General features: G+C 38.3%; 1 protein-coding gene across 2 annotated transcripts; it reads right to left on the bottom strand.

Moving 5' to 3' along the window:
- Window positions 1-24324: 24324 nt before the first annotated feature.
- On the bottom strand, window positions 24325-198379 carry LOC131663821 (glutamine synthetase 2 cytoplasmic-like). 2 transcript variants are annotated; one of them, XM_058934507.1, is made up of 4 exons: window positions 198079-198379; window positions 87328-87518; window positions 38708-39162; window positions 24325-24818 (listed from the first exon to the last, which is right to left on the bottom strand). In XM_058934507.1, exons 2-4 carry the CDS (start codon window positions 87509-87511, stop codon window positions 24342-24344), a joined length of 1116 nt encoding a protein of 371 aa, XP_058790490.1. In that variant the 5' UTR covers window positions 87512-87518; window positions 198079-198379; the 3' UTR covers window positions 24325-24341. The 2 variants fall into 2 exon arrangements, with proteins under 2 accessions (XP_058790490.1, XP_058790500.1); XM_058934517.1 differs by lacking the exon at window positions 198079-198379 and adding an exon at window positions 197034-197149.
- Window positions 198380-202234: the final 3855 nt, after the last annotated feature.

Below are 202234 nucleotides of genomic sequence, written 5' to 3'. Positions count from 1 at the left end.
GCGGACAGTTAAAGACCGAAACATCTAGTCGTCCACAATTCCGACAAACTGGACGGGTGAAGGGCGGATCCTCGCAAACTGACCGTTGGTGCGCCCTTATTCTGCAGTTAAAACAGCGGAAGAAGGGCAAATCAACCTCCGGATCCCAAGAAACCGGTGCCAGTCCTTTCAGGAACGTTCCCCTCGTCAATCGTTGACCCGATCCGTCCGCCCAAGTTCTCTGTTCAGAAACCGAGGCTGAACTCACCGCCTGAGGAGGCAGAACAGGCGACGACCGAGGAGGGATCGGCAGCTCGGGCGTGACCGGCCTCGCTCCTTGATCGGAAAACCTAGCCCTTGCCGCAACCCTCCAGTCTTCCACCAACGCCTCCTCGGCAGGAGCGCTTGTCCCAACTCCCGAGGCCCCAAACGTAGCATGCCCCGGCGATGCCGTCGATGAAGGGCTGCTCGCTGCTTCCATAGCGGCCACCCTTGCAACTTTAGGCAACGACGCGACCTGCCCGGAGGATGGCCTGTCGAAGTTACACGCGGAGAGATTGAAACGCATGGTGCACTTCCTTCTACCCGCGTTTTGACGGGCCACAGCCTCCTCTCTTCGTTCGTCTTCGACATAATCCGCCGGCGGATAACGCGCTGGACCACCCCTACGGACGAACTGATAAGCCGGGTCCGACCTCTGCTGCTCGAGCGGCTTAAACGGGAGAGGAGCATGAATGTGCGGCTGGGGAGCCACGCGGGGCGGCTCCTCAGCCTGCATCGACTCCTCTTCCGAATCACTAGAGCTGATCGTCATCTGCAGAATGCCGTTAGTAGCTGACTGCAGAGGGCAAGGGGTTCCTCCCCGCCGTATCGTTGGCCGAAACCTACGTCCTCGGATCGCAGCCCTACCAGTGGAACATCTTACCATGGCAAAGCGCGGGCTCGGCGAGGTATCGCCAGAGCCGCTGGCCTCCGCCAGTGGGAAGACAATCCCTCGAGCTGCCTCCAAAACTCGCGACCGGTCCGCCGCCTCACGAATACATAACTTCGTGAGACAAAAAGCTGCACTTCGGCGGACAGCCTCGTTCCAAGTGCGTATAGGTGCCGCTAAACGAATGATTGATCCCGTTTCCCTTTTCCCGGCTAGCAAACGAACTTCACGCCGGTCACCCCAAAAAGATATCGGCGGCGCAGGTAAGGGTGGCGGTAAAGGTGGGCCCTTCGCCTGGCCACCCTCATCATCAGCCACCGATTCTCTGATAACCTGCGCGATACCAGAGTCAGTCGCGACGCCTGAAAGAAGTTCGGCCGAAGCAACCTCGGTTACGCGGCCCGACTCTCTGGCCTGCTCAGCCATCATCACCTGGCGTCGTAGAACCTCTGGAACCTTAAAGAAAAACGACAACACACATACGTTATTACACCTATATTAGTTGAAAGATTACGCGTTTACTTTCCGTGGCGGTATGTAACGCTTAATCTTCGAAACACGTACTCTAGTGGTGCGATGTTTGCTATTCGTGGCCAATTCATAAATCTCGGGCGAGATTACCAGAACGATTTTAAACGGACCGTCATATTTCGGATCAAGTTTCGCGTTCTTGCCGGCCGCTGCATTCGAAAGCGTATGCACTTCGCGCCAAACCAAATCGCCCACTTGGAAAAGAGCTCGTCGCCTACCTTTATCGTAGTACTTCTTTTGCTTTTCCTGTGCTTCGTCAATATGCTTGGCTAGTAAGTCGCGCAACGCATTCAAACGTAATAGCCTATCTTCCCATGCCTTTGTATCCAACTTAACTATCGGCCCTTTAACTTCAGTTTCACGCCTTAAACTCTTTACCGGATGCGGATCCCTACCATAATTCAAAAATGCCGGCGATACTTTTGTAGACACCTGGGTCGCAGTATTTATAGCATGACAGAATTCATGCAAATGCTTATCCCAGCTTCTGTGGTCGGCATCTACAAACATCGCAATCATTGTCTTCAACGTCCTGTTAACGCGTTCAACCGGATCACTCTGCTGGTGATAAGCGGGGCAAAGCAAGTGCTCAATGCCGTATTCCCGCAGTCTTTCCTGAAATACCTTGCCTTTATACGCCTTCGCGTTATCACTAACAATATATTCTGGCGTCTCCCATCGAAACAGAATTAACTCTTCTAGCGCAACAGCGAGAGCAGGACCATCTGCCGACCGTAGCGGTTTCAATTCGACCCACTTCGTAAATAAGTCCTGAAATACTACCATATATTTATATCGGTTCTTGCTACGGGGCAGCTCTACCACATCAATCGCTACTACTGCCCACGGCCTTTCCACAACACGTTTTCCCATGAAACCTAAAGGCGCTTGCTGCACTACCTTATACCGTAGACATTGAGCGCACTCATCTACAAACATCTTCACATCATACCAAATTCCCGGCCAGTAATACTCACGAGCTACTCGATCGTAAGTTTTCTCCCGGCCTAGGTGTCCGGAAAACGCTTCACAATGCGCGTCCCTCAATACCCTTTCTCTAAACTCGAGCGGCACTACCATGCGCCAACATTTCTCGCGATTAGTCACTGGGTCAAGCAAGTGATTGCGCATGAAACGATACAGAACGTTATTTTCTACTCTCCAATTTTCGAATTTTTTTGGTCTCTGGAGAACGTCTTTAACACGTTGCAAATACCAAACATCCTGTACTTCATCAAATGCGCAAATCTCCAGCCCGTCCTCAAACTCTCGCGAAAGTGCGTCCGGCACATGATGCAGCGCTCCCTTTCGATGCACGATTTCACAATCTAACTGCTGAAATTCGAGTACCCACCTCTCTAAACGCCCTGTCAATTCTCGTTTGTTCAATATCCTCGTGAGCGCGCTATGATCCGTGACGATGACAAAATGCGAACCTTCAATATAAGGTCTAAACTTTTTTACCGCAAAAAGTACTGCCAAAAATTCGATTTCGCTTATCGAGTAATTTCGCTCGTGCACGTTTAGCATCCGACTGGCGTAACAGATTGGATGTTCGCTATCGTCGAATATCTGAACCAAACAGGTGCCTAACGCGAAGGAAGAGCCGTCGCAGTGCAGATAGAAAGGGCGCGCAAAATCAGGGCGCGCAAGTACTGGCGCCTCTGTTAATGCGCGCTTCAACCTTTCAAATGCAATCTGCTGTTCGTCTTTCCATTCCCACGGTTGATCCTTACGAATGAGTTTAGTCAACGGGACTTTTACCTCACTCTCGTGTTCGATAAAACGCGCGTACCATCCTACTATGCCTAGGAAACGGCGCAATTGAGCTACATTATTAGATGCAGGATAATTTACTATCGGCTTTACCTTATCATCATCCGGACGCAAGCCCTCACAGTCTAACCTGTACCCTAAGTAGGTTACCTCAGTGTAAAAGAAATCAGACTTTTCTAAATTGATTTCTAGTCCTACACTTACCAATCGCTTCAAAACCTTTTCTAACCATAACATATGGCTCTCAAAATCTGCACTAACCACCAACAGATCATCAAGATACCAGAAAACATGCGGCTCATACTCTGGACCGAAAAGTGCATCCATAAGGCGCGTAAAAGTAGCCGGCGCTTTAACTAATCCAAACGGCATTCGCTCGAATTCCCATAATCCTGAACCTGGAACCGCAAACGCTGTATATTGTTTGCTATTTTCAGATAACGGAATTTTCCAAAACGCCGCTCGCAAATCTATTTTCGACAGGTAAACCGCTCCGCGCAACCTATCTAAAATAGCGTCAATGCTAAGCATCGGATACGCGTCTACTTTCGTCACCTTATTTACTGGTCTAAAATCGAGGCAAAACCTATAATCGCCGTCTTGTTTACATACGATCACCGGCGCGTTACACCATTGACTATTCGACGGCCTAATTATTCTCGCTTTCCATAGCCGCATGGTTTTTTCCTGCGTAAATGCTAATATTGGAGGCGACATTCGGCGCATCGGCGTCTTTATCGGGCGCGCATCGCCTACGTCGATAATGTGCTCGATAACCTTGGTGACCGCTGGTGATTCGCCAGGTTCCGGGACAATCCGGCGAACAAGTGCCATGATTGTCTCTTTCTGAGCCTTCTCGTATTTACTCAAACCCGCGCATTCGGCGTAAACGTCTACTTCTCTACTATCCTGCTCTGCTAACTGAAACCAATCGCCTTGGTCACCTGCCCGCCAAGCGCGATTACCGTAGTTGATATTAATATCCCATTTATTCCAAAAATCTGCACCTAAAATCAAGTCGTTCCTAAGTGTAGATACTACCGTCGCAATCAACCAATCAGTCCTGCCACCAATTTCCATACTTAGCTTTAAGTCCCCCCACGTTCACGGTTTCTCACCTGAGATACCCTGTACGAATATCGTAGGCGGCCTTAACCGGTCCTTAAACCGTAAGGTTAGGCAACGATCTGACCAGCAGCGACGACCGGTGCTTCCTGCAGCAGCACATCGCTCGAGGTTCTCGACGTTGCGAGGAGCAGTGGATAAAAGGTTAAGCCTTCTTTTCTTCTTTCTCTCTACACTCTCTCTCTCTGGTGATGCGACGACCGGTGCGCGTTGAATAAGATAGCTAGGCATTCACGTGCCGGCTATCTAAAGGTTTGCGCTTAAGTTTAATTTATAGTAGTGTAAGTCGCGACCGGCGAATTGTCCAGGCGCCCACGTGCCGGGCAATTCATCCGGTATTGGTTCGCGTAATTTTTAAGTAAGTTTGTAATAGGTTAAGTATGCGAATAGGTATTAGGACGAAATGCGAAATATTCATCTGTAATTATCTTAAGTAGTTTATTGTTCTATTTGTAGTTAGTTGGTCGATAATTTAGATTATGTTATGCGCGCGTATGTTTAGTGCGAATAATTATTAATAATAATGGGTTAAGTTTAATATGATTTCTGTCATTGTATAATTTATTTATGACCTATCCTCTCTTTTCTCCCTCAATTGCCTTGAGCGAAAGTGCCTCACTTACCCCGCAAAATAATTGGTGACAAGGAAGAGAGAGATTTTTGTCACAATTTTCAATTACTGGGATTACCTGGGATTCGTAGTGAGTAATCTTATATACCTGGGTTTTATGGTCAGACGATTAACAATTAAGCTTTTTATTAAATCATTTTCGAACCATTAGAATTGCACCGTAATGCTAATTCAAACTCGCCAGATTAGTATAGTTAATAATTAATTACGGTAAATAAATACGGTAAGTAATTACGAATAGACCAATCGTAATAAATTTTGAAGCTACCCCAAATTAAAAAAAATTATCGAAATTGATGCACTAGTTCGCAAGATAAGCTTTATTTTTGCGGAGCGCGTCTATTTGAACGTATTTTCAAGCGCGCGAGAGGCTTCCCACCATGGTCCCCGGCCGACGGTTTTTCTCATAGTTGAATTAAAACCTAATTATCATTGTTAAAGAGCCAAACTATATAAAGTCTCGTATCATAATAAAAAAATGTATTGTATTAACAATCGAACGTTAGTCCAATTTGTTAATTTTCATTTGTACAACAATAGCGATTTTTAAATAAAAACCTTAACTCGGCTCGTATTAATCGAAAATAAATATTTTTTTTTCTAAATATTAGTTTTCAACTCAGCTATATATTTCTAAGAAAGAATTTTCTATAATGCATAGGAAAGCCGCAAATCTAATTATTTATGCAGAAAAAAAGATTTTTTTTTACGCACTTTTTTTACGTTAAAAATAAGGTGTTGGAAATTAATTTTTTCGTTTACCCCTAATCATTTATCAAAATTATTTTGTCAAAGACTAACGTTCGTTTTGACAAAGAGATTGAGCTCTCTTGCAACTCGATATCTTCGGCAAAAAAAGTTACAGCCCCATACTTGGGTGTCTCTTAGTTAACTAATAAAGATAAGTCAGTAACTTATAAAACCATATAATCGTGTGACGAGTCATTTTTTTTTAATTACAAGAGCTTTCCTTTAAGAGAGATAAACATGAAAAAAAGTGGTTTTTATAATAAATATTTGATATAGTAGAAATGGCCATTTTCGGGGGTTTATCGGACTTTTTACGACAACTAACAAATGAAAATAATCCTGCGACGACTCAAATTGTAGCTTTTAGAATTGTCTACAACTTTTATCTTAAGCTTTTTCAGATAAAATACATACCGTGGTTTGCAAATAGAAATAATATGTTTTCGCCGACTTTGAGCCCTTATAAAAAAAAATCTGACCAAAATCTCGAGTTGCATTTTATGTAGAGTTTCTATTTGCGTTACTATTTACGTTGGCTGAATCAATCCTTTAATTTCTGCACGAAACAGGCCTTTTTTGTCTCTGTTGATTGGACTATAGGTATTAGAAGCTTCTGCATATGTAGTCAGTGATAAGTGATCAATATATTCATAGTCGGAATCATCACTTTCACCAGAACTACCCAAATCATCTGGATTGGTTACCAAAATATTATGGTCATCATATTTATCAGAATAACTTTCTTCAGACTCTGATCGAGATCTTACACTTCTGCGACGTTTCAGAGCCATTAAAATTTTAAAACTTGAAAAGCTAATGGAATGTGTAAAATATCAACACTAATACATAGTACACTAATAGTATAGCAGACAAAGAGTAAAAAAGCTAATGATTCTCCAAAATACAATCGATTTATGAACATTCAACAATTTTTAACTATAGAAATTCAATTTGAATTTAAATTTCAATACTATTTTGAAATTCAGATGAAAACATTACAAAAGACTTTTTTATATTCGGTTACTTGTAAATCAAAAATAAATTTTATAATCATCTAAAATTTAAAATATTATGACTCATCTGTATTGTGATGTATATGTGATTTTGAGATAGGCAAATTTAACTTTGTGATAAAATTTAAATTTTTTCAATTAAGAATACAATATAGTGTAAGGAGCGATTCCAAAAAGTGCATAATTCAAATTTTTTGAGGTTTTTTAATTATTTACTCAAAAACAATGTATTATGTGTAATACGGTACATTACAAGGCTTTGCTTAAGAGTTTTGCACTATTTGCAACACCTTATAAAAGCCATCCGTCCCTTGCCGCCCCGTAACCAGCCGGATAATTATAACCTACGCGCGCCCTAATCCGGACACTAATTTATATCCTTATCCGCCTACCCATACCCGAGAAAACGACGCAACAAATCGAAGAACGCAATCCGACGGATGATTGAAAAATTGAGCGCACGCATACATACACTCCCGACCATGTGTTGCCGGCTGGAAAGAAAAACACGGAAATTTGACTGAGAAGTGCAGCGGAAATGCATGTTAACACTGTATACAGATCCATTACACTCCCAAACACTGACACGATCACACTGGAGACGCTGGCACACCTGGGGCGACCAGAAAATCGTCGATGAAGCGGCAGCCGGCAATCATCTGTGTCAGGCTGCTGCGCACCATCGGCGACATCCTGAGCGCCACATACACAAATACTGCTGCCGATCACTGACAACATCCGGAGACACACACACACAACAAACACCTGGGTACACTAGGAGGAGGAAAGGGAGGAATATTAGGATGATCCGTTAGGCTATAAACATCCCTCTTCCAACAAAAATTATCAACAGCAACAGAAGGAGCACAGAAAAAAACAGAAGGACGGTGAGGTGCAAGACACCGTAAATGTTAGACAGGGGCTTTCGTTAGGCCAATCTAGGAGGAGGGGTTTTGGTCCTCCAGTCTCATGGACGCCTTATCAGGTAAAACAGAAAAATAAAGGTGTAATAGAAAATTGCGATAGAAATGTGGAAAGTATAAATAATTTATCTTTAATATAAGTTTAAAAGTTCATTGCTAGTGAAGTTAGAACACATTTTAATTCTCGCGATGTGAATAGTTTAACAGGAGGTGATCAAACAGGAGTATCAAATAGTAAAATAAATATTGAATTTTCCTAATCCCAAAATAATTCTAGTTCAAGTTCTAACATTTTCAGGAAGTTTTCATTAACAAAAAAAATGAGTTACGATACATTTAAAAGATATTTGTTTGAGGAGTTAAAAACTAGGAGATTGTATTGCGTGTTTGAAAATACAGATGAAATCGATAAAGAAATTTTAGAACAAGATGAAAATACAGTGAAAGATATAATGTTTAATCATATTAATTTATCTGATTGCGAAAATGATTTTATACGCTTAAATAATAAAAGACCTAAAAAAATATTAGAATATATTAAGGAGACAAAACTAGCAGAAAAAGGGCTTAAACGAGCACACAGCCTTAAGAAAACTGATGCGTCGATTTGATCCAAAAAAGGAAAGTGCTAGGGAGTATTGCGATAGATTTGAAAAAACTGTATGAGTCTTATAAAAAATTATTAAAATTTATTGAAAATTATATAAAATTTGGAGTATATCCCGAAGGTGTCAAGCGAAAGCTTTTTTATTATTCCGTAGAAAAGGCCATTCCAGGAGTAATGATAGCTGATTATATTACTAATAACGATTCTGATAACACACTTAATTATAATAAACTAAAAAAACTCGTATTAAACATGTGTCCTCAAAAGGAACATCCAACGCTTACAACTAAGCTGTACAAGTTCAAACGGAGAACAAATAAGTTATCAGTTATAAGTGTGGCAAAAACACTCACATGTCTAGGGAATGTGACAAACCTGAGAATGTCTGCTAAAAATGCGGAAGATCACATCATACATTCAAGGAATATACTCATGGAAATGCGCCAAAGCGCAAGTTCAATAACTTAGGTGTGTCGAGTAAAGGAGGTGCGAGTACGAGCGGTAAAAAGGCCAAGCCGAACACAGGCGGATATAATCAACATAAGTTTCGGCCTGAGGTAAATGAAAATCAGAGACCTGGTAAGTCTAAGAACCGTAAGAAATCTAAGTTTTCAAAGGGAGGTAGTCAGGTAAAATCGAAGGTAAAAGCAAATTTAGTAGAAAATCCATCTGATAATTTGAGTTCTGACTACGATAGCAGAAATGAATCTAGTGATTTACATAAGTTCATTGCAGATACGGGTGCAAAAGAACATTCAATACCTGACTGTTATTCAAATTATTAGATATTTCTGAAAAGGGTGTTATAAGTTGTACTAATAAAGATTCGAAAGCAAATTTAGAAATTAATGGTAAAGGTGTTGATTTAAAGTTGAAAAATGGAGAAACTTTGGAGTTAAAAAATGTAATTTATTCTAAAAATTTAGCAAAAAATCTATTCTTGCTACATAAATTTGCAGATTAACGTTTAAAAATATTCCATGATAATCGATGCATTAACACATATGATCCTGATACGTGAAAAACCATTCTCCCAGGTATCTATAGTAAACATCTTTAGGAATTAAAGGTGAATATAAATAACGGTGTATCTAATAACAGGAATCTACTTGATAGAAGGATAATAGTAAATTTGGCTACTCGGAGTGGCAAAGTGAATAAGGAGTCGGTGGTTGTTGTAAATGAAAAGAAAATTTCAAAAGAAAATAAAGAAAATAATAATAAATTACACAGCCACACAAAAAAAAAAAAGTGGCACAACCCACAGACCAGACCATGCAGACTTTATGTTTTTGGGGTCGCTGAGTCCGAATCCGGGGTCAGTTTTGCCCCACCACGTCACAGTCAAGGGCAAATGAAGGTCAAATTTGCAAAAATGGAGAAAATCAATTTTCTCCAGTCTATATATACGTTTTTGGGGTCGCTGAATTCAAATCTGGGGTTACTTTTGTCACACCACCTTGGTAGTGTAGTATTCATGAAAAACGAACAGAAAGTCATGCCATCTAATTTTTTCTACTATACCTTACGCGTTTCTCATCGATTGAACGGTGCAAAGGTTTTCTTTTACGTTTTTCTGCCGTTTTACAATCTCTCTTCAACATCCAACAGTAGTCAGCAAACATGCATGTATCCCATCTTCCTTGATAACGCTTTTCCATCACTTTCACATCTTGATGGAAACGTTCACCTTGTTCTTCACTATAATCACCACAGTTTTCAGGGAAACTATCCAACTGATTGTGTAGAAAATGTAATTTGTAATTCATGAGACAACCCATCACCCTAAAGCTCTCCACCATTTGAGATACAATTTCTTTGTAATTGGGGCTTCTACGATTACCCAAAAAGTTTGCGGTAACGTCCTTGAAGCTAAGCCATGCAGTTTGTTCGATGCTGGTCATGGAACTAATAAACTTATCATCAGCCATCATTTTTCTAATCTCTGGACCATCAAAGATACCTTCTTTTAATTTCGCATCCGATTTACTTGGAAATTTGCTTTCCAAGTACTTGAAGCTCTGAGCATCTTTATCTAAAGCCTTGACGAATTGTTTCATGATACCAAGTTTTATGTGCAATGGTGGAATGAGAACTTTTTTAGGGTCAACCAATGGGGTTGCTTTAACGTTGTGTTCTCCAACAGTTAGAGATTTTCTCTCAGGCCATTTATGATCAGTATAGTGCTTTGCTCGATCTCGACTATCCCATAAGCACAAGAAACATGGCGTCTTCGTAAAACCAGACTGCTGTCCTAACAATATTCCTGACACTTTCAAATCACCACAAATACGCCATTGATCCTTGTCATATTTAATTTTTTGCAGTATAATTTTGAGATTACCGTATGTTTCCTTCATTGTGGTGGAGTGAGCTATAGGAACTGAGGCATAATAGTTGCTATTGTGCAGTAATACAGCTTTCAAACTTCTGTTTGATGAATCTATGAACAATCTCCATTCTTCGTCTTTATACACATTAGGTTTAATTTCATTCATTAAACCTTTTACGTCTTTACAATATACTATTTTATCACCATCACGAATCATATCTTCAAAGTATGGTTCGAAACTTTTGCTTCTTCTGTAAAAAGATACTCTAGTAGAACTTGCCAACTGATTCATGCCTTTCAAAGCTGAAGCTAAATGTTCTGCTCCATCTTTAGGTAAGTTAAGCTCTCTAACTAGGTCGTTCAGTTTATCTTGAGACCATAACTTTACGCTTTTGTCTTTCTGGCCCGCTGGAAGGAAAATATCATCATCTTCATCATCATCATCAGTTTTTCCATCAATATCACTTTCATAGGATTCATCTTCCAAATCATCACCTACATCATTAGTAGCATTGCCATTATTGTCATCACTTATGTCGTCACAATCTTCGTCATTATGATCTCCATCATTCGTATCCGATTCAATGGATAACTTCTCAAGCACATAAAGCTCTTCATTGGTACTCGATTTTTCAACAGCTTTTATTACAGAAGTGACTTTAGCGTAATTCACTTTTGTTTTTGATTTACTATTCAATCCTGAAACTTCAGTATTGCAGAAGTAGCAATCTTCGCTTCCATCTGGTTGATACCATTCCATTGGGCTAATAAATATGACATCATCACGTTTTTTTGTCTTTTCCCATTTACAAAGCATTTTACGACATCGTTCGCAGATGCTACCTGGAGTCCACTCTTTTATAATATCATCCGTCTCTAATTGAAAACATGATTTGTGAATTTTTCTGAGGCGTTCATTAAAATCACGACGAAATTTTTTAGGAGTATATACTCCACAGACGAAACAAAAAAGATCACGATTTTTTTTGCAATTATGACGAGAAGTAGAAGGTAAATGTTCCATGATTGACAGTATAACCCCGCACGTTAGGGATCCTGGTCCGATCGCAGGTGAGTCCGCTGTCCCGGAGGTGATAACTCATATACCTCTCCGGGGCTAAGTATAAGAGCTTTCCGACTTTGACGAGGACAGTGTCAACTCGTCGTCAGATACACTACAGTTTCATCCTCACACCCTAACGCCCCCCTGCAAGGCAGTGCGCTTCCACTGGCATCGTTACCTCCACAAACTAATGAGCGGATCATCCCACACATCCCTATTTAGGGCAGTGTCACCGTCACAGTTTTTGTCGAGTCAGCAGGTTAAGGCAACTTTGAAGGAAAAATTCATATTTGAATTCTTCTCATTCATGTCACCATACATTTATACAATTAGCAAATACATGCTGGTTTTCTAAAAAGTTCTCTACTCATGATACAGAAAACTCTAATGCATTTAGGAAATTGTTGAACGTACGATTTCACAAATATGAAAGAAATAAATATGATTTTTAACTTTTTGGGGGGTAGCAGAAGCCCAAATTATGAAGTATCTGAAATTGTTGAGAACATAACGCCAAAGTAAGTGGCGGCAATGATGAGGATAGAAGTGATGACTCGGATGATAATTCAAGGTTGAATTCTACGAAAGTGATAACGATGGAGAAACTAAAGAAGACGATGATGACGATGACAATGTTTTCCTTCCGGCGGATCAAAAAAAAATAACATAAAGTTATGAACTCAAGGTAAACTGAACGACCTTGCTAGAGAGCCTAGTTTGAAAGATATGAATCAGTTGGCAAGTTCTACTAGAGTATCTTTTTACAGAAAAAGAAGCAAAAGTTTCGAACCATACTTTGAAGATATGAATCGTGATGGTGATAAAATAGTATATTGTAAAGACGTAAAAGGTTTAATGAATGAAATTAAACCTAATGTGTATAAAGACGAAGAATGGAGATAGTTCATAGATTCATCAAACAGAAGTTTGAAAGCTGTATTACTGCACAATATCAACTATTATGCCTCAGTTCCTATAGCGCACTCCACCACAATGAAGGAAACATACGGTAATCTCAAAATTATACTGCAAAAAATTAAATATGACAAGGATCAATGGCGTATTTGTGGTGATTTGAAAGTGTCAGGAATATTGTTAGGACAGCAGTCTGGTTTTACGAAGACGCCATGTTTCTTGTGCTTATGGGATAGTCGAGATCGAGCAAAGCACTATACTGATCATAAATGGCCTGAGAGAAAATCTCTAACTGTTGGAGAACACAACGTTAAAGCTACCCCATTGGTTGACCCTAAAAAAGTTCTCATTCCACCATTGCACATAAAACTTGGTATCATGAAACAATTCGTCAAGGCTTTAGATAAAGATGCTCAGAGCTTCAAGTACTTGGAAAGCAAATTTCCAAGTAAATCGGATGCGAAATTAAAAGAAGGTATCTTTGATGGTCCAGAGATTAGAAAAATGATGGCTGATGATAAGTTTATTAGTTCCATGACCAGCATCGAACAAACTGCATGGCTTAGCTTCAAGGACGTTACCGCAAACTTTTTGGGTAATCGTAGAAGCCCCAATTACAAAGAAATTGTATCTCAAATGGTGGAGAGCTTTAGGGTGATGGGTTGTCTCATGAATTACAAATTACATTTTCTACACAATCAGTTGGATAGTTTCCCTGAAAACTGTGGTGATTATAGTGAAGAACAAGGTGAACGTTTCCATCAAGATGTGAAAGTGATGGAAAAGCGTTATCAAGGAAGATGGGATACATGCATGTTTGCTGACTACTGTTGGATGTTGAAGAGAGATTGTAAAACGGCAGAAAAACGTAAAAGAAAACCTTTGCACCGTTCAATCGATGAGAAACGCGTAAGGTATAGTAGAAAAAATTAGATGGCATGACTTTCTGTTCGTTTTTCATGAATACTACACTACCAAGGTGGTGTGACAAAAGTAACCCCAGATTTGAATTCAGCGACCCCAAAAACGTATATATAGACTGGATAAAATTGATTTTCTCCATTTTTGCAAATTTGACCTTCATTTGCCCTTGACCTCGCGGGGGTGGGACAAAAGTCACCCCAGATTTGAATTCAGCGACCCCAAAAACGTATATATAGACTGGAGAAAATTGATTTTCTCCATTTTTGCAAATTTGACCTTCATTTGCCCTTGACTGTGACGTGGTGGGGCAAAACTGACCCCGGATTCGGACTCAGCGACCCCAAAAACATAAAGTCTGCGTGGTCTGGTCTGTGGGTTTTGCCACTTTTTTTTTGTGTGGCTGTGTTATTAAATACGATAAACTATCGAAAAATAGAAAAATTAGAAAATATTAGTCTTGAAAAAAACAGAGGTTCCATTAGGCTGAAAGAAATAAGAAATGAAAAACTTACACTGAGTTATTGTGGCATGCAAGGCTTAGTCATATGTCAACCTGTTATATGCAAAAATTTTAAAAAATACATCCGGACTTAAGGGAGTTTAATAAAGAGAATGCTATGTCGTTTTCGTGCTAAAATGAATAATTAACCGGTCACTAAAATTAGACATCGTGAAAAAGAACCGTTATTAAAATTCTACGCGGATGTAGTCGATTACATAAATCCTGTGACATATCCAAATAGACATCGACAGAAGAAAATAATTGAACCTGTTGTTATGTGTAAGCTAATAAAACTAAATCCAATTGTACTATATATATCTTTGAATGGTGACGAGAATCAAGAGAGTGATTTTAATTACTATGGTCTATTAGTTGATACATTAGGAGATCCAAAGAGATAAAGATGCAATAAACAGATCTGATAGTGTAGAATGGATCGAAGCTTTTAACACTAAATTAGAAGCTATGTTCTTAAATAATGTTTTTCATCTTGTTAAACGTCCAACATTAGATTCGCACACGACGCGAGGCTGAACCTAATGTATTAACCACGAGAGGGATTTTCTCAAAGAAATTTGACTTGAGCGGTTGTGAATTTAAAAAGACACGCTTAGTAACTCGAGGATTTCAGGATAACATTTATTATAGTTTACGTGAGCCATATGCCCCCATCACAAGACTGTCTTTAGTACGGGCAGTACTTGCGTTTGCCAACAAATTTGATTTAGATATGTGTCAGTTAGATGTGAAAACAGCATTCCTAAATAGTGACGTACTTGAAGAAATTTATATAGAAGTAGCCGATGGCATATGTCCACATGTCAAGCTAAGTATATAGCAAAGAGTGAAGCATGTTAAGAAATGATTGCCTTAAGATTTTCAATAGAATGGTTTGCAACACAACAATTATATCCGATGAAATTAAGTTGCGACAGTTTAGCAGATTTAGTTTAGATAGTTTAATTAAATATACTCAAATTGAAGGTGCTGTCGGACTAAGACATTTGACAGAAATTAAGTATCATTTTGTAAAAGATGTGTTAAAAAAGGTAGAATAATTGTAAATTGGGTGTCATCTAAACAGCAATTAGCTGATATATTTACTAACCCATTATAATTTATCACTCACGAACATTTGACGAATAAGATATTTAAGGTTGAATGATTTGATAATTCCAGATTTTTCGAAACAAAAATATATAAAAGAGAAGAAGTTCAATCAACACTATAGGGGTGAACAGGAGTCTATGGAGTTTGAAACTTCTTTTACTACAAATCGATGATATAATCAAGGAAATCAGCCTTTTATGGATAATAATGGAATAACTTGGTATCATGATGAAAAGGGGAATCACTTCTATTGAAATCAGCAAAAATAAGACAAAGTATATTATTCTGAAGTTTGGTAGACTTTGTAACGGTGTAGGTTGGTCATGGCCAATACCGTGGGTCCCTTCTCTCTCTCCGACATCGGCAAGGGCTCATGGCGGGGATCTGGCGCACGTATGTTTCGTGCCTGATGCCAGTATTTTATTTCAGCATTGGTTTCTCTCTTCATCAAGAAAGGAAGAGAGAGCAGCAGCAGTATTAATGGGTACATTACTGGCAACAACATGCGCTCTCATCAGTCACTGAAAGTGAGAGAGAGAGAGAGAGAAAGAGTGCAGCTATAGTGCGCCTAGGCGCGCGACACTGGCCACGCTTGGCGGTGCCGCGTGCCGCCGATGAGGCAAGTGAGTGGGGAGGGCGTGAGAAGCAGTCTCTCACGCACTATTGCATTGTTTCTCACGAGCATTAAGCAAGTGACCCCGCGAGCGAGAACATACCAGCTAACGCACTAGAAAAGTATCCTCGAGAGCCTTTGTCCACCAGTCACGCCATATTGAAGGAGGTCACCAGCCGGCAGAAAGACGATCAACGTGCCAGCCCAGCGGACTTCGCCAATTTACAGGTCATACTTTCTCCTCTCGTTTCTCTTCCTTAATCGGTTTTACCCTTTTTGGCTATTCGCGACTTGTGCGCTATGCCATGCAACGCTTACTCGTTTCCCGAGGATGCAGTGTTTTCAAGTAGTTTTACTGAGTCTTCACTGATCTCCTCAAGGGAAGCTTTGGACTTGCGCTCTCGCCGTTTATTTTGAGATTTTTGAACCGAGGAATTGATTGAAATGCTATTAACTTGGTGTTCACTTGCATTCTCTTTGGATGAATTACGATTACTCACATAATCGTCATTATCAAATGAAGAGAGTATTCTAATAAACTCATATACTTTGCGTACACTTTTAGCTTGCACTAGTAAGCGTATAATATAATAGTAGTCCTTATCAAAATGACGTGAGAGTTTATCAATGAGTTCCTCCTCTAAGCTCTCGTTAATATCATAAGCTAAATTTATTTTGCGAATTGCATAGTTATACCTAGATATTTTACCACTAGGGTAATACTTTCCAAATTCAATTTCCTGCATAATGTTTCTACAGATTTCTGCATTCCAAAATTTTTCTCTAAACAAGCGTTCAAAATCATTAAAGTTATTGATTTCCCGTTGTACTAGATCATACCAAGCAGAATTCACGCCGGCTATTGATTGGGAAATTAGACAGAGCAACTGAGCCGTATTACCATTGCTTGCTTGTAAATATCTTTTAAAATCATTCAGATATTTAATGGGACGATATTTGTAGCTGTTATCATACTTTGGACATGTCAACGTGGGCTGTTTGAAAGTCTCTACTATCGTCTCGTTAACCGTATGTTTACTGTTTTCATTTACTATTGATTTCTCTACTTCTACTCTAAGCTCTAAAATATTCTCTTTTATTTCGTCAATAATATTATCCTTAGCGCGGATAATATCATTTAAGTTTTCATCGCAACGTTCTTTCAATCGTTCGATAACTGCATTTGAGTCATTCAAATTTGATTTTAATGTGGAGATCAATGTCTCCTGTTCATTTATTTTGCATGTTAGTCTTTCGACTTTATTGCAAAGTTTGTTGATTGTTTCAGACATGGTAGCGAAATAATGAAATAGTTTCGTTTGTTCACAATTTAGTTGTTTTAACTCCCCTACACCGCTTTTTCCCATTCTCGAGTTTTCTTATCATGATCATTCAAATCATCATCCAGAACATCATTATTTAACTCGTTCAGGATCGCTTCTGAAGTGATTTCAGTTGATGTGAAGATAGAGCGTCGTTTATTTCCCGACATTTTGGAAATTAGCTTAAAACGTCGCCTTGATCAAAGAAATATTGTGAGAGTCAAAACATAAGAGATCGTGTCTTAATTACTTAAATTTAATTAACAAGAAACCAATGAAAGACTATGCTTAATTTTGTAACTTCATGAGCATATTTGAATAATAGAGTAAGAAGTAAAGCTTGTTTATATCAAACGCTAGTCATTAGGCTGCTGGAACGGGCAACGAATCTACCATGAACGTACACATATTGTGTACAAACAACAGGTCCTCGTGTAAGGTGCGAATGTTTGTCGCCGTTACATGACATACCGTTTCGAATCGCGATTCCAATAAAATAATTCTTTCTCTCAATTCCTGCACTTCTTTTCTCAACGCAGCATTTTTGCGTTTAGCTAGCTTTAATTTTCGGCTATTCGTCATTATAACGATTCGAATACGCACGCGACAAATCAAGGATCTTTCGCTCGAAACTGTTTACAAACTTCTAAAGAGTCCCTGTTCGGGCACCAAATGTAACATTTGAATCTATCTCGCGTTATGAAAATAATAGTTCGGACTCTTTACATTGAATTCGCAATTACGTCTCCGAGAAAAGCAAGAAGTTGACACGCGCGCAATCTAAATAACAAAAGAAAATCTTTCGAGTGGCAAACCACGAGGCTTACCAACTCGATGAGCTACTTCGAAGTGCAATTGAGAGCAATCGCATCTATCGGGGAGAGGCCCGACAGCGCCGCGATCACTGCTCAATTTAACTTCTCAACATTAAATATATTTCAGGAGGGAAGATCTCTAAGGCTGCTTTTTTCTCATGAGAGAGATAGTCTCATGAGTTGAGCGCTTAGATATCTGTAGGAAAGGAGTTTAACAGGCTAACCACTGAAAAAGAAATTCGTCTCAGGAAATAGCTGAGGCTTTATTTCTACACAGTACTCGCGCTGCTAAGCAAGGTAGGAAAGTGAGTCCTCTTGCCGCAGGGACGAGCGAATTTATACATGCGAAATGGGCTCCTTTCTACGCTTGGTAGCCCCTACAACGCTATTTTTGTCATTGACGCAAATTTTGTACACGTTTTATCGCAAAATGGCTCGATCGAAATTGCAATTATGCGGATTAAAAAATTAAGCTAGAAAAGATGAATTTTTTAACATAAATTGCATCTCGAGGAAAAATCGCCTCTCAAAGTTATAAGTTATACAATTTAATAATCAAATTACGCCGTTTTTACAATAAAATTATGGAAAATTTTTACATGAAAAAATCGCTTGTGGTTAGAAGAATGTTATTCAAATAAAAGATGATTAATGTAGCTCTCTAATTTTGAGTAATAATTAAAAAAGAGATTTGCAAATTTCTTTTTTAGCGGTTTAAAAATCAGCAAATTAGTGACAATCATAATCATCAATTTTACAGATACGTATGATCGATTTGCTATCTAACAGTGTTATTTTAATTGTTTGAAAATATTATAAATTGTTTATTTACTGATAACTTAGGGAATAATTGGTTATCAAAGTGTCAAATTCTTGCTTTTCTGTTTCAATACGTCGAGATTGTAATCGTATACTCGAAATAACAATATTGTTGTTTATTGCAAAATAACTAACAATGTTAACTTGTAGACTAAATTTGACTAACAAATATCGATTTGAGAGTAATATCAACATGAAATTCAGGATCAGCGCATCAAATTTAACTAAGAAATACTTTTGTTCGTTTAAAAAACTTTATAATTGACGATTTTCTGTTGTAAACAATAAATTTTCCCACGCTCCTTATATGGTAATGTTTTCGCAGAGTTGCCCTAACACATTTGCATATACGTGTGAAAAGCGCCTACGCTCAATTACCGCTTTTCTTTAATAGTCTCGTGTGTGACGGGTTGCCGTTTTGTAGAGGAAAATAGGAGACAAATCAGACTGGACCGTTACAGAATATAGGCTATGAAAATTCATATTACGATATTTAATATTCTACGTTTGCCGATTCGTGCTTCTTATGGGTTATCATTGGGGTAAACCTGTCATAAGTTGAGAGTTTACAGCGCCCAGGAACCCTGGAGTATGAGTTCCGAGGTTTATCTGTTATGTATTTGAGGTTCGCATCGCCCAAAGTCCTTGGGGTTGGAGTTTCAAGGTTAACCTGTCGTGGTTTTAAGATTCGCAGTACTTAGAGTTATTGAGATTAGATCCCAGGTCTTATGGGGTTGTTATTGTGTGTTTTTTATAACAGGCTTAAGCTTTGTGGCATCCAAGGTTTTGAGGTTATGATATCCTCGAAGCTATGTAATAAATTTATGGGATTGCGGGATTGTGATTATCGACGGTCATGTAAATCTTTGGTTTAATTTATTATGTTTGGTATTCCAATGCTTCTGCCATGTCATTTCAGAGTCGTCACGTCCGTCATTAAGAATTTTCAATAGTTGTACTCGGTTATTGTTTTTTAATTAGCTTACGAGGTGTGTTCAAAAAGTAAGGTGACTTTGTATTTTTAAGAAAAAATATTTATTTATTTATCAATATTTATGTTGTCCCCTTCAAAGTAACCCCCCTCAGATACAATACACTTATGCCAACGGTTTTTCCAATCCTCAAAGCACTTCTCATAAGCACTTATCGGTATAGCCTTGAGCTTTTCCAGCGATGCAGTCTTTATCTCTTTAATCGTTGCAAATCTCCGTCCTTTCATAGGTCTCTTTAGTTTTGGGAATAAGAAAAAGTCACATGATGCCAAATCCGGTGAATATGATGGCTGAGGCATGATTGTGGTTCTGTTTTTGGCCAAAAAATCTCTCACAAGCAAAGATAAGTGAGTAGGGGCATTATCGTGATGCAAAAGCCATGAATTGTTTTTCCACAATTCTGGGTGTTTTCTTCGTATTACTTCTCGCAAACGGCGCATAACTTCAAGATAATACTGTTTATTGACCATACGTCCAAATGGTAAGAACTCCTGATGCACCACGCCATGGTAATCGAAGAAAACAGTGATCAAAACTTTGACATTTGATCGAACTTGGCGTGCTTTTTTCGGTCATGGCTCATCTGGGCTCTTCTATTGGGACGATTGGTTTTTGGTTTCGATATCATAACCATATATCCATGATTCGTCACCAGTTATGACCCTTTTGAGTAAATCTGGGTCGTCGTTGACGTCATTCAACAGTTCTTGAGCGATGCTCATGCGACGGTTCTTTTGGTCAAAATTTAGCAATTTCGGAACAAACTTCGCTGACACACGTCTTATGCCAAAACGTTAGAAAAAATTTCATAGCACGAGCCAAGCGATATACCAACATCCTCAGCAACTTCTCTGATAGTGATTCGACGATTTTCCAGAACAATTTTCTTCACTGCTTGAACGTTTTCATCAGTTGTTGACGTGCTTGGGCGTCCAGAGCGAGGCTCGTCATTGGCATCTTCCCACCCATCTTGGAAGAGTTTATACCACTTGTAAATATTTTTTTTACTCAGAACAGTTTCATCGTATGCCACCGTCAACATTTCAAGTGTTTCGGAGCACTTTATTTTATTTTTTACACAAAATTTGATGCAAATCCTTTGATCCATATTTTTCGATAGCAAGAAATCGCCGAGGACGCAAAACACTTATAACCTTTACGCCTCTCACAACCAAACAAAAACTGCTATACACTTGAAACTTGGTACAGATGTTCGGGAAGAGTGTAGCAACATAACAAACCAAAAAATTGATAATCGAAAGTACGTTGCCCGTGAAATTTGAAAAGTCACCTGACTTTTTGAACACACCTCGTATATTATAAATTAATATTTATATACCGAAAATTAAGCAACAGTTTCTTATTGCACTTCTGAGAAGTTTTTTGCGATAAACGAGGTCTGTCCGGAAAGTATCGGGCCTACGTTTATATCTTCGCGCCATAGTGTTCGAGTGACCTCTACCGCACAGAAACGTCAACAGTAAAGCCTCACGAATCTATTGGTTATTTACTGATACCTGCCGGACGTATAGTTCATGCGCAGCGTGTCTTTGTTTACAGTACCTTTTTCGCGTTTGTCGGATTTTGATATTGTCAAAAATGACTGAAAAACAAGATCAACGAATTTGCATCAAATTTTGCTTTCAACTTGGAAACACGAGTTCGGAAATTATTAAAATAATGCAAACGCCTTCTGAAGCGAGTGTATGAGCAAAACACGAATAAAAGAGTGGTATAAATGGTTCAAGGATGGTCGCACTTCTGTTGATAGTGATTCTCATTCCGGCCGACCTTCGACGACAAAAACCGCAGATAATATTGATCGGGTGCGACTTGCAATCGAAGAAGATCGTTGTATGACTGTGCGAGAACTAGAAGAAGACCTTGGGATACCAAAAACTATGATTTCAGAAATTTTAACCAAAAATTTAGGAATGAAACGCGTGTGTGCGAAATTCATCCCAAAATTGCTCACAGCAGAGCAGAAGAACATTCGCTTAGAAATCGCTCTGGACAATCTGGAATTGGTCAATAATGATGATAATGTGATTAGAAAAGTTATTACAGGTGATGAATCATAGGTTTATGGTTATGATCCTGAAACAAAACAACAATCTTCAAAGTGGAAGCATTTTGAATTGCCAAGACCAAAAAAAGCACGTCAAAGTTGGAGCAATGTTAAGTCAATGTTGATTGTTTTTTTTGATTGTGAAGGTGTTATACATCACGAATATGCACCAACAGGTCAGACAATCAATAAAGAATACTACGTTCAAATTATGAAACGTTTGCGTGATGCAGTAAGAAGAAAACATCCGCACTTTAAGGAAAGTGGTGACTGGCTTCTCCATCACGATAATGCGCCAGCGCATTCATCCAATCTAGTGAAGCAGTTGTTGAGCAAACACAATATCGCATTGCTTCGACAATCTCCATACAGTCCCGACATAGCCCCTTGTGACTTTTGGCTGTTTCCAATGTAATTGCGTCAGCCGTCCTTGGCCGATAATCCTTTTCCACTATCACCAAATTCTTTAAGGGGGAGGTAAGGGAGGTGTTGTATCGCTCCCAGCAAGGCAGAAGAGGAAAGGCGATCGCAATAAACATTCAAACCTTTTACCAACCAAATACTTTTATTATAAAATCGCTACCTTGAGCGATGTCGAATAAAACAATCTATCAAACCTTAACCAAATACACAATAACTTCTTGTCACTAAATGAGATGACCGGCACATTAGCGCCTTGCCATCTCACAACCTACTCGATACACAATAAAGAAAGAAAACTTAATCACTAATTCAGCTGTGGCGGCCCGCGAGAGCCTGGTACAGCGCACAAGTCGCGAATAGCCAAAAAGGGTTAAAACCGATTAAGGAAGAGAAACGAGAGGAGAGAGTATGACCTGTTAATTGGCGAAGTCCTCTGGCTGGCGAGTTGATCATCTCTCTGCCGGTCGGTGACTTCCTTCGATATGGCGTGACTGGTGGACAAAGGGCCGCTCTCGAGGATACTTTTCTAGTGCATTAGCTGGTATGCTCTCGCTTGCAGGGTCATTTTCTTAATGCTCGCGAGAAGCGACGCAATAGTGCGTGAGAGACTGCTTCTCACACCCTACCCACTCACTTGCCTAATCGGTGGCACGCGGCACCGCCAAGCGTGGCCAGTATTACGCGCCTAGCCGCACTATAGTTGTACTATAGCAACACTCTTTGTCTCTCTCTCTCTCTCTCTTTCTCTCTCGATGACTAAACTTAAATTTTCAATGTCTTTATCGTTAGATTTTGCGGTTTTCCTTGATCTGCGCGGTTTTTGTTTCAAAACTACCAGTAGTTTTGAATTTTTTACATGGTAGTCTACACTACGTCATGAAATATTCAAAATTCTTGAAATGTCGTGAATACTTTTACCACTTTTGTGTAATGCGATAGCTTCGTAACGTTTAGCCAATTGTTAGTTTATTTTATTACATTCTAAAGTGATAGTTACAAGCCTTAATAGATAACGTTAGTTTACGTGAATATAATAAATAATAATGTGAATAATGTGAAAACGGCTTGCAAATCTCAAATTTTTTCGAAGATCAGCTTTTGTAGATGAATATTGTACAGGATCATGGAAAATTTTGCACTAATTTATGAATGTATTTTTTTCAACTTGTTTATTTTAATAACATTCTTCAAGGATGCTTATATTTATATATTGAAAATTTGAATTATAGAAAAAAAATATCTACAAGCAATGATTATTTTGAATAATGAATACGTAGACATTTTTTCAGAAACTTTTATATACAATCAAACATTCTTCTTTTCATTTAATGAACTTAAATAAAAATAAAGCGAAATTTTTTTTTTTAATTTTTAAAGAATTTCTGTGTTATTTCTGTTTAAAATGAAGTATTTTTTGTCCAATAAACATGTTTGTATCATTTGAATATTCAAAGATACGGAGAGACGAAATTGAACGTTGTTTTGGAAGAAAATGCTTATAAAATCGCTCAAATTGAACAAAACAGAATTTTGCAGCAGTAACTTCGAAAGTACTTTAAAAAAGCTACGAAATGTTTTTTTCAGAATTTTGCTACTATTTTTTCGCAAAGCGGCAAGTACTTGAAGATGAGCATTTTTGAAAAAAAAAAATTTCTTATTTATGATAGGAGTAAAAGAAAATTATTTCAGATAATTGTTGCATAGATATTTTGGAAGAATTAGGAAAAACCTTTTAAATGACCTCTCACTGAACTCTATAAATTGATTTCCATCTTAGATATAAAGCTTAGAAATTTTAGTAATTTTGTGTTTGGGTGGGAAAAAAAGTTTTGACCGCGAGTGTACTATTTGCCTACGTTATCAAGGGCCAGTTACACATAATATTACAGAGATTTAAACCGCGTATATAAGTAATTTTGTTTATAAATTGAGGAGCGAAATTCGTTTAATTTTCCTTTTAGTTTATGAAATTTAAAAAAATATATACAAATATGTATTTGAAATGTACACAAGTTCTATGAATGAAATTTTTCAAATTATCGATCACTACTTTTATAGCCTTAACAAAATTTAAAAACTGTTATCTATTGTAGAATATTACTATATAAAATAATTGTATATTACTATAGAACAAATAAATAAAATTAATATATAAAATTAATTATATTTAGATGTATTTATTCATTAAGAATACATGTACGGACCAGAGCGTTAGTAACAGAATAAGGATCGCAATTACTACTGGGTCTTCGATCTTCAAGATATCCTTTTTTCTCATCCGCTACACTACGTGGAATACGGATACTCACTGTTCTATTGGCTACTCCAGAGCTAAAGTTATGGATGCTACTTGTCTCACATTTGCCAGTCAGACGACGTTCATTATCTCTTCCTTGGTTTGGATCATAGGCGCGAATATGATCCTCATGTCGTTTTTCCATTTTATTGATGGCACGTTTAATTTCGTCTAAACCATTGTCATTACGCATTGTCTTAGTTGAGAAATTAGTATGAGCTCCGGCTCCATTCCAGCTGCCATTAATAGGTTTTGGATCAAGACTAACTACTACACCATATTCCTCAGCAATTCTAAAAAGAATAAACCTTGCTATCCAAAGGTCATCACCTGCAGTGATACCAAGGCTTGGCCCGATCTGTTTATATAAAAGAAATATTATTATCGATAAATGGTTTAAATGGTTAAAGTAAAACTATTTAAATAAAAAATGAGGCCCTCGTCTTGCACTTAATCAATCCATTATTACTGCTATCCTTTTTCGAAAACATGTACTTATAAAATGCTAAATTAATAAAACTAAGTGCATAAGCAACAGTCTCAAATAATAATATTGTTGGAAATATAGTATATTATACAGGGTGTCCCATTTTAATAGAACCACCCGAAATTTTCTACGGTTGACGTTCTACAAAAAAATTGTTTAGACAATAGTTGTTTGGGACAATGAGGGACACGTTTCCCAGAAAGCAGATTTGATCTTGAGATTTATTTTCAAGGTCATTTGAAGGTCAAAGTCATTTTTTGAATAGGAACCTATAATTTTGATCCCGGATGCGGAAAGAGCGAGAAATTCTTCATTCAGATAAGGTATTACCTGTGGGGTGCGGTTAACCACCCCCCCCCTCCCCCCGCGTAAGATCATATTATTATTATTATTATTATTATTATTATTAACCAGAGTATAGTACAAAATATTACAACAAGTAGTAATAATTATACAATTTTACATTACAAATTTGTAACCCGGCAGAGGATAAACCTGTTCGCTGGTCTGGTATTTCAAAACTACTAAACACTTAAAGAAAATTAAGAAAAAAAAACAAAAAACTTAAAACTAAGAGTCGATTTGTATAATAGATCATACTATTTCACAGATGAGGTATGGCTTAATATTGGTAGCAAGAATGCTTCCTATAAAAGCTTACTTCACCAATATCTTCGATTTTGTTCTTCTATCTCCAATATCTGATTAACATTTGTCTGGCCGTTACGATTGTCGTCATTGATGCTTTCATTTTTCTTGCGTATGATATTCTTTCGTATGTATTTAGTCTAACAGGACAAGTAAGTCCTGTAGCACACGTGACTCTATAGTGAGGGAACATTTCAGTATGCTGTCTATGTGAATCACATTTAAATGTTGCTGTGAATACTATATCATCTAAGACTATCAAATCTTTATATTTAGGTTGTTGTTCCAGTGAGTACAATGAATTAGTGAAAGTTTGATATCCTCTGATACCTCTATAAAAGTATAATAATGCTTTATTGTTTCCAAGATAATTGATGTCTCCATAGGTCATTCGAATATTATTTGTTTGTAGAATCGGTTTTCCTGGTGTATTTTTTGGTTTACTTGTTTCTATTTGCATACTATTGTTGTCGGCAATGTCATCTATTTGTTTAAATACTGTTTCTATGGGTTTATATCTTATTTTATCTGTATTTGGTTCTTTGTGATCTTCTTTGTTTTCTTCTTTTATGAAATGTATATGTTTTTTACCAATTAATTGTTTGCATGTGCAGTATTCACATTTATTAATGAAATTTATGTTGGTTGTATCTGTTTTTGTTAGAATGTAAGTTTCGTTTCTTTTTCCCTCTTTGAGTCCGTTTTTTGTTTTGGTATTAATAGTTAACCGTTGTGAGTTCCATGCTATGTTAATCACATTTGCAATTGTTTCTATTATTTTTCTGTAGTTATCTGATACTTTAATTTTTTTCATGTTATATTCAGACATTCGACGATGAGAACGATTGTGATGAAGTGTACAAGTGCCTTGTGAACACAAATATGTCCTTACATCCAAGAGAAACTTATCCTTATCCACATCCACATGGACTTCCAATGCTGAATTTAGACTATTATCAAAGATCCCCCAATAATGACTATTATGGCGATTGAGTTGCCCATTACTATGAAATGTAGCTTCGTCCGAAAACATTTCGTATCTGAAAAATTCAGGATCTTCACGAATCCTTGCTTGTGTTCAATTACAGAATCCGAGTCAGCGGCGGAGATCATCTGGCATCAAGCTTGAGTCAAAGTTATGTGATACGGATGAAATCTATGAAGCTGAAAAATTTTACCGGCTGTTGTTCTTGGGATTCCAGTAGGTCTCTAAATTTCACGCAAAGAAATATGATGATCCAAATCAACCATTGCCAAAACAACGAGAATTCGTGGATCATCATTGTTCTATCTCATAATGCAAAGATGATTTCTGCGTAATCGTGGTCGACGTCTCTCTCTTCGTTTAATGATTTGGATTCTCACGTAGTTTGGGTACCGAAGCCTCCCTGGGTAATTTTGACGGTCAAGGGCGATATCGTGCTTCAGCAAGATATTACCGTCCAGTTCTTGGATTAGGGGGAGGGCAAGATATTACCAGCAAGTTATTGGGTTATTACAATTAATCTTACCCTTGCCCGATCATCCCTGTGCATAGATGAAGAAAATAATAAATTTAACCCCTATATCAGTCGCGATGTCGCCGTCAAGCGGTGCGGAAGTGCAACCGCCTGACGCATCATCGCTACATAAGCATTTCAAGTGTCATCCAAATACAAAAGTAGGAGCAGTTGTGTGTTTAGTATGTGAAAATTTCTATCATACGAGTGAAATAGTAGCAAAAATCAATGCAGGAAATGCAATCAAACTAATAAACAGCTCATTCATAATATGCCAGGAGCATTCAAATTTGGCACTAACATCAAACTTGCCATATGGGGACTTAAGTGAACAAGCTAGTGCTTTCATAACACAATTCAAACTTGTAAGTAGAGAACAAATAAAACAGGAAATATTAAATGAGCTTGTGCATGAAACGCAAATTTTAAATGAAAAAGATGATCATATGGATGTAACACAGATCAATGATTTGGATGAATTACAACAATTAAAAGCCGAAAATAACCTATTGAAAGAACTATACAAAGAAACAAAAGAAAAAAATGAATTGCTCAATGAACTACTAATTAAAGAAAAACAAAATAAAAATGCAAATACTAACATTATGAGAAAAACATATGCTGAAACAATTGCACTACCAAAACCTAAACCCAAAAGAATACCAAGATTAATAATAAAGAAAAAGAGTAATGATAACATAAACTTAGAAAATCAAGTAGCACATTACTTAATTAAAGACAAAAACATACAAACAAAAAGTGTACAAGTTAAAAATACTGACACAATAATTATCAACTGCATGACCGAAGAAAATGTCACAGTGTTAGAAAAAACTTTACAAAAAAAATTACCGGCACTTACTGTTCTAAAACAAGAAATATGTAAACCGATAGTTAAAGTAGTAGAAATTTCTAAAGCTTTCACAACAAATGTAAAAGATATAGAAACTGATATTAATGCAAGAAATTTGAGTCAATACGAAGAAAAATGCAAAGTAAATCATGTATTTACAAATGAAAAAAATAAAACAGTAACTGCAATAATAGAAGTTCCATCTATTCTATATAAACATATAAAAAACAATAGTAACAAATTATTTATTGGATGTAAAAACTGCAGAGTCTTTGACGTCATCAACACATATCCGTGTTACAACTGCTCAGGTTTTGGCCACGGCGGCGGAAAGTGTGAAAAAGCAAAAAAAGAGCCAACGTGTTATAAATGTGCTGGCAAGCACCAAGCAAAAATGTGTAGTAGCAGCATACTCCAATGTCCAAACTGCATTTTCCACAATGAAACATATAGTAAAAACTACAACGTAAACCATAGTGCAATCGACAGCGAAATATGTGAAGTTTTAAAAATGAAAATAAAAAGGTATATTGAAATGACAGATTATCCAATTCAACCAACTCATCAAAGATATTTTGGTAGAATAAACTTTGAAACAAACACCCGCAAGATATATAACCGTCCGAGAATAAATAACAGTTTATCGTTATCATCATTATCTACTCCAAGTCCAACAGATAATAAAACCAGGAATACTAAATAGTTTTCTGCAATATTACAATATGGATAACAGCTTATATGATATTATATTTGAAAATGAACATAAAACAGATAATATTGATGATCTAAACAAATATATATGTAAAGAAAATAATATCATTCTTTGTATAAACATCAGAAGCCTAAAAAAAATTACAATAAATTACTAGTATTTCTGAAGAACCTCGAAAAAAAACCATGTATAATAGTAAGCACAGAAACATGGAATTTAGACAATCATGAAATGTTCAATATTCCAAACTATAAAATATATTACAATGAAAGTAAAATAAACAAATCAGATGGAGTTGTTTTGTATATGAAAGAAGAAATGACCGAAATTACAGAAATTCTTGAAATAGATAAATTAAAAATAATTAACTCTAATATTACACTAGAAAACAACAAAAATTTGGTGCTGTCTGCAATTTACAGATCTCATGATTTATCTAAATCTGAATTCCTATTGAATCTCAAAGAATTATTGAAAATAAACAAAAAATATAAAATAATATTTTAATGGGAGACTTTAATTTTGATATATTGAGTGAAGAAATACTAGATCAAGATTTTTTACAAGTACTGCTAGAAAATGGATATTGCCCTGGACTACATACCATAACGAGACCATCCAATATTGATATTAACAAAGGTACATGTATAGATAATTTCTATGTTAGGCTAGAAAAAGTCAAATATAAAACTTACGTCTTCAACGTACCCTTCAATGATCACTACCCAATAATGATGAGTTTAAGGAATAATTATAAATGTACACAAAAAACCAATTTCAAAATAATAAACTATTTTAAACTAAAAAATAAAGCCAAAATAGTCCAGGAAAAAGAGGGATTTGCGGGTATAATTCTTGGGCCAGGCTGATTTTTTGTGAGAAGGTAGTAAAAATGGTATATAGTAAAATGTGACTTATCCGTAGAGTCAAATTTGACCTCGATTTTGTTTATAAGCCATGAAAGGTACGATTTTCGTAAAATTTCACGTTTTTCGTTCATAACTTTTGTCTGGTTGACTTTACAGAAAAAAAGTTAACATCATTTTTGTTCGTCTTTTCAAGACGAACAAAATGATTCCCTGCAAGACAAAAAATATTGACCCAGACCGATGTTATTGTTAAATAACCATTATTTATTGCACATTTAATTAAACCATAACCAGGAACTTTGGTACCTTCCGATTTACTTCAACCATTTGTTCTTGATAAGAGACAATCTGTGCAAAAGATCAAATTTCTGAGTTGAATATTTCTCGAGTTATAGCGTTATAAACAAATTAACTAATTGTCAATCTCAACAAGTCTGACGGTTATCCGTAGTTGCGCTAATTTTTTTATAGGTAGATTTTACCATAAACTATCGAAAGCCCTTATTATTTTTCCAAAACACATAATTTTGCAACGTAGGGAATTTTTTATCTAAATTTCCTTAGTTGCAAAATAGAATATTAACAACATTTTAATACTTATGCAATATTTTCTGACGCTTATCGATAGAGCCTTGAAAGATCTTTAATTTAAAGTAAGATTCGTTGAAATTCATTAATAAATAAGGAAGCTACGGGCTCCCAAAGTTAACGGCTTATTGTTTAACAAATTATATGTGTAGCGAAAAAAAAAAATATGTCCGAAAACGGTACACGGAGCAATGTCATTCCGTGAAATATCAAGCTTTCGGTAAAAAGCTACATATGTTTAAATAATTCATAAAACCTCCGCAAGCAACCGAAATTCCAGCGGTTCTCGCTTGGAGAAGGAGTGGGGGGCGATCGATTTCTCATCTAACTACGAAAAAAAAACTCGACGCGCGCCTTCAAAATCGACCGCGCAACTTTCAACGCACTTTTCTCCGGAACTATTTATGATAAACACATCATTTTTTTTTTAATTTAGTACTACGCGACGAGAGGAATCGATCTAATTACATATAAATGACGACAAGTAGAAAATATTGCGTTTAATTAGAGTAAAGTTTTTTTTTATTTTATATACAATCATTTTACAATTAAACGACGTATATTATACAACACAGCATAAAAGAATTACATCAATTATTTATCAGCGCTTCTATTACTAATTAACTAAATAAATTTGTATAAAAGATATTCAAAGTCGAGACTATGATATGACACATTATCCACCGCAAGATCAATTTCTAAAAGATAGTGATAAGTTAGTTCCGGAATCTTTACGGAGGCATTTATTTAACATCATAGCCAAACATAAAGCAAAGCCAGATGATTGGAATGAAGTCATAAATTCGATTGCTCACTCAATAATCGCAGCAGCGAAACCTGCGTCTTTCGTTTCCCCAGTACTTGTTAACATAGCTACTGTTGATCCAGCCATGGATGATTATGATATGGAAGTGGATTCTGATAACGAGAGCGAAATAATATTCCTTGATAACAATGAACCACCCGTTAAAAAGAAAAAAGTTTAGTAAAATATAGGTACTAGTAAGATAGCTTCGATAATAGTTAGTAGTAAATAGTTTGATGAGATCTATTGTATTTATAATTGCATAATAAATTTAAGTTAATTAGTAATAGAAGCGCTGATAAATAATTGATGTAATTCTTTTATGCTGTGTTGTATAATATACGTCGTTTAATTGTAAAATGATTGTATATAAAATAAAAAAAAACTTTACACTAATTAAACGCAATATTTTCTACTTGTCGTCATTTATATGTAATTAGATCGATTCCTCTCGTCGCGTAGTACTAAATTAAAAAAAAAATGATGTGTTTATCATAAATAGTTCCGGAGAAAAGTGCGTTGAAAGTTGCGCGGTCGATTTTGAAGGCGCGCGTCGAGTTTTTTTTTCGTAGTTAGATGAGAAATCGATCGCCCCCCACTCCTTCTCCAAGCGAGAACCGCTGGAATTTCGGTTGCTTGCGGAGGTTTTATGAATTATTTAAACATATGTAGCTTTTTACCGAAAGCTTGATATTTCACGGAATGACATTGCTCCGTGTACCGTTTTCGGACATATTTTTTTTTTTCGCTACACATATAATTTGTTAAACAATAAGCCGTTAACTTTGGGAGCCCGTAGCTTCCTTATTTATTAATGAATTTCAACGAATCTTACTTTAAATTAAAGATCTTTCAAGGCTCTATCGATAAGCGTCAGAAAATATTGCATAAGTATTAAAATGTTGTTAATATTCTATTTTGCAACTAAGGAAATTTAGATAAAAAATTCCCTACGTTGCAAAATTATGTGTTTTGGAAAAATAATAAGGGCTTTCGATAGTTTATGGTAAAATCTACCTATAAAAAAATTAGCGCAACTACGGATAACCGTCAGACTTGTTGAGATTGACAATTAGTTAATTTGTTTATAACGCTATAACTCGAGAAATATTCAACTCAGAAATTTGATCTTTTGCACAGATTGTCTCTTATCAAGAACAAATGGTTGAAGTAAATCGGAAGGTACCAAAGTTCCTGGTTATGGTTTAATTAAATGTGCAATAAATAATGGTTATTTAACAATAACATCGGTCTGGGTCAATATTTTTTGTCTTGCAGGGAATCATTTTGTTCGTCTTGAAAAGACGAACAAAAATGATGTTAACTTTTTTTCTGTAAAGTCAACCAGACAAAAGTTATGAACGAAAAACGTGAAATTTTACGAAAATCGTACCTTTCATGGCTTATAAACAAAATCGAGGTCAAATTTGACTCTACGGATAAGTCACATTTTACTATATACCATTTTTACTACCTTCTCACAAAAAATCAGCCTGGCCCAAGAATTATACCCGCAAATCCCTCTTTTTCCTGGACTATTTTGGCTTTATTTTTTAGTTTAAAATAGTTTATTATTTTGAAATTGGTTTTTTGTGTACATTTATAATTATTCCTTAAACTCATCATTATTGGGTAGTGATCATTGAAGGGTACGTTGAAGACGTAAGTTTTATATTTGACTTTTTCTAGCCTAACATAGAAATTATCTATACATGTACCTTTGTTAATATCAATATTGGATGGTCTCGTTATGGTATGTAGTCCAGGGCAATATCCATTTTCTAGCAGTACTTGTAAAAAATCTTGATCTAGTATTTCTTCACTCAATATATCAAAATTAAAGTCTCCCATTAAAATATTATTTTATATTTTTTGTTTATTTTCAATAATTCTTTGAGATTCAATAGGAATTCAGATTTAGATAAATCATGAGATCTGTAAATTGCAGACAGCACCAAATTTTTGTTGTTTTCTAGTGTAATATTAGAGTTAATTATTTTTAATTTATCTATTTCAAGAATTTCTGTAATTTCGGTCATTTCTTCTTTCATATACAAAACAACTCCATCTGATTTGTTTATTTTACTTTCATTGTAATATATTTTATAGTTTGGAATATTGAACATTTCATGATTGTCTAAATTCCATGTTTCTGTGCTTACTATTATACATGGTTTTTTTTCGAGGTTCTTCAGAAATACTAGTAATTTATTGTAATTTTTTTTAGGCTTCTGATGTTTATACAAAGAATGATATTATTTTCTTTACATATATATTTGTTTAGATCATCAATATTATCTGTTTTATGTTCATTTTCAAATATAATATCATATAAGCTGTTATCCATATTGTAATATTGCAGAAAACTATTTAGTATTCCTGGTTTTATTATCTGTTGGACTTGGAGTAGATAATGATGATAACGATAAACTGTTATTTATTCTCGGACGGTTATATATCTTGCGGGTGTTTGTTTCAAAGTTTATTCTACCAAAATATCTTTGATGAGTTGGTTGAATTGGATAATCTGTCATTTCAATATACCTTTTTATTTTCATTTTTAAAACTTCACATATTTCGCTGTCGATTGCACTATGGTTTACGTTGTAGTTTTTACTATATGTTTCATTGTGGAAAATGCAGTTTGGACATTGGAGTATGCTGCTACTACACATTTTTGCTTGGTGCTTGCCAGCACATTTATAACACGTTGGCTCTTTTTTTGCTTTTTCACACTTTCCGCCGCCGTGGCCAAAACCTGAGCAGTTGTAACACGGATATGTGTTGATGACGTCAAAGACTCTGCAGTTTTTACATCCAATAAATAATTTGTTACTATTGTTTTTTATATGTTTATATAGAATAGATGGAACTTCTATTATTGCAGTTACTGTTTTATTTTTTTCATTTGTAAATACATGATTTACTTTGCATTTTTCTTCGTATTGACTCAAATTTCTTGCATTAATATCAGTTTCTATATCTTTTACATTTGTTGTGAAAGCTTTAGAAATTTCTACTACTTTAACTATCGGTTTACATATTTCTTGTTTTAGAACAGTAAGTGCCGGTAATTTTTTTTGTAAAGTTTTTTCTAACACTGTGACATTTTCTTCGGTCATGCAGTTGATAATTATTGTGTCAGTATTTTTAACTTGTACACTTTTTGTTTGTATGTTTTTGTCTTTAATTAAGTAATGTGCTACTTGATTTTCTAAGTTTATGTTATCATTACTCTTTTTCTTTATTATTAATCTTGGTATTCTTTTGGGTTTAGGTTTTGGTAGTGCAATTGTTTCAGCATATGTTTTTCTCATAATGTTAGTATTTGCAATTTATTTTGTTTTTCTTTAATTAGTAGTTCATTGAGCAATTCATTTTTTTCTTTTGTTTCTTTGTATAGTTCTTTCAATAGGTTATTTTCGGCTTTTAATTGTTGTAATTCATCCAAATCATTGATCTGTGTTACATCCATATGATCATCTTTTTCATTTAAAATTTGCGTTTCATGCACAAGCTCATTTAATATTTCCTGTTTTATTTGTTCTCTACTTACAAGTTTGAATTGTGTTATGAAAGCACTAGCTTGTTCACTTAAGTCCCCATATGGCAAGTTTGATGTTAGTGCCAAATTTGAATGCTCCTGGCATATTATGAATGAGCTGTTTATTAGTTTGATTGCATTTCCTGCATTGATTTTTGCTACTATTTCACTCGTATGATAGAAATTTTCACATACTAAACACACAACTGCTCCTACTTTTGTATTTGGATGACACTTGAAATGCTTATGTAGCGATGATGCGTCAGGCGGTTGCACTTCCGCACCGCTTGACGGCGACATCGCGACTGATATAGGGGTTAAATTTATTATTTTCTTCATCTATGCACAGGGATGATCGGGCAAGGGTAAGATTAATTGTAATAACCCAATAACTTGCTGGTAATATCTTGCCCTCCCCCTAATCCAAGAACTGGACGGTAATATCTTGCTGAAGCACGATATCGCCCTTGACCGTCAAAATTACCCAGGGAGGCTTCGGTACCCAAACTACGTGAGAATCCAAATCATTAAACGAAGAGAGAGACGTCGACCACGATTACGCAGAAATCATCTTTGCATTATGAGATAGAACAATGATGATCCACGAATTCTCGTTGTTTTGGCAATGGTTGATTTGGATCATCATATTTCTTTGCGTGAAATTTAGAGACCTACTGGAATCCCAAGAACAACAGCCGGTAAAATTTTTCAGCTTCATAGATTTCATCCGTATCACATAACTTTGACTCAAGCTTGATGCCAGATGATCTCCGCCGCTGACTCGGATTCTGTAATTGAACACAAGCAAGGATTCGTGAAGATCCTGAATTTTTCAGATACGAAATGTTTTCGGACGAAGCTACATTTCATAGTAATGGGCAACTCAATCGCCATAATAGTCATTATTGGTCTATCCAGAACCCTCATTGGGCACGTCATGTTGATAATCAGCCTCGTAGTTTGGTGCGGTATAATAAATGGTTATCTGATAGGACCTTATTTTTTCGATGGGAATGTCAACGGCGCAGTAAATCTTAATTTCCTGCAGAATGAATTACCAAAATTATTGGAAGATGTGGACTTGGAAACAAGACGACGATTATAGCTTCAACAGGACGATACACCATGTCATCACTCACTAATAGTTCGTCACTTCTTGAACCAACGATACCGATAGACGACGCATTGGTAGTAACATTACTGAGTGGTGTCCATGATCACCAGATCTAACAAGTCCAGATTTCTTTTTATGGGGCTATTTGAAAAGTGTTGTTTATGCACAGCAACTAACAACACGGCAAGATGATACAATGCATCATACAAGCTTGTTGAACTATTCCGCATCTCGTTTTGTTGTACACAGTTGAAAACATTGAACGTAGAATTCAACAGTGCATAAATTTGAACGGCGATATTTTTGAACATTTTATGACATAAATGTTTGTGTTACAACCTTTACCATAACTCTATCTGTAGTCATCGTCTTGTCTTCATTGGCTGTAACGGGGTCGATGCTCCGTCTTTTTATATATGCGTGCGATCGCATCGAAGAACACGCGGGATTGTCTAAACGTTCAAACTCATCAACCGGGGAGCAGGAGGGAACGGGCGTCAGTCAACCAATCTTCTACCAGCGAGAAATAATAACTTCAAAATTACAGTCAATATCACATGCGAGATCGTTTATTTTCTCTTATCTCTACAATACATTCAGCCCGCGAGTTTATGTTTACAAAGCGCGCGCGACAATAACATGCAATGTCGGATCGCTCACCGCTCTTTGTTCGCCGAGTTAATACATGCATGCTTCTTACTGAGTACGGGGGATTAGTTATTAGCAATCATACAGCAATTGCGATATTAAGTCTTCATTCTCACATTAACTTAATTGGCTGGGTAATCAATACCTCACCTTCATTGGCTCGGCATTCCCACCTTGCCTTAATTGGCTGGGTAATCCATACCTCGCCTTCATTGGCTGGGCATTCCCACCTTGCCTTCATTGGCTGGGTAATCCATACCTCGCCTTCATTGGCTGGGCATTCCCACCTTGCCTTCATTGGCTGGGTAATTAATACCTTGCCTTCATTAGCTGGGTAACCAAAGTCTTGTCTTGATCGGCTCAGCATTCTCACCTTGCCTAGATAGATTGGACACTCCCTCTTTGCATACATTGGTTAGATTGGTTCATGTTACTAAATCTGGCACGAACACACGTAATGATTAAATCAAAAACGACCTTGATAATCGAACTTTTATTTATCATGGATATTGTGTTATTATTATCATTAGTATTATCATTATTATTATTATTATTATTATTATTATTATATTTTTTTTGTTTTTTACAAGGAGTTGCGGATTCCCCTTAGTCTTTCTGACTGAGGGGTTATGTGGGACTCCCCAAAAAAAAAAAAAATAGGCCTACCCACTAAACCGCCATCTCCTTGGTGTCCTTCCCCCAGCCAGGGACTATGTTGATGTTACTTCTGACTGGGGGGTTCTGTCTGTGTTCGTTCGTTCGTATCGTTTCACCGTGCGTCGTTACGTCGCGTCAATCCGTCTGCTCAGTCGTCCTTCAAACAGTCGTCCGCGTTCTTACGTCTTAGTATGGTTTCCGTATAGGTAGCGACTAAACGCCACCATTGGGGTTTGTGCAGCATCACCTCTACAATGTTATCGGGGGTGATGTTGCCAACTGTTGTCTCTAGTTCTCGTCTGAATCTTGTCCAGCGGTCGCACCCGAAAAACGTGTGTTCCGCGTCGTCTCGTTCGTGTCCACAATACTTGCAGTCGGGTCTTCGTACTCTGTTCATATTGTGGAGGTACCGTCGGAAGTATCCGTGGCCCGTCAAGAGCTGGGTGACGTGAAAATTTACATCACCAAAATTCCTTCCGAGCCACGGTCTCACGTCCCGTATCAGTCGTCTCGTCCATTTGCTACCTCGTTCTTCTGTCCATGGGTCTCGCCACATGTCGATCGTCCTTTCGCGTTCAACGATTGCCGCGTTCTTTCGTCCTATGTCTACGCTGCTCCCGTAAATCCTTTTGCGTTCAGAGGTATTTCTGCGCCGTATAAGAGGATCGAGTGAGCTGTCGCCATTAGCAGTCGCCGCTTTTCTGGTCTCGGTCCCGTCGTGTTTGCCATCAGGCGGCTCAAGGATGCTATCCTCTCTGCCGCTTTTCGAGCTGGCTTCTGTACGTGAGGCCAGAAGGTCATCTTCGTATCGAGGGTTACCCCAAGGTACTTGACTTCCCCCTTGGTCTCCGTTTCGTATGTACCCACTCTCATGGGTAGTATCGTCTGTATGATTATTATTATTATTATTATTATTACTACTATTATTGTCATTATCATTAACCTACCTTTGCCCCGGTGGGATAGAAGGAGGGGTTAACCGCACCCCACACATAATACCTTACGTGAACGTATAATTTCCCGCTCTTTCCGATTCCATGATAAAAAATGGGGGTTCTTATTAAAAAAATCACTTGGTTATTTGGTTATTGGGGTTAGTGGGGTTGGTTTATTGGGTTATTAAAATTAATCTTACCCTTGCCCGATCATCCCTGTGCATAATAAATTTGACCGCTACATGATCTTTTGCGGGAGGGGGGGTTAACTGCACCCCACACATAATACCTTATCTGAACGTAGAATTGCTCGCTCTTTCCGAATCCAGGATCAAAATTATAGGTTCCTATTCAAAAAATGACTTTGACCTTTAAATGAACTTGAAAATAAATAAATTTGTCTGAACAATTTTTTTGTAGAATGCCAACCGTAGAACATTTCGGGGTGGTTCCTTCAAAATGGGTCACCCTGTATATGTTTTAATATATTTTACTCAGCTGATTTATCTTTTTTGATAAAATTGTAAAACAAATAAATGTTGTAATATTGAAATATTAAGTAAATTTAAATTCGACAATACTGCGGTGCAATGTATTGTAAAGAAAGCGGATAATGAGGTTCATAAATTATCATTTACTAAATGTAAACTATCACATGAGCAATTAGAGATTTACTACTATAAATTGCTATGCTGTAATACTTTGAGTAGTCATGTATTGCAATCAAACAGTATCCCTTTGAATTGCATTGCATGTAACTTGAATGGAGTATCAATAAAAATTTGTCATCAGTCATAAAAATAAATTTCTACCACATTCCAACAATAAATAAGAACAAGCAAGAGCCCAAAAAATTATTCATAAGTGTTTTAAATGAGGAAAATAAACCTGGTATTCCCACTGAGAAGGCATTACTTCTGCATTAATTCCACAAATGGGTACACCAGCAAAGAGACAGGCGCGATAATGAGCCTCAACAATTTCTCTAGCAATGACACGATCAGCTCCTACGCCACAGTAGTAAGGTCCTTGAGGTCCAGGAAAACCATTCTTTGGCCAACCTAATGGTCTACCATCTAAATCCATAAGCGTGTACTCCTGCTCTATGCCAAACCATGGTTCCTCCATTTTCACTGGTCCGGAATCCATAGCTTCTTTACATTTAAGTCGCTTATTTGTTGCAGTTGGAGTATGATCAAAGTTATAGGTTTCGCAAAGCACAAGAATATTATTGTTGCGTCGAAAAGGATCCTTATATAGAGCTATAGGATATAGAAAGATCTCGCTATTCTCTCCATGAGCTTGGTATGTTGAACTTCCGTCGTAAGTCCAAACCGGTAATTCTGTCATGTACAAAAAAATATATTTTTATAATCACTGATTATTTAGTTACACCGTCTAGATATCGTTAAGTGTCAATAAAAATAATTAAATTATTATAATATAATATTTATGTATCTGTTATAAGGTTTCAACCTCATTTCATGCATTGTGAGATAAATTGATTTATGAAATTTGATGTTTTATTCTACTTTTACTTATTTTATGTAAATTAAATTTGATAAAAGATTTTAGTGTATATTTAAAATAATCCATAAAACAATGCTATTAATTACTGGATTCATATAAATATCCTTTTTTCCAAAAATAAAATAATCCGATGCATAATGAAAAAAAGGTTATAAATATTTTTATATGCAATTTCGAAGTTTTCTGGTTTTACTCATATATTGGTTTATACAAAATAGACTATAAGAAGTAATGAGGAGAATGAAGAAATGTAATACTTTATAAATTATGAACAAGGACAACAAATTAACTATGCGTGAGAAACGATTGGCCATATCTATGTTTTAGAAATAATTGGAAAAACAGTTACTGCTATGGAAAAAAAATAAAATTAATATTATAATATTGTTATGGTGATTTCAAGAAAGTATGCATTTTGTTCTTTAATTCTATTATAATCTTTCTTCAGTAAATACAGCTAACGAATACATGTTCTAATCTTATATTACTAGTGCATAAAATATTGTGATTTATGTAAATATAACTTTGAAAATAATCAAAATTATTTTTTCTATTCGGTGCTTAATAAAAAAAATAATTTAATAACTTTAAAGGAAACGTTTAAATGACGGTGTTAAGATAAATGCTCTTCGTTCTCTCAAATATTTCGTGCAATATAAGTAATTATTAGAATGAATCCCCTCTATTCCCCAATCAACCGGTTTGAATTATTATTTACTCCTGAAGTTTATGAACGGATCGATCTCAGATTATGCACACACTTTCTATTTAATTCCAAGGGTGTATAGATTCAGTTTGGTTATAACCGATTAATAAACAAAAAAGTCATGAACATGAACGTGAATAATGCTAGCTCTGCATACACACTACGCAATAACGCAGTCTACAGCCGTTGGCCGAATAGTTCCATTGGCTCACTGCTACTCGGCATAGTCTAAGGTGCTTCTGTTAGTGCAGTAGGAGTGCTTCGATGATATACACCCGAGCGTTTGAAGACGAAAATTCTTACTGATTTCGGATTAAATTTCGAGACCTTCACATCAAAATATTTTCATTGATATTCAAATTTTCTAAAGCTTCATTTAGAGTTTCTCGTCTATTACTATAATGCCATGATTGAAAAAACTAGGTGAATAAATAAAATGATAGACTTATTTACAACGCTACTATCGTCAAAATTAAATCAATGCAAATGCAAATGAGAATATCTTTCATGGAAGGTAATACGATTTATCGCAATCTTCTAAATAATTTTGAAAATAAATTACAAAATTTTTCGCTAAATGTTTCCAATAATTGTTCCAGGATGTTATTAACGGATGAACGCGGATTATAAAACCGGTCTTTAAGTGCCTGCTAAGTCGACGCGTAATTAATGCCAATGATGGCCACGTCCTTTACTAACTCAGCTGCAGAGCTTTTCAAACACATTTTCAAATACTAAAGCTTAGTCGTATTAGCAAGGCGCGGGGCGTCGTGCACAAGAGTGGTGAACACGTCCGAAAAGCTCTCCCAATCCTACTATTTACCGGAAAACTTAGGCAAATCTAAACGTGGCAATTTGTCTGTTTGCTCGTCTAGCTCATCGCTTTCGCGGGCGCGGCGTCGGGGGTTAACTTCGTTATTTTTGCGTTCCTGATCATTATTTAAATCCGGAAGCTCCACGATCCTGATTAACAGCCAGTCCAGGGTTTCCTCACGAGCACGAGTCATCGCATCAAAGCGATTTTTTGTGACGTACACATGTCTTGTCGCATCGGTGCGAAGCATAATCTCATTGTGCATTTTCCGTATTTCCACCCAACGCTCTTCCATGGTGCGAATGCTCGTCTACACGATTGCTTTATTGAGAGTGTCAGGCGCTCGATCTCGCATGCGCCTGCCGATAGCAGCGATCTCATCGCTCTTGAATTGCTGAATAGCTGCGAGCCTGTCCAACGGAACGCGAGTTATGTCGGCAATCAACGTTTGATTCGCTCAATTGATTTTTGTAATGAAGAGAATAAGACGCAGGTGGACTTTACACGCACTGATTGGCATACAACTTACTCACGTATATAAACTTGTAGCTTCTCTCTATTTTATATTATATTAAATTGCTAATTAAAACCACAATTTTACAACAGATTTTAAATGAATCAAGACTAACATCTACAACACACAATCCTCACCCGGGGCACCATGAATAAACTATAATTTAATGTTACGATTATTATTATTAACAATGTATTATACTCCGGACGGGCAAGCTGAAGGTGCCGAGGAGATAATACGTGGCAGTAAATAAGTTCGGAATTAGGAATGGATTAATTAATGAAAAAATACACAAATATGACTTTAATGAAATTATTAAAGAAAGGGATACTCATCCGGCATAAAAAACCCGAGTCGTAAGAGGGGGAAAAGCCTTCGAGTTCCGATAAAATAATTACAGAGCTTTTTACAGTTATTATTTCCTATAAATAATGTGCAACGGAATCATAAAATAGAAAGCTACTGTCGTATCGCGGAATTCTTGTGACGCGGCCGTAGGATTGAGGAGCGGATGAGTTAGAAGTAAATCGACGAGTTTAAGTAAAAGGTTTTATTTCAACAGACTGAACTGCTCGTCTTCGGTACAAAATCAGAACTGCCCGCTTAAGGGAACGCAGCCCTTATATACCCGTTTGAGGGCGTCTATTAGGAGAAAGTGACGCAGGCACTTTCTACAATTAGAGGTGATGTTTTCACTTTCTAAAAATGAATTATAGGCCCTTGGGATATAAATCAGGATTAGAAAGTGGAGTTAGGAATAGAAAGTGAGGATTAGGATCAGCAATAAAACTAATGGATTAGAAAGTAGAAAGTGCAATTAGGATGGGAACCTGGGTAGTTCCTATTAGCGACGCATCGCTATTAGGACTCCTCATCAGCGGGGTCTCCGACATACGATATTAATACAAAATAGAGAGAGAAATATTGGATGCGCTTACAATAAGTTACCTAGGGCTTGCTGAGCCTGTACGATTCGCACGGTTGAATGGCCATTCAAAGTAAAACGTGTGTTTGCTTACCAGTCGACGCCAACATAGGTAGAGGTAGGGAAGGTGCTACCACACACACACACACACACACACACACACACACATCGGCGCACCACAGCCCCAACGTCTTGGGCACATAAACTGCGATGCCACCTGGTTTGCCGACTGATGGGCAGGAAGGACCTGGAAGCACCCCGGTGACACGAGGACGTCCTCCACTGACGTAGTCAGTCCCTTTGTAATGCGTCACTGGGATCACGAGACACTGGCGAGACAGTCGCACACAAACAAACTCACACAGTTGAGCGCGCACAGTTTCTTTTGGCTCGGTGTCGCAGACACGCTCTTGCCTTAGATGAAAAGAGGACGCGTGGCGTACAACCTTTTAAGAGATACGGAATACACGTTAGAGAGCAGAGAGAGTCGACCGGAGCTGTCGGGTTTCCGGAAGGAACTGAACTCTTCGTCGTATCATTGGAAGACACGAGAAAAATAGGCGGAAAATTCTCCCTACTCTTGAGGACCCCCCCCCCCCCCCCCAGAAGGGCCTAGTAACTACATTTGGACATGTGGTGCGCAGATATGAGAAATGCGCGCTGCAATTGGCGACATGCAATAAACAACAGACGCGCGCGTATTTCCGTCTGTAAACGTGACCGAACGCGGACGTCGATGACTTATTGCCCGTGCGTCGTTCCTTGTATTCTGTTATCGGTCGCTTTCTCTTTTTCTCTGTCTCTCTTAATCTCGGAGCGCAAATGACGAGAACAATATGTTTAATGATACGAATAACTAATTTTTCTATATTGTTTCAATTCGAGAAAGCTTCGTTTTGATAGAAGAAATTTTTTAGACAATCTTCATCGTATAGTTATTGTGTATTTAAAGGTTTATAAAATATTCTATAGAAATGGAGTAATCTTATGAAAATCTGATTTTAGCAGTGAAATTTGATGGTAGTTTTTATCGCTTTGAATGTACTATTGACATATAACGATATATACATTTCTCATTATTTTAGACCTTCTTTAGATTTAAATTTCATTCAAAGCGGTTATCATAGCTATTTGTTAAAAGGAAGCTATATATTTAATTGAAGAAGGGCTTACCCTCTTATATATAATTTAAAAAGAAAATTCGAAATACATTACCTGTAGATTTCAATGTCCTTCCGAATAAAAGAAGTTTCATTTAGTTTGCAAGAATAAAATTAAAAAAAAATACTTTCACCCCTCTAAAAAATAAGAGATGTAACCCTCTGGATCCGTGGTATATCTTATAACATTGTGACATGGTAACAAATAATTTTCAGTTGATTTCAAGAAAAAATGTTTTATAGAAAAGGAGATATACTGAAAAAATGGTTCTTGGGGGTGAACGTGACGAGTAGTTTCCACCCCTTAAATAGTTTCTTCGCCTCACGAATGAATGCTCTTGGCTTTTTGTTAGTCGTGTATAGTATATTGAACAGATTCAATGTTAGTTACATCAATTTCATTTATACAGACAACTCAAAGCGCTTAGTTTCAATGAAAATAAAAAAATTAATTTAAGGGTAGTTTAACCTTAAATTAGAAAAAAATAAAAAATACGTCAACTTTGATACTTAATCCCTTCTAAATTAAAAAAGTTAGATACATCAAAGTGAGATATATAAAAAAAAACGGATTTCGGAGGTGAAAGTTAGGGGCAACTTTCACCCCTTTAAACCACGTATTAGCACATAAAAAAATACGTGTCGACTATTTTTCAGTCCTCTACCATATATCAAAGTTTCATCGAAATCGGTTATTTCCACTTGGTGTACCTTCCTTGTAAGGTGCAAAGTAGAAAAAAGTCAAAAGAAAAATAAAAAAAGGAATAATAAAATAAAAGAATAATAATAAAACTTTCAAGCTATTTTCTTTATAGAAACAATCGAAATGAAATATATATATATATATATATATATATATATATATATATATATAATAGAAAACAATTTTAGCAAAGGAGAGAAAGAATAGATAGAATATGACTATTGTTTTATGAAACTTAAATGTACTTACAGTATTTATTTATTGGCTGATTTATAAAAAAATTTTGTTTGGTCCTATATATATTTCTTGCAATATCAGCGTTTTATAATAATAATAATCTAGTCTCTTTTTTATCATTTTTCCTTTTGTGGGCAACAATAATATGATGCAATTTTTTAAGTAACCTCACGTGCTCTGAGTTCCTGAACTCAATTTTGAGATATAACTAATAAAAATAAAAATAAAAGGATTTTAGTTCCAATATACGCGGGACAAAGTAATATACGACTGCACTATTTCATAATTAGAACGTGTCTGCTTGCGCTATACACTCTCGTTGCTATCGTCTCACGCTTATACGAGGTCTGTCCGGAAAGTATCGGGCCTACGTTTATATCTTCGCGCCATAGTGTTCGAGGGACCTCTACCGCACAGAAACGTCAACAGTAAAGCCTCACGAATCTATTGGTTATTTACTGACACCTGCCGGACGTATAGTTCATGCGCAGCGTGTCTTTGTTTACAGTGCCTTTTTCGCGTTCGTCGGATTTTGATATTGTCAAAAATGACTGAAAAACAAGATCAACGAATTTGCATCAAATTTTGCTTTCAACTCGGAAAAACGAGTTCAGAAACTATTCAAATGATCCAAAAGGTCTTCGGAAACGAGTGTATGAGCAAAACACGAATAAAAGAATGGTATAAACGGTTCAAGGATGGTCGCACTTCTGTCGATAGTGATTCTCGTTCCGTGCGATTACGTGCGACTTGCAATCGAACAAGATCGTCGTATGACTGTGCGAGAACTAGAAGAAGACCTTGGGATATCAAAAACTATCATTTCAGAAATTTTAACCAAAAATTTAGGAATAAAATGCGTGTGTGCGAAATTCATCCCGAAATTGCTCACGGCAGAGCAGAATAACATTCGCTTAGAAATTGCTCTGGACAATCTGGAAATGGTCAATAATGATGATAATGTGCTTAAAAAATTTATTACAGGTGATGAATCATGGATTTATGGTTATTATCCTGAAACAAAACAACAATCTTCACAGTGGAAGCATTCTGAATCGCCAAGACCAAAAAAAGCACGTCAAAGTCCGAGCAATGTTAAGTCAATGTTGATTGTTTTTTTTGATTGTGAAGGTGTTGTACATCACGAATATGCACCAACAGGTCAGACAATCAATAAAGAATACTACGTTCAAATTTTGAATCGTTTGCGTGATGCAGTAAGAAGAAAACGTCCGCACTTTTGGGAAAGTGGTGACTGGCTTCTCCATCACGATAATGCGCCAGCGCATTCATCCAATCTAGTGCAGCAGTTTTTGAGCAAACACAATATCGCATTGCTTCGACAATCTCCATACAGTCCCGACATAGCCCCTTGTGACTTTTGGCTGTTTCCAAAACTAAAAAAACCACTCAAAGGATACCGATTCGACGACAAAACAACGGTTGAAAACAATGCGACGAGTGTACTTAAGGCTATCCCTAAAAGTGCGTTCCAGGACTGTTTTGAAAAGTGGAAACATCGATGGAACCGTGTTATTCAATACACGCGCGTCGAGATGCACATTTTTTACGACGCGAGTAAGGGAGCCTTTGCCGTCGTGACATATCTCAGAATAACCACTTCGGATGAGAGAGTACACGTAGCTCTGGTTATCGCCAAGTCGCGGCTCGCATCCATAAAACCCACCACGATCCCATGATTAGAACTTAATGCTGCAGTCCTTGGTACACGATTAGCCACTACAATCAGGCAAGAACTCGATATCAACATCAACGAGAGAGTGTTTTAGTCCGACTCGACAACGGTACTGCATTGGATCAAGTCCGGATCTCGCGTCAAGCAAATTTACGTGGCGAACCGATTGGGGGAGATACACACAAATACGCGAGCAACGGAATGGCGATGGGTTCCGACCGAGTTAAACCCCGTAGACGACGGCACGCGACACACTAACAAGCCAAAGCTTTGCTCAGACAGTGGCTTGTGGGCCCCGAATTTCTCAAACAACCCCCGGCGAATTGGCCAACGCCGGGAGAATTGAGCGAATCTGAACGTCAAGAAGCCGACAAGTTAGAAGCGCGAATAAAATTCATCGGCGCGGTATTTTCAGATCAATCAAGGACTTGGGAATAGTCAGTACAGGTCGGAAACTCTGGCCGGAGCCGTATAGTCAGAGTGATTGAGAGTCTGGGGAACTTCTTCAAGCTTTGTCGGGAAGCAGAGGCGAAGAAGTTAGGCAAGATGCCAACAAAATGCATGCGAAACTCCGAAACGCCTGCGCAGAGGGTTGCAGCCGCCGAAAAGGCATGGTACCGTATAATTTAGGTCGACTGTTTTCCAAACCAACTTAAAGCTCTAAAAAACGGGAAAGACTTCCCGCGTGGTAGCAAATTAACTTACTTACGGGCGTACATCGACAGCGAAGGGAATTTGCGGATGAGGTGGCGCTTCACCGAAATGTTTGACTCGACGTCTCGCACACGAGAGACAGTGATAAAAACGTTTCAAAACGAACCAATCATTCTAGATGCGAGTCATTATGCCACGAAATATCTTATCGAGTCATTTCACCGGCGATACTTCCATGGGAGCAACGAGGCTGTTGTTAACGAAATGCGGCAAGAGTACTACATTTTTGGCCTACGTACAAGACTACGTTAGCTTGCAAACTGCTGTGCCGTTAGCCGAATTCGTCGCGCAGCGCCGGAAAATCCGCCTATGGCCCACTTGCCAAAATGCCGTTTATCCGCAGGCAATTGGCCTTTTTCCCAGTATGGTATCGACTACTTCGGACCTATGATTGTAAAAATCGGACGTCGATGAAAGAAGAGATGGGGAGTACTTTTTACATGTATGACGACGCGCGCGGTCCACTTGGAGCTAGCAAGCACACTGAACGCATGCTCGACGATAATGATCGTGCATAGGTTCGCGTTGCGACGAGGGTTCCCCGAAAGAATTTTTAGCGACATTGGGATAAACTTGGTAAAAGCAAGCAAGGAATTCTAAGACGCGATTTTGAATTTAGCAACGGTAGAAGCGAGAGAAAAACAACAGAGTTACACGAAAGAAAACAAGTTTACATGGAGCTTCAATCCACCTGACGCGTCTCATATGGGGGGAGCTTGGGAAAGATCAATTCCTAGTGTAAAAGTAGCAATTGATCATGTATTGAACGGGCAGTCATGCACGGAAGAGGTCCTACTAACGTTATTAGCAGAAGTAGTGCACGCGATCAACTCGAAGCCAATGACACACGTGTCCACAACTGGCGCACTGCTCCAACTACTCTTCCAAGATGGAATGACGCACTTTTCCCACCATTTTTCATCTTTCTCTCAAATAAACTTGAGCACTGGTTGCGAATACCAGCATGTTGAAGTCTTTTGCGCACGATAATTGATAACTTTGATTTTATGGCTAATTAAGTTTGTGTAAGTGGGTAATTTTTATGGTACGACTCTTTCGACCAATTTATATAATAGTTCCATCTGCATCACGGTACATGCAATTGAACCCATTATTTTAGCCGACAACTGAAAGCAACGGACAGAAGACTTAACCACGTGCTCAGTTCGGGAGTCACTTTGATCACTAACACGTCTCTTATGATTATCGTAATATATTACAATTCTAAAATAATCTTGAAAATTGCATCTGATATACAAGTCACAGAACAGCTAGTTGTTCACTGCGATGCTTTGAGCGTCCGTACTATTTCATCGAATTTCATCATGATTCTGATGCTTCCAACAGTTTGTATCTGTTTGCCCGATATGTTCGTTAAATTCACGGTGGACAATGACAATCGAATAAGCGAATTTTTGTACTAAACTTCTCGAAGCAACCGTCATCCTGATTCAACATCGCCACATATGGTTTTCCTGTAATACGATCAGTAATCAACGATGTTCTATTGCAAAAATGCAAACAGCGGCCGAATTCTCGAACGATAATTCAACTTTATCTACCATGGTTAATATAGCACGCACCTCCTTCCCGGCTAACGAGGCGGTTGTGGTTGTTTCCGTTGTCATGTACAACACTGTTGTCTGTACTTCATCCTTCTCATTACATACTTTTCTGCAATCAGATATTGCAACGATAGCGTCGTAGTGCTCTGGAGTTGGCTTTTTCGATCCATGCTATTCGATAGCTCGTTTCGGCTACAATTGCCATAAAGTGCTTTCTTCAAGACCTATGAAAAGCACGATCGGATTCAGACAACAAGATATGTGCGTCAATGCGCTCTCAATGTGACGTTATTCACAGAGACGTTTCAACTTTTGCTAATATCTCGATTTCCAGATGGATATCGCGATGAAACCCTTACCAAACAAGACAAAAATCTATGCGTTTTTAGATGCCAGTTAACGGGACATATCTACAATCCTTTACTCAAGAATACCGAAAATTTGCCGTCAAAAATTCAGTAACTTTTCTAGTGGAAGAAATGAAATTAGCTCCAAGAAGTAGTTTGCGATCTGCATCAAAATCATTTCCGAGAATGATAATTTCATGTAAGGAGTTGAGAGCTGCGTTGATAGCAGCTAGATGCTGCGATGGATCTGCAATGAGCTCCGAATTCCGATTAATCTCTGCACTGCCTGGACAGACTCAAAAACAGCTCTATGTTGGATTCTCTCATTCTCTGGCAGAAGCCGACAAGAAACTCCGCTGTTGACAACTATATATACCAAATTTAAAAGTTCATCAATTTACTCGAGCCGTGATCTAACGACACAGTCTGTCCGAACAGAATCCTGCTGATATAACCTCTCGAACTTCGATTGCGAGGCAACTTCTCACTAAAGGCTATTGGTTTTCAGGCCCGTAGTGACTTGTGACCTACTTATGCTCGTGACTAGAAAATGGAACCCACTCCCATGAGCGATGAAACTATACGAGTCGTCTTGACTACTCTCACTAAGAAATGAAGGGCCGTTTATCATGTCGTTGTAACAGGTTGTTTTATTTCGATTAAATTAATAATTCATTTAAATATTAATTTTGGAGCAGTTTAGAAAGCCAATGACAGCTCTTCGTTCTGTGCATTGCACTACCGCCATTAGTTATAATTTAATTAACAAACTAAAATATTATCATTTTTTTTGTATGCTGTAACAAGATGAGCATCAGTATTACTAACAATTAATAATATTTAATACTGCCGACTATTCCTTGAAATATCAGCACTTTTATGCCAACAGTGACGTCAAAATAGACTTGTAGACATTCAGAAGAAGTACCACAAATTCGAAGAAATAAAATTTATTATGGAGAGGAAGCACGAACTAAAATTATATTCGAGCATAAAATTATAAGCCGAATAGATCTAGGATAAGATCGCATATATGTAAGTATATGCTACGCAAGCCTCGCCCACCTATATTCGTTACTATAACTCTACTAGAAAGAGATAGCTTAATAAATAGACAAGGACGGCGCATCATACTTACACTACCGTTCATAAAGATGTGCCATCCCCTTGCTGAAATCATCAAAACTTTAGAGTTTTATGGCTCAGTTTAGACTGATAGACAGTTTAGACTCAGCACAAAGCTAGAAAATCCTGCGGGGTCTCATTTGAAAGGTATTGCCAAGACCTTTCAAATGTTGTAAAACATAATTGATTTTATTTGTTTTTTGTACAACTTGTGACGTCATAAACAAATTGTTTTTTTTTAATTTTTTCACATCAACTTCGACCCCGATTTATTTATATAACGGATTCTGCGATGGAAAAACTGTATTAGCCATTCGATAGAGCTTTCAAAAAGCTACAAAATCCATATCCGGAAAATTTTTTTACCTTTATTTTTTATGAGCTATATGGTGTTTTATACAAAAACAAAGATTTTCAAAAAATGGGCTGTATTTTTTTTATTTTCAACTCTAAAGAAAAAACTCTCAGAAGAAAAAATGTAGTATTTTGCAAGAGCTATCAAATGCGTCACTCAGAATTAAAAAAAAAAATTTTTTTTTTCACGTTTTTTAGAATTGAAATTTTTCTAGAAAAAAAACTGAAATTAGATATATTTAATAAAATTAATAAGTAACTAGTATTTATAACTGAATGGGCTTACAAACAATGATAATAAGATACATTTATTGAACCATAATTTATTACTTACTCAGAATAGATTAACATAATTTGGTTACAATTTTTCTACAAAATTTATTTCTTACAACGTTTCAATAATAACATAACAATAATAATTTCATTTTTTATAATACTAATAACGCTTGTAATTGATATATTATCACAATCTGAATATAAATTTCAGTTGTAAACAAAAACGAAACAATACTAATTATTTAAACGCTTTTTCATCGAAATGTCCACCTTTGTTTGCTATAACTACTTTACAAATTCGAGGCATTCGTGCTACAAGTTTCTCTAAAGTTTCTGCACTTATTTTTTTCCACTCATTTTCTAAAATATTCCAAAGATCCTTCTAGGAAGTAGGTCCTACCTTCCTTACAGCTCTATCTAGATCATCCCACAACAGTTCGATAGGGTTAAGATCAGGAGAGTACGGTGGCCATTCCATCACAACTAATTTTTTTTTCTTCTCCAATTGAGCAAGATAACTTTTACATAACTTTGAAGTATGCTTTGGGTCGTTATCTTGTTGGAACGTAAATTAGCGACCAATTATTCTTGTTCCGGAAGATAGAACATTTTTTCAAGAATTTTTTTGTAACCTTCTTTTTTCAACTTGCCATCAATTTTAATAAGGTCACCAACCTTAGAACCACCAAAACAACCCCATACCATTACTGAGCCGCCACCATGTTTAACCGAAGCACACACATTTTTTTGTAAATGTTTTTGCTTATTTTTTCTCCGCACAAAACATCTGCGTTTACTACCAAAAACCTCGAATTTGCTCTCATCAGACCACAAAAGTTTTTCCAATCATCAATGGTCCAAATTTTATGTTTTCTGGCCCAAGCCAATCGTTTCTTTTTATTAATCGGTTTTAGTAAAGGCTTTTTAATTGCTATTCAACCGTATAGTCCATCTTCATGAAGTCGTCTCTTTATCGTAGTAACACTAAGTTTAACATCATACGCTTTTTAAGTTTCAACAGCAAGTTCGGGTGCCGTGAGTCTTGGATTATGTGTACTTGTACTACAAATGTATTTATCAGTAGCGCTCCTAGTTTTCCTAGGCATTCCTGAAATTTTTTTGTTTTTGATATTTCCTTGAGTTATGAATTTTTTAGTGTTATAATCAACTGTTCTTCTTGGAATATTCAAAATTTTGGAAATTTCATTATTACTTTTATTCACTTTATGCAAGACTACTATCTCAGATCGCTCTTCAATGCTTAAATTTCTTTTTTTCGTCATTTTTAATGAACAAAAAATACATGAATAATTTACTGACTAGATTGGACACATTGATATTTCACTCATTAAAGCTGATAAGAGACTGAATTTCCATACGTATTCTCTGCTATATGTATACATTCATGAAAGTCAAGTAAATCAAACCACGTAAACACTCAGTGATTATCACAGTGATTATCGGTGAGCACAATACTGTAGAAAGTTATTAAAAATGAAAACAATGCAAATTCCTCTGTTACAAACGTCGAATACAATAAAGTATCTTGTTATCATTGCTTCTAAACCCATTCAGTTATAAATACTAGTTACTTACTAATTTTATTAAATATATGTAATTTCAGTTTTTTTTCTAGAAAAATTTCAATTCTAAAAAACGTGAAAAAAAAAAATTTTTTTTTTAAATTCTGAGTTGCGCATTTGATAACTCTTACAAAATACTACATTTTTTCCTCTGAGAGTTTTTTCTTTAGAGTTGAAAATAAAAAATATACAGCCCATTTTTTGAAAATCTTTGTTTTTGTATAAAACACCATATAGCTCATAAAAAATAAAGGTAAAAAAATTTTCCGGATATGGATTTTGTAGCTTTTTGAAAGCTCTATCAAATGGCTTATACATTTTTTTCCATCGTAGAATCCGTTATATAAATAAATCGGGGTCGAAGTTGATGTGAAAAAATTTAAAAAAAATAATTTGTTTATGACGTCACAAGTTGTACAAAAAACAAATAAAATCAATTATGTTTTACAACATTTGAAAGGTCTTGGCAAGATCTTTCAAATGAGACCCCGCAGGATTTTCTAGGTTTTATAGAAACTGAGCCATAAAACTCGAAAGTTTTGATGATTTCAGCAAGGGGATGGTAAATCTTTATGGATGGTAGCGTATCATGCCTAAGATCGACCAATAGCTGAATCGATTTTTTGGCGCTAAAACTAAATCCAGTTCAGAATTTCTCTAGCACGTCAGGATTTTGAGATACCCTAACCTAAAAGTATGGAAATGGTGATTTTTGCCTATATTTGAGGTTATGTAGCACAACGAACTTTCTATACACAAAAAACTACAATGAATAGTCCTTATAAATTTATTCAACTTGTAATCTGAGATCTTATTCTACTCGAGACGATAGGAAGCCAAAGTACCTAATTATTTATGGGAATTACTAGAATAATAAAATCTTAGGAATCTATGAACATTAATTTAAAAACACAAATTTGCATACATTAGAGAATTATTTAGTAAGTTGTTCATTTCGTCATAGCACATGAATGTACGATGTGCTGGTTGTAAATTGACTTATGAGTAATAAAACCAATGTAGAATACTAGATAGCATTACCGCGACTCTAATAATTATGAAATTATGTGTAAGCTAACTGCGCTGTACCTTGCCTTAATCTAATTTGTAACGTAAATTAAATCGTTTGCTGTAACTAAGTTTCAAAGAGCCGCCACTCACATACAACATATACACTTTACACATTTTGATTTTGATTAATAAAAGGCTCAACATTTCAATTAAAATTTAATTGCCTTTAATTTGCATAATACTTATCTTTTTCACCTTCTATTCTGTAGTTATTTCATCATAAATAGAAAGAAGATAGAAATTTAGAATAGCCATAGAAATTTGGCTAGATGCATTAAAATAAACAGTAAATATACCAATTATTAAGCAAAAGAAAAATAAATACCAGCAAACTATAGACCAATATCTCTGATCTCCAACCAAAGATGCTCTCCAATATATATAAAAATTTGATTTATAAACCACTAGACAGTGATCCCATAGTTATTACCTTTCTCAATCTAGCCAAAGCTTTCGATACAATTGATTATAAAATTTTACTTGATAAATTATATAATAATGATATAAGAGGAAGTATCTACATTAATTAAAAGCTATATAAGCAAACGAAAACAAAGAGTCAAAATCAACATTGATGAAGTTCAGATGGGAATTCCTCAAGGTATATTCCTAGGAACACTGCTCTTCATAATTTATATAAATGATATCTTAGAAGCCTTGCCAGATAATACAATTCTCTCTTTTGCTGACCATACGACAGGCATTTCAATTGGTAAAAATTGGAAAGAAACAGAAACAAATATAAACAATTAATTAGAAATAGGGGGAAATGGTTAGCCCTTAATAAACTATCACTCAATATTGATAAAATAGTTTATATTGAATTTGGTAACTACTGTAATAGTATATCTAAAAATCTGAAAATAAAAATACAAAGTATAACAATACAAAGAATTGAATATATTAAGTATCGACGAGTGATTTTTAATAGTAACTTGAAATGGGAACTTCACTTCCATAATATCTACAAAAGGACCAAATATTTAACTTTAATCTTTTACAAATATCAAGAATAATGAATTCCAACGTACTAAGGATCCTTTGATATGCACTGTTTCACAGCATTTGCTTATATGGGATAATTGCATGAGTAAGAGCCTATTCAGGATCAATTAAAGGATTACAGAGCCTACAAACTCGATTACTGAGAATAGTTAATCAAAACCATTTCATAACGGAAAAACACCCATTAAATATCGACCAAATCTTGTCTCTAGGATATCTATTATTCCAATATGAAGTTTTATCTCATATGTATAGAGTAAAAGATAAAAAAACTAGTTATAATAATATACAACTACCTAAAAGAATCAAAAGAATTTGTATAAAAAACAGCTTTAACAGAGCTATTTCACTTTTCAACAATCTATTAGATTATCTTAAAATAATGGTCAACAAAAATAGAATTGAAAAAACATTAAAACGATGGATCAAAAGAAATCCCGGAAACTAGAGTTTTTGAAAACCTCGCTGTATAAAATCGATTGTAAAGAAATCAATCAGTCATTAATCACCATGTTCAAAGATTTTTTGTATCCTACTTCGGATGTCCATGAGGATATAAATCATCTTAATAAGATTTTACTGTACGTTAGAACACATTTATGTTTCCATGATTTCTGCAACTTATACAATTGAGCCTAGAATAGCTTCGTACAACTATACTAAAATGCAAAAAAAAAGTGCTACAATTAGCCGTAAAAGCCCGCATTAAGGGTATTAACCTGTGATGACCGGCTGTAGCATAGTTTTTTGTCCTAATTAATTAATAGAAATAAATATTAAGAACAAAGTGGGAACCTTCATGATTTTTCACGATGAAAACGCATCTGAGATAAGGTGTTTATATAAAACTTGATAGTTACCCGAGCCTGCGTACTCGGTCTTACAATCGACGCTCTATCTTGCTTTGTCCCACATGTATGGTTGACAGGAGTCTATGATCATCACGTATACATCATGAAACGTTATTACGCCGATAAGAGGAGGGGACCATAAAAATACAATCTATGTTTTTTTTCCACCGAATTTTAAGAGAATATCCGTAATATTTAATGGGTTTTAATCAATTTTGTATGTTACTATGAAATAGCGATAGTTCTAATAACCATCATACCATAATGCGCATCTTTTAAAAATATATCATTTATCCAGTTCAACCCTTGTAATAACAAAATAACTAATAAATAATTTCATGTTTTAAGCGAAAACAACAATAGAACCGTAATGAATTTTATAATAACTCTTAGAAGTTTTTGGATTTTTATAAATGTTTATAATAGTTAATTATTGAATTATTGTAATTTATAGCTATTAAATAATCACTATGTATCGTTAAAATCAACTAAGTCCAGTACGATTTTGTATAAGTAATTATAAATCATAGCGTCACTCTTGCTCTCAGAAGTGGTACTCCAAGAGCCATCTCTAGAGCAAAAGGCCCAAGTTAAAAAAGGACTGCTCTATCACTCTTTGAAAATTCATGCCCACAGACCAATAAAGAAATCCTAGATATGATTAGAATATTTTCTACCAATACAAAACTTGGCCGTTATCGCTTCGTGGGCCTAAGGAAAGGGATTTCCACCCAACCACCCACTACTTATAAAAAGCTCTGTACAAATCGCCGATGAAGTGGCAGCCGGCAATCAGCTGGGCCACACGCAACCACAGCGATAACCACACACACGAATCCGGGAACACGTCACTTAACCGACACGGGAGCGCCCCAGGAGGCGCTCCAACAACCGATACGGGAACACGAGGCGTACGCGCGAGAGATCGAGCGGCCATTTTGAAGCGCCAAGATGAACTGAACAGAGCGAGCGAGACAGACTGAGAGCGAGCGAGCGAGATAGATGATATGAAATGATGAATAGAATAATATGTAAATGCGAGGATGGGGGCGCTACAATTGAAAGGACGTATATTATACAGGGTGATTCAAAAACATATGTAACTAATAATTCCATTCGATTCGTCTCGAAAAATTAATTTAGAATTGTGTTCTTAGTTTTTCGATTAAATAATTAGGTAATTAGATAATTAGCTTTAAAGATCGGCCAATCAGCACACAGCTTTAGAAGAACGGGCGCTTGGTGGCGAGCGTGGAGCAGTGAGGGGAGGCCAGCGGCGCGCGCCGCCGCTGATTGCAAGCGGTGCTCAAACCAATCTTGCAACACGGAGCTCCTACGTCTACATACTGGTATACGTATTCATTGATTGAACGCGTATCAATAAAAAGAACGGTTCAATACCGATTGACTAATAACAATGATGTACGTGAAAGCTTTTGTGTTTATTTTGCGAAATAGGTTATTTTGTATTCGTAATCGTCGAATTCAAACTCGCTGTCTTACTTAAGAATTATGTTCATTTAATGCTGAAAATCGCTGTGATCGGCTACTACATCATTGCCTTTTTTTGCTTTTGAGAAAATTGAGATCAATAGGTAGAGGCGTACAGTGTGTCTCCAATTAGCTTGGTTATACGTTTTTTTAAGATTAAGAAATAAAATAATAATAAATAAATACTGACAACCCTCGGCTGAAAATTTCCATGAGGGAAATTCACTCCTGATGTGTCATCACACTTGGAATAAAGTCTCAATTCGCGTGTGCGAGACGATTTACACTAGTCACACACAGGAAATCCATTCTAAAATTTCTCACGCGTGCGAATCGTATCACATCTGAATTTGAGACTATGGGTGAGACTCTAATAGAGCCTATAATAGAAGGAGCTTTAAATCTCCGAGAAAAAACGCATTTTGGCAAGTAGGTGGCTCGTAAACAAAAATACTGTCGCTACGATGGCTGGCAGCAACTCGGCGCCTTGAATCAGGTAAGTAAAATTTGAATTTCAGTAATGATCATTAGTCATGAAATTATTTCCAGCACATAATAATTATAAAGAAAATATCGCAATGCTGAAGACTAGATCTACAATACATTGCGCATTTCTGAAATATTATTATCAATCTGACGAGCAAGCTACAATTATCAAAATAATTAGGATTATTGTAGAACGCATTAGAACTTTAAGTCGTAGTCTGGGAAGCGAAACGCTTTTCATAAAGTGCGTAAATGTGTGTACATCACTTTTTCCAAGTTGAATTAAGAATTATAAATAATAAAAAACTGAAAATTATAAAAGTCGTCGCCACTTTTCGGTGAAAAGAAATTCCAAAAACAAATTTCCATAATTTTTTTAAAAATCAATCTCTCGTTGCCCTGTTCCGTATGGTAACTTCATCGTTTAAAAAACCGACATACGAAAGAAGATCCGTAATGATTCAAAGGTGTCAGGCTGCTCGGAGAGAGTAGTGGATGTGGCGAAGGTGCGGATTTTGAGAAGAATAAACGAAACGGGGGATGAGGCTGGGGGGCATCAGGACAGACGAACGCAGTGCGACCTAAGAAATTAGACGGACGGTGGGAGGGATTCGTCCAAATAAGATGGACGAGCGGAAGGCAAGGTGTAAAAAGGCGGACGAGCGGAGGGCAGAGTATAAAAAGAGGTACGAGCGGAGGGCTGGGTGGAATAAGACGGACGAGCGGAGGGCAGCGTCTAAAAGGGCAGACGAGCAGAGGGCTACGTCGATATTAGACGAACGGCGAGAGGGAGACGTCGAAATGAGACGGACGGGCAGAGGGCTGTGTGAAATAGGACACACGAGCGGAGGGCTGTGTAATATAAGACGGACGAGCGGAGGGCTGCGTCCAAAAGGGTAGACGATCGGAGGGCTATGTTAAAACAGGACAGACGAGCGGAGGGCTGCGTCTAAAAGGGCAGACGAGCAGAGGGCTGCGTCGAAATTAGACGGACGGTGAAAGGGATTCGTCGAAATAATACGGACGGGCAGAGGGCAGCGTCATGAAAGGCAGCCGAGCAGAGGGCTACGTCATAAAGGGTAGATGAGCTGGGGGCTGGGCGGAATAGGGCAGACGAGCGGAAGTCAAGGCGAAATGACACGGACGAGCTGGGGGCTACGTCGAAATGTGACGGACGAGCTGGGGGCGGCTCGTAATAGAACGGACGAGCGGAGGGCTATGTAGTAAAGGGCAAACGAGCTGTGGGCTTGATGAAATAGGGCAGACGAGCGGAGGGCAGAGTAAAAGGAGACGGACGGGTGGGGGGCCGTGTGAAACAAGGCGAAGACGCGGAGGGCTGCGTTTAATAGGGCAGACGAGCACAGGGGTGCGTCGAAATTAGACGGACGGTGAAAAGGATTCGTCGAAATAAGACGGACGGGCAGAGGGCTGAGTGAAATAGGGCACACGAGCGGAGGACTGTGTGAAATAGGACGGACGAGCAGATATCTGCATCCACAAGGGCAGACGAGCAGAGCGCTATGTCAAAAAGGGCAGGCGAACAGAGACCTAGGTCCTAATATGACGAACGAGTGGAGGGCTGCGTCCAAAAGGGCAGACGATAACAGGGCTATGTTAAAACAAGACGGACGAGCAGAGGGCTGGGTGAAATAAGACGGACGGTGAACGGGAGACATCGGAATAAGAAGGACGAGCGGAGGGCTACGTCGAAAGTAGACGGTCGGTGAAAGGGAGACATCGGAATAAGACGGACGAGCGGAGGGCTACGTCGAAATTAGACGGACGGTGAAAGGGAGACATCGAAATAAGACGGACGGGCAGAGGGTAGCGTCATGAAAGACAGCCGAGCAGAGGGCTACGTCATAAAGGGTAGACGAGCTGGGGGCTGGGCGGAATAGGGCGGAGAAGCGGTGGGCTGCATCCTGAAGCCTAGTGTGGCCTCAGAGGAAATGCAGGCGAAGTCGGAGTTTTGTAACAAGCTTAAGACTAGCGCAGACTGCCCTTGCAATAGATTTGGACGGAATTGAGGCTCGGAAAAAAGGGCTATGCATAGTGAGTAATAAGTAAAAACAAATGAGCACCTCTCCGGGGTACATGCGATTTTTGTGTTAATTGTTTGTGGAAAAAATTACAAATAAAAACAATTGCGAAAGAAGAAAGTTTTTATATTAATGTCACGTGTACTGCGTACCCATCCATACTAGCCACCATAAAAATTCGTCGGAAAATGATCGGCGCGTATTTATTTATTTGTAAGCAGAAGATTTAAGCCCATGTAAACAACGATGCTTAAAGACGTAACTCGATTTTAGAAAATTAGTACCCGGCATAACAGCGTATACTCGGCAAACTTTTCAATTTGAATAAAGGATATGGGTGAATTCATGAAACTAAATTCGCCATCGTATTCTTCGTAAGAAAACTACGTTAAAGTCATGTACGTATATGAGTTGAAAAAAACGTTTCATGGATTGTCTTGGAATTTGGAGGAAAACTTTCGCCTGTGGATCGATCGACGTATGGAATTTGCTTTGTTGATATTCTTAAACTTTCAAATAATTTTTTTAACAATGTGATACGTGTTTTTCAAGTATTATTTATCGCAGAACACTATGGTATAATTTGTTGCAAAACTGAACTGCAAATTGCTAGAAACGATAATTCGAATTTGTCAGAAAATTTTTTTGATTTATTAAAGGTTTTTTAGTTCTAGTTCTATTTTTTCAAACTATACAACAAATCTAATTATACCATCGTATTCTATATCTGTAAAAATTACATCGAAAACAGGTATCGAATTGTTATAAATAATTTTAGGAACCCTCGAATATTCTACAAATAAAAGTACCATATACTGATTAACTGAAATAGCAGCACAACTCACCCAACATATCATCATATCAACACAAACGAGCTTTTATAAATTGGTGGATCTACCATTCAAAAAGTTCTGTACAATTGATATTTTTTGGAAAATATCAAGTTTTAAACATAATTTCCCAATTTTTGCAATTTTTTGAACTTTAAACTCGAATATCTCAAAAACACGAATGACGGTTATGGCTGGATGCCACAGAAATAACTGTAGATATGTACAGATACATGTCAAAAGTTTATTAAGAGTAAATGGAGAAGTCAATTACATCAGTCAACGCTTTAATTTTCATGTGTGCATCATTTTCTTTGTGAAATGTTCTCATGTACTCTTTAAAAAGCTCTTTATCGGCAGCTTTTTCATAGAGCTGCAAGTGATCTTTCAGTTCAAACGGATAGCAATTTCTTTTGTAACATTTGTACGAGGTATTCGTGCCATTGTAAAATATTATTTTTAGAGACCCCGCATCAACTCTATCAATTTTGCCGGGCAAAATATCATACGTGCCGTATTTTGCCCATACGATTTGCCCCGATACAAAATCCTTCGTGGATTGACGACCCTTTTTTTTCCTTGAATTTTGATTAGTAGCTGAGGGTGGAGCATCTCTTTCCAGCGGCAATGATGGATTCGCCATGCTTGATGTCTAAAACATTTTTTTTTAATTATTTTAAGGACTAACCAATGTTTCAAACTAAAAAATTTAAGAAAAGCGTGGCAAAGATGAATTTAAAAAAAAAATATAGCTTTGTGTTTGTATGTTCTTATTAGGTGTACAATTGATATTTTGAAACTTGTGACAAAGAAAAACAAAACTTATTTTGAGTATTTTGAGCTGAAAAAAGTCCTGAGTCGATATTTTTATTAGAATAGTTTCTTCGCAGCAATAAACAAAGGTCTCAATTTTCACTTCGAGACCGACTGAAACTCTATTGGCATTACTTTGACTGGTTCCGTATCAATGATTCCATTTTCATGAGAATTTGTAGAGAGATTCTCGATTGGTGTATTAGTCCTTAAAGGATTGGAGTTGATCGAAGCCGGCAATTGCATTCCTTCAGGTGGCAATGATTCGTTGTCTAAAGTGTTGTTATGTGAAAGCGACTGTCTTCTATAAAACAACATAAAAACGATCATTGCCTAATAAGTATTATCCTTACCATAATCAATAAAACAATGTTCGAGATGCAGTCCATGGTCGTCAATGAGATGGTTACACGTTAGTGTTTATGCGCGGAAATAAATGCATTTTCCGCGGTCTTTCGCGTTCAACTTCCTTGTAAAAAAAAATCGCTATTAGGCTGAACCAAAAAAAGGGAGATATATGTCGTAGATTCTACTTTTTCATAGTCTTCTATGAAATTATTTTATCAATTTTTTTTCTCAATAAAATTGTAATCTCAAAGTATTGATATAAAAGCTACAAGAACAGAAGTAAATTAAAATTTTTAAAAAAGCAGATTTTTTCATTAGTAAATTGTTTGTTAACACTTACAAATACGTACATTAATTTAGGAATTTTAATTTTCACAAGATAAAATTATTGAAACGCTTTTATGAATAATTCGGCGACGTCGGCTGAGGGCACAACGCGTTTATTCATAAAGGCATTTTTAAGTTTTTTCTTATGAAAATTAAAGTTCAAAATTGATATCCGTATTCTTAAAGCGTCAACAATCAATGTGTAATGAAAAAATGAAAAAAATTATTTTTTCTGGAAATTTAGAATACCTATTTGTAGTCTTACGTTTGTTCATTAGTACTTTTGAAGTTATAATTTTGTATGAAGAAACAAAACTACGAAATAAAGATTGTAAAAACTAAAATTTACGAAGAATATTTCCTACTTTTTTTTTGTTCAAGCCATCAGTATTTCATCTTTCACGACCGAATCGAAAACGAGAAACCGCGCGTAGAGACTATTGAGTAATCTTCACTTGACGTCCGGCGTATGCAACTCGAATATCGTTTAGTAGTTCCCCTGATGCCTTACAAAGATCGACCATCATAATCAAAATCAGCGTTGCTGCGCTGCTCTGTTGCCAAAGAACACAACTGGGATACATTGCTCAATGAAGATATAATTTTTCTATGTCTTCTTCTCCCCATACTTAGTATAGGCGATTGCGAAAGACCCGATGTGCTGATTTCACTTCTAACCGCGGTAGCAGATGGTAGAGAAGATGGTATATTAATAGAGCTTCTTGACTTTTTTTTATAATTCTATTTAATATTTATAGGGTTGAAAAATACTCGTGAGCTTACGGATTTATATTGTTTTTAGAAAAATTATTTGGAGGTGACCGGATTCTCTTCCTACTGACTTTTATGAGTGTGGGAGGTGATGGAGGATCCAGAAAATTATTTTCTTTTTGAGCCATATCAGCACTAGACGCACTTGATGTTTCACTGATTGTAAAAAGAGAAAATAATTATAAAATAGAGGAATCATTTTCAGTTATGATTCAGATTATAGTTTGTGTGTATACGTGCGTGCACGCACATAACGAAATTTACAAAAAATTTAACTTTTCTGAAGAATGGAATTGAAATAAATGTTTTTAACGCTAGAGCTTCCGGACTTTTATGCCTTATTGCTTAAAAAATACTCGTAAAAATTTGAAAAGTAACTGGCAACTTTTTTTCTGCGCTTTTAAATAAAAAGTTGACACGGGCACGCCCTCCTATACAATTTTATTTTACAATCAAATTGCATACATGATCTGCGATAAGCTGAGTGCTGCTCTACGTTCGCGCCCCTTATATCTTTCTCAGACAAGGCACAAACTCACACACACACACACACACACACACACACGCGCGCGCGCGCGCGCACACACACACACACACACACACACACACACACACACACACGCACGCACGCACGCAAGTGGGAAACTCGAGCCACGGCCGTGTACATACGCAACCCTATCACGCAACGCTCCCGCCTACACTTCGGCTCGTGTCCAAAAGGTTGAGAGCTGATTTGTGCAGGCTGAACACTTTTTCAGGGACCACGAGTAGCCGAAGTTTTAACTCGAGAAGGGAACTTCCCGAGAGTGGAGTCTTTAGTTACTTAACGCCTCGCGCGCCCCATAAATGTCTTCCTCGCGGAACTCACCACTCTCCGGGTGGCCTGGAACTGACGCTAGAGCACAGCCTCGTAGCTCCAAAGCCGCCCCCGTGGTTGAGTCCTGCACCTCCGGGCAACCGTGAGCTGTCCCTAGAGCTATTTCCCCTCGCAGCTCCTGTTGCCCCGAGCTCGATCACGCTGAGCTTGTGAACCTTGCAGCCGAGTTAGGGCAACGACGTGCCAGTACAGAATACTTGCACCCCTGCTCATTTTCAATCTACACACACCGTCCTCATCCCGCACGACTCGGGCTCATGTTCGCTGACCCACACCGCTAGCCGCGGCAGCACAAGGACCTTTGCGCCACCCAGGACGAGAGCAGCAACACCGCCGCCGGAGCAGCAGCGGCGAGCGTAGAATCAGTGCTCACCCTCTCGCTCACCTCCGCGATCGTGTCCGTGTTAATGCCCAAAACCCGGGCGTAACGCAAGGTCATATTTTTTAAAAATTATTAGCGATTTTGCCCTTCTTGAGTCGTTGGTGAGTGTCCCATCATCAAAAGCACCATCGTATTCTACATTAAAAAATACATGGAAATCATCTATCATAAGTTATGAAAATAGTGTTTGATGTTCATGAAATTCAGAATAAGCGCATACCTATCACTTACCAACAGCTGAATAAGGGCAAAACCGGTGAATAGTTTTTAAAAAATAGGACTTTTTTCATTTAAAAAAGGAAAAAATGTAGTTTTCTGTCCCTATAAATGCTAAGCACTAAGGCGAAAAAAGTCCGGAAGCTCTAGCATTGAACATTTTTTTTCAATTCCATTATTTAAAGAAGTGCATTTTTGACAACTTTGAGTGTCTTGGGTGCGTGCTTTTTGCAATTCGTTCCGCGGGAGTGTTTGGGTGCGAGCTTTTTGCAATTCGTAAATTGTTACCGATCCTCTTCGACCAGTGAGGGTCCAGCCGATTGCTTCTTTGCCTTCTTTGTTCCCACAGTTCTGTTAAGACATGCACGAATATAATTTTGTATCTGGAGTACATCATCTGGTGTGACGACGCCATGAGAATTTTGAAAGGAGAGGAGTGCATCTATATTTTTTCCTTCTCTTCTCAACCAGTTTCTGAAAACGTTCACCCAAGGATCATTCGCAGATAACTTGCAGCCATATATTTTTTCTAATGCCCACACTGTCTTGTGCAAACCAATATTTCTTGGATCTTGGTTTATGTTATGTTGACTATACAAACTGAAAAAAAAATGTAATATTCACATTACGAATAGGGAAGCTAAGAATAAAGCTTCAGAATTTTCGAAGATTAGAGAAAGAAAACTGTCTGACTTTTTTTATATGTTAAACTTGAAAGTATTCCACGTCAGCATGAATTTTTTCAGTGTTTTTTTCCGTTGAAATATTAATGGAAAAAAATGACAAAGTAAGTTGCTTATATACGGGCTCTTACGAAGAGCAAAATAAACAAAACGAATTGATAGAGTGAATATTATGAAAACCGTCTACGAAGTTAGAATCGCGATTTCCGTTGAAAATCATTATTAAATAATTAAAACGCGAGTGGAAATTATTAGTTGTCCGAAAAGGTGCGCGGGGAGCATAGCGACGCGCGCGGCCAGAGCGGACACCCGGTCCTGCCCATCCCGCGGAACACCATCGAATATACATTAATTTAATATTTAAATTGATGTTCTTTCAATTATTTGTTAAAATTTCGTCTCGAAAAATCATAGATTAAGGTAACAATTATACCTATACATTCATGTTTTGCGTTACATCACAGCCATCTAATTTAAAAAGTTTATATTTTTTAATAAAGATTCCGATGGGACCTTAAATCAGAAACGAAACGTTAATGAAGAATTTAGAGTTTTTATTTGAACATCAGGGTTAGCTCTCACGACTAAAAGAATATCAATTTAAACACACAACGATGGAGAGTGGAACAAAATCAAGTTTAATTTGTGACAGGGCTGATAGCGATGTTCGTTAACCCTGTGCGCGGCACTCTCCTCGTACGGATATAGCGGCCGAGCGTGGCTGTGGTTAACATAGCATTCACGTGCTCGTGTCGTTGCAGGGCCTGGAGAGGGGAGAGCGCGGCTGGCGGAGAAGACGGCGCGGGAAGGAGCGAGAGTGTGAGAGAGAGAGCGAGAGAGGAAGAGGAATGGGCGAGAACGCGGAAAGCGCGGCTCGCGCCGCGAGAATTAAGAGAGCGGGAGAGATTGAGGACAGTGAGAGAGTGACCGTACGCTAATAAGGTCACGGCGCGAGATACGCTAGAGCACGGAGAAAGACACCCCAGGACGAGAGAAAGAGTTTTGTGGCGAGTCTCCGGCTGCTGTTCGTGCAGCCTTCCCCGGCGATCATCATCAGACGCTTGAGGAGCCGATCCCGGCCGCCAGCTGCCAACCAGCCGCCGCCGGTGATCCAACGATCTCCACTACCGGCAGGACTGCGATTTCGCCGTCGCCGGCTCTCCACCAGCGAGCCGCGGGAGGGGCCACCCGGTGGGTTTGTTGCATCTCTATTCCGCGACTCTCTCTCACGTACCAGCTCTCGCCCGGTGTAGCGCCGCGAATTGAATTGTAGCGGTTGTTAATTGAGCGAATCCGCTCCTAAATGTTATACACTCGCCGCGTATGATAGTTGAGCGTATTACGCTCCTAGTCGCCGCCTGCTGTCGCGTTCTGTGGATTGAGCGAACGCGCTCACCATTATTTTGAGGGTGCGAGTGTATGTCTGCGCGAGTGCAAGGGCGTATGCGTGTATTCGGACACGGGAGATTGTGCATTCGCTCACGCACTGCACTTTTGCGTGCGCGCGTGCGTGTGTGTGCCTACGTATGCGTGCGTGTGTGTGTGCGCGCGTGTGATAAGATTTTACTTACTTTTGCGTGATCATGCGTGCTGCAATACTTATATCCAACAGCCATACTGGTTTTTCAATGAATCCTCTTACACCACCATGTGACACGAGGAATGATCCCAGACAAAGTGTATCTTGTATAGACACGTGAGAACTTGTAACAGCCTTTCTCAATAGCACTAACTAACTTGCACTCATCAAGTCCAAATTTACATACTTGTCAAGATTGTTTGTCAGAGCAATTTTAAGTTTTAAAAGTTGGTCGAGATGTCTGTGAAAATATAAACTACTAAACCTTCCTTCGTTCTTTGACATGACGTTAATGAAAGTTGACTATACCACTTTTAGCCTACTAAAATTATTTCAACTACCGGTTTTACTGCGAAAGTTGTTATGACAGATGTTGAAAATATTTACCCGTTGCCACTGTTGATACCTGTTGCATTAGTTACGAATACATAGTTTTAAGTAACATCGTAGCAACGTTAGTAGTTCTGCTAATTATGGAACCTGTTTACGGTATAATATATATGCGCCTGGGTGTCCGAAGCGTCTGTGGTTCTCGTGTAGCGCGGCTGCATCGCACATGCATCACATACGCGGAAAGTTGTAAGGGCGAAAGCTCAAAGGCGAGCGACGCCTCTGCGCCGGACTTATTTCGATGTTTGTGTTCTATTTGGTTGTAATATTTATCAATAAAGTTGTCGCATTTAAAAGGCTTTTCCCCACTTGTGACTGGGGTTTTTATGCCGGCTAGGTGCGGTCTCTTCCCTAATCCATGGGATAAAAAACTGCGACTCTTCTCTGTATATAGAACCTCTAAACAACATACACTTCCTTGATCCTACCTAGTACTCACTCACTCTTTCTCTCTCTTCTGCATATACTATTAAAGTTGTTCAGAACCAATATTGCAAGCTGGAAATAGTGTTACAAATTTTTATTTTAAACGATATACAACTCGATATACAAAGAACAGGGGAAGCTTGAGAATAAAGAAGAAGACCCTTAAAAAACGATTTTTTCCTGAAAAAAGCCTAGAAAAGCTATTCATATTTTAATAACCAATACATATATTATGTGCCTAGTTGTTTTGCGAGTTGTAGCTACAAAACTTTAGAACGTGTGGCACAGAGAAAGAAAAGCGTCCTAATTAGCGCGTGGAGTGATGCGCGTTTGCAATTAATCAATAATTATATTTTTTTTTTTTAAGTTATTACCTTTTTTCAAATACATTTTTCTCGTAGCTTGACCGTATGGGTTTAAACAATTTTTATACCATCTTGTTCCCTGTACTTTTCTACAAAGAAATATAATTGACGTCTCTTGGCACTTAATAAACAACAAGCCTGCAATAAATAATAAACCGAAGCGCCTCATTCGTACCGACTCGCTGCGAGCGATGTGGCTATGACAGGCTGAGGTCAAGTTACTGATTACCTAATTATTGAATCGAAACTAACACAATTCTACAAGCAATTCTGAATTTATTTATCGAGACGAAACTAATGGAAAGCTTTGTTACATATGGTTTCAAATTATCATCTATCAATGAACAAAATTTGAACGACACACGACAATGACATGCCTGTCGAAATAAAAGTTTAAAACCATCATCGTCGTTCGCCGACTGACGCTGAGGCGTTACTCTCGCAACCTCCAAGTTTACTTATGCGAGTTATTGTCAATGCTTTAATAATTTTCACGTTATACTATAATATTTTGGTACACAGTTAGGACTTTCCATACATGTCTATAGATGCATAAATCAATGGATAATTTTTTATTCATGTTTTATTTTCACGAAACTATAACTTTACCATGTTATGTCATATTATTTTTTCGTTAATTAATTGGAAACGTGTGTAAAACCTTGATCTGTGAGTCAAATAATTTATAATTAATTTTCTTGCAAGAAATAAATTAATTATTACGGTCCTGTGAATTATTCGCTGTCATGTTGATTTTTCCATCAAAATATTTTCATAAGCCAGTGAAATATCCTGATGTACGTCAACGGAAAAATAAATTGTGATTGTTATATAAGTGATGCGGGCATATCACTGTACAATTGATATGAAGTAATTCAACTCTACATTTTTAGCCACACCCACTGTTCGCGAGGTTATTTTTAGTCGATTGGTTTCTTCTAAAGAAATCACACTCGCCAGGAAATGCCGATTTGATCGAGGAGTGATAGGGTCGCCGATATGAGAGATGTCACCGTCGTACAGAACACTCAGATTTATTCACCTTTACTTTTATACAATGAAGAGAGTATAATTAAATAAATGAAAACACTTTCCCGAATTCGCGAGATCACACGGAAATGACAGAAGGGCTCACCCGTGAGTATCACCCAGATGCGAAGGCGAACCGCGATCTCCTCGCCAGACTAAGAGGCTTCCAACCTGGGGACAACAGCGCTGATTGACACGAGCAACCAGACAAGTCACTGTCACATCAGGTGAGCAGGCGCCAGGGCCGTCACGAAGATGAGCAGGGATAGTTGCCGGAGGAGTCGTTGTGAAGCAGATGCTGGAGCGTTCGCTGGTTGTTCGACCAGATCTCAGGGGAGAAGAGGGGGCAAGCGCTGCACACCCCAGTGATAGACACGTCGAGAGCTCACTATCACCGCCGTGTCGAGAGCCGGAAGTAGAGATGACCGATCCGTTGGTGATCAGGAACAGAACTGGCTGGTCAGCTCTTTTGTCTCTCAGGCATCAACTCTGGTGAGCGCCTCGACGCCGTCTCCTACTCCAGTGAATGGGTCTATGGAAGGGGTACCAGCGTTACTCCCACCTCTGCGATCGCTGACGAAAACCATCATGCTCGCTGAGAAGTGCTGCTCTCTTGAAGTCTACAGAGAACGTAGTAGCCTGTTTGCTGACGTCACCAGGCGAGTTGGAACAAGTAGCAAAAATAGGAATACAAAAAAAGAAAACAAAAGTGTTATTAATTCATTCAAAAACAGGAAGCAAAACAGAAAACAAGTTTATGGACAATCGTTGACCCTTAGGTGAAACCGGTGTAAATTCTCTTCGAGTGACGTCACGACCTCCTGTTATGCAGTAGGCCAAAATAAATTTGGGCAAAACTGACCTTGCGACGTGCATTCCGGCCCGAACACCCACTTTAGCCAACTTATTGTATTATAGTGTTCGTTGCGGTCAGGCTTCATAGACATTTCATTCCTACTCGCCTGCGTGTCGCTAACGCGACACTTGATATGTGTAATGTTGACACGGTAAGGAACTTGTTCGGGTTGAGGAGTGAAATGACGAAATTAGTAAAAGGCGAATTACAGGTTTATTACCAACAACACAATCAATAATACAAAGATAAAGCTAACACTAGGTACAAACGTATTACAGATTTATTACGAACAAAAAACAACAAGTTGCTGCAGACAACTATCGCACGAAAAAACGACGCTAACCTGCCTGGGCGAAAGGTCGAACGGTTCTGCCTGAATCCGCTGAGCGAGTCCAAAAAGAAGCATATAGTTTTTTCCCTCTCCCGCTTTCTCGTTAATTTTCCTTCTCTTGCGGCTCAAGGGCCGCGGGGCGTCGCTTGTTTTCGCTTTGCCGCCAATGATGGTGTTTTTCAGCCTGCTGTCCTGCTCGCGTCACGTTTCACGATGAGTTTTCGAGAGGGACCCACGGCCCCCGCTCTCAACCTTTTCAACCTTCGAGTCTTTATCTCGATGTGAGATTTGGAAATACACGTTTCCGATCTTTTGGTTTGATTCGCAAGCTAGCATCAATTCTGGCGATGCGTATGCTTAATCAAGTTTGATGGACAGCGGCTTTCGCACACGGGTGCAGGTTTCCTATTTGAACAATTTAAAGTTTGAGGATCTCAATGTCTCGTTTGATTAGTTCTTTATTATAATTAAAATCGACTCGTGTCAGCGCGCATCACGCAGAATCGCTCATAACCCGTTTAAACTCGCCACTCGACCTCTCACAAATTTGAAATTCTATGGTGCTTATCCTTAATCTTAATATTAATATAGCGTCGCTGGCTTACAATATTTCTTATGACTATAGAAATTCAACGTCACATTTCTTATCCGATCCGTAACATATTGTTTGTAAAAGGAAACTAGTCGGAAAGGTCTTTGCGCGTCGGGAAGGCCCGCGGAAACCTGAGTGAAAACATGTGCGCGATCAGCGGTCATCGTCGGGTCGGATTTTCTTGCAGGCGCTACTCTTAGGTGAGGCTGTAAATCATTCTTAGGCGCACTCTGCTTGTTTTTAAAAACGTTTCCCACAGATTTGGATATCGGGTGATTAACGGTTCGAAATGCGGTTGCGCCTTGGTCTAAGAAAAATATATCGCGAACGGGCATTCTGTAACTAGCGCGTGATTTTGATTCCGACTATTTTCCTCACTTAGCATACGAACGCGTAAATACTTAGTCATCTGGAACAGAACTTACAAACCAAAAAATTTCAAAATTCAAGAAAGAATTCAAAAATGACCATGGAGAGACGCATTTGTTTTTGTCTTCATTCTTTTCTAACGAAAATCAAGTTGTATGTCGACGATTACGGCGCGAGCGCGACTTCCATCGTAGGCAACAGAATGGCTGGTCAATTTACGATTGACGAGTACGTCGACATGGTGATTTATTTTGGTGAGGCTGGGCCTGAGCTTGGAAGATCTAGACGAGCTGCTGAACTATGGTCGGCACAACACGGAAGGCCAGTTAACCCCCGAACCATCGACACCACAGTTCGGAGGTTAAGAAATACTGGTTGTGTGGCGGTGACGAATGCAGATGGAGGTCGTCCACGCGAGCTGCGAAATCAACTGCATGAGCCGATCGTTGAAGTTTTCGAAGAGGACCCGACGAAGAGTTTGCGTGTAGCTGCCCGTGAAGTCTCCGAAAATCTAGGAGTCATATGTTCGTACAGTATGGCACAAAGAGTCATGCGGGATGATGGACAACACGCATATCACTACAGAGCCGTTCAGGAACTTCGTAAGTTATACATGAAAATATAGATTTCTTTTATTATTTTATGGCTGTTACTGCAGTTTTGCTTCCTTGAAGAGGAAGCATTGTAAAGGGTTTTGTCAAAAAATTTTTTTTTTCGCTCTAACTTTTTTATTTCTGCAGTTTTCGGGTCGATTTTTTTTTATTCGATAGATGTAATTGTTCTACACCGAAATAGAACGATCATTTAAGATTGTAGTTGAACTGGAATTCGTGAGAAGCTTTCAAAATCGTTTTTTCAGGTTGTCCATTTTCATTTTTTTCCAAGTTCACTTAATTTAGAAATAAACGAATCGAAATTTCTTGGAAAATTTTCCTGCAATTTCTCGAATCAAACCTTAAACTATGAGATGAGTTTTTTGCAGTAGTTTAAGCTTTTTTGACCAAATGGCAAATAGGCAAAGTAGCTATAGTCTCGAAATTAGCTCAGAAATCCGTGTTTTTTTCTTTTCCTTTGCTGTCATAAATTTGTCAATTATCCCAATAGATTGTTGGCAAATTGATCGACACGAAAGATCTCAAGCTTCATTGCATTTTATTACCATTCATTTTTCACGGAGATCACCTGACCATCATTTTCAAACCGATAGGAGTAACTTCGTCGTTTTGTTTTTCTAGTAATCTTTGATGACCATGAGTTAGAATGATTTTTATAAGAAATAAATGACAAAAAAAAGTAGGGTTACTTCTTTCGATTAAGTTATAAATAGAATAGTTTGTTTGATAACTTATTTAGTTTTGGTCTGTATCTTAATAAATTTAAAACAATTCGGCCGAAAAAAATTTGAAAAAAATCCATTTTTAATTGTTTCATAGAAAGTTTATTCAAGTTTTGAAGTAGTAGTTAGTTTAAAATAACCTACTATAGTCTAAAAACAGTTTTACTCAAGTTTAATTTACAAAAAACTTAATTGATGAATGCATTGGATTTTATAGGAATCTGTTTGTTAAACTTGGATTGCCTACTTGATTTTTCTTTCTTCAAAATGATCCATGTCTATTAGAAGTTTATGAATTTTTTTAGAAATTTGGGGTATCAAAAGACGTATATTCAAATAAAATACCTCGGCTACTTTACTTTAAAAAGTACACATTTTTTAGCTTTCAAGCTAAACTCTTATGTAAAATTCTAATCAAGAAATTTCGTTAATTCGCATTCATAGAATCTCTCAATTTTTCTATGTAGCATAGATGGTTATTTTGAATATTACTTATACATTCTCAAAACAGATGAAAGAGATGCCCAGAACCGTATTGCGTTCTGTCAATTCTTGCTGAATGAAATAGATGCTGATCCAGGCTTTATGGATCGAATTCTCTGGACTGACGAATCAACATACGTACGGAAGGGAATATTTAATCAGCACAATGAACATCAGTGGGCTCATGAAAATCCGCATGTGGCTCGGGAAGGTAATTGTTTTGAATAGTTAAAGACCCCATATTCTAAAAAAAATCATTCCCATGAAAATTTTCCTATGCGTGTGCGTCTTCTATTGAAAGAAAATTTATTTTTAGGATACGCTTAATAATAAACATTTTTTAAGCATTTTTCAAACACTTTTTCTATACCCCCTGCACGAAGACGCGACTCTTCGCATACTTCAAAAAGCAATGGTACTCCAAGTCGCATCTTTGCGTTCAGAAAACCGAAAATGTTAAAAAGATATATCTAAAAATGTATATTATTACGAGTAGAATAAAATAGTACATTATGCAACGAGTGCGCAAAGTAGGTGATTCCCGCACGTGCGCGATCACTTGCTTTACGCACAAGTTGCGTATACTATTTTTCCTACTAAGTTGCGCAAAGTTCGACAACTACAATTAAAAATGAAGAGAGGGTCGGTCAAAAATTCATAGTCAAAATACTTACGTTAATACTTATCTATAAAGAAGATGTTTGTATACATGGGGTTTCCCCAAGCTTTCCCCAAGTTTTCCCCGAATGTTTTCCCCAAATTTTTTTCCCAAATGTTTTCCCCGCACGCGAACAGAAACGAAGTACTACACAAATTTTTCTACTACATTATTTTTTATTGATATTAATATTAATCGTTACATTGCAGTTATTGAATTGAAATGGCATATTTCGCAAAACATCTAAATCATTTATTATCACATTTCTATTAGATACTGCAATGGGCTCCTCTTCATTGACTGCATTTTGCTGTTTCCCAAAAGTCATTTCAGGACTTGCATCTTCATGAATATTTTGATTGACATTCAATATATTTTGGTTGTTTTCTTCGATTTCTGGAGTTTCTGGAATTACTGTCACACTGTCGTCAGTCAAAACGGGAGCATTTTGCGACGGATTAGCATACTGCGTATTATCGAAGCTGTACCTGGTCTCTTTTTCTGTTTCTTCGAATTTTTGGCGTTTATAAACAGATGACGTTGAAGGCACAGGTGCATAAGATTTACGTTTCAAATTTACCATTGACGTAGAAGGTACTGCACTCGTAATGCGATTGGCAATTTCCTTTTTGTTCGCGATTGAATTTTCGATATATCCCTCGGCGACACTATTAAATTTCCATCCGCCATGTCTCTTCAAAACGGTTATGTCTCCTCCAGCGTCGACTAGAATTGTAGCAGAGAATCGTCGAAATGTATGACCAGTATACAATTTGGGATCCTCTAATTGCAGGTATTTGGCAATTTCACAAGGTATATTTCCAATTGTGTTTATACCAAGAGGCTCGTCGATGCATTTTCCATTTCTGTAGGTTAGGAAAAATCTGTTTGTCTTCGCGATACCTATAGCTTCTCTTTCAAGATGGTATTTCTTGAGAATTTCATAAAATTCACCCACTACTGTAAATGATCTTACAATCTTGATTTTTGTTTTTGGCAATGTCACATGGAAAAACGTACCATGATCTTCCACGTCTGCCATACAAACATTTGTCAATTCATCTCTTCGACAAGCACCGGAAATTCCTACAACGAGTACTGCCTGTAAAATAATTTAAATTCAAATTAATTTTATTTTTTTTTCATTAACAACTATCGTTGACAAACTATTTAATTACATATACATACCTTTATAACTAAATATAGGACATCTGGTGCTTCATTGAGAAACTTTGAAACATCTGATGTGAAAACTCGTGATTTCTTCGGAATATATCCAGCACTTTGTTTTTTCAAAAAACCTATCAGCTGTGCGTACGAGCTAATATCAATGTTGTCGAAAGTCTTTATTGTAGTCTTCAACATTGAATATTTAGACCACAGCGTAGACGAAACATATTTCAATGATAATTCATTGAAGTACACTAATAATACTGATTCAGCAAATGATCTTGTATTTTTTGTGCTTCTTCATTTTTTGAATTCATTATATACTACTGTATATTTGTGTTTGGAAGCATCTGGCAATGATCGCAAGTTAATTTCTTTGGCAGCTGCAATCAATTCAGGCGGCACAAAATCACTGTCGTTGTCGGAATCACTGTGTCTGGAATCCATGACTACACTTTTCACTCAGAAAATAGCTACTTAGCAAAATAAATGCAAAGCAATAGCAAAACACGTTTTCACAATGGTTTTCACGATGGTTTTCAAAACACTGATCAGGCAGCGCAGCGTAAATATTTTGACAAACAACAGAGGCCCTTTTCAAAAATGACAGCGCCGCGCGCCGCGCATGCGCGGCTGTCATTCCCGCACGCTGGCCGAGCGTGCGGGAATGAGGCCCTTTGCGCACGCTTTGGCGTGCGCAAAATCGAACTTTGCGCACGATAGTAGGAAAATAAACTTTCTTCCAATAATACACGCACACACATAGGGAAATTTTAATCGGATCAGCAGTTTATTTTGGAATACGAGGTCTCCGTACCGGGATCCGGCCGTGAATTTGTCATTGGGTGCGTTAGTTATGATTTATAAAAAAAAACAGTCTACGATCTCTAGCGATTGGCAAAAAAATTTTTCCCTATCGAAATAAAATTTGCATTTATAGGTCTATAAACAATTATTAATGTAAACGTTATTTAGTTCGTTCGAATTGCTTTTTCAGTTTATCCACATGGAGGTCCGTTTGGTGGGTGAATATATTAAATAAATATAGCGATGATTTAAGTGTAAAGGAAAACTTGATGTTTTATTAAAATTAGACTAACTACTACAAATACTTAATAGTAGAGACTTAGTCTACGCAAAGACCGCGCATCTCGCAGAGAGTAGAGATGTAAGCGTGTCGGAAGTTCTAGCGTGAGTGACGATTCACTCGTCATACCTCAGCGAAGACGCTTCCCTTGGGCATCGGGGGAAGGTAAGTACCACCCACGAAGTCCGTGAAAAGGGTAGCTGAGGACCAACGGGAAAGCAGGGTGATGAGACGTGTTTTGTCGCTAACAATAAGGGATTAGCGAGAGCGCAAAGCAATTTTCATTTATTGCAGGCGCGCCATAAAAATCGAAATTCGGCGTGGCAGTTAAGCGGCAGGCGCGCGACAGCTGAACTAAATTATTTTATTGATGCTGAGGAAAAACTGAAAGTTTTAACCAAGTAGATCAATAGATAAAGCACGTCCGCCACACACATTTAAACAATGGGACGATAAAGTCAAAACTGATTCACAGTTCATACATTATTATGAGTATTAATCTAAATCACGAAGAAAATGTAGTTCGTATATGCATCTATAAGTGCGAAAGACTATTTAAGAGCAATAATTTTTTGTGAAGCGAGATGTTCATTCGCCGTTTTTAAAAATTATCATGCACTGATACTTTATTTCGTAGTACGAATGTATACAATTCCTCACGTATTTTTCAGTCCAATTTTCCTTTAATAGCCTTAAGATTGTGGGCACGTAGAAGAGAAAAAATGAAACAGAACAAATGCAATCATAAAAGATCAAAATATTAACATAAATATTACTTTTTGTAAATAATATGGTTAAATTATCAAACTGCAATTCTTTGTACGGTATGACTCGCTTCGCTCACGTTGTCTCAAAAAACACAATACGACATATACGTGGATAGGAGACGTCTTGCGTCGCCAAACATCTATCAAAATGTGCTATAAACTGGAAAATTTATAAATTTTGTTCATTATTTCCAGATCGATTTCAAAATCGGTTTTCAGTCAATATGTGGACAGGCTTGATTGGTAATCAAATTATTGGTCCGGTACAACTTCCAAACCCACTAAACGCTGTAAATTACCTTGAGTTCCTGCAGGATATACTTCCAGGATTGCTTGATGGTGTGCCTGAAGAATTGCAAGAAAATCTTATTTTCATGCATGACGGTGCACCAGCACATACTGCTGTGAATGTTAGGAATTATCTTGATCAGGTAATTATTATAGTATACATTTGTAATAGCATGGGCCTTCAATGCCAACAATTTCGCTACTATTACCGAATTATTTAAGGGGAGGGTAAGGGAGGCGGTGTATTGCTCCTAGCAAAGCAGGAAAGAGAAGGTGTAGACTTAATAATTTCACACACTCGACTTCGTTAATCGACCGTTTATTACAAACGCACTACCTCGAGTGCCGACGAGAATACAAAACTACTTATCATTAATAATACGCAAAACTTACACTAAATGAGATGACCGGCACGTTAGCGCCATGTCACCTCATTAACCGACTCAAACTAAATTAAGTGACGAAGATACGTTGCGCCGGCTCGTGAGAGCCTGGCGCCGCACACAAACCGCGAGACAATGCCGAGGGAAATAGAGAGAGAAAAGAGAGGAGAGAAAACTAAACCTGACCAAAAGGGTGATGGCTGCTCGGCAGGTGGGCTGCAGGTGAGGTGGCCAGCGCGAGACGTAGCCCAGTTCTCGTTGTCACGGCACTCACACTCTTTCTCGGGTTCGAGGCAAAGAAGATGACAATTCCACCCAGTGCGGCCGATCTCTCTCGCGTGCGCCGATCTAGTAACGAGTGCGTGCGAGTCGGCTTCTCACGCCTTCCCCACCACTGTCCTCCTAATCGACGGCACGCGGCACACGGCCGCGCGCCGAGCCTCACCAAACTACATATAATTTCTTTCTCTCTCTCTCTCTCTCTCTTACTCTTGACATATCTTCCCTTTCGCTTGCTCGCTGCTTGCCTTTTCTCCCTCTCTCTTCTAGCTGCAATACTAGAAAGAATAAAGGCAGGCATCAGACACGTAAAATAACGTGCGTCCGATGCCAGCCGTGCGCCTTTGCCTAGGATGGAGGGGGAAGCAAGCATACGGTGCAGGCCATGACCAGCCTACACCGTCACACATTGTTGTTGGAAATATGTAAAAGCATCTCACCTATTTTGCTCTGCGCATATGCGTGACTACACGTCTCGCTCTCTCTTGGCGGCTAGCGGCGTTGCCACTCAATTCGTTCTAGTCTCTTCCGTGACGCGGACGCCAAAGGCTTTCTCTCGAATAAAGCATTTCTTTTCTACAACTGCTTATTCACTTATTCTGCCTGCTTTACCCTTCCTTACCAAAAATTGTATTACGCAATTTCTCCTAATGAAAGTCTTAACGCTCTGAAATTTCATGTAGGATAATTTTGTCGTGGCTTTATGCCAATTATTTGCTGAAGGTTATATTGCTCTGACTTGAAAGGAAATTTAATTACTTTTATATTATTCTTTATAACAAATATAAAAGTCGTTCTAGCACAGATAGCCTTATGAAAATTTTCTACTTTGTATCATACTTGACGAGTTTTATTTCCGTCGCTCAAAGATTCTCAAATCTCAATTAAAATCCGCTCTCCTCCTCTTTCCCTTTTATTTCAACTCTACTTTAAATATAAAATTTTTTAATCTCTTCGTATGCTGCCAGTATTTTGATTACTCGTACTACTTCAGTCTACAGAAGTTTTAAAACCAACACGGCTTCATTAGTATACTTCGGGGAGCATGTGAGAGTGCATTCACAGTACAGCGCTAGAAACCAAATATGTATATGTCTGTACTTGCACCTGCATGTACAACTGTCGGCTAGAAAAATTATTGGTTTCATAACAAATTTTACGCAGGTATATTAAAATCACTTATAAAATATTTTAATTCTTCAAGGTATATGGCGGCCATTGGATAGGCAATAATGGTCCAGTACGCTGGCCAGCAAGATCTCCTGATTTAAACCCATTGGACTACTTTTACTGGGGGACATCCAAAGAAGCAGTTTACCACAATGGCGGCCTCAATGATCCAAATGAAATGATACGAAGAATTCAACATCACGCCCAGCATCTAGAACCCGAAAAAATACATGCAGCTACACATCAGATACGACGTAGAGCTATTTTGTGTATTCAGCAACAGGGGGGGCACTTCGAACAATGCTTGGATGGTGATGATGGTGGTAATGGTGATGATGGTGGTAATGGTGATGATGGTGGTAATGGTGATGATGGTGGTAATGGTGATGATGGTGGTAATGGTAATGATGGTGGTAATGGTGATGATGGCGGTAATGGTGATGATGATGTTGATGTTGATGGCAATGATGAAAATGGTGATGATGATGATATGAACAACGATGGTGAAAATGATGGCAGCGAAGACGGTGAGGCTGATGATAGTATGGATGAAGATGATGACGACGTTGGAAACGATCCGGATTGGGAGATATGAATTGACATGTTTTTTATATTTTTTCTTTTCTACTAAGGTTTTACTAAAAACTAGTAGACGAAATTCGAATAATTCGATAAAACGTTATAGTCTGTGTAAATAAAGATGATTTGTTACATAAATCTGTTTTTTCAATCATCTCCCTTAGCTGTTTTGGTTGTTCTCAATACGGGCCTCAATTATTTAAATTTTCATACACCACTGAGTTCATCACAAATAGTTATGAATAAGTGGACTTATGAAAAATTTTTTCTAGAATTGAGGTAATTAGATAAATAATTAAAAAGAAGAGTGATAATTTACTCGTTCAACTTCTAAAACTGGAATCAAGACAAATAATTGTGGGTGAGGTGACAGAATGTCAACTGACGAAAGGTTAAATAAGCGTAGGGTGGTGAGACCGTTATCGTTATTCTACCTTTTTTTCCGCTCTCGTCCTTCCTTTCCCATATTTCCCAAAACATAGACTACGTCTAACTCTTGATCATTAACACTTATACCACAGCTTACATTTGATCTGTTACATTACCTGTTCCGCCCGTTGCTTTTGTCTTTTCAATATTATCTTCACGTCTTCTACGGCTAAACCAGGCCACACTATGCTCCTTTGCCTTTCTACCAAAGTCCATGTTTGACTCTGACTCTTCTATCAAGCAGCACTGAGCACACAGCCCTCTGCCCGTCCGTCTTATTTCGACGTCTCCCTCTCGCCGTCCGTCTAATTTCGACGCAGCCCTCTGCTCGTCTGCCCTTTTAGACGCAGCCCTCCGCTCGTCTGTCCTGTTTTAACATAGCCCTCCGATCGTCTACCCTTTTGGACGCAGCCCTCCGCTCGTCCGTCTTATTTTACACAGCCCTCCGCTCGTGTGTCCTATTTCACACAGCCCTCTGCCCGTCCGTCTCATTTCGACGTCTCCCTCTCGCCGTCCGTCTAATATCGACGTAGCCCTCTGCTCGTCTGCCCTTTTAGACGCTGCCCTCCGCTCGTCCGTCTTATTCCACCCAGCCCTTCGCTCGTACCTCTTTTTATACTCTGCCCTCCGCTCGTCCGCCTTTTTACACCTTGCCTTCCGCTCGTCCATCTTATTTGGACGAATCCCTCCCACCGTCCGTCTAATTTCTTAGGTCGCACTGCGTTCGTCTGTTCTGATGCCCCCCAGCCTCATCCCCCGTTTCGTTTATTCTTCTCAAAATCCGCACCTTCGCCACATCCACTACTCTCTCCGAGCAGCCTGACACCTTTGAATCATTACGGATCTTCTTTCGTATGTCGGTTTTTTAAACGATGAAGTTACCGTACGGAACAGGGCAACGAGAGATTGATTTTTAAAAAAATTATGGAAATTTGTTTTTGGAATTTCTTTTCACCGAAAAGTGGCGACGACTTTTATAATTTTCAGTTTTTTATTATTTATAATTCTTAATTCAACTTGGAAAAATTGATGTACACACATTTACGCACTTTATGAAAAGCGTTTCGCTTCCCAGACTACGACTTAAAGTTCTAATGCGTTCTACAATAATCCTAATTATTTTGATAATTGTAGCTTGCTCGTCAGATTGATAATAATATTTCAGAAATGCGCAATGTATTGTAGATCTAGTCTTCAGCATTGCGATATTTTCTTTATAATTATTATGTGCTGGAAATAATTTCATGACTAATGATCATTACTGAAATTCAAATTTTACTTACCTGATTCGAGGCGCCGAGTTGCTGCCAGCCATCGTAGCGACAGTATTTTTGTTTACGAGCCACCTACTTGCCAAAATGCGTTTTTTCTCGGAGATTTAAAGCTCCTTCTATTATAGGCTCTATTAGAGTCTCACCCATAGTCTCAAATTCAGATGTGATACGATTCGCACGCGTGAGAAATTTTAGAATCGATTTCCTGTGTGTGACTAGTGTAAATCGTCTCGCACACGCGAATTGAGACTTTGTTCCAAGTGTGATGACACATCAGGAGTGAATTTCCCTCATGGAAATTTTCAGCCGAGGGTTGTCAGTATTTATTTATTATTATTTTATTTCTTAATCTTAAAAAAACGTATAACCAAGCTAATTGGAAACACACTGTACGCCTCTATCTATTGATCTCAATTTTCTCAAAAGCAAAAAAAAGCAATGATGTAGTAGCCGATCACAGCGATTTTCAGCATTAAATGAACATAATTCTTAAGTAAGACAGCGAGTTTGAATTCGACGATTACGAATACTAATTAACCTATTTCGCAAAATAAACACAAAAGCTTTCACGTACATCATTGTTATTAGTCAATCGGTATTGAATCGTTCTTTTTATTGATACGCGTTCAATCAATGAATACGTATATCAGTATGTAGACGTGGGAGCTCCGTGTTGCAAGATTGGGTTGAGCACCGCTTGCAATCAGCGGCGGCGCGCGCCACTGGCCTCCCCTCACTGCTCCTCGCTCGCCACCAAGCGCTCGTTCTTCTAAAGCTGTGCGCTGATTGGCCGATCTTTGAAGCTAATTATCTAATTACCTAATTATTTAATCGAAAAACTAAGAACACAATTCTAAATTAATTTTTCGAGACGAATCGAATGGAATTATTAGTTACATATGTTTTTGAATCACCCTGTATATGTATTCACAACGAATTAAAATTAAAATTATAATTAAAAAAAAATGAACATGGAATAAATACCGAATTATAAAATTCGCATGCGACCGACACACTCCTATTATAATAGCGAGCGACAACTACCCCATTAAATTGAATTAATAAATTAACCGACAGAATTCGAACCTCTGACGAAATTCGCTAGTGACGTTACGACCAATAAGCGAATTAGAATAAAATTTGATTTCCGTCCGGATAGAAAAATAGATAAGAGTAGGGGTAGATCTTTTCCGTCAATTAATGATAGCTACCTTAGTGGGGGATGAGAAAGGGTAAATAACGACGAAAGTAGGAGAGTTAAGGAGGGCGCAGTATCCGTCTAATTTATATACGTACCAATGATAAAATATTCGGAGGGTGCTACCGATATCCGAATTAGCATACCCACCAATAATAACATTTCTTCTCGGAAAGAGGAGAAGAAAAGCGATCTTTGACTGCGAAAAGCCAATTCTCGTCCATTTTGCCACTGGTTTTCTAGCTAGAAGGATTGATCACGCCAGATAATCTTGTCGCAGGACCAATTGCGTTAGACGCCTTCTGTTCAAGCTCATTTTGTTCGCCGAAACAGCAAGGAAAATCGTAAGTAGGCAAAGTGATACTCATTTATATTAATCGCGGAGTGCGCGAGTGAAATTTGCAGTGCCATAGGTCGTCGCGACGCGTGGATCCATCGATGCCGGTGCCTATCGAATCGCGTTGACCTTTCCGCCATTTCGTAAATCGAACGTGAGTGTTAGGATTACACGGATTGAAAGCAGTGGTTAATTTATTCGCGCTGACCTTTCGCCAATAAAATGATCCACTGTGAATATTGAAGGTAAACGAATTCGAACTCATGATTCAATTATTCGCGCTGACTTTTCGCCGTATAAGACTTTATTGCAGAAATTGGGAATAGATGAATTAGAAGTCGTGACTTAATTATTTGCGCTAACCATTCCACCATCTTTGTCAATCCAAGACCGACCGGGAGAATATTAGTATTCCGACTAATTCGTGTCATTGCTATCTCATAATTATATCGGATCATACTGACCCTAATCAATCCGACCACTTATTTATGGATCAATAAATACGCCAATACAACTAATTAATTGTTTTTATATACAATTTACTTTTGTTACCCTGCCTCATTTGCATGCTGGTAATTTTCAGCCGCGAGCGGTTATAATCCGGTAACGCTGATTTGCTATATTTCCGGGTCCCACGATAGGTAATATACGCGCGAATTCGACCGAACTTTCGACCTGAAATAAGGAGTCATCATCTGAGCTGCCGGCATACCATAACCAAGGAGACAAATAGGAAGCGAATTGTTGGACACCGAGGCCTGAAAGAGAGGAGATCGCGAGTACTTACCCGTTTGCCCACCCTGCGCAGTCGCCGTGAAGGCAAACCTGGATACACGCGACGAACCCCATTTTGGCCCTACCTCCGACAATCGCCTTAATTAGCCGGCGGTCTGGCGCCCTAAATAATCGGGGGTAAAGAGTCAAACAGGCCTTGTGGCGGAAGAAATTCGTAGCGCGGTTAAAACCCCCGAAATTCCCCGCCACACGGCTACCTATTCAAAGAGGATTTATCGACGAGCAGTTTTCATCAGTCATTTTCACTACTCTACTCTTGGTGAGTTCTTCTTTTGAGTCTTATCAAACTTTCTCATAGCTATCTTTAATTGTTTATAGTATATTCTATCAGCCGTTTTCATATTTTCATTTTCTTTGTAATAGACGTTTGTAGGTGTTCAAAAGACACAGACAATTTTGTTACAACTTCGGTCGTTTTATGTTTTCGAAGCAAAAAATTGACATCAATGAAAATGTCAAACAGTTTTACAAGAGATATTTCAATATATCGATTTCAAGTCAAGATAAACCTTGGATTCCACGCACAGCTTGTAATATCTGTATTGAAACTTTAAGACGCTGGAATAATGCCACAGACACAGTTACACCCATGTCCTTCAAGACACCAATGTTATGGCGGGAACCTTTTAGTCACGATGACTGCTATTTTTGTTTAACTAAAACTACTGGCTTCAACTCTAAAAATTCTCATAAAATAGTGTATCCAAATCTATCAAATGTCACTAAATTGATGATAATGAGACCTGACGATATCACTCCTAATTCTTCAAGTTAGGAGAAAAATGCTGATACTAATATGGGTGGTGAGAAAAGAAATCTCCAAGAGTCTGCAGATAGTGATTCTTATGATTGTCAGAATTCTAAATCTCTACCGATTCTTTTTGATCAAGCTGCACTAAATGACTTAGTCCGAGACTTAGACTTGCACAAAGACAAATCTGAATTACTGAATTCACAGCTAAAAGAGAGAAGTCTTCTTGCCCCTGAAACAACATTTTCTTAATACAGACATCGAGAAAAGTCATTTACTCTGTTCTTTTGAGGTGAGAACTATATTTGTTGCAATAATGTTCATGGTTTAATGCAAAAATGTAGACTGACATATGATCCTGCTGATTGGAGGTTGTTTATCAACTCCTCTAAAAGGAGTTTGAATAGAGTTTTGTTACATAATTCTATTAAATATACGTCTTTGCCTATTGCTTATTCCACTCACTTAAAAGAGTTATATGAAAATGTAGATATTATTCTCTAAGCTATTCATATGAAAATCACAAATAGGACTATATGGAAATTTGAAAATCGCTGGTATGCTTCTTAGAGAACAGTCAGGGTTTACAAAGCACCCATATTTCATATGTTTCTGGGATAACAGAAAAAGGGAGCAGAACTATGTTAAAAAGGGTTGGCCTACTCGTACTTCCCTCAAAAAAGACGATCCTAATATATGAAAAAATCCATTGGTTGATACAACAAAAAATACCACTATCGCCACTACATATCAAATTAGGACTGATTAAGCAATTTGTGAAAGTTCTTGATAAAAATAATGCTTGTTTCAAGTACCTCATTGAAAAATATCCTAAGCTAAGTAATGCAAAGATAAAAGAAAGTATATTTGTAGGGCCTCGGATTCGTAATTACTGAAAACAACTAATTTCGAAAAGATGATGAGTGTAAAAGAAAAAGAAGCCTGGATAAGTTTCCAAAAAGTTGCGTATGGATTTTTGGGTAACAAAAAAGCTCTTAATTATCAAGAACTGATAAGTGGAATGCTAACAAGCTTCAAAAATTTAGGATGTAATATGAGCATAAAGATACACTATTTGCATTCTCATTTGGATTGGTTTCCTGAATAATTAGGTGATGTTAGCGAATAGCAGAGTGAGCGTTTTCTTCAAGACACAGCAGAAATGGAAAGACGTTATCGAGGAAAATGGTCTACAGTTATACTAGCTGACTATAGCTGGTCACTTCAACGCGATGAGCCACATAAATAATATAAAAGGCGATCTAGCACAAGATCTCTCAAACAAAAGCAAAAGAGATTTCACAAAAGTCAAGAAAATTAGATATGCTTAACAACAGTCGTACGCTTGAAAATTTTGTGCTCCAGGGTGAAAAATATTGTTTATAGCTTAACATATGTGGTTACTTTCTGCGTATCTAGCATATGAACTTAATCTTCTTTACTTGTAACCATAAGTTCCGTGAAATTATTGACCGTAATGTCTATGCCTATAAATTTCTCTAGATGCTGTGTCTATCCTCATTCTAAATACGGGTACTCAAAGAAGGTGCGTTCTAGGCTGTACCTTCTGCGACCACAGAGTACACAGTATGGAGAACCAATCGCTCTCCGCCATCTATTGCTCCTGCCTAGCAACAACCGTCTCATCACTATCCACCCTAGCTAACCATATACTATTTTCGTTCCTGCATCTCTTGTATATCTTCTTACGTTGGCGTGTTAGAAAATCTACGGGGGTTACGGCTGCAACCACCAATAAAGCATCTTTAAAGCAATTATAAAGCATCAAGAGTTAAAGCAATTAGGGTAAAAAAGTATGGGGTTATAGCGTCATAGGTTACAGAGTTCGAGGGTTAATAAAAGAGGGATTTAAGGGTCTAGAGCTTTAGCGTCGTTTACAGTTTATAGTGCTCGGGGGTTATGGAAATTAGGGTACAAAGACGTGAGGTTATAGCTTTCAATGTGCCATACGTATGTGCGCATTCGGGAAATTGGCTATTTCGAGACTGATGAAATACTTGATTTCAATCAACGATATCTCAATAAAAAAAAAGATATCTCAAATCTTAAATATAGAATTTAAAGGCTAAGGACATACCTTTTAGATCTCGTTTTCAGAAAAAAAAATTTTCCGCGTTGTTATGGCACTTTATATCAGAACAGAAGTGTAGTTACATATGTAAATACATATAATAAATGAATATAAATATAATAAATTCATAAATACATAGGATAGGTTCGGAGAAATATGTTACATTTACTTATTGTTACTAGGGAGAGAGAGACATAATGAGTCAACAATTTCACTCGTTATAAAATTTACAAAATAAATAAAAGAAAAAATATTTATTTTTGCAAGTGGAATATTATAATATTTTATTTTTTTTTCACAGCTGGCACTCCAAAAAGATGAAAAACTACATCAATTTTTTTTTCACTCATTCAATATTAGTCCATAATAAATGTCATGAATATTATGACATTTATTAAAAATAATTTGTTAATTAATTAATAATCAATTGTTTTTCATCTTTTTGGCGTAGCAGCTGTAAAAAATAAAATTCTTTTAAATAAACAAAAATTTTTTTTCAAAATAATAAAAATAAAATTAGTACAGTATTTCTCTTGCAAAAACAAAAATTTTTTTCTTATATACATTTTTAAAAATTTTTAGAATTTACAAAGATAAAAATTGTTAAAAAAACTATAACTTCCCGGAAAAAATGCCCATGTGCGAGTCGGTTTTGACGAAAATAATTTTTTAATCACTGATACAAATAGAGCTTGATAAAATCTAAAAAATGCTTTAACTAAAATTTTTGTAAGATTTTTTTCCAGATTTGGCAATTTTTCAAAGTTAGCAACAAATTTTCCGAATTTTCAATGTTGTATTATTGCTTGTAAAAAAATTAAAATCAATCGATAATATCTATGAATTATATCATTTCAAAGCTCTTAGAAAGACCTTCCAAACGCGTCTCCGGGCGACTCTGTACGTTTAATTTTATCAGAGACATTGAACTTTAAAGTTTTGACTAATTTTGCAGCAGGGGGCCCAATGTAGGTAACCGACAGTGTACCTATAATGGAGACAAAAATTTTACAAAATTCACTGACTCACAGACCACTTAAGGGTCGCATGTTTTCAAATTATACTTGCAAGCTCTCCTTTCTTAATAATTATACCTACGCCTAATTTTCTTTTTAAATAATGCTAAAATTGCAATACGGTACATTCATTTTGATTAAGCTGAACTTGAATCCTAAATCGTATTATTTTCGTATTTGTTAATTGAGTTAAATTGATTCAAACTATATTTCGACTATGTTCTTAAAATTCGCCTTACGTTGGTTGCTTGGTCAGCCGAGAGTAGAGGAAGGAGAGGGAGCGGCATATGACAAAACGTCGTCGTCTCCTCCCGTCACAATTTCACAAAGCTTACACTCTAAAGTTCAGTTCATTATATTGAATTTGACTGTACATTGATTATACAGGTATGCCTCAACTATAACTAAAATTTTTTTATCCATGCACACTCTTGAACACAACTTTTAAGAAACCGGAAAACTATGACAAAAAGAGCATATCAGTTATGCTTTGTGAAAATTGCTTGTTTATTTTGAAACAAATCTAGCCTAAAATTAAAAGTAAATAAAAATTGAAAAATATTTGAAGCACCATTTTTTAAGAAGAAAATTAAAAATTTTATAATAATAGTGAGGTCACAACTTTTCAAATATTAGTAGCACGTATTTAAAACTATTAACTATTTATTTGATTGAAATAATCAACTGTGCACATGTAGCAAACATAAATTGAAAATATATCGACTAAGTTACACATCAATTCTATAGATTTTCACTTGTGGTGCTTTCAAACTTCTATAATAATAAAAACATCTCAAATAACTCATGATAAATTTATTGTTTATTACATTCTACTCACAAAATATATCGCATAGTGTTGCAAATTATAAATATATTAAAAATTGTAGGTGAAAAGGAGGTAAAACATGAATATTAAAAATGTTGTGGATTTTTCCATTTAACATTTCATTAAATCATTTGTTATTGCTTGTAATTTTTCAACATCGTAGTTTTAGTTTTGTAAGATTCATTTTAGTGATATCAATAATTTTTACACCTACCTGTAGCTTTTTTTGGAACTGCACTGATAGTTCGCGTTTTACTCCTTAAACCTTGTCCTGTACCATCAATCCATATATACTCAGCTTGAATTTTGTCTTGAGGTTGGGGTAAATTGAAGTATCTACTGAGCAGAGTTTTATTTAATCCTGCGTTAGCTGAATTTTTTAATATTTCTCGTGACATTCTGAATCTGTGAAAAAGGAAAAATCTTATTGTTTATTTTAATTTTCTAAAGACATATTAATATACCTTTTAATCCATCGAGACCTATTCATATTTTTTTCTATAGTATTGTTCACCTCAATTTTCCATTTAGGTTTCTAATCTGTGCGACAAGACCTCATCTGTACTAAACAACTTTTTTTGTATTGGTATTTTGTCCACAATGGACTGATAAGTACTTTTGTAATTGCACTAATTTAGATATATAATAATAGATTACTTAATATATTTGAAAAAACTTCAATTGTTTTGAATTACATAAACAAGACCATCTTGAGATAATTACTATACTTTGTTTGAATATTTATTAAACGCTTTAGAACTTTCTAACTTACTTAATTGAATTTTATTATCTATGTGGTACATAATTATATTAGTAATCTTGATCTTAGGAGTCGTCCCTATAAATAAACTAAACACTTATTTTATTATAAACGTTTCGCAATTTTATTTATTGCCACCTCAGTACATCTGTTGAATATATATATTATTATAAATAAATGAATTCTTTCAATATTAATATTGTATTATAATATAAACATACGTTTTGTAATGTAGATAAAATTGAATAAATTAAGAGTTCTTCCGCACATACATGGTCTGTTATAAACATTACACTTTTAATTAAATAAATATTAATTTTTCTGTCTAATAATAAATATAAAAATAGAATAACAATCTTTTGTCAGTTAGGTTAAAATATAGTTTGTCAATTGGGTAAAAACACATCATGATCAGCAAATTAAAAGCTAAGTAACTGTTATGTATATAATGACATATCGTACTGTATATGAAATAAAAGAGAAAGACAGCGAGAGACACAACAAGAGAAAAAGTGTACTTGACGAGTGGGGGAAACACTGGAAGGAAAGGGAATTAGTGATGTATTGTAATAACTATGTTTATTTTTCGTACTGAAACTAAGTAGATTTTATGATGTTGAGTATTCTTGAGTATTGATTGTTTAAATATTTTGTGTCTTCCTGTGAATTGATGGTATTATCCGTAATTTTAATATACACCGACTCTGCGATGCATCTCTTTCTGTAATCAGCTTCTAAATGCATGATTTTTGCATTCTCCCAATCAAATTCATGTTCTGGATTATTCACGATATGGGCCGGTATAGGTAAAAGTTTAAATCTAGAGTTGACTGGATCTTCAATAGTTTTTTTCACGGAATATTTATGTTCACTAATTCTATTTTTGAGAGCTCTTTTGCTTTCACCGATGTAATTCGATGGACATTGTTTACACTGAATATTATAAATTGTGCCTGTTTTTTCCCATTTCTTTAATTTATCTTTGCCTAGACCAATAATATTAGATAGCTTGCTTGTCATTTTTGGTACACATACAACGTTACTCTTCTTTAATGATGATTTGCATTTATAGAAAAATTCTTCTTTAAATGGAATTGGAAAGTAAATTGTCGGTTTATCGTTATTGTTTTTATTACGTGTATTGTTATGACTATATGTATATTTTCTAATGCGATCTCTGATGCACACATCAACAAATTCCTCCGGATAGTCATTGTTATATAACATGTTTCTTATAATAAATATATTATTGTCATGGTGACTTTCATCAGACAACAATATCGATCTATCTATCAAGTTATTAACAATATTCTTTTTTTGTTTTAGTGTGTGATTTGAGTTGTAATTTAAAATACGTCCCGACATAGTTGGTTTTTGGTACCAGTTAGTAATAATCCCATTATTTTTTCTAGTAATTGATAAGTCTAGAAAATTAATAGAACCATTAACCTCTGTCTCGTAAGTAAATTTCAAATGTGAATTATAATCATTAAATACTTCGAAAACACGATCAAAGTCAATGTTTCTGATGCACATTAATGTGTCATCCACATATCGGTAATAAAAAATTGGATTAATATTATATTCTTCTTTCAGAAAAACCAAGCATTGTATCTCCAAATCATCCATGACTAGGTCTGCAAATAATGCTGATAGTGGGTCTCCCATCGAAGTTCCAAATATCTGCTTATAATTTGTATTATTGAAACAAAAATATGCATTGTTGAAAAGAAAATTGATAGTTGTTATGATTTCGTCAAACATCATCAACGATTTTCTATGTAATTTTTGGAACCTCTTGTATATGCTATTAAGAATTAAATATCTAGGTATACTTGTAAATAATGAAACTACGTCGAAAGACACTAATATGTGGTCCGATGGGATGTGAATGTTTTTGATACGTTCTTTCAATTCATAACTATTTTTAATGTGTGAAATTGGATAGGAAATTGTGGAAATTGGATAGGAAATTGAGTATTAGATATGACAGACTATTGGAAAAAGAAAAAAGATTATTGAATAAACGTCAGATAAATAATCATAAGGAAAATTGGGTCAAAAACACTACGGACACATACATCCCGAATGAGGTAATTGAGGTAATATCTTTAGGCCCTAATCATAACATACATAATGATCTTAGCAGAACGGATATAATAGACAGTAATTTAGAATTTATTCTGAGTGGAAAACAAGATAAACATAATAAGGACATGGAAAACTCCTTTAATGATATTAGGAATAATTTGATTAATAATATAAAGTCCAGTCTTAACAACAAAAGACATATAAAAAGATTTGATAAAGACTTCAAAAAAAAGCTCAAAGCCACTAATATTTTTTTAAAAAATAATAACAACCTTTTTTTCACTAGAGCTGACAAAGGCAACATAACGGTATGCTTATACAAGAACGAATACATTGAAAAAATGAATTTGATGTTGTCAGACAATAGTACATACATAATCTGGGAAAAAAATAATACATTAACCAAAATGCAAAAAGATGTCCGATATTTTATTACAAATTTTAATGACAAAGGCTATATTAAAAAATATTTTCCAAACATACATATTAACCAATTTTTTCTAACGCAATCACATACAAATTTAGCTAGAGCATATGGACTTCCAAAAATCCACAAAAATGGTTTTCCACTCAGGCCCGTAGTATCTACAGTTAACACTCCCACGCATTTCCTATCAAAATTAATTAGTAAAGTTCTTAAAGAATCCATAGACTTGCCTAGATCACACATTAAAAATAGTTATGAATTGAAAGAACGTATCAAAAACATTCACATCCCATCGGACCACATATTGGTGTCTTTCGACGTAGTTTCATTATTTACAAGTATACCTAGATATTTAATTCTTAATAGCATATACAAGAGGTTCCAAAAATTACATAGAAAATCGTTGATGATGTTTGACGAAATCATAACAACTATCAATTTTCTTTTCAACAATGCATATTTTTGTTTCAATAATACAAATTATAAGCAGATATTTGGAACTTCGATGGGAGACCCACTATCAGCATTATTTGCAGACCTAGTCATGGATGATTTGGAGATACAATGCTTGGTTTTTCTGAAAGAAGAATATAATATTAATCCAATTTTTTATTACCGATATGTGGATGACACATTAATGTGCATCAGAAACATTGACTTTGATCGTGTTTTCGAAGTATTTAATGATTATAATTCACATTTGAAATTTACTTACGAGACAGAGGTTAATGGTTCTATTAATTTTCTAGACTTATCAATTACTAGAAAAAATAATGGGATTATTACTAACTGGTACCAAAAACCAACTATGTCGGGACGTATTTTAAATTACAACTCAAATCACACACTAAAACAAAAAAAGAATATTGTTAATAACTTGATAGATAGATCGATATTGTTGTCTGATGAAAGTCACCATGACAATAATATATTTATTATAAGAAACATGTTATATAACAATGACTATCCGGAGGAATTTGTTGATGTGTGCATCAGAGATCGCATTAGAAAATATACATATAGTCATAACAATACACGTAATAAAAACAATAACGATAAACCGACAATTTACTTTCCAATTCCATTTAAAGAAGAATTTTTCTATAAATGCAAATCATCATTAAAGAAGAGTAACGTTGTATGTGTACCAAAAATGACAAGCAAGCTATCTAATATTATTGGTCTAGGCAAAGATAAATTAAAGAAATGGGAAAAAACAGGCACAATTTATAATATTCAGTGTAAACAATGTCCATCGAATTACATCGGTGAAAGCAAAAGAGCTCTCAAAAATAGAATTAGTGAACATAAATATTCCGTGAAAAAAACTATTGAAGATCCAGTCAACTCTAGATTTAAACTTTTACCTATACCGGCCCATATCGTGAATAATCCAGAACATGAATTTGATTGGGAGAATGCAAAAATCATGCATTTAGAAGCTGATTACAGAAAGAGATGCATCGCAGAGTCGGTGTATATTAAAATTACGGATAATACCATCAATTCACAGGAAGACACAAAATATTTAAACAATCAATACTCAAGAATACTCAACATCATAAAATCTACTTAGTTTCAGTACGAAAAATAAACATAGTTATTACAATATATCACTAATTCCCTTTCCTTCCAGTGTTTCCCCCACTCGTCAAGTACACTTTTTCTCTTGTTGTGTCTCTCGCTGTCTTTCTCTTTTATTTCATATACAGTACGATATGTCATTATATACATAACAGTTACTTAGCTTTTAATTTGCTGATCATGATGTGTTTTTACCCAATTGACAAACTATATTTTAACCTAACTGACAAAAGATTGTTATTCTATTTTTATATTTATTATTAGACAGAAAAATTAATATTTATTTAATTAAAAGTGTAATGTTTATAACAGACCATGTATGTGCGGAAGAACTCTTAATTTATTCAATTTTATCTACATTACAAAACGTATGTTTATATTATAATACAATATTAATATTGAAAGAATTCATTTATTTATAATAATATATATATTCAACAGATGTACTGAGGTGGCAATAAATAAAATTGCGAAACGTTTATAATAAAATAAGTGTTTAGTTTATTTATAGGGACGACTCCTAAGATCAAGATTACTAATATAATTATCAAACATCAGGAGTGGAAAAAATTAACAATAATTTATGTGGTACATAAATTTGGCTTAAGATTGCATTTTACGATTTACATATGAACTTTATAACTGTTATAACTGGTGCACTAGCATTTCGTGATGGTTTATTTAAGGGCATCCGCGCATAAACGTATGAAGAAGTAAATCAAACTCAATTACAACTCCTAATACCAACAATTTATTGAATTACATACAAAGAAATTATAAAAAAAAATTACAAACTTAAATATATAAAAAACAAAGAATAATAAAAAAATTAAACAACAAACAAGCAAAAAACAAATAAAGGTTTTTGCGGGTGTGTCCCGCTCGGACAAGCACTCGAGGCGAAACAGTGTTAACAGAGAGATGTTCAACCCTTGTGAATTGGCATTTCTGCACGACATGCATTGATGAACCTCTCTAACAGACTCGAACAATCAAAGATCGCTCAGCGGTTACATTTCTGCTTACCGAGAAGTACCAGATCTGAAGAAGTTGAATTGGAAGAAGCGGAAAGAGAGAGAAAATAGCTTATGCTGTCGCGACTCGCACCCAACTGTTGCATCTTCTGTTCTTGTGGACTCGGGCGTCGGTAACGATGATGCAAACGCCGTTAGATCTGCTGCCGTAGCCGGGGACGATCCAATTTTTCAGATCAATAGCCAACAAAACGCAGAGTCTTGCAGCAAACCGTGGCGTTGAATATTTTTCGTCCGCTTAGTACCGCTAACATCTCTCTGAATAGAATCCGGCTATCGAACTTCCTTTTTCTCTCTTCTTTCACTCCCTTTTATTCTCTTTTTCATCTCCCTTCCCCAGGGAAAGAAACGCTGCTCAGCCGTTTTCAGCTCCTAAGCCACCAATCCACACCTCAAACTAATAAACCTGGCATTAGTAATGCGCTAATGCAATTACATCGATTTCCGGCTTAATAATAGCGCGTGCAAACAGAGATAGGTTAGAAACGACAGAGAAATCGTTACGAAGCGGTTTTCTCTGTTACAAACCTATTGAAAGAGAGTGATATTGAATTACTTTAACAATACCTTACGTGAGCTGTAGACACCTTCATTGTTGATCTTTCAAGGTACAGTATCAAATATTTATTCACTTCAATTTATTATTTACCAATCGTATTCTTTCGAAATAGAAATTATCAACATTTTTTCGAAATTATTTGAACAGCAGTTGCCACTATCATCTTCATAACATCTTATAAGTTAAATGTAAAACGAGACCTACCTACTAAAGGGTCTAGCCTATTAAGATGATCAAAAGTGCCCCCAACGATTTTGAAAAAGTGGATGGACTATCTTGTTCAGCATGAAAAACAACTAAGATTCCCTAATTTTCAGACCCCTAAGTTCAAATGGGGCCTTATAAGGCCCTATTTTGTAATTTTAAGTTTTTCGACGATATCTCAGTCAATTATTGAGCTAGAAAATTCTTTTTTTTTTAAATTGTAGAGTTTTTTAAGCCCTACAAAACGGGGTAACTCGAAAAAATTTTGGCGGGAAATTCAAATTTTTAGAGCCGTTTGAATATTTCAAAATGCGATATTTCAAAAACAAAGACAGACTCATCTCTGAAAAAAATATATATCATGTATTTATAGTCCAGAAATGTCTGTGAATTTTTTCAGATTTTTAAATGTGGTGGAACCCCCTCAAAAAAAATAAAAACCGATAAAAAATACAGTTTTTTTACTCTAGAGCCGTGTAGGTTAAACCTACGATAAAATAAATACCACCATTGTATTTTACGGAAAAAAATACATTGAAAACATGTATTATACGTTTAAAAATAGTTTAAACTCATTATTAAATCAGCAAAAATGATATTCTGCTAAGACTGTCGGCCTTATCCACACTGCAGACAGCTATGCCTTTTGTATTCAGAGGTAATTTAATATCATTTTCGAACATATGTTACATGTTTTCGATATATTTTTTCCCGCAGAGCACGATGGTGCTATTGATTTTGGCATATCATCCACCTAAGATGGGTCAGAAGCGAAAAACCAACAAAAATCCTGATTTGTATGGTCTTTATATTATTCATAAAATCTCAAACAATCATTGTACATATTTTACATAATTTTTTATTCTCAGAATTAAATAATTATTGAACGTATTTTAATTGTACTTTTTACCTTCGAAACTTGAATGATTATTATACATATTTTACATATTATATTAAATAATTTTTTTATTAATTATTCTAATAATGATAAATACAAAACATGCAATGCATATGAATTTCAGTTTTGATTCTTTTCAATCTATTAATAAATAACCCTGAATTTTAAATTAATCTTCATCATTATCTTCTTCAATCACGGGAACTGTCTCTACTTGTTCGAAAATCTGCGTCAGTTCTTCTGCAGGTCTTAGAATTTTTGACAGGTATCTTGCGTGCGATAAGTAGTAGATGACTGAAGCCACATGAGAGCAGCAGCCGATAGTTCGCATTCCGTTAGAACATTCACAATAATGGCGTAAGATCCCAGCGGTGCCTATTGTATTAGGTTTGTAATCAATATAGCAATTATAAGTTCGTCGAGAAATATGTCGATATCTGACTTGAACTTTGAGGATATTCGTGGAGGCATTGCAAAAACTCAAGTTTATCTCATCTTCATCGTTCATCATTTCAGCTAAATATGATATAGTTTGCTGTAATTGATAAGTTCCTGTGAAAAACTTGATCAAATCTGATTTTGTCATTTCAGGAAAATCAAGTACATCAGAGGATGTCAACTTCTGAAATAAACTTTTTTTTCTTGCCCAACGCGCAGTTTGCGCTTCTTCTGCCAGACTATTTACAACGCTATCTTTGGAAAGAACATTATTTATCATTTCTTCATCGAACGAAGCCCTTGATACTAATCGTTTGCCAAATTCATTGATTAAAAAGCAAACAATTTTACAGTATAACCCAGCTTTAGGTAAATATCTGTTATCCAGCTGTTGATGGAAAAACTTATATTTTTGAGCTACATTACCGTGCACAGCTTCTACAACCCATCGAAGCATGGTAACACGGCGCGATTCATTTGCTTCCTTTGTTGTCAATTGTTTCTGATTTTTATTTTTTAGACTGGGCATCAGAACACGATTTTTCTCAACTTCTTCCAACCTCTTTACAATGTCACGAAATCCGCGATCCAGCACGAAAACGTCATTCTCCTTACACATAAGTTTTTTCAAATCATTTTCAGCATCATCTAGAATAGTCGCTAATATTGAGGCATCATTTTCTGTGGCATAAAAGGGCCCTAACACATCTATAATGAAACCGTCAGTTGCGCAAATAGTGAACGGTTTACACAAAGGGGCTTTTTTGTGACCTGAATACGATTTCCTTTGATATTCATTGTTGGAACTTTTCTGATGTCTTATGTAAGTTCCGTCAGCAACAAGCGCTAAGTTATCGCCACTCACTTGGTGAAGCTTCGATAACAAATTCGTCGTATGATCACGGATCAATTTTTCACGATTTGCGGCTTTCAAGCCGAAACGTGTAGGTAAGACGTCTTTTTCAAAAGAATTAAGTATGGACAGTGAAAAATTCGAAACTTGTTGATGACTATCGAGCCCGAGAATAGAACAAATCATCTCATTCGAACTGCCAGACCGTAATCTAAATAAGAAAACAACAAGAGCTTATGTTACGCTACGATTGTCGGAATCTCGCAACGAGGTCATCATTTCACGCAATTTAATTATTTGTTCCCAATGTAGTCCAGTGAAAGCATAAATTCTTTCTTCAGAAATGGAAAAATCTGCAATTTTTTCTGTCAGTTCTCTTTCTGAATGTATGCACAGATTGTTTAACAGCTTCGTCAAGTCCGATGATTTTATAGAAGAAGAATGAGAGATAACTCTCAAGTTTTTTATCTGATCAGCATAGAATCGATTTTTAATGAGATGATTTTCATAGCACCGATTTCCTTGCGGAATGAAAATTCCTTTTCCGGTAAAAATTTGCTGACGTGCTTCAAAAGGAATGTTAACCAGATTTGAAATTTTTCGACAAATGCAGCAGTATTTGTGAGTTGAAACTACTCGTCTGTAAGGTAGTTCGATAGATTTTTCAACTTTTGTTTCTGAAGGTGGTGGAGGAACATAAATCGGATTTTTTTTTGCAACTTGGGTTGGAGATTCTGACGACGTTTCTGTTTCAATGGTTTCTTGACTCTCTGGTGAAGAAATTTCTGTCATTGTTTTGCGCATCTTTGCTAACGAAAAACGAGCAGTACCCCAGCATTTGCTGCACAGAATATTTCCAACAATAACTTGCATATCAAGTGCATCTAAAATTTTATCAGCATCATCAGCAGTCTCTATTGTATGCTTAGGTCCAACAATTTTTTTACTTGAAATATTGCAATTTGCACATTTTCCATCAATGTCCGACATAATGCTGAGAATCTAAAAAAGGAAAATAATATAACTGTCTCGATACGATACAAAAATGTCTCTATACGATGTTTGCTATTATGAACATTAAACATACTTTAATAATTTTAAAGATTACCAATTGCAAAACTTTCATTTTTATTTAAGAATTAAAAAGCAGAAATTAGAAAAATAAGTATCAATTAAGGTGAACACTGTGGTTTTTACGAGTTTGAGAAGGGGCCTATTCTGGTATACTTTTAAGACTTTTAATTGTAAATAACTGTAAACAATAAAAAGTTTCATAGATCAGAGAAAATGCAGCAGGCAGCCAAATGAAATTTTCATTTTTTGTTGCATAAAAATGAATTTTTAATTTTTTTAAAGTTGTTGAATAACTGAATTTTAGAGAAAACAAATTGCAAGTTATTTAAAAAAATGTTTAAATGTATATCATATTTAAATATTTTTTGTTGGATAAACTCTCGATAAAATTGGTTTTATCAGATTGTACGAATGAAAACTTTGAACTGTTTAAAGAATATTGTGTTCCATTTAAAATTTTGGAAAAAAAGTATGATAATCTACAACTGAAGGTTAACTTTATGAGTTTATTTGGCCCAAACTAAAATTAGTGCAGCATGCTATACACCACCTCACATAAATAATTTTTAAATTAGCGTAGCATGCTATACGCTGGCTCATACAATTTTAGTCTGCATTTTAATTTTCATTATTTTCTCTGGGAACATATTAAATCAAATTAACTATGTAGATTATTTGATTGAGATTGATGTCAAGATCAGAAAAAGAAAGATAAAATTGATAGGTAATTAATTGTGTAGACAGCTACCATGCAAGAGAAAGTAAAGGATATTTATACTTCTACTTTGCAACAATTATTAGTTTCAACCTTATTCATGTCATCTTTGGAAAAAGTAAACAACAATAGTTAGTTAGATGGTAAATAAAATTGTAAGAGTGACATTTTTGGCAAAACGGTTAATCAAAGTTTTATAATCCAGAAAAAAAAAATTTTTTTTAATTATTCTTTGTAAAGAAAATAACTATACAATAAAACGTATAAATTCAAAAACAAATAATAAATAATAAACTTAATATGAAATAGTCAAATTTTCTTACGTATTCTACATGTACAAATCAAAATTCCTAAAAACAATGTATTTGATTACCCAGTTACTTTTGAATAACACGCTTTACAGAACTACACAGCTGTGCAGTACATATTATTGATCTATTAAATTGCATTTTGTATACAATCGAAAAAAAAATTTTATCAGAAATTCTATTGCAATAAACCAGAATACGTAGAAAAGTATAAAAAGAACTGAACCCACTTCGCTAACTAGAATCCTAGGACTAGAAAGTTATATGGTACCAATGTTGGATTTGTTAAATAAAAATTTTCTTTGCATATGAATTGTCTAGAGACTTATTGTAAAATTCTTTTCAATGTTTATCTAACGTGAATTTAAAAATTGTAGTAATAATTGGTAACAATAGTAACTATATCTTTATAAGCCTTAAAAATATCTTGTTATGAATTTATCAGTCTTAGAAAAATCTAACCTGTTTTAACTTGATGAATATAGTGAATACAGTATCTTTCAAAAAACTTATTAAGAAAATTATATGCTACTATTACCTGTAAGCTAATAAAATCACATTCAAGGTCATGTAATAAATACTTCAAAATTATATGAAACAATTTTAAAAAGAACAAGCTTCTTAGATAAAAAAATTTTACTCAAATCTTCAAATCACTCTCTACGTATTGAAAATCTTATAACTTTGATTATCTAAATTCAGCAACTACCTATGAAAATTCCTGTACTTTTTGTCCATAATAATAACAAAAAAACATTTGTATTTACTTGCAAGTAAATATTACTTATTATCTTGCATTAAAAAATTTAGCCTGCCAAGGTTTATGGTTGTCAAAATAAAATTTTTGTTTCGGAAACACAAACACTACAACTCTGACAATAAAACAGACATTGGAACATCCTTTCCTTATACTGATACGTAACAATTTCAAGCAGTTGCTGCTAATTTTGGCATAAGTTTTTAAATAAACAACAAGTTTGTTCCGCTCTACATAAATATCCAGGTGTAATTAATGATAACCTAGCAAGAAAGCCCAAGCACCGATGCATACACAATTATTGAGCACTGTGATATTGGCAATATAAACCTAAATAAACAAAAATGCTATAATTTACTGGTTCAAGCATCTTTAAAAATACTTAAATAATTGCAATATGTACCGTATTAAAACCACAGCTGTTAAAATCAACTATTTGAGTACAATATGACAACCTGGTTTATATTTTGGTAGACGACCCAGATCACTGCATTGATTGTTGTCAATATATACTATAGTATTTCAAAAGCAAGACAATACCCCAGATCAAATGAAAAGCTAAATAAAAGAAGAATAATACATAAAATAAGCTTAAGTTTTATGCACTTGGAATCAAAATTATTTTATAATGTTTACCATTATTATAATCTACAGCCAAGAAAAATATTTTGACAGCCCTAACCTCCAATAAATGCCTCAATAACAAAATGCATTACAGGCAGCTACATTACAGTAATTACTCCAATTATAGATGGTTCGCTTTCGTACAATACATGGCTACGCTAGATAAATTCTCACACACAAAAATTGTTTAATATTACAAACTTAAATTATAGCATGTGCCATGTAGAAACACTGAGAAATACCGGCTCATCTGATCACTGTATACTCGTGCCGGCAGAACCGTCCGCTAGAGTCACTAGTCGCAGCGCCAGTGGCAGCCATAATAAAAGTTACTAACACCATGCATCAATCCACCTCGAATCGCATATTTCATTATATGAATTGATTGAAGTATAAAATGCTAGTTATTTAGATTCATATTGTTTCTCTATTTGTAACGAAGGGAGGATGATTATTATTTTCATCGAAGACTAGTTATTTTTTCAGTAATCAATGAAAATACCATTCTCGATAATAATGGTAAGGAAGATCCCTGAATGTTAGGAAAATTTGCTCCCCCATCCTCTTAAAGCTACCAAACTATACTGTTGCCTCTGATTTTCGCAAATAATTAGTATTATTTCTGGATTTAATAATCAAAATAATATTCAATGATAAAAACTCTCTCATATTTAACGATAAAAACATAATTCTTCACTTAGTGTACTTATGATAAACAAACTGAAATTTAGCACACCATGTAACTTAAACACCATATAGGGACCGAGCGTACGGAGCAGTACGGCTTCAGCAGTATGCGCATGCGAGAAATTTTTATCCCTACAAGAGATCGATTTTTTTTAATGCTTATACGTAATAAATACTCTATATGTTTTGTAAATTAAATTTTCATAAAATAAGAATAGTATTTTGTATACCATAATTATACCATAATCATTCAAGTTTCGAAGGTAAAAAGTACAATTAAAATACGTTCAATAATTATTTAATTCTGAGAATAAAAAATTATGTAAAATATGTACAATGATTGTTTGAGATTTTATGAATAATATAAAGACCATACAAATCAGGATTTTTGTTGGTTTTTCGCTTCTGACCCATCTTAGGTGGATGATATGCCCAAATCAATAGCACCATCGTGTTCTGCGGGAAAAAATATATCGAAAACATGTAACATATGTTCGAAAATGATATTAAATTACCTCTGAATACAAAAGGCATAGCTGTCTACAGTGTGGATAAGGCCGACAGTCTTAGCAGAATATCATTTTTGCTGATTTAATAATGAGTTTAAACTATTTTTAAACTTATAATACATGTTTTCGATGTATTTTTTTCCGTAAAACACAATGGTGGTATTTATTTTATCGTAGGTTTAACCTACGCGGCTCTAGAGTAAAAAAACTGTATTTTTTATCGGTTTTTATTTTTTTTGAGGGGGTTCCACTACTTTAAAAAATCTGAAAAAATTCACAGACATTTCTGGACTATAAATACATAATATATATTTCAGAGATGAGTCTGTCTTTGTTTTTGAAATATCGCATTTTAAAATATTCGAACGGCTCTAAAAATTTGAATTTCCCGCCAAAATTTTTTCGAGTTACCCCGTTTTGTAGGGCTTAAAAAACTCTACAATTTAAAAAAAAAGAATTTTCTAGCTCAAAAATTGACTGAGATATCGTCGAAAAACTGAAAATCACAAAATAGGGCCTTATAAGGCCCCATTTGAACTTAGGGGTCTGAAAATTGGGGAATCTTAGTTGTTTTTCATGCTGAACAAGATAGTCGATCCACTTTTTCAAAATTGTTGGGGGCACTTTTGACCATCTTAATAGGTTAGACCCTTTGCATTGCTATATATCGATTATTATTAACTTAATAGTCATTACATATAAAGGGAGAGTCAATCTTTATAATTAATAAAATTTGCCAATAATTAAATTTGCTCAATTATTGACAAATTATCGCCAAAATTATTATTGAAATGATTGACAAATTAATTTAAATTAAAATTATCAATATTATATTTGTCCGTGATTCTATTTACAAATTATTTATGCAGGGATCTCGAAGGCAAAAATGCTCCGGGTACTTAGTAATTAGCTGGGCGTGTAGGTTGTAACATGCGAGAGAGCTTGAGATGTCCAATAGAAGATTGGACGATCGGGCAAAGCTGCTTCCTTAGAAAGACAGTCAACTCTTAGGGACCAGCATGAATGTTCGCCAGCGATGTTCCTTTCGGCTGATTTCGAGGACCATGAGTCGTGCACCGGTCAAATTAATGCTCACTGTTGAGCAATAGATTACCTCAAAAACGGCAACACCCGTGGAAGGACGCGCGCGTATAGTAACAGGGAAAAGAGAGAATGCGCTCACCCTGCCAATGCTATTGTTGTTTCTGTTGATGCTCGTGTTATTATTCTTGCTAGTATTCCTTCTAATTCGAGGCACCGCACTATGGAATATTTTTTTTTTTTGAGTGTGAAAAAATAAAAAATCTCGGCTCAGAGTGAAGTTAAAAATATGAGCTAAGAAGTACAATCCAAGAAAAATACTATAGAGACGATAGATCTATTACATGACCTACAAATGACCTTCGAAACTTGTTGCAACCGAATTTTTACGATTTCTTACGACCAATAGCTCTAGAGCTTGACGCGAAAGTTGCAAAGTACTGCGTCAGGAAAGGGAAATCGATTAAAATGCACGGCATCCGAATTAATTCGGAGGAACTTCGATCGGGCAGACTAAAAATTTCGAAAGCCATATAACTCATTAACGATGAAATCGAAAGGGCATGGCAGGAGAGATGGCAGTCAGCCACAAATGGCAGGAGAACGTACTGCTATTTCCCAGTCATCAAGGACAGATTAAAGAAGCAGTGGCTAAATCCCAAACACTACACAGTCCAGTTCATGACTGGACATGGTGCTTTTAAGTCATACCTCCACAAAAGAGGATTATGCGAAGACCAACTGTGTAGTTGTGGAAAAATAGAAAGCGAAAGTCATATTCTCTTTAACTGCGAAGATGTAAGGGAACTAAGAAAGCCATTAGTAGAGGCCGTTGAAGAGAAGGGCCATACATGGCCATGCCCGGAAACAGCCCTAGTATCTAGCAGGAAAATCTACAAAGCCTTTGAAGACTTTGCTAGAAAAGTCATAGAGCCCAGGAAAGGAGCACCTATAACAAAGAGAAAGCGTAGAAAAATAGTTACTAACTATGGTAGAAAGACGCCGCCTCTTACAAGGTCCCTAACCAAAGAACAAAAACTCTCACAATAACCTAATTTTTGAACCTACACAAGCGTATAAGCTTAAAAATTTGAACGATAATTTTGAACATTGAATTTCAGAAAGAAACTCTGAAGTTCGACAATTTGAACGCGAATTATCCTATTTAACCTGATATCGGAGTTTTGAATTGAATATGTGGCATGACCGGGATGAATACTGAAAACTGCCTGGGGATTCGCCTTGTCGGCTAGACGAGACCCCACCCTGACCTAAAAGTTAAAACACTAAATCGAAAGAGCAAATACCAGTATCAGCCAGTCATAAAAGCCGCTCTTTTGAAGGCAGAATCCGACGTTGGGATGAAACCGGGAAACAACCTTTTCGAATGACGGATACCCACCAGCGTGAGCGGGGATGACCGAAATGCAATGGGAAGACGTACCTAGGTACGTCGAAACGATGGACCTGTGAGTCGTGGGAGAAATCCCTTAATTCAGGTACGCAGGGTGGGATGTTTTTGAACGCGAGCCCAGGAGGGGAGGCTTAGCTGGTTGATCGTCTTAGGAATCTCCTCTGGCTGTCCTAGCTGAGTCTCTCTTCTGACATCCCAATTTGGGTTGGCCTCTGCGGGGTAGTGGTACCAGGTCAAGCAAATCTCGTAAGATTTGTATGCTGCGTGCTTCCGACGCGGCAGACGTCGGGGCAACTAGAGTTCCGTCGCGCCTAAACCGAGGGTCAAGCCTTTAGTTCCGCTCTCCTTGAGCGTTGAACCTTGAAATGATCGGTACTCCTTTCGAGGAGGTCGTCGCCTTAGATTAAAAAGGTTCCGACTCACTGTGTGCGTCAGGGATGTCGCAGTAAACTTGACTTCCGGATCTCCAAAAATGTTTGAAAGCGAAGGAGTGAAAGACAGTGGGCTATGCCAACCTGTTGGCGCCCAGCGAGAAGGGTAGTAATGTTTGATTACGCTGTGCCTCCCTCAAATCGGAAAAGTGTGACACACACAAACACTATCATCGACCAGGATGACGTCAAACCACGTACGAGACGTTGGAGTGCGGTGCGTGGGGCCGTGGTCAACCAGCCGTAAGGACAGATCAGTTATGAGACGCCTGATGGTACGAGCGTCGCTGATGTCTTTCGTCAAGTCCGCGTTCAGGTCGCCCATGAAAACCTTGTGACTGTAATTCTCGCTAAGTTCGCGCAGGACATCGAAAAGGTCGGTGTTTTCCAGCATGGCTACCTTGGGGGGCCTATATATTACACCGACCAAAACCGGAGGAGAGCTACCCTGCTGCACGCTACAGAAAAGATACTCTGGCAGCTCAGGTTTCCCTAAGCGCTGAGTATTCGAAGCCTTTATCCCTTTAATCTTAAATTCATTTCGCACATACAGAGCCACCCCACCTCCGTTTACATTACGGTCCTGCCTAATCAGCGAGTAACCCCCGACCTGAACGAGACTGTCATCCACGACCGGTCCCAGCCACGTCTCGGCAATTCCAATGATGTTATAGGAATTGTTGGCTAGGGAGAGGCGAAGTCTCTCAATGTGCGCTCGAAGAGAGTTCACATTAAGAAACCCAGCCTTGAACGAACCGCCGGGATGGTCTCCAACGCCACGCGGCACATCTAGTCAATGTTGTTACTTGCGCGTCTTCACCGCCATACGCCAGAGAGAGAGAGAGAGAGAGAGAGAGAGAGAGAGAGAGAGAGAGAGAAACATTCAGAAAGAGTCGGCAGAGCGATAAACGACGACTTTGTCAGAACCCCATATCTTCCAAGTCCAATGATCACCACCAGGCGCCAATATCGAGCATCAAATAATAATGGTGATGAAAATAATACAAGGCACGCATCACCTGTCAATCACAGGATATCTCGCTTTATAACAATACAAAAATTAAAATAAAGAACATAATTAATCACTCGCATCACGTATACTCACACATTCTCTCATACCTTATAATATTTTGTGCCTAACACCTTAACCGTCGCATAACTATATTCGATCTAGTGTGTGATGTTCGTATCACTTATAAATAAAATAATTCGAACTCTCGTAATCGAGCTAATGAGTAAGAATTTGTTTCCAATGATTTTACTCTAATTGTCAAGAAAATAGATAAATAAATCAAATGTAATAAATAAGTAAATCAAATATACATAAGTAAGTGCAATATATCGAGGAAAGTCAGACAATGCCCTAGTTTCTTATGGTGCGAATTGTCCCATAAGCAGAGCTAAAGTCTTTCTTTGATAGGATATAATTCAGCCCAAGTTTCTTATAGCGCGAGATGTTCTATAAGTCGAGCTCAAATTATAAGGAAAGGATAGTCTTGCTTAGTTAATCACAATGAGACAAAGAACCCAGGTATTAATCCAAGTTTATTCAGACTCATGCGCTCACCTTGCAAGGCTAGAAGTGAATGCTAGCCTGTGCAAAGGTGGGCCTATTTATACACAGATTTTCCCGCTTATTTTTGCAGGAGAGATTTCATCGAAAATTCGAGAGACATTCGCGAATTTTGAGAAATGATTTTTCTTAATTCACAAGTAAATAACCATTAATATTAAGTTTTTAACACATGTAAATTTTACAGAATTAGTTATTTGTTGATTTTATACAATATACAATTATCGCCAATAGTGTCGTCAAAAGTTATTAACTAATAAAGTTAATTAACGTGATATTACCATATTTACAATAGAAAATTATTAAATTTTCATATAACTTTATCGTTGATTAATTTTGGAAGTATTCTCCAAAATTAATTATTTAAATTAATTAATAACATTTGAATTATGACTAATTTTTCATTTTTGTAACGGTTTTTTTCTAATCTTAATATGTAATTATTAGATTAATTATCTAAGATTTCTAAATCATAAAGTTATCATTATCAAGTATAAACTTAATATTTTCGTTCTATATATAGCTTATTGTTTAAATAAATTATTAATTGTTTATTTATTAATACCAGTTATTATACAGCTGTTATTAATGAAACCAATTCTTACTCATGTTCTCTGTTTATTCACTTTGCGTATTAATTATTTATATTTTTCTAATATTTCATATGTTAATAAATAAATCAACTTTTGCATATTGATATTCATTATTATTTCATAATTGAATGAGAATTTTTTTTTATAAGATTATTAATCTACATGCTAAAATCTATATAATCAATACTTTGTTATATTAAAATTATCTATAATTAACATATTTTTCTTAATATCATGAATCATTATATCTATGTCTATTATTTTGTGACGTCACGCTGTTTATTTTGATTCGACTCTTATTTGTATACAGTCGCGTAAACAGTGAGGTAGCGCCACTTAATGTATTGTTTTGACTAAACAGATACGTTAGACTAGTTGCAGTCATTCAGTGATTTAATAAATAGCTCATAAATAGGACCGTTACAAGTGAGGCGAATGCTTGAACCTGAAAATACCAGAGAAGCATCTACTCCATTGGCGTCAATTGATTTTTGTTGACTACTTGAGCCAACCGGCAGAGATTCATCCAATTCGCTCTTTTCCAATTCGGCTTTGATGTCTCAGAGGGCTGAGAGTAGAAAGACTCTTCTGAGGGTATCGACTTGTTCTTCTCTATATGCATCGGTTAATAATTTTCAGGCGAAATGCGTCGCCTCATCATCTTGTCGTAGTGGGTGTTGGTGCTCGTTGATATTCGTCACAAGATTCAGCGCTTAACCGCTCCATTATGCAATGTTCCACCACCGTCCTAGCTCTTTTGGCCTTGATGCGCTCACGACATAGCATGTCTCTACGACGCTGCTTCTTTTCCATGCTACAGACATATTTTCGACTCCTTGCTCATCTTCTTTTTAGCATCACATCGATTACTCCTTTTCGGGCATCGCTTACTGCTGGGTTGGGTTACATCGCACGATTAGTTCGAGTTTTTGGAGGCTGGGTTATCTGATATGACCGGTACGCCAAAGCATATCTTTGATAGGTGCCTACTTTCACGTCGAATCTGCCACAATTTTGACAGAACTGTCACCTGCTGAAGAACTCTGTGGTTCAGAACACCTCGAGCGGCTGTTGGTATCCAACCTACAATTGAAGCACAAGAAAGGCACCACATCTTGTATCGGATCAAAGAGCATCGGGGGGGGGGGTGTAATAATTTACCCATCAGTCGGTGACCAGTTGCGTCTATCTACATCTGGTGCACCGCTCGAGTAAGCACTGGAGAAGTAGACTACAGAAGAGTTCGGTCCTAGACTGTTTCTCTAGCAGTTGATGTTCTCTGCTAAGGCAATCTACGACTCCGACCGATGCCGTACCTCCAACGTCGCTTCCACTTCTTTCGTCTATTGAAGGTCGGTGTGGGTTGACGCACACAACCTGAGAAACTTTTTCTTTGGAGGACATCGCTATGGGTATCAACAGGGAACGGTACAAATCGACCCACTCGTTACCCACTTCTATCCCTATCGAAGAAGTCTACGGTCCTAGGGAAGACGCTCATGCTGCTTAGCCTTACTGTCACTTCACTGTTATTTAAATGGAAGGATCAGTTTGCAACTAATAAATCAAGGCCATTGCTACGTCATCTCCTCTTTTTGCTGACGCCATGCAGAACCATCTCTTCGCGAGGTCGCTCGTCCTCGGCATAGCCAGCAGGAGCTCCAGCGGTTGACGTCGCGAGTCGCCGGAAACTAAAGCAATGGTCCAATTGATACAGACACAGCGGCTTCAACTTCAATGATTTATGGATGTGCTTCTGCTGCTATACTCGGGCAAACTCCCTCTGCTCTATTACCAGTTCAGCAAGAAACTCTTTTAACAGTCCGGTGGTGAAGCCTAAAAATGGTGGTCAAGGGAATGGCTGCTACCGAAGGTGACATCGGTATTACTTCCTGAAGGAAAAATTGTTCTAACTTCATTTGGGCGGCATTGCTTTCTACCACCAGACTTGATGCTCCTTCCTCGATGATAGTTCAGCTACGTGAAACTTCCTACTATCTCTTTCATCACTCTTGTTCTGCAATATGTTGTTCTAGCACCTATTAGATCCCTCTTCTCATGCATGATGGGCTTTCACTCTCAAGAGTACATCCAGGGTCACATCTCTCAATTGTTGAGCTCTCTACGATACCGCCGGGTATATGAGATAATACCGGTTCTACGGGAATGACTAGCCCGCCTTTGTTCACCGCATTAACTTCTTGCTTTCCTCCCACACTCACCGGGGCAACTTCCGTCTTAATCGCTGACTCAGCATCGCCAACTAAGGCGTTCTCCATTAAATTAGAAACTTTCTCAATTTTTTCCTTTATCTGTAAAATTCCGACACCATTAGTACAGTACCAAATCTTTATTACTGCAAATTTACTCTAAAAATTACATGTCAAATATTTCACATTCCATTACGCACAATATTACCATTACGCACACTCATTACACCACAACATAGTTGGTTATTGCTTTGGGTTTTGATGTAGAAGATACCGGTTAAGGTCCGTCACATGAGTATGTGGAATCTGTCTCTTATTGTCCGTCTCGAGCTCGTAAATGACATCCGAAACCTTGATTATCTTAAACAGATTATAATATTCCGGGTCTAATTTCAATTTTTTAACTGGCGCTGTATTCGACAATGTATAATATGTTCACTACACTGAATCGGCTTTGTAACATACTACATGGCTGCGTTTCTTATTCTATTCGCGTTTGGGCCTATCTCTTGCGCTCTCGATATACTTGGACATAAGATCTCGAAGTACACTGCCGTCCATAATTATTTGCTCACTGAGAGAAAAAATTATATAAAATTAAAAGTTTTATTACTAAGAAAGTATTCATCCTACAGAAGCCTTCGGGAGTTCATTTTCTAGGTCTGGCGAGTACTTTGAGATACATTTCCTTTCAAATCGATTAATAATTTTTTCCATGTTTTATCAATACACAATGGTAAAAATGGTAAAAAAAATCAAATGTTTTTTTTCCACTTTTAAATCCAAACATTTTTATGGGAAAAATTTCCACGATAAATCTAAATAAAGAATTTGGAAGCTTGTTTAAAGAGCTTTCGAATGCAAGGTAGCAGGATGTTTTTTCATGATTAACTTAAAAGTTATAGACGTTTGAATGAAAAAGAAACCAGTTTTTTTTGAGAATTATTACTTTGGTATCATCTACTCGTACGGTAACATTTTACTTGAAAAAAATGTATAATTTATAGCGTAGAATGAACCTAAATTTTCTCAGATTTATTTCGGAAAATTGTTTTTCCTATATTTTGAAGTCGATTATTATATGACTTTATGGTATTCTTTAAGAATTAGAATTCTTTATTATAGATTGAAATGATCATTTTCTTAATAATATATATATTGTAACGGGGTGTATTAACTAATACTAAGGGAATTTATTGACGAACAAACTCCCACGATGCAGAGCTAACCGCCGGTCCGTTAAACACGTATGAGTATATGTGTATTCGCCTTTACATTTGATATTTTCATTTCAGAGTCTTCTTTCCAACCAAGTTAAACTCACCTTGAGTCACCTAACTTGTTACACTCGATCTATCTTAAGTGTGAGTGACCAATGCTTAATCCGACAAATCCTCTAGATGAATTCGGTTTAAAATTTAGTCAAAATTTAAATTAATAATGTTTAATTCTAGAGAATTACAGTCTTTAACGGGCCGAAAGACTAACGCACGTGAATAGGATTTACAATGATTAATAATAATACGGGAAGTGAGAGAGAGAGATTATTCGAAACTTTGGCTTGGCTTCTTTGAGTCTACTGTCTACTTTATGGTTTAACTTCAATCCTAGCATGCTAGCTTCATCAAAAGAGACAAACATATCTCTTATATTTTTGTTATGTCGCGACTCCGTAGCCGTAACATGTATTTATTCAAATTAATAAATTTCAATGTAAGACGGTATGATCGAGATGTAATAAATATATATATATATATATACATGATGGAAGGACTTACCTGAGTTGTTCGTTATTAAAGGAATATTATTTCCAACTTTTAGTTTCGTTGATGGATATCTTCCTATTAATGTCACTTTTTTTTATAATTTTTTTCTCCTTTTTTATATTATTTCTTTTAAATTAATTTTGTAATTATTGAGGATATCTCACATGGAAATTGTAGCAATAAATTTTAAACATAATATTTAATGACACTAGTAAAAATCTCACTTTATTTGATAAATAGAATTCACTCCGTGAATGGTAATTGAATAAATAAACTGGAATTGTCGCGCGTCGCGAATTAACTGTCTAAAGAAATCGGTACACTCTTTTATACATTGACTCATTAGCCTACATTGATTTGTCGAGTAATCAAGAAGTTAATATGTCAGTGTTTTCGATTTCTGGGTTGAAATTCTGCTGAGTTCGGTTAGTTTGACAATTTTGTGTTTCGTAAAGGTGTAATACATTTTAGGGCTTACTTAGCCACTTTGAGCTTGCTTGATTGCCGCTGACCTCAAAATAAGTAGAGTTTACGTATCAGGACGTAACATATTCCTCGAAAATAATTTTGGCTTTATCGCTAAGCTCTCGTAAAAATTGTAAGACAGATATCCTCAATACCGAATGAAGTGTCTGATCATTGACATTATTAGCTGCAACGCCTGTACGGCCTAACAAAAGAGCAGAGAAACATCCAAAGTATGTATCAACATCATACATCATTTGATTGGTAACACTATTTTTCCTATACCAGTTTTTCCTTGAATAATTAGAAGTCTATTAGAACAACTATCGTACTTAGAAAGTTGATATTTTAAGAAAGATATGATCGCATTTTGCTGATTGTTATAACAGATTCCAGGAGGAACAAGTATTATTCTCTCATTTTTTGAATTCCTTGATTTTCTTCTAAGAATTGAATATAAGTTTTTATATTAGAATATTTATGATAAGCTGCAATTCAATAAAAAAACAAGTCGATGTCGCAATTACTAAGTGATATTTAAGCAGGTAATACATTTGGCATAACTGGAGCTGCAGCGATCTAATCTCTCATTAAAAATTATTTCTCATTCAATAATTTCATAAGTATCTTTACTTTTTGAGGATGAGGATATGTTCAAGTTTTTAGGAATGTGCTGTTCTTGCGATCGAATACCATTTTCTAAGTTTCATTAGGGTTTTACAAATTTTATTCAGTGCGCTATGGTGAGTGCAACGTAAGTTATTGCTTGTAAAATAATTCCATGTTTTATTCAATGTTTTTATCAACTTTTGGATAAACTTGAACAATTTTGTTTTTACGATTTGTAGATACGCTACCATTTTTACCTCTGTAATATTTCTTTGTAAATTCGAGCAATGTAATATTCTCCATTGCCTGAGGTCTAATACAAGAAAAGTCAATGAAAGAAAAAAAGTTATTATTGTCGTCAGTTTTACGTAAAATTACATAATCTTCCATTTTTATAATAAGTACTTTGAAAGTTCTGGTAGCACGAAATAATGGAATTCCTAAAAATATCTGACATGTTTCACAAGTACTTATATCTCGCTCACCGATAATTTTCATCATTAAATTCATATATGCATACCGTGCTTGTGCTCTAATATCTCGAAACTGTACGATTTCTTTAAACATGTCATCTTAGCTTTTCGATGCAGAATCCAATTTAAAAGCATACTTAGCGATATAATTAATAACAGCATATTCTAAAGTTATTATTTGAAAATCACTGTTAACTCTCCAAGTTTAGAGAAAAAAGGAATTGTATTGATTAAGCTTGTCATCATTTCTTGCTGGCATATAAGCCTAGTGACCTTTTTCATTTTTTTGCAATGTTGATTCTTGTTGTAGCTCCATGGGAAATATTAACCTCCAAATGGATTCATTTCCTTTTTTCCGAAGACATTGAGTATTTAAAATATTGAGCATGCCATTGGAAACGATTTAATAGTTCTAAAATATTCTGTTCGTCATGGATTTCAACGTGGGTAGAACGAATACGCAAGGGATGTAATGATGTTAGTGGTATAGACAGTAGTGGATTAAAAGCACTCACTAGCTCATCATAAAAATATATTGCATTTATAAGTGATTATTCAGACAAAGAGTCAAAAGTTTTTGAATTGGGGGTTTTCAAAATCCAAAGCATTCCGTGTACATGACATGAACCCCAGTACTTAAATTCATATCGGAACTAATAGTCAATGACATTATATCGTTTACATAAAGCGTCTTGAATAAACTTTGTTGCACAAAAAGTAAAATAATCCTCAACAATTCATGGGTTTTCAACAAATAAGTTCTGTCGCTGTACTACTATTTCTGCTTCCGTAAGCGAATCTTCTTCAAAATTATAACTCATAAGACAGACCAAATCGGGCCACCATGTATCTGCTGTACATAATGTAAAAAATGCTGTTGGTAAAAGAATTTGGTTAACTATTGTTTCAAGTTCTCCTCTTTTCTGAAACCAGTAGGAACAAGAACCTCCAATTTTAGAGCACCAATAATATAAACTTCTTACAATCTAGGGATTTTCCGAAATAATATTCTGTGAATCCTGTATAGTTCTAGTAAAATACGATCTTTTAAAGAATATTGAACCACGTTTGATAGCGTTATGCCGTTGGACCATGTTCAAAGCAAAGTATCTAAATCGAGGATCTTGTGCAAATAATTTTTCCGTATGTTGCATTAAGTATTGAAAATATTATTCGAATACTGTTGGTTTCAAATCATTATAACGAGTGTTATCATTCAACTCTACTGAACCAAAAGAAAATAATGCTAGAAATGCATCGGTAGCCCAAGGCTATGGAATAACTTTATAAACATCAGATTGAATATGATCAGCTTAATTTAAATTGATATTCTCAGGAATAACACTTTTATAAATTTTATCTACATTTTTGTCATACTGTAAATCATCTGAAATTTTAACTGTTTATACACTTTCATAGATATTGCCGGCAATAGGAAGTTGTGAAATATATCCCATATTGATTTCAATATTTACATAGTACCGACTATTTTTTTTTAGTAAATGTAGAAAGAACATTATTGCATTTCACATGGAAATCCTGATGATCATTCAATACCTCTCGTCTAACTGTGACAACGTTGAAGGTGTTCTTGGTAATAAATTTATTATTTCAGTTATATTTTGTCCTATATTTATTATACTACTGTGGGCAAAAAGTAAGGTGAATTTTCAATTTAAACTTCGCGGGCTTAACATTTCGGGCTAGTTCTTTTTTTCTTAAGTTGGTAGGACTGCGAATGACATCTGGGACAAATTTCATGTCAATGTCATCATCAGTAATATATTTACGCTTGTGTTTACCAAACGATCAAGAGTGCATGTTTCGATTTTTACAATGTCTGATTTAATTGAGCAAAGAAGTGCCATCAAATTTTGTTTGCGGAATGAAATTTCGGCTGCGGAAACGTTGAGGATGTTGCGGAAGGCCTTTGGTGATTCTACCATGTCGCAGAAAAATGTTTATAAGTGGTACAAAGACTTCAAAGAGGGTCAAGAACGTGTTGATGACTTGGAGCGCTCCGGACGACCATCGACGTCAACAGATGACCAACACGTCAATAAAGTGAAGGAATTAGTGCTCGAAAATCGTCGGTTGACTGTTAGAGACCTTACTGATATGATCGGAATATCAGAAGGATCTGTGAAAACAATTTTGAAAGACCATTTGGGCCTACGAAAAGTCAAATCTCGTTTGGTACCGAAAACGCTCAATTTCTTGCAAAAAAGTCGCCGCGTTGATGTGTGTGAAACAATGCTTTCTGACTATCAGGACAAGCTCAAATGCATGATTACGGGAGATGAGACTTGGATTTATGCTTACGACCCTGAAACAACCGACCAATCAAGCTAATATCGTGCTAAAGGCGAGGCCAGACCGAAAAGAGCACGTCAAAGTCGTTCAAAAATCAAGGTCATGATGACAGTTTTCTTCGATTTTCGTGGTGTGGTGCACTATGAATTCCTTCCACCCGGCCAAACTGTTAATAAGGAATATTATTTGAGCGTTATGCGTCGTTTGCGTGAAGCAATTCGTCTAAAAAGACCAGAATTATGGGCCAACAACTCTTGGTTTTTGCATCACGATAATGCACCATCTCACACTGCACTCGTTCTTCGTGACCATTTCGCCAAAAATTCGACGCATATCGTTCCGCAACCACCGTATTCGCCTGATTTGGCTCCGTGTGACTTCTGGCTATTCCCAAAACTCAAGAGACCACTCCGGGGAACGCGTTTCGAGTCGATTGAGGAGATAAGAGCTGAATCGAAGAAGGCGCTGATGGCTATACCGGAAAGGGACTATTTGGCATGTTTCGAGGATTGGAAAAAACGTTGGCATAAGTGTATTTTATCGGGAGGGGATTACTTCGAAGGGGATGACATTGATGTAGAAGAATAAATAAAGATTTTTCATTTTACAAACAAATTCACCTTACTTTTTGCCCACAGTAGTATTTCCTTTGTAAGCAAATTGCTATAGGATACCACGCGATTTGATTCTATAGATTTACATAACAGGTTGAACTCTCTCGTATGTAACTGTTCAACAAAAATTAAATCTTGCAGTTCAATAGCAATAGTACCTGGATCCATGTTATTAACTGCAGTAAATTTTCGAAAAATTTTTCTTGCATTGCTGACATTCATTAAAGATTTTATCAATTAATAACACCCTAGAACAATTATTGGAAACATTTAGCGAACAATTTTGAAATTTATTTTCAAAATTATTTTGAAGATTGCGGTAAATCGTATTACGTTCCATGAGAGATACATCGTTATTCTCATTTGCATTTGCATTGCGTTGATTTTGACGATAGTAGTGTTGTAAATATGTCTATCGACTTATTTATCCACCTAGTTTTTTCAATCGTGGCATAATAGTAATAAACGAGAAACTCCAAATGAAGCTTTAGAAAATTTGAATATCAATAAAAATATTTTGATATGAAGGCCTCGAATAATCCGAAACCAGGAGGAATTTTCGTTTTCAAAAGCTCGGGTGTATATCATCGAAGCACTCCTACTGCACTAACATAAGCACCTTAGACTATGCCTAGTAGCGGTGAGCCAATGGAACTATTCGGCCAGCGGCTGTAGGCTGCGTTACTGCGTAGTGTGTATGCAGAGCTAGCATTATTCACGTTCATGTTCACGACTTTTTTGTTTATTAATCAGTTATAACCAAACTGAATCTATACATCTTTGGAACTAAATAGAAAGTGTGTGCATAATCTGAGATCGATCTGTTCATAAACTTCAGGAGTAAACAATAATTCGAACCGCTTATTTGGGGAATAGAGGAGATTCATCCTAATAATTACTCAATATTGCATCAAATATTTGAAAGAACGAAGAGCATTTGTCTTAACACCGTCATTTAAATGTTTCCTTTAAAGTTATTAAATTATTCTTTTTTATTAAGCACCTAATAGAAAAATAATTTTGATTATTTTCAAAGTTATATTTAAATAAATCACAATATTTTATGCACTAGTAATATAACATTAAAACATGTATTCCTTAGCTGTATTTATCGAAGAAAGATTATAATACAATTAAAAAACTGTAAGGGGGGAGGGGTTTTATTCGGGGTGCGAATAAAAATCTCATCCGTTAAAGGAAGGATATTCCTTGCGTTGCGAGGCTAACCGCCACCCCCATCAGCTCGTTCGGATAGCCTCGATCTTCTGACCTCTCGCCCCAGAGCCCGTGAAAACCCACACGTGGAGAACACGTGCGGCGATCCGGGTTGCCCAGTGACTCAAGGTCGGGCAGATTCTGCTATGGGCGATAGGAGAGGAAAGCCAAAGGGAATTCGAAAAGAAAAGTCTCAGCCAGTTGTCGCAAGATTTACAAATTTATTCCTCTTTGCCGCGTTAGATCATACAGAGGTAACGCTATGGCCGAGAGATTTCGCCAGATACGTCACATTCGCGATGAGAGAGAGAAAGACGCGCGCTATCTAGTTTCGCATTCCGGTCGCTCGCATTTACATCTAATGTCGGGGACTTACGCCACGGGAACAAGTTGCTGCTGACAAAGTATCCTCGACGGTATCCACGGGTCACGTCGATTTCTGACCCTTCCTCGCAGCACACCTCTCAGTTAAGGTTTTCCCTGCCCGAATTCACAGTTGCCCGCGATCCTCGACTGTTGCCTCAGATCGCTCTGGGCAACTGGCTGTAATGGGCAACGGATGGCCTTTTCCTGAGCTGTAATTCTCAGCTTCCTTGAAACTGTCGGGTCTTCGCGCGATATCGGTCGAGAAGTTCCTTGATTTCCTTATGCAGCCACTCGTCACTCGTGTTTTATTGCCCGCAGGTCCGGATTCGACTACCTCTACGCGTTCCTCTACTCGCGCCTCGCGCACGCCGGCCGGCGGCCTAATCGCTCTCATTCCCCTTCTCCTTTTTCCTACTGTCCCATGTTACGCGCGCCTAACACGCGCTGGCCGATGCCCTAATCTCTCTCCTCTCTTCCACTTTTTTCGTTCGTTCGTTTCGCGGGCGCTTTCCGCTTCTCCCTCTCTGATTTGTTCTCGCGGGCCGGCTTTTGCGTTACCCTACGCGATGAAGGCGCTTAGGCTCTACCTTTAACGAGCGACACTCGTTGCAAAACAAAATGCATACTTTCTTGAAATCACCATAACAATATTATAATATTATTATAATTTTTTTCCATAGCAGTAACTGTTCTTGCAATTATTTCTAAAATACAAATATGGCCAATTCTTCTCCAAAAGTTTCTCATGCACAGTTAGTTTGTTGTCCTTGTTCATAATTTATTAACTATTATATTTCTTTATTCTTCTCATTACTTCTCATAGTCTATTTTGTATAAACCAATATAATGAGTAAAACCAGAAAACTTCGAAATTGTATATAAAAATATTTATAACCTTTTTTTCATTATGAATCGGATTATTTTATTTTTGTAAAAAATGATATTTATATGAATCTAGTAATTAACAGCATTGTTTTATGGATTATTTTATATATACACTAAAAACTTGTATCAAATTTAATTTACATAAAATAAGTAAAAGTAGAATAGCTCGTTTGAGCCATAGTTTGATGGATAAAGTGGGGCCGAAAACACCTGAGCGACGATATAAGCAGAGAGCGCGACTCAAGCGTGCAGCCTAGACATATTAGCCAGGTGGAGCAAGCAAACAGCAGGTTTCGACCTTAGGTAGGATATTTTTCTTTTATTATTAGATAGTTTGCGGAGACTGCACGCGCTCATAATCTCGCGAGTTTGGGCCTTAAAAAGAAGGTAATAACGGTAGTTACACTAATTAGTGTATACCCCGCTCAAACCTTGGGTGATAGGAAGTGGTAGAATAGTCCGATAATTTTAAACCTCAACCGCATCCTACACCCGTGCGGAGGCAAGATAGCTCTGTTGTCAGTCCAGATCGACATATGGGCATTAAAGCTGACCTCCGCACAGCGCGAATGCTACTTGGCGGATTTAGAGCTGCGTAAGGATGGAAGTATCATCCAGCAGGCGGCTACGCTGAGGAGGTGGTTGCTGGGTGAGTACAGCGTCATAGATTTCGAAGAGATCACGCGCAGTAAAGAGGTGGCTGGGCGCAGGAGGCGCACCCGACAAGTGTGGCTGAATACAATCTGTGTTGAGTTGGAAAACCTCAGTGCAGAGGAGCATAGCGACCATCCTCTGAGACTCTTCAACAGGGAGGGAATAACCTTGACAAGTATATCAAGGGCATTTGCCTGTCTGGATGAGGACTCTGAGGTCGAAGCCAGCCGCTAAGAAGAGGATGACAACATCCAGAAGGTACTCCACACCCAGGAACAGGAGGAGGAAGAGATGGAATGTACAATACAAATAACTATCATTGCTGGGCTGATGAAAACCCTCATCTCATATGGGAAAAATCATTTCAAGAGCGATGGACAATCAACGTTTGGGCTGGACTTCTTGATGATCAATTGGTAAGTACACAAACTGTTTAACTGTGTAAGACCTGCTAAAATTTTTTTATCAATTTTATTATAGTTTAAATAATAATATATTGTATAATATTAATTATTGTTATAGTATGATCTCTTGTTTAAAAACAAATGGAACTGAAAATTTTTTATGAGATTACTTTTTTTTTAATTTTGTCATTTATAAAATGAGTAATTTGGCATTTTTTAAATTCTAAAAAATAAAAAAAATTGTTTAATTTCCAGATTGGACTGGTTTATCTGCCACCTCGACTGAATGGAGAACTGTATTTAGATTTCTTACAAAATCAGTTGCCACGTTTGATTTATCCCGCCAATGGTACCATTGACGATCTGCCACTGATGCAGAGGATCATTATATATCAATACGATGGTGCACCAGCACATTTCGAAAGTGAGTACATTTATTAATACAATACAACAATGCTTTTCTCCTTCATTTTTTATTTTTATTATTATTTTTCACGTAATTAGATGAATTTTCATAACCAAATCATTCTTCAAAAATTGAGTCAATTACATTACTGATTTTGTTACAGATAATGTGAGAGTGCATTTAAATGCAGTCTTTCCGAATCGGTGAATAGGTCGAGGAGGCCCGATACCTTGGCCAGCTCGTTTTCCTGATCTTACACCTGTAGATTTTTTCTTGTGGGGTGCTATAAAACAAAGGGTGTACCGCGCCAAAGTCACAGATCAACAAGATTGTAGAACGAAACTGGAAGAGGCATTTGCGTATTATGGGAAGAAACCAGAAGTAATCAGCAGAGCAATACAAAGCGTTGTTAACCGAGCGAGATTGTGCGTCGAAGAAGGCGGCCATCATTTTGAACTCTTGTTGTGATGATTACTAGATAGAGTGAAAAAAACTTGCACTTTGATTTTCAATAAGATTCTTGTGAACAACGAACTGGTTGAATATTTAGAATATTCGAAGCGATTTATAAATATAAAAATACACAGAAGATCGAATCGATAGCGTAATCTTCGCACACAGACATTTTTTTATGTCAATTGAAATTTCTCAGCTTCTAATGATTATTTTTTGACTTTGAAAGAAGCCGCATATTATCAAGACATTAATAAATTTTCTGTCAATTCGAAATATTTTTGAAACTGACGAAAATTTTTTTATAGCATTTTAAGCACATATTTTTTTAATAACTTTCTCCCATTTTTCTTTGGATAAATCAGTTCGAAAATTACACTTTATACATTGAGTATGTATAAATCCAGTAAGGCCAAATTGGTATACTATAAAAAACTTTATAATTATGAAAGTTTCAATTGTTAAAATGCCCATCACACGTTTATTTAAAAAAACAGCTCATTGCCGCGAATTTAGGCATTGACAAATTATTCGAATATACGTGGCTTTTTTCCAAACTGAAAAATATTAATTAGAAGCCGAGATGTGTCAATTTTAGCATAAAATGTCAAATGGACCGTGCATCGTTCGCTTGCCCGCTGTAAACTTTTTCTATGCAAATAAATTTATATGCAAGACTTTTGCGAAACTACCTGATTCGAGCATTGCTTCAAAAATAATACATTACAGAAGATCATTTGGTGTTCTTAGCAAAATTATTTAGATGGTTAATTTTTGAAATAAGAAATCAACTAAAGGTTGCGAAAATACGAAAGTTCCGTCTCTTATGCGTTGTATATAAGGTGAATAGTTTTATGGTCCTAAAACCGCTAAACGTGACCTACCCAAAGCAGGTAAAAAAAAGCAGGTCAGATATAAACGCCAAAATAGGGAATATTTACTTTTTTAGTAAGAAAGATACTTATTTTTCTTACTAGTTATTCAGTGTAACTGACACATCAATTACACAGCCACACAAAAAAAAAAAGTGGCAAAACCCACAGACCAGACCATGCAGACTTTATGTTTTTGGGGTCGCTGAGTCCGAATTTGTAAAAATGGAGAAAATCATTTTTCTCCAGTCTATATATACGTTTTTGGGGTCGCTGAATTCAAATCTGGGGTGACTTTTGTCCTACCCCCGCGAGGTCAAGGGCAAATGAAGGTCAAATTTGCAAAAATGGAGAAAATCAATTTTCTCCAGTCTATATATACGTTTTTGGGGTCGCTGAATTCAAATCTGGGGTTACTTTTGTCACACCACCTTGGTAGTGTAGTATTCATCAAAAACAAACAGAAAGTCATGCCATCTAATTTTTTCTGCTATAACTTACGCGTTTCTCATCGAATGAACGGTGCAAAGGTTTTCTTTTACGTTTTTTTGCCGTTTTACAATCTCTCTTCAACATCCAACAGTAGTCAGCCAACATGCATGTATCCCATCTTCCTTGATAACGCTTTTCCATCACTTTCACATCTTAATGGAAACGTTCACCTTGTTCTTCACTATAATCACCACAGTTTTCAGGGAAACTATCCAAATGATTGTGTAGAAAATGTAATTTGTAATTCATGAGACAACCCGTCACCCTAAAGCTCTCCACCATTTGAGATACAATTTCTTTGTAATTGGGGCTTCTACGATTACCCAAAAAGTTTGCGGTAACGTCCTTGAAGCTAAGCCATGCAGTTTGTTCGATGCTGGTCATGGAACTAATAAACTTATCATCAGCCATCATTTTTCTAATCTCTGGACCATCAAAGATACCTTCTTTAAATTTCGCATCCGATTTACTTGGAAATTTGCTTTCCAAGTACTTGAAGCTCTGAGCATCTTTATCTAAAGCCTTGACGAATTGTTTCATGATACCAAGTTTTATGTGCAATGGTGGAATGAGAACTTTTTTAGGGTCAACCAATGGGGTAGCTTTAACGTTGTGTTCTCCAACAGTTAGAGATTTTCTCTCAGGCCATTTATGATCAGTATAGTGCTTTGCTCGATCTCGACTATCCCATAAGCACAAGAAACATGGCGTCTTCGTAAAACCAGACTGCTGTCCTAACAATATTCCTGAAACTTTCAAATCACCACAAATACGCCATTGATCCTTGTCATATTTAATTTTTTGCAGTATAATTTTGAGATTACCGTATGTTTCCTTCATTGTGGTGGAGTGCGCTATAGGAACTGAGGCATAATAGTTGCTATTGTGCAGTAATACAGCTTTCAAACTTCTGTTTGATGAATCGTATGAACAATCTCCATTCTTCGTCTTTATACACATTAGGTTTAATTTTATTCATTAAACCTTTTACGTCTTTACAATATACTATTTTATCACCATCACGATTCATATCTTCAAAGTATGGTTCGAAACTTTTGCTTCTTTTTCTGTAAAAAGATACTCTAGTAGAACTTGCCAACTGATTCATATCTTTCAAACTAGGCTGTCTAACAAGGTCGTTCAGTTTACCTTTAGTTCATAACTTTATGTTATTTTTTTTTGATCCGCCGGAAGGAAAACATTGTCATCGTCATCATCGTCTTCTTTAGTTTCTCCATCGTTATCACTTTCGTAGAATTCAACCTTGAATCATCATCCGAGTCATCACTTCTATCCTCATCATTGCCGCCACTTACTTCGGCGTTATGTTCTCAACAATTTCAGATACTTCATAATTTGGGCTTCTGCTACCCCCCAAAAAGTTAAAAATCATATTTATTTCTTTCATATTTGTGAAATCGTACGTTCAACAATTTCCTAAATGCATTAGAGTTTTCTGTATCATGAGTAGAGAACTTTTTAGAAAACCAGCATGTATTTGCTAATTGTATAAATATATGGTGACATGAATGAGAAGAATTCAAATATGAATTTTTCCTTCAAAGTTGCCTTAACCTGCTGCCTCGACAAAAACTGTGACGGTGACACTGCCCTAAATAGGGATGTGTGGGATGATCCGCTCATTAGTTTGTCGAGGTAACGATGTCAGTGGAAGCGCACTGCCTTGCAGGGGGGCGTTAGGGTGTGAGGATGAAGCTGTAGTGTGTCTGACGACGAGTTGAAAAACGCGGAACACACGTTTTTCGCGTGAGACCGCTGGACAAAACTCGGACAGGAACTGGAAGAAACGGTCGGCAGCATCACCCCCGATAACATCGTGACTGAGATGCTGCATGAACCCGAATGGTGGCGCTTAGTCACTACCTATACCGAAACTATACTGAGACGTAGGAACGCGGACGGCTGCCTGACAGATGACTGAACAGACGAAGTGACGCGACGTAACGAGATACAGAGGAACGACACGAACGGACGAACACAGACAGAACCTCCAGTCAGGAGTAATATCAACATAGTCCCTGGCTGGGGGAAGGATACCAAGGAGATGGCGGTTTAGTGGGTAGGCCTATTTTTTTTCGGGGAGTCCCACAAAATCCCTCCGTCAGAAAGAAAAAAAAGTAATAATAATAATACTAATAATAATAATAATAATAATAATAATGATAATAATAACTCAATACCGAAGATAAATAAAAGTTCGATTATCAAGATCGTTTTTATTCAATCATTACGTGTGTTCGTGCCACATTTAGTAACGTGAACCAATCTAACCAATGTATGCAAAGAGGGAGTGTCCAGTCTATCTAGGCAAGGTGAAAATGCTGAGCCGATCAAGACAAGACGTTAGCTATCCAGCCAATGAAGGCAAGGTATTAATTACCCAGCCAATGAAGGCAAGATATGAATTACCCAGCCAATTAAGGCATGGTGAGAATGCTCAGCCAATGAAGACAAGACGATGACTACAGATAGAGTTATGGTCAAGGTTGTAACACAAACATTTATCTTATAAAATGTTCAAAAATATCGCCATTCAAATTTATACAGTGTTGAATTCTACATTTGAAGTTTTCAACTGTGAACAACAAAACGTGACGCGGAATAGTTCTACAAGCTTGTATGATGCGTTGCATCATATCTTGCTGTGTTGTTGGTTGCTGTGCATAAACAACACTTTTCAAATAGTCCCATAAAAAGAAACCTGGACTTTTTAGATCTGGTAATCTTGGACACCACTCAGTAATGTCTCTACCGATGTCTATCCATCGTTTTCGGTATCGTTGGTTCAAGAAGTGACGAACTATTAGTGAGCGATGACACAGTGCGCCGTCCTGTTGAAGCCATAATCGTCGTTTTGTTTCCAAGTCAACATCTTCCAATAATTTTGGTATTTCATTCTGCAGGAAATTAAGATATGCTGCGCTGTTGACATACCCATCGCAAAAATACGGTCCTATCAGATAACCATTTATTACATCGCACCAAACGACGATGCTCCATCTATGCTGATTATCAACATGACGAACCCAATGAGGGTTCTGGATAGACCAATAATGACTATGGCGATTGAGTTGCCCATTACTATGAAATGTAGTTTCGTCTGAAAACATTACGTATTTGAAAAATTCCGGATCTTTACGAATCCTTGCTTCTGCCCAATTACAGAATTCGACTCTACGGCGGAGATCATCTGGCATCAAAGCTTGAGTCAAAGTTATGTGATACGGATGAAATCTATCAAGCCGCAAAATTCTATCGGCTGTTGTTCTTGAGATTCCAGTACGTCTTTGACTTTCACACAAAGAGATATGACAATTCAAATCAACTATTGCCAAAACAACGAGAATTCGTGGATCATCGTTGTTCTGTCTCATAATGCGTTCGTTCTTTCTCTCTCTTCGTTCAATGATTCGGATTCTCACGTGGTTTGAGTACCGAAGCCTCCCTGGGTAATTTTTACGGTAATATCTTGCTGCAGCACGATATCGGCCTTGAAATGACCCGAGAGATAACAGAATGTCAACAATTTCGTTTTTCGAATAATCTGGCATATTTGGCCCTTTTAAGTCGATAGACATTAAGACATTTCCACGTGAACTATCCTGAGAAGGACTGTTCACGAGTTACCTCTTTCATAAATAATACTAAAGAAATTGAAATTGAAACTCTGTAGGCTTGTCCGGAATCATACCAGAAAAGAGAATGAAAATAATTTGTTTTCCTACAAAATTATTTTCACAAATTGATTCTACGGGAAAAAATAAGAAAGAAACGTATGTAACGTTTTTTTGTCATACTTCAAAGTTTTACCTTTCAATAATTTGTTTAAATAACACAGGCCGACAAAATTTAAAAAATGGAAAAACCCAGAAACCAGACAGTACGTTCCCAAAGATTTTTGGTGCGCTGAAACCGAATCTGACCTCAGAATTGCTCCATCACCCTAGGTTTTCGAGAAATCCTAACCAAAAAGTTCAAAAAACACGATTTTTCACTATATTTCGCGTAGTATTACGTCGTAAGCCAATTATATTTTAAAAAACGAGTAATGCTATCTCAAAGTACTACTTTTACCCTTCAAAACCCTTTTATCAGATTTAAAAAATCTATTTTTTCCATCGAGATATCGTAGATTGAATTTGAGTAATTTAGCGATTTCGTTACAGCACGAAATAGTGGCGAATTTCCGAATAAGGAGTTATAGTGTAATTATATGTTTTTTGGGTCACTGAATCCAAATTTAACGTCAGAATGACTCTATAATCTCAATTCCCTTAACCCTAGAGCCCCATAACCTGTGACGCTGTAACCCCTGACCGACATATTCCAAAGTCCTTAACCCTCGAGCCCTTTAACCTGCTGCGGTATAACCCTCGACCCTCACACCCCAATTTCCTTAACCCTCGAGCCTTTAACCTGCGAAGCTATAACCCCCGGCCCTATCGAGGGTTAAAGAAATTCGGGTTTGGTGGTCGGGGAATACCGCTGGGTCAATGGAACAACGATAGACGTCATTTCTGCGGTAAAAGAAGGTAGAAGAATTTGTGTCTGTGATAGGAAAATTCATATCCAACTTACGTATACAAGTACAATTTACGTTTACATACAAGTGGCTATAACATGCGAAATCGATCAGCTAGGATTTTTAATCTTACATTTTTCTGGTCTACTAACGATGAAGAAAGTATCTACATTAGCAGATATCGGATTCACTTAGGGCCTACATTTCCTTCCTTGAGGATAACCGTGTATGACATTGCTCAAAAACTACAAATTTTTGTGCTTCGTTCTTCATCCGTGTTAGGGATCGTGTTTTTGAGCGGCAGGCTAACGGATAAGTCACTGGAATTGAATTTTTGATATTATTTCTCGTACAACACTGCGTGTAGTACTTTCATTGATTTTTATTATAACTTCATTTTTCAGAAATTTTATCATTACCCCATTCCGGTATTAGAATAAGTTTATAATATTATTCGTGTTTTAACACTGCTCGAAAATTCCAAGTTTTTGTGTTCTACTCTTCATCCGTGTTAGAGATCGTGTTTGAGCGGCAGGCTAACGGAGCAGTCACTGGAATTAAATACTTTCTATTATTTCTCATATAACACTGCGTGCAGTACTTTTACTGATCTTTATTATTACTTTGTCTTCTAGAAATTTAATTATATTTACCCATTTCGTTATTAGAATAAGTTTATAATATTACTCGTGATTTCCAATTATCTTCAATAACTTATAAGTTATTGAAGATGTCGGCATGTAAGGAAAAATCGATTCCTTTTGTAATATCTACGGTAAATTTGAGGTAGCTCGACTTCGTCGATTAATCACTGATATCATTAAAGATCAGTTTGAAGAATGTTACGAGACACCTATGAAGAATTTAGACAAACCATGGGTTCCTAAATATATTTGTGAAGACTGTCGCCGAAGTTTGAAAAACTGGAATAAAACTAAAACCGAAGTTGTTCTCCAACCAACAATATGGCGTGAACCTAAAAATCACCAGGATGACTGTTACTTTTGTAAATATGATACTTTAGGTTTTAATCATAATAACAAAGCTTCTCTCCTTTATCCGAACGTTTCTAGTGTAACAGCAGCTCAGAATAGAAAAATAGAAAGAAAAAAAAATTCTGATTCTGAGCCAAAAAAACTTCAACCAATAGAAGTTCCGGTAATAGACAAAAGCAGCAGTAGTGGTGAAGAAGATTTTTCTGACTCAGAAAAGCCCAAACTTTTCGACCAAAATTCTTTGGATGATCTGATCCGTGATTTGAATCTTCCGAAAGATTCTTCAGAACTCTTAGCTTCAAGACTAAAAGAAAGAAATCTTTTATTACCTGAGACAAAAGTTTCTATTTACAGGAAGAGAGATATTAAATTTCGGCCATATTTTACTTGCGTGGATAACCTTGTTTATTGCAACGATATAAAGCATCTTATTAGTTTATATGGAGTGCAAGGAGGTTATAATCCAGAGAACTGTCGACTCTTCATGGATGCATCTATACAAAGTCTCAAGGCAGTACTTCTGCACAATGGAAATGAGTATGCAGCTATTCCCATTGCTCATTCCACTGTGATAAAAGAGTCTCACGATTACTTTCGATTCCTTCTTGAGAAAATCAATTACAATGAACATAAATGGCTCGTTTGTGGCGATTTCAAGATGATCAATATATTAGTTGGCTTGCAATCTGGAAATACGAAGCACCCCTGATTTTGTGTCTCTGGGACAGTCGTGCACGAGAAGAACATTGGGTTCGGAAAGTGTGACGGGTGAATCGATCATTGAGTTCGATCTCTGTTCGCCTCTCTCTCTCTTCCACGTACCTTCCCCTGAGCCGCTGCCACGTCGGTCTTGGTTGATTAAAACCGAGTATCGACGCACGATATGGCTTTGTTGCAGGTTTGATTTCTGATCGGCGGAGATGCCTGGCGTTGGAGGGATAGGGCAAGACCGGAGAGCAGAGGAGGAGAGAGAGAAGTAGTGTCGCCGGCATGAGTCGCACATGTGTGCGTAGCCGGCGGCGCTCGGCCGTTTTTGAGTACCTATAGGGAGGGGCGAGTAAGACGTCGCGGAAGGCGCGGGATCGCAGTCAGTCCGGCTTCGACCAGCAATTAATTTGGAGAGTTGAGCCTCGCGACCGAGAAGTGTGTGCGATAAGCGAAAGTATATCGAGTGAACGGAATAGAAAAAGAGGACAGGACCATCTGCATCCATCCAGAAACCCGCTTTTCGAGGACGACATCGTTGGCCCAGAAGACGCGGACTTCTGCAGCAGCGCTCCCTCCCAAGGTCAGGTACCCTTTTTGTTTCTCGGTGCGCGCCTCGATTTCTCTCTCTCCGAGCATCGTATAGGCCGGACGCGGACGAGCGGTTGCATGCGTGAACTCGCATCGCCCTCGCGGAATTCGCGGGACAAGTTGTAAGGTGATGTTCTGTCTCCTGTGCGTTAATTCGCACAGAACGAATTTAGCCCGGACTCGGTCGACGCACACGACGAACGCTGTATAGTATGTACGTTATTGTTGTAATAAAGTGTAAAATAGCTGAACTGATGAGTTTGTTCTGTTTAACCTGTCTCTCTCGTAATTAGTTAAATTGCGATTATCGATATTACTGGACGACATAGCCCTCGTTAATTTTCCGCGACGAAGCGAGTGCGCCTTACGAGCCTTTCCCCTTAAATAATTTGTGACGCAACGTTGTTCGGGCTTAAATTATTAACGTACGTGTTACAAAAGAATGGACGAAATGAATCGGAATGGTTGTTGGATCACACAATGTCGTCCATGAGAACCTTGTTGATACTAAACATATCTTGTTACCTCCACTCCATATAAAACTAGGCTTGATGAAGCAATTCGTCAAGGCATTAGATAAGGAAGGCAAATGTTACAAGTATCTTCAGGGCAAATTTCCTAAATTGTCTGAAGCGAAAATTAAGGAAGGCATATTTGTAGGGCCAGACATTCGAGCACTTATGAAAGATGATGAATTCCTCTTGACAATGACGACTAATGAGAGAAATGCTTGGATAAGTTTCAAAAGTCTCACCGAGAATTTTCTCGGAAACCACCGGGACCCTAAATACAAAACTATTGTGTCGACAATGCTACAGAATTTTCAAAAATTAGGGTGTTTGATGAGCCTGAAAATACACTTTTTGTTTTCACATTTGGAATACTTTCCGGACAATGTTGGGGCGTTCAGTGAAGAAATGGGTGAAAGATTTCATCAAGATTTCAGAAACAAAGAGGAACATTATCAAGGTAGATGGAATGAGAGCATGATGGCTGACTATTGCTGGGCTCTACACCGATACATTGACAGATCATCATAGACGCAAATCTCTTAAACGTTCATTTCAAGATAAACGACAGCGTTTTCATAAAAAAAAGAAGTGAAAAACTGTAGGGTTGCAGATATTCAGATGCAACACTCACAAACTGAATAAATGAGATTTAAAACGCGTAATTGAAAGCTGCGTAGAATACAAGGCTTGGATATTGAAGGGATTGAAATGTAGAGACATACGGTTATACGATAGCAGCTTGAAGTGCTGATTGAGGAAATTCTGGCAAAGGAGCCTGAGACTTGCAGGGCTCGGGGGTGGAATATAATTTGGAGGCTTGAGGTATTCTGCGTAGCGAATTTCGGTATGAGGGTTGGGGGTTATAGCGTCGTGGTAATTGGGGTCGAGGGTTGAGGAAATAGGGGTGTGAGAGTCGGGGGTTATAGCTTCGCAGGTTAAAGGCTCGAGGGTTGAGGAAATGGGGGTGTGAGGGTCGGGGGTTATACCGCAGCAGGTTAAAGGGCTCAAGGGTTAAGGACTTTGGAGTATGTCGGTCAGAGGTTACAGCGTCGCAGGTTATGGGGCTCTAGGGTTAAGGGAATTGAGATTATAGAGTCATTCTGACAGTAAATTTGGATTCAGTGACCCAAAAAATATATAATTACACTATAACTCCTTATTCGGAAATTCGCCACTATTTCGTGCTGTAACGAAATCGCTAAATTACTCAAATTCAATCTACGATATCTCGATGGAAAAAAAAGATTTTTTAAATCTGAAAAAAGGGTTTTGAAGGGTAAGAGTAGTACTTTGAGATAGCATTACTCGTTTTTTAAAATAAAATTGGCTTACGACGTAATACTACGCGAAATATAGTGAAAAATCGTGTTTTTTGAACTTTTAGGTTAGGATTTCTCGAAATCCTAGGGTGATGGAGCAGTTCTGAGGTCAGATTCGTTTTCAGCGTACCAAAAATCTTTGGGAACGTACTGTCTGGTTTCTGGGTTGTTTTCCTTGTCGGCTTGTGTAATTTTTGATAAATAATTGTAAATGGCAATAGAAAAAATACGGGTATTTTTTTACTATTTACCTACGATTGGCATAGGTAGTTTTGGCGCTATCTTGCCTAGGTTTGGTAAGGACCTTAATGGATTAAGACAATATGGGAGTGACCAGTTTAACTTTCTTTCCAAATCCGAAATAAAAAAATGAGGTGTTTTGAGTAGCCGACTTGGTAGCCAGCCAAGTTAGGTAAATTTGTTAATAATAACGGAAGCTTATTTTCCATTTTTTATCTATTTTTCAAGGCTTAATTCAAGGATTCATTCAAGATTTATTGAAAATTACGTACAATTTTATTTCATTTAATTAAAAAAAGCTTATTTTCCATTTTTTAGCTTAGGCACCGTGTAAACTTCCAAATTGTTGACGTTCTGTTATCTTTCCGGACGTATTCGTGTTCACCGTCTCTCTCTTCGTTCAATGATTCGGATTCTCACGTGGTTTGGTTACCGAAGCCTCCCTGGGTAATTTTGACGGTCAAGGCCGATATCGTGCTGCAGCAAGATATTACCGTCTAGTTATTGGGCTGGGGGGGGGGAAGATATTACCTACAAGTTATTGGGTTATAAAGAGGGGAGTCAATAAGTCTTTACAAAAAGAAGGGAAAAAAAGGTTTACGTATGTAAATTTTTTTTATTTTTCAAAATAATTTCCTTGAAAGTGGATACATTTTATTAAACGGCTTTCCAGTTTTTTAAGCCATCAGAAAAATATCATATCTAAAAACCCTAAAAATAGGCATTTGTTTCAGCGATGACTTGTCATTCGACATGAATCATTGCCCGGCAAGCCATTTTTTGAGGTTAGGAAATAAGAAAAAGTCACTGGAAGCCAAATCAGGCAAATATGATGAATGGTCAATCAATTCGAACATTAAATCGTTAATTTTTCATCGAAACTGCACACATGTTAACTCGAGCATTGTCTTGAAGAAAGAGGCATTATTTTTGGTCAAGTGAGGACGTTTTTCTCTGATTTTTTCTTTCAGCTAACCTAATAATGACGCATAATATTGTCTAGTAATCGTTTGGCCCTTTTCCAAGTAGTCGATGTAAATGATTCCATACGCATCCCAGAGAACCGTGGCCATAATCTTGCCAGCTCACTTTACTGTCTTTGCCTTCTTTGGGGCTGGGTCTTCTGCTGTAATCCATTGTTTGGACTGTTCTTTGGTTTCCGGAGTGTAGTGGTGTACCCATGTTTCATCGACAGTTACGAGTCGACGCCAAAAGTCTTCCGGATTACGACGCATGCGTGCCAAAAGAGCCTCAGAGGTGACCACGCGGGTTCGTTTGTTTTCAACAGTGAGCAAACATGGCACCCATCTCGCTGATATTTCTTTCATCCCCAATTTTTTATGGAAAATTGAAATGATTGTACCCTTTGATACCCCTGTGGCCTCAACTAATTCTCGCAATTTTAATCTTCTATCACTCAACACCATATCGTGGATTTTGTTGACCATTTTGGGCGTACTTATTTCTACGAGGCATCCTGAATGAGGTTCATCTTTTGTTGTTGTACGGCCGCGTTTGAATTCATTTACCAAGTTATAAACAGTCTTAAACACAGGGGCAGACTTGCCATGAACGGCGTTCAACTCAACTGTGATTTCTTTTGGTGTAAGGCCTTTCAAATGAAAATGTTTTATCGCCGTTCGAAACTCTGTTTTTTCCATTTTTCTAATAAACCAATAACTTTTTGTTCAACCAACGCTCACAAAAAAACAACTTAACGAATCGAGCTGATACTTTGTACGATATTTAGTTAGTAGTATTGCTTGCCAAAAACATCATAATTTGAGCGTGACGACCATCATCTCTTGGATTTGGTAAAGACTTATTGACCCCCCTCGTGCAATTAATCTTACCCTTGTCCGATCATCCCTGTGCACGGATGAAGAAAATAATAAATTTGACCCCTAGATGACCTTACGCGGGGGAGGGTGGGGGGGGGGGGGGGTTGACTACACGACTGCACCCCACACATAATACCTTATCTAAACGTAGAATTTCTCGCTTTTTCCGAATCCGGGATCAAAATTATAGGTTCCTATTCAAAAAATGTCTTTGACCTTCAAATGACCTTGAAAATAAACCGCAAGGTCAAATCCGATTTCTGGAAAAGATGTCTCTCATTGTCCCAAACAACTTTTGTCTGAACAATTTTTTTGTAGAACACCAACCGTAGGAAATTTCGGGGTGGATTCTTTAAAATGGTACACCCTGTATATATATATATATATATATATATATATATATATATATATATATATATATATACACACGTGGTTTTTTGACTGCTATTCTTCCATGAAGCCCTTTCTCTGCGAGCCTTCGTTTGACTGTAGTGATACTAGATTTACTAATACTTTCACTTACTTCTGTTGATAATTCTACAACTGTCAGGCGGCGATTTCAAGTACTCAAGCAAACTATATTATTATCTTGTTTCTTCGTCGTGTTCCTCGGTCTGCCTGAATTTTTTCTTGTGGTCACTGTGCCAAATTTTAAAAACTTTTTTACGTTATAATCAACACTATGCCGTGATTACTTGAGCGTTTTAGCTATATCCCTATTGCTCTTACGGATTTTGTGAAAAGCTACTATATTACTACGGCTCTATATTGCTAAATTCGCAGTTTTTCCCATGCTGGCGACTAAAAAGATTGTATGAATGAGATGACAGTTTATTAACTAAGTTTACCTAGAGTATGTTTTTTAAACAAACCTGAATTACCCTTGAAGTTAAGTGACTAATTTTTAGAGTCTATTTTATTTTGATGATTTCGAATGAATTCAACGTTGTTGATTCATTGGATATGCTTTATATTACTTATACTTTGTAATTTAAGGATGATCAAAACCTTTTGTAATAGATTTTTTTGATGTATTTATGAAAATTTCTATATTAATTTTAGCATCAGAGAATTTAAAAACCGTAGAAAATAAAAATAATGATTTTTTCATTCATGGAATACCATAATGTCGTACAGTAATGGACTCCAAAATGTAGGAAAAAAAATTTCCGAAATAAATCTGAGAAAATTAAGGTTCATTCTACGCTACAAATTACACATTTTTTCCAAGTAAAATTTTATCATACGAGTTGATGATACCAAAACAATAATTCTCGAAAAAAACTGCTTTTAAACGTCTGTAACTTTTAAGCTAATCATAAAAACCATCCTGTTACCTTGCATTTGAAAGCTCTTTAAACAAGCCCTCTTTAGATTTATCGTGGAAATATTTCCCATACAAATGTTCGGACTTAAACGTGGGCAAACAATTTTTGATTTTGTACTTACCTGTATGTATTGATAAAGATGGAAAAATTTATTAATCGATTTGAAAGGAAATATATCTTAAAGTACTCGCCAGATCCTACAAAATAAACTCCCGGACGCTTCTATAGGATGAAAACTTCCTTAGTAACAAAACTTTTAATTTTATGTAATTTTTTCTGTGGGTGGGCAAATAAATATGGACGGAAGTGTACATTAAGTCTTTATAATTTAGTCTGCCTATCAGCTGGATTTACCTTCAGGATATGAGCGCGTATATTCACTTCACATCGCAAACTTTTAACAGGCTTAGGGTTTCGATAAAAGTTTAAGAACGCCATCGAAACCTTTATTGACGATTACATCGCGGTATTAACCATGTGCCGAAATCCATGCGAATATCTGTCCTACCCCATGAGATCATTGTTAAAATGTTGTGCAAAGTACCCTTTTTGTGCATGATCTTGCAGTCGTTGTGCGTGATTTTGTAAATCTCACTTACTCAACAGTCGCGTCAATGTGCTATAATTAGTGCCGATGATGAAATGAAAACCTTCGATGTACGGTATAAACTCTTGCGAAATGAACCATCAACATTTCTATTTCACTGAGCGTATATCATTTTTCGTATAACTACGTATGACGAACCGTCGTAGTCCAAGTAAAACGTCCGTTTAAAACCAAGCCATGTGAGCACTAGTGCCTCCGTGAATACTCGTTTTAATCACTTAGAAACTTCCTGCTGTTCTTCGCCCTATAACCATGGTTAATCCTTCTTCATCAATTTTGTGAGAGGGACTTTAATATCGTTCTCATTATCAATAAACCTGGTGTACCAACTCACCATGCTAGAAAACGGAGAAATCGTTCAAGACTTGTCGCCGTGGGATAGCTTACAATCCGCTGAATTCAATCCGAATCCGAACGTAGGCTATCTCAGTCCAACCTATAGCCAAGATACGTTATTTCAGTGCAAAAAAAGTCCGATTGTTTTAAGTTTATCTTTAAACTGACCTCTACTAATTTACACAAGATTTTTGCTAATCAGAACTGATGGTCCTCAAAGTTTGCTCTTACGGCCAACAAATCATCTATATACCAAAATACATTAGGCATATATTTCGGGCCAAATATCGCGTTCATAATTCGAATGAATATCGCTGGCGCATTCAGCAGTCCAAACGGCATTCGCTCAAACTCCCACGGATCTAGTTTCGGCACAGTAAAAGCATTGTAGTACTAGCTACCTCCATGTAACGAAATCTGCTAAAACGATGATCAAAGATCAATCTTCGAGAGAAACACCGCTCCAAGCAAATGATCTGAAATCGAGTCTATACTCGGCATCGGATATGCATAGATTTTCGTCACTTTATTCATGGGCTTGAAATCTAAATAAAGTCGATACGTCCGTCCCGTCTCGTCCGTTTTTCCTTCCAGTCTTCCATCGGTGGCTGTCTCCAACCGAAGACGTGATAGAAGTGAAAATTAGAAACGCGCAACTTATTCTTTCTTTCTTTGTTTGATGAGTGGCGAATGAGGCGATCATGGAGCCAGGAACGGTGCAGAGGAAAAAAATAGGCTATTATAAAGAGTAAGAAAGCGATAAAGATAGAGAGAGAGACGTGAGATGCACGCGCAGCTGCAATTCAAAATAAATCGACAATATTGATTGAGTTTTATAGCCACGCTTATTGTTCCCCAACGTTTCGTTTATTAACAGTATTTTTTCAATTCACGGCTCTGTTGTGGATATTGAACGTTTCGTCGACGATATACGCCCGATGCGTGAGTTTGCTTTTTGAAACATCTTGAAACATTGTTGTTATCCTTTCATGGAAACCATTCTGAAATATTTCCATAATATGTCGATGTTAGTTTTAATGTGATTTTTGAAATTCTTTTCGAGTAATAATAAAACTTTAAATTTTACAGAAATTCACAAAGAAAAAAGGATTCCACATGCGCAATAGATATTTTATGTTAAATTGCTACACCTTTAATTATTCATAATATACGCGTATAATAGTTTATATTAATAGTTATTACTATCCATCTTACTATTATTAAAATAAGATCTTCTACTAAATTATCGTAAATTATAAGTATAACTCATAGATATTGATCAGAGTATGCGGCCTGATGGCAGGGGAGAGAGATGAGAGGCTGTACTCAAATTTTGAAAATATTTGTCCCTCGCTTTACAATTAAAACTGAGTAAACTTTCGAATATTCTACACAAATAAAGCTTAAAACTTCATTATTTTTTTATTACTTTAGAAAGAAAAATCCATCACCATGTAATGCTTTGCATCATACATTATCTCCTGTTGGTCTGAAAGTCATCCTTGTATAAATAAGAGATTAGGAGAGAAATTATTAACGGCATACTCGATCTCACACTGATTTTTAATGGAATTCTACCGATCAAAATTAAAACTATGTCCATCTAGAAAAAAGATGATGAGATAGACAATTCGAGAAAGATAAGTAAAGAACAAGTTAGGAAAATTATAAAGGACCCATTCATCAACAGTGGCTTTATTCGATCAAATAAATTATCATCATAGATAGAAAGAATAGACGTATATAGATTAGTGCTGTAGTCATGTTAAATTACAAATCATCATTGTTCAGGTTAGAATAGTGCGAGCAACTCCAGACTCATGAGAGAACTATGGGTCAAATTGTAGTAAATGGTCATGCATTGTACTCTTGAAAGCACATAGCAACGAAAAATGATGCCATAAAAGTGAAAAAGAAATTGAAAATGAGAAGACGTTCAACATAGAAAGTTTTCATGCACACCGAACATTATAGAAACCTTATTAGAACTCTTGGATCTCAACCCCAAGACCGCCATATGCTAATCTCCAGTGTAGCCTACTGACTACAAAACTCTTACGAGTATATTACGACTGTATCGGTGTAGGATCGTAGTGCAAAATTCCCCTTATAACATGTAGTACTCATCGATATTCCTTTTCAGTATAACTTCGACCTATTCTTATTTCGAAGGATCCCTTAAGATGCTGTATTTCTCAGTCTGTCAATCTGTGACGGGCGAATCGACCGCTGAGTTCGCTCGCCCTGTTCGCCTCTCTCTCTTCCGCGTGCCTTCCCCTGAGCCTCTGCCACATCGGTCTCCGTTGATTAAAACCGAGTATCGACGCACGATGTGGCTTTATTGCAGGTTTGATTCCTGATCGACGGAGATGCTTGGCGTTGGAGGAATGGAGCGAGAGCGGGGAGCAGAGGAGGAGAGAGAGAAATAGTGTTGCCGGAATGAGTCGCACATGTGTGCGTAGCCGGCGGCGCTCGGCAGATTGGGTACCTATAGGGAAGGGTGCGTAAGACGTCGCGAAAAGCACGAGTTCGCGGCATTAGTATGGCTTTGACCAGCAACTAATTTCGTGCTAGTTAAGCCTCGCGACTAAGAAGTGCGTGAATAGTGAATTGATACCGAGTGAACAGCACCACAGAGGAAGACCAGCAGAATCTACATAGAGATCCACCTGTTGAGGGCAACGTAGTTGGCCCAGCGGATGTGGACTTCCACATCAGCGCTTTCTCCTGAGGTCAGGTACCCTTTTTTGTTTCTCGGTGCGCGCCTCGATTTCTCTCTCTAAGCATCGTATCGACCGGACGCTGACGAGTGGCTGCGTGCGTGAATCCGCATCGCACTCGCGGGAACTCGCGGGACAGTTGTAAGGCGATGTTCTGTCTTCTGTGCATTAATTCGCACGGTACGGACTAGCCCAGACTTGGCCGAGGCACACGTCAAACGCCGCATGTAAATTGCTGTTTCCATAAAGTGTAAATAAATATCCGAAATGATGAGTTTCTTTGTGCAACCTGCCTCTCTCGTAACTAGGTAAATCGTGATTATCGACACTACCAGACGACATAAGCCCTCGTTCATTTTCCGCCACGAAGCGAATACGCCTTCCAAGCCTTCCCCCTTAAAATAATTTGTGACGCGACATTGTTCGGGCTTATTTCTCATGCGGAATTCAAAATTATTAACGTACGTATTACATGGCATCCCTTGTAGGGATCTCGCGGAAATCGGGATTGAGATAGTCGCGAGAAAGAGAGACAGGACGCGAAATTATAAAGTAGAAAAGCAATTCGCGAAAACAAAGGAATTCAAAAAGGTCGGGTGAGGCCGAGAGGGAAGGTGACCGAACGATCGGCCGAGCTGCGTTAAGTCGCAGCTCTAACAGTGTTTGTTTACATCCCCCATCTCGGGTTCACAGAGAGCGCCGATTGAGAGAGAAATACGCGGTCGAATTTGTAGCATGGTTGTGTTGTCGTCGCTACGTTCAGACACGGGCGAGTGAGTTATCGACCTAACGTGTCGAAGGCCACTATTCACCATACCTATAGTATACGGCCGATATATAGACGAGTCCATTTAAGAAGCGGTTATTGTCAACGCGGTCAGTTAGACGCTTGAACGGTACGGCCGTTGAGTACTAATCTGTTTTGATTGGCGAATTATCTAGGGTGCGCCCTTGCCTGGGAGCCGCGATGAGAGTGAATAGTTGGTATTTGTGTTTTGAGATTTTGAGATTAAGGATGCAGAGCAGTGCGTATAATTTGCACTGCCTGAAATATTATTTTATATTATTGATCGAGTGTAACGGACAAATGAGAGAAAGCGAATGCGTAGAAGTCGCATCCGCCGATGATGAGAGTAGGCCGGACTATAGTTTAGGGTAAGTTAGTGTTGGTCATCAGTGTTTCTTTTTGTCTAATTTCGTTTTGATATAATTAAGACAGTTGCGCGACGCGGTCGTCGGTTGTGCCTACATCGCGAGCGTGATAGTGGATTGAGTGTTCGGGCGGTGCGAGAAGCAAGCGGCTTGTCAAAATGCCGCCGAGCGGGACGGCGGGAGCGATTATGCGCGAAATTTTAAAGGATAGATCAGTACGGGCCCTTAAGCGGCAAATCAATGAGACGCCGCCCGCGGAGTTACTGAGTCTCCTTAAGAGCTATGGCCTTAGTGTGACGGGTAGATTCAGGGAACTTCAGGAGCGCATGCTGCGGCCGGAGTTTAATCCGCCTCTGAATCCTAGTGACTTTGAATCGGGCGTTATGCCGGGCCCACCGGAGGGCATTCTGCGGGAGGAAAGGAATCGTATGAGATCAACATGGACCTGCAGCCGGATAGAAGCGGAGGGAGCAACGGACTTGTGGAAGGCCTGACCGAGCCTGCGTCAATTCGCAGGCGAGAGAGCTTGGCATCCTCGGACGAGCGGCCGCAACCGGTTGCGACGCAGAGAAGCGGGCCAGAGTATAGGAGCGAGGACGGACAGGATAATGCCCAAATTGCGTTAATGATGGGGCGACGGCTCCCGCCGATGCGAGGAAAGAGTTGGCGCCTCACGGAAAGGTGGAGTTCCAGGGTGTCGCGGGAGGACGTAACGTTTTCGAACAGGCGTGGAACATCGTCGCGAACCTGCCTGGATTGGTTATGCGAAGGGAAGTGTGAGCAGCGTTATCTGAGAGCGCGAATAATTTATATTGCGTAGAAGAGGCTGCGTTGGGGATGCAGGCGGGTAGGCGGGATGCGCCGCGCGCTGAGGGTATGACGGCGGCTCGGACGCCGCATAAACGGACGCGGGAGGAGCGATTGTCTCGCTCTGCGTCGCGCTGGCGGCGGGAAAGTAGCTCGCGTGAACCGGTTTCGGAGGACGAATTTTTCTCTGAACAGGAAAGCGACGTCACCGGGGAGGAAGTATTGGGGTCGTCCGACAGGAGAACGAGCGCCCCAGCATTACCACGCGAGGTTGGGGAGGCCATGAAGAATTGGGAAGACTTAGTGAGGGAACTGTTGAAGGGCGGCGCTCGAGAGAATCACGCTGTGAAAATCGAGGGAATGTCGCCGCGAGCCGGACCACGGTTTGCCGATCCGAGGGGGTCTAGGAAGGAGTAAGGAGTCGGCCGGAGGCGGCCGACAGTATGCTGGTTCAGGACGCGGCGTATCGAAGCTCGGCGGGACCAGCGAGAAAGGTGGCAAGGACCGCGGTGTTAGAGGCGGTAAAGAACGCAGAGGTGACACCAGAGGATGGATCGAGTGCGGCGCGGATACAGGCCTCGATTCCGCCAAGTTTGGTGAGCGTGAGTTCGCGCGCGTTCAGAGGAAATTGTTTCTCGTGTGGAGGACAGGGGCATAGAAGTTCGCAGTATCCGAATCGCGTTAATCGCGAGGGAGGTAGGCCGCCCCCCCCGCCCCCACGTGTTATTGGTGTAAGCAGGCCGGACACTTTGCTAATGTGTGTCCGGGGGCCGTGGTTAGCTGCCAGATTTGCGGGACCGCGGGGGGGTGGTCTTCCAGAACTGTCCAACGCGTGCGGATGTTCTAGCACCAGAGGGAAACTCGCAGGCGGGGGCCGAAACTCGCTCGTCGACCCCTGCTTGAGTCTGCTCGGGCGAGCGCGGTTGGCGCTTGAGTTGCACTGGAATAGGGTGGCTCGCGCAATGAGAACCGGTAACGGGGAAATCAATGGTAGTGAAGAGGTCGAGCTCGGTGAGGCTACGTTGTTATCCGCAGCCGAGCCGCCCGACCAGAATAAGAATGGCGCGACTGATAGGCCGGTGCGCGGAACTGGAGGCGCACATCCAGAAATAGCTAAGGATAGGTCAGAGGAATTTTGGGATAGTCTGTCGCGCCGTTATGAGCGGTTGAACGTGTCGGATTTCGAGGATGTTCAATTCAGGAAGACGGTAGGAATCGAAGTAGGAGAAGATCACACTGTCGAAAAAGGGAAGTCCGGAATAGTGAGTGAGCGATCCGATCGAGCGCAGGTTGAGCGCGTGGCTGAGGAGTCGCCACGACGCTCCCAGCTGCTCTCGGGTGCGCCTCAGGTAAAAGAGAGATCTGATGGAGCGCGGGAGGGGGCGCGGGTCGATGGAATCACCGCGAGCCTCTCCGCGGCTCTCGGATATCCGTGAGTGGGGCAGTGAAGCGATGCGACAGGGATCGGTGGTCGGGGATCCGGCGAGCTGTGTGAGGGTGGCGGAGACGCCTTCCGTCGTAGCAGAGGGAAGAGCCGGGGCAGGCTCGGATGATCGGTTCGCGAGCCCGCGTGAAGTAAATAACGTAGCCCAGGTGGCCGTAGTGGAGAATAGATTTTTTCTAGCCATCAAGATAAATGGAAACAATTATCTAGCGTTGTTGGATTCGGGTATGCAGGTTACGGTCGTGGACCCAGGATTGGCGAGTAGGTTTAGGTCGCGGTTGAGGCCGCTAACGATATTTGTAAGAGGAGTGTCGGGTGAGAAACCGGACCCTTTGGGCGATCTGAAATTATACCTCGAGATAGGAGGAAAGAGCGGGACGTTGATCGCATATGCCGTGGCGCAGTGCACGCATGACCTAATCTTGGGGGCGGATTTTTGGAATGCGTGTATGCAGGCTATCAGCATCGAGAGACGAGAATGGCGACCTAGGGGCTCGCGAGAATGGATCCCCTTCGTGAATAATGCGAACGGGACGGCACATGTATTCGCCGAGTGTGCGGGACTCGTGAGTTATGTAAGGGCGCAACGTGAACAGGTGTCGTTGGTGCACCGCATCGTGCCAGAACCCGGAATCGCTCCGGTTGTGACGAATTTAATCAAACACGTGATAGATGTAGGGGATGCGAGACCGATTAAAACGCCGGATGTCGCCACCGATCTTGAAGTTTACCCAGGAAGAGTCGACAAGAATGAGGCGTGCAGGGATAATCAGGCCGTCAGATAGTTAATGGAGTAGCGCCCCGGTCGTGGTGAAAAAGGCAGACGGGACGTATCGATTTTGCCTGGACTTCCGTCCAGTAAATAAAGTGATAAAGATCGATGCGTACCCGATGCCTAGTCTCGACTCAATTCTGGATCGGTTGCGCGGCGCCGTATTTTTGTCAAAGGTTGATCTTAGGTCGGCGTTTTGGCAGATCCCTTTGGACGAGAAAAGTAAACAATTTACGACATTTGCGGTTCCTGGGTTGGGGCTGTGGGAGTTCGAAAGAATGCCCTTCGGCCTGGTAAATGCGCCCGCGACGTTCATGCGCTTCATGGACGCTCTATTCGGACCGGGGTTTGCGCATAACGTTTTCTGGTATATGGATGGCTTATTGGTAGCGAGCGCGAATTTCGAGGACCACATGCAGTGGTTAAAAAGGGTACTGCAGCGTTTAGTTGAGGTAGGTTTTGAGATCAACCTTGAAAAGTCGGACTTCTTTTGTATGTAGATGACCTATCTTGTCTATAGTTTGGACAGTGAGGGCCTACGCCCAGACCCGGATCGGATTCAGCCGATTATGGACTACCCGGCTCCTCGATCGATAGAACAGCTTCGTAGATTCCTGGGTATGGTGGGTTGGTACGCGAGATATATCGAAAAGGAAAGCGACATAAAGGTACCGCTCACGAAATTATTGAGGAAAGATCAGCCGTGGGTTTGGGGCTAGGAGCAGCGGGAGGCCTTTGAGCGACTGAAAAGAGCGCTCACTGAGGCTCCTGTGCTTGCGAGACCGGACTTTGAGCGGACATTTTATCTGCATTGCGACGGTTCGTCATACGCGGGGGGAGCACGTTTGGTGCAGATTTTCGAGGACGGGGAGCACCCGATTTGCTATGCAAGTCGTATGTTAAACGCGCATGAGAAACGATATACGGTAAGCGAAATTGAATTCTTGGCGGTTCAATTTGTAGTTAAAAATTTTAGGCTGTATATCGAGGGATTACACTTTGTAGTAGTGACGGATCATGGCACGTTGACGAGGCTTTTAAGCAAGCGAGATCTGACCGGCCGACTCGAGCGTTGGGTGCTGGATTTTCAACAGCTCGATTGTGAGTTAGTGCATAGGAAGGGTGCCTTGCACCATGTCCCGGATGCACTCTCGCGCGAGTCTGAGGACGAGGCAGAGGTCGGTCAATTGACGACATTAAGAACTCTTGGTACCAGCGAAGATGCCAAGAAGTCAAAGAGCGGCCGGAGAAATATAAAAATTGGAAGGTAGAGGACGGCCTGTTGTATCGTTATATGACCGACTATCTGCTTGATCCAGTTACCAATCGTGAGGAGTGCTGGCGAATGGTTGTTCCGCTCGAGTATCGGGAAAAAGTTTTGCAGGATACCCATTGTGCGCCTTCGGCCGGACATTTTGGACAGGACAAGACGTGCGATCGGGTAATAAGGGAATATTATTGGCCAGGGGTGCGATATGACGTGCAGACTTTCGTAAACCAATGTCAGGTTTGCTAAAAATATAAGGTCGAGCAGAAAGTACCGAAGGGGTTGATGGGAAGACGGACGATTCAGCGCCCTTGGATGGTGGTTGCGACGGACGTAATAGAGTTGCCGCGAAGCAGGAACCGATTTCGATATATGGTAGTATTCCATGATCTCTTTACTAAGTGAGTCGAGCTCAAACCGTTGAGCTCTGCGGACGGAAAGTCGCTCTCTCATGCGTTTGAGGAGATGATCCTGTTTCGATGGGAAACGCCCGAGTACTTGGTTAGCGATAACGAGAAAGCTTATCAAAGCAAGGCGTTTCAAGATACGCTCCGAGAATACGGCGTTAAGCATGTATTCTACCCCCTTACCATCAGCAGAGTGATCCAGTAGAGAGAGTTAATCGGACGCTGAAGACTATGATAGCTATGTTCATGGACAACGATCACCGGACTTGGGACCGCTACCTATACGAATTCAGGCACGCGATTAACACCGTGACCCAGTGTACTACAAGGGTTACGCCGGCGTTCCTGAATTTCGGTCGGAATCCTTGGCCGGTGGAAAGCTTAAGGAGGGAAGTAGAGCGGCGTTCTCCCGTGATGAGGATCAAACCCGAGATTGGCAGGACCGATTGGAAAGACTCAATGCTTTGCGAGACTTGGTGGGACGTCTATCGAGAAAGCATAGGATAGGCAGAAGAGAGAGTGACAAGAGGCGAAGGGACGTAGTGTTTAGCGTAGGTGATTTAGTTTGGCGGAGGAACTACTCGTTGTCGTGTGCTGCGATGGGAAGGAATGCGAAGCTAGACCCCGAATACACAGGACCGTATAAGATAGTAAGGAAAGTCTCGAACGTAATATACGAGTTGGAGACTGATAACAGCTAGTGTATGCGTTGTTTCACACTTTTCCGTTTTGAGGGTGGTATAGCGTAATCAAGACATTTCCACCCCTCTCTCTGGGCGCCAATAAGTTAGCATAGCCCACTGTCTTTCACCCCTTCGCTTTCAAATACACTGGGGATCCGGAAGTCAAGGTTGCTACGACATCCCTGACGCACTCAGCGAGTCGGAACCTTTTTGATCTAAGGCGGTGACCTCCTCGGAAGGAGTACCGATCTTTTTACGGTTCGACGCTCAAGGAGAGCGGAACTAAAGACTTGACCCTCGGTTTGGGCGCGACGGGACTCTAGTTGCCCCAACGTCTACTGCGTCGAAAGCACGCAGCATACAAATCTTACGAGATTTGCTTGACCTGGTACCACTACCCCGCAGAGGCCAACCCAAGTTGGGATGTGAGAAGGGAGACTCAGCCAGGACAGCCAGAGGAAGATTCCTAAGACGATCAACCAACTCACAAGTAACCCTACCCAAGTGTCACTCACCGATTTTAACCAAACTTGGCACATCGTTAGAGCACTAAAAAATATTGAACCCGTGTTTTTTTATTTTGGCCGAATCCACTGTTAAGGGGTAGAAACCACCCCTAATAACCCCTAACCAGGCTAACCCACCTAACTCTGGGTAGAGCGAGTTGATTAATTATTTTTTCACAAGAAAGTTAACTTCTCAACCCGGATAGGCTAACCCATTTATAACCTGATATAACCGATCCCCAAAAATCACTATATCCCTTATACACCATCCCTATCAACCCCTAAGCAGGCTAACTCACCTAGCCCTGGGTAGAGCGAGTTTCATCAGCTGCTTTTCTATAGGAAAATAAAGATCATAACCAGAGAAAGGTCAACAAAATTTTACTTTGTAATAAAACTTTTGTATAAAAAATGAGTTAAAACCTGTAAATTTCATAGAAATAAATAAAACCGCAGCCAACTCGTTGGAAGTAAGCTTCTTCAAATAAAATGTTCATTCGCAAGCTTTTTTTTGTAACAACGACTATACTTTTCTTGTATTATCTTTGTATTTTTTTAAGGTTTAAAAAGTTGAAAAAAATTTTTGACCTCAAATATTTTGAGAATAACAGTAACTGTGATTTGAAATTACTTTTTGAAGAACCGTCGACATTAGCGTGACCCAATGTGCACCGCGTGGAGGTTATCGATCGGATTTTGCACATCATTTGGCCATGAAAAGGGCCGTTTGGAATTTTAAAAGATTTTTTATAGTAAGTGGAGTTCGTTTAAATATCATAAAATTAGTGAAGACAAAAGTAACACGAAACAATAAAAAATGTACTATTATTTAAAATATAAAATATACATAATGAAATTACTATTATTATTTTAATATTTATGTGGAATTAACGTATTGCTTACAATAGTGTGGTTTATCGACATTGTCAAGAGCAAAAAAGTGGTTTATACAAAGACATTTGGTGCACCATGCACATGTGACAATCCCAAATAGCATACAAAAGTGGCATTTAACATCAGTATGTTGAAAACAATACTGAACAGGGGTTTGCCAACTATTTAGTTTTTCAAGTACGTAACCACTTTTGTACCATCCATATTTGAACATGTTTGTAAATCGTGGTGAAGAAAACTGGTTATGCGTAAGAGATTGTAATTTTAAAATGTTATTACGTAAATGTAAGTTAATGCTAAAATTGTACAACATAACTATATCTGAAAAGTTTTTTACAAAATTTTTCCAAGGTCTAAATCCATAGACATCTAAAGGCTGTATCATTCCCGTCGTTCCAGCAGGTATAGTTTTAATTTGAATATTTTTCATACCTGTATCCAATTTTTCAAACACTTTTTCATTTTGTCCAGTCCAAGAATCTAAAATTAACAAACTATCCGTATCAGCTGCAAGTAAAAAAACGTTTTTAAACCATTCAGTTACAATATCAGATGTTAGTTTTCCTGATTTTGAAGGTAAAACATAAATATTATCTGCTTTATAAATAGTAGATTGTACCAATGGTCCAAATTTACCATCAGGTTCTTTTAAAACTATTAACAAAGGTGAGTGTAGTTTTCCATCTGCTGAAACGATTGGCTGAATTGTATAACTATGTGTTAAAGAATTTATCGACTATGCTAGACATTCTACTTTTTGGGTGCCTATGATTGATAAAGTACGGCCAGCGTGAACCTCTAGATTAAACCCTGATTGGTCAGAATTATAAATATTTTTATTACCTCTTGCTTCCACTTCTGACCATACCTCGTCTACAAATTCAGAAGCTGCTTGTTTCAATTCGTATTGATTTGTCAACTGTGCAGTAGTAACAAATTTATTAATTTTTCTTGACACTATTCCATGTTTCACTTTAAAATTATGCACCCATTTTGGCGACGCTTTAAAATATTTTGAAGCTAATTGTACACTTTCTTTTCCCAATACCCCCATCTTTTTAAATCGATATCATGAACAGGTAAACGATTTTCAGTAGCATTATTGAATTGCTGTAAAACGTATTTTGAAATATTGCGTAACTTTTCTAATCTGAATCCTCCTTCTTCTATTTCTTTTTCCCATCTGTACAGCATTCTCTCATGTTTTACTATCTTAAAATTTTTCTTTACTGAATCCAAACTTCTCCTTTTTTTAGTACTACTTTTACGCCAAAAAGTAACTGCTCGTTGTTTATAATCCAAATCGACATCCTCTGATTGGTCAGAAATTTCTTTTTCTTCATAGTCATCGAAATCTTCTTCTACTTCATCTTCCACGCTTATAGCATTAGCTTCTACGCTATCATCATAGTAACATAAAGTTTCGTAATTTTCAACAAAAATTTTAGTATTCGATGAAACTTTTATTAGGTCTGTTAAATACGAAGCAAAAGATCGTTCTTCATCTGTTATTTGACTTTGGATATTATATGCTGGGTCATTAAATGCAGAATACAATAAATTCAAAATATTTTTTGGGTTCATCAGCATGGTGGGCTATTTGAATTATTATTGAATAAAAAGAAAGAAAAAGATACTCGTAAGTTATCAAATTATTTATTCCACACGGTTCTTCTGTTTCTCTTTGAATTTATTTCTTATAAGTTGATATAAAAAATGATAGTAGATAAATTTAAATTATGTTCTGTTTTTAGTTGGTATAGGTATTTTAAATGATGCTTAAGGTTGACGTTTCGATATTATTCCTTAGAATCAATTAATATCATCTGATTGCGCGTAAACTTAACCCTGAAGGTACATACAGGACTAAAATACCCGGATGTAAAATTGAAAAATGTGTGAAAAATTCACTTTTGATCTTATAAATCTCTAAATATAATATTTATACTTTAATAAAAAAATGTTTGTCATATTTCCAGAAAAATTTACATTTGTTAAAAAATATTATATTTAATAAAATATAAAATGTATTTAAATTTAATAAAATAGAAAATTAAATCAAGATACGAATTGTAAAAGAGACCGTAAATACATCCACAGTGTACCAAACTGAAGCTTTAGGATAGTACATCTTAAAGGTTAATTTAAATTAAGTTTTTTATATTTTTTATGTATTGAAAGATAGAAGCATTTTAATACTTGGAAATTGATAGGGGCGGTTTATGAGAATTGTGCGGATTTGTGCGGATGAGGTACATCAAGGTTCAAGTTGAGTTGGCCTATCAGTGGTTATGATCTAAATTTTTTTACAGAAAAGCAGCTGATGAAACTCGCTCTACCCAGGGCTAGGTAGGCTAGCCTGCTTAGGGGTTGATAGGGGTGATTTATGAGGATTTAACGGGTTTTTTAGGATAAGATATATCAAGGTTAAGGTTGTGTTGGCCTATCAGTAGTTATGATATTAATTTTTTTACAGAAAAGCAGCTGATGAAACTCGCTCTACCCAGGGCTAGGTGAGTTAGCCTGCTTAGGGGTTGATAGGGATGGTTTATAAGGGATATAGTGATTTGTGGGGATCGGTTATATCAGGTTATAAATGGCTTAGCCTATCCGCGTTGAGAAGTTAACTTTCTTGTGAAAAAATAATTAATAAAACTCGCTCTACCCAGAGTTAGGTGGGTTAGCCTGGTTAGGGGTTATTAGGGTTGGTTTCTACCCCTTAACAGTGGATTCGGCCAAAATAAAAAACACGGGTTCAATATTTTTTAGTGCTCTAACGATGTGCCAAGTTTGGTTAAAATCGGTGAGTGACACTTGGGTAGGGTTACTTGTAAGTCCCCCCTCCTGGGCTCGGGTTCGAAAAACATCCCACCCTGCGTACCTGTATTAAGAGATTTTTCCCACGACTCACAGGTCCATCGCTTCGACGTACCGAAGTACGTCTTCCATATTGCGTTTCGGTCATCCCCGCTCACGCTGGTGGGTATCCGTCATTCGAAAGGTTGTTGTTACCCCGTTTTGTCCCAAAGTCAGATCTCGCTTTCTAAAGAATGGTTTTTATGACTTGGCTGATACTGATATTTGCTCTTTCGATTTAGTTTTTGACTGTTATGTCAGGGCGGGGTCTCGTCTAGCCGACAAGGCGACTCCCCAGGCAGTTTTCAGTATTCTTGCCTGTCATGCCACGCATTCGGTTCAAAACTCCGTCGTTGGGTTAAATGGGGTTCATCGCGTTCAAGTATTCGAACTTCAGAATTTAGTTCTGAAGTTGATGTTCAAAATTTATCGTTCAAAAATTTCGAGCTTTATAAGCTTGTCTGGGTTCAAAAATTAGATTATTGTGCGAGTTTTTGTTAGGGACCTTGTAAGAGGCGGCATCTTTCTACCGTAGTTTATAGCTACGTTTCTGCGCTTTCTCTTCTTTATGGATGCTCCTTCCCTGGGCTCTATGACTTTTCTAGCAAAGTCTCCAAAGGCTTTGTAGATTTTCCTGCTGGGTACTAGGGCTGTTTCTGGGCAAGGCCATATGTGGCCTTCTTCTTCAACAGCCTCTATTAATGGCTTTCTTAATTCCCTTAATTCTTCGCAGTTAAAGAGAATATGGCTTTCGCTTTCTATTTCTCCACAGCTACACAGTTGGTCTTCGCATAATCCTCTTTTATGGAGGTATGACTTAAAAGCACCATGTTTAGTCATGAACTGTACTGTGTAGTGGTTGGGGTTTAGCCACCTCTTCTTCAATCTATCTTTGATTACTGGGAAATAGCAGTGAATTTCTCCTGCCATTTGTGGTTGACTGCCATCTCTCTTGCCATACCCTTTCGATTTCATCGTTGATGAGTTGTATGGCTTTCGAGATTTTTAGTCTGCCCGATCGAAGTTCCTCCGATTTAATTCGGATGCCGTGCATTTTAATCGATTTCCCTTTCCTGACGCAGTACTTTGCAACTCTCGCGTCAAGCTCTAGAGCTATCGGTCGGGAGGCTGCAAGCACGTGTGCTGCTTCATGAGAAATCGATCTGTAGGCTTTGAGTGTTTTGCAAAGAACCGATCGTTGCAATCTTTCTAAAGCAGATTGCTATTTGATGTTGGTCCTTTGCCACCAGCCCGCAGCGGCATATGTAACTTTCGATAGTAGGAAGCCATTATATATCTCTTTCATAGAATTGAATTTTAGGCCCCAATTTACTTTTGCTATTTTACTTAGCTCGAAGTAGGTGCTATTGCAGTCTTGAATCACGTTTCGAATATGTTCTTCCAATCGGAAGCCTTTCGAGATTGTGATTCCTAGGTACTTGACTGTTTTGTGCGTTCTAATGTTGTCTTTCCTAATTTTGACTGTAGGGTTCCTACTCTCGCTTAGTTGGCCTTTTAGCCATATTAGTGCTGACTTTTGTACTGCCAAGTTCATTTTGTCAGACTTGCACCAGTCCGTCATTATATTAATGATTTCTTGGGCTTGTCTTTCAAAGTCAATACGTGTTTTTGCCTTAATGATAGGAAGCACATTGTCTGCGTAGGCTAGTACTTCGTATTCTGCGTCCCTGATTGCCCGGAGTGGTTTGTCAAAGATGACGTTCCAGCCTACCGGTCCGAAAACTGAACCCTGGGGGCACCCCTTCGTCACTGTTTTCAGTGTTTCTTCGAAGTGGGCATATATGCCAACTTCTCGATCACTGAAGTAACTCTGGAGGAGCTTATAGATGTTTCTCGGGCAGTTTCTTTCTTTCAATTAGGAGAGCAGGCTTGGCCACCATAAGGCATCGAATGCTCCTGAGACGTCCAGTGGAATAGCGGCTACGTACTTGATCGACGGATCAGATTCTGCCTCTTCTACTATTTCATATAGTCTTCTGATGGCGTCCTCTGTGGATCTGTTTGCCTTAAAGCCAAATTGATCCTCCGAAGACCAGTCCGAGTTGTTTAGAATGTTGGAAATTCTTTGAATCACAAGCCTCTCAAGTGTCTTCCCGGCTATGGCGAGTAGACATACGGGTCTATATGATTTAATCTCATTCTCGGGTTTCAGCCCCTTTGAGCAACGTGATTAGCATTCCACTTTTCCATCTTCTGGGGAACACTCGGCATTTTAGGCAGGTGTTAAAAAGTCGTGTCAGTTCCTGGTGTAATGGTTTTGCGTTGACAAGCATTTCCGACTCTATTCTATCTTTGCCTGGTGATTTCCCTGCCTTGTTCGCTTTAAGGGCCATTTCAACTTCCCTTATTAGGAAAGGCTTTGCGTCGCCGGTTACTGGAACCTCCCGCATATCTCTGCGAATCTTTACGTGTGTATCATTTTCGCAGCTTGGGTCGTTATCAGGCATTAATTCTTCTAGTATAGTCATGCTTGTTTCTTTCCAATCTTTTGTGACAGAACCATTACGGTTAACTGTGCACATTGCTTTTGAGATTCTGACTTTGTTGGATGCTCGTTTGTATGGATACGCCCAAGCATTCTTTTCGCTTTCAATAGTGCAGAAATCTCTCCAGCTGTTACATTTGGCTTTTTTAATAGTCGTTGCATATTCAGATTTCATTTGACTCAATTTCTCAAGTGATCTCTGGAGGGCTTTCCTTTGTTTTCTATTCGATTCTTCCTTGTCTTTTAGAGCGACGATTTTGCGTTCTTTTTGTATGGCTCGCTTCTTACTTCGCAAGTCAGAGTTCCACCAGGGTAGAGAGCGCGTTCTTCTCTTTTTTGGTGGAGTAGAGTTCTTTGCTGCCCTTACTAAGACCTCTTCAAGTTTTGAAACATATGTTTCAATGTCTTCAGAGGTTCTTAAAGGGAGTTTAGCTAAGTTCTCTTTCTCGAATTTACAAAGTTTGCCGAATTTCTCCCAATCAGCTTTTCTCATGTTAAACCTTGGTTCTAGTGTTTCTTCGGTTCGTATGAGTCTGGCTGGTTGTGAGGCAAAATCCAGTTCGATCACTATGGGCCTGTGGTCACTGGTGGTCCATTCTTTCACCGCCCAGCTAGCCAAGAAGTTTGACAGATTTGATGTATGTAAAGTTACATCGATATCCGTCTCGCCCCTTGTGCTACGGCACGTTAGAAGTTGGTCCCTCCTGTTGGCCACTATTAGCCCGTATTGGTCTATGAATTCTTCAATGACTGTTCCATTCTTGTCCTGTGTATTAGACCAGATCTTTGACTTGGCATTTGCGTCCATTCCAACTAAGACTCTTTTGCGTTTCAATTGCTTGAGAGTCTTAGCTAGTTTGTCAAGATAGATCTTCCTGCTGTGGCTGAACTGGCAGTAGATGCTTATGAAATAAATTTCACCAAAGGCTCCGACTACTTGTGCACAAACACAGTGGGAGTCACACAGATTAGAAATCTTGGTAGTAGTGACTTTGTGCGGATTGTAAAGTATCGCAGCTTGGATATTTTCGCCTTTTTTGGCTCCATGAATAGCTGCGATGCTACCCATACCTGAAATCGCGTTATTCCAGTGATATGGTTCTTGCACCAGTGCCATCTGTATGTCAAGATTTCTGTCTGTCATGATCTCCCAGCTCATCGTTGGCTACTTGCCTTTTGTTGAGGTTCAATTGTATGATCCTCAATTTCGGGCCCAGTTCGGGGTTTTGTTGTGCGTTCAATTTAAACCTTTTAACTGGTGGGCAATCGTCTTTGCTTTCGTCATTGTTTGGTTGCGAGGGAAACTGAGTTGACGCCGGAGTGTTAGAGCAGTGCTCTGGTTTCCCAACGGTCGTCTCCTGCTTACGTTTCCTCGCCTTGTTATACCTAGAGTGGTTGACCATATTGCTTTCAAGGTACAACGCAATGTCTAGTTATATTTTCCTCCTTTGGGATCGCTGCTGGCGATTTGGAGGGTGGCTTTTGACTTTAGTCCTAGCGTTAACTTGCGTGTTCAATTAAGCGAGTGGCGTTCGAGTGCGAGCAGTGAGTACTTGTGCGTGTGCGTGTTGACTTGAGCTTGAGCTTCGTTACCTTGTCGGCTTTCTCCATGGTTTCCCATGTCTCTTTTATTTACATTTGATTGGTTAGCTAGTTATTTTTCTAGCTTTTATTCTATTTTTGATTTTGATTTTGATTTTGATTTGATTTAAGGATTTCCTTGTTTTTAATTTTTATTTAATTTTTTACTTTGATTTTGATCTTTAATCTTTAATTGGTAACTTTCTTATTACTATTTAATGCGACTTAATACTATTTAATTGTTTTCTATTTACTGTACTACCGCTTATGCTATTGCTTAAATTACTGTTAACTGTTTAGAACTAATCTTATTATAATATAACTTAAAACTAATTACGAGTGTACTAGCGTGTTTTTATTTCACGCTGGGTTTGATTTTTAATCAAACCTCGTTTGGTCAAGTCCGGGTTAGGTGTTAGACGAATTGCAACCAAAGTAGCATTTGAGTGAGCATGTCGGGTTTCCGCCTTTACTATCATCTTAGCCTGTGTTCGCCATTAGCAGCACTGGATCTGATAGACATTTACTGCATGGTTTTCGCTTTCAAAGGGAGCTGACAGCCACTAATTTCGCTTTCAATTGCAAAATTGCTTTAGCTATTAAGGCTTAAACAATTCCTTAGCAGGAAGGATGCTGCCCTTCTGTGGAAATATTTTTCCTAAGGGTTTTGGTATCCGTAGTGCGTTCTAGTCATCAAGAGTTACTCGGCCCAATGGACTGTTCTCTCGCACAATTGGTGTCGGGCCTTACTCCGGGAGCTCGAGGCAAAGAACTTTGGGTGGCTGCTATGACCACGGCCGCGACTCTTTACCCACAGTAGTGGCACCTACCGATTGCCAGTCGATAGGAAGTAATTTGTTATCTACCCGAGTTAAATTCGGATTGCCGGGACCATTGGTCCTCTGCAACTAGCTCCCGGAGCGGTCTCCCGTCCTCTAAGAGGCTTTTCTGAGCTCGAGTTGAGCTCTTGGGGTGTGGTAGACTCCGCGTTGAATGTTTGGGTGTTTACAGACCGCACCTCACCACGTATTGTCATGGTCCGTGTTGTTTGGTTTGTTTGGCCGGTTGGCCTATTGCCCTGGGGGCAAGCGTTGTGTGTTTTGCCTACTGTTTCTTTACAGAGACAGCGTTTTCAGCCCCACTGCGTGAAGGTACACACATCCGCACTTGTGATTGCAAGTCTTCGTTCAAATATACATTGCATTCACTTCGGGTCGACAAGATTTAGTTGCTTGTCGAGGGCAATCGGTGACGCATTTTGTACTTCAGCATTTGCATATGCCCGTACACAAAAGAGAGAAGTTTTCGACGTCCTCTCCTAAAACAACGAGTTGTTTGTTTGAGGAGTCTCCGTTCTCTGTTGAGGAAGACAATTACTGTTCGCCGCTTTGACAAAAGATTTTGCATAAGGTGACCTGGCCAGCCTCGCGGCTGGCCATCTGGTGCACCATGTGCATCATCTATGTTTTTGCTAAGCGGATTATAATCGAGCTTCCTGAGAGCGTCGTGATTGCAACCGCCGGAGACTGATAACAATTATCGGATACCGACGGTCCATGTGAAGGACTTGAAGTGTTACGTTCCACCGAGCGGTGTGGGCAACGAACGGCGACCGACCACCGTCGGGTAATGAAGTGGACGGGTTGGATTGTATTTTTTTTTGTTTTTTTTTTTCCTTTTTTTTAATTTTTTTTTTATTGATATTTTGAAAAGGGAGGAAAAAGAAAAAAAAAGGTTAAGACCAAATAACTAATGAACCTTAAATTTACAGATGGAGAATGAAATCATGGAGTTGGCTGCTCTGACTGCCAAGATAGGCGTCGGAAGCGAGCCTTCCCCGGGACGGAACGAAACAACGGCCCCGGAACCCGAGAAAACGGAGGCAAGCGTGGCCGAGCCCTCGTTACCTTTGGCTCGGCCCGAGCAGCCACTTATCGGTCCCACGGAGGGTGAGTGCTCCCGGATCCGTGCGATTTGGGGCGCACGCCTGAGAGGTGGCTCCCAGGACCCGAGAAACTCGGGGTACGCGAGTGCTAGAGCGAGCCGTGGCCATGGTCGCGGAGCTCTCGGCCTATCGCGTCCTGAATGTGAGTCCAGGATTTCCCGAGGAGAAACCGGGCACCGAGGGAGGAGAGGCGGACGGCCTGATTGTCGACAACGACGCGGCGGAGATGGAGCTGGAGGACCTACTAAGGAGTCCTCCGGCGCAGCCGCAGGAGCCGGGGGGCGAGATGCCTGTGCGTGAATTCGCACATCCGTCGAGCCCCGGAGGCTCTGCGGACCTGCCTGGTCTACCATCGGCGGCAGCGGCGGACCGGCCCAGGAGAATGGGTTTCACCAACGGGCGGCTGCAGTTGGCGGGGGAGCTGACTCCGAGAACTGGAGCGAGCGCGACAACGGCGACAGCGGTGGTGCGGCCAGAGAAGCACGTCCATGAACCCATGGAGTGGGTGCCTTTGCGCCAACGGCAGCTGGACCCTAGGTTTAGCTTCCACCGGCAGGGGCCGCCGTCAAACATCCCGCCTGCCGGATATCTTGAGGACGAGTGAAGGAGGACCGCGGAGGAGCAGTGAAGCAGCAGCAGGCGGAAGAAGAGAAAGAGTAGGGGCCCGGATTTCTCGACGAGCAATTGGAGGAACAAGAGCCACGGTACCGAGGACGCTAGACCAGGGGATGTGTGCGTAAATTCGCACCGTTTCCATGGCGAGGCGTCCGCGGAGGCAATGGCCTTCGGGAGACGCCCGCGTCGGCTGGAGATCGGACGAGCCCGTGGACTGCCCTGCCTCCGTCGCTCCAGGGAGGTGCGTGTTTCGCCTCCACGTCCTGCCGGGATGCCGGTGGCGAGTGACCGGGATGGCCGTGATGGAGAGGACTCCGTGATGCCTGCCCCGGAGCCTCGTGGGTTGACCGGTCAAGTGTCGGTGGCCGAACCGCCGCGTCTAGTGTTCCGGGCTGGGCGGTGGATCCGAGAGACGGACGGGGCCCAGCCGATTTTGGGAGTTTTTCCCCATCACCGCCGACTGACGTGGGAGACGACTGAGGAGAGATCGCCTCCACCAGGGATTCCGCGCCTGCCCGCTGCTATCCGGCCCGAGCCTGAGCGAGACGAGGAAAAGGTGCCGATTTCTTCGCGGGGGGGGGGGAGGGGGGAACTCACGGTCCCCATTGCGGGGCATCTTCCCCGTTGGAACTCCGGCTGCGAGGGCCGGGGAAGAGGACATGGTGGTTTGCCGCTCGACAGGCACTTTTCTGACCGGCCTGAGCTCAGTGCCGTTCGACCGGGAGTTGGACGTGGGGCCGTTTACCTGCTTTAACTGCAGGACTTGGGAGCATCGCCGCTCGAGGTGCCCGGAGCCGCCGAGCCAGAGGGATTGCTGGTGGAATTGTGAACGCCTGGACGTGACGGTCGCCTACTGCGTACGATGCGCTGCCGCCTACGCCAGATATTTACGGGCTAAGGTGGGAGCCGACCGTGTGGCGGAGGCGTCTGGGGAGCAATAACACAAGGAGGTGGATGACCCCGACCGCCGAGTGAAGAGAGGAGAGAGACTCAGGGTGAAAAGGCTGAAGACAGGACTGCAGCCGAGCCGCGTAAGAAGCCGCAATCTTAAGGCTGCGAGAGGATGCGCGGCAGGAACACCAGGCCGCAAGTTCCCGTCAGCGAGACGCCGAGGTCACCCTACGGCGCACTTCGCCAGGATCTGGCGATGACGCGGAGAGGGCTGATTCTGCCCCTGGTCCCTCGGAGGAGCCTCTTCACTCCCGAGCGGAGGTGGTGGGGTCGACGTTTGAGGAGCCATGGACGGACGAGCAGGCCGAAGAGTTGGATAGACTTGCTGGGGCGGTTGATCCTAACCACCCCACCACGGCCGAGTACATCAGGATGGTGCGGCTGGGACGCTTTGCGTTGCACGCCAGCACACCTGATGTCCAGGGTACCGACTAAGGCAATTGGGTGAGTAGTGGTGAAGGTTAATTTTGTTTTTTTTTTTATTTGTTGTTGTTTTGTTAATTAGAGTGAATGTTGAGTCTGGATGTTGACGTGTGCGAGTGTTGCCCTTTGTTCTGTTTCCATTTTCTGTCCCTCTGAGTGCCCGGGACGGATGGCGGCGGTGCTGGGGAGGTCGAGGTGGTCGTCCACCGATGATCGGGGGTATCGCTGCACTTGGGAGGGGGTGTGACGGGCGAATCGACCGTTGAGTTCGCTCGCCCTGTTCGCCTCTCGCTCTCTTCCGCGTGCCTTTCCCTGACCCGCTGCTACATCGGTCTCCGTTGATTAAAACCGAGTAAAGACGCACGATGTGGCTTTGTTGCAGGTTTGATTCCTGATTGCCGGAGATGCCTGGCGTTGGAGGGATGGAGCGAGAGCGGGGAGCAGAGGAGGAGAGAGAGAAATAGTGTCGCCGGCATGAGTCGCACATGGGTACGTAGCCGGCGGCGCTCGGTCGATTGAGTACCTATAGGGAGGGGCGCGTAAGACGTCGCGAAAAGCGCGAGTTCGCGACATTAGTATCGCTTTGACCAGCAACTAATTTCGAGCTAGTTAAGCCTCGCAACTAAGAAGTGCGTAAATAGTGAATTGATACCGAGTGAACAGCATCGCAGAGGAAGACCAGCAAAATCTACATAGAGATCCACCTGTTGAGGGCTACGTAGTTGGCTCAGCGGATGTGGACTTTCACAGCAGCGCTTCCTACTAAGGTTAGGTACCCTTTTTCGTTTCTCGGTGCATGCCTCGATTTCTCTCTCTAAGCATCGTATCGGCCGGACGCTGACGAGTGGCTGCGTGCGTGAATTCGCATCGCACTCGCGGAAACTCATGGGATAGTTGTAAGACGATGTTCTGTCTCCTGTGCATTAATTCGCACGGAACGGACTAGCCCGTACTTGGCCGACGCACTCATCAAACGCCGCATGTAAATTTCTGTTCCAATAAAGTGTAAATAAATATCCGAAATGATGAGTTTCTTTGTGCAACCTGTCTCTCTCGTAACTAGGTAAATCGCGATTATCAACACTACCGGACGACATAAGCCCTCGTTAATTTTCCGCGACGAATGAATACGCCTTCCGAGCCTTCCCCCTTAAAATAGTTTGTGACGCGACGTTATTCGGGCTTATTTCCCATGCGGAATTCAAAATTATTAACGTACGTGTTACAAATCTTACGATTATTTGAGTCTCATCTTCTTTTTCGATTTTTATTTATTTATTTGGCAAGTATTGTTTAGATGATGAAGATAGTTTTCAGCAGCTTGCTATTGACGTCTTTATAGCTACTTTCTTGACATTATACTTAAATAACCACTCTATCTCATTCTTTAGAAGTATTATATCACATATATTATTATAAAAGGAAAGGGATTGAACTTCTTTCATCATATTACCCAGAGTGCTTCTCATTTGCACACTGTTAATTGCAAAAGCTATTCATTCATCAATTAGTTCTACTACTTTATTGGTAATGACTTCCACTAGCTTTGCTATTTTAGCTATTAATATTAATAAAGCACCACATCGTTAACAAATCTGACTAGCAATCGTACGTTCGGCAGTTTCAGTCTCATTAGTACATCCTAAATGCAAGTCAACAAGAAGGGACTTTTTATAGATCCTTGTGGTACTCGGGCAAAAGATAGATTTTAGTCTTACTATGTTTAATAATTATTACTAGTTTTCTGTGCTTAAAAGTAACTGTTAATATCTTTAAAAGATATTAAAGCATCTTCTCCCATTTCTGAAGGTACTAGTAGATCAGTTTCTGCTTGTAGAGTGAAACACTTTCTTAACATCCAGTGCTACAATATCCTTTTTGATCAGATGTATTTGTATTTTTTAAAGACATGGTGCGTATTTTCCTTTACGAAAGCAAAACTGATTTGAGGAAATCTTTTCATTACATTATTCTTAAGTTGATTACTTACCGCTTAAGCTGATCATTACATTCTAATTTAGCTAATCATATACTACTATCTGAATCCTTCTACTGACGTTCTCTAATTTAAAGTCTTTTAATTTAAATTTACTTTAAATTTAAATTCTAATTTAGTCTTTTAGTAATATTAGCAACAGATTATCGTTCATTGTCACTCACATGTTAATGACTTTGAAACCCGCCATTTCCATGCTGGAATTCTATTTTATATCCTTTAGCATTTCAGTGTAGAATATTTTGTTGATTCCGCTCGTTATTTTCAGTGCCCAATCTTCTGTAGGGTATGAGAGCTTTTTCTTTACCTCGAATACCTGTATTTTTCTCTATTCATTTTTTTTCCAATGTTTTCATTACCTTTCAATCGTTATCTTTCTGACTGTGTTATAGAATTGTTGATTCTTCGAGTCTTGAATGACATACTCTTAATTTTGTGTTGTTCTGTCTACTCTAGCTGTCCGGATAGAGCACGTACCTTGTCTGCATTGTTGATTTCACTTTGGTCCTTTGCAATGGCTACTTTTTTATCCTAGTTCCTATGAGAGGGTTGAATGCTTATTTCTTCATACTCCCCCCTTTTATTTCATCAACCTGTTTTAGAGCTCTATCCACTTTTATTTGAAAGATGGCATTATCCTCTGCATTTTTTTCTTGCTTGTAGTCAGTTTTCATGTATAACATAGTAGTAGGTTGTTCATTAATCATCTTTTAGTAAATATTTGTATTACTATTGTAGTCACCGATTCTACGGTATTACCGTGTATCATATAAAATAAAAGAAAACTCGCGCTTACGAGTAAGTATTGGACGGATAAATACTTAGAGTATGCGGAGAAAGGATTTTAGGGCGTGTGGTTTTCCTCTGATGATTCACCATTACAGTATTCATGAATAAATAATGAATATGTATGTTTTCGTTCAACATATCTAGGTTTATTATTTTATTTCTTGTTTGCTGCTTATGTATTTATTTTGTGTTGTGTGTTTGGTAACTCCGGACAACTGCAGCACACGAGGTTAACAGCGACTTCGTGGGGGCCATAATGGGGAATTCGCTGTGCAAGATCATAACGCCATTTGCCACTCTTAATCTTCATTGCATGCTATTTCCAGGTTGAGAGAGAGAGAGATACAGACAGACAGACAGAAAGAGAAAGAAAAGAGAGAGAGAGAAAAAAGAGAGAAAGAGAGGAAGATAGAGAGGGAGAGAAAGAGAGAAAAACAGCAAAAAACAAGTCACTTTATCTATTTACTACGCTGGTTTTAGTGACGACGTGTCTGCCAGTAGCCATATCGATTAGCAGTAATCTACCGATGCCGCGGATCTTCAGAGACCATCGCCGGAGATAGCTCTTCATTATTCATAGCGGAACCCACCATCAGTGTGTCGGTGTGCAAATTGACTATTTACCACGATCAGCAAGGCAGCATCTCTATAGAAATTCTGACCAAAGCAACAAGCAAACATCGGCTTTCGGTGAAGACTTGATTTATTCGATGCGGCAGTAAGGTAAAGGTAATAAATACGTGTTATGTTTCTTTCTCCTGCGAATGATTTCGGGCGTTGTTCCGTGGCTGCAGGTTGATGCATAATATTGAGCAGGCCTGTAATCACCAGACGATTAAATTACATTGATCCATGTGTAGATCTGTAGTGCTCGCAATTATGCAGTAGTGCGAATTTTTACAATTAAATGTGCGCAGAAATATATCGATACGATTTGTCTCGCTCCACCGATTCGCAATCCTCTCCTCTCGTCTATAAATTGGTTGTACACGAAGTAAATGAAACAAAGTATCGAGTTCGATTTGTACAGTTTTGAATGAATTTCAAGCGTTGTAAATTTATTGTCCTTTCACCTTTCACATACACAGATATACACATGTGACTCCGTTGGATTTAAACCTGTCTTTCCCATTACAATTATAGGATGGATAATTAATACAAATCATAATTTTGCAAAAAATAAATTAACAGTCATATTTGGATATTATTAAATTCACTAATCCAGTTGAAAATACTAGTAATTCTTTACTTGGCTTTTTTGTAGTTACGATGGGTGGGGGGTCAATAAGTCTTTACAAAATCCAAGAAATGTCGCTCATCACGCTTGATTATGATGATTTGAGAAGCAATGCTACTAATTAGATATCGTACAAAGTTTCAGCTCGATTCATTGAGTCTTTTTTTTGTGAGCGTTGGTTGAACAAAAAGTTATTGGTTTATTTGAAAAATGGAAAAAACAGAGTTTCGAGCAGTGATAAAATATTTTCATTTGAAAGGCCTTACACCAAAAGAAATCACAGTTGAGTTGAACGCCGTTCATGGCAAGTCTGCCCCTGTGTTCAAGACCGTTTATAACTGGGTAAATGAATTCAAACGCGGCCGTACAACAACAAAAGATGAACCTCGTTCAGGACGCCCCGTAGAAGTGCATACGCTCGAAATGATCAACAAAATCCACAATATGGTGTTGAGTGATAGAAGATTAAAATGGCGAGAATTAGTTGAGGCCACAGGGGTATCAAAGGGTACAATCATTTCAATTTTCCATTAAAAATTGGGGATGAAAAAAATATCAGCAAGATGGGTGCCATGTTTGCTCACCGTTGAAAACAAACGAACCCGCGTGGTCACCTCTGAGGCTCTTTTGGCACGCATACGTCGTAATCCGGAAGACTTTTGGCGTCGACTCGAAACTGTCGATGAAACATGGGTACACCACTACACTCCGGAAACCAAAGAACAGTCCAAACAATGGATTACCGCAGAAGACCCAGCCCCAAAGAAGGCAAAGACAGTGAAGTCAGCTGGCAAGATTATGGCCACGGTTCTCTGAGATGCGTATGGAATCAACTACATCGACTACTTGGAAAAGGGCCAGACGATCACTGGACAATATTATGCGTCATTATTATGTTAGCTGAAAGAAAAAATCAGAGATAACCGTCCTCACTTGAACAAAGAAAAATGCCTCTTTCTTCCAGACAATACTCGAGTTCACACGTATACAGTTTCAGTGGCAAAAATTAACGATTTAAAGTTCGCATTAATTGACTATCCACCATATTCGCCTGATTTTGCTCCCAGTGACTTTTTCTTATTTCCTAACCTCAAAAAATGGCTTGCCGGACAACGATTCACATCGAATGAAGAAGTCATCGCCGAAACAAATGCCTATTTTGAGGGTTTTCAGAAATCATATTTTTCTCATGGCTTAAAAAAACTGGAAAGCCGTTTAATAAAATGCATCGACCTTCAAGGAGATTATGTTGAAAAATAAAAAAAAATTACATACGCAAAACTTTTTTTTCCTTCTTTTTGTAGAGACTTATTGACCTCCCCTCGTAATAAAGCTCTTTTGTTTTAAGTATACTTTACTACTATTTTTATCAGGTAAAATAATAATTAATCGAGGATAGTCATCTGCTATACTAGTTATAAGTTTTTAAGATTTGAATTTGTGATAATCAAGCTTGTAACATTGTATTTTGCTCAATGCAATGCACAATCATTTCGTATAATTTCATTTGATATGAACCATGGAGTCCGTACTACGAGGTGTGCTGAAAAAGTAAGGTGAATTTTTCAATTGAGCGGGCTACGTAAATTCGATCATCGATATTTTTTTTATTATGTTGGTATACATGTCCCTCACATATGCTCACAGTTTCAGCAAGTTTATATGTTTACTTTTTTTTTGCGAAACAAAAACGTCAGACGTGTTTCTTGTGCTCGGCGATTTTCTGCTGTCGAAAACAATAGATCAAAGAGTTTGCATAAAATTTTGTGTAAAAATAGAATGAAGTGCTCCAAAATACTTAAAATTTTGACAATGGCATACGGTGAGTCTACTTTAATTCAAAAATATGTTTACAAGTGGTAAAAGCTCTTTCAAGATGTCCGAAAAGACACCGACGACAAACCTCGCTCTGGACGCTGCAGCACTTTAATAACTGATGAAAGTGTAGAAGAATTGAAACAAATGGCGTTAAAAAATCGTCGAGTCACTATAAGAGAAGTTGCTGAAGACGTTGGCATCTTTGCTGTCTCGTACCATACAATTTTTTCCTAAATTTTGGGCATGAAACGTGTAGCAGCAAGATTTGTTCCAAAACTGCTTAATTTTGAACAAAAGGATAATCGAAGGAGCATCGCTCAAGAGCTGTTAAACGACGTCAATGATGATCCTGATATGCTCAAAAGAGTCATAACTGGTAATTAATCATGGGTTTATGGTTATGACATCGAAACTAAAGCCCAATCGTCCCAATGGAAGACTCCAGAAGAGCCAAGACCGAAAGAAGCACGTCAAGTTCGATCAAATGTCAAGGTTTTCCTCTCTGTTTTCTTTGATTATCGTGGCGTCGTACATCAAGAGTTCATACCTCAAGGTTGTACGGTCAATAAAAAGTATTACCTTGAAGTTATGCGCCGTTTGCGAGAAGCAATACGAAAAAAACGAATATACGAAGAATATACCAGTGCAGTAATGATTATCTCCGATGAATTTGCTCGCAACAGATACTATTCTGTTTACTTATTCAATCGTGACATGGTTATACCTTAAACTAAATTGATGGTCAGGGATAAGTTTTATATTTAGTCCAGAAAAAAAATTTTTTTTTTTTTTTTTAATCCAATTTTAGAGCCAACCCGCTGTAAAAAAATTTAAACAATCATCTCAGGTGGTTACACACGTGTGTTTCGTTCGTAAATATTCAACCTCATCAGATCTTTATTAAAAAACAAAATGAGAAAATAGTTACAGATATAAACACAAACAAATAAAAATCACGCTAACAAAACATTTACCTCAATTCGCAAGTCACAATCAAATCAAATATCACAATAAAGTCTAAAATACATTGTTAAACTCATCTTATAACTTAACATTCGTTCAAATACTCAAAATTCAAATCAGACAACGACTATGAAATAATGCAAATCAAACAGTGTCTGCTACCTTTTATACCAAAACAAATCACAGGTAGACACACAATCAAATGTATCCCCTCTCCTATGCCAAGAAAACCGGTACATTAAGCATCATTATACATCAAAACAAAATTTTAAAAAATATTATAAATAAATGTGAGATCAGTCAGCTAAAACATCAAATAAACCTTTATATTGTTTACTCAATAAACCAGTGTCCTCTTGTCTATTTATAGTGTTATAAGACAAATTAATATATATCATTTCCGAAATTAATCTGTTACAATAATTAGACTCTCTATCTAAAATCATTGTGTTGTCCCAGTCAAACGAATGTGTAGGATAATTTTTCAAATGCATAGGAACAGGAAGAGACTTGTCTAAAGGTGTCCTACTATGCTCATCTATGCGTTTTTTTAAACTTCTCTAGTTTGACCAATATATACAGACGGCAACTATCACAACAAAATTTGTACACTATATTTGTCTCATTCCACTTATCTGTAACATCTTTACCCAGTTTTATAATATTGTCCAGCTTATGATAAATTAATGGTATACAATGAATATTAAATTTTCTTAAACTATGGTTACATAAGTTAAAAAATCTTTTATGAAAAGGCAACGTTAAAACCATCGATTTAATATTCGTATTTTTTCTATCATCCTGAGCAGCAATACTATTACAAAATCTATGTTTACGAATGCGATCCAATATACATGTATTAACAAATTTTTCCGGGTAATCATTATTTTTTAAAATACTCTTAACGATTTCTATATTATCTTCATGAAAGGTTGCATCAGATAGTAATAACGATCTATCAATCAGATTATATACAATGTTTCATTTTTGCAGAGCTGTATGGTTGGAATAAAAATTCAAAATTCTGCCTGAACAAGTCGGTTTTTGGTACCAATTAGTAACAATTTTACTGTTCTTAATTATTAACGAAATATCTAAAAAGGTTATACTATTATTAAATTGGATTTCATGTGTGAAATTTAAATGACTATTATAATTATTAAAAATATCCAAAACCAATTGTAAATTATCCCTTTTTATACATAAAATAGTGTAATCTACATATCTAAAATAAAAAAGTGGTGAACAATTATATTTTTCTTGCAAAACATTTAAACAATGTCTCCAAATCATCCATAACTAAATCAGCAAACAACGGCGATATTGGAGAACCCATAGGTGTACCAAAATTTTATATTTAGTATTATTAGGTTAATTTTACCTATGATTAGTTTTTCCAAAATTTTAGAAAGTGCTGATAAAAAACTAATCGATTTAGATAAAGTTACTAGTTTTAGTTCTTTACCGGATTTAGGTATTAAAACAATTGCTGCTACTTTCCACTGGAAAAGACAATTGTAGATACGCAAGTATGAATTGAAAACAATTTTTAAGTATTTTATTGTAATTGTAGGTAATATTTTAATCATTTTTCCTATGATATTATCAAAACCGGAACATTTTCTATTGTTAATATTATTAATAATTTGTAATACTTTCTTTATTTTAATCGATTTAATTGGTGTACTGTCATGGACATAAGAGTCTTCTTATAAGATTTCTTCTTCTTCGGTGATTATTCTTTGATAAGGCTAAGATGATTTGCGAACATATCAGTTTTTTCCTAATTAGATAGTTACCATCAGGTTTTCTGATAGGCGGTATAAATGTAATTATTCTTTTAAGTCGACTAGTAGCTTTCCATAATGAGTAATCTGTTGCTTCTGTAGGACGCAATGATCTGAGATACTTCTGTATTTGCGTGTTATTTTCTTCATATATCATTTTCTTTAGATCTTTGGTTGTTTTATTTACTTTAGTTCTGTCTTGACTCAATCTAGTTCTTTGATACCTTTTTTTTAACAATCTTTTTTCTTTATTTTTTTGGGTTATTTTAGTGGACGTAATTTGCTGTGTTTTATTTCCATTTATTGTAGTAGAGCATTTGTTAATTGCTTTGGTTAGAATTACGCTGAGTGAGTTGATGCTGTTTTCTATATCATTAGCTGTTTTAAGAGGAATGTTGCGCATTATGCGTTTCTCTATGTAAAAAGCATATTTTTTCCAGTAGACTCTATATTATTGTTTACTTTATTAAATACTTGATGGTGTAGAGTAATTAGTACCAGCGAATGATCTGATGATAAATTTAAGCATGATGACACTTTAAAATTGTAACAAAACTCGTTCCTTTGTTACCAATTCTTTGCGGGGTAAGTGAGGCACTTTCGCTCAAGGCAATTGTGGGAGAAGAACGAAGAGAGGTTGATAAATGAATTATAGAAAGACAGAAATCAAATCTCACTTACAACCTATTACTATTAATCATTATTCAAATTAAACATACGCGCGCATAACATAGTCTAATTACTAACTAACCAACTACACAAAAGAATAATAAACTACTCATAGTATTCACAAATGAATATTTCGCATCTCGTCTTAATCTCCAATCGCGCACTTAACCTATTACAAACTTACTTAAATTACGCGAATCTATACCGGATGAACTGCCCGGCACGTGGGCGCCTGGACAATTCGCCGGTCGCAACTTACACTATTACAAATTAAGCTTAAGCGCGGACCTTTAGAGAGCCGGCACGTGGATGCCTGGCTGTCCTATTCAACGCGCACCGGCCGTCGCATCACCAGAGAGAGAGAGAGTGTAGAGAGAAAGAAGAAAAGAAGGCTTGACCTTTGTTCACCGCTCCTAGCAACGTCGTGGATCCCGAGCGATGTGCTGCCGCAGGAAGTACCGGTCGTCGTCGCTGGTCAGATCGTTGCTAGCTGCTGGCTGCTATCGCCGACCAGGTATCCACAGGCGACGTTGACTCTCCTTGCAGGGGTGGGCTGGCTGCGGTCGCAGACAAAGCTGTTGCCGGTAGGGTTGACCTTCCTTCCGGCTATCCCAAACTGCACTCTCTAGCAGGACTACTGCACTCTAGTAGGACTGGGCTTCGACTCCCTCACTCTAGTAGGACTAGGCTTCGACTCTCTCACGCACTAATTCTTGCGCTTGTCTTGCAGCTGCTCAGCGGCGCTCGCTCCTCTCTCTACCTTGACCTATTAGTTAGGCGGCACGCGACGCGCCGCTTATCGGTCACGCGTTGCGCGCCTGCCAATCCCTGCATGGGCCTAATACTCTCTCTCTCTCTCACTTTCTCACTCCCTCTCCGCGCTGCTCAACTTTTTCTTGCGCTCAACTGCGCTGGCTCGTCCTTGGCGCTGAAACAAAAAGACCAAGTGTTAGGCGCATACTTTAATGCGCCTAACGTTGGCCAACACGCCTTGCCGAGTGGAGGAGGGAGAACGCAGACGAGAGACCGGCACACGGCCTACTCTCGTCACAAAATAATTTTTGTATATACCTTTTACTATAGCAAAGTCAATCAAATTCAGAAGCTTGTTTATATGTGTAGGCTAGTATGTTGGTTTTCCAGTGAATATTGGAATGTAGCTATTCTTTTGTAGTATTTTAGAGAGTACTCCGCCTCTAAGTGTTGGAGTTAATGATCTTGATGGCCACTATGGATGTTTCGCATTATAATCGCCTCCTACTATAAAACGATTATCAAGTGTGTTGAAATAGTCAGTCTTTTGTAATTGTTTTGTTTGGAGGACAGTAAACAGCTGATATTGTGATCGGTCAATCCTTATTCTTAATGATTAACTGGCTGCTTGTAAATAGATTTCGCTAGTGTAAATGTGAATGTAGTGGTTTATTTTTGTTTTGATTATAATCGCAGCACCTCCATGTGCTTTATTAAACGAGTGATTGGTTTTATGTAGAACGTAGTTTGGTTTATTAAGATAGTTTTTACTTGCAAAGTGTGCTTCTGATATTAACATAATGCTTATATTTTCTTAGATTAAAAATGCTTTTAATTCAATATGCCTCTGCATAAGACTGTTTGCGTTCCAGATATCGAGTTTTAGACTCCTCATTATGACATTTTGTTTACTAGTACAGATAAAAAATTTTACATTGTATCCATTCTTTGCATAAGCTACTCCATCATATGTTCGAGTTTATTATTTGTGTTTACTTCGTTAGTATGTCTACTTAGCTCTGCTTGAACAACTGTTTGTTTTAATATTTCTATCTCACATTGATCGTTTTATTTTGATATTACCTGTGCATATGTTATATTTGATCTAACTCTATTAACGTTAACATTAAAATTTAAGTTTGAATTTTGATGAACTTGAATATTATTTTGATTTAACGTATTTTCTCTTAGTCTCGGAAATAGTTTTTGCTGTAATTGCTTACAACCTGGGTATCCTTTATAGCTTGTGATGTAATTTCCTTTATAATTGGCACATGTATGTGTCTTATTTTTTGTTTAATTTGACATTCTTTAGTTCGATGTGTTCAACATATTTGTATTCCCGTCTTCTTGGCAGTTTGGTGGATTGAATTTGATTGCCACGTTTTATAGCGGATTTACTTTATAAATTTACTGGCTTTTATAATCATGTTCAATTTCAATTGTTAAAAGCAGCAATGGTAGTTTTGTGATTGCGATGTTTGATATTGTAGATACGTATTACTTTAAATCCATGTTCTTCTATGATTGTTTTAACTTCTTCTATATAAACTAACGGATGAATATTCCTTAAAATAACTTATTTGAAATAATTAATCGTGGCTAATCAAGGCTTCCCTGATTTGACAGGGACAACTTCATTGTCTTTATATTCTCTATACGTGATATACGAGTACTAATGTATTTGATAGTAAAATCAAAAGTCTAGATTAGCATATTTTATGCAGAAAGTCAATTAATGCAATTTCGAGAATGTTGTGTAAAAAATAAAATGTTTTCATTGTCTTTTCCTCCGATAAACTTTCGTCGTAGGTTTTTTGTCAAATTAAGTATTATACGTATGTTTCATTACTACGGAATAGTAAGAAAAGGAGAAATTTATTAATGATCTGACCTGGGGATGAAGGCTTCTATTTGATACTTGAGTTAGATTAGGGTTAAAGGTGTGTGCGTAATATAAGTAATAATTCTGACTCAGAGATTAAGTGAAATCTTACTTTTTAATCAGGAAAGAAACAAAAGCTAACATGTATACTTATCTGGCATAAAAAACCCCAGTCATAAGTGGGGGAAAAGCCATCTAAGTACAAAGTTGAACTTTAATATATACATTAAACTCTAATTACATAAAATTATTACCCGAAGGCTCGCAGAGCCTGTACAGAGCACGTAGATTTAAAAAATTGCGATCGCTTACCAGCTCATTGCCCACACACAGATAGCCAGGAAGTGTCACCACACACAAACACACACACACACACACCTCGGTGCACCGCAGCCCCGACGTCTCGGGCACACAATACTGCGATGACCTGTGATACCGATCTGATGGGCTTGAAGAGTTGTGGCAGCACCTAGAGTCGTGAAGACGTCCTCTGCTAACGTAGTTAGCCCTTTATTCCGTTCACCGGCAATCGCGAAAATGCGGTATCGATTCACGACTATGCGAGATTAGAGAGAGAAGTGGCACTGCTGGTTTCCCTGAAGGAACTGACTATCATCGCCAAATTTCCTTTACAAGAAAATTTGTTCCCACTCCTAAGGCCCTTGCTAAAAACTCATTAGAGGACCCCCTCTTTGCGGCGACTAAAATGGCCCCGTGGTCCGGGTTGATTACCTGTGCTCGTCCAACTCGTGGCTTCTTTGTTTCATGGCATCGATGACACGTGTGTCCCATACTTTTTTTTTATCTCAGGACAGGGATCAAACATAAGACACACAGATGTGCAGCGATAATTGAACGCAAACATAAATAGATGCAGCACAGACGATCCGAGCATGTACCGTAATTTAAGAGCCGATTACCGCACAGCTATCTCTCTCTCTTTCTCTCTCTCTCTCTCATTGTAAAGAAAATTTTCGAAGCGCAAACGGCACGAACAACGTATTCTACGCATAATACTATATAAAAAAGCTGATGGAACATTGTTGAAAGATAAAGATATTGTCATCGATCAATACATTTTTTATACGTATAGAGAATATAAAGACAATGAAGTTGTCCCTGTCAAATCAGGGGAGCCTTGATTAGCCATTATTAATCATTACGTGTATTTATGAAATTCTCATGGCTAATGAAATAAAATAATGAAATTCAGTTATTGTTCCTTAAAAATTATGTTATCATAGTGGTATCTGAATATCTACTTGTTAGTATATTTTTACCTTTCGGAAAAGGAGTGTAGGGTAGGTTGACCATAGCTTTAAAATCCACTTCACATAGGTTTTTCGAAATAGTTGATTTTCATCGGCTTGTTATTAAAAACAAGAAAATAAAACAATCTATTATACTATCAGAAGAACAAAAGACATCTACAATGCCATAATTTGATAAAATTGAGAAAACTAAAGTAAACAAGTAAAATGATGATACGACAATTTAGTCATAAGGTAATTTTAGAAATCATTGTCACAACTTATTTTATATAGCTTTAGGTACGATCAGGCTTCATAGCTATTTCATTCCTACTCGCATGACTACCGCGATCGCGACACTTTTTATTAGAGTTAATACTATTTTTAATAATTATAATTACGTAATCTACTTATTTTATATCTCCATCGTAACAGTACATGTTATAATTTTGTAGTGGATGTAATTTATAATAATCCATTCTCCATCATTTTGAGTATTCGATGACATAAAGCTTGCATTTTTATCTGTCAATAAGTATTTGTAAGTTATTTATATTTGCACTAAGGCTTCTAATATCACATAAAATATAATTAATTTCTTGAGTCAGTTTTATTTATTAATATCCACGATATTATCCACATTATTTATTATGTTTTAACGGAGAATCACGGCCCGGCCGTTGCTCTCCGTTTAGCTCTCGCCGATACCGGCCAAGCTAAGAGTGTGCACACGTTGAGCACACTCTCGTTGCTTGATTTTCCTGTTTATAATACGACGTCAGCGACGATAAACAAGAGGGAGATCACAAAACAAAAGATAACAGAGAGAGAGAGATTGATTGATTGATAGAGAATTTATTTATGCCATAGCCACATTTTGGCCTTATGGCAATTTGCATAATGTAATACTGTGACGGTAAACGTCAAATTAGCGCTGATTATTCAGCTTAATTGCTGCCTGTGAGGGCAGCACCTGCCGGGGGGACGAAATTCGTAACTAAGGAATTCGGCACGCGAGCAGACGGAACGCGCGCGATTGAAACCGAACTAGTGAAGCGTCAACCGTCAACACGCCCGTTCGTCTTTGCTGTTTCGCCGTTGTTAATCCGAGTGCCGTTTGAGTTGAATCGCCAGTGGAATATCCAGAGCAGCAACATCTAACCATCTACAATCGTTACCGCCAAGGTGCCATAAGATCACGGTTATGGTTTCGCCATCGAGGGCGAAACCATAACCGTGTGCGCGTGTTCACGACCGGCGATAAATATTCAAAACTATTCCGCTCTGTGCGAGTTATTTTGTGTTTCCTTCGATCGCCTGCAATAATAAGGTAAGCTGGCCAGCTCAGTTTCGCGATCGCGGTTGCATGATTGATAATTAATTTCCGATATTCGAAGCGTACGTGTATCGGCTCTAATAACAAAGAGCAGCGAGCGTACCGGCAAAGCGTGTTGTCGATGAGCGAGCGTCAATGTAAACAAACGCGCGGGCCGACTTTGTGTAGTACTTGAATGATAACAAAAGGCTCCGTCCGTGTTATTAACAAGTAATTTTGACTCGCTCTTTTCGTATAGCTTCCACTCACTTTTCCCAGATTAGAGGACTTACTGGTTGACTGACGCACGTTTCCACATGCTCTCCGATTTATGTATTGAGCATAAATAATTACGCGCGTCTTTTTAGTATAATTGCGCGAATAAAATAATTAAACGGTTTTACCCCGTTACATCGCGCCCAACGTTAAAGAACCTACGGTGTTTTTGATTGTTCAAAACACCGGTTCTCAATAGTGACCTCGCGCCCAGTCAACCAGCGACTTAGGTGGCAGTCAAGTGTTGTTGTGCACATTTGATACCGAAGGCCACGTTAGTAAACAAAGCCTGTTAGCTAGCTTGCGAAGGCCCGCCGCGGCGAAAAATTGTAAATAATAGCTGTGAACGCGTGCGAGTGCGACCGAAAGATTCTTGAACGTAAACACCAACGAATTTTGAAAGTTGCCGCAAATAATATTATTATACCCGTTGGCCCGGGGAAAACTAACACCGGCAATTTTCAAACAAAATTAATTCAATTGAGTAATTTTATTTGACATCGTATTATCTTAACGTAAATGTGTTTTTTTTAATATTATTAACTGCGGCTATTGGTGATTACGCGCAACGCTCGTTACAATATTTTAGATACTAACTCACACAGCCGTACTAACAAACAGTTAGTGCGTCTGATAGGCAGGATCATTATATTGCGTATTAACGAGCGAAGAATCTTTCGGCAAACAAATCGTAAAACGCCTTTGATCAAGCCCAGTGTTGGCTAATAAATTTTTTATTTTCATTCGGCGTACGAATTGTAATACAACACTCGCACTCGCGTAACATACCTGTATTTTTACAAAGAAATCCAACGCAAGTAAACAAACAGACAATCATGGACCGCACTCAGACAGAGATAGAAAATTGGGTATGGACGCTCCAGGAGGAGGAAATCGAAGAATACCTCGAGCAACTGGAGCTCATAACAAGCGGGACCAAGCTCTCGAGAGCTGCACGACTGCACAACTGGCTACTCGGCGACTATTCCGCAACAGATTTCGCGGAAGTCGACAACCAGCACAGCAGTCCAGCCAAAAGAGCCGCCCTACGCTCGGAGCTAATTGTATCCCTATGCCCCGCGTTTTAAAGCGAGATCTCTTTGAACGGCAGACCTCGCAAGTGCCAACTGCTCCGCCTCAACGGGGTGACGCGGTGAACACCCAGAAGGGTGGAAAAAGGCGGCTCTGGCTAAGCTTGCCAAGCAATAAAGGCCGTGGATGGCGACCACGATAAAAAGCTAACTTGAACGCGATGAGCCTTGTTTTGATCCAACGACAGAGTTTTGAAAGATCTGACTTTGGGACGGAACGGGGTAAAAACAACCTTTCGAATGACGGATACCCACCAGCGTGAGCGGGGATGACCGAAACGCAATGGGGAGACATGTCCCGGCACGTCGAAGCGATGGACCTGTGAGTCGTGGGAGAAATCCCTTAATACAGGAACGCAGGGTGGGATGTATTTTGAATGCGAGCCCAGGAGGGGAGGCTTAGTTGGTTGATCGTCTCAGGAATCCTCCTCTGGCTGTCCTGGCTGAGTCTCTCTTCTGACATCCTAATTTAGGTTGGCCTCTGCGGGGTAGTGGTACCAGGTCAAGCAAATCTCGTAAGATTTGTATGCTGCGTGCTTCCGACGCAGTAGACGTTGGGGCAACTAGAGTCCCGTCGCGCCCAAACCGAGGGTCAAGCCTTTAGTTCCGCTCTCCTTGAGCGTCGAACCGTGAAAAGATCGGTACTCCTTCCGAGGAGGTCGCCGCCTTAGATTAAAAAGGTTCCGACTCGCTGAGTTGCGCCAGGGATGTCGTAGCAAACTTGACTTCCGGATCCCCAATGTATTTGAAAGCGAAGGGGTGAAAGACAGTGGGCTATACCAACCTATTGGCGCCCAGAGAGAGGGGTGGTAATGTTTGATTACGCTGCGCCACCCTCAAAGCGGAAAAGTGTGAACGAAACACATACACTAACTGTATCCCTATGCCAGGAACACACAGCATCCGAGCAGGAGGGAGAACACCCGCTAGCCCAACTATTGCAAAGTGCGGACGTAATATCGCGAGTTCAGAAAACCGCGATAAACATCGCGAATGCCCTGGACAGCGGAGAAAACACAAATAGTAATAAGGAAATTACTATAACGGCTGACGATGGCAGCCAGTTCAAACTCCCGCCGGCATTCGCGGTGATGATTCAAGACCTCATTTTCCGGTCAAGAGAAAATGAGAAGAAATTGAAAGTACAAGACTCACGGAATTCGAATACGTCTAACCTAACCCAAATAGTAGAACAAATCGTCAGGACCAACATCAAGGTGCAGGAACAGATGGACAACCTGTCAGCCAGGATAAAGGCACTGGAAAACGCCGTACACAGAGATATGCGGCAAGACGGCAAGACGATCAGGCCAGATCCTGCAAAGGTGCGCTCTATCATGGAGTACCCACGACCAGGAAACGTGCGACAGCTGCGCACCTTCCTGGGTACCGCAGATTCTTGACCGACTTCACCACACACACTCAACCGTTAACGAGGTTAACAGGAAAAAAGAGCGAATATGTGTGGGGAGAGGAACAGGAACAAGCCTTTGCGAAAATTAAGACACTCATGATGTCCGCACCATGCCTGGGATTACCGGAACCTGATGGGCAGTACGTGCTGGAGACAGATGCTAGCGCTACAGGAATCGGTGCCGTCCTGATACAAAAAGCAGGAGACGGCGACCGAATCATAGAGTACGCTAGCAAAGTCCTTAATCCGGCTGAGGAAAACTACTCAGCTACGGAGCGCGAGTTCTTGGCGGTCGTGTGGACCATCCAAAAATTTCGCCCATACATAGAAGCGTACCCATTCAGGGTGGTAACTGACCACAATAGCCTGAAATGGTTATACAACCTGTAGAACCCAATTGGACGCCTCGCCCGATGGGCCTTACAACTTCAAGGCCATACTTTCGAGATCGAATACCGAAAGGGGGCAGACAATGTGTTGACCGACGTCTTATCACGCGCATTTGAGCCCACGAAGGCAGAGGTTGGCGCAATGGACCAACCGAAGTCAAGGGACAGCGCCTGGTACACGGATCAATTCCGACGCGTCGAGAGCCAACCAGAGAGATATCCGAATTGGAAGGTTGTCGGCCGGGTGATGTATCATCGAAAGCCGAGCTACGATCATCAAGGAGGAGACGGATATGCCGACGAATGGAAACTCGTCGTGCCCCCGGAAGAACGCAAAGCGGTGTTGTTCGAAAATCATGACCTAGAGACGGCAGGACACTTGGGACGCGAGAAGACCTTCGCCCGCGTCGCCCAGTCCTATTACTGGCCAGGAATGTACACGGATGTGAAGGGATACGTCCAAAAGTGCTAGGTCTGCCAACAGTGCAAGGTCGAGCAGTGACCGCCGCGCGGGCTCATGCAGGACCGAACATGGTCTATGCCTTGGCAAGTGGTCGCGGGCGACATCGCCGGACTCTTTCCGAAGAGCTCTCGAGGGCACGAATACGTCCTAGTATTCATCGACGTATTCACACGATGGGTCGAATGTATACCCATACATAGTGCTAACGGCAAGACGATAGTGAAGGAACTTCGGGAACGGGTAATCCTACGTTTCGGCACGCCAAAGATCTTCTTGTCCGACAACGGCACCGAGTTCCGCAATCAGTTGGTGGACGGGTACCTGAGAGATCAGGGGATAAAACGGACCTTCACCCCAACCTATACCCCGCAGGCTAACCCTACGGGTTAGCCCTAACCTCACTTTTGGTAATCGGCGCAAATGAAAAAATTTCACGGTTCAGCACTAATGGCAAAGCTAGGATATCTTGCAATTTGTCACTCGAACAAAGCGGATGCCTCGTAGCCATTGAACTGAAGTGACAGTTCAAATCTCGCGCCGAGAATAGTCGGAGTGGCGAGCCAGCTACATCATTCGTAATGCCAAACCTATTTAAAAGACGCCATAGTTCCAACTTACTGCACGCACCAACAAGGGACTTTATGATATATTCTATTCGAGCTAAGTCAATGCTTTTGCGAAACCGTCTACGGACCTCCTTATACTCCAACCAATGGAGCCGATTTCGCAAACGCTTGGCACGCTTATATAGTCGATCTCTATGCTTGCGCAGATCTTTAAGATCCGCCGACATCCACGGAGCAGAATTTCTCCTGATTCTTCGCGTCACAAAAGGCGCATGTTCATGATGAATTCAGGGGCGTCAAAGCAACATCAAATGTCCGATCATCAACAAAACGATCTCGTGAAAAGTGCTTGAATGAACGAAAAGTATAGCTCTTCGATTTATCAACGCAAATGCTAAGGTCGACATCACAAATTAAATAGTCATGCCCGTTAATGTACGGAGCACGTGATTGTTTAGTAAATGCTACACAATCAGGCGAATCAACCAGGATAATATCAATCAATTTGTCTGAGCTAGCCGTATGATGAGTCGCATTGAAAGGAACCAAGAACAGAGAATAGTCCGAGATAAGTTTATTCAAATGGACTCCATAGCTATCGTTCCGATCACAAACATCTGAATTAAAATCCCCAACGATGATCACACCCGTATACCGATGTGAAAGTTCTTGAATCCGCTTGAATAGGCCAGATAAGACACGACCTTCAGGTCTATGGTAGGCAACGCAAAATAAAATCTTCTTATTAGCTACAATTATATCTAAAATCATGTACTCGGTCTCATTTCGAACCTTGATGGATGACGACTCAATCACACTGAAACTCATGCTTTTACGCATATAATAAGCCACACCACCGCCCTGAACATAAGCGCGCTTGCCCGGCTCCGATCGAAGGCCCCGATCATCACGAGCAAAGCTGTAACCATCGATGGAATACGGAACATCACCATGATTTGGTGTCAACCAAGTTTCCGTAACAGCAAGGATATAGATATTCTCATCTGTTAAAAGTTCCCTAATTTCAGCATGATGGCGATCCAGCGAGCTTGCATTGACGTGGGCTATACGCAACCCTTTCGAGAAGACTCTAATTGGGCAGGTAGGGCCTGTGGGTAGTTGGCGTCATTCCAAACGATCAAGATCTGCTTCGGTCACAATCACACGGCGCTCCGATTATAAATGTTGCCATCACGCAGCCACACATATTTATAATTTAAGGCCTCTGCGCGTGATTTCAACATGCGTAACTCATGCACCGGCTGTGGAACCAACTCGTAAAGCCCAATTTCGCTGTGGGACGAGCCACCGACAAGAGCAGACAACTTAATGCTGCCGAATTTACGCTTAGCTTCAAGGATGAATCTGCGCACCTCGGGGGACTTTAGCCTAATCACGAAGGAGAACGACTAAACTCGCGAAGGCGTGTTTCGCTGCCGGTTAGTCGCCGTACCATCTGAACCCAGCTGGCTTGAAGTGTCTTGCGGCACCACACGACGCGCGAAGGGCGATCGATGATGTCTCGATGATGTCCGCAGATAAATGGCTAAAACCAAGAACTCCAATAATCGAGACGCGGCGCCCTCTCGCTAAACAAATCGGTATGCAAATTATATTCAAATTTCGCGCACAAGAATCCAAATACGCCAATGTAAACAGTCACAAACGAGTGACTTACGCATAGATTTAACGTAAGATTATAATATAAACAAGCACTGATAAACCGCAAATACATACATGAACTAAACAAACACCATCACAAGTCACAAATAGGTATATAAAAGTAAATTTCACTGGACCACTGAGTTTCTCATCTCTTCTTTAATAGAGCAAATCAGTCGATGATCATCAGAAGAACGTAATCACAGGCGCAGACAAGTGATGACAAGGCCAATGACGGTAAATTCTCGCAGAAAGATGGCTCTAGAGCTTAGCAAAAATACGCAAAATTATCGGTGGTGTTTGAGACTTTACTGGCTTAAATAAATAGGCCTGGTGGCACAGATTATTAACAAAAGCGTAGGCCAGCAAGAAACGCACCACCTGCGATCAAAAGTTGCTCAACTCGCAAAGCGAGATATCAGTACCACGCAATAAAGATCGGACAAATAAAATATACGTGCAGACTCACCGACAGAGACAGAGAGAGAGAGAGAGAGAGAGAGAGAAAGAGACAGAAGATAGAAGAAAGAGAGACAGAGAGTTGCGCGCGCATCCCCGCACCGATTTTTTGTTGAGCAGTTAAGTAAACGCTGTTGATTAAGCCGTCATGCGTGTACCGCTATTACCGCTCTAGATTTCGAATTTTTTGGAACACCTGTAGCCATGCAATTCTTGGATAAAACAGAAAAAAAAAAATTTCCAAATTTTTTTACCCTATTATTTTACTCTACGGGCATGAAAAAAATTTTTGAGCTAGAACAATGCATAGGCTGCATAGCCTGTTCATTCAGCTTCAATTTGCTTTTTGCGGAAGTCAGAAGACGACCATTTGTCTTTGAGATATCGAATTTTGAATGCAAAAGGATCTTATTTCACTCAACTGCTGATATCTCTGAAACTACTAGTCGCTTAGTGAACGGGCCGGGGGTTTCATTTTCTGCAGAAGATTTCCTACAAAAATCTGTCATGGTTGATTGGAAAAAAAATATTTTTTTTCGTTTTCAAGATAAACAAGGTTTCTGATTGATTACTGATTTACCGCCGGTATTAGCGTTATCCAGAGCATACGATGTGGAAGTTTCACGGTCGGATTTACGCTTCTTTTGTGCTTACGCACGTGTGTTAGATTCTTCGTAAAAAATGAGACCCTGTGGTTTGTCAGTTTCACAGTATTTAACGACTCCAAATTTTGCGGCTTGTGTATCGGTAGCTGATTCTCCACTCACTCATTTTCATACGCGCGCGTTCCGTCCCGTCGCGTGCCGAATTCCCTCATTACATTTTTCGTTTACCGGTAGGTACTGCCCCCGCAGGCAACCACTAGGTTAGGCTATTAGCGCTAATACGACGATTACCGTCCATGCCCCCTTCCAGTCTGGACTTACGGGGTCCTCGACGATAACAATATTAGCGCTGTTCCTTTTGAGGTGAGGAGGGGAAAGGATAATAAAAGATCATGTTTTATGTGATACGTTGTTTTTATTTTTACTTTGGGTGGGTTTGGCCCTGCCCGCGGGGGCAGGGACCTTTCACCCCACAGGTCACCAGCGTCTCTCCTGACCTTCAGCGTCCAATGGTGGGCGTCCGCGTGCCTCCCACCCCAGCCTCTCCTGGACCAGGTCGGCGTGTTGTCGTACACGGGGGTAACGATCCGTACGGATCACCCCGGGGTAGTGGCACACGTTGCACCGTTCCCACTGTGCGCGGGAGAGGGTGCCGCGAGGGAGGCCTCGCTCCCTGGGGGTCAGAGGCAACCCGTCTCGCCGGTTCGTGGCGGACCACAGCAGCCTTTCGACCGCGGGGTCCTCACCCGTGGTCGGTGAGGACCTCACGCTATCACAAGATTTATGTGGATGGGCCCCGTTGCTTGACCCCCACTACCACCAACCACGTCCACCACGAGGCTTATCCCGTGCGTCCGTCGCTCCCAACGGATGATGTTCTCCGACCTGGCCTCCGGCGTCGATAGGCTGACTCCGGGGGTCGGAGGCTGGCTGTGGCAAGCGGGTGCGTCGGTGGCCGAGCCCTCGAGGGCTTGGCGGTGGCGGCGCTGCACCTCCTTCAGCGCTTGGGCGAACTGGCACCGACGGGACACCACCTGGCTCCAGTACTCCATATCCCTGGGGCGGTGTCCCGTGGCTGTATACGCGTCGTATTCTGCGTATACGGCACGTTGGAGGGTGTTGAGGGTGGTCCAGCCTTGTTCGACCTCCCTCAAACCCTCCACGATCTCCTCCCAGGTCCGTTCGCAGGGCGGGGAGGCCTAGCTAGTGAACCTGGGGCCCCAGGTCGCATCGCTGAAGGTTTCCTCCGTTTGTATTCCCGTGGAGGTGGGTGGTGCCTTCATCGGGATCGCTACCGCAGTTACCTCTGGCAGGGGTGGCGCCTCCTCTCGTACGACGCCCTGTACCGCCGAGGGCCGAAGTGGCTCTTCGCCCGTGAATTTCTTCGATAATCACAGATGACGAGCTCGCGCGAGCTCGCATCCGTGATTGCTTCTCCTCTTCCTTCTTTTCCCCCAGGAGATGTAGGGCGGCGTGTACTACGCCCTCGACGGCTGGACCTAGGTCCAGCCTAATGAGGGCGGCTGCCGCCTCTTCGATCTGTTCGAAGGTGATCTTCATCCTGTAATGGTCACATGTGTCAGTATCTACGACCCTTTCCTCAGGTATCGAAGGTGGGCGCCTGTTCGGCTGCCCAGGGCCTTCGTTCGCTGGGCCTCATGCATCCACGGTCGGTGTTCTCGGCGGTCTACCCCTCTTCCTTTTCCCGACGATGGGAGGAGGAACACGTGGATTCTGTCGATGCGGTGTAGTGTGTGTGGTTAGTGCATTCTTGCGAGGTCTTCCTCGTGGGCGCTTCACCACGTTAGTTGAGGGGGTGGTTATTGCAATCTTGTCGGAGGAATCGGAATGGGCGTGGTGAGGTGAGCTCGGAGTTGTCGCGTTATTATTCCGGAGTGTGTTATCCGTAGTGTCGGTGCGCCCGTTTCCACGTATCGTCGCATCGCTCGCAGTAGGCGAGACGTTCGTCGCCTCGGCTCCCTCGGTGGTAGAGATATCATCGTCCTCTCGTCGTCGGGTTCCATCCGCCGGTGAGTTGTTCTCCTGTCTATAGAAGGGCTTGAGGTCCTTGGCGTGGGCCAATTCCGTGACCTCTTCCTGCTGGTTGGCAAGGTGGTACGAGTTGACTCCGATTACTTTCGTGACGATAAAGGGACCGATGAACTTTGGCGCTAACTTCGCGGAAATACCCTGCGCCGCACTGGACAGTATGCGATTCTTCTTCCATACCCAGTCCTCTTCCTTAAACCCGGGGGTCCTGTGCTTGTCGTTATAATATCTCGCCTGCCTCAGGGACTCATCCGAAGCGCTCTCGTGAGCTTGCTGAATAACGAAACAGTTATTCTGCATATGTTCGTTCCATTGCCCGATTCGGAGCAAACTTTCCTCTCGAGCTACAAGCTCGTCCATTTGTCTCCGAAGAGTGTTCGGGGCTTCCGGTTATCTGCCGTAGTTGAGCATGGCAGGGCTGGTTCCCGTGTAACTATGGACGGCAGTGTTCAATGCGAACGTGAGTTCGGGTAACGTTCGGTCCCATTCCTTGTGATTCCCTCGCAGGTACGAGGTTATCATCGTCTTTAACGTTCGGTTAACCCTTTCCGTAGGGTTAGCCTGCGGGGTATAGGTCGGGGTAAAGGTCCGTTTTATCCCTTGGTCTCTCAGGTATCCGTCTACCAGATGGTTGCGGAACTCGGTGCCATTATCGAACAGGAAGATCTTCGGCGCACCGGAAGCGTGAGGATTACCCGTTCCCGGAGTTCCTTCACGATCGTCTGGCCGTTGGCACTACGTATGGCTATGCACTCGACCTATCGTGTGAATAAATCGATGAATACCAACACGTATTCGTGCCCTCGAGGGCTCCTCGGAAAGGGTCCTGCGATGTCGCCCGCTACCACTTGCCAAGGCGTGGACAACATACGATCCTGCATGAGCCCGCGTTATTCGACCTTACACTGCTGACAAACCTGACACTTTTGGACGTAACCCTTGACGTCCGCGTACATCCCTGGCCAATAGTAGGACTGGGCTACGCGGGCGAAGATCTTCTCGCGTCCTAAATGTCTCGCAGTCTCAAGGTCGTGGCTCTCGAACAGGACCGTCTTTCGGTCTTCCGGCGGTACGACCAGCTTCCAAGTGTCCCCGTACCCATCTCCGCTTTGGTGGTTACAGCTCGGATTTTGGTGATACATCACTTTATCAACTACTTTCCAGTCCGGGTAGTCTTCCGGGTGGTCCTCGACGCGCCGGAACTGATCCGCGTACCAGGCGCCGTCCCCTGAGTTCGGTTGGTCCATTGCACCAACCTCAGCCTTCGTGGGCTCAAGAGCGCGTGATAACGCGTCGGGCAACACGTTGTCTGCCCCCTTTCGATATTTGATCTCGAAAGTATGACCTTGGAGTTGCAAGGCCCATCGGGCTAGACGTCCAATCGGGTTCTTCAGATTATACAGCCACTTCAGACTGTTATGGTCCGTTATCACCTTGAATCGGTACGCTATCTATGTATGGACGGAACTTCTATATGGCCCATACGACTCTCGCGCTCCATGGCAGAGTAATTTTTCTCCGCTGGGTTAAGGACTCTGCTAGCGTACTCGATGATCCGGTCTCCGTCTCCTACTCTTTAAATTAGGACGGCACCGATTCCCGTAGCGCTAGCATCTGTCTCCAGTACGTACTGCCCGTCGGGTTCCGGTAACCCGAGGCATGGTGCGGATATCATGAGTGTATTAAATTTGACGAAGGCTTGTTCTTGGTCCAATTCCCACACATATTCGCTCTTTTTCCCCATCAATTTCGTTAACGGTTGAGCGTGTGTGGCGAAGTCACTCCAGAATCGGCGGTACCATGAAGCAACCCCCTGGAAGGTGCGCAGCTGTCGCACGTTTCCTGGTCGTGGGTACTCCACGATAGAGCGTACCTTTTCAGGATCGAGCCTGATATCCTCGCGGTTAATCAACAAACCCAGGTATTCGGTCTCAGGCTTGCAGAAGACGCTCTTCTCTCGATTAATCGAGAGGCCAGCTCTACACAACCTATCCAACACGGTCTTGAGATGTTGTAGGTGATCTTCAAATTTGGAAGATACTACGATGATATCGTCCAAATAGGCGAAGGCGAAATCGCCAAGTTCGGGTCCGATCACGCTATCTATCAACCGTTGGAAGGTGGCGCCGGTGTAAGAGAGACCGAATGGCATTCGTACGAACTGGAAATGTCCCAGTCCGGGCACGGTAAAGGCAGTGATAGGTCGAGATTCGGTCTTGAGTGGTATCTGGTGATACGCGCTACTGAGGTCGAGCGTGGAGATATAGCGTGTGTTTCGTAAGCGCCTCAATATATCTTGCATAAACGGTAGGGGATACGCATTTGGCTCGGTGACCTTGTTGACCTTCCTAAAGTCTATGCAGAAACGATACGAGCCATCCTTCTTGCCTATCATAACTACGGGGCTCAACCAGCCACTATCCACTGGCTCGATAACCCCTTGGTCTAACATCTTCCTTACCAGTCTATGCATTTCTTGCTCGACCTTGTGTGATACCGGATAGTAGCGCTGTTTGATTGGTTTCGTATCACCGACCCGAATCTCGTGTTCAATGCCTGCCGCACATCCCAAGCCCACAGGGGCTTGCGATAAGGCCTCGTCGATGGTCCTCTGCAATGTCGCCTGTTGAGAGGCTGTCACCTCGGCTAGTCTGATCGTAGCTAATCTCGGACCAGCCTCCAAGCTAGCTACCTCTAGCTCCATCTTGGCTTGTGATTCCTTGAACAGCAACATATTATCGTCGGGGTCAAGTACCGCTCTAAACAATCTGACAAAATTCACTCCTAGAATACATTCCTCGACGAGGGTTGGGAGGATAGCTACCCTCGTCGGCATTGTCATCTCCCCTACGGTGAACGGCAACCAGACATGGCCATCGATCGTCAACTTACGACCATCGGGTAGCCCTGCCGTACCCGCGTGGGTTGTATCTAACCTGACGCCAAGCACAGACGCTATCTGCAGAGCATTACTACACAATTCTGTGGTGGAAGCTCCCGGATCATAGAGAGCCCGTATGTGGAAGTCTCCTATTTTCACCGGTAACCACCAGCGCGTTTCCTGTTCCGGGGAATATTGGGAAACAGTTTCGGCGGCTCCACAGCTCTGCTCCTTGCACACCATAGCGCTAGCCACTGTGCTCTCATTTGGTAAAGTGACGTCACTTGTCGTTCGAACCACCTTGGTTCGGACGATCGGAGTTTCCATAGGGTTACCTTTCGACGGTTTATCTGCCGCTACCCACGCCCCCAAGGGCGTGTGCGATCCATTCGCCACCTCCTCGGCCGGTCCAGGGCTTTAGGCTTAACTCCGTTCACTTTACCGCCACGTTCGTCATTGGCGTCACCAGGGGAGTTCTCGCTCCCGTCGCTTAACACGCTCGCGACTAACGGTGCGGACTGTGTTGGCGAAGGTCGCGAGATCTCGTTAACGGGGTTTGGATTAGGGGATGAAGAAGTGGGGTCAACCCCACCTAACTACTCATTTCCCTTATTGCATTGGGGACAGTACTTCCTGCTGTACCCCAGTAAACCACACTCGATGCATTTGAGTGGCTTAGTGAAATCCCTCTCTCGTCTGCGAGGAGCTTCCGGCTTCTTAGCTCGGTCCTTAGAGGTCAGGTTTTTCCCGGCGAAGTTATTCTTCATCCCTTCCGATATTTCCTTGAGAGATAGTAGCACTTGGCTCAATATATCGGTGGGTGGAGCCTTCTTCTCGCCATCGACCGCCTCTAGGCTCGGACTAGGTGTCGCCCCCGAGGGCGTCGGCGTGTAGACAACCCGGTGCGTCATCTTCTCGAGTACTTTCTCCATACGGTCCAACCTGTCGCTGACCTCCGGCTTATCACTGGACATTGATGCCACCTTGCCCTTGCGGCCCTTGCTTCCATCGGTGCGAGGGTGGTACGCTAACTCCGGGTACAGAGTTGACTGAGGGTCTGGTATCACCTGTTCTACCCTTCGCTGGTGTAAGCTGTTCTGGGCCGCCGTGGCCAGCGCGTTCAGGGTCCGTATGGAGTTCACTTCGGACCTCCGTACTTGACCTTTAATGTCCGGGAGGAGGTTGGCATGTAGCAGGTCCAATTGACTATCAGGCGTCATCTTGAGGTTTAGCCGCTTCATCAGGCCCATCGTGTTAGCGACGAAAACGTTCATTGGTTCGTCGGGGCCCTGATATTGGCTCTGAATCTCCTTCATTAGACGCTGTTGCTGCTGCACGCTGGTCCCAAACCACTCTCTTGCGTCCACCTCGAACTCAGCGTAGGAGAGCCATTCCTCCCTCATCGCCTCGTACCAGGTAAGGGCGGGACCGACGAGTAGCTTTGATACGGCCAGGAGCATCTCGTCTTCCGTGAGTCCTGCGCCACTCTTCAAGTTATCCAGCCTACACAGGAAGGTGTCGATACTTGCATTGCCCTCTCCTGAAAACTTGAGTTGCCATCCTCGGACAATGCGACCAACATCCCTTGTAGTCGACCAGGGGTTTGGTGTCGACTGAGATGACCACGTGCTCGGTGGGTGGTTATTTACTTCAGCATTAACTCCACTGAGTTAATGCTGTTCACCCTCTCCGAAAGGGAGCGTCCGGCGGGGGGTCCTGCTAGTGGCCTCCGTGGGCCTCTGTCCGGATCCAGCTGGAGTACTTTGAGGTAGCCTGGTGTGGTAATGGTAGGTGAAGGTATCCTGAAATGCTACGCTCCTACGCGTGTTCTCTTGGTGTCTCATTTCGCTGGTATTATTCGTATTGTCTTGCTGTACATTGCTGCTGTTGTTGTATATCTGGTCTAATACTTTTGTTAGACTGGACACATTCACTCTTAACGAGTCTAGCAGCTCGAGCTTCTTCTCATTTTCTCTAGACCGGAAAATGAGATCTTGAATCATCACAGCGAATGCCGGCGGGAGTCGGAATTGGCTACCATCATCAGCCGTTATCGTAATATACTTATTACTGCTCGTACTCTCACCGTCGTCCAGGACATTTATGATGTTTATCGCTGTTTCTTGTATTTGCGATATCACTTCTGCAGTCTGCATTAGCTGGACTAGCGGGTGTTCTTCCTGCTCGGATGCTGTGTGTTCCGCGCATAAGGATACTATTAGCTCCGACTGCCCTTTTTGCCGGATTGTTGTGCTGGTTGTCGACTTCTGCGAAATCCGCTGCAGAGTAGTCGCCTAACAACCAGTTCAGCAGTTGTCCAGCTCTCGAGAGCTTGTTCTCGCTTGTTTTAAGCTCCAGGTGTTCGAGGTACTCGATTTCCTCCTCCTGGAGCGTCAACACCCAGTTTTCTATCTCTTTTTGAGTGCAGTCCAGTTTCTTCTGTTAGTTGTCTTGCGGCTAATTTCACGTAAAATTTACACGTTTGCTACGCGTGGTGCGAGTGCGAGTACTGTATTAAAAATCCGTACGCAACTGCCTATTTCAAATGCTCGCGCGCCCCTTCTCTCTCTCTTAATTGTTAGAACTAACGCACGAGTAACAGAATCGCGAACGGATCGATTAATTGAATCGACTACCGTTACATAACTGCTTTATTATTTGCATTTTAAGATTTTACAAAAAATCGTTGCAAATACGAAAATTGATTATAATTCAAAAGTTACTAACTAATTTAAGTAGTTCTGTTTAGGAATTACTTCTACTAATGATAAACTATTGTTATATGTAAAATTTTATTATTATTTTATTGTAAATATTGCGCTATTATATTAACTAATATTATTAGTTAATAAATTTAGACTATACTTGTTGCGATACTTGTACATTAAATTTAAATGATCTATTCCACATCTGTAAATTTTACATGTTTTAGAATTTCATTATTACTGTCTATTCTCTTGTAAATTAGAAAAAATAATTCGCACAATTGCATAAACAGCTCGAAAAGGGCCATCCTGTGTAAATAGGCGGAAAAATCTGTGTATAAATACCCTGATTTTTGCACAGGCAAGCATTCTCTCCTAACATTGCAAAGTGAGCGCTTGAGATTGAATAAACTTGGCTTATACCTAAGTTCTTTCTCTCAAGTGATTCACTTAGCAATTTCTTCCTTATTTAATTTATTGTATTTCCTATTATAATTTACGCTCGAACCTTCTTTGAATCATTTCGACCTTTTTTCTTATAAATTATTAAATTTATTGTAATAAGAGTCGAAAGCGGTATAATTAGTAGGTCGAAGCGATTCCAAATCGTTATTGATTAACAGGTGCTAGCCTGGTCGAGCTATAGTTTGGTGGATAAAAGGGGGATAAAGCTTCTAATTTTTCCAAGCCATGATTTATATGATATGTAACGTTTTGCGGGGTACTAGCTTCTGACCGGGCGACACTACTCGTTGACTTTATGAAAGGTGTAATATTCCGAGATGTTAACCCGCCCCCGATATCTTCTAGTCGCTTTTTTATCATTTTGGTGCATGCGAAATAATTTTTTTCGAATTTTGCCTTTTCATCTTCTTGCATTTCAAGTGGTTCATTTTGGCCATTTTCATCAACTGTCCTAGATGCGAGCTGTATTTCTAATTGGATTTTTTCAAATTTCTGTAAAAGTTCATCTAATTTTGATAAGCGAGTCTCACAATCATGGAAATCACCTTCATCATTTTGTTAAAAAAATGTACGTATACGCGTGACGCTCGCTTTGATCGTGTCGCGAAGATGCTTCAGGCTTTTGAGTTTTTCGACACTCATTTTTTCAAAAAGGTTTTCGAAATAGAATCAAAGATAAAGACTGAAAGAGAGGGAATCTTTAGAGAGTAAAGAGATTTTCTAGCTTACTTGCTTCCTAGTTGAATTTATATGATGTCCCTCTATTGATGGATAACTTGCTTGGTCCACTTGTGACTGCTCTTTGCTTGAGATGTCCACAGCGCTGAATAATTAAGTAGGCCGAGGGCTGCTTCCCTGTAGCGGGCGTCCGTGCGGTTCTATAAGTCCAAACGTTGTATTACGTATGATGGCACTGTTCCACCGGCTGCTTAAGTCGTCCGAGTGGCTGCGTCGTGTCGATATTTTGTAATGATTTTTTGACCATGTAATGATATTATTTCAACGGCTGTTTTTGTCCGAATGACTGCTTCGTATCGATGAATGATGTAGATGTACTGTGTAGTGACTAATATGCTGTAATAGAGGCACGTATGCTTTGTGTTTGTCGACTATTTTTAAGTCGAACGAGAATTGATTTTTTAAGAATCACAGCACATAACATTTGAATTCGGTTTCTTCTTGTTCACTGATTTTTAATATCCGGCTCGAAGGACCATGTTGTTTGTTGAGCGGAAATCTAATTTTTTGAAATATTATTTTTATTTATTCCGCGAGCCGTACGTTAATATTAATGATGAACGGACGAGGTAGAGGATAAGATATAGTAAAAATAACACAATTTAATCTAAAACTCTATTTAATAAAGGGAAAGTAAAAAAAAATATATAACTGAACAGTGAAAATGTATAAGAGAGTAGAGCAGACATGCTGCGGTTCTTGCTCTGTAAATGCTTGGAGAGAATCTAGTTACGAGATCTGTCCGGAAAGTATTGGACCTACCTTTATATTTTCGTGCTAGCGTTATTCTTTATCATTTGGTGGGTGGCATCCTTCAAAGTAATCCCCACTTGATTGAATAACATGGTTCCACTTTTCAAAACAGTCCTGGAACTCACTTTTACGGATAGCCTTAAGTACAGTCGTCGCATTGTTTTCAACCGTTGTTTTGTCATCGAATCGGTGTTCTTTGAGTGGTTTTTTTAGTTTTGGAAACAGCCAAAAGTCACAAGGGGCTATGTCGGGACTGTATGGAGGTTGTCGCAGCAATGCGATATTATGTTTGCTCAAAAACTGCTGCACTAGATTGGATGAATGCGCTAGCGCATTATCGTGATGGAGAAGCCAGTCACCACTTTCCCAAAAGTGTGGCCGTTTTCTTCTTACTGCATCACGCAAACCTTTCAAAATTTGTACGTAGTGTTCTTTATCGATTGTCTGACCTGTTGGTGCATATTCGTGATGTACAATACCTTCACAATCGAAAAAAACAATCAACATTGACTTAACATTGCTCCGACTTTGACGTGCTTTTTTTGGTCTTGGCGATTCAGAATGCTTCCATGTGAAGATTGTTGTTTTGTTTCAGGATCATAACCATAAACCCATGATTCATCACCTGTAATAACTTTTCTAAGCATATTATCATCATTATTGACCATTTCGAGATTGTCCAGAGCGATTTCTAAGCGAATGTTTTTCTGCTCTGCTGTGAGCAATTTTGGGATGAATTTCGCACACACGCGTTTCATTCCTAAATTTTCGGTTAAAATTTAAGAAATGATAGTTTTTGGTATCCAAAGATCTTCTTCTAGTTCTCGTACAGTCATACGACGATCTTATTCGATTGCAAGTCGCACCCGCTCAATATTATCTGCGGTTTTTGTCGTCGAAGGTCGGTCGGAACGAGAATCACTATCGACAGAAGTGCGACCATCTTTGAACCGCTTATACCACTCTTTTATTCGTGTTTTGCTCATACACTCGCTTCCGAAGGCCTTTTGCATCATTTCAATAGTTGCCGAACTCATTTTTCCGAGTTGAAAGCTAAATTTGATGCAAATTCGTTGATCTTGTTTTTCATTCATTTTTTACAATATCAAAATCCGACGAACGCGAAAAAGGCACTGTAAACAAAAACACGCTGCGCATGAACTATACGTCTGGCAAGTGTCAGTAAGTAACCAATAGATTTGTGAGCCTTTACTGTTGACGTTTTTGTTCGGTAGAGGTCGCTCGAACACTATGGCGCAAAGATATAAAAGTAGGCCCGATACTTTCCGGACAGACCTCATATTGTCTGTCGCAGTAGACTCGATGATAGTTTAGTGGGTGTTTTTAGCTTATGAATTTTCTGAAAATTCATTTGAGGTAGGCGGTCACAATCGAGGATGTATTTGTTGGAAAGGGAAACGGTCAGTTTGGCACAAAAATTATTAGTTGTGATACTGTGGAGACCTTTTTTTTATAGTGGGTATCAAACGTCCGGAGTGACGAGGACTCGATTGTCATAAACAGCTGTACAACATGTGCTGTACACTTGAGAGGGATTAGAATACTCTAATCCTAGGCCAAACATAAACTATACAGATAGTTACAAACAATTTAACTAAAAATTATTAGTCGAACGTGACTAAACATACTTTTAGAAGAGAACAGTTTTTTTTTGTTAATACACCTATTGATATATCTATGATCATAAGGTTACCATTTTGAGATGATATGGTCCTACAAAAATGTAGATTTATGTTACTAACTGATTCAGATGTATGTAACTGAATTAAAAAAAATATATATTTATTCTTCATTGAATGGTTATATTAATATTTTGATTGTATAGAAAAATTGTACGTAATTTTTGCTAACTAGTTAAACAATCATTTCTGTAAAAACCGCATTACAACATTACGCAGATTTTATTTTTACTGATCTTATTTTTTTAAGATAAACTAAATTGCACGGAATGATTAACGAGATTTGCTATCTTTACCGATGACGCACAGTTATTTTATAACTTTTTCAAGTTGATTTTTCCGATTTCTTGCTGAATTCCTTCATTCGATTTTATGACTCAAATTGAAATATTTTTAGACATTACTTTGCTTTTTTCTAAGCGTGAAGTCATTTATAAAACGTTAAAATTTATTTATCAATAAATCATAATAATTAATAAAAAACATAAGTCAATAATTAATTTATATATTCTACTACAAGAGGTACTTGCTAGATAATATAGAATCTACTATATAATTATTAAGACAATAAAAAAATAAAAAATCTGACAAGATGTAAGATCGGACCTAGATCTTCCAGATTATTGGATCCCTTATTGCTTTGCTATTAACTACTGTTACTATAAGTACAATTTTTGCAATCGAATGCCTATTTATCTATTATATATTTACGTTATCTTAATATTTTAAATAATATATACCTTACACAAATTTTATTATCCCTTTATCGATTAGTTTTTATGTATTTTGTGCTATAAAAGAGAACGCAAAACAATTGTAACAGAGATTCTGTATTCTACCCTGTAACACTACGCACCTCTTTCGATCAATAAATATTATAAATCTATTTCTATAATAACTTATTTGAGAGTTATACCTAATCCACGTCCATCTCTGTGTTCTGAGGTACGAGTTTCTGGACCAGTTAAACTGCAGGTAAATTATTTAATTATTACTTATTCACTAGGTAATTTAGATACGTTGCCGCCCTGCTTTCGTTTGAGTCTCGCACCCGTGGTAAAGCGTTTACGTTTGACCGAAAAGAGACAGTCGCGTTTGTGTAATTCTTGTCAATTTGTGGCCGTTACGTGAGACGTAATAATTGGGGACCCCTTTGGTTAAATTTTTTTAACGAAAAGCAGGATTAGACAAAAGTAATTTTTTTTTTTTTCAAACATAGCTACGGGAGCCGATTTAAGAGACAAACGAAATGAGGAAGCACTATTAATATTAAGAAACTGCATAGGAAAAGTAGATCCGAATTTTATAACTAGTAGAGAACCAACATTACTAGAATGTATAAAATTTTTGGACGCTCTTCAAGATTTAGGTTTCGAATTAGAAGGCAAAAAACAACAAATAGAAAAATTAATAATAATTTTAGAACATTATATAAATGAATAATTAATAAGGAATTCATGTCAAGATCCACTTTTACTACTCATTGTAGAAGAATTAACAAAACGTAATATAAGTCCAAAAGAAATTTTAGTCGCAGTAAATCGTACTGACAAACTAGTACAATTCGAAAATAAATTTGAGCCAATAATTGAATCAAACGCGGAAATAACGGAAGACGAGTGAAGGGAATATTTCCAAGCTTTGACGAACTTGACAATTGACAATGATAACGAAGACGAAATAGATGAAATAAGAAACGAAATTCCTATTAAAAACTATAAAAACGGTAAATTTTTAATACCAAAAATCGCTGAAAAAAGTCAAAACGAGAAAAGTAGCAATTCAGAATACTTTACGCCAAAGTCAACAAGCAGATCATTTGCCAGCACAAAACCGATTTATCATTCAACTCCACAAGAAGTAACCCGTACAGTACAAAATTCAACAATTAGCCCATTGAGAAATGTAGGTTTGAAAGATATCGTAGATTTCATTCCTAAATACGATGGATACTGCATTCCACTACATGACTTTCTCGACGGTTGTTGGGAAGCTTATAATGTTATTCCACCCAGAAATGAAGCGGATCTAGCAAGATTAGTTAAAATGAGATTATACGGGGATGCATTAAAACGTATGCGTGCAAAATATTTTGAGACAATTAGCGAGATTAAAATGTATTTAGATCACCTTTTCAGATCAGACAAATCTTTCAACTAATTATCAGTTGAGCTGGCTATGCTCAAGTAAAAAGCCTCAGAAAATGTAGTAAAATTCTCAAACAGAGTTAAAACGGTAGCGCGAGAATTAGTAAGCACAGCAGTGCACGAAAAAAGATATGATGTTGGATTCTTAAATCAATTAGAAGAGGATAAAGTGAAGTTTTTCATCCGCGGCTTTCACTGGGTGATTAAAGAGCGAATGAAACATGCAAAAAATCTCGAAGAAGCAACAGCAAAAGCCGTAGAGATTGAACGCGATTTTGCAACACAGGAACCCAACGGTCTCAACCAGACAGGAAAAGTATTTGCAGAAGCAAAAAAAGAATTAGCAAACATCAAAAGTGTAAAAGTAGTAAAAACCGCTAACTCGAAAGTATGTCAAATTTGTAAGTTGTCAAATCATTTAGCAGATACGTGTTTTTACTGTAACAATGGCAGTGTAACTTTTAGAAATGAAAGATTCAATAGTAACGAAGGCCGAAAGCAACTGAATAGCCAAAATTCAGCCAATAGAGAAAGAATGAACCAGCAAGTAGCTCCGCCTCAAGCAAATCAGAATACCAGGGAAATTTTAATTCTAATAATCGCGGACCAGGAAATCCAAACAGAGATCCGACTATTTGTAATTATTGCGGTATTAAAGGTCACTGGAAAATAAGATGTAACAAAAGAATTTTTAACGAACAAAAGAAACAACAACAGGGAAACGCCGGTGGTTTCCAGGTTAAAGGCACGACCGGGGAAACAACCAGCCAAACGGAGCGCCGAGATGAAGTAAGAATACAAAGAAATTAGCTGTAACGCAAAGACTGGTATTGCTAAACTTGAATAGTAAGTCACCAACTTTCATTTTAAAAGATAAAAATCAAAATATCAGTCTTTGTATGATGCTAGACACTGGTGCTGGACCATCTCTACTGAAATGGTCTAAGAAACTAAACGAAGCATATCTGAATAAATTGAATATTTTAGAGTTACGAGGTATTACACATAACAGTGTAGTAATATTAGGAAAATAAATATTACAATAAAAGATTTAGAATTCGAATTTTATATGATACCCGATGATTTACCTGTTGAAGAAGACGGACTAATCGGCAGTGAATTTTTGCGTAAATTTAACGCTAAAATAGATTGTAAAAACAATAATTTAAAAATCGCTGATAAAGTATTCTCTTTATCCACAAACAATACAACTACTGATAATCAATATACAACATCGCAAGATGATAATAGTTATTCAAATTCAGTAGCAAACTGCAAAACTTATGCTGGAGTAGTTAGAAATCAAGTAAAAATTTGTAACAATTTAGACATTTTTTTAAGAAGCGTTCCCAATAATAAAAAAAGCGATGAAGAATCAAAGATAGATTTTAAACCAGATAAAAACTATGTCAGGAAAATTAGACAGAGCGGTTACGAAGCCAATCGTTCAAATAAAATTGGAGTAAATTTGCGAAAATGCGAAATTTGTAAATTGCCATACAAAAAATCTGAGATTTGTAATTCCGAAATTGGACTGGAAAAAGCTAGTGAAGTTAAAATTAGTGAACCTGAAATCTGTACATCCGAAATTACAAATTCGAATATTGAAAATTGTAAAAAATCAGAAATTAGAAAAAACCAAAGTACGTATTCAGTTTGTAATTTAGCATTAGCTAACAAAGAATACGGGAGTGCACGCCCAAGTTCCGCGAAAGCTAATTCGTTATTTATTCAGAATAGTATAACAAGTAGGGCTGAGCAAAGCCATAATGAAATCATCCTCCATAAAAATTTCGTAGATGATAAAATTCACCCCACGAAATTCTCAATGACAGAAAATAAATTGAGTATACAGCCATACTATAAGTTAAAAATTAGAGAAAGTAGTAGCAACGATCGCAAAAAGGTAGACTGTTACGATAATACTGACGAAACTACCCTATTGGAAATGGTTAATAAAGGTATTAATGTATTAAATAATACGAATTCTTACACAAGTAATAAACCATATTCAGTGAGTAACTTTTTATGAGTAATTAATTCTACAACCATTGAAACATTGGACAAAATCAGAGATAAAGAATACATTAAAGAATTATTAGAGGAAGTGGCACAATTAGCCGAAAAATATAAAACTATTAGCCACCTTCAAAGGTCCAATAAACAACGAATAGTTTTACAACTTTTGGTCGCCGTAAAGTTTTTATTGAAGGGGAAGACACGAATACCTCCTACTATCAACGAACACGTGCGGATAGCCAAAATAAGTATGAATCAGAATACGGAAAATAGGGCATCAAGAGTAATCGGCATGTCACAACTAGATCATTTGAATTTAGTCGAAAAGGAACATATAGTTGACATAATAAATAAATTCAATGAGAGATATCACTTACCTGGAGACAAATCAGAATATACTAATCTACTCCAACACGAAATTCCATTAACATTGAAGGTACCTATCCGCATAAAACCTTTTAGACAACCCCCGGAGTTAAGAAAAGAAATTGATGCTCAAGTTTTAAATATGCTCGACCAAGGTATAATTGAAAGGTCTTTTAGTCCTTACTCGTCTCCAATATTTTGCGTAGACAAGAAAAGGAATGCTGAAGGCATAATCCAGAAAAGACCAGTAATAGACTTCTGCGCAGTAAATACACTGATTCCGGATTACAATTTTCCAGTGCCGAATGTAGACGATCAGTTAGATGCGTTAGGAGGATCCACAATATACTCGGTCTTTGACCTTTATTCAGGATATCATCAATGCCTAGTTAAAAAGGAGGACAAGCAGGTGACAGCAGTTCAATGCGACCAAGGCCTTTTCCAATTTACAAGGTCGGCCTTTCGGATTGAAAACAAGCGCGCCGATCTTTCTATCATTAATTCACCTTTTAACGACAGGAATGAAAGGAGTAGTAACCTTCTTCGATGATATTTGCGTACATAGTAAAACTATTGAGGAACACTGTGAGAGCATCATTGAATTAATGGAACGTCTAAGAAAAGCGAATTTAGTATTAAATCCGGAAAAATGCGAATATTTTAAATCAGAGGTAGTATACCTAGGATCTGTAATCTCGAAAGACGGTTTACTACCTCACAATGATAAAATTTTAGCCGTCCAACAATTTCCCACGCCAAGAAATCCAAGGAATATTAAACAATTTATCGGCCTGTGTAGTTACTACAGACGATTCATTAACAAATTTCCCGACATCGCGCAACCCTTAAATAAACTGTTAAGAAAAGATTAGCAATTTATATGGGAAGAAGAGCAGCAGAAAGCCTTTGAACTGCTAAAACGCAAATTGTGTGAGCCACCTATATTGGTTCACTCAAACTTTGAAAAACCATTTATTTTAACAACAGATGCTAGTGGATACTATGTAGGATGCGTTTTATCTCAAAACCAAGATGAGAACGACGTTGATAAGCCAGTAGCTTATGCATCACGAGCGTTAAATGATGCAGAAAGACGTTACAGCACTTTCGAAAAAGAAATGTTAGCAATTGTTTTTGAAATTCTTAAATTTCGACCGTACTTATATGCAAAAAAATTTACCGTTATTACTGATCATAAACCTCTAGTTGGATTAAGATCGCACAAAGATCTCAACTCACGAGTAACTAGAATGAGACTGAAGGTAGCAGATTTTCAATATGAAATTAATTATAAACCCGGAGCTACAAATATAAATGCAGATGTTTTATCACGTAACCCGATAGAATTACATATATTAGATCCGCAATTAATTTAAGAACCAATCAATATAGTAAAAGGATTAGAAGCAAATGATGATAAAGTACCGGAACCGGAAGGGATGATCACACGATCGCGCACTGGACAAAAGCCTAGCACTAAATACGAAGAAGCTATAAGCGCACTGAAACCTAATAAACAGAAAAAGAGACGAGACCAAAGTGCCACTGAGGTAACAACAAAACAAAAAACACCACTAGCAACACACCATGTACGCAACAAGTCGAGAAACAAGGTACAGATGTACAAAGCAAGGGGACAGGTGTACCATTAAAAACTAGTTTAGAAACCATCAAAGAAGAAGACGAATACGAATCAAACGAAACTAAGATAGACGCAACAGAGGAGATCGTAAATAATGAGAATGAAATAGAAAATAAATTACCTGAAAGCAACATCATTTATTGTCGCGAAAAATTGTTTATGAGAAAAGATAATTATTTGTATTTTGTCAATGATAAAGGAGAACCTTTTGATGAAGGAGCTCGTCTTTTAAAAGAAGTAAATAAATTACCAAGATTAGAAAATTTAAATGTAGGATATCCTAAAATAATTAAATTTGGGAAAAGATATCACTTAGTAATGCCGCTAAGGTGCGAAAAACGAGAAAGCATCGAGGATATAATTATTATGCTAAAAGCATTACTCATGAATTTAGGAAACATTATTGATGAAAACAAGATAGTCACCTTTAGCTTAGCCAAAAGTGAAAGCATAGAGAACGTGTTATTCAGTAAAATTATTAACTGTATACGAGATAAGCTTGGAAAACTAAATGTCAAGGTCATAGTATGCACCGGACAGGTAAAACATCCCCTACTTAATGAGAGAACAGAGATTATACAAGAAGCACATTGTTCAGCAGTCGGAGGACACGCGGGAGTTAATAAAACATTTAATCGTATTCGACACAAATCGAACTAAGAACATCTTAAAGAGGACGTACTTAGTTTCATACAACAATGTGTTGATTGCCAAACAAAAAAATTAGTACGTGAAAAAACTAAACAGAAGATGTCATCACCGATTCTCCGCCAATACCATTTTTCAAAACTACAATGGATATTGTGGGACCGATGCCAACGACCAAACTAAGTAATCGTTATTGCTTAACATTTCAGTGCATGTTTACACGTTTCGCTATAGGTATTCCAATACCTGATCAAACGGCTATTACTATAGCAGATGCTTTTATTAAACGCGTAGTCTGTGTTTTCGGAGCACCAAACGGCTTGCTTACCGATTGCGGGCAAAATTTTTTGTCACAATTAATGAAAAGAGTTGCTAAAAGATTTCGTATTAAACAATTTCGCACAAGCGCTTTTCATCCTGAATAAAACGGATTAAAAGAAAGACAACACTCCTCATTAAACGAATTTTTAAAAGTTTTTACAAATAAGTTTGAAGATTGGGATGAATTTGTAGAAATGGCAATGTTCAATTATAACACTAGCAGACATGAGGCTACGCATTATACTCCATATGAACTCATGTTTGCAAGAGTTGCACGAGTACCATCAGCAACTCCGCCAGAACCGGAAGATCTTGTGCCTACTTATGCCGATTATATATCACAACTAATTAACCATTTGAATGCTTTGCACCAAATTGCTCGTGAAAAAATTACACTTGCAAAAATTAAGTCAAAACATTATTACGACAAAAAAATCAATCCCAGAGAAATTAAGGTAAACGATTATGTTTGGCTTTTAGGTGGCCCCGAACCAAAAAAATTCGATGACCAATATTCTGATCCATATCTGGTATCGGAAGTATGGCCCAACGGAAATGTACGAATTGAGATCGGCAAAAACCGCAGCAAAATTGTACATATGAACCGTTTACGCATATCGCATATAAGGCCAACCGAATAATCGTGTCTAAAATTTAATAAACAATCGCACAGATTGCATGTTCTGATTAAGATCTATTAAGGAATAACTTAAATTTATTGTTTGCAGATGATGAATCTTCTAATTTGTCTACTGCTCGTGGAACTTGTCACCAAGGCGACGGCCTTCATTGCTTATGATTGTGCGCAAAAGTTCGCAAATATTATATATTTTTCTTTAGTAGATATTGCAGACTGCGAACTGCCACCACCAATCGTCAATTTTACGCGGATCGAAGTATCACTATTGCAACTCAATGAATATTCGTCGGTCCAAGTGCGCTATTGCAAAATAGAAATAGATATGGACGCTAAGACATGCGGCTATAATAATCATAATATGGAAGTTGGATTAGGAAGAATAAAATACCTACGCGAAAAATCAAGAGACGAATGTAAACCTGGCACCATAGGAGAAGAAATATTTCTAAGAAGATTAAATGTAGTGTGGAGTGGTGGTTTCTTGCCTTTTGAAAATTAGAGACTTTATAGTGCTTCGAAGTTTTTCTCATTCAAACATATATATGTGAAAAATTACTGGGTGTTTAGTACGTAGTACTTATTGTAACTCATTATGTGCAAAGTATAAGTATATTATCTTGATGTACGCAATTTCAAATAGGCAGGTGCAACTTGCGAGCGCCCTGCGTCGCTGGTTTTCAGGGGCTGGCATGTTACGTCAAGGACGAGTCAGACTATTTTATGGCGGTAAAATTTGAATTTTTTATGGAAGGGGAGTTCCCGTAATTAAAAGCAATAGTCATTTAATAGCTGACTTTAATCTCAGTGACGCAATTACCCGTTCTGGGATTAACCCTTTATCGATTAGTTTTTATGTATTTTGTGCTATAAAAGAGAACGCAAAACAATTGTAACAGAGACTCTGTATTTTACTCTGTGACACTACGCACCTTCTGTAATTCGATCAATAAATATTATAAATCTATTTCTATAATAACTTATTTGAGAGTTATACCTAATCCATGTCCATCTCTGGGTTCTGAGGTACGAGTTTCTGGACCAGTTAAACTGCAGGTAAATTATTTAATTATTACTTATTCACTAGGTATTTTAGATACGTTGCCGCCCTGCTTTCGTTTGAGTCTCACACCCGTGGTAAAGCGCTTACGCGTTGACCGAAAAGAGACAGTCGCGTTTGAGTAATTCTTGTCAATTCGCGGCCGTTACGTGAGACGTAACATAAACTTCAAAATAAAAACATACATCGATAGATTATCACGATAAAATATTGTACAGTGACTTCGGTTTTATAATATATTAAAATATATTTTTTAATACACTAACTGTGTTAAACAATAACCGTGTGAAAGTCTACCGAAGTCATTTACATTGTAAAAAATATGATTATAGAAAAGAATAATCATTTCGAAACTTATATTCCACTTTTTATCGTGTTTTTTATACTGTTGGATAATGATTTTTGAATACAGAACTTCGGATAATAATTGTGAAATTATTTAACAATTATGAGTATCGATGTAACTATTTAATTATCAATAAATATCATCGGCAGCTATGTGTCATATTAAATTTAAGGCATATTTTATTTTGGAATTTTTCGTTTCGTCAATAGTAGTTTTGATCTATATTGGTGCATTAAAATGAACATGACTGGAAGACTTAAAAGATAAATGTAAAAGCGTATAAAAGCGCACTAGACATCACTAGTTATTAAAAATATTTTTTCACAGTGTTTATGATATACAAACACGTGTTATAACACAAAAACTTACATATTTTAAAAGACTATTGGAGTTTAATAAACGACGTTATTGAAGCGCCCTATTTTAATAGACATAAGTAATTTTGTACATATCTAAAAAGACAATATTGTACATTGAACCAATTTGTTTAAGTCTATTATCATTAAATCGTTGAATGACGTCAATTATTCCATTTGTATAGTCCATTTTTTATAATCTAAATTTTGTAATATCAGACTTGCGACGGTGATTGCATTTTTTAAATAATAGATTGCACATAATAAAATTCGTCTAAAATGTATCATATTAGTTTATGTTTATTTTTACAATTAAAAAAAATAAATCCATAAACACCAAATAGGCTTTACATCGCAACATATGGCAGAAAAATGATACTCACTCTAACAAACGCTAGTAGCGAAGGGATAAATTATGCGTCCAATAATCTAAAATCTCCGGGTTCGATCCTCGATCGAATCAGATTTTTTCTTCAGATTGTTTTTTCAGACGTTTTCTAAATAACATCATTCCTAAAAAAATTACGTCTGAACATCTTACGATATAATTAAAATTCTTTAAAATTCGACATAAAATAACGTCAGTTAAAGATGTCATTTTTTCATCGATCGTCTTCGTAAGGTTTGGTGGCTCGTAATAAAATAAAATTATTGTTATAAGAAAAAAAATAAACTCTAATATCAACTGTAATATCTTTATAAGTTTTTACTGCCTTTCTTAAAATTCAAATTATTAGAAACATAAAAATTTATAAATGAAATATAGTTTAAATATGTTTATCTAAAGTTATTTATTACGATGCGGCAAGAGAGTAAACAGTGAATAATTCGAATTAAATTTGAGTAATTTTTCTTTTATTTCTTATTCTATTAGTTTTAGAAATTAAAATAAACAAAGTATTAATTACAGATTCGGATTTACAGTGGATGAAACACTATTTCGAAAATTCTTATTGGATACATTGTAAAGAAAAAAATTTTTTTCCAGATTTTCAATAGTTTATAAAATTAAATAATAGGGTTTTCAGCTATAGTTTAAATTAATATATTAATGAATATCAGTAAGAGGAATTAGTTTACATAAGTTCTAATATGACAAAAAAATCTACTTGAAAAATTACTGACAACAATATTAAATAACAATTAGATAGATATAATTCCATATGTTTCTAAAATAAGTATTTTACTTTTGTATTTACTTTTTTAATATATAATTAACAGATTTTAAATTATCTTAGGAATAGTTATTTTATCGATATTTATTTCATTTGTTTTATTTTGGTGGAAATTGACAACTTCCCGATATAATAAAATTAATAGACAGAAAAATTATATTTGTTCTTTTGTAATGAGCAATACGAAAAAAAAAATTATAATAAAATAAGTGAGCTGTTATCTATTATTACATGAATTAAAATTGTAACTGACCTTGAATAAGTTAGCGAGAAGTGCAATAGAGGATTTGATTATGATAGCAAAAGATACTCAACTATATAATCTTTAAACATAGGTTATCGTAATAAAAGTTAATAACTGAAAGAAGTAATCAATTTTGTATTGCCTAGTATAGTTTTTGCGTTTTGCTATTTGGGTGTATAATCACAGCAAATGACACATCAGCTCAACCAATGCACGGTGCAAGTAACCGAATGACAGAGACAGCATCAAAACTCATATAAGCGCAAGCGCAACCTCGACTGCACATCAGCTACTAGTTTAACGTATGAGCTTGATCAACTCATCTTCGTCAATGAACACTTCGACACACTTGTTCTTCCGCATTATCGCAAGCCATATAGATAAAAAAATAATTTTTTATTTTTATTTCATGTAATAAGCTTATATCTAGTTAGCACACGTAACGTTTTAATTAATGTATATCACTTCTCTATTCGATCAAAATATGTATGTATGTAGGTAATATGGAAAAGTAAATACGGTTCTTTCTATGAAGATTAGCTGCATTAATTTGTTTAATTATTTAGTATTATTATTATTATTATTATTATTATTATTATTATTATTATTATTATTATTATTATTATAATTATTATTTGGTTGAAATTAAATATAATTATTTTATATACTTTTAGTTATAGATGAAATCGAGGGAACGACAAAGTTATTTCAATTGATGCTGTCAAAGGTTGGAATAGCATGTGTGCGTGTTGCTTTATTACAGAGGAAGCTAGTGCTTTTGTTCTTTCAAATTGTTCTAACTGTCGAGTTTCAGTTACACTATTATGCCTGAAATGAGAATAGAAGATTGAAAATATTATGTCTATGTTTTTTTTTAGAAATCAGGAAATTATATAACAGTAATAGAAGCAATATTAATTACAAAAATTTTTGATTTATCTTATTGGCCGAGTGAAATGCGAATAAACATAAACTGTTAAATTGTTTTATTGTCATACAACAAAATTTATTTGTATGTCAAAAACTAAATCGGATTACCCAGCACTAGTATATAATGTTTTAGAACATTGTTGATTATCTGTACATTTTTCAAAAATATTTACTTTAAGTTATCGCAAAGATGAGGAGGATAAATCCAAAAATCGAAATCAGACTGAAATATATTGCTAATTTCAATTAATTATAAAATAAAACTTTCTTTTATTTTTCTTTTCTTATATTTTTTCTTTCTAATGTTTCAATTGTAAAATGAGAGGCGCTCTTATGTTTCTAAGTAACCTTTACATAAACGTGGGTGACAAAATTTAATTCAGTCACGATCAAATTATTTATTATTATCAATAAATTACTATAGATAGCCAATCCTGTAAATACTACCCCACTAGAAATAAATATATTAATTTTGTATAAAATGTGTACGAATTTTATACAAGTATATATACACAATCTGTAAAATACTTCTATAATACTTGTATATATTTAAAATTATATATATAAAATCCGTTCATATTTTTCCGACAAAATGTTTACAAAATTTGTATAGTACATGTTTGGTACAAGACTCGTACAAGTTCTGTATAGATTTTATATAAAACTTACAGGACATTTTATAAATTTCGTACTCCATAAATCGACTATTTTCCTAAAAATTGAATAAATAAATAATACACATATATCATGAATAAAATAACGTAGGCATCTTCTATAAAAAATAAATTATATACGAAAAATGAAAAAAAATAAAAGCACATAACCGATCTGATTAAGACTTAAACCCGAGACCTTCATGTTACCAGATTTATATTTTATTACTTTATTACCTTATTACCGACTGTTACGGTACTTACTAATTATAATCTATTTTACATATGATTTGAAAATTGCTCTTAATATTCAACAATTAGTATTTGTAAATATACGATTTGGAATCAAACAATATAACTAAGTTATGACTTCTATATAAAATTCTGTTATTTTTTACAAACCTATAGGAAAGAATGGACTATCTATCATAAATCTAGACTACCTTAATTCTAATGAATCTGCAAATCAGGAAATTTTTTGGCTATCTATTTGTCAGTTTTCTAATTACAAAAGCTTCTGATTTCATTTTTACTAAATCATTTTTTAATACTGACATTTTCATTTCACAAGAAAACTAATTAAAAAACCGGGATTTGACAAAGGTAAAGGATTCCTCAAATAAAATTATTCTGAAATTCGTATAAAATCATAAAATTATTTTATTTAGTATATAAATTTACTATTTATTTACTATGTAAATTTTTATTTACTCTTGAAAAGAAACTTGCTTAAAAGTTGAAGTCATTTAGAATAGAACAAAATTTATTTGAAATTTGAAGTCTATTTCTCTTTTATATTTTTACTTGTATTTTATTTTTTATTAAGATATCTTGTATTCCTTTATATTTTTTTATTAAATGTATTATAATTTATTATTTACGACAGCCAATCAATAATATGTAAAAATAAATGATAAATTTAATAAGATATATGTTACATCAATTTTATTGAAAGAACTTTAACGTTATTATATAAAAAATGAATCTTATCAGCAAATATGATGTACAAATACATGTATAATACAAAAATTGTACAATGAAAAAAACCATTAGAATGTAATAAATGACATCATTCATGTATATCAATTAAGTTGATTTAAGTAATTTTAGGCATACTTAAAACTATAGTATTGTACACTAAACCGATTTGCTTAACTCTAATAAAATGAAATCATTGTATAACTTCACGCAATCTAGCAGATGTACGTAACTGGCTGGTGACGTAGCAAAAGATATATCTGATCTGCACTTGCCGTCATTTTGATGAGAAATAATTAGAAAGATTATATTGTTTTTGTCAATGACTATGTAAACTGAGAAAAATATACCGAAATAAATAAGTAGTTTACACATATACGTATTACTAGTTTACACATAATATTATTAGTTTACACATATATACTGAATAATATTTATTAAACGTTGATGATTAGTATACAAAAAATATCAAAAGCCAATAAAAATTTCCAGGACCATGGACGATGGTGAAAAACATATGGAATATATTATGGTGAAACTGAAAATATTAAAAAAATTTCAATACCCAAGATCATTGCCTTCATAGATAAGTAGAGATGGTTGATATTACCTACATGATCCACATTATCCACATGTTCCATATCCCCTCCACTCTCCCTTATTTCTAAAGAAATTTACCAACAAAATAAACCTTCATTTTGTTTAAAATACTATAATAAGAGAAAATTTTTAAATAAATAATTACATTTCGATTTACATTTTTGTGTGTTAACTGGATAGAATAAAGAATTATTTTCGAATAGATGTAACATACAATTATTCTATCCTCACTCCGTTTAAACTACGAAATTCAACCGTATTGAAAATCAAATATGCTTTGAATCTATTTTTGAATCCTACAAATGACAATTTAAATTCATTAAAATGAAATGGATCTGAAATTAAATATTATAATATGTAAAATTAATTTCGGGATAGGGATAAAAAAATATTAAAATGGTTTGATTCATTTTACTTAAATGAATTTCAATTGTTATTTGTACGATTTTAACGCTGAAAAAACGCTTACAAAGCCTAGCTTCTACTTACACTTATTTCGATATTGTTGACTACGGAAATTTTAGAAAAATAAGGGATCATTTATTGAAATATAACTTTTAACACTCGTGACAATTCAATTTTCAAAAAACGCTGTATAAAGTACAGTGAAATGCAGAAAAAATTATGTTCTCTCCAAACAAAAAACAGAATTTTCTACAACACTCTATAACATTGATAAAATTCATAAAACAAAATACATCTAAAGAAAAATTATATATAATCTGTATAACTCATGTTACTGGAGAACCACTGTCTTCTGAAAAAATTTCGGTATCTTTTTCTATGTCAGTTTCTGAAACTTCAACGAATTGTTTAATATCAACTATGTGCTTCTTCAATTTATAAAACTTAAGAGGATTTTTAATTAAGAATGTACTTGACTAAACGAAAATCCTTTGCATTTGTTACTGTTGATCATTCAAGGACTTTCCGTTCAGCTCGTACTTCTCAATCGTTTGATGCATTCAAACCTATAGTCGGATAGCTTTCATAATAAAGTACAA

The sequence above is a fragment of the Phymastichus coffea genome, unplaced genomic scaffold (assembly GCF_024137745.1).
Source record: "Phymastichus coffea isolate CEN01 unplaced genomic scaffold, Cenicafe_Pcof_1.1 PCOF00002, whole genome shotgun sequence".
NCBI classification, from domain to species: Eukaryota; Metazoa; Arthropoda; class Insecta; order Hymenoptera; family Eulophidae; genus Phymastichus; species Phymastichus coffea.
Note: the sequence above shows the minus strand (reverse complement) of the source record. Positions and strands in the feature narration are given on the sequence as shown.

Coding starts and splice junctions, on each gene's coding strand:
- LOC131663821 (XM_058934507.1), bottom strand. CDS start 87,511: ATGTCACGAGAAATATTAAAAAATTCAGCTAACGCAGGATTAAATAAA. Junction 39,163..87,327: donor AGTTCCAAAAAAAGCTACAG/GTAGGTGTAAAA, acceptor TGTACATGACAG/AATTACCGGTTTGGACTTAC. Junction 24,819..38,707: donor CTTCTCAGTGGGAATACCAG/GTTTATTTTCCT, acceptor TTATATAAACAG/ATCGGGCCAAGCCTTGGTAT.